Genomic DNA, 288,358 nt, shown 5'->3' with positions numbered 1-288,358 from the left:
CCTTTTTTTCTGCCGAAACCAGAACATAAGGTTTCTTTGAAATTCTTGGCTAAATGTTCCTCTCTTTGCACCAGGAGAAATACTGATTTAATTCCACAGCAATCACTGGATCACACCCAGGGCTTGGTGTTCAGGCCTGTCTGATGTCCCCCCTGTCCCCTGTTCCAGCCTTCACACAGACACTGCTCATGTCTGTCCAATGCACTGAGCAGCTGTCAGAAGTTGGTGCCTGTCTCCATCAGGCTACAGTATAATGTTTTGTTCCTTCTAAACCAAGTAGTTGCTGGACCACTAAAACTGGCATTTTAGAGTCACTAAATTGCAGCTGCTTGGCATAGTGCACCCAGACAAGAAGGGAAAAAAAGAAAAGAGAGCAAGGGATTTGTGCACACAGTGTCCAGGTCAACAGTGGTTTATTAGGTCCCATTAACCATATGGTCGCGATTATAATAAAAGTCTGAGTTATGGCCAGTGACATGTGCAAACCACTCCCCCTCCTCAAAAGCCAATATATATATGATGGGTGTAGATTCAATCTGAACACAGACCTATATCACAGGAGTTTTTTAACCCTTTCTGGTCCCTAGGGGAAAGGAAGAAAGACATGAACACAGCCAGGCTATATCTGATAACTCCAGGTCAGCAAAGCCTTTCAAAAATAGAAGCTCTCCTCTCCTTCAAGGGTTTGCTGTAGCTTCTTGGGCTGGAAGGCCATTCTTATACCATCAGGCCCCAGAAATTAGGATACACTTCCTTTTGGAGTGGGCCCAGCTCCTGCACCCTCTCCATCTGCCTTGTGAAGAACCTGAGAGGTTCTTCTGATCTCTGTGAGTGTAACACTGAGCAGAATTTGCCCCTGCATATTCCTGAGCAGTTTTGTAACGGCAGAGCTCTGGACTGAAACACCTGCATGCTGGCCCTTGAAAGTGAGAAAATGTTCTTTGTGCTGTGAAGACATCCCAGTTCTTTAGGACCACTCATGTAGAGTGCTCACAGTACTCTGCTGGCATTGGCACTCTGCGATGATTGGACACGTGAGATGCAAAGGCTCTTCAACTATTTCCTGGGTCAAAGAGCCAAGGTAAAATCAGGCACTGGCTGACATAACTGATAACACTGGTGACAAGAGAAAGAAAATTCAGAGATCGTGAGTAGCAAGAAGTAGAAAAAAATTCAGAGTTATTTTCCTGGCCAGGCGAGAGAAAGCAACAATGAAAAAGAATAACTAATAACTTAAAAACTTATTTCCATTTTAATCATTGTGAAAGTAATTAACCCCTGGAATGAAATTTAAATGTGTGATTTTTTGCTTAGGTGATGTGTCTTTGAAACAGAAAGACCAAACTGGCTGCAAAGGGCAGTGGCTCCTCAGGGGTTCCTTGTCCACTGAGCTACATGGCAGCCAGCAGCAGGTCTGCAGCTCCATCTCCTGCAGCTGCGGGAGGCTGGGACAAAGCCCGTTTACCCTCAGCCTCCCACAGCTACAGACAAGGGACACAGAGGCTTGGAAGCCCACACAGAGCCCATGGCCATCCCTCCAGCCACTGCTGCTTCCAAGCCCTCTGGAGAGGTATGGTACCGGCAGCTCTGCCTCCAGGTCTGTGAGATAGCTTCAATGAAATCCTCACTTTGTCGTGTGTTTCCAAGTGATTAATTTGCTACTCTCAGTGCTCCTTAGTCTGTGTGTTACCATCTTGTCCTCCTGTGTGAACACACACCAGGTAGATCTCCAGCTCTTGTAAACAGGGACGTGTCTGGTGAGACCCCATCCCAGTTATGTCCTTTGACCATAAACAATGATATTATAAAAGTTATTTCCATTACCTGGCTCTGGGGGGAATCCAAGTCTAGCTCATCACTAAGGCATGGAAGAACTCCTCTGCCTCTATGTCACTGTTACAGGGCTCATCTGAAAAGCAACAGAGTTTGTGCCCTGATCACAGCTTGGAGTGAGGCTGGGGGCAGAGAGCAGGCAGCAAGGCACAGAAGATCACTGTAGGCATAGGAGCAGTGGCTGTGGTGGCTGTTAAGGAGGACCTGGAATTTGGGAACTATTACAACTACATGCAGCACTGGTCAACGTGTGAAGCCCACTGGGGACAATACCCAGGTCTGTTCTCTCCTCAGGCATCTAAGCAGTCTGCAAAGTAAACACTACAGCCAAACAACTCCCAAAGTACCTCCATCATGCCTAAACCATGTACTTATCCATCCTCTCTCCCAACATGGCTGCACGTTCGGCCTCAGCACAAAGTCACGCAGAACTCAGCTGTTAGCACTTACCCGAGCACCCCCTCCTGACACACAACCCACCCATCCCCTCCCTTCAGCAGCTTCCTAAATCTCTGTCCAGAGGAGTGATTTCCCTCAGGGACTTCAGTTCTTTTGGAGAAAAGGCCCCGGTCAGGAGCTCAGCTCACCCTTCCATCGCTGGGAGCTGGAGAGTTTCAGACAGCAAATCCTACGACATAAATAAAAGTTAGGTTGAAATTTGGAAAGTGCCGGACGTGCAAAGAAATGACCTAAAAGGTAAAAGTCAAAGATAAATAAGAACAGTTCATGTAAACTGTGTGCTCATCTTAACAATAAACAGAGAGGCTGCTGCAGAGAAACTTGAAAGGACTCCACTCTGCAAAGATGAATGGTTTGCTGAGCCTGCTCTGGGCTCTGTTTGAGGGGCTTCAGCATGAGTAATTGGGTGTGAGAAGCACTGGCTCACCAGGGCCGGAGCAGGCGAGCTCCAAGGAGGGGAGTGTAATGATCACTAGGGTTATTTATTGTTTCGTTTGCTCATTAGCTTGGCATCACCTAAAGTCTCCAGCCGCAGCACGTGACAGCTTTGAACTGGCGCCCCGGGTGTCGCGGGCGCTGTGACATGCGGTTTGATGTGTGCCCCGCAGCTCCCGTAGGATTTCCGCTCTCCGCTCTGCTCAGCCCAGCCATCCAGCTGGGGATAAATCACCCTTCCCTCCCCAGAACAGCTCAGGGCTTTATTGGTATTATCTATCATTGTATAGTCCTCCTCTGGACGCGTGCAAGCTTACTGTCTCTCAACAGTGAGGGCAGGATTTCAGAGCGCTGGGAGAGCTGAAACATGGGGAGCTAAAGCCTTGTGGGTTTCCCTAGGCTCACTATTCATCACAGACAGCATGTGGAACTGGAGACAGGCCTGGGATGTAGCACGGCTGGCTCTGGCTGAAGGCTCTTGCCTGCAGAGGGGCAAACGCTGCAGAAGCCCATGCACGGCTCCCCAGGAGCGTGGCAGAGCCAGTTCTGTTCTCTCTGGTTCTTGGCTGGAGGCTGGCTGAACTTGCACTCCTCTCCTTGGCAAGGGCAAATCTTCCTTGCTGGCATTTAGCAGTGCTGGAGAAGATGCAATGTTAAAAGACAAGCTCAAGGAGAAAAGAGGAACTTAGAGAGAAACTGTCAGTCCAATACAGCTGCAGAAATGCCAGCTGACTGCTTTTAAATATAACATATAACTGAGGTTTTGGTCCAACATGTTATGGACTTCAGCAGGTCATCCGCACAAAAGGAGACTGTCGGTATCCACATTTTATGCCATTAGACACCTTCATACCTTTTATTTGGCACCAATTTTTCCCTAACCTAAAGAAAGCCTGTGTTACAAATGACAGAGACCACAGGCTTCTTTAAGCCACCCTGATGTGACTTGTGATCATGACGAAGTGTCATGTGATCACCATGATAAAATACAAGCTCAGTCAAACTACAATGGCAGCGAATGCCAAGAAAACACCTCTGGCTTGAGTAAGGTGAATAAGATCCCAAACTGCCAAATTGCAGTAGCATTTACACTGTCCTTGTTCCCTAGTGGATCTGAGATCTGGTCCTCTTGTCTTTCCCTCACTTTTTATTAAGAGGGTTTGACCGTGTTCTGTTAGTGGCTTGCTAGACCAAATTGCTTAGGGTGAGCATTAGGAAAGTACTTATGATCAGAAATGGGAACAACATCAAATGTGGGTAGGCAGATCCATTGCCCAAACACCTATAACCTAGTGATGAATATCAATTAACAGACTGAGAACTCAGTTGTAAAGGAAACATAGGAACTCCTCTCTTTCTCCTTTCAAAAAAAGCAACTAGTTAGCAAAAACTGATGCAAACAGCTAAACGGTTCAAGATGTAGCAGAAGGCATCAGGCTTTCAGTTCTGCTATGGGAAAACTCAGAAGTCCTCTGTTGAGAAATAGTTGTCCTCAGACAAGGAAAACTGGAGAATACAGGCAAGAGCCTTTTAGAAGCTCCTAGCTGCTGGTAAAGAGCTTGAGAGATCTGACTCAGAGAACAGCAATAAGCACATGGCTTGGCCATAAGGGTGAACTCAAAGTCAGTAATATGTCCAGAGGAGTGGATGTGAGAGGCATTAGAAGGCAAAAAGGTGTTTTTGATGCTGTGGAGCCACTCACAAACATAAAGTGGTTTTTCTGCGAGTTTCCACCCAGGAGACATCCCCCTAACTTCTCTGGAGACAGAATTACAATGCTCCCATGTGTTGTTCTGAGCATCCATCTTGGCACAACCACCCTGCAAATCTCTCTATAGTCTCACCAACAGTTTTCAAGTTTTAGATAATGCTGACAGCTTTTACCCTAATTTTTCCCTAACTGCCTATCTACCTTCCCATCCCAACTTGATGCAAGACAAGCAGCAGATCTCCCTTTTCAGGCTGTTTTCCTATTTTTTCCTGTGATACTCTGTTCTGACATGTGCCCCACATATGGGCCAGTGTTTGGCCCCCTGGGGTTGCAGGCAGGAGGGCAGCTGCATGGCATGGATGATACCCTTATTAACACACTTCCTCTCCACATTCTTGAACTAGATGTCTCTAAAATGCTTTGGATGACAGTCCCAGTTCTCTGCCACCCCTCCTGCACTGGGACAGAGGATTGCTAGGAAGTGCAAAGACAGGTTTTGCAACATTACCTCCTTTTTAGCTGTGATTACACAGTGGCTCTGTCTGGCTTCTTCACTGTCCTACCTGGAGCCATCCAGGTGAGTGTGGATGCAGTACCCAGGTAAGTAGACCCCAAAGATGCCCTGGAAGGCTGCAACAAAAGAGTGCTCCAGCTGAAAATCCAAGTGCACCTCTGTGATGCTGGCTGACAGACATATTAAAGGCATCTATTTCAGCTCCTTGGAGCCAGATGCCTCCTCCTTCCTCTGCTGGGCAGAGAGCCGGCTCAGCATGGAGTTTTCTCTCCCATTTCCTAGGGATGTCAGTCAAAACCAGGCTCTTGGAAGTTCAAGCGTGGCCAAAAGGAAGCAGATTTCAAAACACACCCCTCCCTCCATTCCCCCCTTCCTAGGCCTTTTGTTTCCAGTTCCCCCTCCTCCCATCAAAGAAAGAAACAAGAAAAGATTCTGGAATCACCAAGCCATGATCTATCATTCTTTCAGGGGAGTTTCTTCTAATATTAATCAACACAAGACTCACTCCCCGCCTCCCCTGCCCCAAGGGAACAGTGGGCTTGGAAAGCTCAAGCGGGTTTCGAATGGATCTTGCGGCAAAATTCCTTAGTTCTCAGTTGGAGCGAGATGGTGTCGGTGCAGTTGCCAGGCTTTCTGAAAGTCTTGGAAGATAAATGAGATTCACTGTGTATTGCCTAGTGCCATAAAGGAACAGGACACACAGAAACTCCTCTGCTTTTGGCAAATTAGGGCCAGAGTCCCTGCTTTGCTGCAGTTGTCTCCAGTGAAGAAGGTAAGGCTCCATCTGGGAGCTGATGACACCTTCTGTATTTTGGTTTTCAACCCTAAACTGGATTGCAGAAGCATAAAGATTATCCTACATATGTCAGCTGCTGACAGACCTCCAGGGGTGGTTTCAAAGCGACACAAAGTGAAAGTAAAATTTCTCAGGCCACTTTTTCCCCCTTCAGGTTTCTCAGGGGGTTCCAGCAGATCAGCACAAGAGCGAGCTGTTTTCCTCCCTGTACCCTGTGGTGACAGGTTTGCACTAGGACATGAGGCAAGTTTGGGCTGTTTGGAGGGTAAAAAGGGACTGAGGAGATGCAGAGAAGTTGCCTTGTCTTGCAGTCTCTGGCCCAAGTACAGCATGAACGCCTCTGGTGTTAAGCTCTGCAGATGAGCCAAGGAATGTCCTTGGTGGCTGCCAAGTGGGACACTCCTGTTTGTGCAGTTCAGGATGCTGGCTGGCCTCCCCTCAGGCCAGGGCTCAGGCTAATAGATGGCAGGAGGCACGCAAAGACCTTCCAGCTCATCCTTTCCTGGAGGTAAAGCAGGTGTCCAGTCAGTGGAAATTAAAACTACAACTCCGTTACTGCTGATCTGGCTGTTTTGCAGAACATCATTTGCAAAACTTTGCACCCAGGCTGTTGAAATAATATTGTCTCTAGATTTACTCCAGTTCATTAAAACCACAGTGGTGGTTCTCTAATCTTTTATGAACCCTTGCCAGCTCTGCTGACTTAATGGATTTTGGCATGATCTCTGCCCTCACATCCCTTTGACTTTTTCTTTCTTTTGTTATTTATTTAGTTTAAGCATTAAGGACCACTAAGCAACTGTGTTACTAGTCCTCCCGATCTCTAAAAACACAATAGATGAGGATGAGGGAGACCAAAGGGAAATTTTCCAAAATTCTGCATGAGAACCTGGGTGTTGAAGCACAAGTGGACTGCATCACCCATGAAACATCTCCTGAGAGAGCCAAACCAAGTCACAGCAGAAGAATTTTCTGATGAGATAGTGTGACCTCCTGAATACTTCGTTTAAGAAAGCCAATTAATCTGACATACAAAGACGGTAACAAGAACCTCCTCCACTACCAAAAGTAGGGACTGAGTCTAACCTTACAGAAGTCTGATGACAGATAATCTGGTAACAATCCCTTCAGTATATGCTACCAGCAACAAAGGTGTCCTCTTTAGATCATGATCTCCAGAACACTCTAGCCACATTTTATTCACCTTTTATCTCAGTCTAAAGGGAGATGATTTCATACTCCCTGATTTCTGATTTTCATTTCCATAGAAAAATACTTCATATTAGGTTTTTTTCCAGCTGTAATAATAATTGTACTGGAGTTTCAGAAATACTCTTTGATTTTATTTGTTTTATAATTTCATTTATTTGTATGTTCTTCTTGCTTCCACTATTTCATTGCTGTTCACCATAAACACATGCTGGACACATACTTGGAAGTAGTGTAAAAAGGATAACAAATATAATGTAGAAATTAAGGAAGACAAAATGGTATTTGGAAATTTGACTCATTTCCAAAACCAGAAGCAGTATTTTTCTGAAATAAAAACTTTTATAAATGTCTGAAATTGTCTTAAAATTCTGTTTCACTGAAAATTATAAACATATTTGTCTTCATTTTTAGTTTAAACAGAAAGGAAACTCATCGGTGACGACATCTCCTGTACAAGCAGCATTTGGAGGCTGAAGCAGCCCTCAGTCTGTGTCTTTAAGAAGGAGGGATGACAAGGGGCTGGCATGCAGTGGCTGTTAGCATTTCCAAGATGCTTTGTATTATGGCAGGGCTGAAGAGTTGACAGTCACTTCTCAGTTCTGTGGTTAGCTGGCTACAGGCATAAAGTCATTACTTTATATTAATGTGAGATGTGAACATTGTTTTGCTGGTTGTAATTATTCTCCAAGTGGTACAACCTTTAAAATTACAGCTTTGGAGGATCTCCTCCTCTGTAGTTCTTCCTGGGAGTCGCTGCCTTGGTTGGTTCCCAATAATGAGATTTTCTAAGGAGGCTGGGAATGTATTGATTGATTTATTTGCTTTTGGATGCTAATTAACTTTGATGTTCAGCAGCCACACTCCTGGCTGCCATACTGCATGGAGGGGAACAGCAGAGCTGGGTGCCTGTTTAGGAACAGGACCACTGTGGGAGTCAGATGGGAATAAGTGTCACTGGTTTGTGTAGCATTTACTTCCTGAGCCAGAAGCAGAAACTCTTTTGAAGGGCCCTTCCTTTCACAGGACATGCCAAACAACAGGAGCAGGGGAGTCCCTGCACACCAGGCTTTTCTAGAATGGGCAAGACAGACAGAGATGCCCCAGTGGGGAGCTGCCTTCCAGGGAACTGGGAATGAGAACTGTCCACCCCTATCCATGGAGCTGTACCTTCTGGCAAAGGTTGTCCTGCAGCCACTAGAGCCTCCAGCTTCCATCCTGACCAGAAGAAAAGCAAGGCAAAGACATCACAAACAATTGCTTAATCAGTGATGAAAGGGACCAGCCTCCCTTTATCTCCACAAAAGACACTGTGTCATCAGTCCTTGCACCATATTTCAGCACTATTCTCTCCACCGAGCCTGCCAGTGAGGGGCTATGCAGCTGTGCAAGCAGATGTGGTGATGGGTTCAGTGTTGTTGAGTCTAAGGTTTGGATGAAACCCAAGTGGCTTCTCTCTCACAGGCAACAGCCATTAGCAGTGATGACCTCTGGTAGCACTCTGCTCTCAATGGGCTCATAACCAGAGCCTTCCCCTCCACCACCACAGCCACTCAGTATGCATTGAAATGAGGTGCTGGAAAGCCAAGAAGCACATATGAGCCCTGCTAGGCTTTGGGATCATGTTGCTGTGGCACACTAATCCTCAGGCCAGCCAAGGGAATTCAGAAAGGAATATAGTTGGCTAATGCCCCACACTGATGTTTCCTCCTCAGCCCAACACTGACAAACACACCAAAGGTGTTTGGCCCTCACCTAGAGTGAACAGTGTGCTTCCAAGTCCAAGTGAAACTGCAATGTTCAAACTCTTTACATTCTGGAAATGCAAACACCTTTTTCCTCTTTACTGCTTCCCTCTCCGCTCTCTTCTAGTTTTGTCTCAGTGTGCATCAGAGCAACGTGAAATGGTAGTGGAGATGCACGTATTTCTTCTGGTACTGCAAAAGAGAGATGGCCTCTTTTACAGGGGAATAAACCCTGTGCTTACAGAATGCCATTTTAAGAGCTGTAACTCTTAAATGTTTACATGATGCTGCATCTACTACAGCAACACATGTGATACCCACATTTTTGGTAGCAGCCTCCTCAGCTATCATATTGCCACACACATGTCAGCAAGACCTCCTGCGTGTTTCTCTTGGAGCTTTCTTTGTGCCTCTCCTCTAACCAATTTATACCACACTCATAGTATTTAGCAGCTTGCCACCATGCCAGAGCCAAGCCATAAATCCCTTATGGGGAGTTGTGCTATAAATGTCTATTTGGACCTCTACACTGCCAGGATGAATCAGGCTATCCCCTGGAGCCAGCAGGAAGTGTCCCCTTCCCTTCTCCTAGTCACACAGTCACCCTTAGGGTGGAAAGGGCCAGGTATCTATTGCTGCTGATTAGGAAGGACACAGCCTGTCTGGAGCATGGTGCTGGTGTTCAACCACAGGATACTCCACGCTGCCTGTCCTTCCAGATGGGTACACCTCTGGGCAGTGGCCCCAGTTATCAATAGGTGACATAAGGGTTTGAGATCTGGATGCAGCTTGGTAGCTGCCTCTTTATGTCATATCTTAAAAGCCAGGCTACAAATAATGCTACAGAGAAGGTGAGTGAGGAGAGCCCCAGTTAAACCGGACCATTCACTCTTGAGCAGGATGCAGAGAGCCTCACTGAACTTAGAGTGAGACAACTGAAGCTCTGCTCTCTGGTGAGGAATCTAGCACAGACAGATGGCCCAACAGAGCAAAGTTGAATAGTTTTCACATTGCAGCAAGATGTGGCAAGATAAGAACAGGCAAGAAAAGCTGTGGACATAACTGTTCCTGCTCATGACATGGCAGCAGCAGAGAGCTGGTGCTGCTCATCAGCAGGGTAGGTGCAATTATCCCTCTAGAGAGTAGGCAAATAGTAAGGTGTAATCATTCATTCACAGTAAACTGATTTCTGGTCTCCTGCTTCCTCTCTCTAATCCTGTCCTGATCCCCCATGATTATTCAGATACCAAACTCCCCCGTAGCTGTCATAATGTGCACTAGAAATCCAATCATGGGCCAACAGTCTGAGCTTAGGAATAGATCAGTGGGTGCTATAGGATAATTTGTTGAGCTCTCAGACAATGGAAGGACAGTTTTTTCCCAGATCTTCTTATTGACTGCTAAATTTAATGAAGATACATATTGGAACAGTCAGCACTTTAGGTGGTGAGACCATGAGTTGTCTTCTGCAATAAAATGGGCATTTTTTTCACCCCTCTAGTTACTGAAGCTTATTGAGAGAGACTGCAAGAGATTAATTACCCCAGCTGAATAGTCTGGGCCTGCTAAATCTCGTAGGGTGGCTAGCTGGGCAGCATTATTGCAACATGAAGATGACTCAGCCACATAGCATCTTTGTTGGCATCCCATTAACTGCTGTGGACACGATTATTGCTTTATTCCTAAACCAAGTCTGTCAGTGGCTTGGGGCATTTCTATGAAAAATGTAACAGAGGAATAATAATTCAAAACATGTCAGACCAGAAAGCCATGGCTCATCATATCAGACTCCTTCTGCCTGAAAATCAACCAGTTCAGATGGTTCAGAGTGGGTGAACGAATGCCACAGATGCTCATGACTTCACCAAAGGCAGTGCATCCTTCCAGGAAAGCAGGATCCTCTTCTCACACAAGCTCCCTTACAAGTATAGAAACAGAGAAGAGCAGAGTAATTCAAAGAGTAGAAGCTACATCAGCAGAACTGACTCAGAAGAGAAATTTGCTTTTCAAAGTTTTCCAAAAGGCGTCAGCTGCTCCTGGGTGAAGTGATTCTAGCAAGGCAGCGTCCAAGTTACTTTCCCACTGTGGGAACCAAACCCTTTTAAAACTGTTTTGACTGTAACCAAGGAATTAGAGAGATGGATGAAGCCAGCCGAAAGTGTGACAATCTCCTAAAGGCACACAGATGGTGAGCAGACACTGCAAACTGATTCACTTTGAGCGATCACTTTCCTGAAGCACATTTTGGACAGTTTTCAACCTCTCTGAGGACCTGAGGAAACCCGTAATTTCTCCAAGGCAAAATGAGAGGCAGGAATGAAGAAGGAAAAAAAGCACGTTTTTTCCTTGAAATTCACATTCACAGATAGTTAGTTATTTATTTGCCCTTTGACATTGAGAGAAGCTCATCTCCAAGAATAATCACCCATGGCTTAGCACAGATGGAGGTGGGCTACAAATTTCATTGTTAGTGCTAACCATGAAAAGATTTTCCCATTTTACTAGAAACCACAATCTCCCAGTGTTCCCATACTGTTTAAGTGATGTATAGCTTGGTAATTGTCCTGAAAGATAAGGGAAAGCCTCCTCTGTGGTTGCATTTGATATTGGCCTGATGTATGGGATTGCTCAGTGGAGGGTGTCTAGAGAGAGTGTAGAATATGCTTCTCTGCCTCTTCTTGCTGGGGAAACTCTGCTGGTGGCAAGCAGGATCCTGAGGGTTGAAAATTGCTTTCCCACATCTAACACCCCTTTCATACCAGCCTTAGCCAGTTTTTGGCATGAGGACTAGAATTAAAGAGTTGTTTATAGCTGCTCCAGAGCCTCCTCTGCAGTGCTATCACCCCTGTGGCACCCCTGCACCAGGGATTAAGTGGAGCTGCTGAGACAGCTCAAAAGTGTAGGAGTGAAATGGGGCACGGCAGGCAAAGTCCTGCAACTGGAAGAGGGAAAAATCTTCTGGAAAGGGAAACCTCAACTCACAGCAAATGACAGAAGCCCCTTTTCTTGTGTCAGAGGAAGGGACAGCAGACGAACCCCTGATTGACTATTAGAAACAGTGACTGCTGAAAATCCAGCTGACCAGATGAACCCTGATACAGAAATCTTCCAGCTTGGTGCTATAGGGAAGAGATGGGCCGGTCAAGATTTTCAGATAAAGCTCTGTGATGTCTGTTTTTTCACTTTCCAGAGACAAATGGGGAATCCTGTTAATAGTTTGTGATAAGATTGTCCAAGCAGTCGGGACAAGCAGCCGCTAGATGGCATGTCCATCCTCATCCAAACTCGGTGTCTCACAGCTGTGAAAGTCCAGGATACCCCGCTTATCCCACACAAGCACAGCAAAAGGATGATATATTATCTCAGATCTGCTGTAAGAAAATACTGGCACAATTTGAAGTTATTTTGCATCGGGGATCTGCAATCTGATGAACATTCCTCTGTAATTTTAAAAGGATTTAAAAATAAGCTGCACACAGATTTTGCCAACTTGCTCTCACTGGCTTCAGTGAAGATGTATTAGGCCTGCAAAGAGCATTTATGTGCAAAACAGCTCGTAAAAAGAAATATACAGTGCTTTGTTCTCCCACAGGAGGGCTAGTGAATTATTTGGATAGAACCCACATGAAGTAAGATGTTATTGGTAGATACTATTTTCCAGATCCTCAGCTGCTGTTATGTGGTATACTTCCCTCATTTATACTAGCTGAGAGTCTAGTCTGTAGGTCTCCAGATCAGAATTAAGCAAGACACCAAGCAGTCTTTGGAGAAAGGAGCTTTTATTTGAGGGGACTGCCAAACACATTAGATTTGGACAACTTTCTCTCAGAGATTTAATCTCAGAGGAACTGGCAGAACAGAAAAGGCCCAGAAACAGGAGTGAATCAAGCACATTAGCACATATATGCCATGAGGCACAGTGTTTTTTCCATGTAGCTGCAAATATCTGAAGTCTTTAAAGCAGAAACTTCTAGTGTAGCTTTAGTCACTGAAAAACAGGCCTGAACTATATATAAATTGAAAAAGAACCCAAAGTTACAGATTTTCCTACCAGGCAATTCTTACATACCGTAAAACAATTGGGTTCCACTGCAAAAAAGCTTAAACACCTCCCCCTCCCAGAATTTTTTCCACTACAATATGAAGAAAGTTTAGAAGTTCCCCTTGCCTTTTCTGTTTCTGCACAAGGGCAAAGACTGTCCTCTTATTCAGTGTTACTTTGAAATAGTCCCTTTAAAAAATACTATTTAATTCATTCAGTGAAGTAACACTTTGCATTTCTCTTGCATGCGTGTGAACTTCTCTAGCATTTATTAAACGGTGAGTCAAACCAGCCCTCACTCTCTGTAACAAAAATTAGATCAAATTAGACAATGAATATATTTCTTTCTCAAAGGCAAACAGTAACCAAAAATAAATATTTGAATTTCCTAAACACATTAAAAACGGATAGGAAGCATATAGCAAATCTATACAGCTGGGAGGGGAGTCTCACAGTTTGTGAGTTCTCTGTGTTGCTAACCACAGGGGAGTCGTTGTGCACCACTGAAACTCTGGGGTGCTTTATATGGTGCAAATAACAAATATTCGTCCCTGGGAGAGCATTACTGGAGATCCAGCCCCAGATTTGAGACTAAAGGGAGACACCAAGTGGAAGAAAGACTCATACCTAATTGCAAGATGCCAGCGGCCCTCAAGGATTTAATTTCTCTGTTTTGCTGCAGCTTTATGTGCCTAGGTAGGTGATGCAGGGGTGCATTTGGGCACTCCATTGGCCATGTGATCATGGAACATGTATCTGTGAGAGAAAAGAGAGAGGCAAAGCATGAAAGATTTTTTCCAATGAATGATTTGAAATGGCTTAATATAACAAGGAGGAACTTGGATGCCTTAATAAATGAAACTGAAGGGAATTAAGTCTCTAAATACTTTTGTGGATCTGAGCTTATGTAAGAGGTATTAGTGTCATAGGATTGTTTGCTCCACTTGCCTTGCTCCTCCAGGTAAATTGTGCCAGTGCTGCACACAATTCCCTGGGAAAATACCCAGCCTGCCAGTACCAGCTCCCAGGTGCCCTCATTTACTTTGGCAGATCCTGAAATGGATTTTCCTTCCTCGGGTTTTGTGAGGTGTTTACGTTAATTTGGCTCAAAAGGATGACTTCTCACCAGTCTCTGGAGCTGTGGGCTGTGGAAATAATACTACCTAGGCAAGAGTATCTCTCCTGGCACACACCCCTCTCAGATCAATGGGGATCAGCAATGTTCATTCCTCTCAATCTGATGTAAAAGAAAGTTAAAAGAAATTTACAGATATAGATGAGTTTTTAAAAACATGTATTCATTCTTCTATTAGATGAAGCTGGTCCAGGTCACATGGGTGCCAGAAATGAATGATGTATGACATCTGCCCAGACGTGCCCATGTTTTTCTAGTGCCAATTCTCTTCTTCGTATTTTGAAAGACAAGGGCAGATGCATTCAACTCTGCATTCATGCTATGAACTTAGGAGGAAAACAATCTTATCATTACTCTGGCTCCTTCTTCCTACCATACAGAAAAATGCATATACTTAGCCAGGCAGCCCAGCCTCAGAAATACTGTTATGGAAAGATATTAAGCAAAACAGCTCAAATCTTGTGGGAGGGTACTTATCTCATAGTGTTTTGGCAATTTGTAACCTCACAGTGCAAACCTGCACATAAAATTCATAATATCACTTCAGTCTGTAAATATTAGATCAAAAGAGGTTTATAGGTGAAACTATAAACTGTGCTATATGAAATTAAACTGTGCTCCAGCAATGTGCCTTTAGAAACAAGATTGTACTTGGTTCCTGGAAGAGCAGTGGACATTCTCTGAACAGGAGGCTGGGATTCAAAGTAACCCCAGTGAGCAATGAAGCCCTGCACAGCTGCTTGTCCACTCCACATCAAAAGGATCAGGGGGAGAATTGGAAAGGTAAAAGCTGGAAAATTCAGGGATTTAGATAAAGACAGTTTAATTAAAAAAAAAAATACACAGCCAGGCATGCAAACGAATCTGAACAAGGAATTAATTAAGTTCTTCCCATAGGCAGGCAGGTGTTCAGCTACCTCCAGGAGAGCAGGGCCTCGTCACATGAAATGGTTAGTAGGGAAGACAAATGCCATCACTCTGCCGTCCCTTCCTCTTCCTTTCCCCCTGCAGTTTATATACTGAGAATGATGCCATATGGTCTGGAATATCCCTTTGGTCAGTTGGGGTCACCTGTCCTGGCTGTGTCTCCTCCCAAGCTCCCATGTACTCCCAGCTTCCTCACCACCATGGCAGCATGGAAAGCAGAAAAGGCCTTGGCTCTGTGTGAGCCTGCTCAGCAATAACAAAAACATCTCTGTGTTATCAACCCTGTGCTCAGCACAAATCCAAAACACAGTACTGTACTAGTCACTATAAAGGAAATTAATGCTATCCCAGCCAAAATCAGCATGCCTGCAAAAGACACAAACACCTTGTATCTCCAAGGAAAGAGAACACAACTGAAAAAGCAGGATACTGCTGTGTAAGGGGAAGAAAAAAATTTTGGTGTCTACTATAGAAGCCTTAGGAATACATTCAAGTTCTTCAGGTGTTCATCCATATCTACAGGTGTTTAAAAGGACTGAACTGGAGTGCTAAATTTGAAATTAAAATCAGTTTGCCAAAGATGACTGCAAAAGGCACAAGGAGGATTGTAAAATTAAGTCCTAGATTCACCTATTTTCCCAAAGCCTCACTTTGTGGATATTGTTATCCCAGGCATGCCCATAAGCTCAGCAAAACTAGCAAGAGATCCTTAGTGAGTGGGATGCATTTCTGAAACGCTTCTAGTAATTTTCTGTCTTATCTGCCTTAAATGAGCAAGCCCGTGACAACAGTCATGGACTCTTTTCAATCCAGAGACATATGTGACCTGCTCACAGACTTTTTGAGATTTGTTTCTATGAGGACTTTTTTTTTTTAAAGGGAAAAATTATGGAAAGCACAGGATGGTAAATCTTGATGATTTCTTCCAGTAAATTTCCTATCTCAAGGGTCAGATTGTTATCCAATGTGTATGGAGACACATGCTTCCACACTTGCTACTTCTTAACAGATCCCTCAATAGCCCCAAATGTAGTGCCTAGGAAGACATATCCCTGTGTGTTGGATTTTCCAGCACTTATTGAGGGGGGATCAACATTTTCTCGCAAAATACCAAATTTGGGAGTTCAGTCACCTCTGTAATAGTCAACTGTGAGGGACCCATACCAGGATCCAAAATAACCCAACTATGGACAAATCTGCTTCCCAGTTATATGGTGCCTCTGGCAGAACAGTTTGCTTTTTAGATTATCCAAGACCAACTCTGGAAAACTTCAATTGCCTGCATTTCTCATTTCAGCCAGGGGAGGGCAACTTGTCATCAGGAAAATAAATTCAGTTTACTAAAGCCGCCGTGTGCTTCTAAGTCCTAAACCACAGAATATTAAAAATATTTTAGTCCTAAAAAGATACCTTTCGATAAACATGTCTTTCTCTAATATAAATTAAAATAATCCCCTCTTGCACCACAAGCTTCAGCAACCACTGCACTTTTATGGCTGTTCACTCTAACCATTATTCTTTCTATATAATTTATCTGATACTAAATCACAGCTTGGGGCAAATAAAAGAGGACTCCACTTACAGTGCCACGAACATACTTCAAATTAGACTTGAAAAAAAATCCTTAATTTTAGATTGTGCTTTGCATTCTTTCTATTTTATACTGTGCTATCAAACAGACACTAACCATGAACTCTATGTTTTTTGGTCATTTTGTTTTTAATTTGAAGTTTAAACAGAAACACATTCCCCTCTACCCCTCAGCAATTCTTTGCTGTATTTTTGAAGTCTCTTCTTGTCAAACCACCTTTGAAAGAACTTACTTAACTTAGGCAGTTTGTACTGACATTTACAATCCTTGTCACTCAATGTTTTGGCCCTATCAGCAAAGAAATCCTTCCTCTCTTAGAGTCACAGTAATGTGAGGCCAATTCAAAGATTTTTAAAGGGAAATAGATATGCAAACACCAGAAATCCACGTGTCTTCCTGTTTCTCTGTTCTCCCTAATACGAAAGACTAATTTCCTCCTTCTAGTGCATACGGCACAGGACAGCAATCTGTGCCAGCTGCAACTCAAGCCCTTTACTCTCATAGATCCTCTGAGACTAAAGAAAAGAAGTTTGGTCCCTTCCACTCTGCAGCCTGCAGCCAAACAACCCTGAGACCTCTCATCCCAAAATTGTGGAAAGTTTCTTGCTTACATCCAGCTGTTCCAGGATGGCCCCTACCCAGCCAGACATGGGTTTACTAACACAGAATGAGGGAGCTGTAGCTCTCTCCGTCATTAGCAGCCACCCAAAATTAGCAGCAACCCATGCCATATTTGTGTTTTACATTGCAAAGCAGTGGGGACTGTGCAGCTCCTCACAACCCTGGGCGAGTCTGCAAGCAGCAGCCAGCACAGCCAGCCAGCTCTGTGCACAGCATTAGTATTCCCCTGTGCCCGAGGAAACAGACCTTGTATACAAATGAATCAGAACCTGTATGAAGCTGCATCCCAGGGACTTGGACTCCTGTGCAGACTTCCCTTGTTTACCTGCAGAATAGGCCATGACTTGATTTGGTACAAAGATTAATTCCTCTAAAAAGAAAGTATTCATAGGAGAGGGAATGGTTGTTGTGTTTGAAATGAAGATGGCCCAAGGCAAAACCAGATTGCTCGGCTCAATGACCCACTGGCTGGTCTCTGGCTGCCTTTGAAATGGTATTCAGTTTTTGGCCTTACATGCCACATAATGGTGGGTTTCTCCAGCCTGGGTGTTTTCTTACAAGTACTTTTGTCTAATCACTAGCTGAGAATCCAGCCTGATGTGTACATTGTAAAAGATGCTGTTTATACTTGGGCTTTTAGTCTGCCATCTGTGCACAGCTTAGCTACATCTTAGTAGATCTGTTTCTCCTCTGCTGCCAAGTCCCTGTTGCAAGCCTTCTGAAGAGCATGATTCACGTCAGACTTTCTAATAAAATTCAGGCACTTTGGAAGCTCTTTTTGAAAACCTATTCCCTTCTCTCAGCAAATGCAGTGGTATAGACTTAATGCTTTTTCTGGACTCACTGGTTCATATCCAAGTGGCACTCGAGCATAACCAGTTATGCATGCAGTCACTGATGCATATGTACTCCCATAGTGCCCTTGCTAACATGGATCTCGTTCTCAAAGCCTCTGACACAAATGAATTCAGGCACAGAGCTGCTGGCACAATCCATTTGCACTGCACCTTGTAATCACTTTTTATTTAAAACTCATTTTCTTTAAGAAACAGCCTTTGCACTAATCCTCAGGGGAAATATTTTGAGCCCAGGCTTCCTTCCTCAAAGTAGGACAATTTTTGTAAGAATCAGAAATAAGCTACATGCTCAATACCTGTAGGCTTGGATAATCTGTTGGCACAGAGATGAGGAAGACTAAATATAAGAACAGGCAGATGGTATTTCACCTGCACCACCGACCCTTGTGTCTTTATAGGTAAGCATTCTGCCTTACAGAGTACAGGCATAAGCCTGGGCAGATGTATGAATTAAAGACAAAGACTATTGCAGAAAGAGAAGAAGTAAAGAAAATGTATTTATTTTATTTGAGAATAGAAGTGTTTTTAATGAAGGTTAATTCTGCTTGAAAAGAAATGCTGGAGTGCTGCTGATTTCCAGAAAGACACAATCCCCAAGACTGGTTGTAAATGAATTTTCAGATATTGCCCCAAATAATTTTCAAGCACAATTTGTCCTTGTCTTAGACACTAACAACCTGCCTTACAATTTTTTTTTCATATGAGGAAGGAGTCTGGGCAAAATTAGACAGCTTGCAGACCATGGATAGCCTGGTATTGCTGTGAACAGCTGCTAAATTATGGGTGTGAGACCACACCCACAAAAACCCTTTTGCAGAGCGAGTCATTCCACTTCCACCTTCATGTCCTCTTCTGCCTCAGCACCTGCGTTTCTATCCCCTCTCCCCAGCCAAACCCTCATGCCAGCTGAGGAGCCTGCAGCTCCCTGCTGGTGGCACGGAGGAGGATGTGGAGCCCAGGGTGCTGCATGCAATGTGCGTGGCACTCAGCAAGTGACACCTGCTCTCCAGGTGCAGCCTCCTGCCATGGCCCCTCCTGCCTCATGCTATCCATGCGTGAAGGAGGACTTGCTATGTGGCCTGGCTTTGTCCAGTATGTGGCCACATGCTTATCCTGACAGAAAATATGTCCACAGGTAAAATACAGGCTAGTGGGAAGGCTGCTGAGTGCCACTGCTGAATGCCACTGCTGAAAAAGAGAAGAAGGATGTATTTAATCCCGGTTACTAGAGGAAATGATTGGGAGCTTCGGGGAAAAGTTTGGACTGGATGGGGCTCTAAATGCCAGAATGAAAGTCAAGTAAATGCAATGAATAAAGCACAGCCCAGAAAAGGACCGGTTAAAGTTTTTTCTTTGAAGCCTGGAGGCATTGTAAGGAATTTGCCTTCAGACACGGAAAGATGATGAAGAGGCATCTTGTTAGGAGAGAGTAAGGTGGCCATTGTAGATCTGTCTCAGTACAAAAGCCAAACTGGTTTTTGCTGCCCCCAGGAATGAGGACTGGGACCTTGAGCTGTATGAGTTGGCTGATCCTTCTCCTGTCAGGACAGCAGAATACATGAAAGTGAAGAATGTCTCTCCTCAGAAGGATGAGGGACCTCCTGATCTTCCTTCATTCTAGGATTGGCTTGATGAGTTTGGTTTCAGCATCTCTGAAATGAGGATTTAGTGGGGATCACGTTGTTGCTGTTAGACTGCCTTAACACTTTTATTTTTATTTGCATTCTGCCAGTAGAGAAGAGGCAGGATCCCATTGGGCTAATTGTGCCACATGCCAAGAACAAAGAGCTGGTAGTTTGAGCTTACTGCCTGTTGCGCAGAGCGGATACACTACACAAAACAGAGAAGCCCATGGAAACGATGCGGCGGCACTGGTCAACAGAGCAAACAGCAGCCACAGCATGCGAACAGCTCACCATCTTCACAGTGCTGGAGGCACTGGGGCAAACAAGAGCTTAACAGGGTTTGGAGGGGAAACAATGTGCAGCCTGGGTGATGTTTACAGGATTCACCGGGGCAGCGAAATAGCTCCCTGGAAAAATCTTTCGGTGGGTCATCAGGCTCGCTTTCGCTGGGCAGGGCGCCACAGCGTGCGTCTCGCCAGACAAACTGCGAGTGGCCTTAACCGGGTTTAAGGGGAGTTTGTGTGAGCGCTTGTTGCACCTACTTGGCGGGCCAGACGGGGCTCTCGGGAGGAGGCGGCTCAGGGCAAAGGGCCCCAGCCGCTGCCTGCCACATGCCCAGCGGAGCGGGCTGGTTTGGGCTCAGGTGGAGGGGAGGAGGCGGCGGCCGACGCCTCGGTGGGCAGTGGGAAACGCGAGACTCGGTGCGAGGTGCAAGCAGCACGGGCTCGGAGCGGGCAGCGCCGGGCGCCGCGGAGCCCGCGGGCACGGCGGGGCGCGGGCGAGGCGCCCGCTCTGCGCAGCGCCCGGCGGGGGCCGGGCAGAGCCCGCCCCGGGGCCGGCTCAGCGCAGCCGCCGGCTCCGCCCCGGGGGCCACATCGGCGGAGGGGGGAGCGCCCGGCCGGGCCAGCTCAGCCGTGCCCAGCGCGCTCAGCGGAGCAGGTAGGCGCGCTGCGGCCGCTCCCCGTGGGGCCGGGGAGCGGGGCGGCACGGGCCGGGGATGCGGGCCGGGACTGCCTCCGCCGCGCCCGCACACCGCTCCCCTCCGTCCGGGGGTCTCGGCGCGGCGGGACGGGGGCCGTGCCCGGCGGGGACTTCCCGGGGGCTTTCTGCCGGGCTTTCTGCCGGGCTTTCTGGTGTCCCGCGCTGCGGTTCGGCAGCCCCGGCGGGGCCCGGCAGCCCCGGGAGCCCCGCGCCCTCCGGCGGGGCTGCGTGCGGGGCCGGGGGCGCCGCCGGGGCGCCGGTCCCGCTGCTGGGCGCTCTCCGGCGCGCCCCTCCCCGCCGCAGTGGGGCTGAGCTGCGGTCCCCCGGCGAAGCCGGGGTGCGACCCGAGACCGCGGCCAGGTGCAGCGGGTCCTGCTGGCCCGGCGGGTTGCTGCTGTGCGGGGATATCGGCCGAGTGCCTCTGCTGCCTGCTGGTGAGACTGGCATACAGCTGGCTTCAGTCGGTTCTGTCTTGATTGATTTCCAAGATGTGGATTAGATGCTTCCGTAGCGATCTTACCCTGTTACGACTACAGAAATCTAGTCTGGCTCAGCCTGCTGTGTCCCTTTTCTCTCCCTTCCTCTTTAAGATCCCTGTGAGCAGTTCAGAGTGGCGCTTGCAGTTCAACAGCTGGATAGATGTTGTAAAGCGAATTGCATTTGCAATGTGACTGGTAACAAATCTGTTGATAAGGGGATAGCGGCTCGTTGCACTTCAGGCATGCTGATTCTGCCCCAGAGCATCAAAGCTCTGCTGTGTATGCTTTCATGTAAAGTGGGGTGTTTGGCACCAAAAAAAAAAAAAAAAAAAAAAAAAAAAGAAACCTAAAACCAATCATCCTGGTATCTAAATGTTTGATTCAATAAACTGTAAAGCTAGTTTAGGCTAGAGTGTTCCTATGTCTTGGACAAGCTCTGGCATATTGTGTATAAGATGAGAGCTTGAAACTTACTTGCTGTGCAAAGGAGGGACAGTGTCCTGTTGCAGTGCACCCAGAGGTAGTGGCTGGGGAGAAGAGCTGCTCTTGGAGGTGTTTGAGCTGCTGTTGAGGGTAGAGGTTCACGGGATGTAACGCATCCAACCACTTGTGAGGCCTCTGGGTTGTTATCTTCTGACAATACCCATGTGCTTCTGTGCAAGCAAGGGTGAACAGCTGGAGAGTGCTGTCTTAAAATCTGCCATCAGTGATACTTCCTCTCCTTGGTTTTTTTGTTGTTGTTTTGGTTTGGTTTTTTTTTTACTTTCTCAGCCATCTTGGGCTTAAGAAAAATCCCCTTCAAAGCCTGAGATGTGAGCCTGCTGCTGTGAAGCTTGCTCACTGCACGAGAGCCGTCAAACAGAAGCCTGTGGTTAGAATAATTTTGGTGGACCACAAAGTCAAAGTGTAAATATACTGATCTGAAAATCTAGATGGAGGCATCTAGTGAGAGTAGCAGTCGCAGTAATGTGCTGCTGTATGCTGATGCCAAGCATATGACAAACTGTAAAAATGACAAATTACTCAGCTCTTACTAAATACTTCATGGGCACTAAGTGGGAAGAAAGTGTTAATGAGGCAGAAGGGCACTGGGTGGTACAGTCAGTGACCTATTCTGCAGCGTCACTGCAAGGGCGTCGGAAGATTTGACAGTGTTCCATAGCAGAACTTGCAACAATGAGGTGGATTTTAACATTTACATTTGGTTTTGGTCCTTTGGTCAGAACAGGAACTCCTAGAGCTGCAGTTGTGCTTCTTTACAAAAAAATTAAATCCACAGGTGCTTGATCATGCTGGGCAGCCCATACAGGTGAAAAGAACAGGTGAAATTCTCTGCAAGCCTTTGTGTGGATTCGGAGTGGCTCAGAGAAGTGAGTAGCCTCTCCTCACTCCTAACATTGTGTCATTTAGTACCACTTTCAGAGAAGGACCTTGCTGCCAGAATATCTGCACTTGGTATAGCCTCTTTGGACCTAAACCCCTCTTTGGCCAGGTTTCTCCATCCTTGTCAAGGGCTCTGGGCACCACTGAGATGACATTCTCATCCTTGTGCTGCAGGGCTGGGTGAGTGTTTGTTCAGTGTTTGCAGTGTTTGTTCAGTTTCCTACCTGCATGTGACAGAAATAGAGCGAGACGCAAGCTGAGTGCCTAGAGAAAGCCCTCCCTGTGGGCAATCTCTGTCCTGCTGCATGGAAGCTCCTCCCTTAAGAGGATTTAGCAGCTTTAATGATGTGGCTCATCTGGACTCTCTTCATTACTGTTATTGTCTCTATTTTAGTTCTCAGGTAATGGGCAGGTGTAGTGTGACCTACAACTGTAAGCTGCTGCAGGAAATGCTCTAACGAGGCCTTCCATGGAAGTTTTCTTGTCCCTGCTACTCAAACCACTCTGCTTCAAGTTCTTTGAAGGGCAAGGCGGAGTTTCACATTGAATTTCTCATCTAACTGTAACCGAGGAAGGGTTTTACCACTCTTCTGTTATTCCGTGTCCTGGTCTCACAGCTGTAAGGCAGAAAGGGTCTATTCAGGATTGCAGGTGTTCATCCAGTAGATGTTTAAGTCAGAGGGATGCAGGTGGGAGTTTTGAGACCTCTGGTAACCAACCACAGGCCCCAGGGCACTTTTCAAACCGTGGCTTTGGTTCTTGGTGTCTGCTGGCATTGCTACAGCAGGAAGCACACAATGCAGGCAAAAGGCATTGCCACAAAGACCTTTGGGCACTGATGGGGTAGGGTCTGTTATGGGAATGCCAGGGGGATGCTGGGACTTGGATCATGCCCCATGCTATCTGAAGCAGTAATCACTGCTCCACTTTAAGGGTGCCTGTGGCATGGCAGCCACCTTTTTCCTGGTCTGGTTTCTCTTGGCCGGTGAGTGGGAGGTGCTAGAGGGGTGGGTTCTGTCAGGGCTCAGGCTCTGTTTGAGTAGCTTGGAAGGCTGGAGGAGGTAGCAGTTATTTCCAGTGGGTCTGTGTAACAAGGGGTGGTTGGAACCACAGCCTTCTTGTACTTACTCCTCAGTTTCCATTGTGGAAAGACTTATGTGCCCCAGAGCTAACTTATTACTGCCAAGAATTATGGCATTCACCCTAGAGTGCCTTAACTTCACCTCTCTAAAATAGGAGCATGACATTTGTATCCCCTTCTTCCCTGACTTCATTTGTCTCTGCACACGGATCATGCCGTCCAGAGTCCTTTTGTGCAGCAAAGGGGTAGCTGGGCCTGGTAGCCTGCCCACCACCATGTGCCTGTAAACTTTAATGGGCAAAGAAATAAACTGTGTCCTTGCACTAATGCATCTGTTGGAGGAGTGTGGGATTGGAGCTTTCTACAGGCTACTGATTAATGACATACTTATGAAGGGATGGCTGGGTGAGCCACCTTTCCTTTAGCAACTGTGTAATGAGATGCAATCATTACCTAACCACCTCTGTGTCTTTTTGGCTCTTCTGTATTCTTAGAGGGAATGAAATGGAGGAAAGGCTAAAAATTACAGGCTGTCTTGGCATGGTAAAAGGAATAATACAGGAGGCACAGTCAGCGCCAGCAGTTCCTTGACGGCTGGTTGGCTGTGGCACAGCCTGTTTGCTGAAAGCTCTCTGGGCTATCAGGGCCTGGAAACACTGAGGCAGTGAATGGCTGACTTCAGTCTAGATGGGGTGATAAGTGAAGCAAAGGAATTATGTATTGGAGATTGCTTAAATCATTTCTTGTGTGCACTGTCAGATTCAGAGCTAGCTAATTTTCTGGAAGAAAGATGAGGCGTTACTGTGAGCAGCTCTGCTGAAGGGACTGTCTGGCTGATCAGAGGATTAAAAAAGGGAATAAAACAGCCTGTGGGGATGGGAACAGGGATTGGAGACTGCCGACTCTGAAACCAAGCAAGTGTCTTTTTGAACACCACAGAGCTGGGAAAGCTGGATGGTTTGTGGCTCATCCAAAGTAAATACAGGGGAGAAAGGGAAGGAGACTAAGCTGGGGACAGGCTTTGTCCTGTGGGAAGAGGTGTGTGCATGAGCTGTCTGTCTGAATGCTCTAGTTCTTTGTCTCCTTTATGGAGCTTCAGAACTGGGACACCACCTACTGGGACACCACCATTTAAAAGCAAGTCAAACCAAAGTCCATTGCATGTACTCAATTTCTAAAAGTTGCTGGTGTGGTAAGTGCTCTGACTCAGCTTAGGAGCTGAGAAGGACCAGAGGAAGACCCTTACACATAGCAAAATTTCTTCAGGATGCTGCTGGGCTGCTTCATGCATCCTTGAGGCAGGTGCATCATGAAAGTGCTTTACCCTTTACTACAAAATTATTACAGAGCTGTAAGCAGATTGCTGATCTCTTCCAGTATGATGATAATCCCATGGCCATGTGTACTGGAGAAATGCTGATCTGGGATGAACTGTATGCATTAGGATATGCAGCAGCCTGAAGATTTGAAGTTATATAATAGAGAGTTCCCTTTGTAGGCAAAACAAATCTGCTTCAGTCTCTCATACGCAAGCAAAAGAACAGATGAGCTGCAGCCATGCACCTTAAGCTGAGCTGATCTTCCCACAGCTGGAGTTGGGAACTGCCCTTGGTCCCTCCTGTTGCCATTTCCAAGGAGGTAGTTTAGGAAAGGAAAGGAATTATCTTAGAGGGGTTTGCACAGCAGGGGCTGAACATGCTGTAAGGTAGCTATACCTGTTGGTACAAGGAGGCTGTTTCCCAGAGTTGTTCTGGAAAAGGGGTTACAGTCACTGGATCTAACTATATTCTTCTCCAGCACCTTGCTTTGGTCACTGCCTCTGTGATCCATGAGGTTTCTGTGCCCTTGCCAGGATGGGTTCAAGAGACTGCACAGGAATGTGATGCCCTCAGCTCCTGCCTCTACAGGAGAGGCTTCATGCAGCATCTTGTCTCTCTGGTTTTAAAAGTGAGCTGCTCCAAGATGCTGGTTTTGCTTGGGCTGGTGCACCAGACTGGCACAGGTTTGAGTGAGCTGCCTCTGCAGTTTTGTGCATTGGGTTGCTGTGAGGCCACGGCCTGAACTGTGTTGGTGCAGGGCTTCTGGAACAGCATGCAGGGCAGATGTGGAAAGAGCATCTTGGCATTTGACTAGGATTTCAAGGGCTGCTACTATCATCCCATAATATAATAATATGTAAATCCTAAACACCTGGAACTGGTATGTCTCCTCTGATGCTTAGCAGTTTTGTTGGGAATCAATTGCAAAGTGTAAATTAAATAGATTATGGTTACTAACATAGACATTGGACCTTTCCAGGGAAGTTTCTATACCTTTTGTGGCATTTCAGATTCTAAGTGTTCTAGTAATAGAGGAGAAAATATTTGTGTTGGGAGTGTCTTATTCCCTTCCTGTATTATTTTTTTCTGATTTCTATTTGGTAATGCAAATGGCTAATTTAGCATTACTTGGGATGTAATGTGGAAAGAAATTGAAAAGAAGTTCTGTATTCAGTGGTGACAGTGTCAAAGGGTTTTTGGGACTTTGGTCCCCAGAGCAAAAGTTACTATGCAGACTGCTCTGCTCCTCTCCTCTCTGCTTGCAGTCAATTAATTTGTAGAGTACTCTTTGCATAAAAGGGAGCTTTTCTGGCTGGTGTGGTAACAGGACACTGTCTCTAGGGCTGCATTGGTTCTGGGGCTTCTTTCATGGAGTACTGTGGCACAAAGTGTCCTCTTGCCTGCTGTGGAATTGGTCATGTGTCTATCGTGGATTGAAGTTGCTGGTGATGAGTCAGTCTTGAGTGGCTTTGCTGGAATGTCCTCAACTTCCCAGTGTGCTTCCCCAGCCTCTTGGTCCCCTCACTCCCTTTATTGTGTCATGGAGCTAGGCTCCCTGCAAAACACAGAAGCAGACAGGACTCAGATTAAGGAGACAGACTGCTGACCTGCAGGTTAGCAAGGTTGTTTGCCCTTGCTGCTGCCTTGTGTTTTGCACTGACCAAACAGATATGGGAGCTATTCTGCAACATCTATGCTGCGTGATTGAAGAAACTGGGGCTTAAAAGGCAGGCAGGAGTTCTAATTATTGCTCACCTCTGAAGTCTTTCAGGGGAGGGAGGACCAGCTAAAACTCCAGCTGCCTAAATGTACTTTCCCAGCAGTCTAAGAAGCTGCTGGACTCTTCTTTGCATTCAGGTCCCTTTCTAATGTCGCTTGCTGCTATGCACATGGAATAGCTAAGGAGCGCTCTGAGCTGTGCAGTAAATCTGCCTATTCCCCAAGGAGGCTCTTTTAATTAGAGAGGACTTCAGCTCAGCAGCTGCTGGTGGAACAGTGCTAGACCACAGCTGTGTGGAGAAGCCCTGGTGAGCCATGTGAAACAAGGTAAAGGCACAGCCCTTCCCTGGTTCTCAAGGGGTCTGCTGCACTTCTCTGAGGAGACTGCACAGGAGCAGGGAGAGGCTTCAGGTACAAGAGGAGTTGCTGCAGGCTGGTGGTGTGGGGGAGTGGAGCCCTGTGTGATAGATCAGCCTTGCAAGTGAGCCCCAACCCCTCCCTCCAAGTGGTTCTTGCTGCAGGGGTGGCTGCTCCCTGTGCACGGAGATCAGCTGCTCCTTTGCACCAGATCCTCCAAAGGTGAGAACACCTTGTGCAAGTGCAGCTGTAATTGGGGTGGTCCTGGCTGCTCCTGAGGGGTTGGTGATGCCCACAGCTGCTGGTGCTTCTCCTGCCTGATGTGAGAGGACCTTAAATGTCAGAGTTTCCTCTTGCCCTTTCTCACTGGGGAGGTATTCTGACTCAGGGCTTCCTGGAATGGAGCTGAGGTGACAAAAAGGCAGTTGCCAAAACTTCTTGGGAATTTTTTAATGTCAAAAACTGCATCAAACTTGTGCTGCCTTGGCAGAGGAGACTATTTCAAGGAAGGGCTATTTTGAGGAATGGCAAGCTACTTTAATTCCCAAGTCCAAGACCTCAAAGGCTTCTTTGATTTGGTGCTGCAGTCCTGCTAGTGGCCTCAGAGCCTGAGTGTTTCTGCATTCATTACCAGTCCATCATGTTGCAGCTTTGAAGGCTGTTGTGGCAGCGATTTAGACCTGATCCTGTAGTAAAACACTAGGTTCCTTCTTTGTGTAGCTTCAGGCAGATAGGAAAACTCTTCCTATCCCAGCTATCAGCCACTGGCAAGACCCACCGCTGTGTCTACAAGTAGGTGGCCGTGCATCTGGTGCTGCCCCATGGGAACCTAAGCAGTTGCTCCTTTTTTGCCCAGAAGAGAGACAGCCACAGGGTGTTTGCTGTCAGGAAGAACAGCCTGTGCAACCATGTGTGAGCTCAGGACGGTCAGCAGCTGTGTTACTGTGGTGCTGTCTGATGGTTATTCCTGTGCCCAGGATGTCAGCCCTGGTGCCCTGTGATGGGTGGGAGGAGGAGCAGGCAATGGGGCTTTACTGGGCTGGGTTTCAAGCTGCTGCACTAGCAAGGGGTGGATGCTGGGGGCGGAGGGAGCCATGTATGACAACCGTAACCTGCCCAAGTAGCATGCATGAGACCCTTTGCTGTAGTTCTTGGTGATTGGTGAATTTGGCTTGATTAAAAATTGTGGAGCTGATGTGAAGTTGGTGGGTTGTGGGGGGAAGGACAACAATGTGGTGGGACAGAGGCAAGCAAGAAAAAATTGTGTCTGCAATCCTATTATAAAGTAGTCTTAGCCTCAGTCGTGATTTACTGATTAAAGATGGAACAGCCTGCATTTGTTTTCTCCCTGAAATGGGAGCCTTTATGTCTGCACTGAGGCTCATTGGATTATTTGTAAATTAGTTATTCTGGGTTCTTTCTTATTTTAAAGTAAATACCCCATAACTATTCTTTTCCATCTTATTCTTCTAGCATTCCTCCATCAAATAGTCTTCTGAAATATTTGTGCTTTAAATATAGAAAAGGAGACCTTTTCAGGAAAGAAGAGGCCACCCAGCCTCTCTTGGTTCAGGTTCAGCTGAACCCGTTTTCCAGACTATTGTGCATAGGTCTGCAGACTCCAAGGAGGCCCCTCTTTTTCCCAAAACAGACCCAGCTTTTCAAAGTCTTGCTGTCTTTTTTAACTGCCAAATTCCTAGGGAACCTATCCCATATGTCTGTTCTTCTTGGCTTGAAGCAGTTCTGTCCAGAACCTACACTTAGATGTATTGCTTAGAAGGATTTATTATTTTCTTTTTTGGGATGGTGTTGGAGGAGTCATTTTAACTGCAGGTTTCAGGTCTGTCACTAATCAGTGTTTCTGTATTGCTCCAATTAATTCTGCCGGGATTACCTGCATGATAATGTAGCAATCATCAGGGTTGCAAAACACCTCTGTGTATTGCAGCCTGCCTTGTAGTTCAGGACCATCTTCATAGAAGGGCAACCAAAAGTTTTTGGGTATCTCTTCCAGCTGGCTAAGTGTTTTCTAGAGGACCCCTTTGTTTTCCAGCCTTGCCTTGCTGAGATTTCTTATTGTGGCATTTCACTTCCTAAAATGCTTAGACTGGGAGCACAGCGGCTTCGCTGCAGCTTCTGTAACAGCTCATGCTGTGTTATTCTTGCTCCTCACAACGTTGCTTTTTACTGCTGTACAATGTTGCTTTCTTTTCCATTTTCTGTCTCCTGTCAGAAGAGCTTGGCATGAGGAGACTGTTCTCTAAAGGTGAAAGGAAAAAGTGCTAGACAATGCTGCTGTACATCTGAGAGACTGTACAGCAGCCCCTGTTGGGACTGACTGTTCCAGAGCAAAGTTTGAAATAGCTTCTGAGTTGTATCCTCAGAGTGACCAGGGCAGCAAGAGGTTTGGCTATTGTGGCCAGGTGATGCCAGTTACAAATATGAAACTATTTGTATTATTTACCATGATGTTGGAGAGGAAAAATGTGGTTGTGGTGAATGTTTTTGCGTAGCCGGAAGTGACTCAAAATATCTGTGATTTAATGCCCTGCACTTTAGGGCTTTTCTTGCCCTCCTGCCCTCTGTATGTCATCATTTTGGAAACAGGGGCTGCTTGAGACATAATCCTTTCCTCAGGAGCTTTTTATAGTTCCAGCTTTCTCTTTTCATTTGTACCCTTTGGTAGTGTCAGGTGGCATCTGTGGCATGAAACTCAGGATGTTGTGAAATGTTCATCCTCAGACTGTCTGTGACAGTGAGTGCTCCCCATGTCATCAGGGCTGACCATGCTCCAGCAGGGCACAAGGTCTCCTGTGACCCTGGGATGGTCTGGAGCAAATATAGCTTCTTCTGGGGCAGAGGCTGGGTCCGGGAGTAACCTTCTGTGGCTGTGTCACTGCTGCCATGCACAGTGGCAGCACACGGTGTGTGTGATTCTGTACCGCTGAGGTCGGAGACCCCAGGCTCAGCTGGCCCTGCCTGCTTGTAATAAATGGTTTGGCTGAGCTGCCTCCCTTGTCTTCCCTGGTATGCAAAGCTGGGAGAGATCACAAAGTACTTTGTGTGAGAATCTAGCAGGAATCCTGTACTTCTGATTCCTGTACTGTCAGCCTGCAGTGGGGGCCTTCAAACTGGAGGCCCATGGTGATGGTCGGACAGCCCGTGCTGAAGAGGGGCGATTGTTACAGCTGCTGATCTGTGCTCTCCTGCTCTGGAATCCCATGTAGCAGTGCCAATGGACTAGCAGGGGCACAAGAGTGGGCACAGGTTAGCAAAAGGTCTATTTGGCAAAAGCAAAATTGCCTAAAATTAGAAATAGTGAAAGAACTGTTTCTAGTAACAAGCCAAAAGATGTATCCCCTTGTGGCCTGAGGCACTTTCCTGTGCCAGTAGGACTTCCCACTTTCCAGTCATGATGGGTCTGCAGTACTCTTCCAGCTCTACTTAATCTGTGGGCTAAAGAGTTAAAGCCTTGGCTTCTTTAGATCGGTGCCTTGCTATCAGCAAAGAGTCTGATACAAAGCATGTGATATGATTAAGTAGACTATTAGCCTGTTTCTTCTGTTCAAGGAAGATTACTTAATTCCAAAGCTTCACAGTCATTTGGAATAACAAGTCAGAAGCCTCTTCTGTTTCTTTTGTGGTGGGTATTGGGTTTTTGGTTTGTTTGTTGTTTGTTTTTTTTTTTCTTTCTGCCACTTGAGAGCATGTGGATGTACTCTAGGGAGAGGGGTCTTGGGGAGAATCCTGGTGGCAGAGGGCACGTCCATTCTCCAGTGGGCTGTTAGCTGCAAGGGACTTCATTGCTCTGGTGACTCAGGTAGTTTGGCAGGGTGTCTGAGCTCCTCCAGAGGTTTAATCTGAGGACAAGGGAGTGCTCATTGCCCTATGCCCTTCTGAATAGGCAATCTCTAGTACTTTGACTTCTAGAAGTGTCTGGTTTCAGCTATGAAATGAACTCCAGGAGAGCCTGCGATTACTGGCAGTGGTGCTGGATAAGCTCAGCTTCCTTCCTGTGCCGGGTGCTGATGCCCAGGCTCTGCTGAGCCCCATCCACCTGTCTGTGGAGGTATGGGGTCTGCAGACTCAATAAGCAGAGGGGAGGTGGAAAGAGAAGTTGTTTATTTAAGTGTTGTGCTGTGGAAAACTTCCTGCCCTTAAAGTAAAACTACTTTCTCTGCTGATTTTGAGAAGAACCAAGAGAGTAGGAAACCTCATTTCCTAGGTCAAGCAGGTGCTGCAGCTTCTCAGAAACGTGTTTGTCATGGTTGTGCTGAATCTAATCACCCACTAGTTATTTTCCCTAGCATCTGAGAAAATGGAAGTAACTGAAAACCAGTTTGTTTGGAAAGGGAACTTTACAGTAAAAAGTCCTTGACCTCTTGCATTTTATGGGAGGAGGAGACAGGAAAGATAAAAATCAGTTATATTACCTGGCTCTTGACTAAGTCTCACAGTCTCTGTTGCTGTTTCATAAAATAGAAAAAAAGGCTTTCTTCCTGCCTGGACTGTGGTAGCTTTTGCGAGCTCTGGCAGGGAGAAAAAGCTGCTGAATCTGAGGAAGGTGTCTCCAAGCCAAGTGGCATTGGGAGGGATATTGTGCAACTCCTTGGAGGAGATTTGTTGACCTCCAAGGCATTGCTTGCATGAGAAGGGAGGTAGGGTAGCTTGTCCATTGCATGTAATTGCACCTGGGTTTTCCATGCTGATGACTGGCACAGGGAAACACTTTGAAGCATCCTCTGTGCTGCAGAACCGTGCTGGGGAGAGGCTTACCTGAGCACAAGCAGAATGCTCCTTCTCTGTGCTGGTCTCCCTGCTGCAGTTTGGAGTGCAGATCCTGCTCACAGGTTTGGCTCCTCTATGGGGAGGTGTGGGGCAGGCCAGAGCAGGGCCTCTGCTTTGGACACACTGGTACCACTGACAGATGGCAGTGAGAGCTGGTGGGCACATCCATTTTTCAGAGATTAGGTTTGCAGCCTGGCAGCTCCAAGTGCAGAAAACAAAGCTGAGCTGGTCTCGTTGTTGAAGCTATTAAAGAGCCAATGTAGTCAAGTGACAGAGTTGCCCAACCAGTTTTGTGAAAACTCTGCATTTTTACTGCATTGTGTGCTGGCTTTAGTCAGTGTGGAGACCTCTTTCTGGACCTGACCTGCAGAGCTTGTTGCACAACTAACATTCTAATATGTGGTTATGTGGTAATTAAAAAGAGAAAGTCCACTAAAACTGTACTTTTGGCTATTTCTTCTGGCTGCTATTTTTGGTAAGTTGATTCATTTCTACTTTTTTTTTTTTTTTTTTTTTTTTTTTTTTGTAGGAGGAGAGGAGACTCAAATTACTTTTGGGGCAGTTTGTTGGGTTTGGGATTGGTTTTTTTCCTCCCTTTTTTTTGCAGAGTTCTGTCTCTGTTCTTGATGTATGGAAAGTTTTGCTTATATCAGAGCCGCTGTCCTGCAAATACTGTCATGCTGTGCAAGCATGAGTGTGTAGACTTAAAATAGCAAAGAACTTTCTCAATTTGCCAGTTGTAGGGACTGAAGACCTACTTAAATGTTGGCTTTCAAACTGAAGTGTGAAGGCCAGGTATTCTCAAAATGTGTTACATTGCTTGTAAACATGGAGATAAAAACAGATACTTCAAAAACCTCTGCTGCTTTTTGATACTGAACTGTGGGCTTGGTTTCATTTTAACGATATGATAGTGGTTTATAAATATCTGATCACTTCCCTTTGAGCATCAGAGGTACATTTCTAAAACACGCATTTCCTTTTTCCAAAATACACAGCACGTGCTCGCTGTGATAAAACATACTGAAAAAATCTGCCATTGTAGGAAATCCTACAGGTGCTTTCTAACCCAGGGTCTTGCTGGGGAATGCAGTTGCTAGTCAGGTAATTCAGACAACAGTATATGAACTATAGAAGTCAGGCAGAAAAGCTGCATGTCTTACCAGGTGCACCAGGAGCAAGTCTACCTTTGCACTGTGAGCTGATAAGTTCCCTCAGAAGCTGTTCCTGAGAAACCTGTTCTTTCCAGTGGTATTTCTGCAGTACTTGGAGCCAGCTGTTGCCTTGCTCTAGTCTGCTCCTTTTGCCCCAGAAGTAGCAGATGCGGAGGGACTGCATGCACGTTTGAGGCTCTGTCCTGCAGATGTCTTGCAGATGCTGTTAGGGTCTCACTGTACATGTCTGTGCTGTTAGTTCAAAGTTTGCAATGATCAAGTGTGATGCTGCAGTTTGCAGGCTGATGTAGCTGTGCTGGCCTCTCTATGCTTAGCCCTCAGACCATCTCCTCTACCACTGAAGACAATTACTTCTACTTAAGAAGAAACTCTCCAGTAGTAGATGGAATAAGAGATGGTCTGGTTTGTTCTGTTTTCAAAATCTGTAATATGCAGAAATACTTTTCTACCTTGTACTGACACTTTCCTTCAAAAAGAACCTGTATCTGTATCACTGAGATACACACATATAAATATATATATAAAATATGTAATATATGTACCTTAATTTTTAGGATCCAGCTTCTCCCTTAATCCTTCTATTATAACTTGTGAAGGATGCTATTTGGAAAATCTCCACGACAAACAATCTTGTTTTTGTTTTCAAGGTCATTACACAGCTGGTATTATCTCAGTGAAGCTTAAAGAAAAGTTCAGTGAATTCAGACTTGGGTCATTCATCAGCTCTGTGGTTATTTGCTTGCCAGAGACAAGATGTACCTCCCAGGTGTACTGAAAGTCCAAGGCATTTATATATTAACGTCAACAAGATGAACTCCTTAGGATATTCTTTGTATGTTAATGGGGCTGTAACTTGCAGTCCCTGCCCTGAGGGCAGTGATGTACCTAGTTAACAGGAGACTTAGTAACTCTGTCATTGTTCATTAACTGGTACTTTTGTGTGAAGCTGTCCTCTCTCATCAGTCATGATAAACTTTCTGATTGCCAAATGTCTGTTCAGCATGTGCACGGATAGAGAAGCACTTGGGCTTTGGGGTGCAAGGGTTCAGAATCCTGCAAAGAATAACCTGTTTCCTCCTCAGCCCCATGGCTTCGTGAGCTGCCCCTTCCCCAACCTCCCCTGCATGGGGATGTCTGCTTTGGAGCTGGGAAGTGGCCATTTAGTGAGCAACTCTAGTGTGCTGGCTTCTGTGGGTCTCTATCTAGCCATACATCTAATCTGCTTCTGGGATAATACTGTAAAGAGTAACTGCACTGGCCTTCAAAATGGCCTCAGCCTCATGCAAATTACGGTACAGATAAACATCTTTATGCAACCAGCAGCATGCTGATATGCTGATCCCTTCCTAGGGATACCTGCTAGTTGCTTTGGGCAGAGGGAGCCAGTTGTGGAACCTGAGTACAGCAGTGGGAGTTCCATCTCCAGGTTTTCGTGGTCAGTCTGTCTGCAAATGAATCCAGCTAACTTGGGCCAGTGTTGTGTGTGAAAAAGAAAAGACAGGGAGGCGAGACTGGATCAGGGACAGCTTTAGGTATTTTAAGTGTCCAGCCTTGTAATACCTTAAGGGAAATTACCTGTTGCAATGTGTAAGACTTAACCTAAGTGAGGATGGTGGTGCTTGCTTGTTGTGTCAAGAAGCACCTGCAATACTTGAGATCAGCTGAGGCTGCTTTGGAGGTTGCTTCAGTGGATCAGCTGGACTTTCACACAAAGATCCCCCCTCTTTCATGTCAGATGCAAGATGTGAAGGAAGATGAGGAGCCTTAGGGTATGTTGCAGAACCTTAGTTCATAGTGCTGGCTGCTGCATCTCTTCATCTGTCAAACTGGAAGTTTCTCCTTGAGCAGGCAGGAGGAATAGCAGATCTGAGCCATCATGCCAACCTTACAGGGCATTTGAGGTGTTTGTGGGGGCAATGGAAATAGCAACTTGTCAAAGTCAAATCTGGTGCTGGTTTGACCTCATTCTAGCCTGGTAGAAGTTGGTAGTAGCGTGTCCTGTAAGGGTCTACCTTTGTTTTATGTCCCCTGGAGTTAGAGCCTGAGGGGTGCTGGTGGGGAGTAACTGGTCCAAGTACACAGAAACCACCTGCAGCTTGTTTGTACCAATCATTTCCTGTCCTTAAGCAATAGGATGTGGAAAAGAGGGGACGGCATCCTCCGGCTATGTAGGCACAGTAAAATGTGAATGCTCTTTACCTGGCAAATTGGGACTGACTGCCAGAGCTCAGTGCTCTTGGGAATATGTGTGCTGTCCTTAAGGGTTTGCATGATCTTTGCACTTTTTGTAAATCTACTGAGCAAGTGATTCCCACAGCTGTTCTGCTCTGGTTTGTTTTGTGGTTCTTTTCTTTCACTGCACTCACAAATGAGCCCCTTATTTGTGCTGTACAGTAACTTGGCAGCTGAGGTGTTTCAGCTGCCAGAGCTCATCAGGGAGAAACCTGCAGAGCGAGCATGAGGGTGGTGCTGCAGAGGAGGGCTGAGCCCTTCCCAGCAGAGCTGTGTGGCCCAGGCATGTACAGAACTAGCCTGGGCCAAATAGCATAAACTTCACTGAGCACCAAGCATGCAGTGCTTGCTGGGTGAGGCAGTACAGGATCTAATTGGATAGAGCAGAATTGCAATTAAAAATTAACTTAGCCTCTCTGCCCCTTGACTGATGTGGTTATAATGGCTGTACATGAATTTTCCCCTTCCTGCTTCTGTAGCCAATGGTGGAGTCAGGAGGCAGAGGTATTCAACTATCCCCGTATCACCTTTCCTCCTCTGGGGTCACCTTTTACAGGACTGGGACAGGGAGTTTCACAGGCTCCTGTGACAAAAAGAAGTTAATCTCTGAGCTGTGATGAGACTCCTCTGCAGTTGCTAACAAAGCAAGCCTCTGTCTGCACCTCATCAGGCACACATGTCCTGGATTTTATGTTCCTGCTCCGCATACAGGTCTTGCTGTCATTGCTGTTGCTGGCAGAATGATGGGCCTAGAGGTCATGGAGGGGACAGGAAGTCATCCCCTGATGTCAGTCTAGGCTGTGAAGACTTTCCATTCCTTCCTGGTAGGAAATCTCTGATCAATTGATGCCTTCCTGGTATTAGTTCTCCCTTCAGGTTTGAACCTTGGGCTAAGAAACACCCTGAATCAACTTCACAGCAGCTGACCAGGCTGTGTCGGCAGCCAAGTTTTTATGGCAGCAGTGCCTCAAAGCAACACACTGCATAAATAATCCTGCATATCTTTACAAGAAGGAGAATGAGAGGCTGGAAGAAATGCCATTCTGCAAGCTGATAGTGTCTTATGAAATCCTCTACAGAGCTGGCATCAATCTGGAGAATGACAGGGAAAAATTGGATGTGTACTTTCAGGATTATTGAAAAGAGTGGGTGTTGCTGCTTGGGGATGAAAATTCAAATGTCAAAGCAGTAGGAGTGGAGAGGGAGAGGAAAAAACAAATAATTGTGGACAATCAGTGGAATTTGAAAGTTGCAGACTTCATGTATTTAACCTTGCATGCATTGCTGCAAGACATTAAGGCTCAAAACTTGACCAACTTCAGAAGGCAAATTTCAGCTTTTACTGCAGCACTAGCTATGGTACTTTTCTTTTTGCTGCTGAGTGGCATTTGGATATGCCTGGTTGTGCTAACTCCAAGCTCATCTGCTTCCAAACCTGACCTATCTGAAATTTTCTTGAGCTTCTGCTTCTACTGTGTGATAGTGTTGCTAGTCTTATGACTGTGCAATTTCAGAAGATGGAGTTTTGAGGAGTTTCGTTGATGTAGTGGACAAAAGTAAGTTAATTTGCAAAGAATGGAAAACTAAGAAATCTGTAATATTTCAGTGGAGCTCTAAAGTATCTGAAAAGCTCAAAGCAAAACCTTAGGACCCTTTTTCTCATCTGACATGAAAACTGTACTTTGAATTACTTTATAGCTAGGAGCTATGAAAGAGATTGTCCTGTGGCAAGAAGGGAATGGTGCATAATACTGCAATGCACAGTTGGGATTTGATGTTTGTTTTGGGGTTGTATTTGGAATAAATATTGAAGATGGTATGCCTTTAACAAATGAATAGAAGAGCCCTGAAAGCAGTATTTTTAAAATTTTTATTACCTCAGGCATATCTTCTTCCTCAGTAAACTTGCTTTGCTGTTTAATTAGCTGAAATAACTTTTATAAAGGTCTTAACAGCTTTGCAAATCTGTTTTCTTGATAAATCAAAACAATGTGAGCAGAGTTTAAATAGGCAGCATGTGGCTTTTAGTGCTAGAAAGCAAGTCAGTGAATACTGTGACTTGCCCCTCCAGTTTGAAAATTAGGAGGATTGCACCTGGGGTCAGATGTCTTAAGGTAACAAGTCCAGTGCATTATGAAGGAAGTTGTTACCTTAGCTTAGTTCTTGTCTAGGTTACAGAAGAGAAAAACATCTGTAACTCCCACAAGAGAAATTCATCATCACCCAGGGATCTGGCTGCCTTTGCGTTCTGGTTAGGTTGCCAGGCTCCGATTTGTGATCCTATTAAGAGGAGATGTGTTCATGGTGAAGCCAGGAAGCAAGCCAGCTGGATGGGAAAATTCACATCCTAGTTATTCTCTCCAAGGGCAGCCTTAGGTGTTGGTACTTTCCAGGACTAGTGGCCTGAGAGAACGTTTCTCCTGCAGAGGAAAGGAAGAATTCTGCTAAGAGAGACCCTTGATTCACTTTTCCTAGGTTGGTAGTGATGCAGCTGTTGTGCAGTGCATCTGTGCTGGAACAGAACTAACTCATGGTGATGACTGCACTGAGGAGCCTTAAAAATGGGAATGCTGTGTGTTTGATATTTGGTATACATATGGACCAGAAACTATTACAGGACTTTTCTATGGCTTGTTTGAAGGACCTACTTTTGAGTGCAGCTGTCTTTATGCCTCTGACATGAGGAGTTAACTGAAGAAAAACGGACTGAGATGTTGCTAACCTGGCTGTGCAGTAAGAGCTCCTTAGGTGCAATGACTGCTATCAGGCGAGGTTTGAAACCGGCCTGTAGCACAGCTGGCTGACATTTCATATCTTTGCTGTTTCTCATCTCAATAACAGCTTGCTAGGTTCTGTGCAGTGATGAGCTTAGCACAGTCTCCAGCCATGGCATTCCTTGAAGTTAGAGCAGTGGCTTGAGCCTCAGAGTGCAGTCTTGTGGTCTCTCCTGATAGTTTTAGGGTGACCATTGCTTGTTGGGAAGGCTAGCCAGTTATAACAAGGCCCACATACCAGTTTAGCTCCAGGGTTAACCTAAATATTTAATAGGATTAAGCGAAAGCCTTTGATTGAAACAAAAGAACGGACTGAGCTCTGGTGATCCTTGGTACACTGAGGCTGACGGCGCAGAACCTTGCTGACCTTGCTCTCTCTTAGGGCTGTTTCTTCCCAGGCCAGGCTGGTGACCTCAGCCTGTTATTGCTCTTCCTCTGACTGGTGGTTCTTAAAGTGGCATGGTATGTTTGTAGCAAGGAGCTTGATAGAGCAAATTTTGAGGAACTTAGAAGTTCTCTGTTTATGTAGGAAGCAACTGAATCTAGGCTGGGAAGGAGAAGCAGACAGAACCACAGAATGGTTGGAAGGGACCACTGTGGTCATCTGGTCCAACCTCCCTGTTCAAGTAGGGTCATCCAAGAGCATGACACAGGATTGCATCCAGATGGTTCTTGAATATCTCCAGTGATGGAGACTCCATACCCTCTCTGGGCAGTGTGTTCTGGTGTGTGGTCACATGCACAGCAAAATTGTTCTTCCTCATGTTCAGGTGCAACTTCCTATGCATGTTTCTGCCTGTTGCCTCTTGTCCTGTTGCTTGGCACCACTGAGCAGAGCCTGGTTCATCCTCTAACACCCTCTCTTCAGATACTGACAGACATTGATGAGGTCCCCTCTTAGTCATCTCTAGGCTGAGATTTTACTCTCACAGCTTGTCATTATAAGAGAGGGGCTCCATGCCCTTAATAATCTCTGTTGCCTTTAATAATCTGTTTAATAATCTGTGTTGCTCCAGAAGCTACATGCTTTTTCTGCTACATAATTTTATTGCTGTCAGGGAATTGAAGTAGCTTGCATCACTTTTCACCACCAGGAGTAGTAGCTAGGGTTGGTGTTTTGCTTGATGCTACTATTGCAGAGTCCATGTAAATAGTGATGGAATTAGCAGTGTATTTGTGATTAAATCTCTTCTGTAACTGCTGATAGCTCTGTGTCACTTTCCAGAAGATCTTGGCAGCAGTGACTGTAGTGTGTTGCTGCTGTCCTGTTTTACTGTCCTGAAAAGGCAACTCTGGTATTCTGTGCTGTCTGTGCATGTGCTCTGAGGTCCACCAGATGACCCAGAGCTCTGCACAGGGTAAGGGTGTTGCTCTGAAGCTACCTAGAGGATCTGTGTGTAACATAACTCCTTGTTTCTCTGCTTTCCCCTTAGGTCCTGTAAGTGAAAGAAGATGGGGTCTGGCTGCCTAAAAGTCACCAAGTACTTCCTCTTCCTTTTTAATCTTCTGTTCCTTGTAAGTATTTTGAGCATCTGTGGAGTAAGAAGGAAGGCTTGGACCAAAGTTAGCTAGAAGATATTTTTTTTCTGGATGTTGGCCTAATGTGTTCCTTTAATAAAATGGTCACAGTTTTGGAAGGATGGAGAGGACCCCTGAATTTGGGGGATGTCAGAGCTGCTGTGTTTGTCTCAGGTATGCCAAGTAGCTCTACTCTCAGTAGCCACCTGCTGCCTCCAGTGCACACAGCTCCATTCCTGCACTGGGAAGGGAAAGCAGGATGTGGAGTTGTGTTATTGCATGTTTTATCATTTTGCAATGTAATGGTTCGTTCCCATGTACCCCCATATTCAACTTGGTTTGTCCCTAGTTTTCCCGCCTTACCCAAGTGTCAATCCTCCCCCAAAGTGCTCAGTCATTCCCTTGTCCCCTCCCAGGTGCCCTGTCCATCACTCGGTATCCCTTCCCATACATCCAGAACCTTCCATCCTAGGTGCCGGGTGATTGGATAGGGGCCTGGGGCCCCGCCCATCTCCATCCCTCATTGGTTCCCATATGTGTCCATCTATACAAGAGCCACTCCCCTTTGTGCTCCCATTGGCTGACCGAGTCACCTCCCTCTCAGTATATAAGATGTTGCAAGCGCCGTGCTGGTGCTCTTGTTAGCTGGCATTATTCAGGTGGTGTTGGGCTCTGCTGGGCTACAATAACCTTTGGATTCAGCCCCTAACAAGAGACTCTCTTCTTTGCTACGCTGTGGGATTCAGCTGCGCCTGTCAGACCCACAGAGCACTCTCCAAAGCCCTGCTGGGCTCAGCAGAGGGTGCTTCCATTTGCCCTTCTCGCCCCATTGGAGAGCTAGCCGGGGCAGAAAGGGACTGAGGACGGAGACTGGGGGCAAGAGCACGGCAGCAGGAGTTATGGGTTCTTTCTGGAAGGAGAGTAGTTGTAACTACTTTCTCTGACACATCTGGAGCAGCAGCTGAACTGTCCCTGAGCAGCAGAGCTACAAAACTGTCAAGTAATGGCAGTGCCCTCTTAAATAGGCCAGCCTGGCTTCAAAGAACAAGTCTAATTTTGTTTGAGTCCCAATGGCTGGTTTTGATTTGTGACAAGATGAATTAGTCCAAGTCTCCTGTTTGAAATGGGGTTGGGGAGGTGGGGGAGACTGGGACAGGCTTGTCTGGGGAAATAAAACAGCCCACTGGGTGCAGTTATTTTCAAGTGAGAGCCTTAGCAAAAGACTAACTCCTTTTGGAACAGATTGGGTCTGGGAGGGCCACACATGTTCTTGGATGCATCTTTCTGCTGCCTAGATGTTGTGTGTCCTGTGGGCAGTGATGGTACTGTTGGTGATGCCTTCTTGCAGTGGAATGGTGTGGTGGGGAAGTGCAAGGTTTCATCTTTCCACATGTCAGCAGGAAAATGGCCTGTCTCATATCAGTATCCTTTGTGCAGTGTGTAAGGAAAAGGAGGGGTCAGGCTGGGAGAGAAGGGTGGGAAGTGAATCATTATAAGGTGAGTGCTGCTTTCTGGTCTCTGTCCCTGCACACAGCTTCACTCCTGCTTCCTGCATGACTGCACTGTGCTGGAAGCACATAGGATGAACTTGAGGCACATCTGGATTGGGTTTCCCTTGGCTTACTGTGCTTGCTTTTTGCTCTCTGAAGAAGTGATAAATTTTAAGTGGCATATAACTACCAGTCTACCCTGGGAAGCAGAGCTGTATTTGTTAAGACAGTGTTTGAGTCTTTCTGAAGTCCAGTATCTGGCCACTATCTAGTTTTCCTTAATCCTCAAACCTCAGTCTGACTTCATTAGCTAATCTTTGTGTGGAGAAAGTTCTCTTCAAGAAAGCCAGTCTAGCATATAGGAAAGGAGGAAGATGACTGTAGGGAAAGCTGGTCCTTTCCAACAGATGACAGCCTGAAATATTGCTGTACCTTATAACACTGTCACTGTTTTTGCTGTATGCTGTCTATGGTCATTGTGGCATCTTTAGTCCATGCTGCCTTTCTCTTCCTCCCCTGCTGAGCCAGTCATGGTTGCAGGTAGCCTGTGGGGAGAGATATGCTCTTGGGAGGCAGAGTTGAACTGCTTTGTTGGGCTGACCCACATCCACGCTACACTTTCGTGTATTTTGCAAGACTGTGAGGATGGCAGGTGCTGAATCCCTCCAGTTTGAGTATTCCTGTCTGGGTGGCAAGTGATTGGAAGTAGCTGTTCTTTGTCTTGTGCACACCTTGCTCTGAGTCAACTCCTGTAGTGTAGCATCCAGCCCCTCCCTCTTGTGGAAAGCTGGTCTGATTCACTGAGGTGGACCTGGAGAGTAAGAACTTTAGGGTTGGATGTATTGTGAGAAGGTCTGTGCTGACTAAAGGGAGAAGCTGCTTTAAATGAGCTCTTTAACTCTACTGTACAGCGCAGACATTGTCTTCCCCTTGAACTGCTCTGTCAAAGTGAGGTATCCAAAGCCACTGTGTTCTGGCTGAGCTTGATTCTCCTCTGGAGCAAAGATTTTGAGTATGCTTCTGTCTTGTCTTTTTGCATGTGCCAGATGTTGAGGAAGGTGGCATACGTTACTCTCTCCATCTCATAGGAAGTAGGTGACCTGAGATGTTTTTCCGTTATTGTTGTTCAAAGTCTGAACTGGGGAGAGTGAATTGTTGTTCAAGGTCTGAGTTGGTGATTCTTGAGCTTATGCAGTGTGGTAGAGCTATATTGATCTAGCAGAGAAACTGCTTGTATTGGGTTGCTGTGAGCTGTCAGTACAGACAGGTTTTGAATGCCTTGTGCTGGTTTCCTGAAGCTGTTGTGAGGAGAGTGCTTGAGCAAAGGTGAGCACCAATGCTGCTGACAGAGCCCTGTGTCTGCTCTGGACCTTGAGCTGAGCCTATGTGATTGCATCCCATGTAGGCCAGCCCTTGCTGGCTAAAGTGTGTTCTTCAGTCTTGCTGATGGCTGAAGCCTTTTGAGGCATGCTGGTGACTCTTTTTAGAAATTAGTCATTGAAATAGCATTTCTCTACAGCTCAAGACCTGTGAGAAGGTCGCTTGCTACAGCTGAAGTAGTTCAGGGACTTAGTGGTATTTTGCAGTCTTGGAGTTTTACTTCAGGGAGGGGTTTGACCTGCTTTGGTTGAAGGGAAGAAGGTTACTTGGACTGATTGCTAGAAAAGATACCAGATAAGATTGGAGTATAATCTTAGTTTCCTAATCAGAATTTAACATGTCTGCCTCCTTGGCTAGCAGGCACGTGCTGCAGCACATGCTTCTCCTTAAAGGGAAGACAGCTCTGCAAGACAAGTTTAATAGTCTCTGGAAACTATTTGTGTGGAATATATAACTGTCCTGCTTCTAATCCTTCAGTAAGTGCAGCAGAAGGCTGCTACCTAAAGCAAAGCCTGGAGTTTTAGAGCCTTTCTGTTGACCCTTGTGCCAGGTTCAGTGTTACATCACCCAATCTGAGCATGAAGGAAAGCAGTGCTGAGGAAAGAAAGCTGGGAACCCCCAGCTGCTCTTTCCAGCAAGATGAGTCAGCTTCATCACAGCTTAGATTTTCCAAACCCCTCTTGACTACCTCTCTATGGGGAACTGCTGACCCTGTAATGAGGGATCTGCATTCTTCTGGCTTAGGTGTAGAAGGACATTTTGCTGAAACTGGGGTGAAACCTCCACCCCGCAGGGAGGAGGGGAGACATCTGTTCCCCACTTCAGAAGTTTACAGCAGTGGAACAGAGGAATTAAACTACATGGAAAGCAGATGTGATTCCTTCTATGGAAGGTCTGAAGCCAAGCCAGTTGCAGAAACAGCCTTGCTATGCAATGCAAACTCCTGAAGATGCTAAGCAGAGGTATTATCCTGCTAAGAAGTAAATACACTCTTGTTAATGGGACAGTGTTTTCGCCTTGCCTGTAGTTATTGTCTCCCTGCCATCCCCTTGTAGTGTTTTCCATAGCAGCTCCTGGCAAATGCACAAGTTGTGGACTGGAGCAAAGATCAGAGTGAAAACAGGCCTTGGATGATCTGAGCACCTCATAACAAATTACTTCCCAGGAACTCTGCTCAGCAGCCCTTCTGTGTTTTGTCAGCAACAGCAAAACTTAGGTGACATATCAGGGTCAGTGAACCAAAAGGGATGTCACATACAGCCCAATTAGCATCTGCTAAAACAAATGTTTTTTTAAAACTATAGTTGAAATACGAGACTGCCTTAAACTGTCAGTTCAACAGTTCTTGGTACTACCAAGTTTGAGAGGAATTTTTTAGGTGTCACAGCTGTTGCATGTTCAGTGGGCCTTTCTAGCTTGATCAGCAGACTGAGGATTGTGGGCAGCATGTTGGGACATTAGACAAAGGGGAATTCTTTTTTTATGGGATACAGCAGCTACATGCTTTCTGTAGCTGAGTCAGTATGCTTCGTAGAGGGGAACTTGCTTGATGACTTTCTGATGCTGTCCCCAGAGCTAACTACATGATGCACCTTCTGCCAAGACAGGAAAGCTTGCAAGCAGCTTATTTCAGACTGTGGCTTTATCTTTGTTCAGAAAAGCTTCTTTGTATGAGCAGCTGAAGCCTAGTAAACTTTCAAAGTGTGGAGCCAATGCCTGTCCATACAACCCTCTCTGCCAGCTTGCTTTGGCTGGTGGCTTGGCATTTTCCATGTCTCCCAAGTATTAAAACGTTATATAATGAAGCACAGAATTGCAATCTCTCTTTGGCCCTGTTTGTTTATTTCACTTCATCCTATCTTGAAATCCTGCTGATGTGAGGACAGCTGCTTGCAGTTGACTTGCAATTCTTGTCCACTCCTTGTTTCTTCAAAGCCTATTTTGGACCTTTGCACAAGTGTTTTCCAGTCTTAGTTGGCTGAACAGAAAAAGTTTCAGTTTCTTATCAAACCTGAAGATTTGCTGATGCATGAAGGCTAAAACAGAGCATGCTTCCCCCCAACTTTCAAAGTGAGATGGGGAAATGTATGCATTTCTTGGCTACTGAATTCAGTGTCTGGATTCAGCTGAGTCCTACAGGGACCTATCGCTCTACTAATCCTTGCCCTACATAAGACTGTGTGGTGAGCAAGGCAGAGGCCATGGCTAATGTTTCATAACTCTTGACTCTGCTGAGGCTCAGGTGTTCTGCCAGAAAGTAGGGACCAAGCTTCTTGGGTTTCTTTATTTTAAAAAATATTTTAAATCCTGTGTTTGTCTTTCCTTGGTTCTTCACAGAAGCAATGCACTTACCTTTCACTTCTGACAACAATGTTCTAGCAGCAGGATGTCTCTTCCTCAAACTGTTTTGAATGTCCTCCTATACAATGTTATGTACTATTAAAATACTGTGTGAAAAGTTGCCAAGCAGATCCTGGGGCTCCTGTGCAGTTGGCTGAGACATTCTTCCTGGAGTTGTGCTAATCCTGTTTACTCTGGGAGGAGTACCATAGGGGAGATGGGTGGGAACAGCAAAGGAATGATTGTATTAAACTGGAAGTATGGATAATAGTGACTGCCTCCTCTTATTTATCTAAGCTTATAACTTACACAAAACCATGTATGTTTTGTTCTTGCTCTTTCAGATCCTGGGTGCTGTGATCCTGGGATTTGGAATATGGATTCTGGCCGACAAAACGAGTTTCATTGCAGTTCTACGTAAGACTGTATTTCATCTTCCTTCTTTTTCTAAATTGGCTCTGTTTCTGAATTGGCTCTATTCTGGGACTGTGTTTGACCATGGTGTTGTCTAGGAACAGCAATACTTCTGTGCAGTCTGTCGTAGCATACTTTTGCTATGGTCTGTAGCCTGAGCAGTAACATGGTGTTTAGCAAGATGGGATTGTTATCAGGGACACAGTGAAAAGCAGCAGCCCTGGAGACACAGCATTCCTTAGTCTTGTTTATTGAAACACCAGGGTCAGACTGCATGAGACTACTCCTCTTCAACCAACAATCCAAATATTTCGTCTTAAACACAGGGGCTAGTATTTCATCCTGTTTTCATTGCATGCTTTGTGTTTTCACAACAATTTCCTTATTACCATAATGTGCAAAGGTCCCCAATGCCTTAATGCCGTTTTGCTGTGAGTTCTTCACTGCTTTCTTTCTGTAATGATCTATTTCAATTTAAATGTTTTAAATGCCAAAGAAAGTAAGTACCTGGTTTTATTGCTGCTTCATGTACATTGAAAGGAGATTATATGTTTGTTGCTAAGCAGTAGAGGACGCAGACTTGGTGGGGGGGAGGGTGTGTGAAGTGCTTTGACTGCTAAAACATCCTCTTGATTATGCTTGATGAGACTTACCATGGGCATCAGAAGTGTTCTGTTTTGTGCAAGGGGCTTAGCTTTCTTTCCCTAAAGTCAGCCACAAACTTTGACTTGAGTCTTAACCAAGGGTCTGCTTTCTGCAAAAACCAAAAAGTGAGCTGGCTTAGCAGAATCTGGACTTCAGAGGACTGTAAGTGGGCTTTCAGCAAATGAGTATCTCAGCTCTTTCACAATCTCTGCTTCCTTTGAACTCTTTCATAGAAACACTTCAAACTTTTCTGCTTGGTGGCTCTGGTTACTTGTTTTCACTACCTTGAGAATTGCTGAGTTGGGCACCAGCTTCAGACAGTGCAGGAGGGCTGCCTGCATGTGGGGAGTGAACACTAATGGTGTTCATAAGCCCTGTTCCCAGCTACACTGATTCTGCAAAGGGCTTTATCTCCCATGTCCTGCTGAGCACTCTGACCTGATTGGAAAGGTGCTGGATGGAGAAGATACCCCTGCTAATACCACACATGCAGATGCTGCTCCTTACTCTGCTATTGTGCTGTGTGGCATCTGGCTTGCTACTGCAGTACTAGAACATCAAGAAGCACAGCAAGGGGTGTTGGTTAATAAAGTGGGGGCATGAGCAGAAGCAGTGCATGCAGCCTAAATGGAGCCTATCATGGCCTGGCTGTTTGCAGTACCCCTCACAGTCTGGGGTGTGCTTAGTACCAGTGGCTCAGCAGCTGATTCCCTCAGGTTGAAGGGTGTTACTGCCACTTGTGGAGGGAGAAGTCCCTGAACTTAGCTGTTTCTTCCCATGTACTCGGAATCTCTGCTAACAGAGCATTTAAGAATTTAGTTTGCTTCCTGGAGATTTCCAGTATCAGCTCTCTCCCTGCCCCCTCACTTCCTTTCCCATGCCTTGCCCCTCTTTCCCTCTGCTTTAGTAACCTAGGCATCAGGGAGGGCACCCGGCTGCTGCCAAAGGAGCCTGTTGTACTTGCTTGGCTGCCTGCCCAGCGCAGGGAAAAACACGGAGTGACGGCAAGCAAGCCGGAGTTGAATGCTCTCAGAGCCTTCGTCTGCAAGACAAGACTATTGCAGATGAGAACTGTGAGTGTAGCTCTTGTCCCCTGACACTGTCAATTCTCCAATGGGCTTTTGAGTTTGAATTACCTTTTTCTTCTTCTAATGGGAACTTGACCTTGTCCCCTGACACTATCAATTCTCCAAGGGGCTTTTGAGTTGGAAGTACCTTTTTCTTCTTCTAATGGGAACTTGACGAAGCAGCTGCTTTCCAGCACTGTGGACGTGCTGCAACCTGGGCACTTGAACACTGACTTGCATGATAGCAGAGCTGATTTTGAGGGAGGGAATAGGGTAGATTTGTGAAGGCCACTCCTGTAAGGCTGCTGCTCCAGTAAATGCTTTGCAGTATCAGCGTGTAACCTGCACAGCAAGAGTCACAGGACTGGTGAGGAAGCAGGATCCTGGGGTTTGTGGCATATGTCCAGCCAGGGAGAGCTGGCTGCAGTGACCTGTGTGGCAAGTGGATCTGCTTCACTTCTTGATAACTGAGCTTTCTTCTGTTCAGCATGTTTTAGGGAAAAAAGTTTGGAAGCTGGTGGCTTGTGCCAGGTATCAGAAGGGGGAAGTATATATTAGAGGGGGAGAGTATCAGTCTGGGCTTGATTATTCTCCTTTAACATATTTCAGGAGGAGCTCAGAGGAAGTTTGCCTCCTGAGACTTCCTTAGATCAGGAAACTAAATGCTGAGCTCTAAAAATGTTATTTTCATTAATCACTGGACATCCAGAATTCCCCTACATTCTGTAGCTTGCAGATATAGGAATGTCTCTTAGTGATAAATGAGGTTTCTAGTTATTGTTTCTAGACAGAGTAGCTCTTCAAATTTTGTGCTGTAATGCAAGAAATAGTCAGCTGACCAACTCAAATGTAAGAGATTTTCTTCTGTTGCTTGCAGTACTAAATGCTGAGGGCATGTCTGAAATAATCTGACCTAAACTTGAAAAACCTTTGAGCATTCAAAAGCACAGACATTTGAAACAATAGCAGGGGATATCTAGGAGGATTTGTAAAAGTAGCTAATTTGAGTGTTATATCTGTTTTGATCCTGGAATAGCATCTGTTTGCAGGGTGTCATGCACAGGTGCTGAAACAGCCTGTGGTAAGAACCTGGCCACAAGCCATTCAACCCAGATTTGCTAAGTAACCTGTCGCATCATCTGTACTCAACACTAGCTGTAGCTTGTTGCATGTTTCAGTCCATAGAGTTGGTTTGTCCCAGTGTTGACTGCAAGTGGATAAGTGAAAAGGAATGGCTACGACAAGAAATAGCCTTTTCACTTTGAAGCATTATCTAAAAAGGAGATTTAGGACTTGGAAGAAAGTTTCCCTGAAGATAGCAAAGGGAATTGAAGCAAACAGACAGTAGTTATAGATTAGATCATCTTTTATATTACTGTTACTTGATGTACATTCATGAGGGAGTAGAATTCCAGTAAGGAGATAACTTTCTTAAAACAAAATTCTTCTGTTTGAAGTGACCTTAAGTCTTCCATACTCTGGAGACCTGCAGGATGGCTTTTAAGTCTACTTTCATCTACTTTCCTCATACAGAAGCATTTATCTGTCACCGTGTTAGGCATACAACTGTGCAGCCTGTTTGGAGCAGACAGACAATCATCACTAGATATGGAGACATTTCTATAATTGGTGATGGCAGACATATTTTTTTGTCAGTAACTAATGTTGTTCCCTTTCCTGGCTCCTACAGAGATGTCATCTCCCTCCCTGAAGACTGGTGCATACATCCTCATCGGTGTTGGGGCTCTTACCATGCTGATGGGGTTCCTGGGCTGTCTTGGAGCTGTCAATGAAATCCGATGTCTCTTGGGTCTGGTGAGAGTATTCATGCCTGTTTTAGAGCCAACCTTGAATACATCTCCTGCAAAATATCTGTTGGATTGTAGATGGGGTTTTGGTCTCCTGGGGATGTTATTTCTGCTAGGTCCACTTAGATCTAGTTCTTAATTTGTACACATTAAATTCTCCAGCAGTCATCAGACTGAAGCAGAGCTTCTTAGGCATTACTGACAATGAGCTCAGAAGTGTGAATGAGAAAGGCTGTCACTGGCACTTTCTGCACACAGTGGGTTGAGGACTACCAGCTGAGAAATGTACCCTGTCCCCCTCACCCTGACTTCTCAGTTGGTACTGTGCTCTCAGTGGTGGAAGAGCAAGTTCCAAGGGCAGTGAAAGAAAAGGGTTAGAGTGACAGTGTCCTGTTACGTCACATCTGTGGAAAGTGCAAAAGTTGAGAGATCCAACTAGGAATGTATGTCAGGAACTCTCTTCAAGCAGTTCATCTATAGGAAGCTTTCTAGCCATGATCTATCCACCTCAGCCTGCTACATGACTCCATCTTATTCAGAGCACATAGGTATTGGAAACACAGTATGGCACATACTGTGTGTCCTGGTATTAGCAGCGTCTCCTTGTCTAGCAATAGTAGCTGCCACCATTTAAAGGCAACCTCAACAGTTTGCTGGTAAATCTTAAATTTAGGTCCTCAAATTAAATAGCATGTTTTTAAAGGGTAATTTATTTTTATTAAAAAATACATTAAAAGTTAGGTTTGCAAAATTGACTCTTTGTTTTCTGTTTTTGAGGTAGGCAGAGTCCAGCTGATTGATTGAGGCCAGAATGGTCTGTGAATGGAGTTGGATGTGGGAGAGAGTCCCAGTTGAGATGACACAAGCAGAGAGTGCATGTAAACCCTTTCCTTCCTGAAGGCTTTCTGTTGGCCTAATGGGAGAAGTCCTGAAGTGCACTGATCTGGCATTGGTCCCAGCCTTTTCCTGGGAAAGCATTGCTGGTAGCAGAGTTTGTCTGCAGGCAAAAAGGTGTTAGCTCATGTTGTGATTTCTCTTGTATATGAAATTTTATTAATTTTTTTATACAGACGTTTCTAAAGACTGACAGTGATCACCTATTGTTTTTTGTTTCCAGTACTTCACCTGCCTGATGGTAATCCTCTTAGCTCAGATTGCTGCTGCACTGGTCATCTACTTCCAGAAAGAAAAGGTAAGTCTTTGTTACTGTGCGTCTTTTCCTTGGTCTTGGCTTGGGAGAAGGGTGATACCTAGAAACTATTTCTTCCAAATTGGGCTATCCTGTTAGCAGGCATAACAGGATTCTCCTTTCCTCTACCCCAGCTCAATAGCTTTGCTGTTTGATTTTTCTGTGTCTGCCTCAATAGTGCTGCTTTCTCAAGAATTATGAAGCTTTATTTGGTATGCAGGTTTTATTTTCGGGTAGTGGAAACAGTAAGAAAAAAAAAAAAGTCCTAAAATGCTCTAGACCACACCTTCTCTCGATCCTGCTGTAGACAGCTATTTGAGCATCTAGTAGCAGTGATTACTACCATGTTGCCATCCCTGGTGCCTTGAGGAGTTACCAACCTTTTTGACTGGTCTTCCTCCTTGTGCCATCTTGTTCTGTCCTTTCAGTCTTTCTGCATCTGGGAGTAGAACTCTTCTTGGAAGAGCTGTCCTCTTTCCCCAGGAGCAAACCCAAATATCTGATGATTACTATTCTACAGCTGGAGTTTAAAGCCAAGTGGTTTAATGTTTTGAAGTGGATCCCTTTGTCAGGAAGGCAGTTTCACAGTGGGTTTTCTAGAGCTCCAACATGCTTTGTAATGTAAAAGGGAGCTACCTGTTTTTGAGTTGCCTAAGTGCAATGCAACAATCCATCATGAGTATAGGTTCTCTGGCCAAGGAAATGCCTGATCAGGCCTTCAGCTACTTGAGAGCTAAAATGGGAGCCACATTTATGCAGTGGAAACAAGTTATAGCTGTGGGGTCACTATTGGCTTCTGGTACAAGTTGTGGGTAACTTGTATGGCTGTGCTTGCCTCTCTTAAGCTAGCTCCTTAGCTAGATGGTTACAGAAAGCAGAGCAGTTGAGGAAGTTATGGATGGGGCCTGGTGGAGAAGTTTGGGGCAGGGGGAAGGTGCCTGCCACCAGCATAACAAATGTAAGCTTTGTACTGTGGTGACTGAGCAGCTGTTGTCTGGGTTCCTTGCCAAATGTGGTGTGACTGTAGCTTGCTCTCTGGGCTGGCAGAAGCTGAAGGAGAAACTAAAACAGTGACTAAAACTGGTGTGTAAAGATAATTCTCAACAAACAGCTCTGACTAATGCAGATACGGAGGTGTGGGGATGGGCATTCCCCTGCAATGGGGAAATGTGACTTCACACCAGGAAATTCTGTACCTCTGTTAGCATTTCTCCTCCAGATGCCAATCTACTCTAGGAAACTCCAGCTTTTAAGCTGTAGCTCTTCATTTAAACCTCATCAGACCAGGGAGAGTTTAAAAGTGCTGGGGGTTGTTTTGCAGAGCTGTTGCAGCTGGCATGGCTGAGATCATCACTTTTAGAGACTGGGAGAATGGTCAGGGAAGCTGGGCTTTGAACACATGCTCCTGTTCAGTCCCTAATGAACAAAATTAATGGAAAAGCTCTTCTAGAGCCATTCTCTTTTCAGGGATCCTCCAAAGTACCTGCCTAGAGCACTAAGGAAAACTGTTTGAGGAAGGTCTTGGCTGCAACCTCCAGCGCAGTGGTTTGGGGCTGTGCTTCAGTGCTACTGTGCAAGTCGCTCTGCTTCACTGGCTGTACGTCATCCCAGGGCAGCTGGGAGCGTAGTGAGGCACACTGAAACTGCTCCACAGCCAGTCCCCAGATATCTATTGTGTTCTTTGTGTTTATTTCTTTCTGACTTCAGGAACTTGGTTAGATATAAAACAGGGAACAACAAGAGAGAGGGAAAAGATTTTGGGTCCAGAATGTAGCAAGGTGATACTCACTCCTTCACTTGTAACTGAAGTATTTATTTCTGTGGATTCACTTGAAGTTATTGTTGGCATGTCTGTTGCATTTTGGTGTCAAAACCCTCCCCCACACTGACAAATGAAAGTATACTGAAATAGAGTTAGTGTGACTGTAAAAGGCTGAACCTCTGACAGGAAGGCTGCTGCTTTGCCTCTCCCATGGGCATTGTTAGAGGAATGCCCCTTCAGACTGGAATTGCCCAGTACTTCTGGGAGGATGCTGATGCAAGATTTGTTTCCCTACGTTTGTTGTTGACTGAAACTGTGGGGTGGGGTTTTTTTAATGGACAGCAACATAGTAACATCACAAATGATGCAAATTATGTTCTGCTTTGTGAACTGAATGTTGCTACTTACCTACATCTAGTGGATCACAAGCCCCTAAACGTGTGAGAGCCTGGGCAAGTTCTCTCTTGGCCTAGTTCACACAATTCTGTGCAGCTTGGCTCTAAGTGCCTTGAGTAAAGAAGAATGGGGGTGTTTTGGGAATAGCCCTTCTTGCTAGCTATTGTTTGCAGCAAACAGGCCTGTGTGATTGCATGCAGCGACTTGTCTGGGGCTATGGACTATGCATGAGTTTCAGAATCTGAAGTGACAAGGCAGAGGAGAGCTCCCTCCTGTTTTTTGAGCCTGCTTTTGTGTGCAGGCTAGATGCTAATAAGTGCTGAGGGAAGGATCTAGCTTGCATCTGACGGGAACAAGATAGATGACTGGCAGTGTCTGATAGGGGAAGAAGCCTGCACAATCCATTATGTGATCAAAGACCTGGTTTTGCCTCTGGCATTCAGCTTTCCCCATCTCCCTCTTCAGTAGCTCATGTGGTGGGAGACTAATAGCCTTGCTGCTTTCTGGCAGTGATCTGTGGCTTTGGGATCTAAGGATCTAAGTGCCCCTGCTTTTGAAGTGGTGGGATTGTGCCTTCTGACACTGGGCTTGCTGGTGCTGGGAAGGCACAAGAAGCCCTGAAAGCAAGGGTAGCCGTTTCCTGAAGCACTCGTGTCTCACACAGGGCTAAGTCCTGATAGCTTTAAATGGGTGGAGATGGTTAGGACGTTGAAAGCCTCCATGTTCCATGTGCCTTTCTGGCTTGTTGCTCTTTTGGTTTTCCTCTGCCAGGTGCTTAAGGGTGAACGGCTGTAGATGCCTGTGTTTTCTTTTGGCCTTCTCTATGGGTTAAACCCACAAGCAAGCTGCTTGTGTGGCTCCAGAACTGTGCCATTGTTTGCATAATATTTCCCCTCTCTCAGATTGTTTGCTAAAACACCTGGGAATACCTGATTTTTTTTTCTTTAATTTGAAATGCTTCACTTTTTGAAACAAGAGCTGTTTGCAGGACTTCTTTCCTGTTCTTTTGTAAGACTAAAAGCAGACATACAACTTCCCTATGTAGCTGTGGTTGGGGACATCAAGTTCAAGTCCTGTCTGCTTGTGGTGGGGTCCTGGAATTCTTGCAGAAGTGGCACTAGGCTCTATCTGACCCAATAACTTAGGGGCTGGATGGGCCCAGGGCAGGAAAACAAACCCAGCTCTCCTTACCTCCCTCTGCATGTGGAACAGCAGTGTGCAGAAGGGGTCAGGGTGGGAACTCAGAGGTTCAGTAACTGATAAGGCTTATGGCAGCAGCCAAGGCAAATCTCATTAGTGAGAACCAGGTCAGGTTGCCTTGATTTGAAGGGAAGGAAAAGGGGAAGTGAAGTAATTAAAAGGGGAAGAGATAGATATCATGAGAAGAAAGATCATGCAGCTGCCATCCATCTGGCCTGACATAGCTGATCCCAGTGTACTGAGCTGCAGTTTTCCTAGGAAGAAGAGTTGCTGATGTAGAGAAGCTTCTCTCAACAGTAGGCAGTGCTTCCTCTTGCTGAGTGTCCTGGTATTTGCCATGGTCATTGAAAATGCTTGATAGTAGAAGAAAAGAGAAAACCCATTTCCGCTGATTTGAAATATGCTGTAGCACCACAGTCAAAAGCATAATATGTGGGATGAAAACATCCTGGTGCTTAGACTAATGTAACTCTATCCTATCCCTCGGGCAGTGTAATGGCACTTTTCTTCAATCTCTTTTGCATCTGGGTCTGTCCTTAGCAGTCCTCATGTACAGACTGGCTAAGAAGAGCTTCGGAAGGAGGTGGGAGGACGAAGGTGAAGGAGTCTGCCAGGTGGTAGCTTGCCCCTCTCATCAAACTGAAAGGTGTTGTAAATATCTCTGGAAGAGGAAATGATTTGATACACCTGAACTTTGTGATAAGACTGTTAATGAGCAGTTTAGGTAGTTGTAATACTTCCTGTCTTAATATAGAAACAGCACTTGTGGGAGTTTGGGGAGAGGTAGATCAACACCTTGTGAAAAAGGCAAGTTTTCATCAGCTGTGTATCAGAAAACCCATCTGCATTCATGAGCAGAGTGGCTTACACCTTCCTTGAGCAGTGGAGATGAACTGCAGTGGCAGAGATCCTGGACCAGGGTCTCGCCTGCAGAGAATGAATGTTAGAAGTTAGAAACACAACCTGTGAGTCCTTCAGGCAGTGTTGTCCTTCAGCTTGCACTTATCTTGCACATCTGTCTTGTCTGGAGCAGGCAGTTAGTTGTTCAGCCTTGTGTCTTAGCAGGATGACCATACCTGGTCTGGTTCCTTACTGATCATCTGGTTTGTAGCTTTCCCCTAGAAGCCGGGGCAAGGATTTGCTGGTGCTTTGGCTGTTGCAGCAGCAGCAGCCTTACCTGTACTTGTTAACTATTTGCAGTCAGCTTTTATGAGCGACTGTAGCTTTATATATGTATCTGAAACACCAAAGAAAAGGCTACAAGAATTGATAATCTAACTCTCCTGCCTCTTTTTTTCTCGCCAGTTGAAAGTTGAGTTGTCCGACATAGTTGTAGATCTGATTGAGAATTATGATCCTTCGGATGAAGAGAAGAGGAACTTGCAGGATGCGTGGGACTATGTGCAGACACAGGTGAGATGATGCTATTTGTCAGTGCAGGCTGACTTTTAAAGCTAGGCTGAGGACAGAGAAACAACTATTGCACATTGATCTGGCTGATCCACAAACTTCAAAGTGGCCTGTGAGGTTTGGTGCCTGCAGACTAGAAAATGGCCTTTTTTGCTCTTCTGTGTCAGATGCTGAACTATTCCTGCATACTGGGTGTTAGAACTAGCTAGTGTTGGCTGTGTGGGCCTAATGTATCCAGCCTATCAAATGGCACTCCAACACTTCTCTTTGTCTGTTTGGCCTCCTGAATATTAATATAACATTTTGCGCATGATTTTTGTAGCAATAAGTCCCTAGTTCGCTGCCAGGCAAGTCAGCAGTACCACCTGCCTATCTACTTGGCACATGTTGCTTGGTTATTGTGATGGTTCTTCTGCAAGTATCAGCATTCTTGGGAGCCATCCAACTGCCCCTGGTTTCTGTTTTAGCATCAGGGTCAGCACTTGAACAGATAGAGGGTATTCAAGCACACTGGAGTCCTGACAGCTGTTTACTGCCAAGCCACAAGCTTGAGAGCTGGCTGGCTGTTGTAGTTAAATACACATCCAGCATGGGACTGATGTGTAGTAAGTACAAGTAACAGCATTTGTCTTCTGTCTGTTTTTTGGTCTGCAAAACACTGACCCTGCAGTATTTTTCCTCCTTGGAGAATGATTTATATATATTTTTTCACTGTAGTTGCAACTGCTTGGTAGTGAACTCAAGAGAAGCCTGATTCTACTGTGGAGAGAGGCTACTGCTTGAAGACCTTCTTTTATGTAGGAGCAGAAGAAAAAGGTTTTGCAGAGATGGAGAAGTCGAGTGTTAAGAGTCTATTTTGTCTCACACGCTGGAGTTAGCGTTTGAAAGAGGGTGGGGTTCTGTAACCTGTCTCTGGAGTTAAAGTCCAAACCTCTTGTGAGGGAGGTGTAGTTCCTTCTGGAGGCTATGTCTTCACAGCACTGTTCTGGAAACCAAATGCTTGTCCTGATGTGGACGTTCAGCTGTTTGTATCTTATGTTTATTATAGCTGAAACATTATTTTTCTTTTCCTAGCAGAGAAGGATTTTCCCTAAACATCTACCTTGGCATAGACAGCTTTTCTGCTCTGTACCACTGAGCAAGCACTGGGATCCTTGTTTAGGCTCTTACTCCTTGCTAGACTTCCCAATGTGCTTTTCCCTTCAGAAAATACAGTTTTATCACGTGGCTCTATAAGAATGTAAATGTTTCTTGGGATGGAAAATGTTCCCTATCCCATTTTCCAGCTGGTCCGTACTGCACCCATGTGGACACTGGTGCGTAGTGATGTGCTGGAGCTTGGCGGCTTGGGGATGCCACCGTGTGGTGGCTGCTGCTGCCCCGGGGCCCTTGAACTCTTGTTCTGCTAGCAAAGTGGCTCTTCAGTAGGGAATCATGTCCCTGTGTTCTGGACAGCTCTATACATAAATAACCAGGGTGGTGTTTAGTGCAGCTAATCCATGCAAACTCTATGGCCTGACTGTTGTTGCAGTCCTAAGCACTTCAAGCTCAGGACTGCAACAGTGCTTGAAGCACTGAGTCCTTCAAGCTCCTGAGCACTTCTACCTTCTTACATTCATGTGTTATCTTGCCAGTGCAAAGTGTAAGGCTGTAATAATCTCTCTCCCATTATTAATTAGATTGCCTGCTGTGGCTGGACTGGAGCGAAGCAATGGGAAAATAATGAGATTCTTAGAAACAAGAGCAATACTGAGTATCCATGCTCCTGCTCCAATAGATCTAAGGACTTAGTGGAAGGAAGAGGTTTCTGTAATCTGGAAGACCCTCTCAACGGCACTGCAACATCTGCTGACTGGCCTGTTCATGAGCAGGTGAGTGGGTATGTCTGGGCCCCGTGAAACTTCCACTGAGGCTGCCTTGTTTTTGATCCCTGAAAATTTAGAACACTTCTTGCTTGATTTACCTGTGGAATCTGGGGCAAGGGGGAACAGGGTGACAGGGATCCTGCCCTTTTCTGCAAAAGTTTCCACTGAACATGGTATAGCATGTAACTGGGATAATTCCTACATGCAAAAATATGTTATGGATTTTCAGGTTTTTAGGTATTTAGATCCATACTTCTTTTCTTTGTGGCTGTGTTTTCTCTGTAGGGATGCATGGATGGTGTAGAGGAGTGGCTGAAGGATAACCTTGGTATCATTCTTGGGGTTTGCACTGGTGTTGCTGTTATAGAGGTAAGTAATTTCCTGACATAAACCTATTATGTCTTATCATGGAGTCTTTTTAAAAGACAAAGCTGTTTTCTCAAGTAATAGACACCTGGTTTAATGGTAGTGCAGTTCTAACTCTTGGTTGTGTCTGCCTGAACTGTGGCTTTTGTTGATTGGATTAAAAATCAAAGAAAGCCTTGTCTAATTGTGGTTCTGCCTGCTGTATCTGACTTCTGGCAATTCTGTTACCAGAATACTGAGGCAAGCAAAAATCCCACTGTAGTGAAATCCCATTTGTTGCTTTAAAAAGCCCATAACGTAGTTTCCAGATGAAGTCACATCTTTATGAAGCCCAGTTTTTTTGTCACTTCAGTTATTGCATTTGCCTTGCATTGCAGACTAACTCTTTTCACCTGTATGGTGTCAGTGAAAGATGTTCACTGTATTCTGCTACCCTGTATCACCCGTTCTTCACACCTTATCTGTCTGGTTGCTGATTTTTTCCCATTCTTCATACTTATTCCAGCTGCTGGGGATGATACTGTCCATTTCGCTTTGCAAGAATATACACAGTGAAGACTACACCAAAGTGCCCAAGTCGTGAGTGGCTGACTCCAGAGCTACGGCACCACAGAGAAAGGAGCAAACAGAACATTCCTGCCTCATACCCAGACTGTCCAACCATTGACCATTATACCTGTGACATCCCATTTCTGATACCACTCTGCTAAGAACTGTTAGAGCTGCAACACAGCCTGATCTTCTGGCAATAGGGCCTTTGGGCCACCTGCATCCTGCCTCTGGATTATTTCTACTTCAAGAAGCAGAACTTAAGCTGTCTCATGCCACATGAGACAGTGATTAACCTGAGGGGACAATGCTTTTGCTGCCTGCTCCATGTTAAACAATACTATTTGCATTTTCATTCTACAACCCACTGGACCTACACATACAATAACTTTTCTCTCCCTTGCTCTTCTGCACATCTTTTCACCTCCCTTCTGAAGTCCCATGAGCCAGGAATTCTGTTGAGATTCCAGTGCTTTGGTAGCTTCACTTGCTTCACTGACTTGTGGTGGTAACTAGTCATGCTTTATAGGACTTCTCATCCCTTGCAGTTAACCTGATTCAGCTCCTACTATAAATCTTCCAGCCTAGGTTCTCATCTGAAACACAGAGTGCTGCTGTCACACTTGCTTCTCCTGTTTCTGGAGTCAGCTATGCCTTGCCTTCAGTGGAGCTCTTCCCTTTGAGTGTGATGAGAAACCAAGGAGGGAGCCAAGCCTACCTATTTATTCCTAGTGTGACCTGGCAGGTTGTGGTGGTGGTGCTCAGCTGCTTCTGGAATGGATCCCCTTGGGTTTTAGATTTGACACTTAAATGTTTCTCCCATTTGCCTCTTTATTTTTTCCTCTCCCCCTAACTCTGCTTTGCTGGCTCCTGTCAGCTTGGAGGTTACTTCAGAGACTGCTGCATACTGTGGACTCAGCCCCAGGCTGGCTCTGCTGTTTGCATTCTTGGGTTGCCAACTTTATAGAGATTACAATTAATTTGTTTCTTCCCCTGCTCCTTCATGAACATAAAATTTGTTAGCTGTGGATTTAGATATGAATATGGAAGGATCTGACTGGATTGCTGATGCTGTGTATTGTGAATATCACTGGTATCAGTGCCCAGTATAGGTTCTGTAGCTGGGATACAAAGATAAGTTGCTTTTATTTCAGTTGTCCATTCTTCTGGCTCCACTGTGGTCTGGAGCCATGGCTGCATCCTGAGTTCTGCCTCAAGTGCCAGCACTGCAGCAGATAAGTAGCAGGTTGTGCAGGCTGCAGGTTTATGTGCTAATGGCTGGGCTGTTTGTTCTATTGAGCCAGTGGTCAGCAGCAAGGAGTGGTGTAGACCAGATGAAGGTAGAAAATGCACAAGAAGCATTGTCCCAACAGCTTATATAAGAAAGGGTGCAAATCCTCAGTTTTAGAGGTGTCTTGGGCACAGCAGATTTCCTGCTGTTACACATGGTGCAGTGACCAGGACATCAGGAAGCTGGATGCAAGATAAGTGAGTGGATGGTCCTTGCCAGGGACCTGTTACAAGGTACTTGGTGATTGAGCCTTTGCCTTACAGAGGTGGTTCCAGGACTGTCTCCTGTAATAACCCTACTTGGTAAAACCTACTTGGCGTTCCTTCTGGGAAGAAAGGCTGGTGCAGGGGATCAGGGCCCCAGCAGTGGGTCCCTGCTCTGTCCTCGTCTTTGGACAGAGCAATGACTGTGGAGAATGACTGGGCAACTGGTTTTTATGGAGGTCTAATAAGGCTTTGCAATTTTGAGGTATCTGCCCTTTCCTGCACAGATCCTTCAAGCTGACCTTTTCTATAGCAGAAGGCACTCTTAGCAGTAAAGCTTGCTAGCTTTTGTAACACAAAGTCTATTCTCTAATGTGTTCTTATTTGTAAGATTCTTGTTCAGTTACAGATGCCAATGCTGAGCAGCAAGTAAAAAGGAGCCCATTCTGGATTTCCTTTTTTGTTTTTGTCTGTTTTTAGCAACATCTTCCTACTGGAAGAAATGCATGTACAGATATAAAAGTCTAGACAATGAATATTTCTGTAATAAAGACTTTGCTAAAAAATATATATCTCTGCCTATGACTTGTGTATTGAAGTGTTTTCCCCTTGCTTCCTCTCCACCCCTTTCTGCTTTACATGCAGATCACTGACATCTTGCTTGTTCAAAGTATCACAGGTTGGATGTGCCTGTGTGAGATCAGTGTGGACTGTAAAGATCCTGCCCAGCAGGGGGAGGTGACAATTTTCCTGGGCTGTATTCTAAAGTAGACTTTGTCTTGTTTTGTGAAGTATGTTTGTCTTAGGCTGAGCTGACTGAGTGATAGTTCCTTGAATTACCTGCTATCTCCTAAGCTTAATATTTGAAGGTGTTGCTTCAGATCTGCACAGTCTGCACAGTTTGAAGTCATTAGCCTTGGGGACTAATTCTGATTAAATACAAGCTTGTTGCTATGCCCACAGTGCATACAGCTCTTGCAAGCTTAACTATATTATTTTTTTCCTACTCACTTTCAGTAGGATTCCTCAGCCCCTGCCCTTCTACTGTGAGAAGGAAGAAAGCTATGTGGCCACTTTTGTTTGTCACCACATGCTGGCCTTGACTGAAAAGCTCTTCAGAAGTAGATAGACCAACTATATAAATTTTCTTGCTTTTCTCAGCTAAGAGAAAGTGGATATGAGCTAGATCTCAAAAGTCCTTCAGATCCTGCACCATATTGATGCATCTGGATGTTTGAAATGGCTTAGAAGAACCTAAGGTAGTGTGCTAATGAATTTTACAGCTATTGCTTTAGGAAGTAATAAGCATGACCCAAGTCCTTGTACATGTTTGAAGAAACAGTGAAATTTGCAGAGAAGGTACTGGAGTGCTTCCAGCAAACACTGCTGGCAACTGGTCTAAGTCAAGATTTCAGGAGCCCTGACCAGATGAGTGCAGAGCAAGGCGGGCTTAAATGGATCCTGAAGCCACAGGAGGGTGCAATGATCTGTCCTACCTGTTAGTACAGCTTGTTCCTTTGGGCTGTCCTGGGCTGTGCTTGAGGAGAACTTGCTTCTTGGTCATATGGAGTCTCCCCTGGTAGTGCTTTCCCAGGGCTCCACGATTTAGAGGGCTATGCTTCCTGGCAAAACTGCCAACCCTGACCAGATGGCTCCTAGGTGGGGAAGGGTGCTGCTGGTTTCCGTTCAGCCTTTTGTGGAGCTGGAAGGAGAAAGCAGGGGACTCGAGGACAACTGCTTGTCCCCAGCTGCCCGAGCTCTTTGGAAACCACTTGCCTTTGGCCACTGGAGGGAGGTGTTCCACCAAGAAAATCCAGCCCGGGCTGGTCCCAGGGGAATGAGAAGATGACACTGATGGCTTCCTTCTGCTCCCAGTTACTCCTGGCAGCAGGGTAGCTAAATTAACTTGTAATTGCAGATGTATTCTGCTGTTCCTTGGGCCAGGCTCCCAGCTCCTCTCCAGAGGTAAAGGTTTGCTGCTGCAACTAGAAATCAGCCTAGCACTGAGACTTGTTGGGAGCTGCAGTGTTTGTCTAGCAAAGCCCACAGCGCCAGCCTCTGCAGAAGCTCAGCACATGGAAGCGTTTGTGCACAGCCAATAAGCTGCTCTGTAGCTGTCCCAGGCCAATAATTAATATTGCAAGAGCAGAGTTGTGACCACCCTGTGGCCTGAAGCAAGGCCCCTAGTAATGTAATGAACTAGTGATGTTGTTCCGTGTGATCATGAAGCACTTATGAGCTGCTATAATTCTTTCCATGAGGTGTTGTTTTTTTTCTGGAGTGGGAAGAGGAATTGCATTAGTTAGACTGGCTAAGGGTAAGTCTGTAGGTCGCAATGCATCTTGTTTTCTGTATGGAACATACTCAAATTTAACATGTAGCAGCTGTTCTTTTCCTTATTATTCTCCCATGTGTGGTGGTGTGGCTGGTCCCTGCCAGCTTTGTTCAGGATTTAGGCTTAATGTGGTAGACTTCGGAAAAGATTGGTTTCTGGCTGCCAGAGGAGAGACTGCAAGTGGTGGTGTCAGACTCTGTGACATTGTTGAGGAAAGTGAGGAATGGGCAGCCACAGGGGCTCACTGCTGAAAAGCCAAAGGACCCTGGAATTCCCACAAATGCTACCATTCAATGCCATAAATGGAGAACATACCCTCAATTATTCATGGGCTGGCTCTACCCCATTAGCCTCTGAGACCTTGCTCTAGCCTTGGCCTTTTATCACATACAAGCCTCAGTTAGCAGACTGGATTTCTGAATGACGTCTTAAACCAGGTTAATACTAAAAGCTTGTCAGTGTAAAAGTCTACTAGCATGGAAGGCTTCAAACACTTGTAAACTGGCAAAAGGCCCTCAGCAAAAAATACTCAATTAGTGAACCAAAGCTATTAGTAAAATGTTACTAGTAAAGCTACTAAGTGTGCTTTAGCCATTATAAACAATTTCTAGCAGGTGTGTGCTGGCAGAGTTCATGCAATTTTTTTGCCTTGCGGTAGGAATCTTCTCTGCCAAACATGGGAAATTACCTTCTCCTAAGTAAATTCTGTAACCCTGGCCATGAATTCTTTCTACTCGCAGGTATAAATTGTCTGGTTTCTCTCCTCCAAGCTCCTAATAATACAATTGACTGGGGTTTGTATGCTGTTTGGCTTTTGTGGGGAGGGATTAGGGGAATATTGGATGCTGTGTATCAGGAGAAAAATGACTCTCAGCTCTCTTGGCAAAAACATTACTTCCATTTAAAATAGGGGCTTAAGAGAAGGAGAATACTCTAAGTAGTACATAAATGCTCTATGATGTATGGAATCTGAGAGGGAAAATCCTGCTTTAGGCCCCAAGGATGGCATTTTCATACACTTCAATCAAATGTTTCTCTGGTATCTTCTTTCCTATAACTCTGTTACTGATGAATGGCATCATGGAGTAATTCCTCTGTCCTCAACAATGCAGAGTTTAGCAGAAAAGTATGGAAACCTACTTCTGTAACTACAAAAGGAAGCAAGAGAGCATTTTCCTTCCCACCTATAGGGTCCAGATGCTGCTAATTCCTGTTCCTTCACAATGTTTCTTTGAATAATGGCAGCAGCTCAGGGATTATCCTGGTATTGCTCTTTGTTCTGTGAGTGTTCACCAGGTTGGGAACTATATTGACATCAGACCTAGGCCTCCTACTGGACCCCAGATCCTCACTATGTCACCAGAATGCCAGACCTTTTCCATCATGTGTCTCTGGCCAGCATTACCTACTGTTGATAAGTTTAAATCCTTCTCCATGTTGTCTCTTCTTGTCCAAACAATTTTTCTGGAGGTTGTCAGTCTGCAGTTCTTCTGGAATCTGTCTGCCACCCTCAGGTAACCAGCTCCAAAGCAACAGCTGTGACAGTGCAGGAGATCAGAGCATTGTGCACCAGACTAACTTTTCCCTTCTTTTTGCCCTTAGAGTTACAGACTGGACATATGGAAGTTCTTCAGAGACAGCAAGAATCCCAGAGCATGTGATCATCTGAATGGCTTACCCAGAGTGTTTCCTGGGTATTTTCTGCATAGCACTTCTGGAAACTATTTGGGGTTTACTAGGGTGGAAATGTGAGGTCCTGTCATGTTATAATATAGGCATGTGCTTTGTGCACTGAACTTGCAAAATGATGTCAGAATAGTATAACTCATGCAGTGATGTCTGCAGACAGCCTGGAACAATAACCCAGCACAGTGCAGACCTTTAATTTTGGCAAAGGTTTTTTCACGATACTCTCAAGTATTCAAAAAGAAGTTGTTCTTTTAATATGATGTTGTAATTAACTCTGGTAAGCACTGATTGGGATTTTTTTTGGCAAAAACATTTTTCCCTAGAGGATGTAAGTTCCTATAAAACAAAGTGTGGCTTTGTTTTTTTTTTTTCCTTCTTCATAAACAGACTGAAAATAGTTGAATAACTTCTGATTGAGGGATTTCTTCTGCTTTCTCAGTGGTTACACCATAGTAAAATTGCGTAAAAGACTTGGGATTCAATAAAATAGGATTATAAAGCTATATTCTAAACTTGTGACCTAAACCAAGGATGCATTGGTCTTCTGAGGTGGAATAGACTGAGGAATGTTTGCCAACCCTTTCAGTGAAGAATTTTTTCTAGTATTCAATCTAATCCCCCTTCTTCCCCACAACGATTTGAGGCTGTTTCCTTTCATTCTGCCACTTTTTACTTGGGCAAAGACCCTGACACCTGATCACTTTGTATTTTGGAGAGGTTTCTCTAGACTGCTGTGGGCAATTCTTCAGAGCTGCAGAACAAAGTAGGGCAGAGCAGAAGCGAGGTGGGCTCCGTGTGGTGTATGAGGGAAGCTGCCTGGAGAAACCAGTGGATGCCTTTCCTCAAGACCAATGCATTCCCAGTCATCTGGGAACAGAGTTTTGCACAGGATTTGACTTCAGCACCTGCGTGGCAGCAGGTGTGTCACTGGTGTCACGCTGGGGCTTGGTGGGAGCTAATGTCTCCTGGTGTGCTGTGAGGCTGGGGGGAGATGGTGGAGAAACTGAAATGATGCAGCCACTGCTACTGTTGTGTGTGGTTTGGTGGGTGTTTTTGAAGGGGTTCTTTTTTGGCCTTGTTTGGTTTTTACATGGAAATGCACGAGTAGCAGGTCTGTATGAACCTGTAGAATGAGGTGGTGTGGAAGGTGGGCTGGGGCAGTGTGGGAGCCTCTGGAAGGTGAGGTGTACTCACAGGAAGGAACTGCCTAAAGAGGAGGCCTTGGCACATGGGAGGGAGGTGTCTGGGACAGAGAGTGGGGGTGTGGGGTTCAGCCTGACAAGACAGGGACAGGAATGGGCCCCTACAGAGCTGAGGAGCCAGCCAGCGTGGCCAGGTAGGTTGGTTTGCCGAGCAAATGCCGAGCTGTGGTCTGGCCATGAAGGGTAGCAGGATGAGTTGCAAGCAGCCATGGCGGGGATGTAGGAAGATAATTTCTCTCTCAGGAGACTGGGACTTACAAGACAGGTCAGCTGTATTTTACCTGCTGTCAGGTGTCAAAACCACTTGACAGTGAAGTTTGCCACGCTGGTTCTTGCCAGCAGTGAGAGATGGATGAACAGAACTCAGTGTGAGCACTGCAGTGTAGGGCTGCTCTTGTGGAAGTAGTCAGCAGGGAATGCAGAAACCACAGCACCTTTATCCTTAAGTGACTCTGTTGCTTTTCCCATTAACTTCAGGATCAGTTTGAAACCAATTGTTTATAAAACAATCTGTGAGGTTGCCAGAGTTGCCTTTTGAGTAGTTCCAAGTATTGGCAGTGTGTCTATTGCTTTATACACTCTCACCACAGATGTTACGAAAACAATCTCCTGCCTCCTGTAACACCAAGATTGAACACTGGTTCTCATGCTTGCTGGCTCTTCCTGGAGTCCCCAGGAACTGCTTTGGCTAATGAATACCAAAACTTGATGAGGAGGTTTGGCTCCAGAATGCTGTGGGGACCAGGCTCTTGGCTGTACGGAATCTCCTCACACTGGTGAGCTGTGAGCAGAAGTGGGAAGATGTCCTTCCAGGGATCAAGGCTCCAAAACAGAGGTATGTCTGGGATTTGGGAACCTTCTCTTGTTTTCTCTTAGATTTCCCTCAGTATCCCTGTGGTCATTAGTGAGGAGCTTGCACTTTGTTAGGGTAGTGAAGCTGGTTACACCAGCTTTTATGTGATGAGAAGATGCAGAGAGCACATCACAGTTCAGATGGCTATCATAAAATAAAGTTGGCAATTTCATGCCTGGCTATAGTGGAAGCTAATTAGCTCGAGTCTCTCTCATCTAAGCAAGGCAACAGCAGGATTATATTGTCTTCCTATTAGGCAATAGTCTTGCCTGACATGAAATGAGATGTCTGGCGATTCTCATAATTGCATACAGCTATTTACTTTTTACCACTGCTCGATTGTCTCACTCTTTAATAGGCAGCAAAATGGTAATGAGATCTTCTCCTCTCCTCTTGAATTCCTCACAAGCCATGCTGAGGTCTCCTGCTCTCCAGTAGCAAAGGGGAGGGTAAAGCAGAAGTAGAAGAGAAAGCCGTCTCTTTGTCTCTACCCTGAAATCAGCTTGGTGGAAAAGGTTAGTGTGCTGGATTCTGATGTAATGATGGAATCTCCTGAGCAACTGTTTCATGGTCAACCCTTTATTCTCCCAGACTAAGAGATCTTCTGTCACATCCTTCTGTTACTGCCAGCAGAACCTTATAAGAGCTTTTCTAACTGTTGTTTGTAGGAAGAGGACTACAGTAGCCCATGTAATTGTTTTATAATATGCAGAGATGTTTCCTGTAAGGATAAAAGCTGAGCATCAGAAGATTGAGAGTATGGCATAATTCAGTATACTGGAAGGCTTGTAGTGCTTACAGCTGCTGTCAAATTCCATCAATAAAAAGAAGCCTACCTCACTGACAGTGTAAGACTATGGTTAGGATCCATGCAAGGACAAATTAAAGATTATTAAAACTATAAAGCTCACCTGTTTATAGCAGATGGGTTGGTAACAGAAGCAGAGAATGTCTTGATAGTCTGGTTAGGGGGTTAGGAGGAGTATATTTCATACAATCATCATAGAGTAGTTTAGGTTGGTGGTCCACTACCTCCAACCCCCTTCAATGAGCAGAGACATCTTCAAAAAGATCAAGTTGCTCAGAGCCCCATCCAACCTGGCCTTGAATGTTTCTAGTAAAGGTGTATCCACCACCCTGCTGGCCAACCTGTTCCAGTGTTTCAACATTGGAATTGTAAAAACATTTCTTACTTATATGTGATCTGAATCCACCCTCATTCATTTTAAAGCCATTAGCCCAGTTCTATTGTAACAGGTCCTAGTAGAAGGTCTGTCCTCATTCTTTTGTAAGAACCTGTATTTGTGCTCTTGAGGCTAAGCCTGCCCAGATAGCAGGGCTGCTATCAGATGTGCCTAGAGGACCAGCCTGACATGCTGCATCAGGTTAGGGTTATCCAGAATTTTGAAGAGCACTGTGTATGGTAATGAATATAAAGTGTGAATGCGATTCTAACAGCCCTATTTTTTTTTTCTGTAGAGTTACTTACAAGGACAGTGAGGGCTGGAACAAGAAATGCTGAAGCTGGTGTTTGCCCTTTCCTCAGGAATGAATGAAGGCTGGTATTGATAAAACTCTTTGGCTTCAATAACATCTTGCTCATTGGAATAAAATGAGACATGAGTTGAGAATGAAGGGTGAATAGCTATGCAAGAAGGTTCTAGTTTAGGGAAACTTCCGGTGCTGGAAATTCTTCTTATTATATGACTAAGGATCCTACTGAACATAGTTCTGTCCATGATCCATGGAAGTCTTTTATTATGTCAAAACAACTCACATTCTCCTCATTTTTCTTGCACACCCTGATGCTATGCCATAACTGCTGAGACCTTCTGTCATCTAAGTAATGCCCTTGAATGTTGCTGTTTTCTTGTTCTGCTGGAAGCCTTGAGGGCATGATAAGAACTAGTCATGGCCTGTACATCTTTTCCAAAAGTAAAGTCTAACCCCAGCTATACATCCAGTGTTCAAAAGAATTTGATGTTGCAGCTCAAATAAAGCCCAAGTCCAGGAGCCCTGTCTGCCTGCTTGTGCAAATTTCTGGGATTCATGAACAGAAGGACCTCCAGTTACTTCCTATTCATAATCCTAATTTTAGCTGAAGGCACTGCATCCCTGAAAGTAATCATGGCTTGGGAGGAGCTTTCTGGCATACTTACACTTACTTTTGGAGACCTACATGTAGGAGTCCAGCTGAAACGCTTTGATGCTTATAATTTGGAACAAGAATTATAAATCCAACCTGAACCCTGGATTTCACTTGGCTCTGCAATAGGTCTCTGTGCAAGTTCAGCTGGAGCCACCAGCTCACAACAGGCTCATTATTTTTGCAAGCCCTCTGGCATTGCAGTAAAAACTGTTCATTGCAACCTCCTAATGCTGATCGTACCTGTGGTCTGCTCAAGTCCACAGGTCTCAGATTAGGAGTAGTTTCTAGGCTGTCACTGATGGCTGCCCGTTGAAATGGGTCTGTGAATACAAGTCAGTGTGGAGCAAGTTTATTCCTAACTCCAGTGTTTAGAGGGAGCACAGAGTTGTAAGGCTGCTTTAAATTTTGGCACAGGTGACAGAACTGCTTGGTGTCTTCCCACCAGAGAGGCAGCCAGGATTTGGGCTGGGATAGAGATTTATCATCCTGTTCTGCCTTTCCTTGCCTTCAGGGCAAGAATAAAGGTTGGTTCCAAGAAGGGCCATGGATATTTATGTGGCAGTCAGGACAGCCTTAGGTGAGGCTAGGCTTGGGAAGCATTCAGGAGAGCTTGAGGACTAAAAGGAGTTTTGGGGATTTATTCAGGATTTGTAGTTTTAAAAGAAAGGTTGGTGAAGGTTTTGGTAAATGCATGCAGCTCGATGTGGCAAGTGGTTGGTGGACTGGATTTAAAACTAAGATCAGGAAAAAAAAGGTTGGCATGATCTAAGGCTTCACCTCAGCCACAAGCTGGTCTGATCTTGATGTTGAAATCACACCCCAAAAGCTCATATGGGGTTCTGCAGAGTTGTCAGCTGTTGATCTTGTCACCATTATCCTACAGTTACAAGTTGAAACTGTTTTTCTATGAGTCACACAATATAGCAGAGTGCTGATTCTACTCCTTGGAAATCAAGAGTCAAGCTCTGTAATAAATCAGAAATATTTGATCCTCTCTTACTCCAATTATACAATTATATTTGATTTCAGTTTTCAATTGTCTAAAATGTCATTGCATTGTCTTAGCAGTTTTTCTCAGTACTTTTACTCCGTCCCTCACTTCCCAGTGCTCTAATCCTTAAACTAAGGACTTGAAGAAAAAGGAGTAGTGTGTATGTATTGTTGTTAATGGGATAAAATATCCCATTTTATCCCATATTTAGTTGCAGACCTTGCAGCTTGAAACATTTTGATCTCCTAAATCCAGGGAGTGGGGCTCTTTGGCAAAAATTTATCTTTTCTCATTCCATGAAGGTTTCCAACTCCGTTAAGCCTTGGAATGGAGGGTGCACTTTGAAGGCCCTTGAGCAAATTGCTTTGATTTGAAAAGGGCTCAAGTTCCTGTGACCTGTGTGTATGAGGATTTCTTTCTTGGAAGCAGTCCCTCAGTCCCATGTTGCAGAATGCCTTGTCATCCTAGTGCACTAATACTCCTTTCCAAAATGCTCTGAGGGGGGTTGTTCTGTTTAAGGGAAAGAGGAAACAGAGAAGGGAGTTTCCCTTGTGCTTGCCAAGGTAACAGGCAAACCTCTTCTGAAGCTGCTGCCAGCCCCATTACCCTCGTCACCTGCTATTACCAGAGAGTCTATGAACTTCCAAAATGGTTCATTTCAAACTGAAGTGTCCATGTTCTTTCTAGAGCCTGCTACTAACCAGCTCCATCCCAAATTTGCAAGCATCAGAGAGATTCTCAGAGCTTCTAACTTCTAGCCATAAGCTCTCAGCATACTACATTAAATGCTGCTACCAGTGTCAATCAGAGAATGCAGGGTGCCTCTCAGCAAGAGAAGATGAGGAGCTGGTTTAATTGGGACATTCAAAGATGTGGACTTAATTAGGCAATTTTGTTCATCTTGCCTGGGGATAAGAGGATTCACTGCAAATAGCCAATGGAAAGTTTTATGAGAACTGTTAAATATCTGCTGCATCTTCTTGTTCTTTCCCATGCAGGCTGGAGTTCCTTAGACTGCTTTCAACTGATGTCAGGATTTTTTATCATTCACAAGTGCTACTCCCATCATCCTTTCAGCAGCCTTGTTCTATGTGGCTATTTCCCCATTGGGGCTGTGCATTCCTCATCAGTGATCCATAGTGCAGAGTAGCAAATCATTGCTTGGGTCAGATACTTCATCTAAGGGTGAGATTCCCAAACTCAACTCATCCCAGAAAAACTCTGGTTATATCATCTTCCAAAGAGATAGAGAGGTTTCCTTTCTTTTGTGAAAGAAAGCAAACTTTCTTTTTCTTCAAACTTTCTTATTCTTTTCTCTTTTTGGCAAAATCTCTGATCTCTTTTTTGTGTAAAAGAAGCTATAGGTTTTTATTTGTGTTGAAATGCCTACAGATATTTCAGTGAAAATTAATAAAACCTGGAATTAAAAGAACAAAGAGGATGTGCAATGAATATTTTTTTCTATTTTTCAGTAAATGAAAGATCTTCAAAACAAATCTGTTGCACATTGCTCTTTGTATCTAGAAAAAACAATTTCTTGTCTAGGCCCTGTATGTATGTAAAACACCTTGCCCTCTCCCCTCTGTAATGTTAAGATTTATAGGCTTCCTTTCCAACTGCTAGTCTTTCTTCCACTGAAGGAAAATAAAAACAGCAATAAATTTCCAAATTCAGTTGCCAAAACTAATTCATCATTTGAACATAGGCACCAGCTCTGATAAGATATGGACCTGCATCATTCAGCCTATTCAATGAATTTTTATTTAGTTACTGGTCTGACTCCATTGGGAAAAAAAAAAGTATTACTGAAGCCAAAAACTGGTGGGTCATTTTCCATCTAACAATTCCATATGTAACCTGCCAGGCCCCTATGTGACAGAGTTGTAGCTATTTGGGAGCACTGTTCTATTACTTTGTATTTAGCTCCAGTTTCAGTACTGGGTATAGAAAATTGAAATGTATTTCTCCTTTCTTCTCCCTTTTCATTTATAGCTTTATAAAAATCCCCAGCCTATATGCCAAGGCCCACTAAAAATCTTTAGCTGTCTTTTAAATCAAGTACACAAACATTTGTGATAAATAAAATAACACATTTATATAGACTATCTCATTCTCCTAATAGGTCTCCCTAAATTAACTTATGTCACCAGTAATGTGTTAGTACATATATCTGTATTCCTGATTTTCCGTAATATCTTCTCAGGAATTTTAAAGATACAAGTCTCCAAGTCTATCAAACTTCCAAACTTATTTTTCCTAAATCCCTCTATGAAACATAGAAGTATAACTTGAATTTTTAGAAGAATTGTATGAGCAGGAAAATTGTGTCCTATGGTAACCCTCTTGCTGTATTTTTTTTATTTTATTTTTGTTAAAAAATTTTAGCTTCCTTATTTCTGATCTGATGTGACCATTAATTCTTCAGCAGCCATCAGTCTTGGCACACTTTGGATTTAGCTAAGTGAAGAGATATTTTCTTTCATGTTCAGAATGTTTCTGTAAAAATTGGTAAACCAATCCAGTGGTAGTAAGGAGAGAGACAGAATTAGAGGTGAGAAAGGAAAGAACCATAAAATTCAAAGAACCTTTTTTCAAAGCCAAGTGCTCCCCAAAGCACACTTCATCTCCCTAACTTTGGGAGCACACCTGTGGTGCCTAAACTGACAGCCTAGTCACAGCTGAAAACCTAATCTGGGCTGGGGAGTGAGCCCTTCAATGGCTGCTGAAGAGAGGCTCAGACTACAGATCAGCATCATTGCTGCAGGGCCATTGGTGCCTCTCTGACCTTGTCTGTGGAATCTAAGCATGGGTTACTCCATTGCACTCAACATACACCATTACCCTGCCCTTTGATTCATCTCAAACTTGGCAGGTTCTTCCAGGTTTCGGCTCTTGAGTAAGGTCTGGAATGTCTCTTGGGCTACACTTGTGGCAAACATATGTTGGGGTGTAGTCCACATGTGTGGTGGTGATGGGGGGAAGAAATAGTGTGTGGAAACTTCTCTCTCTCCCCTCCACCCTCTTTGTCACCAATCCATTTCCTTGGCTTAACATTTGTGATCTGAAGAATCTGTTCCACAGGCCCTATTTCTGGCTCACTCTGCAAGTTACTCCGTTTAACAGGCCTTGCCAAAAGTGGTTGATGATAGCATGAGGGAGAAGTCTAATAGCTTTCAGCTACACTATTCACATGAAATCCCTACTACAGAGCTGACATTAAGTGAAATTGCTGCTGAAATAGAACATTCTCATCTCATTCAGTGGAACCTGTTCTTACTGGGGTGTGATACCCTTCCCTCAATGGCAGTGCATGCCATTAAACTGTTGAAGATCTGCAGATCTTCCCCATTTACAGGATTATCTGGCAAATGTTTTTGCTTTGCTGAGTATACTGGAGATGTGCTCTTTCCACTTCACTGAACTTCACTGATCCCAGGCTTCTAGTCTGGGGTGGGTTTGGGTTTTTTGTTGGGTTTTTTTTTTTTTTTTTTTGCACTGTAGGTGGCTTGGATCTAGGAACCTCAGGTAAAGTATTGCTCATATTGTCTGTGATGCCTGGCGTGAGGTGGAAAAGGCTGTGTCCAGCACTATAAAAAAAAAATGATTGTAAGGATACTCCAGAATTCCTTGAGGAAAGTAGGCTGTTGGCAATGCTGTTTAAAACTGGGGAAATCTGTGAGACAGTCATGTGAATTCATTGCTGGGAAGCAGAAAGGTAGGAATAGGGACAAGGTCACATAAGCACTGCTAATGTCTCATGCCCCTGGCTCCTGAAAACTTAGGTGCTCCTTTTGAAACTCCAAAAAATGCAGTTTCAGTGCCAATACCTGAGGTGGAAGTGGGCAACCCTATGTCCATGGAGAGCAATTCTGCTGGTCTGGTAGGGTCTAGATCTAATCTCCTCACTGCTGACCCATGAAAGGGCAGAAAACTGGAGTTTTTCTTCTGAGATCCTTACCAGACTCCAATTCTGATTAGTTGTGGCTGGGCAAGAATGCCAAGCTTCATTAGAAATTTCATCCTTTTGAAATTCCCCAGGAGCCGAACAAGGATAAAAAGAGCATCTACCAAATAGGGACAATAATGAGCATGTAGGCTGCTGGCAACAACAGGCTGAGTGAGGTACATCCTGGTGCTGCTCCCTAATATTCTCCATTAACAGCCCACAGGCATCCTGGGGAAGGAAATACAGCAGACCAAAGGCCAGGGAACAGACAAAACAGGAAAGGTACAAGCATTCAAGACCCCTTGCAAATGAATCTGATTTATTAAAATGTATCCCACCTTCAGTCAGAAGCTTTATCAGGTGCCCTCCTGACCCTTTGTCCTTCTGTCTCTCTGCTTTAAGCTTGTTGCCAAGCTGAGAGTTCTGCCTTGGCGTTTGTAACCATCTCATTTTATCAAAATTGTTTGTTCTTTGACTAGATCTTTTTCTCATGCCCCTTCAATTTGAGCCAGCTGAATTTTGCTCTGTCTCCAGTAACTATTTCTTTTTCTGTTGTCAGTGAGTATGGGAATGGAGGCGTTTGCCTTCTTTTTGTCATTTCTGTAACTCCTTCCAAGCAGCTGGAATTTATTTTAATAAAGTTCATTTCAATGGAGCCTGCAGCCATAATACATGAGGCTGTGATCTCAGACGAGCTCATAAATTAAGTAGGGTCAGCTCTGGTCGCTGCATGTATAGGAGACCTCCAAGGACACCCTGTGTGCTGCTCAGCCTGTGCCAAGGCTGCAGCGACTGCCAGACTGTGCCTGCCCAGGAGGCTGTCTCCTTTGGTATGCTGTCTCTGGTCACTGCCAAATGCTTCAGAGGGAGATACATGATCCCTGCATTGGGTGAATTGTTCTGATCTGATCTGAAGAGCCTTCTAGACCTTTATGGCATGAAGCTGCTGGTCTGCTGTCTCCTGTGTGCAAGGGTAGCTGTGTGCTGCTCACAGTGCCTGGGCAACCTGCTGACAGTCCTACAAAAGGTGCTCCTGCAGGCTGCTCTGCTGCCAGCCCCATCCCAAACTTCTCTGTCTGGATTGAAGGGTGAATGTGAATGCAGCACAGAGGGGTCTTGACTTTGTGAGGGAAGGAGCCAAACTGAACACGCCCTTTGCAGTTTTCCCCCTGAAGCTAGGTAATAAGTAGGTGTTTTTACAAGAGACATAGTCCTGTCATAAAGACTCTGAAAGACGGTGACCTCCACTGTTATGCTGTAGTAGTTCTGACTTCCCAGAAATTACAACTTATTTAAATAAGAAAGAACTTTTCTCATTGAACTTGCAATTGTTGGTTCACATTATGTCTCTGACAGAAAGACTGAAACGCCTGTCTGCTTGCCTCCTCCACTTATTAAATGCTTTTTCTATGTGTAAATCCCTATATTCAGCAATTATGTCACCTCTAAAACTTCTCTTCTGTAGGCTGAATTAATTGGACAGAATAAGCCTTACATTTGAAATCTTGTTTTTTAGTTCTTGTGGTCCCTACTACAGATAGCCCTGCTCAGTGGTAAAGCCCGTGTGCTTTGATATCCAGCAGCGTGTTTTTAATTCAGATTACAATAAAATCCACTGATTAGCAGTAAAAGAATCCTTTAGGCTATGTTTGACAGTGGTTTTTCTTCATCAGTGAACCTACTAATTTAACCTTTCCCCTCCCAAGTCGAGGAAACTCCCAAAAATACTAAGCATTTTTCCTGTTAACATTTAACAGCTTTTCTAATACCCTGATCTTGACTTAGTGTTAAAAGCAACTATGAGACATGGTCTCTGTTTTCTGGAATAGCACAATGTGGAGAGAGAGGCCCTCAAAGAGCAGGAAGGCCTCCAGGTCAGGAACTTTCAAAAGCTGTCCTGTGACCTTCCCACTACAGAGGGATGTACCAGGCTCAGGAGAACCCTCTTCCCTTTTTTTATAGTCTCTGGTGGTGTTGAGTGAGATAGGACTATTTGTTTTCCTTCTCCTGTTTTTCTAGTCCCTTTTCCTCTTGCCAAAGTATGCTACTTCATCAGCCGTGGAGTCAGAGTTTGCACAGAGATGTTATTCACCAAAAGATTAAATTTGTAGCACTGCTCTGCTTCCCACTTCTCTTTCTTGATGTCTTTTCTTTTGCATAGTTTCAAGATTATCTCAAAATTTTGGAAGAAACAAGCTAGAGTCAAATGCTGTTTGAGCAGGCATTAGGTGGGTTTTTCCACTGACAAAATTGATAACATTTCTCATTTCTGACAAGAGATTAATTTTGTGACTCCATTCAGTTTTTATTTTTTTTCTCAGCCTAGAAATCTGCTATCTGTCTGGAGTGCTGAGTGTTTCAGTTTTTATTGGTTTGAATGTGAAACACATCAATAACAGCCTCAATATAACAGACAGGCAGATGCTAATCTCCAAGTCTCACTTGACTTTGAGTTTGTTTGGTATCTGAATCTAAGTCTGCAAAGAGACTGTGAGGAGACAGTGCTAATGCTCATCACTAATTATCTTCCTCACCTTCTCAGTGTCTGTCTGTGCCATTACCTGAGAAATAGTGCTTGCATGGTGTCACAGGAGCGGCAAATATTCTGAATCTGGATAGCAGTACTGATGTACACTCCTGAGTCCTGTCTGGATAATGGCAAGGTCTCAGCCAGATGGTTTTGCTTGAGAATGACTGGATATACTCTGTAAAGGCTGTGTTTTATTTTCTTCCTGAAGCAAAGAAGATACTCTTCAGCATCTAGTCTGCATTCAGTTATAATTTTTCCCAGGGTTAGTGTCCAGGGTGTATTGCAATATCTCTTGTATTTTGTGGTGTTGGTATCAGGAGGCTGTCTCTGATGTCAAGTTTTCTACAGGAGCTTTCTTAGTAGTTCTTAGGTGTCCTGGATGAGTGTGCTGAAGTGGCAGAGACTGTTATGCTACTTAAATGGTTGCTGCAGGAGAAAGGTATACTGAGTTGAGTCAAACCAAATGGAGAGTGGGAGGAAGTTGAGTCAGAGATTCTAAACATGCATAAAGAAGGAAACTTCACACATATTTCTCTTTATCTTTTGAAGAAACACATAGGATTCTGTAATGGCCTCAAATGTGTTGTGTGAATGGGTGTGGATGCGGGTGACTCTGAGTGTCTCCATAACATGCTACAGATGTTTTTCTGTTTGCTTACTTGTTCTGGACATTTTGTTCAGTTCAGCTTTGTATTGTTTTCAGACTGTTATAAAATAGCTCATCCTCAGGCACTGAGCTCTAGTTGGTGGAGGTACAGCATCCACTGATTTCACATTTACCACCTCCTGAGATTAGGAAGAGCTGCCTTCCTATGCCAGAGTGCACCAACACGCTCTGCAACACTCCCTGTGCCTAGCAAGGGTTTTGGCTGCCTGTGCCCAGGAGCAGGTCTGCTGTGTGCAGCTGTAACCTGGGGTGGGATGCTGTGAAACAAGCTGTGTGAGATCTGTGTGGAGCCTTGGCAGGGTCTCCCCCTGGAGGGGCCTGGGAGAGTGGTGAGAGGCACTGCAGCTATGTTGCAGATACGCCTGACCATGTTCCTACCCCCGGTCCCTGACCCAGTGACTGGAATTCATAGCCTGACTTGAGAGCTGCCTTGCCTTGGACTTGTCTGGCAGCTGCTGGCCTGAGTCCAGCCCTGATTAGAGGCACTGGACATGCTCTGCTTCCCTGCTGCTGCACTGCAGCCCTGCACTTGTGGGTGGGAGCACCACCCTGCTGTCACCCTCAGCCCTTGCAGAGCAGCCCTCTCCTGCTGCTCTGACACCTTGCATCTGGCAGAGCTACAACTGAGATATGCAGGGCATCCCAAGCTTGCACTAATAAAACCAACATCCCTCACCACAATGTATTTTTGAAATGCATCCAAGAGGTTGAAGGCTTGATTTAGAATATTAATCACCTCCTTTCCACTAAGGCAAGCTTTTTTGGTGGTGTTCAAACTTCCAGGGAAAGGAAGATCATCAGAGATGGAGGGAGACATTTGAAAGACAAGATTGGCTTTTCATACATAATATCACAACTTCAAAGTCCACTAGCTAGCACATGATTTTTTTCAAAATAGCTCCATGTGATAAAGTATTCATATGTGCCTTTTGTGAGATTGTTTAAGTGTTTTTGGGTTTATGGAAAGTCAGTTAACAGCAGTCCCAGCTTCAATGCATTAATGAGTGATGCAAGCTGTACAATAGGTACAGTATCTCACAGTGTTCTGCACATGTATTCACAGGGTTCTACACATAGAGTGCTTTAAAATAGAACCTCTTTATAGTTTTTATTTACAAATAACACTGACAGCACTTCAGAGATCTTGCAGTTCATGTGAGAGAACCCTTCCAGCAAAAAATAGGAATCGCTCTGGTTGTCTTCCATATGGGCTGGGCTGAACTTACTTTACCACAGCCTTTAGAAAAGTATTTTCCAGCTGCTCCTTTTTTTTTTTCTGACCAAAGAGACTGAAAATAGAGGCTGAAACAAAAGCATCTTACAGGCCACAGGAGGTGACAGAAGGAGGCCATGTGAGGAGGGATTTTCTGTCTGTGATTCCCTTTTTTGCTTCCAAAGCCCTTGTCATATTCTGCATTCCACCTAATCCCCCAGATTCTGATGCTAGGACCACTAGGGCAATCTCTGTGTCCTTTTCCAATCAGCAAATGGAGTAGCTTGCTACCTGGGGATGACTGACTCCTACTGCTCAGAGATTCTCTTGACTGCCAAGAGTTCCCACCACATGACTGAATGGCCTTTGCTTGGAGAAACAGGCCCTGACTTCTAAGATGAAGAAGGTAAGGGAGGAAGAATACAGCAACTGAACTGATTCCTGACTTTCCAACATGTAAGTATCCTAAACTGTGGGAAAAAACTCATCCATGCTTCTTGAAGTCTCCACAATCTCTTCTTTGTTTCTCCTTTCAGGGCAGAACTGACAGGAACTGAGACAACAATCAGCCTGCATTTAGTGCAATTTCCCTTGAGTGGCCTTCTGCTTTTAGCCATAGATATTATCTGCTGTGCATTACATCCATATCATAGATTTGGAATTAAAGGTGGGAAAATATCTCCTTTTTCTGTGTGCTATCGTATCCATTCTTCTTTGGTCACTGGGGATGTCCTCTACAGTCAAAACAGGACTGGGGGATAGTACTAATGAGAGCTCAAAGGTACAGCCTAATGAATCATGCCAAAATAAGTACTTGGGGAAAGGCACAGGACTTCTTCTGTCTCCGTAGCCCCCCTTCCATGCAGCAGAATCTGGGTGAGTGGTTCTGTGTGACTGCAATTATAAGGTCCATGCCTGTATCTACAAGGAAGTTCTAAATACCAAGAACATGGACCTGGGAGAAGCTTGAAGTTCCATACAGATGTGGCAGGACCAGCAACTCAAGAAGCAGTTAGAAGTGCATCACTGAAGAAAAAGGTTTATTATGTAGTGGGTATTGCATTAATTTAACACTGCAAACAGACACATAGTATGAATTCAGGCACTTGAATGCCTCCCAGTTCACCAAACCCACTGGTTTTACTGTATCCACACTGCTACAGACCCTCAGCTGTCCCCCTGGGCAGCAGTAGAAGTCACAGAGTGTGGACATGGATGTTCCCTGCCTGGTGCCTCCTTGCTTTGGCCTTGCAACGTAGACTACATATCAAAGGCCTTGGGTGTTTCCTTGCTTTTTCCTAGTTCCTCTTGAAAAGTTGACCCACTTAGCTTTGCCCAATGACTGCAGTACACAGCTAAAATTTGTTTTCTGATAATCTCCTTCTTAGCCATTGGGACCATTTAAGAGTGGAGTTATCTACCTATGATCCGTTATTATACACAAGAGTGAACTTGTTTGGCCTTGAGTCTTATCCACAGCCTGGGAGGTGTCCTGCCTGTGGCAGGGCAGGTGAGACTAGATGATTTTTAAGGTCCATTCCAGCCTCTTAACACTCTATGATTCTGCTATTGTTAAAATTAGTTTTTCCATGCCATATTCTGGTCCCTTTCTACAAGATAATCACACCAATCTTTGTCATTTTTGAGTCTGGGATCAAAGCAGCTGAGATTGATCCTGCTCCTATAAATTATCTCTTTTGCCCAGTGCTCAGGAGAGCATAATTCATACAGTTTAGCTGCATTTGGACATGGGGAGGTGAAGAGGTAGCTCAGTTCATCCTGACTCAAATGTGAGTGTAGTTTATTAGGGTTCTACACATCCAGCTACTACTGTCAAAAATGGCAAATTCTATAATATGGTGTCAATTGCTCCACTTCTTTTCTCATCTAGTTCCCTTGTTCCTAGCCACATTTCAAACACATAGTTTCTTAAACTCTGCTCCCATTTCTCAGTTACTGCCATTCCTGTTTCAGGGAGTAACCTGCATTGTCATAAGGAGCTGTTGAAAACTCCAGGGGAAGATTAATCACAACATTAATTTAGAAACCAGTAAAATATGAGTGATAGTATTGCTTCCTCTGGGGATGAGGAAGAGTTAACAGTTTGAAGACAGTCAAACACTGATTCTAAATGGGGCTGCAGCCCTTTCAGTAGCAACTGTTCTTTTTTGATAGGTTTTTGAATGGGAGGACTTAAAGAGGCTTCTAAGTAGCAATTTGGAGGGTAAGTATTAACTAATGCTTGATACTTTATTACAGTGCTAGAGGGCACTGTACTGTTGAAGGTAATGTTTATGGATCAAATATAATAGCTAGGAACTAGACAGTTTAATGGCTTGAGATTCCTTTGCACATTTTGTTAAAAAGACATGCTAATCCTGACAGTGTTGTAACTCGTAATAATTGCACTCTCCCTGTCACAGACAATCTTTCTGTTAAATTCTTTGTTGTCCTGACCCTGTGAACTCCTTTCTTCTGAAAATGTACAAGAAAATGTAAAATTGCTGCCATTCTGGTAGAAAAACATTCTGCATGCAGTTTGCACTGTTGCAAATGTCTGTATGTGGTTCAGGCCACATGAAGTCTGCTTTGCTTGTCTGAATACAGCTGTGGGCAGCAGCCCTCCACGAAAATGGTCTTCTCTCCAGTTAAATCAGCTTTAGAGTTGATAGATAAGGATGAAATGTACTTCTAACTGCTGTCAGTTCAGATAAACACAACTTAAAGCCCTTTTTACAGAATGCCACCAGTTTTCCTAGAACAGTATCAGAAAGCTGGTGTCCATCACTGTGACTCTAAACAATTCTCACCTTGTGCACTCCAGCATTATGTGTTTCTCTGGGGAAAATTGTTTCATCTCTGTTGCTGGACTTTTAAATGAAAAATATGAAATAGTAACACTATCTGAAAATTCATAGCTTGTCTACAAAGTTCTTTTTGTTCATGCTTCTTTCCCCCTAAGATGTGGTTTCATAAACAAAACATTCATACATTTGTCTAAAATATTAAAATAGTTTTGGTTTTAGGTAGAATTAAATTTCAAAGTTAAACATGAATATTCACTTTTTAAAGTTTGTCTGTTTTTTTTCTTATTCTCACTTTCATTTTTTCTTACTAGAAAGAGAATTAAAATGAAGTTGGGGAATTTACCTGCTTCTTACAAATATTTATAATTATCAAATTTCCTTCAAGTATTTATTTTTCTTTATAAAGTTTTGAAAACCCAATTTCTAAGTTTTCACTTAGAAATTTATTTTAAAGTAATTTGACTAGTTCTTTTTCTGAACTTCAATCAGTGTTATCATGTATGTTCTTCCTGTATAATCAAAACATGAGGAAAAGTATGTTATTGCTGTTTCTGGCCATCACCAAAAATATCAGTCCTAGACAGTGATATCATGACAGCAAAGCAAAACCTTGAATGATGAACAGTCTGTGCTTTTACATGGTCCCAAACAGAAATACACACAGTTAGCACTCCCATGAAATCTGCTGTCGGGAAGATTTGTTGTGATGGGTGGAAGTGCCTCAGGAAAGAGTTTTCTGGTGGCAAGTGTGTTCTGGTTTTGTCTTGGGTCACTGCCCAAGTGCACTGAAGAGGCAGCATGCAAGTGAAGGTCAGGGAGACCCAAAACTGTGAGGGTAAGCCCAACAGGGTAGGTGTTCCTTTAAAAATAAGAACTTTTATTGCCATTTTCTTTTACTGCAATTTTCCTTTTCTTTTCCAAATTGTTTGTATTAACTCAGAAGAAATAAGATCATATGGAGCACCTGAACTGCCTTTGGTGACCTTTCCTACCTTTCATAATATGACTTCTTTCTTCACCTTGCATGGCTGTGCCTGCAAATCCCATTTGTGCATTCCCATGAGCCTGTTTACAGTGCAATTTCTACTTGGCAATGAACCACTATTTTTTCTGCTTCCCCTCCCATCCCAGCTCATGTTCTAAGCAGCTGTGAGGTGGGCTGATCCTTCTCAGGAAAATCCTAGCTGTTGGCCTGTCAAAGGAAGAGAATGAGCTCTCCACACTGCTATGCATCCCATGGTCCTTTCTTCTTCTTTCCTTTTCCTTTTCCCTTTCCCTTTTATCTCAGCTTACCTTTTAATTTCCCTGCTTCTGCCTTAGAAACTATGGTGCTCTCTCATTTTATTCTCTCCTCGTCCATCTTTGTGGATTGAAGACATCAAAATCATGAAGGAAATTTTTCCAAGTCAAAATAATTGTTTTGAGAAGTGGCTGGTAATGTTTTACATATTGGGTTTTTCTAGGGAGATACTCTACAAATATGCTGGCAGCTCATAATAGAAAAGTGAGAAAAACACCAGCACTGTCTGAAATTCACCTGGAAGATAGGCAAGGAACTTGAGGGTGGATTTACAACATTTCAGGAACTTTCTTCCAAGGCGTATTCATTTCTCTCTCTAAAATACATTAAATGGCAATGAAATACAAGAAATGTCAATGATTCCCACATACTAGAAAATGGTTTCCTTACTAGCTGTTGCACATCTGTGATTAGTTTATAAGGGTTTAATTTTGGTCTTAACTCCTTATCCTACAGTACACAGAAGTATTTAAGTTGCTTTTGTTTTGTGACACTGCCAGTGGCTATAATCTTTATCCACAAAATCTTTCTTGTAGGAGTTGTCACCATTCTGTTTTGCAGCAGATGGCAGAGTTTTGGGTGCTGCAAGAACTTGCAAAACTACTGGACTAAGACAAGGAAGATGAACGTTGGTGCTCATTAGAAAGCCTCAGGTAACAGTGACTACAGATTCTCCTCATTAAGGACTATGTGTTCCTGGTTCTCTGGCTGACCCTTACAGCACATTTGTGTGCTCCTGGGTGCCATTTCAGTCCTATGATTTACCCTTTTCTCAAAATGTAGATTAATAATGGGATGCTGGCCATCACACCGGGAAGCAGGCTAATGGCTGAGAGCGGGAAATAGCCAATTAAAGGATCAAAGTCAGGGAAATTAAGCCTTAGGAGGAAAGGGCACAAATAGGGTGGGGTTGGGAAGAGCAGAGTAGTAGTGGCCCTCAGGGGACACAACAGAGGAGGAAATGGGACCGAAATCAAAGCAGCTGAGGGCAAAATGCAACTGCTATCCCTTGTAGGAATTGTCTTGGGAAGCAGAGAAGCAGCACAGGAAGACAGAAATGGAAAAGCCGTGGAATATGTACAATGATTTTGAGAATTGTTTAGCTACTGCAGCCTCAGGGGCACTCCTGGTGAGCTGGGCTGTGCACACAGAGCTTCCCATGTGGTTCAGCACCTGCATTAGGTGCCTGCAAGCTCCTGCTTCCCTTCTTGGCACCACTCCACTTCCCTTTCTCGCCTTCGCTGCTGGTGCCTGGATCCCTCCCTCACATGGCTCCTCCCCGTCATCTCACCTCTGCTTTTGGAGTAATGATTACTAACATCCTTACTGATATTCCCCTGCTTTTGACAAGCTGGATCTTACATTTTAAAGTCTTAACTATATGTAGATGTGACCCTGCCTAGCTAAACCATCTATTTTCAACTTGGTTCAGCGTGGCAGTGAGAGCATTCCTACTTTGGAGTAGAGGGAGCCTACGCTTACCCTGCTGAAGCCAACATGAGGTGGCTTGAACAGCAGTGAAATAGGACATTCCGAAAAAATGTGCTCATATGATGCACAGAGTGAAGTTACCCAAGAGACACTTCTGTTGGAAAAGGGTTTTTATGGAAAATTAGATGTTTACAAAACAGGGAAAGTACTCAAATATTTGTTTGGGTTGATTTCCCCCCCTGAATCATTTAAATGGCAATATGCAAAGCAAAGTAATTTTTCTTGTATGTCACACTGTTTCATTAAGGCACTAACAGAAGACACTTGATCTAGAAATTAAGATAAGTTGCTTCAATCAGTACTAAGTAGCAGGTGCCCTTAGTGATTAAATGTAATAGAGTATTTCCATTATTCTATTAAGCTTTATGTCAGCAGTTGTCATAGTTCCTCTCTTATACTGAAATACTGTGAAAACACATTCAGAATAACATTTTGGGATCTTGGAATTAATGCTTTCTGAGAGTGTAGACGAATAGAATTTTCTTTGCATGGAAAATGTACAAAATTTGTGTTGGGTCTATAGCAGATTAAAAGCCAGGAACTGGAATATTTTCTTTTCCTGTGAAGGATGAAGTATTAGGTTTAATAATACAGTCTATTTCTGACATGGTAGGAGCTATTTTGCTTCTTTTTTTCCTATATTATTTGTGAAGAGCAGAGAAGTACCTTTCTCTGAGGAGGGTGCTCTGTACCCTCTCAGGGTAGTCTGCTCTTTCCCTGCTGTTTGGTGCTTCTGACATGTATTGAGGGTTTTGGGGATAAAACTAAACCTATTACACAGCAGGATAATTCATTATTTAGGTGGAAAGAGACCTCTAAGACTACCAAGTCCAACCCAGTCCTGCCAAATCCACACTAAGCCATGTCCTTTACTGCCACACCTGCTAAATGCTTTACTGAAGTCCAGGTAGACAACATCCACAGCCTTTCCCTCTTCTTTTGGAGAGTCACCTTAGAAGACCAAGTAAGTCAAGCAGGACCTGCCTTAGAGCAGCAGATACAGAAAGAGAAAAGCAACAGAAAAAATACTTGAATGATGATTAGGTCAGTAGCCTGGGCTTTTAGCTGCCATTTAAATTTAAATATGCACTGCAATGAAGTACATAGCCCAAATGAGTCTACAGAATGCTTTGGTGATGTGCAGTCTGAGACATTCATAGCAATGTGTCTTTGCAAATGACTATAGTCTGGCTTCCTATGGTCAGCTACTGGGAGTGAGCAGCCTCCCTCACACACTCCTCTATAATGCATTGTGTGGAACAAATACAACTGTAAACCTTGAGCTGGGTTGTGGAGGCAACACCAAGGGGGCTCATACCTGGTGCACAGATATCCCTCAGCCCTCTGAGTCACATTATGTCTATATTTAGTATTGACAATGTCTTTTCAGGAGATATATTATATTACAAAACCTGACAAGTGTAGAATTCCGAGTCTGAGTTAATCTTGTGGGTTAATAATGGACATTTTTTCCTCAAAGTAACAGGAAGGGAGGCATAGACAATAACTTATCTACTTAATTGAAATCTGAGGAGTTCTGGTTTTATTTCTGTCAGCACAATCCCAGGGAAGTCAATCATATGGAACCAAGCATGCAATTTAATTCCTAAGTGTTTGTTATGTTCAAGATGCCTATGTCCACATGGGTGGGATTCTACCAATTCAATCTGAAATAATTTCATTTCTTTCTCAGCTGAACTTCTACTGATTAAAAAAAAAACAAAACAACAAAAAAACCCAACCTATTTTTGCAGACAACTGGTACAAGACAGGTGAGGTAGCAACTGTGTGGGAAACAGGGGCAGGATACATACCCTCTCCCACAGACTCCTTGAGAAGTGGGAGAGAAGGGGGAAAGGCTTGTGATAGGACATGAAACTCCTTTTGATTCATCTACTATCAAAACAGTAATGTGATTCTGTTAATTTAGATAAATATCTAAGGGCCTGGTTCTACTCTGGCTTACATCAACTGTTTATTTCACTAATGTGTAATATATATATGTGGCCAATTCTGAGATAACAGCTGTAGTTCAGTGTCCATTCTGGCTGCATTACTGTTTAGAGAAACATGCTATTTTCTCAGAAATGTTACTGAAAGAAAGAAATCCATGGGCCAGGAAAAATGGGATTTTTTGAAAATGTTATTCGTATCTCCAGCTAGGCCAATGCTGACTGAATTCAAAAGGACTAATGGGATCTTAATTGCTATTCTACATATTCAAAACAAGAAAGGGAAGTTCAGCATTTGATGGCAGGAATGAGTTCAGCTCCTTCCATACTCCCTCTGAGAAGGCTGGTCCACTGTCAAGAAGTGCCTGACTCTGGCAGTGATCAGGACAGATATCATCGACTGAAATATAGATACCTAAACTGCTGGTTTTGCATGGGACTATCTTGTGTCAGATGAAGGACTTTGAATTTGTCTTTCTTGAAACTCCAACAAGTTCCTCTCAATTCATTTTAGTGGCTTGCCAATGTATCTCTGAATAAAAACCCTGTCCTGCAACACTGAAATTTGGTACTGTTCACAATCATGCTGAGGTGCACTCTGTCCCAAAGGCCATCTTATTAACACAGACAACACCTGACATCAAAAAACATTGTCCCCCGTACTGATCCCCAGGGACAACCAGTCACCAGGGACAACCTTTTGAGCCCAGACATTCCTTCTGTTTTTCTCTCATAGCCTACCTATTCAAACAAAATGTCATCATTTTGACTAAGAGGATACCATGTCAAAGATATTTCTGTACTTCAACTAAAACAATATTCACCACTGTCCTGTCATCCACAAGTAAAGCATACAATTTGTTAAAATAGTGGTCCTTTCATGACAAAATCCAGTCCTTGGGGAGAAGCAGTGCTGAGCATGTTCCCAGTGTTCCCTGGCTTCTGCTTTCCCTCCAGAGGTCTTCCATGTATGAGATCAGCTCCAGCACATAACTTCATTCTTCCAGTGCCCAAAGCTATACACAAGTTTCCCATACAGAACTCAGCTTCCACATGCTTTCCTTCTCTTAATAGCAGCAAGGAAGGATGCCAAGAACATGGGAACGTGTGTCCCAAACCACAGTCACACGTTCTGCTTTTGGCCTCACTTGATAGCATTTTGTTTCCATCGAGTCTCTGTGCATAAAGTGAAGATGATAATGTTTCAGTGAGCAAAGCATAAATGCTCTGTGTCAACCTGATAATCCCATCTTATTTTGCACACTCAGCTAAGGATGTTCCCTCTCTCTCCCTCCCTCCCTTTGTCTCCTAGCATCCTGCTTAGTGTCTCTCCCATTTTTCTCTAATGTACTAATCAGTGTGATCTTTACAGAACACATTCAATTATCATTATTGCTAGGGTGTCTGGATGTGCTGATGAAGCTCATGGTGCTGCTATAGCAGGTTGTATCCAAGCCTTCTTTACCCAAAGGTTTTTAAGCTAAGTAAGACAAAGGCAAGACAAAATCAGAGCAGTGAAGCAATTTGCACAATATTGTCTAAATCAGGAGCAGAACCAGGACCCACAGATTTAAAATCTGTTTGATCACCTGCTAGACCACAGTTAATGTAAATCCACTGTAGTGGTTGACCACATGCCTGGGTTACTAGTCCAGGTGACAGAATGTTTTTTATATTCCTTTAAGCCTATGTCCGTGCCCCAAAGTTATTCAGCTCTTCCCAACTTCTTCCAAACATAAAGTCATATAATTCACCTCAGAAGAACATAGGACATATGTATATAAATCTTAATCCCTGTTCTTCTAGCAATTTCTAGAACCCAGGTCCTATGCATACCATGTTTTACCTCAGAGTCCTTTTGTTTGCCTTCTCAGGCTTCTGTGTTGTGATTCAATACCATGAATCTCTATGCTATAAATACCATATTCATCCTCTGGTCTCAGGAAAAACCAATGCTGAAAATGTGTAGAGTCTCTGGTGTTTGGCAGACCAGTTCCTCTACTACATGTAGGAAAATTATTTCTCTTGTTGATCTTGCCAGTACATTTTTTTCCCCTTCCAAAATTTAAATTACTATATTCTGCCAAAATTTCCTTCAAGGAAAATCAAAAATATTCCTGGTACAGCGTGATGAATCACTGGAGCTTTTTGCTAAGTTGTGCCCTCTGGATATCTTCTTATTATCCCTCCAAAATCACCCTGAATGTGACAATAAATGCAGCCACTGAATTAGTGTCCATGGAACCCTGAGTAAGGGGAGCTGGAGTGGTGGTGCTGTGTGTTTACCCTGAGTTGTGGGTTTGTCTTCTGTAGAACCTGGAGGTGGATCCTGGCTGAAGAAAAAATGACCATAGAACATGGCTCTCCTGCTACCACAACCTTAAGGGGCATGAAAACAAAAGCAAGCAGGAGAGACCAGGCTGGCCCTGAAATGTTGAGTGGGGCTTTTGGAAGGAAAGGAGAGGATAAGGTGCTTGGATTGTTTAAACAGCTGCAGTGAATCAGCAGCTCTCTTTCTCCAGCCCTCCCCTTGCTGCACAGCAGCCCCCTCTATGCCAAGGAAAACAAAGAAATCCCAAAAAGTGCAATCTACCACAGTGCAGCCGAATCACACTGCAGGACAGAACCAGCCTTTAAACTAGTGTAAGAAAAGAGATGCTTTCAGATGAGGCCTAACAAGAACTGCAAAGACTTGTTGCAGGAGCAAAGAACAGGAGGAAGGGTGGGAGAGGAAAACACTGAAAAGGAAAGGACCAAACTTGGCTTTGCTGTAAGCAGAGCCAGCTGGGCTAATCACAATGAAAGTTCCTTTCAGCTGTTGCAGGGTGGGGTGTGCTGCTGCTGCTGCCACCTGTAACTTGTGGTTCCTGCTGTAGCTGGTTAGCACCACCAGCTAACAAAGCTGCTGCTAACCAACAGGGCAGCTTCTTTGTCCTGAGTCAACTCTCTGGGAATTTAGAGCCTATGGAACCATATCCAGGCCGCAGCCAAAAAGTTTGAGACCTTGTAAGAACCACGTTTGTTCTGGAGAGAGCTCGGGGGCTGCTGTCACATGTGGATCAAAGCAGCGTTTTGAGGACAACCCCAAATATGAGGATCCATAGGAAATCTGCACGAGAAGCAGGTGAGTGAAAATTGCTAACACTCAACATGCAGCAGCACTCAGGTTATTGCTCCAAGGCATCCATCCTCACCCTGCCCCCGTGCAGCTGCTGGGCTCAGCTCTTTGCCTGGCTGCTGCTGGAGCTGTTGGCCAGTGCCCATTTAAGGATAGTTACTGCAGGGAGTGCAGTTCCAGACTTTGTAATTGCTCAGCTGATGGTGTAATGGTCTCTCTGAGGATTCAGCCCAGCAACGGTAATGATACAGCTGGCCTGTCTCGCCTGATGGGATCATTTCCACTTTATTATAACTGTGAGTTTCAGCTCAATAATTCCAGAGTATTTTTAAACCCTTTGAGATGAAAAAAAAAAGTGCTGAATTTACAATGTTTGCCTTTCTTTTTTTATTTTTTTTTTTGTTTATTTTGCTTTGTTTTTTGTTTCCTCTTAAGTAGTGGCCAGAAGAAAAATAATCTTCCAAGGAAAGTCAGGCAGGAGCTGCCCACTTGAGCTTTCTTCCTGCTCCCTTTCCCGAAATGAATAGAACTCTTAGTAAGCTGTGGAAAGAGGTCAGTGGAATGGATCAGTATGTTTTTGGGATGAACTGGGGGTCAAGACATAAAATGAAGAGGAATTTCAGCTAAAACTACCTTTCATTCTTTTGTCTTATGGAAAAAGTCTTCCAAGAGAAGTGAGATGAACTTCACTTGTCCATTTAAAATTAGATCATACAAATCTCTGAGCAGAAAAACTCAGAAGACAACAGAGTCCTAATTGTCAGCACCAGCACCCATCCTTATCAGCCTCCAGTTGCTAGAATGACAATAGCTGTGTCCTTCCTCCAGGCCATTGGTGTCCCATGAGCCCCCAAAAGAAAAAGTGGACTGTTGTCCTTTCATGGTCCCCAGGCGACACTTCCTTCTGGCATACATCAATGCACCACAGCTCTAAATTGTTTTTCTTGCACCTGCTTGATGTAGGGTAAAGCCATGCCCTGTTATATCTTGGGGAGGGGGATACAACTGTGAAAGCTGCTTCTCCTTTGTTATGTATGGATTGGCAAGGGATATCCTGTCAATTGTCATTTCTGTGTACGTTTGCTTCATGTTCTGGTATTAAAACCCAGAGCCTCAGGCATTTATTGGATTTTGTTTAAATGCTTTATTGGATTTTATGAACCTCAGATACACCAGACAGACCATAGGAGACATGTCGTGGTGATATCCAAAATAACCAATTAAAATCCCAGCCATGTTTTAACTCCATTTTCAGTAAACTATGGAGACACAACCCTCTTCTCCATAGGGTGAACAGAGATCTCATTAACTACATTTAATTGAGAGTGGCAGCTAGTGGATTTTATACATTAGGGAGCACTTCTGTAGACATTGCATCTTTCAAATCCATACACTGAAAAATTATAATGAATCCCATGATCGATAAAGAATCATCTTTCGTGTTTCCAGTGTGGTTTCAGTTCCAAGGTTACTTGAATAGATGAGTTTCAGTTAATAAAATTCACATTTTCTTCACCTTACAATATTTTTTACAAACTGACTCCTATTCCTTTCTTTTGGCATCATCTTTATCAGCTGAGCCTTCAAAATAACTGAAAAAAAATTGCTTTTTTTTCATCTGCTTCGTTTTGAGGATTTCAAAGCTCTCAGGACCTGCAGACAAGACTCTTTTTAAGTGTCTGATATGTATGATATTGTGTCTATGTTAAAGAAAGATTAAGGGAAAGTGAGGTTAGGTATTTCCCAGCGTGGCACACAGAAGGGTTAAGCTGTAAACTGAGCTCTGAAGCCCCAGAACTTGAGTATAGCACTAACAATGACACGTTTTTCCTACATAATTCATTAGAGATGCCAGAGAAGGTGTGTGAGCTTCTTCACCTTATTGAGTGAGAGAACAGTGCAAGAATGTTGTTTGAGGTCAGTGATCCACAGAACGCAATGAAAAAGTCGCAGGAAGGGCAGCCATATGGCATATGTGATCATATGCAGACATATACACACACCCCATACACCCACTGACGTGCTTTCCCCTACCTTAGTGTGACACAGTCACAGTAATTCCTTGTATTGCCTTCCCTTGAAAACTGTATGAGTGGGAAATGATGTAAGAAGAGAGTATATTAGAGACTATTTGAGATGGTGGCAGCCTTCCTTCAATGGACTGTGGTAACCCACTTAATTCTGTGAGAGGCAATCATTGCTTTGGTCATTTCACACATGGTCTTTAGAGAATCATTCATCACTGTAGGTCAGCTTCACCCTGTGGATTATGTCTTCTTATGGATGTTAATTCCCTTTTGAGTGTGATAGCTTTGTAAAGGTAGTTACGCACCTTCTTCAGGACTTTCTAAGCCCCATTTTGATGTACGGGCAGAGCTTTTTAAACATCTGCTTTTTGACTGAAATGCTTCAGGCTTGGTGTCTGTTTGAAGCTTAATTATTTTGGAAAGTTTGAAATTATTTTCTTCTGGTCTTTTTTGTTGTTTTTGGTTTTGGGTTTTTCTAGGTCATGAGAAAATGAATGTCTGCTTGAGAGTCTAGTAATAGTAATAACAGTATTCCACTGGGGACATGCAGGTTAGCAGATTCCCCCTAGCAGGAAAAGGATTGAGAGCAGGAGAGCCAAGATGTCCCTTCTGCCTCTCTTGCTCTTCTGTGTCCTCGCTGACTTCCCACCTCAGAGCAGTGACAGAGGATGCATTTTGTGCTTAGGAAAGCTGGGGCCAGAGGGGCTCCCTGACAGGAGAGAGGTGTGAAGTAGCTGCCAGGCTTTCATGCCTCAGCTCAGCGGCTAATTGTGTGCATAGCTGTGCTTTTCCCAGTGATCTTCCCCGTGTCCTGTGTTCCTCATGTGGTTTCCATTAAGGTCAGGGTGTGGGGGAAGGGAAGCACGTGAATTACTGCAGTATTTACTCTTACTTATCATTCCAAAGCTTGGAGTGCTCTGTGCTACAGAGGCTGCACTGCACAGAGGCAGCGTTTGGGTGTGAACTGCACCAAATGAAAGGCAGGAATCTCCCTCTTCATCCCTTCAAAAGGCCCTGACCATCTCCTTTTCTTACTGCAAGCTGCACAGCAATGACTGTCAGGTCATTGAGCACTAGATCCTCCATCCACCTGAAAGGAACATGACAACCTGAACAAATAATCCATTAAATAAGGCTACAGTTTCCAGGTGGGAGGAATCGAGAGTGCCAGCAGAACTGGCATGAGCTCATCCAGAGCAACTCTGATCTCCCTGTCTCCCCTTTGTGCGTGCTTTGGGGTTGGCCTAAGGACCAAACTGCTCAGGGGATTTCTTCCTGACAGATGACTTTTCTGGTAATCGGGGAACCTCTCAGAGTATCTCAGTTGTTATTCGGCCCCATCTTTTGTATAATATTAACAAGGTCTTTCAAGCCTTCTCACGTAAAATTACTCTCAGGTAGCTCCAGTAGGTTTTCTTTCCCCTCCTTTCCCTTTCTCCTTTCCATGGGTGAGTATTCCTTGCCTTTAGTGCCAGTGGTGTGGGTCACTGGCAAAGCAAATTCACGACTGGCACTGTGGGCCTGCCGACTGGTCACTGCCTTTTTGCTGGAGGTGGGAGGATAGTCCTCTCTTGGGATGGGGTCTGATGATCCTCTTCTACGTGGCTCCCAACTGTGTGCCTCTGCAGGTATTTTGAATACTCTTTTGCTAAGCAGAGTTCAGATTGGAAAGGATGCTAAATCAGAGATGCAGAGCAGCTTGATACTGACAGATGTTAAGAACACAAAAGCTTGAAATGGAGATGGTTTCAGCCTGGCAGATCCTGTTCGGGTTTGGCTAGACAAACTCTCCATCCTCGTGTTTAGTCTTTACTTTGATGGAAGAAAGGTCAATGTTACATGTATGAAGCAATTTTCTTTCTCTTATGTGGATAACTTTCTTTTTGGGGGAGGTTCAACAACTTGCAGGAAAGAAAAAACTGTCCAGTGTAAAGATGGCAACAAGGAGGGGAAAGTAGATCAAGTGGGAGCTCTTCCCTTTGCTAGAGACACCTGAAGAAATGGTCCAGTCTCTGTGTATGTTACAAGCCTCTGTAACACAGAGGGGTTGTTCCTAAAGAGGAGACACTGTGTCTCCCTCCAGCCTTCTTAGGCAATGGTTACAATGGAACAATTAATAAACTGGACTATCTCTGCCCAGGCTAGGAAGAAGGAGAAAAATGTAAGGAGTGGAAGGCAGAAAAATTCAATTTCTAGTATCTGTACAGACTAGAAATGAATCATGAGGCAGACACAGCTCCAGCAGTAGCCTATAGGTTATATCATGAACTTCACCTTGTGGTGGCATGTGGGAACCCAGGACATCCCTCTGGCTGCCCTGGCTGTCTCAAGACTCTGTCAGGGAGCTCAGAGACCTGCCAAAAGTCAAAAACACCTGTGGCTTCGATTTAGCCTGTGGAAAAAGCTGCCAACTTTGTATGAGGGATTACAAGCCACAAGGGTTTGAGTACTGTGGTAGTTGAATTAACACAGGGTGAAAAAGTAGAATTTTAGGGTTTTAAAATAAGGGGTTCAAGGGGACAAGATGGTGGGATTTGGGCATGTCCTGACCTCCTTCTTCTTGCCCTCCATGTCTTGCTGTGATGGTGACACTTTTCTATTAGTTTAAGGTGGAGACACACTGTCCAACATAAATGATCAAAATTGGCACATTATTGTAAACATAGTACATGTAGTTCTTAGTATAAAACGGTAACACCACCCAAGGGGGTGGGATTCTGTCACAGACTGGGCTGCTAGACAGACCGCAGCTCCTTGAGAAAGCATGTTGTAGGTAAGAGAAAATAAACAACCTTGAGAAGATGCCCCTACGTGTTCTGACTTCTTTTTTGGCTGAGGGGCTGGGAGAAAAAGACTTTTTATGATCTCAGGGTCATCTCAACTGCCAGACCCCCGAGAGTGGCAGGAATATTCTGACATATCCTTTGGAACAGTTGTGGAAGTCTTCACACTCTAGGGCTAGAGTGATGCAGTGCTCTTTGTGCAAAGATTAACACAGAAGCTATTCACAAAAATGGCAGCAAGCCCAGAGCAAATTGGTGCTCTGGGTCTGGAGTGCATCTGGGACTTGGCACATGGTGCTTGTATCTGCGAAGCAGCTGTGTGCCAGGGTACCACTAATGGTGCGGTCACAAAGGGGTGCATCACTGGAACTAGATTGTACCTGTAGGTGGCAAAGCCGGCTGGAAGCTGAAATGAACTGTTGGTGTTTTCAGCCTGTTGATGGTGTTGGTTTCCAACTGGACTGATTTCATCTTCTTAACATTTTCAGCAGAGCTGTGATCCTCAGTGCAATAGCACCCACATGTCCTTTTATGTTCTGCTAAAATGACTATGTGCAAAAAACAATCAGCTGTAAATAACTTTAGCTGTGAAGGAATGCAGGTGGGTCTCCAACAGGCAGAAAGGACAGTACAAGGTACTGGAGGGATAGAAGCCAGGATTTCTAGGTCCCACTTTCAGATCTGATTGTGCTATATCTCTTTTTTTTTTTTTTTTTCAAATAAAGATGCCTACATGCTTCTCTAATAGTCTAAGAACATCAGTTATACAAAATAATATTGCTAAAAAATATGTTGTTCAGTGCAAACCTGTTTTTAGTTAACATTACAGCTCTGCAAAGCAATCCAATAGAAAAAACCCTAATAGCCACATTGGGCTAGTGATTGGGCTGGCTTTCTGCAGTTCTCTTAAAATGGATAAGGTTCTCTGATGTGTGACAACAGATAAGTAGCTTTCAAAAGTCTTCTTATGGTGGGAGCATTTATAGCAGTGTTCTCTCCCTCGGAATCTCTGGTATCTCCTAAGTCCCAAGCTCACACTGCAGTTTTATTCAGCACAGGATAGATGCACTTGGCAAGGTTTCTCTCCTACACCCAGCCACTGATTTTTTTTCTGAATTTCCATAAGCTGCATAGTATGGGGACAAAACCCCCTCTTCAATTTGGCTTAAACTGGCCAGCAGAATCAAAGTTTTGCTGGGATGGTAAATGAACAAAAGGATAACTGTGTTTCTTAAGCCTTGTTTCCTTAGTAAACCAGGCTAAAAACAACTTTGAATGAAAAATTCCAGTCAGCTCCAGTCACTACTTGGCATAGTTCTGCTGTAGAGAAACAGGACTTCATGGCTTCATAAAGCTCAAAGAACACACTGAAGCCATTACTGCTGTATAGACTATATTGTCTCAGATTTGTATTTTTTGGGGCCACCAACAGTAGAATAAAAAGACAATACCTGATAACAGGCTTTTTCTGGGAATATTTCTGAGTCTTTATTAGTGTGCTGGGATAAAGGTGGGAGGGGATGAAGGGTGCAATTTTATGGTTTTTAATATTCCTGGATACATAGAAAAACACCTGCAATTTGTTAGCAAGTCTGTAAAGGTAGACTGGAAGTTCTGACCTTTTCAGTAAGGTTAGGAATGAAACCCATAACTAACCACAGCTCATGGGGAGGATGTGGTGATGGTTTGTCATGGACTGGGTCTGTGCCTTTCAAGATGAGATTCTGCAGCAACCCCAAATTCCAGCGGCAAAGCCTTGTGTGTGTCTCATACGTGATGTGTTTGCCTCTCACATCTCCTGATGGAGATTTGCTTGGTAAAGGAGAATCTCAAGGATGAGCTGTTTGCTTGCAGGTCCAAGCTTTTGTAGGAAAGAGCTGCTTGCACATCGTTAGTTTGTGATGAGCTGACTGAGGTAAGGCTCCTAGTATCCCAATCCTTGTACAGGAATCACTTGATACAAAGATCATTTTGTTATTCACCAAAGATTTTGGCTGTCTTCTTGCAAGTGAAGGCAGACTCTGCTCTTTAAGGGGCAGTCTGGCACTACCCCAAGACAAGGCACACTGACTAAATACTGATTTGGCCAGGAGGGGCCCTGGGGAGGAGGTGGCTGTTTCAGAGTGTGTTGCAGCCTCTGAGCAGCACCAGACAGGCAGACTGCAGGTAAACAGGGGCTGTAAGAGGAATGGAAGATTGGTGGCTTGCAGAGAATCAATTACATGCACTCATAGTTACTGTTTGCAGGGAGTAGGCACGTTTGGAAAGATCCTACAACATATTCCTACTTAAGAAGAATAGAAAGCCTTTATGCTTAGGTGATTCTGTGGCAGACCTTTGATTTCTGAAGGAAACACTTCACTAAGTCTTTTGTCTGTTGTGGGTGCTGGAATTTTCAAGTCTAGTGAACCTTTCAGTGAATTTAGAAATCATTATTATAAGACATAGATCTGTATAGCATACTTTGCTATACAAAATGTATACAATCTGCAAGCAGATACCAGGCAAGTTTCTCACAACCTGACCTTCACCACCACATGCTGCATGGGATTTTGTGTGACTCTTGTCAGGTGTTGAAAGTTGAATCAAGTGCTCTGGGTCACTCAAAATTTGTGAGATTTTTCAGCCTGTTTTAGTGGTAATTTTTTAAGCTTTTAAGTTTTTAAAACTTTTTATAGAATTGGGAAATCTATCCACATTTTTTGTTTAAGGGACTCCTACCTGCCTATTTCATCCAGTAGGACCAATGCTTCAATTATCCTAGGAGGAAATGCTAACTAACGATAATTCATTCCTTTTTTGGAAGAAACGCACTCTCATTGAATTCAGTCTATATGCAATTTCTCTGAATCATGATTTGGGAATTTTCTTGTGTGAGGTTCCTGTATTATAAGTTTGATTCATAAAGAAATGTCTATTAAATATAGCCAGGGAGAATTAAAAACTTTGGACAGAGATAAATATAATGTTTTTCTGAATTTCCAAAGTGTTCTTGAAAGCATTTGAAGCCTTTTAAATGCAACTTTAATATGTCAGTCCAGGAGAAATACGGTAGTTTGGTCATAAGCTGCCTTATACATTGTTCAAAGCCAAGGAAAGGTGTCTTTGTGTTTTAAAGATACTGCATGTGGGCTGAAGCAGAGTCTGAATTCACCAGCCACCAGGAACTGAAGTTTTAAGCCTCTTGTTTCCAAACCTGAGATGTCATGAAAATTCAGCAGACAGGGAAGTAGTGGAAATGTGAAATAGCATTTCACCTCTGCAGCTTTGGGATTAGGCTTTGACAAGTTCATGGCAGGAGAGTTTGTTTATCTGATCCTCTCTAAGTGTCCTGCTGGTGCAGACTCCCACACTGACTTATTCACATGGTTTTGCTACAGTCAGTAACTTTCAGTCCACTGAGACTTTGGACTGGAACAGAAACAAAAGAGCTCAGGACTGAATCTGAAACAAGATTAGACGGGTCTGGGGTAGCAGGAAGTCCAGCCCAAGGACAAGGTCAGTCTGTGTGCCGTGGCTGAGCTGAGGCATAGGGTGCAGTGGGCTCTGAACTAGAGCAGTGAAAGTTGTAAGGACCTAAGATGAGCTGCAGAACAGAACCAGTCTCTGTTTCAGCTGGGCACCACATTGAAACCACCCTTTCATTCATTTGCAATGGATGCAAGGTTTTAAATGTGAGTGCAGGGTGCCCCAGCTCCTGGATAGATTTACAACAGACAGTGGCTCAAGCTCTGCATGTGATTTACAGTATTCTGGACCAAGAAACGTAACTGGTTTGCTGTTTGGATGTTAATCTGATGTCTTGGTCATCTGAGGGTTTCATGTGCAGTTGCCTGCAAGGCTCAGTCCTTAAACTGTGGCCACAACTTTTGCAGCCACTCCCATCTTTCCTTGGTTCAGTTCCCTGCTCCTTCCTCCAAGCCTCCCTCAGTAATCCTGTGGTGGATACCCCAGGCAATCTCATTGCTTTCAATCTTTTTTGCTCCATTAGAATAAATATTCCTCTAAAGGCACTTTCTTCAGAGGAGCCTTCTCCTCTGCAGCTGCCCTCAGCACGTGCAAAGTCTTCCCTCCTCACACTTACTCACAGGACTTCCTTTTCTATCATTTCCTTTATTTGGGGGAATAGCTGGACAACTCCAGCTGTTTCCCTCCATGAGCACTTTGGGAAATGAGGTGATAACCTCAGCCCTTCTTGAGCCTTGAGGTTAGCTGGGGGAGGGTTGCAGTTTAAATTAACAGTCTGCAAAATATTTGAGGTTAAGGGCAGAGGGGCTGAGAACCAGTGAAATTTTCCATCTCACCTGGCCTGTGTCCCTTTCCCCCTGTGCTGCTTGTCAAGCTTCAAGGGAGCACAGCTTGCATACTTTTTTCCAATCATTTTAATCCTTTGGTAGTGTTAAAAGGGGAAGCTTCTAATTAAAACTGGGGGTTTGCACCTGAGTTATCTTTCAAGGGCCAGTAGGATGCACTGTCAGAGGGCAGCATGTTCTGGGGGGAAGGCATTGCTGAGAGATGCAAGGCCTTTGGATTTCCCTTAGAGCACCAGTACTAAGGGAAGTTCTGTAGGGTTACTAGCTGGTTAGGATATGGAAGTTAAAAGAAGTTTCTTTCCCTGTATGTTGATCCACACTTAGAAAAGACAAAGAGCAGTCAACAGCCCATATTAGGGCATTGGGCCCTCTGCCTAGACTTTTCTTTTGTATGCTAAGAGGTAGTGATTAGCACAATTCAAAGGCAATCATGATGAGGGTGAAATAAGTAGTTTTGGAAGACACCTTTTATATATCTAAGGTGTCACCGAAAGTAGAGGAAGAGGGTGACTTATTGTGTGTTTTGTAGTTTCTGACAGCTGTCAGAAATGTAGTTCATCTTCTGGAACTGTAAGGGATAGCATCATCTGTCTGGTGATACCCCACAGCTCTTTGATATGCAATGTCATTTCTGGAGTAATGTGAGGTCTGGAAGGAGTCTGGTATGACCTGACCTAATACTGTGCCCCCTTTTAAGGTCATGACCACAGTGCCACTGCTCTCAGGGGGCAGATACTGTGTCAGCATTTTATGATCCTTGATGCCCCGAGAAGTAGCCACCCCATCTGTCCAGGCTGTTCTTCTTTTGGGAGGCAGCCTCCCCATGACTAGTGCTGTCAAGAATCTGCCTGGAGCAACATCAGACAAGCTGGAAGTGGCCTGATTTCTCCATGACTAAGGGTAATGTGAGGGAAGACTACTCCGGTTACTTTCTTGTCAAAAAAAGGCTTAACAGGTGGCAGTATCCAAATGTCTTTTATAAACACAGTGAATGACATGACAGTGGTTTTCTTGTGGCCTATCAATGGATTATTACTTTTAAATGGTCAGTGAAAGGTAACTGAGAAAACAAACCACCTGACTGACACTTGCTATGTAGTGAAATTAGCAGGCTGCAAAGTAAAATTTCCTTTTCTTTGGCTTTCTGGATTGTTTCTCAATAAAAATTAAGGGGAGAACAAGTCTGTCTGCCATGTCATTCCTTTTACTCCATTTTTTGAGAATATGGGCTAAGTATTTGTGTTCATAAAACAGAAGGATGGCGGTTTAGGAGTGGTGCCAGCCATGATCATGTGGAGCTGCAACACACTACTGAATGCCCCCCAACAAGAATCTGAAACAGTTTATGAGAGTATGAATTGCTAATAGTCCCATGATTAGGAGCCTGCCTTTGAGTTCAAGCATCACTTGTTTATTTGCAACTGGAAGTTACCAAGGTGTTGGTTGCTGCAAACATGAGAAAAGAAAGACACAGGCTGGTGAATCCAGGCACACAAAAAATAGGAGCAGAGTGTGTTTTATTGAAATCTTGAGAAAGATCCTGCCTTTATTGATGACTCTGCTTCTTTCAGGGAAGCATTATCATTATGTGAATGAAGTCTAGTTCATATTTTTGCCATTAATATGAGAATTTGTTAATGAGGGTGATCAGCAGGAGGCAGAACAGCAGAGGAGATGGGGAAGATTTATCTGCAACTTGCCATTTCAAATCCAGTTCAGCTCAACAGTGACTGGTGGTTATTAGTGTCTTGTTTTTCTTGGTAGGCCCTGCATGAAATAAATTAGCAAATCCTTCATTCAGAAAAACTTCATCCATAACTGAAACTAATTAGATGCCTTATGGTAGTCTTGCAGGGAGAGTAAAAACTGATAGAGGCCGTGCTCTCATTTTCCCTCGAGTTATCAACACCTTCAGGCATAGTGTCCTTACAGGTCAGGTTGGGTGTAGAATGAGCAGTAGTCTGGAAGAGCTTATCCTGATGTAGAGTTAAATGAGATTTAGATTTTCTGTGCTGCAGCAAGACTAGTATTGCTTGTAACATACCAAGGGTTTTGTTTGGCTAGACAGCTGGCAAGAGGTGCAGCCACCTACTACTGGTGCCAGCTCTCTGTGAGTCTGTTAATCCAAGAGCAAGTATGTTGATGGTCTCTTTCTTCTCCAGGAATCCAGCTGGCTCAAAGTCTCAGCCAGACCAAAAGACCACTAAGTATTTGTGCCATGGATGACACATGATTTCCAAAGGAGATGAGGATTTCCTACACCCATACGTGTACAGACTCAGAGGCTGATAAAAACGTTGCTAGGTTTTGGTTCTTGGAGATTACTCAATGAAGTGTGGGAGAGTCCGTCACCTTATGACCACAAAGGTGGAAGTTTGGAATTAGCTACCAGCAAATGAAGACCATCCTTTTTTTCCTTACAGACACATTTCTCCTCCTGCTTTAGATTGGTGGCTTGCTTATTTCTTTAATGTCTTTACAATGCAACTGTAGGATCCCTTGGAAAGTGTCCCACTTACACACCTTTTCCCTAGGATATGAGTCTCTGGGGAGGCTTCCTGTAGACTGTTTGCTGAGACACCTGTGCACTATAATGTATGTCTAATTGAAATTGCATTAATGGTATGATTCCATTACAGCTGAGCAAGATGCTTGCTGCAAGAACACTCCCAGTGGGCCTTGAATCAGCTGCAATAGATAATTCATAAAGTGCTGTGGATACTCTCAAAGCCCCAGTGTTAAGCACAGGAGATGCAGGGCTATTCATTATTAACATGACATTATGCTTTTTGCTCAGCAAAAAGTGTGGGGCTGGGTTGAGCCAGGCTCTGTCAAAGGTGAGATTTGGGACTGTCTGTTTGACCAAGCTTTTCCTCAGACACTGCCTCTAAGTCTGTGACAGCTTTTGAATTCTCTTTGAAAGGTAACACATCTCTGTTCTGCCATGGTATTCTAAATATTTTGTAGGTGCTCTTTAGATTTTATTGCTTCACATTGTAATTTTTATGAAAAAACTGGGGGTGAAAAGAGCCAACACCTGCTTTGAGGTAGGCCTGATGCACGGCAGCATGTCAGGCTGCTCTGAATGCAGCCTCCAGTTAGTGCATACCCGAGTTTCTCTCCTCACTTCCACATTTCTGCATGTATTTCCTAGCTGCATACTCTAGCTATCACTTTTGCTATCACAAACATAGACTACCACTGTTCTTACAGCAAGAAAAGGGTGGAGAGAGGAATGGTTTTTTTTGCTATGGCAGTAGGGTTGTGAAAGGATATTTACCCTACCAGTGGCTGTCCGGATTAAACTACGGTCCCACACTAGCAAAGTGTCCAAGTGGGAGGAGGGGGAAAAGAACAGGTGAAAGAAAGAGCACAACATCTGCCTCTGAATCTTCAGCTTCCTGTTCCTCTTGCTGTCATTCTTTCTCCCCAGAGCCTGATGTCATCCATGCCTGGTCAACACTGCTCTCTTTGGCAGCTCCCCTCTCTGCAGTGGAGCCCCAGCTTCCCTTTGTGGGAAGTTCAAAAACACAGACACAGGCAGCGCTTGCTAAAGAGTCAGTGTGTGAAAGGGAGAGAGATGAAAAGAAAGCACTACAGGCAAATTTGCCCTCACTGTGTCTTGAATCTCTTCTCTCCAGAACTCTGTAAGTGTGCCTGTTCTTCTTGCATTTTCTGTCATTATTCATTCTAGTGTCCTGCTCTTCAAGAAAGAACTGGCAGGAACTCTTCAAGTGAGTGTACTTTACTGAAGTGTATTAAGGTATATTAGCAACAAGAGGTGCTTCACTTTGGAAATTAAAGCAAAATTCTGTGAAAAAAAGACTTTCCAAAAAAGCTTTGCATGCCTTTGTGAGGATACTCTGGGATTAACCTTCTTCTCGATAGACTGTAGAAAACATTACACACTTTAATCTTCCTAAGACAAGAACATTCTTTACAAAATTTTCACCCTCTTGACCTCTTTGTAATTAGCTGTACTAGCAAGTCACTAACAGTTATTTTTACAACAAAACTTGAAGTCAGAAGTGGAGAATCAACATGACCTTCTGATTCTCCATTCATCTCTCTCCACTCCACTCCACATATGTAGTTAGAGCTATCACCAATGTTTTTAGTAATATTTTAATTTTAACTGTGCATTTGTCAGGAGAAGAAGGGAGGGTTTTGGCACCAAATCTTCCAAGTCTACGCAGAGCTTTGGGTATCTTGGCAGGAAGATGTGCATTTTTAAGGGGTCACAGATTGAAATTGTCAGCAGACAATTTGCCCTCTAAAAGAAGAAACTTAGAAAAAAGTTTTGAGGCTTTTAAAATTACTTTTTCTTTATAAATAGAATGAGAGTGCAGGCTTCAGAACTTGAGAACTGAGATCAGACACACACCAGGAAGCATGGCCTTTTCAGTTATTTATTGAGATGCATTTTTCATTTGTAGCGCTTGAAAGTTGCTCTTTATGAACTTCTTCCTCCCACTGTCTCTTCTTCATCTGCCCTTTACACAGCTGGAGTACTTGTGGGAGCAGCTGGATTAACAGCTCTAGAAACTTGTAGAGAGAAGGGAATGTGTGCATTTGGTGGCTCTAGCAGCTGAGAGTCTGATGCAAACTCCACTAGAAGTCATGGAAAAGAAGAAAGAACCAAAGCAGGGTCATAGGAACTGAAGTTTAGCACAGGTCTATCAAGACATACACCTGCATCTGCTGACCTCCTGACTCCCTCAGGAGATCACTAGGGAACATGCCTCTATATTATATTGGCTGTCTGATGTTGTCTGCTGCGTAGCTGGTCAGTTGGCTGCTTATCAGTTTGGATTTTTTTTAGGTAATTGGTGGCTTTTGACATTCTATGTTGGTTCTTCACATAATCTATCAACACCAGTGGACTGAGCAGTAAAAAATCTCTAAGATCAATGTGGCCCTCCCTTACCACCTGTCCTTGAAAAAAGCCCAGATGTGCTACTATCAGCACAAACATGTTCAGAGGCATTTTCACTCCTGTTGAATTGGTCATGTTTCTTTTATCCCATTAAGGTGTGAACATGAACCATCAGGGAAAGAAAGACAGGAGCTTGACTGGGTCTGCCTGAAGCCCAGAATACCACCCTGGGAAAATGTCAAACAGCAAAATATTGTCTTTCATTAGATCAAAAGCTGTAATTTCCAGTGGCTCAACTTGAAAAAAATGCCATCCAAATGCCTTTCTTTATATTTTTTGTTTTGTCTTTTTTGTTTTGTTTACAAAGGGGACTTGTCCAAGCTGCTCAAAGTTGCCACAAGTTTCCTGTCAGGCCTGCTGCTACACAGCTGGGATCCTAGCAGTTCTGGTTGCTCTAGCTCCATCAGGGCTCCTTGACTTCCAGTCTTCCTGCCAGGAAAATCTTTAGTATCCCAGCTGGAGCTAGGTTTGTCAGGCTCTCAATTCTGCCCACTGATCAGGTAGGCAGGAGAATCTGTGAGGAAACAGGCAGATTTCTGCCGGAAAATTCAATTAAGCAAGTACATTCCCATGAAATAGTTTGAGTCTGTTAAACTGGCATTTTTCAAATGGAAAACTGTTCTATTTAAAAGCTTATGTCCAGCTTTGCTCATTAGTGCATCCATCCATGAACAAAAGGCAGGTTGTTCTGGAGACCAATAATTGAAATGCTTAAATCCCTTCCATCAAGAGCAGAACAGAATAACACTTCAGTGTCTGGTTGCATTTCACCAGTTTAATTTTTTCTGCAGATATTAAATCTTACAAGACCCCTGTTAGGGATTACTGTTTCCATTAGCAGACAGAGACAGGACTGAGATAGGGCACGGAATAACTTGATCTTCATAGCGAGTCAATGGAATCTCCTCAGAAGCATCTGGTCCTGATGGGGTTTTTAGAAAGAGTCCCTTTCCTTTAAAGGTTCTTTGGGAAGATTTGTCAGGGCATTTAGATTTTTGAGGGTTTTTTTTGATGTGGTATTCAGAAAGAGTCTTGCCTTATGCCCTTTACTCAGGGCTGAAATTGTTTGTCACACACTTTCCATGTGAATCACATTTCCATAGTAACTCTCCTGTCTGATTCTCTCAGCTGCCTCTGTCATTGTTTGCTGTCTTTACTCCCTCCAGTGGAACTGGATCACACACTTTTTTTTGTGGTAGGCACAGGGCAAGAATTTGAATGGGAAACAGGAAAGATTGAGCAGGTAGTTCTTGTTGACATCCCACTCAGCACTTCTATCACTGCCTGATTTAAGTGCTTCTTGTTGGCAACTACTGCTTTCCAGATTACAACTTTGAGAGATTTCTTAATCCATTTCATCCTGATTGATGGAACATTACATATGAAGTGGATGCAAGACATGGGAAGAAGGGCTTATTAGAAGAGCCTCAAACGAAATTGTGTGTGTATAATGAAATTGGCTTTATTCTACTACTCGGATTTTGTGCTGCACCAGTTAACAGTGACATATTGATTCCTCACTGGTGCAGAGAACTGAGAGACTTTAGTGTTAAAAGCATCAAGACACAGCAACGTTGAAGATATAATTTAACAGGCTCAAGGGTAAAAGGCAAACTCTTCTCTGGGATTGCAAGCAGAGATGAAGAGTGGGGACACCTTCATGATTTAACACCTTGTGATTTTTACATCGATGCAAGCTGCTACCATTCTTACTTAGTATCATCTTACAGTCACTTTGCACCTGATGTAAATGACTGCTGACAACTGATAGGCACACCAGCTATCCAAGTATGAGGCTCATAAGAGTGTGTAGGCAAGTAACAAAAGGTTCCCTTTGTTTTCTCCTGTCTGGAGGAGAGTAGAAGATGGACAGGGACAATTGATCTGCAAATAAAATCAGCCTCACTGAACATTTGCTATTGCTCTTTGAGGACAAAAATCAAAATGGATTCTGTTGAGAATGAGGTTGATTATTTCTAATTAAGATTTATTGGCTAGTTACAAACACGCTACTAGAAATCAAGGCATTTAGTTTGGTACAATTGCATTTTAATTTTGCCTTGCTGCATTTTAAGTGGTCTTTAAGTGGTGTATACATTCTGAGTTAGGTTGAATTTCCTAAAGAGGACATATCAACTCAATGCTTTTTAGCAACAAAGCAAAGTTCCTGTTTTGGGAACAGGACTCAGCAACATGTTCATAAAGCTTTATTATTCCTTCTAGAGAGAAGGGATAGCCTTCCTTCCCACTTGCTGCTGTTCTTGTACCAAAAGCTGAACAGAAATGTTTTGCCACTTTTTTTATTTTGCTTTTCCCTTTTCCTGCTTACCTTCTAGGGGACTTGCTTTATAAACAATAATATAATAGGGCTGTGAGGCCTTATACACACGGAGATTGGTCCCAGTGAAGACTATCTCCACCATATGGCAGCATATGTTTCTGTGCATTTCCTGATAGAGCAGCCCTCTCCCTGTGGCATTTAAGCATGGTATAATTAGCTGTGTACAGAAGCAGAGTGTTGATAACATTTTGCTGGAAGAGTGCCACCGGCGTGACTGTTCTTGGTTGCCGTCAGTAACGCTGTCTGCAGAGAGCAGTCACGGCAGATCTGTGGGCTGCTCTCGCACACCCTGAGCTCCTCCATGATTTTATCATTAGTGGTGCCTAGAGAGCAGTCCTTTGAGTTTTGAATGTTTAACAGGAGAGGGGTTCTGGCCTGTTTGTTTAGCTATGTATCTTCTTGACTGCAGTTTGACGGGATTAAGCCCAGCTGTAGATTGGCATCACAGCTGGTGTGCTCCCTGTTCCAGCATACTGCTCCCTGCTCTCTCCCAGCTTCTCTTGGAAGTACAAGAGTTGGGAAAAAAGGAAAAGTGAAAAAATTCCAGGAATATTTATCCTTAAAAAGTTCAGTCCCTTGCAGCTCCCTGTTTTCTCTATAATCAAATCTTCCTGTCTTTTTGCCATTCAATGCAGACAGAAACCAGAGATTACAGAGGACCATGCAATGACTACCCAGAGTGAGATATGAAAATAAGATATATGCATGTGAAAATAAGCCTCTCTCAGAGAGTGCTCAAAAGCAAGGATTCAAAGAAGAATGCAGAAAACGTAGAATCACCAATTTTGACAAGGGCAGGGCAATTTCCATTTTCCTGTAAGCAATTATATGTTGGTTTATAGGATTATAACATTTTTATCCATGTTATGCTGCTTACAATAACCTTGCATGTCCCATTATCCATGCAAGCATCCTGTAGTCTTCTGAGTACTTTCAATCTGTTGACTTCTGTGATAATTGTAGAAGTCAATCCAAACAGCTAATAATATGATGGTCAAAATATTTTCTGATCATAAATGTGTGCTTTTGGCTTTCTATTTCTCAGTCTGTAAAATTTCCTTCTGTGCTTACACATTGCTCAGCTTTCAGCAAAGCTGCTGAAGCATGTCTGTAGCATCTGTGGGGAAGGAGGCAAAGAGTCAGTCCTGAGTTCTCACCCCCAGGTCTCTGCAGCAGAGCACTGTGAGGATTTCCCTGTTTATTCACTTACTGGTAACCCCGAGTGCTGTGGCTGTGTTCTTCCTGAGCCCAAGCTAATTCACAGCTTTGATGCCTCAGTGTGCTGTGCTCTCATTTTTTCAGCTCCAAGGACATCACACAAGGTGTGGGCTGGGTGTCCCCATGCCCATGGTGCATTGATATCCTGCTTGTGGTCATGACAAACAGCCAGACAGCACCAGCTCCTCCAGCTGAATGTTCTTTAGCAACACAAGTAATGTCAGTTCTTCTACTCTGCAGATAGTAGGGCTATATTATTTCCCACACAACCACAGCAGGCACCCCGCTCAACAGACATTCTTGTGCACTGCGTTGTCATCGAATAATGCAGATGGATTTTCACAAGTAACAAAGGAGCCAGAACTTGAGACTGGGAAAGGAGTTCTCTCTATTCCCCTGCCTTCACTTGAAATATGTCAGGGCCTCCAAAAGAAAGCTAAAGACCCACTCTGGTGGTTTCAACTCAGAAGGGCTTACTGAGGCTGAAGAAAGGAAAATTGAGTCCTTGAGGACCATGTAAAAATCTATGCAAAATGTGTGTCATTATGCCAAGTGACACAGATTTTAGAACAGAGACCTTAAATGTATTTTGCTGAGGTACTAGTGACAAAGACAACAGTAGCTCTTGTATCTTTATGTGTGATGGAAGAGGCTTTTTTATGCTATGAGTTTTCTTGTGAGTTTGAAACAACCTGTGCATCACACCAGAGCTTGATACCCCAAATAGTCTAGATAGTGTGTGGCAAGAGAGTGGCAGGGAGCATATGCTTACTTCTCTGTGTTTTATTTGAAGTCTAATCCTGGGGGAAGCATTTATTTTGGTGCCTTCTTGGCTTGAATTTAGAGAAGCTATCAGGTCAAATGGGTGCAATATTTCAGTTTGTTCTTTGTTTGTTAACATCTACTGAATAAATCAGCACCCAGGAAGAGCAACTCTTATCAGCTATTTTCTATGTAGATGTAGATAAATTTGGCCTGACCTCTTGTGGTTTTGCAGTATTAATAATGCTGTGTGTGCAAATGTGAGTCTGACTGCTTCTGTGTTCTCTGTGGTAGGTACATTTGCTAGTGTTGTGTGTTAATCCTAGAGTTTCTGCAATTTTTTTTCACTTTATTCCCCAGCCCTTTTGTAACTCTAGAAGCTGAGAAAATTAACTTTTAGAGAAGGTATGGCCGCAACCTCTATAACAACAGAACAGAAAAAATGGTTGAAAAGTATAAAATACTTCATTTTCTCAGAGATTGTCAGTTCCTCAGAAAACCCCAGGGGTGTGTAAAATTCTGCCTTTTGCTAGCAAAATCACTAAAGAGATGCCTGGGATTTGTGAAGCCAGAAGAAAACTCTGCTGTGATATTGACTGGAAAGCTCAGGAAAGGCAAGGTCAAGGTCTCCACGTGTCCTGTGGCTGTGAAGCAGGGATGCTGGCTTTTTCAGAAGCAATTGGAAAAGCAGCCTGTGCCCCAGCTCCCACCCTCACTTGTGTGACTCTGGGCTGCTGGTGGCAGACAGCCACGAGTGCCCAGCCACACTTCCCTTCACTCTCCCCTTCTCCAGTGTTCTCTTCCCCACACAGCCCTGCCCCAGAGGCAGGGGCAGCTGGTTCCATCGGAGGCACATTCCTTGGTCACACCATGGCAGTCACACAGGTACAAAGAGATTTCCGGCTTTTCTGACCTGCAGTCTTGACAGGAAATACAGTGGAGGGAAAGATAAAAACAACAAGAGAGCAAGTGAGGTTTTCTCAAGCCGGGGCTTCTCTGCCTTCAATTGGACAGATAGAAGAATGGGAGGAAGCAGCCTTTGAGGGCTGCTGGAGAGGCAGGCTTCTATTAATAACCTTGTTTATGTGATCCCAAGGCATTGTTAGAGGAATTTCTGTAGGCTGCAAGTTTCTTCTCTCGTTGCTTAGGATTTACCCACCTCCATTTTTTACTTTACTCCAACCTGAGAAATTTTAGAGAGCACTTCTTTGGAAGAGACTTTATCCGCCCTTTCCCGTGCAACCTTTGGTGTCCTCTAAATAGGCATGAAACTCCTCACATTGCCTGATACTTAAACCTAAAAAAGCTTCCCTTTTTAGCCACAGTCCCAGCTGAGAAGATTCCCTCCTTTCCGCTGCAGAGCAAAGAATGTTGGCACATCATTGCAAAAGCCTTTCCGTGCCAGCTCTTCCCTCACCTGTGCTATTTGCTACCAGCGTTTCCTTTAAGCCCTCCCTATTTGTTCCCACCATAGGCAGCATTCAGACAGGAATTGTGGTTGTTTGTTCCACATCCTTGTGAACTGCCATTGTTTGAAGCAGCCTTTGGACAAAGGCTTGGAGAGTTAAAAAAGAGCATTCTGCCAAGTAACTTTTGGCAGTGCAGTAGAGCTGGAAAGAGCTGCTTTTAGGTAGTGATACATACTGTTTAGTGGGATATATTGTAAAGTAATGAGTTTGGGATCTCTTTAGCCCTCTCAAAACAAGGCATCTGTGATAAACTACCCTGCTATTACTTTATTTCCCTCTTTCTGCTCTTTCCCCTTCTCATAACAGTGATATATTCTACTCTTCTGAGAAACATTGGTGATTACTCTATATGCAAACAAAAAAAAAAAGAAAAAAAAATCAGTGATACACCACAGGGATGTTCTAAGCAAGTAACAGGGTGTTTCCAAATCACAGTTCCTGAGGAGTCTGAGTATCCCTTATATCTGCTGCTATCAGACCAATCATTTCACACCAGAGCAGAGAGGAGTTTTAACCCTTCCCAGTAAGTGACTGAGGGGATGCAGAGGTGCACAGCTGTACTTCAAATGAGCATCTGAGTTTGGTAAGAGGTTTGCAATCTTCAAGCTTCTGCTGAAGAACTTTGATCACAGTTGACTGAGATGGAAAAGACATTTACTTCAGTGCTGCTAGGATGGGAGAGCTCTTCTGAAGGGCTTGGATAATTTTTTAAAAATCTTTGCTTTATATTTTATTGAGATTTTTTTTGTATTAAATTAAATGGGCAACTGCATTCAAATATGCAGCTTCCAGGAGAAGTCCCACAGTCACAGGAGCTTCTGTCTGCATTTCATATCTTTGTTTAAAGTTACACCATCTCAGCAACTTTTAGAGAAATATACTGTAGAATTTAACAGAGAACAGAAATGTCACAAAACAAAGAACTACAGTATGAGAGAGAAAGGAAGGAGAGAATATTAATAAAATCCTTTAAAATAGTACATTTTCCCCAGAGTGAACTAGAGGAAAAACCCTACAGTATGCTCATAGCCCCAGCAACTATGTGAATTTGTGTCACTTTGCTGCTAGCAGCAGCTTCTCTTCAGTTTTGAAAAACTCAGAGATCCAAAGGCTGACCCAGCTGTTTGGGAATGGAGGCAGGAGCATGTTCATAAGGACAAACATGCTATATTAAGTGCAACTCTTGTCTGGTGGCCAGGCTTGTACCTGTGGTTTGGTGTAGTGGGAAAGGTGAACTCTGTGCAGTGTGAAATGAAGCCAGACCTACAAAGTTAGAATCATCTGCTAAAGCATTTTTTTTTGCCATGTGCCTTCAGCTGCAGCCAATGTGAAAGATTTTCAAAGGAAGACAAACATGTCTGAGTGCTGCCCTTGACTCAGTGTAGTGGGTGGTTGGCAGATATCTCGGGAATTCTTCCATGATGATACTTAAGATTATTTTAGAGTGCACCTGTAAAGATCTGGGATATCAGAAGTCTCATGTGTGTCCTCTCATGTGCCTCCTAGGAAACCCCCACATCCTAAAGGAATTGACTCTCTGAAAGTTTTACAAAAGAGCCCTTCCCAAGCAGCCTCTGCAGACCTCACCCAGGGCAACTGTTCTCCTGGGGGGTGTGCTCTGTGCCTGGGCCCACAGGGAACCTCTAGGAAAATCCTGCCTTCCCCTGCTAGGAATGAGTAAGTGCTGGAGGCACTTTCCTGTATGTATTGATGCTGTCCTTTGAAGCTGCAGTTCCCACAGTGTATAAAGGCTGTATCCCTCCCTTTGATGCCAAATGAAGGCGAGGGTCACTGTATTTGACCTCAGTAGCTCAAGGTTTGAAATGGAACAAAAAAGAGTCAGTAACCACTCGAAGTAGCCCATGAGGTTTGATCTTGTGTAATGTAATACTCCATGACAAGAGCTTTGACTGTTGCCAGAGGAAAGAGTGTGACACAACACGGGCAATCTCAGTTCTTCACAACAGCGAATGGGGGCAAGCATAGCTGTAGAGAGACTCAGTGATAAACATCTCCTCTTATCCCATTTGTAAATTCCTTCAGTGTGATGAAATTGCCACTACAGGTCCAGTAGCAGAATGTGCAAAGCCATCTGGCAAAATTAAAATGAGTGGGATTTTCTCCTTTGTGCAAAGAAAATGCCCATGCACCAAATTCCACAGTGTTTCCAAACTGTTTTACATGGGAGAGGGCTGTAAAGAGCTCCTTTTCCAGCTGCTGGTCGACTAACTGGCAGTGCTGACTTTCATTTCTTGAATAAATCATTCGCATCTGGGTGATGATTCCCTGGACTGTGGCATGATGCCATCTCATTTTCCATAAGCCAGCCTGCAAACACAAAGGCTCTGGATTGCTGGCCAAGTGTTGAACAAGGAGAAAATCAGCAGGTCTAATGTTGAAATTATTGATATGATTTTAAAGCAGTCTTGTAAATACAGTGGAATTAGTCCCGTCATCTCAGTCAGAGCAATCAAAAGAGTCATTAAAGTTTAATAAAGTTGAGTGATTCATCTTTTGCTGTACTATTTTCAAATAATTATCCTACTTAAGGTTTAAGCTCCTTGACAGTGTAGAATCTAGGCAGGTGTGAGAAGGGCTGAGAAACTCTGAATTAGATTATCATCTGCTACCTACTCTCTTCTAAACTTTGTAGCCTTTATTCTTACTAATACTGTTTTGCCGTACTGCGAGTTACAGCGTCGATCTTGGTGAACACATTCAAGAAGCTGCAAAACCCAGATGAGTGCTTGGCCTAGGTAGTCTGGTGCTCATCTCTGACAACCCCCATCACACCATGCCTCCCTGTACCCTTCTGGTGGCAAACACCCAATAGCCAGGACCCCGGTCACATGCACAATGATGCAAGGCACGGTGCTGCCCAGAGCCCTGCAGGTGTGGAAGCCAGCCCAGCGACACCCGCAGCCTGGGAGAGGATATAGCTGTACAGCTCAGCTCTCTGGTACAGCAGATGGTAACAGCCCCTGTTGTGGTATGTTCAATGGTTGGATGTTTCCAGAGCCTCAGGCTGCTGCTTTGCTTGGCTGAATTCCTCTCCGTGAATGTTTGCTTTTGAAAGAGATTTATTTAGAAGGGGAAAAATATGGCACAGATAACTGTGGTCACCAGAAGAAAAGAGTTTAAAGGCAGGTCCTTATTTCCATCAACAATAAAAAGACTCAGCAGGTTAGCTATTATATCTGTGTATTAAATAAAGGCATTTACTGTGAATAGTGTGCACACTTACTTCAGTTCAGCTGATAGACACTCATTAAGCTGCAGTGACTATTTTACTTCCAATTGTCTCTCCAAGCCCTAAAAAAGAGGCTTGCAAACTGTGCTAATGCCACACCCTCCTTTCCCTGGCCTAGAAGGACTAAGACACCAATTTATAGAGACATGAAAAAAAGTCTTGGCTAAACCCTGAGTTAAAAAGCATGCCTTAATCACAACTAGGCTTTTCAGCTTTTTCTCGACCCAAAGAGGAATTGAGTTCATGTGAAATTTTGGTCATGGGGTCAAAATGTACTTTCCAAGTTTTTCTCTCTGTGTTATACATAATCCTTGGTGACGGATCACTGGAAAATGTCCCCATATCTATTTTATTCTGATAGAGGCTTCCTCCAGAAGGAATCCCATATACTTTTTTTGTGCCCGGACTGAAATTACATTTGCTGTAAGATGAGCTTTTTAACAGTTAAAATCTTTACTGCTCACTAAGAAATGGCATCAGGCATCTTGACAAAGACTGCACAGCTTATCTTGTTCCTCAGCACCCCAGAATGAGCAAGAGACAGGCATATGCCCAGACCCTGGAGTACAAATCAGCATTGCAGTAATGACTCCAGCTACTTTGATAATGATTATAACACACAAGGGCTAAGGAGTGACTGAAGAGCAGGTGGAGTGGCTTGTTCAGACCCCATCTCAGCCATTCTGCTGTCACTGAGGCACCAGCCTGGCTGGGTGTGATTAACCACTTATAGCTCTTTCTTTACACTGATGGGAAATGATTCAGAACTGCAATTCTCCCCTTTGAGTGAAGTAGAGAAAGTGTGTGGAGAAAACAGGCACCGCCTTGTTTTATTTCCTGATAGCTCCACAAAAACTGAACTGCCTGTGAAAAATGTTCTACCAAGAATGAGGGAGCTTTTGGCTTCAAATCATGCTGGAAAGGCGCTTTATATCCCTAAACTAGATGGTCACATATATCTGTCTTAACCATGGCAGTCAGAGACTCAAATATGAGGTATCTTTCTTTGAGAGCTGTGCATCTACTCTGCTATCCCATGATTGTCTAGTGTTGCATCAGACTGATAATGCAGGAAAAACACCATTCTCTTACATGGACCATGTGATTGACCCTTAGCTAGAGAATTTGGTTTTCCACCAGGGAGATGGCATCTTTCCAGGTAGGATGGAAAATCCTTTTCTGGGGAAAACTGGTTCCTCAAATGTCAGATCTTTGTGTTAAGACAGAACTAAGAAACATCCATGCAGCTCACACAGAAATTAAGCAGCACTGAATAGCAGTTATCTAGCTTTCCAGTGGTGAATTACATTTGGTTTTGGAAAGCACTGTGTTCAGTGAAAAGGGAAGTCTGTTCAGGCAGCCTCTGGACGCATGGATTTCTGTATCCCCAGTGCCTAAATGTTTGCCATTTCCCACACGGGGATGCTGACATGGCATTAACTTTCTGCAAACATTCCCTGAAATGGCAGTCTGGGGACATTCAGCAACAGGCTTAGTCTGGGTTATGGAACTGAGTGTGCTGTGCTCTGCTGCTTGAATCAGCAAGGGAAAGGTTTAGGTCCATTGTCCCCACACAATTATTTTTTTCACTTTGTGCAACATGTGACTCTGGCAACTATATGCAAAGCAAAAGCTTTCCAGAGCAGGTTTAGGGTTTTCTCTTTATTTTCAAATGTAGAAAAGCAATCAGTAACAAGCAGCTGAATATGGTAGTCCAAGATTAATACTTAGTATCAGCTTTTCAATTCTTATTCTGTAAGGGGATTTGCTGGGCAGCTTGTACCCTTGTTCCTTGATTTTCTCCTAGCAGCTCCCATAATTCTGATTTTGATGATGTCCCAGCATATTTTGCTTTCTTTTCTCTCACCAGGAGGCAGAAATTTTATCAAATGGAGTTTGTTTTTTTCACCTCCATTGAGGGATGGGTAGAAAATACAGAGTTGGAAGATTCAGCAGAAACAGCAGGCACCAAGCCTTTTCCTCCCTGATAAGCACCATGAAAAGGAAGTAATCTTGACCCTGTAGAAGAATGGTTGCATCATGAAAAGTGTCTGGAAATCCTTGGCCAAGCAGCAGCAGAAAGGTAGCATAGAAACATTCCTGCTGTTCACTCAGAACTCCTCCCTGTGTGTTCAACTGGCTTTTTCAAAAAACAGAGACATCTCTGTGTGATGCTTGAGAATTTACCCATACAATTTTACAAGAACAGAGGCAATTGTACTAGGAATTGTAGGCCCAATATTAATGTTCCAGGAATAGATGAGAAGAGAGAGTGCTTAGCAGTGCTCCTCATCCCTGCCTCTTCCTGTATCCTTACCTTCCATACAGCAATGTCTGTTTATTTGACACAATCCAGAAAATGTAAACAGTTGGTTTAAAATTAGATAGAAAACCTCTAGGGGGATGATGAAATAGAAACATCATAGATGGCTGCATGATGTATGTTCACTTAGTAAAAGAGGCACAAAGATGAATGCAGTGGCTTGTTTATCACTCACTAAGTGTATGTGAACAACTTGATGAAGTGACATGAGCATGATGTGCCACTTTCCAGCAATCTGCAGAGACTGCACCCTCCACTGTCTCTGCCCAGCAGAATGGAGATTGGTGGTAGATGATCTTATTTAATGTCCAGTCCCACCCAAATGGTTGTATGATTCTATAACTTTGGGAAAATAATTTATTGACAATTTAAATTTAAATTTAATTATTAATTTGGGTAGTGGAAAACAAAAAATACCAGACATTAAAATAGCACCTTCATCTGCTCTTGCTCAGGCTCATCTTCACTCTTTCAGTGAAGATACTGAAGAAGCTGGTCCTGGGACTGAAGTGAAGTCTTGGTCATGAGGTTTTTGTGTGGGTTTTTTTGTCCATCCACTAACCATACCAGCACCACCCTCACTGGTTGCTAGGTGATATTTCCATTATGTGGAGTTGTAATTTTGTGTGAGAAGTGGTCTGAGCAGTGAACCTTTGAGAGAAAAAACATGGGAACCTGTGTGCAAGAGATGATGAATCCAAGCAAAATAGGGTGGAGACAAGAGGAATATGCCAGTATCATGAAGGGAATGATGACTGGCAAACTTTTCCCAAATTGCCTGTTAGCAAATGTGTAGGATGAACGCAGGTGTTTGGATCCACTGAAGAAGAAGATTGAAGATTTACTGACATCTGAACCTTGGATCCCTGGTGGGTACAGTTATCCTCTTACCCTTCTCCAATGCCACTTCCTTTTAGCCTGTTTTCAATCCTCTCCTCCAAACCTATCACACCTCTGTAACCACCATGATTTCCTTGTCATGTTGTATCCTTGTTGCTCTTATCTCTTGGATGGTGTTTCAGCTATAAGATAAGATCTCTGGGGTAAGAGAACATTGCTTTTATCAGTGTAATGCAGGGGAGGGTGGCACAATCCACAACTTAAAAATTCCAGAGGATGCAATGCTTAAAGACGAGACTGAATGCAAACTTCCTGGCATTCTACATCTCTATATCCACTCACTGGGATCTACCACTCTAGTCCCAAAAAACTTGTAATGTTCAACTGAAAATTCAAATGTAGTAGGTAAATTGAAAGCTTGTGGAAGAGCAGCACTAAGAAAGCAGCCTGCCAAGCTGTGTCTGTGCAGATTATGAGAGAAGTTAACCTGGCCCCTTTGTAACTCCCTTTTGCTTTTTTCTCCATCCAAACCCCAAAAATGTAATGGCATGTTTGTGGCAAGGAAATGGTAAATTACTTTTTTTTTCCACCCTGAGCTACAAGCTGCAGCAATCAGACCCCTGGGAATTCAGATTTCTTCTCCAACTCAACTGGAAGGATTAATGCAGCAGACTTGAGGGGGTTCCGCTTCAAATCCCAGCTCCCTTGCCTGCCTAATTACTTCCATGTGTATTTGTGCAAGGCTGCATGTTGTCTGGGGTCTGCAGGTGGCACAGTGACCTTTGGGCTAAAGGTGTGCTTTCCATACCTTGCCATATGTTTCACGAATGAGCCAAGCAGCGAGATAGCAATTGTAAGCATCCACAGCCAAGCAACCTCTCCTGTACAGCGACTGATGGATTCTGTTCCTCTAGCCTTACTTCTCTTTATGCTTTTTCCAGCTGTGAAAGAAGAAGGAATTTCTGGCCTTAGTTTATAATGTTTAATTAAAAAGAAAACTTTCATGCAAAGATAGCTTGTTTCCACAGCTTTGATGTTGGTGCCTGTGGGAAATACATGAGTTGGAATTGCATTCTGGGAAACAAAATGCAAATGAGCAGCTTCAAGCATTCTTGTGAGTTTTTCAAATCTCAGAATCAGAAGAGACAGATCAATATATTTTTCCAGTGAATTCTGTTTGCCGGTGCACTTGTACTACTGATAGTACTGCCTTTTCAGCTTTCTTAAAGGCCTTTCCAGAGGTCTCCTCAGCTATATTTTAGTTTGTTCTCAGTGAGGCACCATTGTGGGAGTGCTCTGTAGGGAATGTTGTGTTTGCAGGGAAAAAGAAGCAGCAGTGGGTGGAATTCTGCCCCTAAGTGCTCCTAGGGACTACCCTGTCCCTGGAGAAGTATCTAGCTTTGCAATAATTTCCAGTTGTTTCTTACTTATGGTGGCATTGGGTAGTGCAACAGGAATTCCTCTTTGGTTTTTGCCCTTTTTCATCCTTGGGAAGTCTGACAGAGAAAAAAAAGAAATAACAAGTGAACATGTATTTTTAGAGAATATGGAAAATCTGTCAAGGGCTTTTGGGGCAAAGGAAGTGGTTCAAAAGAATGGCTCATCTCAGAAGTTTGCAGTGCTGGCTACTGATTCCAGTGGGACAATTCACATCTACCACACAGGGATATGTATGTTATGCCTTTTAGGCAACCTGGAAATAGAAAATGTGATAACTTCTAATTTATGTTTTTCAGCAGTTTCTTCAAATATATTCTGCTAAGATTTCTGGTCTAGCTTCACAGGATTTCTCTTTTCACAGTTTTGTTAAACTCACCTAAGGCATGTGTTAGACATGAAAACAGATGTATAAAGAGAATATGTTCACTGCCTTTGACTCTTCCTGGAATTAATAGCGGCCCCTGGCTTGCCTCCTTCGAGCTGTTAGATTGCCTCCAAGAGGGATGAGGCTGAATGAGGACTGCCCAGTGGGTCAGACAGACTGCCCTCAGTGGGCATTGCCACAGGAGATGGCTCAAGTGTCCTGCTCTGCAAATGACCACATGGAGAAAGTCTGTTGAGATGGGCTGTACTAAGAAAGATTTTTTTTTTTCCTTAGTGCCTATGCAACCTCAATGACTACCTAGTTGCACAGCCCTGATTTGGAACTCCTGTGTGTGTCACTGGTCCTACAGTCTATCTCTGGAACGTGTCCTCAGTGTATGACACAAGAGCTTGTCTTCAGGCAAATCACCATTCCTCCAGATCTGATGGCAGTGCTGTCTGAGCCCTCTCACACTTGCACTCTCTCTGATCCTCTTCTACCAGGCTTTCCCTGGGAACCACCCAAGGAAGTTGGCCTAAGATGTGCTGCCTGACTTAAGGTCTTTTTCATCCATGTCCCAAAGGAAAAGGGCATCTCTGCTGGGGACTGCTGGGCAGGGACAGCCTCAGCTTCCCTCTGTGTCCATGTCCTTCGAGCTGGCAGGAATTGTGCCTGGTCTAAAAGAAGGTGAGGCATGGGAGATGTGTCTGAATAGGTGTCAGGGGTGCACAGGAATTTCTGACAACCTCGACTCAATGCTTGGTGTCAGAGGAGGGTTCCCAAACAAGTCTGTGCTGTTTATAATGGCAGTAATAGGGCCAGCATCTGTGTCTGTGCCAATCTGCTAGCAAAGAAAACTCCCTTCTCCACATCACAGCTGAGTTCTTCTTCTGGACAAGTCAGATGGGGAATCCCACTTTGATATGGGTTTTCTTTTTTCTAGTATGCATCCTAGGACAGATGTAGCTGACCACTGGTCCCCAGAAATGGGAGAACTGACAACTTCCCTGTGGTATAAGGGAAAAGCCTTCACATATAGTGTGGCTGAAGTGATTCAGAGCCTTCAGTCAAGGTGCTGTGCTTTTTGCTCTGGTGATTTATGTAAGTGCTTTAGGTAGTGGGGTTTGTCCAGACTGCATATGATAGTGTACTGCATCACCACTGTGCATGGGAAAAATTGAATGAGTTAAAGGTTACACAAGCTTTCTTCCTAGGATTTCAGCTGAGGCATTCTTCCCCTTTTCTTTAGGGCTCAGCAGTGGAGACAGTGAGAAAACTGGCCCCAAAAGCACTATGGAAGCACTGTAATGGTTTGTTTGATACAGGCCCAAATCAGTGATACTCTCTGCTCTGCAGGGTATCAGGCTCCCCATTCCCCTTGCAGACCAGATGGGATCCTGACTGTTTTTGGGGGTAGGCTGAACTGGAGAGAGACAAGATTAGGGCTGTTTCAATCCATTTGTTTTCAAATGCACCTTGTTTGGTTTGGGCCATGTGGGGTTTGTTTGATAAAGGAAGAACCATACTAATTGAATTCGCTGGGTCAATGGCAGTTCACCCGAGGGGGAGGGCAAGGACTCTGCTAGAGGGATCTGCTATTAGACAGGAAACTGCACGAGCTTGGCTTTTCATCCTGGCAAAACTCATGGGTCTTATCCCCCAGTGAGCCTCACATAACAGTGGGAAGCCCGAGACCTCAGAAACTCACTGCATTATGAAGGCCTTTGCCTGATGCAGGAGTCTAAAATGAACTCAGGTTGTGCCTCTGAACTGCTAGTCCAGTTTTGGTCCTGAGGAAAGGACCAAAGCTGGCTGAAGAAAGCTCCTTAGGCATTTCAGGGCCAGTCCCTTCCCCTTGCAAACCTTAACAAAAGGAGTCTGGTGAGCAGCAGCAGCTCCCCTTCCAGACTCCCTTAGCACAAAGGCTCTGTATGCCTGCACTAGTTGTGAAGAGAGTGAGAAAGTGAATGGAAAAAATCAGGCAAATAGGGAAGAAAAAAAATTTTGTCTCTACCACAGACTGGAGATTACTATGACTAAAAGCAACAAGTGATGCAAATCATTATTTAAAAAACCCAAACAAATGAGAATAGCATTTTTCATTTATCTGCTGGAAATTGCCACAGGCTATGTTCAAAGGCAAAATCTATAGCTCTGTGTGTGCATTCTAGTGGGGAATATTCCATCTGCCCCAGTAACCTTTCTTAATAGTCCCCACTGGCTCCAGGGGAGGCTGGCAGTGTTCACTGAGCACAGCTCTTGTCTGATGTGATTGCCCTACAAATGGGAGGCGAGTGGAGAAGCAACGGGGAGTCCCTAATTACTTCCACAGAATATAAATTCATGATGGTTTTGACAGCTTCTGGAGCTGAGGGCAGTATCCCACTGCCTGGCACACCTCATGTCAGAGAACAGCTGGCTGTAGTCCCACCTTCATCAACAGCACCATCAACACCCCAGGAGGAAAGGGCAAAGCAGGAACATGTGAACAGCATGACACTTGATGGAGAAATTGCCTATTAGCTATAGCAGTTCTGACCTTATGGATCCTGAGGCTCTGACACTACCTGAATTGCAGTGAACAGCTCTGCCTTTCCTACTTGGCCTGTGATTTGTGCTCAGTACCTGATGCTCCTGTGAAAGGCATGGCCTTACACGTGTTGAGAGGCTGTCTTGTTATTGTACTATCACACTAGAATGTGAAGGTGTGGGCCACCCATTCGTGAGGACTCGGCCTCATTAAAGCAGTGGATAAAATTAATCTTCAGGACAAATCCTGGAAAATGCCGTGTCATAAGTCTGTACTCCTTTTCCTCCTCCACAACTGCCCTTTATAGTCATCCTGCCAAAGGAAACAAGCTTTAATGAACATGCCTGTTTGATGAGGAAACCCATTGTGAACAGCAAAACAACATTTCCTCCTGCCTGCTTCAGTAGCTGTTCCTCAGGTACACCGACATATTCCAGTGCAAATATACAGGTAGCAATAAATTGCTTTGCTGTAGTTTTATCTCAAGTTCAAGTAATATGTTATCACAAAGCATTTGTGTTACCTAATGGTGTCTGCAAGGCATTGTTGAGGCAAAACTGCAGTGCTATAAAATCATAGAATAGTTTGGATTGGAACATTAAAGATCATCTCGTTCCAACCTTGCTGCCATGGGTAGGGATGCCACCCACTAGACCAGGCTGCTCAAAGCCCCATCCCACCTGTAGAACTCTTCAATATGTGCAGCAAATGTAGCTGTATGTAATAGGCCAGTATCTATCACAGAATCATAGAATTGTTTAAAATGGAAAAGGCTTTTAAGATCATCAAGTCCAAACGAGGCAGTGGAATCGGGCTGGTACCTCCTGTTTGGAGGGCACTTCAGTGCTGTCTCTAGGAGCTGTTTCCAGGTGATAGGATTAATGGTTGCTGGAATGTGAGATCAGGGTGCTACAGGAAGAGAGTCTTGCCATTGTTCTGAGAAAATTATTTGAGTGACATGTGCTCTCCAGATACAAACAAGAATGCTCATGTCATCCATGTATGTAACTGATGTGTTGCCTTTTTTTCCTGTCATAAAGTATTATTGCTAAATTCACTGACCAAAATTAAACTGAACTATTGAATCTTTCTTGAATATGTTCACAAATCTCATTCAGAATCACAGAGTGTGGGCACATCTTTAATGTAGTGGAGTTACTTTAGTCTTCTTCTAGTTACACAGAAATGCAGCTTTCTTTGAGCAAATCACAGTAGAACAGCAAAGCAGTGTTAAATGACACTCTGGCAGGAAGTAAAGAGGATAATATTTCACTGAAGGAAAATTGCAGGAAGTCAGTAGAATGTCTGTTATCTTAGCTGGAGCTGGCATTTGGCCTGGTTACTAAAGATAACACCTTTTTTCCCTCCAAGACTTGTCATATGCTGCTTTATGACCAAGTATCTTGATTTACATCTCACTCAGAACACCTCCAGCTGCAGAGCATCACCAGTGCCTGGGGGTGACTCCAGGCTTCTCCATAGCAAACAGAAAGTTGAATTTTTCAGCCCCCAAGATGAGGGACTGGTATGAGTCTGCTGGTTCCACAGGCAAGAGAAGACTAGCAGGAAGGAGTGCAACCATAATTGCAGGCTGAAGAGGTGAGCACAGGGGAACTGGGATTGCTTCACCCACTACTGCCAGACACCTGAGATCAGGTAGGTGAATGCTGCATCTGTTCTGAATAACCTTGACTTCTGTCTGAGCAGCCACAACCAGCCTGCCTTTGCAGAGCTCCCACAGAGACTAAGCAGGCACCACAGTGTCCCTGAGCACATTGCTGTCCTGGGCAGCTCTCTGTTTTCTTATTTCTGTGACTGGCATCACGCTCAAGTTGTGAATTCTCATCTGGCATAAAAGAAGAAAATCACATCTGACTCATAGCAGTTGTTGAGATCTGGATTTATTTTCCAAGGCCTAGTCAATGCTAGAAACTCCTTGATTTCCAGGGTCTAATAGGACTGCTATCCCCAAAGGACAGATACAAAATGTGCGAAATGATCAGTTGGATGCTTCTGATAATTCTTAGCAAGAATAGTAAATAGTTAATTTTCTAAATTGTCGGTTATGGGAGGAGGTGTATTTTGTGAAATGCACACTGCCTGTCATGCTGAGCACTAAGCAAATACCACTCTAGCTCCATAAATGGTTGATGGGGTTACCAGGAGAAGTTACTTGTCAAGGGACATGCATTTACTCTACAGCTTGGAAAGTAAAAAGGTTATATCTCCAGTTGATGTTCTTGTAAATCAATTTGTGACCAAGTCCCTGCTGACTTTGACAGGCTGTGATGTGAACCTATGGCTTCTATTGGTTGCTGAGGGAAGTTGCCTCATTTCTACCACAAAAAATCTCTACTGACCTTGACAGCAACTGATCTTGGATGACTGATAACAAAGAGTTTAGAGCAAGATGTTTTTCTGTTTGTGTATTTTTGCTCACACTCCTCTTCTGAACTCTTTTCCTAGTTTCCTTGAACTTCTCTCTCTCTGTGTTGCCAAAACATCACATGTGCATCTGGGAGGCTTTCCAGTTTTCAATTGCAGAAGTGGGTCAGTCCTCATCCGTGCACATTTACAGTCCTTAGCAGATGCCCAGGCATTCAGCACAGCACTGGGAGAACTTAAGCACTGCTGTCATAGCCTGTTGCTCTCAGAGGTTCAGAGTATTGCCAGCCAGCATTAACTCTTACATTTGTTCTCTCTGTCTGTCTACAGAAAGAGATCTTGTAATGATCGCCCAGCTAAGAATGAATTATTAATTTGAGATGCTGAAGGAGATTTGTGTCAGAGCCCAGCTTTGGATGGGTGACTTGCACAGAGCTTAAAAGCATCTCTAGCTCTCCCCCTGCCTCATTCTGCATTCTGTGCCATTTCTCTCACTGCCTCAGGGCAGAATGCTTCAGAAAGTTGGAGTGGGAATATTTTTATTCATCCTGTTACATGAAGTTAATCTCGTGTAGCAAAGCAGCTGTGTAATGTTTTATATTAAATCTCATGTCTTCCCTTGGGTATGATTAAAATTCAGGTGAAGGGTTTCTTTAATTTTATTTTATATCCCCTCTCCCAGGGCTCTCAAGGGGCCATTAGGCTTCATTCTTAATAGCTTGCCATCCCCTTGCCTCGGCTCGTCCTGCTGCACACACAACTGCACTTGTCTGACTGATGAAGGGTGAAGGCTCTTTAGTGACTTATGCACATGCTGCACATTAGTGAAGACATTTCTAGCTCAGGTGAAGAGATGGCTGCTCCCTGGCACATGGAATAAAGCCTTGGTTGGCAAAGTCTCTATTTGCTTGATTATAGCCCTGAAATACAGCAAATCCCAGTTGGAAGGAGACCAGCTGCTCTACCAATACCCTGGGCTTCCCAAAACTATTGCTTCACTTCAGTGGCTGTTTCCAAGAAAGGCAGAGTTTCCATGCTCATCCTTTCTAACATGTCATTATTTTTCTTGCAACAGAGGGATTTGCCCCCATTTGTCAGTTTAGAGAGGAAAAAACCTCTTCTGACTTTTTGTGACCCCCATTCCTCTACTCAACTCTCTGCTTTGTGTCTTTATCTGTAGAACCAAAACGAGACCGCCTGGAAGACAACATAGAGACCTGATTGTGAGGGAGGGTTATCACAGGGAAAGTAAAGAATTAAAGGGTTTTAGAGAACACAACAGGGCTGGAGATACTGAGAAAATGAGCCTAGAGAAGTGGACATGAAAGTGAGAGAGTGAGATGTACTGAAAAGGAGGAAGATAGACGTGTACACACTGGGTTGTATACTGCACAGGAGCTAACCTGAGGGCTTGCACCAGGTTTCTTCCACTCTGCACCTCTTCTAGAGCAACTGGAATCATCTTAAAAGTAGTGCTGCAGAAGTGGTTTGGGCAAACTCCTGTTTGCCTCTAAATTCCCTAGTCTTGACTGCTGTACAGGATTTCAGAAAAATCCAGTTAACAATTTATTCTTAATGCCTTTAACTTTCACAGCCATGTCTGCAATTTGGTATCACAGCCAGGAGGATTAGAAGGTGCCAAAACATGGCGTGAAAGGTTGCACAGAGGGCCTGGTTACAACAGGAGGAAAGTGCAGGAAGCTTTAGAGCCTTTGCCAGGCTTTCCACTATTCTCAGGTTTCAGGGGCTTGGTGGATTCAACCATTTAGCAGGCTGTAAATCTATGGGAATAGTTTTGGTAATCTTTCAAACAGAATGTGGATTCTGGGTCCTTCACTGATGGTAGCTCAGAATACAGGAATCAAGTAGATGGTTCTTTCCTCTTGCTTTGTAAGCTTTTGTGATGTATGTACAATAAGTTAAATGCAGTAGGTGGCTAAGGGCTACTTAGCTAAGAGAATGTGTCCTTGGCATTGTTTCATTTAAATCAGTCCAGTAAAACCAAGGGTGAAAATAGCTCCAACATTTAATAAATCCATGGCTTATCTCTTCCTGATAGGAAACAGCAGCTAATAACTCACAGTGTTGTTTAAAACATTTGTAGCAGAAATCAGTCAGATAAGTGACTCCCATAGTTCCAACCTGTGTTCCATGGTGGTCTACAAAAATCCACATTTTTAAGCTGCAAAATAACATTATTTGTATAGCAGTTGTTCAGACTAATGAGTGTCTATCCAATGAAAGGATTTGCATCTTCAGATAAAGAAATCTCACATTTGAAGTAACTGACAGAGGTGCAATCAAGTTTTGATCACAGGTTAGGAACCCTAAATTCTAATAAATCTAATCCTACTGCCCACTTGGCAAAATCACTGCATATTCCTGGCATTCATTTGCTCTCACTTGTAAAAATGGAAGGCTGATTAATTAGTGCCTGGTGAAGGGTTCACAAGGACCATTAATTTTATGACTACATTTTTAAAAATAACTAATCTTGCCCTAGTACCGAGCCAGCCTCAATCCCACTATACAACATTCAGGAATTTCACAGCTCCCATGGCTGCTCTGTTCACTTACCAGTTCCCTTTTGTTGACAGAAGAGCAGGGCTGCCTTATGCACAAATGCACAAAAGGACTCTTGAGCTTGAGGAAAAAAGAAGCAAAACTTGTGCAGTTTTGTTCCTGCCCTCACTGTGTGTATGCTTGGAAGGGGTGTGAATGACAAGTGAAAAGAGGTCTGCAGAGAAGTACTATCTTTTATTATAGAAAGTAGCATATCTGAGAAAAACAACAGAAGCCTCAGGAAACAAAAGAAAGCTGTGTAGTTTCTGACAGCGATCCCAATGAGGTTATAGTAGCATCACCATCCAATCATTGCTTTGTGGACTTGTCAGGATATGTCATCTCCATTTGTCACTAGAGATCGGTTCAGTTCTGGAAAGCTACATCCCACTTAGGGCACCAAATTTGATAATGAAAAATTCTGGGATCATGTGTGATGTCCAGCAACCTTCACACCAGGAAAATTGTCTCTAAGTCATGCATTTTACAGCCTTTCTGAAGTCATTTTACGCAGCCATGAATGTTCATCCCGGTGTTTAGGCATCGGACAGGTCAATTTTCTGGATGTAATAACATTCTGTTTTGTGTGATAGTGGGAAAAATATTAGATCCTTCCATGCCCAAGATCATTATTTCAGCAGTCTCTCTCTAACCTGGTAGTGCCCATGTAAACTGGATTCTGCAGAATGGGGATTAATTTTGCTACAGAACCCCATGCTACCTCCTTCTACCTAAGGAAGGGGATGCCTGCTTTGGAGTTCTGATGATGTGCTGTTTTATTTTTCTCCTTAACCACATTACATGTGCTTTAGCAGAATTTACTCAGATAGGACCTTCTCCTGCTTCCAAGGGGAGCTATCACCACTTTTCTGGATAGGGATCCCTTTCTACATATAGACATTGGAATCCTTTTCTTCAGCTGGCTCTCTGAAGGGAGTCATTTGGGGAGAAGGGAAGCAGAGAAATAGTTTGATGAATGGCATCGTCTTACATCCCCCAGGGGGATTCCATATGTTTTTAGCAGATGTTTAACATGTCATGGCAACACAACTGGCTGTGTTGAAACAAATTGCAGGGTGACCATCCAACTGTTGTCAGAAGTGAAGTTTTCAACACTTCCAGATCTCCCCTGGCAGTTTCTGCTGTTTTCTGTAGATACCTGTGAACTACATACCTCATTTTTGATAGAAAAATTGTGAAGAACTTTAACTGTCCAATAAGGTGTTATTTAATGGAACATCTCAAGGAACAATAAACCCTGAAGCTATGTTTGTTAGTTTTCCTATATTTTCTTCTTTTTTAAAGGAGAAAGGTGCTTTGTAAAATCTTATGGGAATAAAAATAGCTTCATGAGTTTAGTGTCATCTGGAGTTTTAAAAATGTATTTGAGCCTCCTCCCTTTGTGTTATAAGAGAGATGCAAATGCCAAGAAGAGCCAAAACATTTGAGGATAGATATTTGTATGAGTAAGGCATTTGTCTGTGATCCAGGATCTCCTAGCTCATGTCCTGGAGCTGACACAGACCTCTAGTACTTCTTCAGCATTCATTCTTCTTTCTTCAATTTCCTGTTTGTAAATGGGGATAACTGTTCCTCTGTGTTTGTCTCTCTTGTCATAGTTACACATGTAAAGAGCTGCAAGGTTCCTGGTACAATGGGGATCTCCATTTTCCTTTTTCTTTCTTAGTGAAAATTGCTAAAAAGTCTGTAAGAAACAGAGTTAGTTTCCATAAAGGTTTCAAGGAGTACAGGAAAATCTCAGCTGTACATTTCAGAGGAAATGTGAATACTGAGAATTTTCTCAAAATATATGTACTTGGAAATCTTGACATTTTGGTTTAATCTCCATTTTAGAAAACTTCTGGGGGGGGAAAAAAAGCAAATGTGTGAGAGGATATTTTCTGTTTGGGTTTTTTTGTTTGTTTGTTTGTTTGGGGTTTTTTTTGTTGTTGTTTTTTTTTTGGGTTTTTTGTTAGTTTTGTTTTGTGGTTTTTGTTTTTTTGTTTGTTTGTTTGTTTTTTGTTTTTTTCCCAGTAATATATAGCTCACCTGCTGTTACCTGTGGAAATGGCTGTCATCTTAAATATGTTCATTTTGCCTTTAAAGTATCCCTTCAATGTTACATATTAAAATTATTACAAAGAATTCTCTTAATTGAGATTTTTCTGGGCAGAGTCCAAGGGTTTGTTCAGTCATTGCTGCTACAGTTTTGGGTTTAGGCACTGCTGCCAGTTCCTTCGTGTGATCTTACAACTTCAAAGACAAGGAAAGAGGGAGGTGAGCACGAAAGCTTTTAGGGAAATTATGTGTACCTATCTGAGCATCTCAATGAGCATAAAGTGTTGTTCCTGGGTTGGATAATCTTAAGAATACCATGTCTCTTGCCCTGGAAGTCTGCTTCCAATCTTGTGGTCTGTGGGTCAGAAAGACATGAGGAGGTGATATGTGAAATAATGACAAAATATGCTTTTTCACTTCAGAAAAACATGCATGTATGTTACCATGTGATCAAGTGAATATGAAAACAAAGCAGGGAAAAATAAATCTGTAAATGAATATTCAAAATGCAGCTTAGTTCTTGATTTAAGAAACAAAAACAAAAACAACATGGCAAAGGGAGGGCCTGTGATTTTTTTTTTCTCCAAAATGTTAGCTGTTGCTTGGATGAAAATGATTGGGAAATGCTGATATTGACAAAGAAACCAACTCATAAACAATTTAGCTTCAGTTTTCCCAGCTGAGCCTGGTTTGAAAAACTGGTTTGAAAAATACACTGGCAAGGTTTTAATTATGATTTTAATAACGAAGCTTGAACAAACCTCTCTCTACCAGTACATCAACTGCCCCCTCATGCTGTTTTCCCAAGCCTGATGGAGGGGTCCTGGAAAAGCAGTCTGATAGCAGATGAGAGAACATACTGATCAGTGTAACTTCAGTCAGCACTATAAGTGCTTGACATTTCAGAAAAACAAGATCTCTTACTTTGCTGTCTTCATCTGGGAGCAGGTGATCAGGTTCAGACAGTCAGTTTGTCATCCTAAGCTCTTTGTGGCTGAGACCTTGTTTGTTTTGTGCTCTCAGAAGTGCCATTCAGTTTCATGGCAGAGTTAATAACACTGTGTGATTTCTACTGAGCACAGATTGCTCCTGGAATGTGCTATGGTTATCTGGAAATAGATTGCTATTCAGGTTCCAGCATGCAGGTGCCAGAGAGTTTCCTTCTGCCCATCTGTCTAGGCAATGAGCTGGGCTGTTTGTCAGTCCAGCTCTAGGAATCACAGCCAAGCTGGGCTGGGGTTGTATTCCTGCTTTATCTGCCTTCACAGCAAATTGAGAAAGGCATTAGTAGAAATACTGAGAGGAAATAATAGGAAAAGAAAGAGAGCAGTCTGAAGGCAAAGGAAGCAGGAGGAACCTGCCATGATTTGTTCATGGTTTCCCAATATTGCAGTTTCTGCTTCTGAAAACTCAAGCCTATCAGAAGTGTAACAAGAGGCTATTTGGATTGTGATACATATGATGTAATATTCAAGGGACAGATCCTTCAGACAGTGAGGGGGCTGCAGCTCTAGGCCCTTCTGAAATGGGAGAAAGTAGCTTAAGTGTTCTGGGCTAAATCATGGAACTCTTTTCTTGTTCTGATTTCAAGTAAATAACCTATTTATAAGAAAAGAAGTAAAACAGCCCTCTCACATGTTGATCTGTCATAAAATTGGCTTTATTCAAGGTTGCTGTTATGCTTTAAGTTCACAGAGGATATACTATATTCTTTACACATAACAAAGAATGTAAACCCCAGCTTTAAATGCAAAACTCGATTCAGTGCTGGCTGGGATTCACAAAGCAATTCCTTCATGATGGTGAAAGCATCTATGAACTTGGGAAGCTAATTTTCAATAGAGGCCCCTTAAATTGCACAGTTGAGCATGTAAGAGCACTATTGTGTCTATGCTAGCATGTGGAAGATTTGAAAGCTGGGGTCACATATAGTTGACTTTTGTTCATTTACAAAACAGTTTCATAGAATCAGGATGGAAAACAGAAAACACATACAAGTCTTTGAATACATTACCCTGCACTTTTTTTTCCAAAATATCAGAATAATGATGTCACTGGAGGGGAAAGGGGTGGCAGTTGTTGGAAAAAATGTTAAGAGTGTCTCTGATGAGGAGAGGATCTTGTCTGTAGAATCTGGGGCTGTTTAAAACGGTGGTGTTTCCATCAGGACTCAGCCCAATCAGTTTATTGGAAACCTTCCACATGAGATCTGTGCATTAGGCCCTAAAACAAGGGTAAGTGTTGGGCAGCCAGACATATACACCCACTCTTTCATGGTTTATTCACTGGTAAGGCAAAATTGCTTGGCGTGTGGGGTCCTGCAACAGTGCAGGGGTACACTTGTGAGATTGCTACAGAGGGTGCAGGGGGAGGACCAATGCACCCAGTTTGTCAAGTCTGTAGAGCAAAAATGTAATCTTTGCCTGAAAGAGCTATGATCTGCTGCTTAAGGGGCATGACAAGCCAGCCTCCTGGAAAATAGCACTGTGAGTCCTTTGCAAAGGAATCAAATAAGGAACAAGGCTATTACCTCGTGTCAAACTGTGTCTAATAAAGAAATGGAAATCCCCTACTCTGCCACAAAGACCAAGCAGAGCTAGGATCATGCTGTGTGACACAAATAAATGAATAGCAAAACAGAAATGGAAAAACACGGGCCCGAACATTACAAGAAAATATCAGACCCTGAAATGATTGCCTGTCTTAAACAATAGACTATAACAAAACATACACTTCAAATACAGTCTGGTTGTGTAATCTAGTTTTGCTATTACACAGAAATAGATTTGGGACCATAACTGTTAAATTCTATGTGTATCTCCCTATTTTTATTTCACATCAGGAAATAAAAGAAAGCCATCGCCAACAAATATCTGCACCTGGGGAGCCTTGTAACTGTTCATTACCAGATACATGGGGCATTAGCAGAGATTATACAGAGATGCTGGCACATATATTTTTCCTTTGCTTTGCACTGTTACACATTCCTGTTCCTGTCTCTTGTTCTTCTACTAAGCTTTGAGGGTCCAAATCTGCATCCCCGGTCTTGCAAAGCATCATGAAATAAGCAGGACTTCTTATCAGCACCGGGACACATCTGTATATCACTTGCATGATCTGGCCCTTGTAGGATTGTTCTCTCTGTTGTTATATAAGGACGTAATGTCCAATTTACTAAAGTCCAGTTTAATAATCCTGTGCTATTGATTGTTACTGAGAGTAACAGAGTTACTTCTGCACTCTTTTTACTCTCTCAGTTTCTTTTGCTCCAACCTGGTAAGGACTTTCTAAGTATTAGAAACAGTGAAGAGTAGTTTTCCTAGGGGTAATTGAAATTAACTCCCTTGTGTATTCCTTTGTCAGATGCTGTTGGACTTGAAATAGTCACTCTGTGTGCAAGAACAGTAAAAAAGATTAACTCTTCTAGACAGTTATCTATTTCTATGGAATTTGTAGTTGTCAAATGCTATTGAAATTTTTAAACAGGCTCAGAAGTTATTGGTACACACACTCCACACAACGGCACAAGCCTTATTTCCCTGGGCTTTTCCCATGTCGCAAACATGGGCTCTTCCTTTGGTTTGGTATGCATTTTGGAAAAGCTTCCCAGTTCCTCAGTGTCATCCTTTGAAGTTTCTCCATCAGATGTTCGAAGGCATTTCAGCAGCTCTCTCTAAAGGTACTGGTCAATAAGCGACCTCTCTCCCGCTTCTCTGGTCTCCTCCTTTTGTGCCCCGAGGATCCCACCGGCGCACCAGAAGCCCCTTGGGTGTTACCGGGGGCACCCTGCAGCTCTCCTTCCCACCGGCGCCTGCTGCGAGCTCAGCGGGCTCAGGGCTGCTCTCGGGTCCCGGGTTGAGCTGCTCCTGGCCGCCCTTGCTGGGCTGCAATTCCCGCAGCCCGAGCGGCCGAGGCGCGGCACGGAGGGAGGATTCACCCCGGGCTGCCCTTGGCGGCTCCTGCCGGGGGCACCCGGGAAGTTTTCTGGCGAAGGAGAAGGCGGACGAGAGGCACGGGCAGCGAGGCGGGAGCGGCGGAGCGCGGGCAGAGGCGCGCCCAGCCGGAGGGGCCGGGGCCGGGCCGGGCCGGGCCGGGCCGGGCGGGGGCGGAGGAGGGGGCACGGCCGGGAGGTGGAGCCGGCTGCGCTGGCGGCTCCGGCGCTCCGCGGCTGCCGGGCACGGGGCGCGCACGGCAGTGGGAGCCCAGCGCCGCCGGGAGCCGCCGCTCGGTCCGCCCGGTCCGTGCCCGGCCGCCGCCGCCGCGGGACCGCCGCGGGAGCCGCCAGGTAACGGGCAGGGCTCCCCCTCGCTGCCCGGCCGGGCGCGCAGCCCTTCCGCGGCCGGCCGTGCCGCTCCGGCTCGGCTCCCAGCGCCCTGCCGCTGCCCGGGGCGCTCGGAGGTGCCGGTGGGGGCACCACGGGCGCTGCTCGCCCACCCCGGCGCTGCGCTGCTCGCTCGGGGGAGGGAGGGTGTGCGGCAGCGCCGTGACTCCCCGGGCTGCCGGGCGTGCAAGTTTGCGGGGCTGAGAAGCCAGCCCGCCCGCCAGCACCGCCGGCACGGGGGCTGGGGGAGGGCGCCCCAGCCAGCTGAACTCGCCCCGCTGGTAACACCTCTCCGGGGTCGGGCCTCGGGAGCGTCTTCGGGAGCCTCAGAGGCTGTCCTCGGTATTTCTGTATTCCGTTGTCTCCGCCCGACACCCCTCCCGCCGGGATCCCTCTTACCGTAAAGACGAGCGGAGGAGCCGGGAGGCTGTGCCCGGAGCGCCCTGCACTGCGTCTGTCGCGTGTTGAGGTGTGCCACTACCCCTGAAATTCGGATGAGGAAGGTGGGACACTTACACGTGTTTTTTACTTCAGCCCGGGCTGGGAGGAATCTTCTCTTTCACACTTTGCTGTTCTTCCATCCCGCTACCTTGGGTCAATGCCCGCTCTTTAATAGAAATTTGTAGCTGCAGCAACATGTTAGCGAGGTACCACATGGGGATTTTGTAAGCTGAACTGGGCACTTAAGTTTTATCATAACTTCTGTATTTAAAGGTTATAGTGACTCAGTAAATAGCATTTTCCTGTGTGTTGTACTTGGGTGGTTTTCTGTGAAGTATGTTAGATAAACATAATTTTTTCTTCTCTAGCACTTCTCTCAGCAATTAGTAAGCTCGACCTGATTACTGCTTTTATTTCTATAATAAGAGCAAATTTGGACACAGTTAATAGACTCTAGGCACATTATTCACTGAATTGCCAGTGGCTACCGAAGCTGGTTGGACAGAAGTGTGCTGGAGATGGTTGTGTGCCTGACAGGGTATATGCTAATTGTGACCATAGGCTCGCCTTGGACTTTTGCTAGTGGGCAAAAAGTTGGAGTTGTTAAAGAGTTGTCTTAATTCAATAGGATGTATGAAAGTGTTTGATGGATTCTACCAGCAAGATGCTTATTTTGATACTCAGTGGTTATTGTAAGGAGCAGTAGTTTTTCTGTCACAAAAGGTATAGAAACAGAGCGAATGGTAGGGATGTCACTTGAAGAACTTGGTCCATTCTTTATTTTTTTCATAGTTTGGGGGCAATCTTTCAAATTCGACTGTGTAGCATAATGTACAGATGCACTTCTTTATCATCTGCTTTCACTGAAGTATTTTTATAGCATGTTAAAATGATTCGAATGCTTGACCCTCCTTGGAAGGCAGTAAATGTTTCTGTATTTGTTGTGGCCGAGGTACAGCTTTTGTTGGCGCAAGCTAAAACACCATGTGATATAGTTGCCACGAATTCAAGTGTAGCGGGGTGAGGAGAAAGGAAGAGCCTTAACTTTTCTGAGATGTTACAGACTGCCAGCAAAATCCGCACCAAATTTCCACCCTTTCTGCAAGGCAGACCAGTGCCACAAACCGCTCGGCTCCCGCGTTGTGTGTTTAACCCTGTGAGTCGCGCAGGTGAACGGGGAGCTACTCCTTGCGGAAGGGGCGGATGGCAGAGCCCGCGGGGAGCGGGGCCGCGGTGGGAGCCGGGGGCCAGCGGCGCCCCGGGCAGCCGCGCCGTGCCGGGCCGGGCCGGGCCGGGGCGGCTCAGGGGGAAGGGCTCGGGTGGGTGATGCTGGTGCTTTCCACGAGAGGGCTTTCTCGCTGTGCCGCCCCTCCGCTCTCTCCTCCATGCGGAGGAGCAGGATGGGCTTGGGGGTGGTTTGCGCTCACGGGGTGTTTCAGATTTCCTTTGTAAATTATGGGGAAATCCCTTTATTGCCCCTGAGGTGTAAGGATAAGAGATCCTGGGAAGAACACCAGTCTTCAGTTTCCAGGCTCCCTTAAAACTCAGACCGATCCCGGCAACTTAATTTCCCCACAGTGGAAACCGAGAAGAGGCTGAGTGTGTTTCTCACAAAAGAGGAGAGGGGTTAGAGTGTTTGCATCCTCGCCGCAGATGATGGCAACGAAGTACTCTATCCTGGCGTGATCTCATTTTTGGCTGCTTTAACACGTATTATACTTCTCAGGGTGGGGCTGGGGGAAAGGGAAACGGGAATCATTGTGCGAGTACAAAAATGCTATCTGTGAGTCTTTGCCAAGCTGTCTGTGTGTTATTTCAAATAATTTCACACGCACAGCATTGCAGGTCTGTTTTAAAAGGCAGAAACTGTGTCTGTAACTAGTAATAATATTGCAGTTCATAAAACATGAGAAACATCTGTTACTGTGACTTTAATTTGTTTCTCTCTCCTTGGAATAACCGAGTTGACAGCTCAGTCAGGTTTAATGTCCTGTGCTAAACCTTTGGTCGTGTGTCCCACGGCTAATTGTGACTCACAGAATCAATAAACCCAGCTCCTGCTTCTCTGCAGCGACTCAGCGGGGGAGTGGGAAGGGCTTCAAATCACAGCAGCAGACGATGGGGGAAATATTTGGGTTTTTGCAAAGCTAGGCCTATCTTGTGCCCTTGCCTCTTTCAGTGCAGCAGAGCTGGCTGGGGTCTCACTGTTAGGGCTGAGTAAGTGAGGGAGGTGGTCTGCGCTGCTGTAGGGGCAGTATTTTTCCTCATAGCACCTTTTATCTTGCCTTAATCTATCCCAGGTTGAATACTGTAGGCAGTTGAAGCAGATCCATCTCATGCTTTGATGTGTGTTTATTGGCTTTAGCATCTCATTGCCTTGCCATTTTTTTTTTTTAAAGTTGAGTTGCTCCCTTTCCACCCCACCTCCCCAAACAAAAAGAATTAGAACAGAAGCAAAATGTGAATGAAGTGACTTTGTATTTTTTGTGAATGGGTTTTCTTGCATTGCCCCTGCCTTCCTTACTGCCTTCTGTAAGATCATTTCATAATTAAAATATTATGACTGTGCTTATGGTAGCCCTTCACTCGTGGCAAGGATCCTAATTTGACGTCAATGAAAAAAATAGTAGTTTCTGGCATAAGGGCAGATGACATTTCATCAGCTAGTGCATGCCCATTTTTTTTTTTTAACCACAGTGCTAAGACCATATGGACAGATAATGAGTTTAAGCTGATAAACAGCTTACAGATTTGCCCAACTAAAGGACTTTCTTCCTAGAAAACACATTTTCCTTTAAAATAAATAATGAAGTTCCTGTGTTTTTATTTAATTATCTTGAGTCCTGTCTGTTCTCACAGGCTGCAGGAAAACAGGCACAACTGCTCTGGGGACAGAAGCTACTGGATTTATGGGCCTGTAGGTCTTAGAAAAGAGGAAGGACTTGAAAAGAAAAGTTCAGATGCTACAAAATTGAGGCCTAAGGGGCCTAAGGTACCTTAAAAAAGCAGATGGTGGTCCAGGTTGTATTTAGAGAGTTTCCTGAGGTAGTGCATAGTTTTTAACGTCTTGAAGATGAGTAATTGCATGAGGTGGTAGTAGGTCTGAGGTCTGTTTGGGAGTTATAATTAAAACAGATTGACATCTATACTCCTGGCTTACCCAGTGAGGCTGCTGAAGCAGTCCTTTTCTGGGAATACTGCTGCGAGACAATCCCTGCTTTTACTTCCTCAAGAATTTTTGACTAATTTCAGTATTATTTGTTTGTTTGTTTAATTTAAACTGACATCAATGAAATGGACCCACTTTTCTTGGTGTTTATGCGGGGGGGGAAAAACACCACAAGTGATACAGTGAGAGTTGAAAAGTAACTTGTTTTGGAAGGGGTGGTTTTTAGTTGTCATTTTAAAATAATGACTCAAAACCAAACAGTGTATTTGCATGAGAGGGCAAAGCCTGTGTGTTTCTCCCTCAAGATGCATAGAAATGAGCTGTTTCAGATCTGAAAGTGCTCATTCCCTTTTAAGCAATTTCTTCCTTTTCTTCTTTTTTTTTCCCCTTGGAAATAATAATTAATTCTAATTGGAAGTGGCAAATGAAGGAAGAAAACAGTTGCACAGAAAAATCAGTACAGACAACCCCATTCTTTCTCATGCTTCTTATTCCTTCTAAAAGTTTAACGTTTTGTGTTGTCCCTTCCCTTCATACTATCCACTTCTCAGCACTGGGAAGATGATTGGACTTTAATTGTGTTTCATTTGAGGATATATTCCAGATGGCCAGAGCTTAGATTTCCAATGGTCACTGCTGCCTCACTGATAACTGATATTGCAGCCAGGTTGCATTTGGTCCTACCTTAGCTCATGACTGCACAGCTCAGCATTCCTCTTGTGTCCATTCCTTCCCCTACACCTACATTTCTTATTTTCTTTTCACTGTTCTTTCAGTCTTGAGCTTCCAAACTCATGAATAAGTTAACCCATCTCCTGGGAGTTTCAGGGGATTTGGGTGAATTCAGTGCCCACCAAACAGTCCTCGGGTCTTATCTTGTCTTGGTGCATTTAACAGCTGCTTTGCTGTTTATCATTTCTGCATTGATAAAGATCTGTCATGGGCTAATGTAGTGTAAATTTTCTGAGCCTAAAAGAAGTGGCTATAGGAAGGCAGTTGATCTTTTTTCTGTTAACCACACCATCTGCTAAACCAGTTTGTCAGCATGTTTTTATTTATTTTTGCACAGATAAAATTTAAAGAAACAAGCTAGGATAAAGATGTTTTGCTCTTACAATGGGATTTGCTTCTGCACCTCTGCCACCTTCTGTTACCAATGGGCTGCCCTTCATTGGTCTTCCTGAGAGCTAGAGGCAGAGGGTCTCACCGTCCTGGTGAGTTGTGTATGAGTGGGGTGTTTTGGATTTGAATTGCTTCTGCAGGTGTCTTGATACAGGAAGCTCTGGATGACCAAATGCTTAATCTGAATGCTTCTTTTTGGGTGCACTGATATGCAGCAAATATTGCATGACAATTGAGAGTAGTCATGTGTTGTCAATTTATCCCACCAAATTAATTTCAAAGAAAGCCATAACCAGTATCTTGTCATTGTCCTCAGAGGGGTTCTGGCTGTCACGGGTTTTTGGTAAGGATCTTTTTTCTGCACAGGAGTCTTCCTGACTGTGTAGTCCTTCCAACAAGGACTCCAATGAGTGATAAATCTCCGGGGGCTGTTGTGTTTTAGGCTTTATTTATTTATTTATTTATTGCTATCAGGATCTTCCCTTTGTTATGTATTTACTAAATAAACCTGGTCTAAAATGGAAGTCTCCTGTTTCTTGATAAATAAATTAAAAATCACTGCAGAAGAATCAATTTTTGAACTCAAATTGACTTCATATTTGTTAGACCAGTCTATCACTTCAGGCAGAAAGGGAGGATGCTTTTCATGAAATAAGTAATGCTGAAACTGAATCTCATCTATGTGCTTGATATTACGTGGTTATCAAAATGTTGCATTATTATGTGAATTAGGGTTTAGGTCTGAGTTTGCTTAGTAGCACAGCTTCTGATTGACTGTGTTTAGTTCATCTCTATTCCTGTTTTTCTTGCCCTCATTTAGTTGGTGCATGGCTGTGTTAGAGAAGGGTCATCTGTGGTGCCTAGTGTGATCTGGAGTTTGCCCTGATTACTCTTCTGGAAGCCACATAACCAGTACCCTCCTTACTCCTGTTGCTGTGGTGTTACTGACAGGAAAAAACCTTAGAGTGGTTGTTGATTCCAAGGAAGTGGATCTAAACCAAACTGCTAATGTGAAAAGTTGTGTAGTGCAGCAGAGTTAATAACAGCTCTTATATTTTCTCAGACTCCTCACTTGAGCTGTAAACAGCTTTAAATACATCTTATACCATCCCAGATGTCTGGAAAGCTCACAAGACAGAGGACTGGAATGGGATATGGGACTGTATGGTGACTTGTTGACTGTGAGTCAGTGGCACAGCTTGGCAGGGCTCAGGAGCTTAGAGGCCCTGGCTGTAGCTTGGGTTATGTATATTGTGCATGATTACTCTTCTGACTGTTTCTGCAGCTCTGTGCTGCTCCTGAGGCTCAACACTGAAATTGTAATGCTAGCAGCTTTCTTTTCATGGCCCAATGCCCAGCTTGAAGAAGGGTGATTTTGGTCACGTTGCTAGACATACGTATTTATGGCCCTGTTTCATCTGTTGAATTTAATCTGTTGGGGTATTTTTAATATTATTATGGAAACAGTTACTATATTTACTCCTTACAGAAAGCTCAGTGTAAGACAGTCTATGAGGAGAGAGTTCTAGAGTAATAAATATTGCACTAAATTATGGTGTCTACACTTCTTCAGGAAAAATGGCCCAAATGAACTGACTGGCAGTTTGCCTGTTCCTGAGACACAGGACCTCACAGGGCACTGAACTGGAGCACTCTATGCTGGGAAAGCAATGATAGAGTTTGTTCTTGGCTCATTTGATGGCACATCTCATTTTCTTGTGGAGTGAAAATAAACCAGATCTTCTTGTACAGAAGGATCTTGTGCCTGTACTGGACTGCTTTCCCAGGCCTGCTGAGAACCTGTTTCCCATGGAAGTCTTCTTTGGGACCTGTGGGCATCTTTCAGATGAAGTCCTCAAAATCTGTTGCCAGCATAAATGAGCCAATGGGATTTCCACTGAATGGAAATTCAGTAGATTTTGGAATGTGAGTCACTATCACTGTTGTTGATGTGTTTATTTCTGTAGTCATTTGAAACTGGAATGTGTTTTAATGTTACTCAGGCTGATAAAAATTGATGGAGCTTAATGGTGATAATAATGTGTTGGGTACAATGTGGACACATATGAGAAATAATGGCAAATAAAGGATTGAATGTCTCAGAATGTCATTGAGAAGGGTGAACTTTAGATATGATGTATTTTTGAACTGCTGACTGCCCTTTTTGTCTGTTAATGTCAGAGGGGATTCTCAAGGCTTCTTAGGATGAGGTGCTTATTTTGTGTTGATCAACAAAGCTTTTCCTTCCGATGGGAATATGGCACATGACAGGGTTCTTCTAGAGTTATACCAAGCTGTTTTTCAGAATAAGATGCAGGAAAAATTGAGAGATAATTCTGGAAGTGCTTGAGGCACAATGCTGGAAGCACCAAAAAATCTCTTTGCTTTGACAGTCTGAGAATTGACAATGTAATACCTTGCTGATGTGACAAATGACTCTGGGTTCATAGGATTGAAAAAAACCTGCAGAACTGATAAGGATTTCAGCTTACAACGATGCTTTGTTAATAAAGAACTGTTTTTCTTTTTTTAAATGTTAAGGGAAACATCAGTCAGGAACAGCATTCTGATGTGATTAAGAAAGAAAGAACAGAGAAGACACAAAACAAAAGAAAAAATCTACTTAATCCAGCTAGTGTCTTGGAAGCCTTATTCTATCTTCTCACTGCGCTGAAGGGAGAGGAAGATTTCAGGCTTTGCATTTTGTGTGTTCATATTTTGATACTGCAGTGGGGAAGGTTTGGCAGGAGAAGAGTCAGAGTTAGTTTAAAAACATTAATTTTCTTTGTTAATGCTGCTGCAGATAGTTCCAAGTTTCAGTTTGTAGTGGATTTCTTACAGTATTTCTGTAATGTGATGCTCTTTAGGAAGTACTTTGAAGCTCTGCACTAGCCTTGGGGAGCAGAGGGCTTTGGGAGGGGAGTTGGACTCTCGCTCCCAAGCACTATCACGGATTTTGCTGCTCAGAACTGAGGTGGGTGAATGCCAGCATTCCTAATATCAGCCTGCTGTAGACACTCCTTAGCTGTGGGAAAGTTGTGTTGCTTTTCTGAGCATCTGTTTCACCAGCTGTGAAAATGAAGACGGTACTCTCAGCATGTGGGCATGATGAACGTTCTTGTTAGCTAATCTTGCTAAAGTGCATTGGAACTGTGAAGCGTTGTGGGTTGTTGTTTGAAAGTGTGAAGGTTTAAAATGGTGTAAGCCATGAGCTTGCATCTTTGTTGGGGAAGAGAAGTATCAGCTAGGAGACCTTTGGCAACAGGCACAAATGGTTTGTGGAAAAGAGGAGAAATTTGCCTGTGGAGGGACATGAGTGAGAATTATGCCTCATTCTAACCCATTACACAAAATCTAAATTGATTTATTTGGAGCTTTTTAAAGCACCTGTCCAGGGCTGGATTTTTCCCTAACACCAGTTGCATTTCCTTTTGCTGTTTTTCCAGCCCCCCTCTCTTCCACACACTTGCTTTATATGATCAAAGCTCCATTCTTTAAAGATATGCCAATGCCTTGCAATAATACTCAGAAGGTCCCCTATGGACAGCAGTTCTGATTAGACACTGAAGAATTCTTTAATTCTCTTAATACTTATTAATGCTAGGAGCATTGTGCTGATAAAAGGTGTGGCTTTTTCCCCCATTGCTGTTACGACTTTTTCTTTGGCTCCCCTCCTTCCCAGACACTACACTTATTCTTTAAGTGAAAAATTCTTTTCACATTTTCTTGTCTTGTATAAACTTGGTTCCTTGGTTCTTGCTTTCAATTCATTCTTTTATCTTCTACAGCACTCATTGAAAGCTTAAAAATAATAAATATTAATAATAGGGCCCTTTGAACCAGCAGGTTCTTTGCAGCTTAAACTCACCTTTCCCTGCTGCTTATCCCCTATTAGAAGTTGCTATAATCTGCAGATTGTAGCTGTAATAAGTTCTGAAGCAGTGGCTGGGTTTGTGACAAGCGTAGGATTATAGCTCCAGGTGGGGAAGTGGCAGCAGGAGCAGAGAACCTCAAAGGCACAAATATGTTGCTCCAATTGAAATAGTCTCAGTAATAAAGGAAGAGAAGCCAACAAAATTTAGTGTGGGAATAGAGCTATTCATCTAGGTTTCCATGGAGTGTCAGTGACCTATATAGGGTAATCCTGTACTGCACATAACAAAATGCTGTGTTTAGAAGTAGAAAAACATTATTTCTGGAGAACACAGTTTAAGAAGACTGTACCTTTGGAGATCCTTTCAAGCCATTTCATAGGAAGTGTCTTAAATCAGCAAAGTAAACTATGGCATACATCTGTGGTATTACTGTGTTTGTTTTGAATTCCTTGTAGAGACAGGTTTACTACTCCTTAGAGCTACAGAAGAAAAAGATGCTGCCTGCCCCTGTGAGTAAAATTGACCACATCATGTACAGCCCAGTCTCCAAAGCTTTTGCCACTCACACATGTGCACATGCTCTTTTGGATATCAGCAACATTTTTACTGTCCCAGACTAAGGAATGAATAAAGTAAACATGAAAGGAGAGCATGAGGTTTTCCCACCATACCTCCTTCCCTCTGCTTAACAATGCAAGCTACTGGAGTAGGAGAAAAAGACAGAATCCTGAGTTGGCAGGGCAAATTTTATGAAGCTTTATTTGCTTCTTCTACACCGTGTTGCAGTGGCTCTATTTAGGGGAGACAAGATGTTCCTAAGCAGAAACTCTGTTGGGTGGGTTGCTTCCAGGCTTATGTCTTCAACAGAAACCTCACTGGTTGCTACTTGAGGCTAGGACTGGCTGGGAGTCTTCAAGGAAACAATTTGTCTGCAGAAGATGCTGATTTATTGAAACCATTACTGCTTTGTGGGAAAGGATTGGTCTCCACTCGGTTCTGAATTTCTTGCATATAGGATAGAATTTCTTAGTCAAAACAGATAGGAGCCAAGTGGTTTGGGTTTTCACCTATGCTGTCACAAATCCAAAACAGGGTCCTGAAAGCAGCTTTCCTACATGCCAGAAATACCAGTTCTAACCACAGAACTGCTATTCTGGAGCACATGTATTTATATATGAAGGATTCCAAGGTGTATTCCAAATTTTCATCCTTATGTGGAGTAAAAAAATATATTTCAAGTCTCAAAAAAATATGGTTGCCTCCAGAAACTGAGTTCCTATCCAGGTATTCTTGTGTCTTCTTCAATGGTCTTAACTGTCTTTACTCACTGGTGTCTCCCCTAGATGTGCTCTTATGGAGTGGAGCAAAGAATCCCTGGAGACCCTGGCAAAGCAATCAGCTTGTCAGTGACAGGAGGAGAAAGAGTGACCCTGGAGCACTGTTGGTGTATTTTGTCAGGGTCAAGGCTGTATGAGGATATATAACTCCTAAACCACTGCTGCCTCTGAGGAATATTATTAGAAAATCACCTTAAGCAGCCAAGGAAAATATAGATGAACACTGCTATATTTGTGCCTGGGCCATTGTTATTGGGCAGGGTAGGAAAAATAATGCTTAGGGCAAGAGAGGATCTGCTTGGAATAGCATGAAACACTCTTGTGCTGGTTTGATTGCAGCGAGCTCAGCAAAGGAAGGCTAGTACACTGTTTCAGTAATAGATTCCTTTCTTCCAATTTCTTCTTTCCTTGTGTTTCATAGAGAGGAAGAGAAAGTAGTCCTGTCTTGATCTTTTCTTAATTCTCCTAGGAGAGTAAGGAGATAACAAGAAGAAAGTCAAGAGGGGGTCCCAGCTAAGATGGGTATGTGCTTAGTGAGGGGGGTGGTATTTGCTCTCTGTGGCTGTGCTCTGTACCACTAAAGACCCCAACTCTGGTTATTCCAGTGCAGCTCAGCTGAACTGTGATGTGCTCTGTGCTGCTTGGCTGCCAAGGGGACCTTTCACGGGATCCCTCTGTTATAAAAGGTGGGATTGCGAAATTGAGATGCACACTCCAGTTCTGATTATATGGGAATGCCACTCTGCCTTGACTTTGTATTTCGTTCTTGCTGTTTTCAGGAAAGGGGAGGAGAAAATGCTGAGGGTTGAAGCTTCATCGTTGTATAGACAAAGACAAAACACTTCTCTTAAAGGCAAAAAATTCCAAGCCCTTGCTGTGTATTTGAGGTTTAAATAAAGGGAGTTTCCTGTTTCAGTGAAGCCAAATTAATCCTCAGATGGCTTCCACTAACCTGTTTTAAGAAGACTTGTGTTCATCTTGTGGTAGGCAATGAGTCTGAGCTTCCCCTTTTGGCTTCACCCATTCTTTTCCTTCAAGTTAAGTTAGAAGGCATAAGGTGTGTTTATAGGACACAGAAACAGCAGTGGAAGGCCTGACCTAGTGGAAATCAGAACTAGAATTCCCATACAGCTTTTTTTGGATGCAGTATAGCATTTGGATCCACAACAGTCAGCTCTGGAAATCATATAATGTCAAAGCAGTCCTGGATGTGAGATGAGCTCCACTGTGTCTGTCTGTAGAGATGCAGACCCCAGATACAGAGTATTTGAGAGAACAAATTAAAACACTATAAACCTTGCTTTTATGGTTTGTTTTTGTTTCTGTTTTGTTTGGTTGGGGGTTTTTTGTTATAAACAGGAAATACTTATCTTAAAATATAAATCAACAATAATATCTTAATATGTTTTCACCTAAGAAAATATTTTTCTTACATTAATCAAGTCTAAGACCTCTAGGACTGAAATGACAGCAGTTTTCTAGTCTTGCTTATGGTTACAGTAATCAAAAGAACCTTTAGAAGAACCTCTAGGAGGCTGATTGCTAAGACTCCATAGATCCCCAGGAAGACAAAGGTAAGCTGCTACCTTTCTTTGGAGCCTTCAGCTGTGCTCTCAATGAGAGCTGTAATTTGGGAGTTATATGAGGCCTTTTTAAGGACTGAACCTTTTGCCCTATAAAGTCAGTTTGCATCTTCTAATCACAGAATGACCTGACTGCTTTGCATCCATTTCATGTCTAAATTCTGCCCATTTTTTAAGTATACCTAAATTATTGGAAAAAGCAAACTACTGATGTAAGACTTCACTCTTTTCTTCTGAATCAGGGATGTGGATTAAAAAAAAAAAATAGGTTAGTCTGAAAATAGTTTCAGCAAGCTGAGGTCTTAGATGTATTATTGGGCCACACTCTACATTTGTCCTGTTGAAGTCAGGTTGCACTAGGATAGTATTGTAAAAAGTTTGCCATAGCACAGAGCAGGGCTGCACGCTGGAGCCAGTCCTTTCTTTGGGACTGTCTTGCAAAATCCTTTTCGTGGCTGGAGCTGTATTCTTGTGGACTTCAATGTCATTGTCTAGGACTTGTCACTGAAAGCTGAAGGAGCCCAAGAGAAGCCATGTAGTGGATCTGTTTCCCTTAACATCCTACAAGATTACATCTGTAGACTGTGCTTTAACAAGAAGCTACAATCTTCACCTGTAATCCTTGATTCTTTATGGAGCGTAACAAAACACTATTTTTTAAAGTGGAATATGATTAAATGTAAGACTGCTTGAATCTGACTGTCTTGTATCTTCATAGGTAACTCTTCATAGACAAGATTTGTTTCTTCCTTTCCCCTTTCTGTTCTACTATCCCTAAGTTTTTGATGAATTCTGCCTAAGTGGAGCAGGGATTTGTCCAGATACACTATTGTCTAGCAAGGAGGTGGTGAAACAGATGCAGTTGCTGGAACTGATGATAAGGTGATTTTCTCACCCTTCCAATAACTGCAAATTTGTTTGAAAGAGGATTCACAGTACTGGTAGCATTTGCTGTTGTGTGTACACCCCGAGATAGAAATCGGAGATTGGCTGGTGGATAATGAAACAGAGCACTGTGCCTGAAGGAACAGATTGGGCAGGCATCTGAACTATCCCGGACTGGCCCACCAGAATGAGGCAGTTGCTCAGAAATTTTCTGGCAGATGCAACCTCTCTGTTTCATGTCACAGCAATTATCTTCCACTTGTTTACTGAGTGCCTGTGTGGTCCACATTATCTGAACCTCTCACATTTGCAAATGGATTGCATCTTTGTAGCACCTTTTTGAGGCAGAGAAGTCCCATTTTTACTGATGTAAGTGAAATCTAAATAAGTTGCTGAGGGTATTATGGGAAAGTTGTAGCACACTAGAAAATAACCGAATAGTGCCTATCTAAATTTTGCTCCTAGGAAAGATAGCTCAGGTTTAAAAAATGGGGAGGGAGTATTTCCTGTGTCATAAGAAGATTTTTCTCAGCTAGAATTATCCCAAATAAATTACTTGCTTTGATGTGCTCTTGGAGCCAAATGTCCCGAGGACATGTCCCATATTCCCTCGGTGATGTGTTTCTAATGCCTTTTCTTTTTGCTGTGTTAATAATTATCCTAAATTTGGATAGGACAACTTTTTTGCTGTAAATGAGACCCTATTTTTGAGGTGCTTGGACTTTTTTTTTTTTTCCAGGGAGAGGTTTAGGGGCAAGGCTTGGTTGATTGTTTTTTTCTCATAAAACATAAAGACCTTCTAAAGTTTTGGAAGGAAGGGGGTTGGGGTGGAGAAATTTTTACCTCAGCCAAAATAGTGAATATTTCATGGTTTGGGTTATGATTAGAGTGTGGGAGACTACAGGTGGTGGCCCTGAGATCTGAACCTTCTTTTCCTCATAGTACTGCAGTGCATTCACTGCTACCCTTTCTTTCTTTGGAATGTCAACTTCTTGCCTGTTAAATTTCCTTAGAAGTGTGCAGAGGTTCATAACAAGCATTTTCCTTTGAACAGAATGGTTTTTTCAGACTGTTTTCCCCCAAAAATAGTGTTTGGGAAGAGCATATTATCAGGCCTAATAGCCCTTAACAAGTTAGTGACGCCTTGAGTCCTATGCTTTAGTGGTATCTGAGGAGTGATGAGGTCCTGAAGCATCTGCTGTTTTCACTGCAACAAACCTAATCAAAGCCACAAAGCGAGATCACCTCTTTCCCTGCCCTGAGGCACTCCCGGGTTCTTCCTTGAGAAAGCAATTTGCTTTGGAGTTATTAAAACAGCACATGCTATAAAAAAAAATAACATCCCAGGCACAGGTGGGGAGCTGCAAAGTATAAATGCCGGTTGTGCAGTTCAAAATCACAGCTTTGTTCTCAAGATTGTAATAGTGTTAAAAAATTCAGCCTTGATCTTGATGAGAGCTCGAGTCCCTGAGCTTGAGTGGAATCAGGGTCAAGGTTTTTAATTTGTTCATTCTTCAGAGATGCTGAGCACCTTCTGTGGCAGCTGAAATTAGTGGGAGCTCTGTGTGCTCAGCATTTTGGAAGGAAAACAGCGTGTGCATGTGTTGTGAGCTGTGATGTACAGAAGCCAGGATCTCTAGGGGTTTGCAGTATCTAATAAGATGCCCCCTATAGTTGTTTCTTAATTAAGCCCCAGACACCTTACATGGCTTGTCTTGAACTTCAGGACTCTGCTTGTCTTGAGCATTATGAGACTTCTAGCCTGGCAACTCCTTGGAGCTTTCTATTAAGGTATTAAGGGGAGGAAAACCAGTTAGTTGCCTCAAGCTGAGGAGGAAATGCTAGACTTGAAGGATTATCTCAGTGCAATGAATTTTAAAGACTTTTTGCTATACATATGTGGAAAGCTATCAAAATGCTAATGGTTCTGCTGTCTTTTTTAACCCTTTGAATATAGGGAAAGGGTTATGTTCAATATATGGAGCTGATGGAGGGGAAGTGAGAATGACGCCATTCAACTGCAAAAGGATGGTTTGGTCAGAAGTTAAGTTTTAAGTAGCTCTTCATCTGTTAGCCACTTCTCCCAGTGATTGACTGATGCACCCATCATTTGGATAGACCAAATTCTGTATGAACAGTTGAGCCCATCTGCAGGTGTGGTGTAGGCCAAGTGCTCCCTGCAACCAGCATCCTACAGGAAAGGCTGAAGAGCTCACATCGGTGCTCCTACTACCCTCCACCCACTTTGTGGGACATGCCCACAGTGCCAAGGATGCCCCTGTTGTGGGGGTGGTCTGTCCCTGCCACAGCAACTCATCCAGCCATGAACATTCCTGAGGGCTCTGGGATGGGATGGACCTTCCTCCCTGCACAGATGGGACACAAGTGTCCTACTGTAGCACAGGATACCTGTGTTTCACTAAGGATACTCTGATTCTCCTGGGTGCCTTGCCTCACCATCCTAAGCCAGGAAGGATGTGGGCTCCAGGTGGACACACGTGTTGGGAATGCTTTCTCAGTGGCTGCTGTGTGCTGGGCAGGAGGGCTTGTTTAAGATACTGAGCAGGTACTGTGTTTGCAGTGGCTCTGCAGTCCTGTGGCTCCTCTGCTGCTGCTGCCCTAAGTGGCTGGGCTGGTTAAGTCTGTTAATGGAACTGATGTTCCATTTATTTAGGTTTTTGGCTGAAGTTTTTGACCTGTTAGGAATATCTCATTCAACTCTAGAGAGATTCTTGTTAATGTTCTGCTTCGGAACCAGGTAAATACTTGGCTGGCCAATGATATAAATGACTGAAATTGTGCATTATTAGACTCATGAGACTCAGTCATTCCTTTAGCTGTCTCGGAAATATTTTAGAGCAATGGATCTGTCTGCACTTATCTTTTTAATCAGGACTAGCCAGGCAATTTTAGCCCTCAGGAGAGCCCAAATCACTGAGCTGCAGGGCTATCTAGGCCATTAAGCTTATGGCTTTCAGGTTTCTGTGAACCTGTAATGTTGTTTATTTATTATTTTTAAGGCATATTTACTGTTAAATAAGAGCTGCCAGTTTATTTCAAATCTTCAAAGCATCAGTCTTTTCCATTTTGCAGCTGAAGTGTTTGGTTGCCAACATGTATCACCTAGGGCAGGAGCAAGGGCAGGCAGTATGGAAAGGATTTCTGGAGGGATTTGTTTGGTCTTAGGACTAAGGAGACACTGCATGGAGCAAGGTAAAGAAACCAGATAGCAGTGAGACACTATGGAATAGGCTTTTCCTTTCTCTTTTGACATGAGTTTGTTGAGGTGTTGTATAGATTGGGGTATCCTGAGGTAGACTGGATAGGACATTCAGGAAGCCAGCTCTAGGGAAAGCTGTTTCAACATGGATTGTTCATTCATAACATGAATATATGGCTGGTGCATAGTGCACTAAGCATCATGTTGACCGTGGTTTCCTGTCTGGCTTTCAGGGAATTTATTCCTTTAGTCAGTGTGCATGTGAGAAGAAATAACTATTCAGCCCATCCCCTTGTATTTTCCCCCATCATAGACAGTAACAATTCACTTGCCAATCTCATGTATGTCAAAAGGCTGTTTTCAGTGGACTCTTTTACATTTTACAATTCTTACATTTCTCAGTGGGTGGCTTTAGAAATTGCAAACAATATTTTTTTATGAGAAAGTATTCCCCCTGAGATTTTTGTGATCACTGGGAAAAAAATCTCTACCTTTTTCTAATTCTTATTTCTCACAAAAAGTGCTTTTTGCTTAGTCTTGAAAATTTAAGATTACATGAATAAAGAGGTGTCTCTTAGTGTGTCTATAGTTGGTTTGCAGACATGAATTTTAAACTGTGTGACTTCTTTGCATTTTCCATTTGGGTTTTTGTGCGTGTGAAGAGAAGGGAGCTCGAGCTCCCACCACAATCTTCCACCACAATCCCTCCTTCCATGCTATAGAAGGTGAAGGTGTTGACAGTGGAAAAGTAGGATTTACAGTGGAGTGTAAGTACATGACATGTCAGCGTCACTTCTCTGATTAAGTACGCAGGTAATCTCTGCAGATTAAATGCTAAGTACAAATGCAAAACAAAATCCTCTACTGTGTCTCAAGAAATGTGCCATGCAGAGTCAGGCTTCTGGATGAGCCTGTGAAGCAAGTTGCTGACTAGCCAAAGGGGCAGTGGGACATGCAGACATGGTCTGTAAAGGGTATTTATTGGAAGGGAATGGGTCACCCTCTTTGAGAGATTGGCTTCTGCCTTTTTTTTTTTTCTTTTACATGCCTGCATAGTTCTAAAACCATATTCTAAAGTTCTAAAACTTTCTTTTGACTGCATGAGCAAAGAGGTGTGGAAGTGCTGGTTAAAGCAACTACAGCCTTGATCTTGCAAGTTGCCATCTTTCAGAAGTTGGCTGTGAATTCTCTGCACATACTAGTCTATGTTTCTGAGGGGAGAAGAGTTGTAGGAGGTACAGTAAACAGGCAAAGTTCCCTATCTTCCCTATCTGCTCATACTGGACATATCTGTTCTCTCCTCTCAGAGAAACTGAGGTGGTTTAAAACATTGGAGTTGTCGTGCTTTGAAAGATTTCAATCTTCGGTGTAGCAATAATTATTTCCACCAAGAGTCTTTGTGTTTCCAGATTCCCAAGACTGAAGATGTACATGTAGCAGCATGATGGGTAGGTAGAACACCTTCTGGGAAAGTTCTCAGTTCAAATATTGGCTTGAACTTTAGGCAAAAAGTCTATGTTAACCAGTTTGCAGTATTCCAGAAGCCAGGCACTCAGTCAAATTACTTGTTGGATGAGCTGTGGTTGTTGTCCATGTGTGTGGTCTTAGCCCATGGCAAATGGAAGGTAATGTAATTTAACTGAGCTCTATCACTGCTAAATTAAATTACCTCACATCATCTTCAGAGGATGTGCATGCACATGGAGAGTTACCACAGCTCAGGTGATGCTCAGCTTGCTGTTACTGCAGTGCACCACAACTTTATTGGGATCTCCTCTGGAGAGTCCCATTGAGCAAGCAACAAGTAATAGCCAGTTGCAAGGACAAGGAATTATAGCTGTGCCTCCATTTAGAGAATGTATTCCCTAAATCTCATCACATTTTTAGTTTGGGAAGTTCAGGTGGCTGATTTTGAAGTTGATGGAAAGAGAGGTTTTCAGCAATTACTGTACTTACTAATAAAAAAATTTGCCATTTCCAGCAGTTGTTGGCTCCCTTGCCTGTAGGGAGTTCCTTTTGCTTGTAACAGGCAGTGGTGCCAAATACATTTTTGTTCTCTTGGGAATGTGTTTCCTGAAAGATTCCATTCATCTGCAATAAATTCTTGTGCTTTAAACACAGGAAATATTTTTTTTCCCAAATATCTGTGAGAACTTCTTTGTAAATGAATTGAAATTGTCCCATTTGATAGCAGATCAAGCAGCATTCTGTCCTCACTTTCAGTTGCTTTGTCTCTGAGCTCAGTATTCCTTGTCTAGGAATACCAAGAGGCGCTGAATGATCTGACCTTGTCATGGATGATCCAGCAAGCTTGGCAGCCTGGAGATGTGTCTAATTTGACTGCCAAAATGGGATTTGAAAGGGAATTGCTGTAAAGTGATGCTAGAAAGGACACAGGAATATCTGCTTTGGCTCCTTGGCCTTTACACTAGTGTCCTGGTTTAGGGCAAATCTGGGAAGAAACCTCCAAAGGGGTTCCTCTAGAAAGCAGATTTAAGCAGCCCTTCCCCCAGCCAGTTAGAGAAAAGATTTTCTTGGAGAAAAGTAGGGAAAAACTGTTTATTTAACAGGCAAAGCTTTCAGCAGCACCAAAAAAAAAAAAAAAAAATAGAGAACAATATTAAACAATAAAACCTCTTGCCAATCTGAAGAGATGATAAACTCAGAAGGTCTCTTCCTTCTCTGGCTGCAGCCCGGCTCTCCCAGTCTCCGCCTGCTCCCAGGCTGGGCCCGCTGGGCCACGGGTGGAGCTGCTGCTGCTCCTCTGGGGGCTCGTCCAGAGCAGGCCAGAACAGGTCCAGGAGAAAAGAAAACCACCGTCCAGGAAACTTCTCTGCCTCACTGGCTAAAAACTAACTAAAAGCAAAGGAGAGCTGTGTCCTGCAGACTATCACAGTCCAGGATGCAGGGAGCAAGTGCAGTTTCTGATAACAAACTCAGCACTTCTTCTCTCCCTGCATTGCTCTCAGAACCTGTCTCAAGGGTGCAAAACTTATCTGTGGGCTAAACAGATGAATGGGGATGCAAGCATCATAAAGTCACCCCAGGACAACTAGGAAGAGACAACTTTAGCAAAAGCCTCTGTAGCCAGTCTGTCAGCTCAGCCTCAGGAGACCAAAAGGCAGGTGATGCCTTTGTTCTGGTGGGCTTCTCCCTGGTGTGACTGACCCCTGGGGCTCATAGGGTGAGGGTGGCAAGGTGGGCTGTGCCAGCTGCAGAACCTCCAAGAGGAGAGGGGAACAAGGGCTTGCTCAGAGGAAATGCTGAGTCTCTTGTCCCCCAGAACTTACCCTGGCAGTGACTCTGATGATGGTGATGATGGGCAGTGCTTTCTGCAGTCCCAGTGGTTGTCATGTTTGGTTTGGTACTGGTGGGGTGATGCTGGTAGCACCACTGCGCCATGATTATGGAGTCAGGGTCACAGGTGCTTCTGTGTCCTTGTGAGCTGCTTGTTCATCCTGTTTTCTTCCAAGCCAGGACTGAAATCTCCTGCTATTGACTGATAAATTTTTGTGCTGAAAATTTCCCATTCATGCAATCTCTCAGAAATCATCCCAGTGTGACAAACTCTTTCTAGCTCCAGTCTTTCTTTTGCTGTGATTTTCTGTAAACCAGGGTTGGAATGTGTTTCTTAAACATACATGAAGCTTAGCATCTGTTGTTGGTGACACAGATCATTGCACATGGAAGCACGAATGTGCGAGTTCATGTACAGCCTGCTTTCGGTACACAATGAGGATGGGGTTAAATGGGAATTAGGATTAATACTGGATTTAAGATTCTCATAGTTGGCTGGGAAAAGCCTAATCTCCTCAAAGGCTGCAGGCTGGCTGGCAGCATTCAGCTCAAGGCCAATGTTGTTTGCAAGACCTGAAAGAAATTGAATTTTGATTCTTAGAGCACTTTAATCGTAGCCTTTCAAGATAGGGATGGGAAGAGGATATACTATCTCAAATGCAGCCTTTTAATTTCTTTAATGTATGACAGTCACCTAGGCTTCTAGATCTGATGGACGTTTGACAGTAATATTTTTCATTTCCTTTTGTAAAAGCTTAGGGATTCTGATTGATTTTAGAAATGTATAAATTGCATTCTGAAAGTTGATATACCAAGGTCTCTGTATAGGCAGAGTGAGATAAATCCAAGCAGGGCAAACACTTCTCAGTTTAAAGTGTTGAAAGTGCTAAATGTCTTTCAGGTAAGCAGGCTCATGAGAATGCTAAATGTCTTTCAGGTAAGCACACTTCAGGCCAGGAGGCCGTAGAAGTGTGGAGCTCCTGCGTGTGATGTGGTCAGTTCTGTCCAGCCTTGTTTGTTTTTTTGCTGTGGTAGAGATGACTGGTGAGAAATGCATTGCTGAGTCTGTGCAAGTCCTAAAATGAATCACTACATTTGACATTAAGACCCATGTTGGAAAATAACATGTTTTAACATGAGGTGTTGATGCTTCTCCTATTTATTGTGGCTGCAATTTTTTTGTGTACCTAGTTTTTTCTGCAAGTTGGACATTTTGTTATCTAAATAATTTGTTTTTCAGTTAAATCTCAAGGTTGACTTTATGTAGGCTTAGTCCTGCATTGTCAAACAGGTCAGAGGTGTGTAAAGTTTGCCTGTATAGCTACTTCTGATTCTTTGTTTTCAGCTTTCTCTTTGATAGCAGTTTTGATTGGCTCTGCTAGTGATAGGCTGGCAAAGTCTGTCTGCTTTAAATCAACAGCCCATCCTGTGGATGGATCCCCTTTATGGGGAGTATCAAAGATCTCTACAGTATGATCATGGATGCCACTGAGGATGGAAGGAGCAGAGACACATTGACTAGATTTGAGTGGAAAGCTTGTGGAATGTTGCTGATACAATTCAGTACCCACATTGCTAACAAGAATGACTTTTCTGCAGAGGTGGTGATGACGTGCCTTTAACTGGACCTGAATCCAGTCTTACCAATTTGTTTTTTCTCAAGCCTAGTTACTCAAATTCCACCTAGATAGATTTCTTTGGACTGTTTCTCTTTCCTTCTGTGCAGTCTTCCTTGCTTAGGTTGCTTTTCCTCTCGCTGTTGCCTTGTGTAGAACCTGCTATCAAATATTCCTATTAATATTTTCGTAATCTTAAAACACTTACTATCAAGGACATATTTTCTGAGGTATGAAGTTTCCTTGCATACCTTAAGTCACCTGGCTCTCAGCATGTGAAATTGATAAATGCACTGAAGGCTGTCCTTTCCAAGGCTCAGGGCCCACATGATAACCTGATTAAAATTTGAAAGACACTGACTTTATTTAATTTAATAATGAGTGTCTCTGCCCCATTGTTTTCAGAGTTAAAGGGAGCCATTAGGCCAGCTGGAATTCAGGTCTCTACTGGGGCTCTCAAGCCCCTTAAAGCACAAGCTGGTTGAGGTCATGTTGATGGGAAAATTTCTGTTCTGTTTTAACAGCCATATAGCAGGAAAGTCTTTGGTCTCTCAGCTCTATTCCCTTTACTCTTCAACAGAGATTAATGGTCAGGAACACTGGATAGAGAGGGAACCTAGGAAAGTCTGGCATCCAGCAGCAAAGGTTAGAGATGCATGAGTTGTAGCAGCAGAAGGTTTATTTTGGTTGGCAAAATCATCTAGCTTTCACTGACTGTAAGAGACCTTATCCCTCTGCAGCAGTCAGCTTCATTTAAAGCATGCAACAATTCATGTAAGTGCCTTGTGAGCATCTTAAAACAGTTGTTTTGTTCAGTATTATGACTGGTTGGAAGGTTTGGTCTGTGGTTTTACTGGTGTGTGGTGGGAGGTAGCGAAGACTGCTTAGAAGAGCAGTGTGTAATGAGACAGTGCCATTCTGGGTGAAGCCCAGGGATTTTTAAGCCTGGAAAAATTCAGGAGAGCATGTATTTAATGCTATTTCTTGTTGTTGTAGCCTCCAGCAAGCAGATATGGAGCTATTAAACCCCTCTGAATAGAAATAGGGGTGAGGGGGAATATCTGATAACTTCAGCTTATATCAGCTGTACAAATTACTCAGAGTACAGCAAGCACAGGCAGAGTGTTTAAGAAAAGAAACAAACAACAATCAAACCAAACAAAAAAACCAAGCCAACAGGAACAACAAAAACCTCTTCAGATGTGTCAGTATGTGTCTAGCAAGAGGATACAGGTTTTCATGCTGGATGAACTATGCAAGGGAGAAAAAAGTGCTGACCTGTAGTTGAATCCTGCCATGTAGTTTAAACTCTATTTGAAGTCAAGGAATTTTTAATTGCTGTTTTGGCCAAAGCTTTGGAATTATAAAAAAGCAATTGTGCTGGTAGAGATGAATGAGTGTGAATGAAGTTGTGTCTGGCCCCTGGTACTTTAGAGGGCGCAATGACAGAAATGTACCTTATGATTCCACGGTGGCAATTTCTTATTATTCCACCAATGAGTCCACTCTGCTCAGCACTGAGACTGACAGAGGCCCTTTACCAGCACTGAAGGTGCACCTCAAAGCGAAATCTGCTTGGAACAGATCTCACTGGTGATGCTGTACTTTTCAAAGCATTTGCAGCCTTGCCTCTGGAAGGCCAGCCAGCATCACCACGGCTAGTGCTGCTCCACCACTTTTTCTTTCAAATTCTCCAGCTGTGGCCAGGAATGCGCAGCCCCTGCACTGTGCCAGTCCGGTGTTTTGTTGCAGATGAATGTGGTGGGACGATCTGTAAACACTGCTGTGTGTTCTGATGGTGAATGTTCGCAAGCTGTTTGCACAGCGTTAGTCATTTATGCCCCCAGCCCCTCCAAGACCAGCTCCTGCTTTAGCACTCCCGATAAGGCGGTGTGTGATCGGAGGCAGAGCCATCAGCCAGAACCGAAGGCAGGCGGGAGTCCCGAGTGCATCGTTTGGGGGCAGCTCGGTTTCTTTCCTGATAAGCCTGTGCCTCTTGCGGCAGTACAGTGCACACTCCTTTTAAACTGTAATCATAATCCTCTTTGCAGCCGGCGCTGCTATCCCCACAGGAAGCATTAGCAATATCACAAAGTGCGGAGACTTCATTGTTTTCCCCTAATCTGCAAAGGGAACTGAGACAAGACAGAGGAAACTTTAACCTATTCCATGCCTCAGTGGCAGATAATTAGTTTCTTACTGAGTGAGAAAACGGGGGAAGCCTCTTAGTTAAGATAAAGTAAGCACAAGGCTCGCAGGCTTATCTTGCTCTGTGGAATTCGGGAAAAGACGTGTCCTTGAATTCGTCTGTCTGGCGTGCCCAGATTTTGTATTTGGGAGTAATGAGTCTATTAGAGCTGCCCTAAGTGATTGCCGGGTATGAGACACCTCTTGCCAGGAAATGCAGTAACCATGCTTTTGTTTAAGGACCTGAACAAAAGGCTATGGATGCTTAATGATGTGCAAATTTGGGTGGGTGGGATACGGAGAAGGTTAATAGGGCAGGCTAACAGAGGAGGAGCTGAGTTTGAGAGAGGAGGAGAGGAACACCGAAGACATGGCAGCAGACAGAGAGGAGCAAAACAGAAAAGGCAGCCCCTTTTTGCCATGTTAAAGTTAACTTAATCCCCACTGAGATTTTTAGGGTAAGTGTAAGCGGTGTCTGATGAAATAATATTTTCAGCCATGGCTATGTGAGAGGTCACAGTGCAGCTCCGGGGGCTGTCGGCATGCAAGTTGGATGTTGTGTAAGTGCTGTCCAGACACTGACCCATCACAAGGTGTGACTGGCTGTGAGAGTGCTTTGGTGGGTGGGAATTCACTTTGGGTCAATGCTTAACCTTTGAAGAGCTCATCTTAGCAAGCTGCCCGTCATTAAATTTTTCCTGTCATGCTTGAGTCTGAGGCTGGGCTGTGCTTTTCTTGAAAAGGAAAAGCTAAAGCAGGAGGAGTTGCCCTGGCCTGGCATGGAGGGCACAGATCTGGAATGCTGAATGGTTTGCCTGCACATGTGCTGCCTCTGTGAAAGTCCTTTAATCCAAAAGATGACAAGAGCAAAGGAACAAAAGAAAACGCTCTGAAAAATAACATGAGATAAGAATCTGGAGAAATTGCTTTTTATTTTGCTCATGCTCCCTGGAGACTTCTTCTTTTAAGGGAAGAAATGCAGCTTTCAAGGTCGAGCTTTTTTTTTTTTTTTTTTTAAATATGCTCTCCCAACCCCTCACACCCCTCCTTTTTTCTTCAGACTTCAAAGGCGGTCAGCTGAGAGCTTCTTAGGAATGTTACATCTGTTCAGAGTAAACATGGATTGGTGGAAATCTTCCTCCAAATTGTCTGAAATTTGTACACAAATTTTCTTGAGACTGTGGTAAACAAAACACAACCTCGGTGGGGTCAGGGTTAAATGATGCACAGTAGGGAAGGGTGGAAATCCAGCAAGTGAGTGTAGTGCTCTGCAGAGGCATTTAATTTAGACACAAGTGGGTTTTTCTTGATGCCTTAATAGAAAACAGTTTAATGTCTGTTCCTTTTAGTAAAAGTGTTTCAGAAATTGAAACTGAACAAATGAACTGAAATGTAAATGAATGCTTGGCCACTCCTCCTCAAACTCCTAGCTTGTGCTAGCTGTGTACCTGCTGGCATACCTGCCTTGTCATCTTGTTTTCAGTCTTCATCTATATATCAAAGAGTGAAAGCAAAATTTTGATTTTTGTGTCTAGTGCTTGGTCCTTCACCAGCAGATCCAAAACCTATTGGCAGTGGAAATGCCTTGGATCAGGGACTTGATATGACACAGAAAAATGTCACTGAGCTTGGAGGATACAGCAGGTGGGCATAGGAATTGGACTTAGTTTAACGCTGCTTTGCCTGGGAATTTACTGCTGAATTTGATGAAAGCTGATGAGTGGCATTGCTGGGAACATTTGGAAATCCTCTCCACAGTAGGACTTATGGACATGATAGGTCCCAGACAGCCTTGTGCATAACTGCCTCTTCACATCACAAAAGTGTAACTGAACTGTAAATGGTTTTCACACCAATTATTTCCCTCTTGTTTTTGAATAGAACCGGGAGGGGGCTTGTTTATCCCATTTTCCTGGTGCAGCTGAAACTCAGAGCAGCAAGCTTGTGCTGAAGCTGTTGTTTCCTCTGCATGTTACCCATAAGGAGGCCAAGGAGTGTGAGATTTGTGATTCAGTGTGTGGCTTTGTCACATGCCTACCCAGGCTGAAGATGATAGAAATCTTGGTGCTATCTCACTTCAGGTTGGGTAAGTATATTATGTTTGTTGCTTTTGTGGGATTTTCTTTTAAATTAGGCTTCTTAAATGAAGAGCAGCAATATTTAAGCTTGTGTGTAAATAAGCAGAGAACCCTGGCTTCATATTATCTAATCTGTTTAACCTTCATCAACCCAAATATTTACTCTAGGCATTGACTATCCAGGCAGTGTAACTCTGATGCTAAAATTCATGCCCTGAAAATGCTGTAGATTGACTAATCCTGCAGAATTCCCCAAATCCCTGTCTGTATAAATAAATTTCCTATATGAAGGATTATAACTAAATGCTGTGAATTCAGATTAGCAAAGCAGAAGTACAGCAGTCGGCCTATTTCTTCTGCTGCTTACTTATGTATTTTTATAAGGTTATTCATCTTAGTTTAAATATATGTGTAAAGAAAACTGCAAATACTGAAGCATGATGCTGTCATATACTGCATGAGGAAAGTTTAACCTTCTGCCTTTTATCAGTTTTCAAATCACCATCAGCTTGATTTATCCAGACTGTTGAAATTGTTATTCCTTTTGGGTATGGCATTTCTGGTGAATTTGTGGGGTTTTTTGGTCTTTGACCTGTTCCTGCAATTGTGCAATGTAAAGAGTTCATTAAACAGCACCAGAGATACAACATTTGTAGCTCCATTGCTGAAGACATCCCCACCCCCTCCACAGGCACATGCCCGCAGCATCCAGATTTATCAGCATTAAAGCTGACATCTCAAGGCTGGTGTGCTGTGCCCACTGCAGGTGATACCTACAAGACCCCTGTGTAAACCTGTTGGTACAGGCATGGTGCAAGCAACCTTCTGAGCAGCTAGGCTTCTCTCTTGTATTAATTATCTGTCTCTGTGAGATTAAAGTGCAGACTTATTTGGGATCCTTATCTTGGAGAAGTTCTGTCATGTTGCCCTGTCTGTTTACTGTTCATTGTTCCAGACGTGTGAAGGCAATAAACTCTGGGGACAGGAGTTAATTTGGCTATTTTAAATAGAATAACTAAAAACAAGAAGATCAAGTTACAGAAATACAATCAAAACTGTTTCTGGAGGACTTCACAACAGCATTGGTCATTAGGTTAATGAATAGCTAATTTGTACTTTCTGAGAATTTTGAGAGTAGACTTGAAAACATTAAATAACAGAAGAGCCAGCAGGATGGAATTGTTCCCTATTGGCAGGTAAGGGTCCCAGCCAATTTCAGTCTGTTTTTTGCTTACAAGATTCTAACAGTTGGAAACTAGAGGGAACAAATTGCTCAGCTGCTGCAATATCAGAAACACGTCTAGCCTGGAACCTATGCTGTTCATGGCCACTGGTCCTAACAGATAATTCTCTTTGCTGGAAAAGGACTAGTAGGGGAAGAATTTCACATCACTTTACTAGCCAACAGGCTCCATAGGGAAATTCCTTCTCTGTCTCATGCTGGGTTAGTCAGAATTTAACAGTGTATCTGGGTAAGAATCACTGCAGTTAGGTCACTAATCTCATTTCTGTCCTCAGATAAGATTGTTATCGGAGTAATTGTCTGTTCTCCCCCTTCTGAGTCTAATCAGAGTGGATTGTGCCAGTACCTCCTGGGGCAGAGGAACTTAGATGTTGATTGCTCTCAAAAGAAAGAGAAAATCCTCAGTGTATATTTAATGTAAACTTCAGTTTTGTTAGATGTTCACAGGAAAATCATCTGGAAATAACTTGCTTAGACGTGTCTTGGGCTTTTCACACCAATATATTTGTTCTGGCTTAGAGTCCAAGTTTAGTCAGGCAAGTGCATGTGTAGTGCATGATGTGGTGAGTTTTTCAATAGATAATGCTGTGCACCAGCAAAACTGGTATTTTCTCAAGCCCTGGGACACAACAAGTTAATGTCTGCAGAGAATGCATACTCTTAGGTGCTCCAGCCAGCAAATAAATCTGAACAATTAGTGCTTTTCCCTTTATTTCAAAGCAAATTGCGGGAGTGGGTGGATTTTGCTGGGGGGTATAAGGGAGACTCAAAGATATTAACTTTTCGTATATCCTTCAAGTTTGGACTAGAACTTGTCTCTTGATGTGCTTACCTGAGGAAATGTGCTGTTTGGTCTCTTTGTATGAATGAACAAACCACAGGTAATGCAGTGCTCCAGTGAGATACAGAAATGATGTGTGCTGCCCATGTTATAGGGCTGAGAAAACTGAGATGCAGATGGGCCATGGGCTGCTATGGGAGTTGCCAAAGCAGAGCTCTGTACATAAGATCTGTGCCAGAGCCAGTATTGTTAGTGAGTGCTCCTGATTTCTGGTCTGGATTACCATCTCCCAGCTCCAATCACCAGCACTGCAGGGAAAACAAGACGTGGCCCTGCCTTTAGTGGTGTTGCTGCTGTAGAGATGATGTCTGGTTTGATCAGACCTGTACCCCTGGGTCATTTGAACCATCTCTAGAGCTTTCGAGTGTGATACCTAAAGCAAGCTCAAAGGGCAAGGGCATACAACTGCAGAGAGTGCTCAGAGCTGCTGAAGTTGCATGGCTTGTGTGTGAGAACAGCTGAAACTGTCTGATTCAGTCAGGTTTAAAGGATGTTGAATGAAGCCGGTTCTTTCAGGCACAGGCAAAATGTCATTTTTGGGACCTTGAATTTGGTATGGCCACAGCTGCTTCTAGCCTAATGTGTGCTTAATGTGGAAATCCTCTGAAAGTTTTATTGCATACTTTGCTGTTTCCTGCCCCATTAGACTTCAAATCACTAATTGTAATGGTAGTTTCATGGCTACAGTGTCCCTTTCAGCAGAAACTGTAACTACTTCCCATTTGCTGGATGACTTAACTGATGTTGCACTCCTTTGTACAAAGAGAGAAACAAGCTTGCAGAAAGAGAAGAAGAAAGATGGAAAAGCTGTTTTTACCTTTGCCTCTATTGCACTGAAGAGATGCCAGACATAGTGTTTAGAAAAGTGCTTCTGGAAGTGGAAGTAATACAATGACATCAGGACAACCAGTAAACAGTGCCTTAGATGTGTAGGATGGCCCTACTGCCTCCAGAAAACGAGTTGGCATCTCCACACAAAGCTGAAATATTGACTTACTTGGACCTAGCTGTGGTGTGTTTGACTTGGCCCTGCTGAACATGTCACAGATATCAGTGCCCAGTAGTAGAGCTCGTGGTCTTTAAGGCCCCTTTGTACGGTTTGTGGCCTCATGCTAAGGAATGATTTTTTTTTACCCTTTTTCCATTACATGTATTGCTTCTTATGTTTTTTGGGGGGTTTTTGTTGTTGTTTTTTGTTTTGCGGTTATGTTTTGTTTTTTCACTTGAAGCATATTTTTGGCACCCCTTGGTCCTTTAATGGGCTCTCACGTTATCAGACACCACAGCTCTACATACATTAACTGCGCTTTGTTATCTGGATTTCTTTGCTAACCATTCATATTCCAGGATCTTGTCTCCAGCTGTTCTTTGTCTGTAATGATCCTGAGGAGAGTGTTGTAATTTACCCAGCTACTTCTGCTGGCAGAACACTCCGGAGCCATCCCTGATTGGACGCGTCTCTGCCCGCGTTGCGGTGCTGAGGGTGAAGTTGCACATTAAGGAGCTGTTGGCTGATTTATGAAAAGCATGCTTTTGGAGCCTGAGAGCAGATTTCTCTGGAGGGTTGGGTGAGCTGCAGCCCCTGCCTGCTCCCTTTCTCCAGCATTGGCCCTGTGCAGTGCCCACAATGCAGGATATAACCCTGTGTCTGCTCCCTTCCCTCCCTCAGCTCATGGCTCCATCTGCCCTCCTTAATGGCTACCCACCCCTCTGGCACCCACAGTTCTGCTTACTCAGTCCATAGTAATGATTTTTTTTAATATAATCACTTTAAATATCTGTCTATAGCCCTGTCATACTGGACCTTGGACTGACCCACCAATTTTCAGAGTGGTGAATCACTCTTTAGCAGTATCACAAGGCTGGTCTTTGAATCCTTTAAGGTACCTGTCTCTGTCTAATCTGGGCATTCTCTACTAAGTGGGGTCTACCCTCAAAATTATGGAAGTATTTCATTAAACCAAACACTAGCAAAATAAGTGGAGCATGAAGCTATCTTAAGTTACTACTATGGCTTCTGTCAGCTACCATAAAAAGCTTTTCTAGACTTGATTAACAAGTGAACACAAGAGATGTCACCAAGCTGTCAGGCCCAGACTGTCAGCCTGGCCTTGCCATGCTCAGGAGTACATGATGTGACTGAGGAGTTCCTCATCAGAGTTGATCTGAGGACAAATCTCTCCCTTGATGCCTCCAACTGCTCTGCTGCCTTTCAGTAGCAGTTGGAGATGTTGAAATAGTTGAGAATTCACCATAAACTAGTTCTAGGTGAACTAGGCATGCAGAGTGTGAATAGGGGTAACAAGTCTTGATAAGCAGCAGTTTTAAGAGAGATTACATAGAGGGATTTATTGTTGAGGCCAACAACAAATCCATGTAGGAAGCATAGTATGAAAGAGCAGAAAATAAAAGAATAAGAATAAATATTTTACTTGGTACCTCTTAGATGTGTTGCAGGGAGATTTGTCTCATTTTTTAATGGGTCTTCAATTATCTGTGATAATGATCTTTATTTGGTTGGATGAATCCTCAGAGGATCTGTGCAATGGACAAGCGTTACATACATGCACACGCACCATTTCAGTTAAGATGGCTTTAGCTTGGAACTTGGTAGAACTACAGCTGATTTCAGTGAGAGCTGCAGAAGGCACTAGCCTGTTTTTGAAAGAGAGCTTCAGAAGAAATTATTTTGTGTAGGTGGGCACTTGAGTCCTACAGCACACTTCCATCACAGAAGTCTTTTCCCCTTAAAGCATAAAGGTCAAGAGAGAGGAAATAAGTTTTTAACTAATTACAGGGAGGCATCAGCAGCACTTGGAAATACATAAGGAACAGAAAATGGTTCAGGTGATCTGGGAAGTCAGGATTCCTTTGAAGTGAAGCCAAATGTAAACTTTCTGCTTACAACATATGGTGTTTCCAGGGCAGAGTTTCTAGCCTCGCTTCCTATTAAGCACATCATGTTGTGAATATTTAAGGCTGGCTTGTGCCTTTGGGTGTTTCTTAAATGACAAATGCTAAAGAACCCTCCTTTCTTCTGTTGAATACTAGAAAGGGGCCCAGTTTATCTTGTTTTTCCAGATTTATTTCTCTTCCATTGCTTGCAGCAGTTTAGGTCTATTAGTAGTATCACACCAGTGGTGAATCACAATGCTGGCAATACTTGAAGCCCCACAGTTCACAGTTTGCTCCTAGTGAATGTCTTGTCCACTTGAGCTCTGTTCCAAGAGAATTGTGGCAGAGGAAGTCAAGATGGAGCCCCGTCTTCCTACTGTATCCTTCTGCAGGTGGGATCCTGATTGCTGCCATTATAATTAGTACTGAAGTCTCCATAAGTTAAACAACATACCCAGAAGTTCCAAGTGAAGGTCTGGCTTCCCAGAGATAGAAGTGCTGGTAATATGATAGAAGTGCTGGTAATATGTGGCTGTGGGTCCCAAAAGCATCCAGCTTTGCACAATTTGTAGGAGAATTCTTCAGTAGTAGGGAGGAAGGGAGAAGACTTCTGAGTTAGAAATGCTCTGCCAGACTTCTGAATTAGAAATGGTCAATTAGAAGTACCCCAAGAACCTTTGAGCAAGCTCCCCGATTCCCCCAGTAATTTTTGTGCTCTTTTCAGCTGCCTTTGAGACTTGTACCCGAACAAAGACTTTGGTCACCCCATTCAATAGTAAAAATTGGCAGCTAGGTTCCTGATGGCTTTTTGCTTCATATTTGCTGCTGCTTCCCATCATCAACAGCAGTAAAGTGCCATGGGGTGAAAATCAGCACTAATTTGGGAGTTAGATTGCCTGTGTAATAAGCTTCTCTGTTATTCTTTGGCAGGAGAAACAGCTAATATAAAATTTTTACTGTCACTTCTGCATGGGCCATGTACCAGCACCAAAGTTAATCCCTCAAAATTATCTTCCATTATAAATCTCTCTTCACAGATGAAGTGAGTGCAATTAGGCAGAGAGGTCCAGAACCATTACCAAACAAAAAAAAGCTCTGAAGGACAGAAACAGTCTCCCTGTGCATCACAAGATGATGTAACACCTTGCCAGTGACCTCCAGAAAACAGAAGCTCTTTGGCCACAATGTTCTTAGGACTTATTTGGCAGTGAAAATATGTTCTGAGTTGACCAGAACTGAATTCCACCTTTTTATAAATACAAGGTGTAGGATCTTAAGAGGAATATGAAGCAATTTGTGTCAGTTCTCTCTTATTTCTTTTCTTCCAATACCACACAGAATATTTAATGTCATTATTCCTGTGTGAGCCCTGGGAATTCAGAAAAGATCATCAAGACCTGAATAATAGGCTGAATAAATCCCCAGCATATTTAATTAGAGATTATTCTTTTGATGTTTGGGTTGATTTTGATGTTTGTTTTTTATCAGGTTACTCTGGGGTAACCCTCTGTATACAGAACAACTTCCCTGCTTTCATGAATGTCAAAGACACTCAAGGTTTAAAGGTACTGGTGCAGTTAATCACTCTCATTTTTAGTTTCATGTTGAATTCTTTTTCATTAGAGAAAATGAAAATACTCATTTACTGTAACATTCTGAATACTCTGGGTAGGGCTGTACAATCATGGACTTCTTGCACCCAATTTAGAAACCCAGCTTAAAATATAAAAAGGCAAACCCCTTTTTATAAGGAGATAAGTGCCTCAGTTCCTAGGGATGAGGTTTGGTTTTTTTATTTTCTTCCTCTGCTCTTTCTTCCTCTGCCCTTTCTTCCTCTGCTTTTATTCTGCTTTTCTCTCTACTTTTTTTTTGTTTGCTTTTGAGGGGATTTTTGGTTGTTTGTTTGTTTTGGTTTTTGTTTGTTTGGGGTTTTGTGTTGTTTGTCTGGTTTTTGTTATTTTTGTTTGGTTTGTTTTGTTTTCCCTTCTGGAATAATCCTTAAATATATTTAATTAAGGTGCATTTCTATTCTTAGGAAGCACAAGCTCTCTTAGTTCCTTTTTTTTTTTGGAGTGCTGAGCAAATGTTATCAAGTTTACATAGAGAATGGCACTGGCTATGCAGAGAAGTGAGAAGTTTGTTCCAAGGTACAGTAGGGAGAGTGCCCTATTAAAAGTCCTATGTGTGTGGCTACATGTATTGAGTATTAACTGCCCTTTTCTAAGCGTGAAGCTTTAGAGATGTTGCACATCCACTATAAAGTCATTCAACTTCATTCAACTTTTAAAATCAAAGATGATGGTCATATTTTATTTACTTTATGTTCACTGCAAACATTCTGAAAGGTTTTACTTCAAGCAATATTTAGTATTTAAGTTTAAATTTTATAGAATTCATTTCAGAAAATCTGAAAAAATATCTCTCTGCTTACATGGCAGTCAAACATGAGTTACAATGCTGAGACAAGGATGAGGTAGATATAAGAAGCTGCATCCAGTTTTTGTCATTAAAATCTCAACACAGTAATCTAGTTTGTTAGAGAAAGACCCTTTATTTTGTTCACATCTGGCCTGTTGAGCAAAGGTAGGAAATAAATTTATAAATGAGAGCAGCTTGCACACAAAGTATTTACTATTCTGCACATCAGCCATCCGTCATCTTGTTAAATTCAAGTGTTCTAAAGGTCTGCTTGGCATGCTCTTGGCTCTGTCCTTTTCCGTGACAAGAGGATATGTGTGTCCTCCTCTTAACTTCATAACCTTCAGTGGGCTCAAGTCTCCTTCAGGCTGCTGTGTTCTCTGAACTGGGCAAGCAATTATCTTGAGAATCCAGAGGCTGCTCACTCCAAAAAAGCCTCCTTGAGAAAGCCTCCTTGACTCCTCTTTCTGTGTTTTGTCAAGTACCAGGGGGAGCTTGCAGCACAGCCTGCATGTGCTGTTCTTCTCCATTTTGCCTATGAGTTTTCTCAAAGTGTTTTCTCCAAGCATGCTAAAATGTCTAAAGAAAGGGTCAAAGTTCTTTATATATTAGAGTAAAATTGGGTTGAAGTTCTTTTTCTGTTAGAGTAAAACAGGGCTGAGGTCACCACCCAGTTCTTACTGTTGTCAATTATGACTTACTGCATCTTTTGTCAGCTACATGTGAGAAAAGTGTAGGGAAACTAACAGGGGTTTTTGTAGTTGATAGACTCTCCAACTGTGGCACTGAACTGCAGAGTAAAAAGCTGACTAACAATGCACTGACGTCAGGCTGCCTTGATGTGACTGAGAGTTTTTGTCTGTGAAGACAAATACTGGAATAAATCACTAACTGGGTTTCAACAACTGTGGTCATTTTGGCCTGGTTTCTGAACTTGGAGATGGACAAAAAATGGCAACACAACATCTAATTTTCAATCTGTTTTGACCAACCAGCAACAGGGTCCTGTATGTGCTGGAGTCTACCAAGACACAAATCTTGACAAGGTCCAGACCAATTAATTACGGTTGATAGCTGATGCTGGAATATGGGTCACGTCAATCACAGGAATGGTTTCCTCCTGCTGCCGTACCAGAACAACTCCGGGCTGCTACTCGGGGCAGCAGAGTTCAGCTGCCTTCCACACCAGACAGCTTGAGTGGTGAACAGCTTTTGTACACAGAATCCATCTTCTCTCATGAGGGATGTGACTGTGAAGTAGCTGACTTCTGAAAACAAGCTTTCTGCAGATACTTTTTTCCACCCAACAGCAAAGGTCTTGTTTGGGAATGCTTTTTGGCTGCAGTCTTTGTGACCCCCCCTGGGAAATGCACTGTGCATTTGACTTGCACTCACCAAAGGGAAAAGTGAAAGTAACACAGCTGTAGTGATTTACTACGAAGTTTTGAGGCTAATTGCCTCATATGTTTAATTAATAACTGACACATTCTGTCCCTCAAAGAGCTTGGAGAACTTCCATCTGGACCCCTAGTGATTACAGCCTGGAAGCCATCCCTGTAATTAAGGAGCAGGCTATAGGAGGCCTGCTCCCATTATGGGCAATTATTGTGCTTGCTACTTTTCCCCTCCTTTCTTACAAAAGGACTGAGAAAATAGGGCTCAAAGACTAATCTGAAATAAAACCCTGACTAAAGAGGTGCTTTGTGCTACCCCATGGTAGAATGATGGGTTATGTTTTGGTGCCAGCGCTCTTTTTTCCAGCAGGCTGTCAGGGGACAGGTTCTCCAAAGAGCAAAATGTGCCTTACACCAAACTGAAGGACATCGTGTTCAATATTAACTGCCAATGCAAGAAGAGGATTTTTGCAAAGAACAGGGCAACTGAGTATTTCTACTGTTACTTCTCTATCTCTCCCTCCCAGCTTTAGACTTCCACTAGATTTGACAGCTGCTCATCTGCAGACTCTGGCTAGCTCAGGAGCCCTTGGAGTAGAGGATGCTGTGTCTTTAAGCCTTCCATACAGTGCTGAAATGTTATGACAGAGCATCTCACAGGGGGATGCGGTTTCCATGGCAACTCCACACTGTAAGATAAGCAAACTGGATTATTTTTTTTCCTGAGAGGTTCAAGAGCAAGGAAGGAATGAGGCGATCTGTCAGCAGGCAAGACTTGAAAAGAGGAAACCATGTTCATTAATCCTGTAGCCCTGGCTGCTTTGTGTTTTAATTAGAGAATGTTATTATTGCAGAAAGCATGGTCACCTCACCCCGTTATGGGTTTTTGAGGACTTTTTTATTTGTTTCTCTTTTTATATCTCCAATTAATAAATGAGGGGTGGGGGGGGGCTGGAGGGAAGGAGGAAGAAAGAAGATTTACTAAGGCATAAAATGAAAGTCTGAAATAAAAAGCCTCAGGATCCCTGTTCCAGAGCCTGTATCCCAAGCCAGATATAGGACCTAGTGGGAATGAATCTGCCATTTTCAAACTGAGAGTGCATCTTAAATTCTTTTCTTTTCTGTCTTGCTGCTGTGTTTAGCAAAAATGGAAATCCCCCATACCCTTGCATGCTGCACATGTAACTGTGTGAATGTGGAGTAAAGTAGGGGAGTTGTCACTTGTCTTCCACAGTCTGCCCAGAGGCATTATACATCAGAGCTATTTTGCCTTCTCCTGACTTGGTTTTGGGGTAGTTGATAACTTTGGGATCACTAGTTACCCCTACATAAGAAATCCTCCACTTCCTAAATGCTGCCACTTGTGAAATGCAGGACACTGCATGCTAAGAGATGTAAGGACAAGGAGGGGCGATGCTTCAACCCATCCTGAGAAGGAAAGCTCCCACACAGGCTGTAATGGTATCTTAGTAATCAGATAATATCTTGGTAGCAGCTAGTGCACCAGCTGGGTAGGAAACTGTGCTGGTCTTGTACATGTGCTGTGCGTAGGAGTTTATTATGGAAAATATTTTGACAACCTTTATTATTTTCAAACACTTGTATGTGTCACTAGAAAATTAGAGTTAAAGTAAATGTTAACCCAACAGCAGTCTTGTCTGCATAGTTTCCATGTCCAGTCCCTATGGAGTACTCCCTGCTCCTTTGCAGAAATCAATCAAATCCTTTGAGAAAGCAATATACCAAGAGCTTTCATTTCTACTTTCCTATAAGCAGCAGTATCCCAGTCTGGTTTTCAGGGGCTGATGCTTATGAGGAATTCTTGTAAATGTAGTTCTCCCTACTTTCCTGTCAATGTTTTCTTCAATGTCTTTGAAGAGGTCAGCAAAACAAGGTGCAGAATCAAGAGGGCCTAAGAGCCTCAGAACCATTGTTCTGAATTTGAGTACCTCCTACCCAAAATAATTTTCTCCTATGTGTATGATCCATGCAGCAGGAAGAGTTGTTAGTAAAGTCTGAAATTGTGGGCCAAGCAAATGTGATATCTTGTGTGGGAATTTAGGGCTAGGGCAGAATGATACTTAGACCTTTGTTGAATGATCCATCAAATGCTCTAATTGACAATAGGCAGGGTTAGAGGCAGTTTATTTGGAGACTGCTCTCTTTATTCCTATAGACAAATTCAACACTTTGGTGTTGATATCAGCTTTATTTGAGGTTTTGAGCTAAGCTGCCTAGAGATGACTTTTAGGTTGCACTAATAAAGAAACTGCTTTTGGTAACTTAGATCAGTCATACTTCACTGCCAGCCAGCACCAAGTGGACATGTGGCAGGCTGGGTTTGTGATCCTTAAGAACTGGATGTGGCTGGGGCAGAGTTGGCCAGCACAGCTTTCTCTGCCCCTCACCCCTCCCCTCAGGACCTGCTGTGCCTGCCTGTACCCTACCAGAAGAACTCATACACATCTGCTGCCTAATGGGGGCTTCTCAATTCACACCACTCCGTGGTCTTCATAATTTGCCTTGGACTGAGTGTTGTTAAACCCTTGAACATTGCTTGGGTTTGTTGTCCCTTGAGGCACTGCCAGATCTGAATCACTGCCAAACAAAATTATTCCACCTGCTTCTTGGCTCTAAGCATTTAATCACCCAAGCCCAGCAGAGTTTTGTTTAGAGAACAGAAATAATTGTGGTGCTGCACTGGTTCCCAGCAGAGCTAGCAGTGTCCATGCCACCCGGTGAACTGGGGAACGGAGGTGTAGCTGCATGCCCTGCTCCGCTTGTTTCTCATGGGAATATTTCTAGGACTGACTCTCCTGGGTCTGCCCCACCCTTTTTGGTCAATATTAGTGCCCCTGAGTTTATGGTTGAAGGGAGCAGCTGGAGAGTATTAGGCTCTGCTCCAAGTATGATTTTGAGCAGGCCAGTGCCTCGCAGCTAAAGCTAGAGGTTTTAACCGATTATTTGCTGACTCATCATTTCTCCTGGTTTCTTTCCCACACCATTTTAATGCCACGCCCCTCTTCCTGGAGATAATGCATTACTTGTGCATCTCAGTAGTTCATTCTTGGATAATTCTTCCAGCTAGTTCTGTTTCACACTCATATCTTCTCTCTGTTTTGCCCAGCACCCCAGAAGTACCCAGAAACTGGACTTTTGATGATCCAGATGTATTCCTTCCAACACAGTATATTCTATGATTCTATTGTAGATAGATTTCTGACTATGATTGAAATACATACAATATTTTTTTAAACAAACAAATGTTATCCATCCAAGCTTTTTCTTCCTTGACCTGATTGCCAGCCAAAATTTGTCAAACAAACTCTTCAGGAAAAATGCAGGTAATTAAATTCTTAAGCCCTTCTTCTTATCTTCTACTGATGTCCTGAATTAAGTGTACCTGCACACACTAAGGAGCATAGTGCTGTTTTAGGGTCTATCACAGCTGACTTGGAGAAATTTTGCTACTACTATTTGCATGCTATCTTAGCCTGGAAGTCATTTAGACTTAGAAACATAGAGTTCTGCTTCTACTAATAAAGCACTGTCTCCAAGAGGCTTGTTAGTGGGGCTGCTGGCAGGCACTACCCTGGGTACACAGAGACCATGCATGAGGATGCAGAGTGGAAGTGCAGGGATTTCTGGACAGGCAGACCTCTGAGCTCTGTTCAGATGCTCTCTGTACTGTCTTCAGTTTCCCTGGCTTGTAAAAACATTGCTAAGAGAGAATAACATAATATATTGTAATCTTGGTGCAGTAAGGGAATGCACAGTCTTGAAGCAAATTTTTCTTTCTATATTTTGTATTTAATTTCAACACATGCCATACTGGTGCATCCTATTTACATTCAGGTCTGTTTTAGACATCCGGCATAATTCAAGAACACTCTAGCTCTGAATGCATGCAATGAAAATATTTTCATACTCTTTTCTTTCTACAGAATAATCCTTGGGTCTGCAGTTTGCCAGTTTGTGGTAGCTTCAAGGCTTTTCCTAGAGTACAGAAGTTTTTAAAAAGGAAACATGTCTGGGAATTGTATTTATGTTCTATGAGTCCTTATAATAAAAGACCACTAATTTCTTTTAAACCTCTCCAAGCAATTTCCCCAAAATCTTCCCTGTCCACAATAGTTTGTTGAAGTTTGTGTAAATGTATTTATGCTCTTTAACAACACACTGAAGAAATATTTTAGTGCTAGGACAAGCCAGGACCACAAATTAAATTAGATGAAAACAGCTAGGTTGTTATGTTTCATGACATAAATGAAGAATGCTTTGGAAAAAACAGAGGGGCAGTATTCCTTCTGGATAAAAGCTCAGCATGAAAACATGAACAGCAAATGAGTTTATTATTGAAGACATGTACATCAAAGACAACTTGACTGAGAAACTTTTTGGCCTAACCTACAGTTGTTGTCTTTGCTATTATTAAATGTCATGTGTTGCTGAGCAGTTAAGAGACCAGGATATTTTTCCCATCTAGAGTTTTTAAAATCTGATAGAAATGGTCTTGGTTTCAAAAGCGCCTTGGTCTTTGCATTAAGCCTGTATGACTTAAGTGAACCCCAGACCTCAGGCTGGCCTCTGTCAGGGGTGACTTTCATTCTTACAGGGTGATGGTGCACAGCCACAGTCACCAGAAAATGGGGAGGCACCAGCTGGAGGAGAGAATGACCTTGGGGTCTTTGGATTGTAGGTTAGAGAAAAAGGAATAGAGCATTTCCCTAAGACAAATATTTTCTTTTGACTATTCCAGTTGATGGCATTTGTAGGGGGGAAAGGCTTTCTTCACAGAGAGCAGAGACCAAGCGTTTGTCTCTGTTGGCCTCTTACTAACATCAAACTGTGGAAGTCTTTGAGACAAGTTTATTTTCTCCAATTAAAAATAATTAAATAAAACCAAGAACTGATCTTGATTTCCCTGCTGCTAGAGCTTGTCTATGACCCAGACAGAGTTTTTAGATTTAGAAAAATTCTGAGACCTTTTTTTTCTCAAAAACTATTCAACTTGAATTTCTATGTCTTTGGGAGGTAGAGTGAGGAAGGGAGCTCGCCCAGTTTCATGCACATTCATTGATTACAACATTGTAGTGCTCAGCTCTTCCCAGACATCTAAAATCATTGTAAGTAATTGGGTTAAAGTCAGAATTTATCATACTTAGTTAGCCCAGATCTAATCGTTCTTTCCAGAATTGTTTGCTGAATCGCTTGGCATGTCTAACCTTATTGGCCCTGTTAACTTCTTATCCCCATTTGACAAATCTAATCTGTCTTTACTTCTGCAAGGAGGGAGACAGGAATCATTAAAGACTTCTGTGGCTTGCTGTGCAGCCTGCCAACAGGCATCCCAGAAATGGTTGGGAAGATGCTTGCAGCTGCAGGAGAAGATTTGGAAGGGTTTAAGGTTTAATGGGCATAGAAAGTAGGGTTTCTTGTCAAGATGGTTTACTCATTTACTAATTTTTATCTGTTTTAAAACAGAAAGTCTGCTAAAGTTAACAGATGTCAGCAGTCAGAGATTGCTACACTGAGCCTAGGGCAAAGGGTATAGATGGTGTTTTGTGCCTTTCACAACCCACGCCATTGTATCTTTTTTGAGACAATTTCCTCCAAGCTTATAAAATCACTCTTGGCTCTAGTTATTTTCTGAGAGTATGACTGAACCACTTTACAGGAAAACACTTACAGTGTTGTGCCTGAGTTGCACACTGGGGACCTGAGATTTCCCTCCCTCACAAAGCAGAAGTGACACCACCAAAGCAAACGGAGCCACAGGGTTGTGAAACTGAAGTCAGCAAGCAGAAATCCAGCCTATATCCTGTAGTGTATGCTCATTGCTGGCTATTTTTGCTATGTAAAATTTTTGTGAAAAGGAGAGTAGGGAATATGCAAGGCCAGAAAGGTGTTCTTTGAAGATTTTAAGGAGTTTACAAGCACATGCTGAAGAGCTAATGTCTGCCACAACTGAGAGAAGGAGTTGGATGTCCTTCTCCCCTGTGTGTTTGTGTGCATAATTTTACATCATTCATGTTCTGATGCATAATGCTGTCATTTGCCACCCTGGCTTCTGCTGTGCTTGGCTCAGCTCAGTGAGTTGGAGGATGTTGTTACCCCCAAATGGAAAGGAGACTCATCTTCTGCACACGCTTAGTTCAAGGCACTTTAGAGAGTAGCTGTCCATGCATTGGGTGTGATGATAAGTAAGTGCTTGATTTGCTACACTGCCAGTTTGGGACTCTAACTTTCTGTGTGTTTCAGCCTGCTCAGAAAGGCGAGGGCTTAATAACTGGTTTGGATTTTCAAAAGGGATGTTTGCCCGGATGCGAGATTTCCCCCGAGATCGCTCGTTCACAATGGGGCTCTGCGTCAGCGCTGGGGCTTGAGGCCCCGGGGATGGAGCCTGGCCAGCAGCGCTCGGCCCTTCCCTGCGCCGCCTCCCTGCATGACTTGGCATCCAGAGACTGTGTGTGGACCCAAAAAAAACCTGAAGTCACAATCTGAATGTAGCCTTAAATTCAGCTCTGTCCTGGGCTGCTGACTCTGCTGATGGCTGTCCTCTCTCAGGGGGCTGTTTTCCTCTGCAGAGACATGGGTGGGGCAGAGGCCCAGGAGTCTCTTCTCTTGCTGCCTAGAGGAGGGTAGAGAGTGTGTACCTGCTCAACTACTGCTTATCTCCCCCTTGACTGCACCTATGGAGCGCACCAGGGCTGGGCTATGTCTCTTTTTAACTTTTGAATTGACAATTTCACACTGGTGAGATATCACATTGATGTGGCTGCCCACAGGCTCCAAAGGGCATACTCCCCTTCCATAAGATGCTGCTGGGGATAACAGCCACTCTCCCCAGCCTCTCCAAAGTCCCTGGCAGCACCCATGGTGCTTGTGCTAGGAGAACAGGCAACAAACTCAACTGAGTTCTGCCTAAGCTGGCTAGGGTGAAGTGGCATAAAGCTACAGGAGGGACAGAGCAGTCTTTCAAATTCAGAGGCAACATATGGGATGAAAGAGAGAAGAGAAAGAAGGAATTGCACATGGAGTAAACCCAGTGTCTTGAGAGAGAGTAAAAACTTCAGGCTTTCCAGGCTTTTCCAACTTCATCCAGACCTATGTCTCTCTCTTTTCTTTGATCTAGCCTCTCCTTTATGCTATGTATTTGAACAAAGACCAAAAGGGGATAGAAATTGCCTTGCATTGCAGGATACTTTCTTTTTAGTTACTCTGCTATCCCTTTCTGCTCTCCATTAATTAAACTCATTAGGTGTTTTGCCTCAGAAATGGAGGATTTTCAATATGTGGGGTTTACAGCCATGTTGATTCAGCATAGCTGTTAGCTACATCTGAATGATTCCCACAGAATGGGAAACAATGCTGGGGAAGACAGACTTTGTGTTCAGGGGCAACAGGAGGGTGTTTGGATTCTGACAGCACCATAGTGATGGATGTTTGTAACTGTGGTCTGGGCATCCAAAAATTATATCCATAAAGGATAGATCTGATTGTTAGAAACAAGGGAGCTCTGGAGAAAATTGTAGCAATGTATTCAGCTGCTGTGGCTGCATACATGGATGGATCTCTGCTTCTCTAACTCCCTTAAGTGGGAATTGAGACAGGTTTTCTTTCAGTAATGTTTAAAGCACTTCCCTCGGGGTAGATTTCCCCTTGGTTCATTCTTGCGTACACGTTATCACAGACTTAACATCTTGGAGAAAAAACCCAGGTCTGTTTATTCCTATCTACCCTGTGAGACGAAGGCTTTAGCTCATCCTCATTTGTGGCCAAGAAGCGTGAAGTTTGCTTTTGCTTGGCATGGCTTGGCACTGGCCTGGCCCACAACGTGAAGCAAGTCACTGCAATTGCTGGCTGCCATGAGGGACTGACCTGGCTCGTGGGTGTCAGTCAGGTATGCAGCTCAGCATGCACAAGCTTGGCACATTAAGCTGTGAGAAATGCTACTCACTTCCACAAATTTAGAAAAAAACCTTATCAAAAACACAACAGAAGGCTGAATAGAGAAAATATTACAGCGCCAGGAGAAAAGGATCTTTCTCACCATGTGCTCATCCACACAATGGAGGTTTTGCCTTTTAACCCTTTAGCCCCTCCCAAAGTTCTGTCCCTTGACTCCATCTTCCCTGTCCAGTGGTGGAGTTTACTTCCTTAAATCTTGATTGGAGATCAGATGTTGCCATAGTAGCAAGCTAACCCTCCCAAATGTCCCAAACCCAGACTGTCCCCTGATAACAACGCAATGGGGAGGTAAAACATAATTAAATAAAATAACTGAAATAATTTTAATTAAATAAACTAATTGAAGTTTTGTAAGTCTCTAAAACTTCTCTTAACATACATACATGATATTTGCCTTTTAATTGTGAGAGTCAATCATCGCATTACTCATCTTTCACAAAAGTCAGTACCTTGGCTAAGTCAGCACAGTTTCTTTCCATTTACCTTATCCTATCCCCATAAATTAAGATACATTTGCAAATTAATCTACCAAGTTTTGAGTGCCTCATGGCAGCCCTGCAGAGGGTTTCCTGTCTGCTTTTGTACGAATCACATTAAAACCAGCACCTCCTTACCAAATGAGAATCAGAATGCTTTGAGCTCTGCTGGCTCCTCATAAGCTGTGCTCTGTTAGCTCCAAATATTCTTTGAACACTATCTTCTTCAAAGCTGCTTTTCAGGTAGAGTGAGTTGAAAACCAGGAGAGATTACCACGGGGTGTTTTTTTCCTCTCTGATTTTGAGAGGAAGTATGAATTCAAAATGTTTTGACCAGCTTTGTTTTCATAAAAGAGTCCCCAAATGTAGCTGTGTTCTCTTTAGTATAAGAAAGGTAAAAAGGATGCAGTGCTTTGACAGTTATCTATCTGCTGATTGCCACGTGTACCAAATGTCAGGGTGAGATTGATGGCCTTAGAAAATAAATCCACTGAGGCAGGAAGAGTACTTTCCTTTGCTTTTTTACAATGCTAAGTGTGTGCATTGTCTGTGCTGAGCCAGTGCTGAATAATAATGAGTGACTATAGTTAGTGTCTAAGCTAAGGGAAGCCAGGCCTCCAGCCAGCCTGGGGTTAGGAGCTCTGCTGATTATTCAGTTTAGTTTGAGCCAGCAATATGCATTTTTCCTAAATGCCTGAGTCTTTTCTTCCCAATTATTTTGAGGTCTAGGAGGATATACTCCTTTCTGTATAATTTCTGTGAAGTCAAAATGTTAAAATATAAAACCTGTAAGATTAGAGTTTTAATGCTTTGAGCATGTTTGTTTGTTTGCTTGTTTTTAGTCTGAGAAGAACTTTTGGCTACAAAAGATCAGTTAGACCTGTGACTGGTAAAAAAAAGGCTATCACTAAAACAACAACAAAAAAATAACCTCTCCTCCCTCTAACTTGCTTTGTTTTGAAGGGGGTCAAGTGTGACAGGATTTTGAGTCTGTTCAACATCTGAGAAAATCACACATCAGAAAGTGAAGGCTTCTTTCCTGTCTACCTAGACCTCTGTTTTTCAGGCCCGCACAAGTCCTGCTGTTGTGTCTGACAACAGTGCTCATCCGGTCCATCTCCGGGGTGCCAGTGGATTTGCATCCTTGTCATCTAAGGAGGTGGCTAAGGTAAGGAAGTTATAATTCCACCTCTCAGATCTCATTTAAGACATCCTTGAAAATGGATCTCTGGCAGTCCGGCATCTAACTGGAGTGGATGGAGGAAAAGGATAAGGGATTCTGCCTAGTCCATCTCAAAACTCCTGAGAGCACCCAATAAAAATGATACCCTGGCTGCTTTTGAAGTCCATTTCCTACTCAAAGCAGGGATTTGTCCTTGGTGGCCACTGTCAAGTAGAAAGCTGGAAGTCTGACTCTGTATCCCTGAGTGACTCTGGGTGTTGTTAGTTATCAGTTGTTTATTATCAGTGTTTCATTGTGGAAACAGGATTGACTCCCTGAAATACAAATCTCCTATTTCCTTTGGGGAAGAGTGCTTGGTAGCTCTATGTGTGGTGGCAGGTGGGTTTTGGCAGCATGTTTTCCATTCAGATACTTATGATTTTGAGCAGGTTCATAGCTGCTATTTGTAAAATCCTCTTCTCATTAGATTAAAACACTTCAGAGTTTCAAGACCTGCTGCCTTCTTCTCTTAGCCCTCATTTCTTTTTCTCCCCAGCCACGTCCTGGTGTCTCTGCACTGTGCTGAGTGAGCCCTGTTGCTCTTGCCTGCACCTGGGTGTTGCACGTTATCAATACAAAAACCTCTGGACAGAACAGCCCCAAGGAGAAGCTGGAGCAAAGATGTGATGGGAATGTTTTGCTGGATGACCCAGCTGGGTTGCTTGGCTTATCGTTACTTGGGGAAGTGAGGTGGCTGCTTTTATTCCTTGTCTTGTTGACACCTAATGAGAATTTTTAGTGCTTTGGTTCAAAGGGGAGGCCACTGCTCTGAGGGTTTCCTTACTTGGGCAGAACAAGCTGTGCTTGTACATCTGCTGGGTGCTGTTTCAGGATGGAGAAACAGGAGAGAAAAACACGTACCTTTTGTTAAGAATGCAATGTAATATATAGGGTTTCCTTTTCCACCTTATATTGAGGATTTTATTAGCTTATAGGAGTTCTGGTGCCTGTTGAAGTTTGGAAATAGGGTGTTATGTTCTGAAAATATTGTATTTTTCTCTAAAGTCAGTGTGGATAAAACACAGAACTTAGGAATAAATTTTTGAGAGCTGAATTTCTAGTGGGAAAGGAATTATTTTTGCTTGCTTGCTAGCTGTTTTTGCTGGACTAGGAAGACAAATTAAGGTGAAACTAGACCAGCAGAGCTGAAGTGGGAGGAAATGAGAAGATCCTCTTTGATCCCAAATGCTCAATCAAGAAGCATTTGCCAGCAATGTGAAATGAGATTTGTCAAGTCCTAGGTAGAGGCCAATGGGGCCTAGAACTGAACAAAAGGAGGAGGTTTCATACTATAAATTTTATTTCAACATATTCAGAGTTAATCTTCCTTTACCTACATAATATGAAGGTTATTAACCTGACTGCAAATGGACCTACTGGGGAGTAAAGTGTCACATGGACAGGATTACTACATTTTGAAAAGAATTTGTGCTGGTGACTGTAACATAAATGTAATAAGTGTCTCTTTAGATCTTTTATAAGTGGTAAAGAATCATTGATCACCCTGTGGGATGGGGACTGGGAGCTTGGTTTTGATGTTTTAGTTCCAAGTCAGAAATGAGAGCTCAGAGTTGTTGATGAAAAGAGCACATAAATTTGTTATTATTATCATTATTATTATTCATTTTCTGTTTTAAAGAGACCGAGAGGGAGTTGGTGCTGAGGGATGAGAAATAAATCATTAGCATCTTCACATTTGCACTGCAGATTAATCTGGGGAAATGAGGCTGGTAGTTTTTAAGCCTCTTGCATATTTTCCAGGTGAACTATTTAACTTCATCTTTTCTTTTACGTTTTTTCTAACCAGAGAGTTTTCCATGTACAAATTTAAAAGGTCACAAGGTTAAGCAGAAATCAGAAGCTGATTTATTGCATAAGTACCCTTAGCAGGCATTTTGGCCAATGCTGTATTAAAGTTTGTTTTAAATTATGCTATTTTTTTCCTTCCACTGAAAGATGTGATTTGATTTTTTTTATATTTCTGTTCCATTTGCCTTGTGCTCGCTTTGCTGAACCTTACAAGGTTCTCAGTGCAAGAATGATTTTCTGATTGTTTCCAAGTATATGTCCAGCTCAGAGGGCTGGTGGTGGCAATTCTGACATTATTTTATGCTGCCCTCAGTATTCATCCTTGATTTCTCCTGCTGGTCAGTATGTAACAGGTAAATCATGGACTTGCTAGGAGCAAGGCCATGCTGTGAGAGGCAAAGGAAAGTGATGGCTATAGCAATACAACACAGAGTGAAAGCTCTGGCTGAGGGAGATATGTTAGGTATTTAGAAATGCATTGTTAGTGGAGATGAGAAAAAAGGGTTCTGACTGCTTGTGAGCACTAGAGATCCCCTAACACGTGTTCCAACAACAAGAGTCTTAACCAGAATATTGAAGGTAATTAGTCAGTCTGCCTGCATTCCTTCTGCAGCCTCAATTAATTATGAGGCTGCCGCTAACTTCTGGATAAAACCATTCTGTAATGGTGTGAGAGGATGTTAACCAGCTGCCACCTTCAGTTTCCATTCTTACTTCATAAATACTGTACAAAGGACTTGAAACAAGGCCTCTTGCTTGTGAGTGCAGGCTCAGCTCCTGCTGATCTCCTCCTCCCTGAGCACTTGGCCTAAGAGGAGGAAGATGCAATCCTGCCTGTACCGGTAGCAAATACAAATGCTACAGCAAGAAAATGATTTGGGGTTCTTCAAGGTGGAAGCTGTTGCTTTAGTGTTTCATCCTTTATTGACTGAAATATGAACACAGGCCAGTGGAGACATGTAAAGCAGGTTCAGTGGGAAGAGCTGTACTGCAACACAACTATCAGCGTCTTTCTTGGATAAGGTTGACAGGAAAAGTAGGTTGGATCTTTTATTAGGTCTATTGATACTGTTGGGGGAGGTGGTCTTTTAAACATGTAAATGTGGTTTCTCATATCTGAAATAGAAGCATCAGCCTTTGAAACTAAATAAATACATGTTGAGAACACTTTCCCCAAGTTTAGCAAAGTTGTGTTAATCACTTAGACCATCTGTTGGAAAAAATGTAGTTGTGAAGCCAGTATAGGTTAGTGGCACATTAGTGAGAGAGGAGATAATAAAATTGTTTGTGTCACTATGGCAGAGTAAAGTTTTTGATAATTACTTGCTTTTCCTTGTGGTGTTACAGTTCCTTTTTAGAAGTAAGAAAGGTGTTTTATTCATTTTTAAAAGATACATTTTCTGTGAGGCTCCAAAAGTGTGGTGTATTGGCTTGGTGTTCTCATGACAACAAGTTCCTCAGTTTAGCAGGAGGATGAGGTTAGGATCTTCATTGCCTGTAACCCTGCCTGGGCTGGGAGATCTCCAAGGGTTCCTGGGCAAACTCTGCCCAGCCTCTGCAGCTGGGGAGTGCAAAACAGCTACACTGCTACTTTATCCTGAGAGGTAGGGGGGCAAGAACTGTACAGGAAAGAGTTAAAGTGGGTCACCCCAAGAAATGTGGCTGGTTTCTAATGGCCTGCTGCCTGAGCTTTTCAGCCTGACAGCATCTCTCCTCCTTAAACACATTGTGAAATGTTGAAAAATGATTTGGATTCTTTATGACAGTGGCATTTGCTTTGGAGGAGCTGTCTGTTTATTTAAATACAGCCCCAAAGGAGGTGCTTGTTTTCCTTGGATTTCCTCTAACTGCTGACCCAAACAGGAGAAGAGAGTGTCCAGGGAAGGGACATCACTGAAGCCTGGCTGAGTGCTGGCAGAAGTGTGATTAATCTTGACTAGACAATTGTGCCAGAGCCACTTCCAAAATGCTGGACTGCAAAGCAAACACAGAGCATACTTGTGACAACTCTCATGTCCTTTTCAATTACTTTGTCTCACTTGCAATTCCAAATACATCAGTCTTGTATGAAGGCTTTGTTATACCTCACTGGTGTGCTAATGCAACTTGTAATCTGTCCTTGTTACAACATCTACTGCCAGTAAAGCTCATGTGGAAAAGGAGAGGTACAATTGCAGGGAAAAGCAGTATTTAGCAAAAAAAGTAACCATTTTCTTAAGTTGCCCTCCTGCTTTTTGGGAGATACCAAGATACACCTGAGAGCAAGTCCTTCATCTGGTCTATTACCTGACTTGAAGGGAACAGTACGAGTGTTTGAGACCCCTTGTAAAACATACAGGAAATGTAACAAAGTCTCATGGTTGTTAACATTTTCCCAAATGTATAATTCATGGAAGGCTGTGGATATACATTGTACTGCTGAGGTGTAACGAGTAGGGATCTAAACTTTTTAGGAAGGGCAGGTGGTAGAACCCCAGTGAATGAAGATATGTGACACAATGTAGAATCCCAAAACTCTCAAACTGTGTGGGAAGGAGGTTTCTTCTGCCATTCTGCTGCTCTGGTTTCTGTGATTTGGCAAAATGGGTTATTTAGTCAATGTGATTCATTCCTCTCGGACCATTCACTGCAGTGCTCCTAATTTCAGGTCAAGAGGAAGGAAGCAAAGGCTTCTATGTGAAACAAAGGATGTCACGTACTGATCTCCATTGTTATAGCAATAGAGGAACTGGTGTAACAACCAAATGAAGATCAAATTAAATGCAAAATTGATGAGAGAAGCATAATGATAAAAGAATTTTAAAATGTTGCCAAATCTCTGCAGCAATGTTGGCTCCTGCCATTTCATTACTGAGGTTAAGGAAACCAAGTGTTTTTACAAGATATGTGGCTCCAGGAATTTTCCTTCAGAATAAGACCCTTCTAAAAATGTATTTCCTTTTGCTCCTGGAGTAGATCTCATTAAACTGAACAGGACCAGCTTTCCTTGTATTCCATAAGTTGCTGTTTTCCTCAAGAACTGGGAGGCTCATGAATTTTCCATCCGAAACTGCTCCCATGAACCTGGGGAACTGAGGCTTGTTTGTGACTGCTTGCTGCCTCTTCATGCAGTATTGTGGTAAATTCAACAAATAATTGATTTAGCAGTGCAGGAAGGTCACCAATCTTCTTTTTATAGCTGTCATGTACAGCTTGAGATCTCTGTCCTACAGCTCTTAGCTCTTGGAAAATACATTGCTAGGAGGGCTTTTGGTCTTTTTTTCCCCCACCTTTACAATGGTGGAAAATCAGGTGCTTTAAATTTTTAAAAGATTAAAGAGGGCTGTGCTGTGTATTGAATCGCAGGCCACTGCTCTTCTCCAAATCAAGAGAATGAAATTGTTATCTGGTATGGTCACCTGCAGGAATGAAATTGAATAATGACATTAGGACATTCAAGTACAGATTCCTTGACGTCAGATTTTGCTCAAATTTGGTGAGAGCGAATCAGATTACTCAGCCATCAAGTTTCAACATCATGTCTCCATCACACACTAATGGCTTATGCCTTGGGGATCAGCAGAATTATATCTAAAGGTATTATTCTAATGCACCTGATTGGTTACAGAATATAATGCAAGAAAGAAAATGCCTTTTCAACCCCCAGTATAATTATGTTTTTTCATGATGAATCATAAATACTCTTTTGATATCTACACAATAATTTGTAGAAATTTTAAAATACATTTTTATGTGAGTTCTTCTATTGATAAATTGTCTACAAATAACTTACTGACTTTTCAACTGCACAAGTTATTTGAAATTATTCATAGATCACTTCTTGGTTTGCTGATTGTTTACAGGCAATTCCTTTTTAGTATTCAGTGGCTGGTATTCAAGTGTTCAGCTTCCAGCTGCACGATTCAGTTCGTATTTTGACATATAGGTCACACAATAGTATTTCTGCTCCCTGACTAAATGCGCGTAATTCATAGGATCTAGCTTCTTGCACGAATATTTGCATTGAATTACAAAATTCTTATTCTGCAGCCATTCTTTAGCACTTGATTATCAGCAGAAACTGAAACAATCCTTTTTAATCTTATTTACAGAGTATTTATGGAAATGCTAATGCACAGTGGACATTACCATAAATGAACAAATTTGCTGTAAAGCTTCAGCTATGCACTCAGCTGCATTTTTATTAGTTTCACTGTCTTTGCCCATCTTCCTGCTATGATCTCAAAATATTATTAATTTAAATATTTATTTTTTGGCATATGTGAAATTAAGTAATTTTATGAAAAATTTATACATATATATTGTTGAGTTATATTAATTTCCTGTGCATATAAACTGCATATAATGACCTCTACCCTCAGTGATGGTTGCAGAGTGACTTATATGTGTCCTTCCATCTGATTTTGCAAGACTTTTCCTGTTATATGTTGCTAGAATTCCATAGTTCTGTTTAAAACCATAATACCATGAATAGAAAATCAATAGACAAAATCCAACACTAACTGGACAAGCCAGAGCCATTAAATGAGCAATAGCCAGCTGCTCTTATGGGTCCCAGTCTTTGGTTTGTGGTCTCACAGATCTCTTTTTCTCCTGCTGTCCCCAACTGCCCCTTGCTCTGTAGAGATAAAATGATTGCAAATGTGGAGACATTTCATTCCAAGAATTGCATTGGAAAGCAGAGAGCGTGTTTGAAATTCTTGTACACATTTTTAAAATAACATTGAGAAACATGCCCTTCTGCTGTTCAGATAAGGGAAAACTGCCCTCGAAGAACTAAGGTGTCCAAAATAAAAAATATCATTGCTATTTCTTAGTATGGTCCATGGACCATTTTAAAAACACTTCTGTTAATTTTCTTCACATATTCAAATAACCACAGTGCAAGGCATCTGGCCTTTCTGGATTCTGTTTGCTGTGTTTCCCTACACCTCTCACTGGCCCCTGGGGGTCAGGAGGGTGTTTATTACAAATGAATGTTTAATGTCTGCCTTGGAAGGATTATTGTCTGGCTTGGAATTTCTGATTGCAGGGCTCTGGAAAGATCTGCATGTGGAGAAGGGCCCTGTGGAGCATTAGCTGGGTCCTGAGAGTAGTTCCTGCATCTTGTGATTGCTTTTAGTGAAGGTTTTCTTGTCTTACTGGTTGGCAGCTTATTTGGCATAGCTGACACTGATTATTTTGTTTGACCTTCTTTGTTTCCAGTTAACCCCTGGTACAGGAGTCCACTGCAGTGAGAGTGAGCTGGGGAGGCAGGACAGTCAGAGGAGATCCCTGACTCAGCTGGCCCTGGGTTCCAGCAGGACACTGTGGCAGCTGTTCAGAGGAGGCACTGAGAAAGCAAAGCCCAAAGTGATGCAAAATCTTCCTCCACCTGTCTTGCTCTTGAGGTGAGGACCAAGAAGGAAAGCAGCCTTTAGTTGTAGACACTTGTGCTGTAGCATTGCTGACTGCTTTTACCTGGGATGGCAGCTGGTGCCTGAACTTTGGTTTTCCTTTCCACCTGTCTTTAATTTAAATGCAGCTGGTTTCTGCTGCAGCTAGGAGATGGAGTGTGGTGAATGCTTTAGCAGCATGTAAAAACTCTGGCAAGTTCACTCTGAGGTGTACTTAGGTGAGGGATATGCACGCTACACCTCTCCTCACTGTCTTGGGACTGACATGCTCATGCCTTGGAGGAGTTGTCTGGCAATTTGCCTGGATGGGCTGGAGCTGCACAAGTGCTGAGAAACCTTTCAAAGGCTGTAAATCTTGATTGCACCATCCATCGGTGTGAAAGAGCAAGGTTTCACAGCCTCCCAAGGCTTTGTCCGTTCTCCCAGTTGCTGCACTCACTTTCCATGTGCCAAAAAGCATTTCTCCGATGGAAAGCTCTTCCATGGTCCTAGCTGGAGCTCTGTGCAGACTGTTGTACCTTGCCAGCTGGTAGCTAGACATTAGAGCTGACTTAAGTAATCATCAGTATAAGCAGCAGCTTTCCCCTGGTGAGTCAAAGGGAACAAAAGTTTCCCCTTGCAGGAGCTCTCTTCGACATTTTGCAGCTAAAAGCTGCTTTCTGAGGGCCTTTAAACAGCTAACTCCACCCAAAATGAAATGCAGCTGTCTGTCCAGAGCAGCTGTCTTAGGAGCTATGCCACAGCTCATCTGGAAGTCTTTCTGTGTGCTTGTGTGGCCCAAGAGACCAAGACAAATAATGCAGAAGAGCGTTTTTGTGCAGTTGTTTCCTTGTCATGTTTTCCTGATGGCAATGCCTATCTAATTAGTTGGGATGATGCCTCCTCTAGATTCTTGTGGAATACTGCAGTTAAAAGCTAAGTACTAGTAAAAGCTCTTGTTGCCAATTTTAAGGCAAATAGACTTATATTAGCTCACAATGTCTTTGCCAAACTGTTTTACAAGTTGTGTTGGTCTTTTATTTTTCCCTGTCTCTCAGTTTCACTGTTTCTAGGCTGGTGCAAAACACTGAGTTGCAGATGTGCCCTTTATTGAAATGCTGAAAAAAAATTGAAGCTGAAATTATAGAAAAATGCACAGGGGAAGGTCAGGCAAAAGATAAGGCCATGGTTATTTTCAGTACATACTTTTGCAAGCAGCTCTGTAATAGAAAAACAGAATGCAGAGTCTTGGCTGAAAGGAATAGCCTTGGGTCCCACTTTGTCTGGAGGAAACTTGAGAGTCAGTGTCTCTTTATTGTTCAGGCTGGTGAAAAGTTGCATTTTGGCTTCTATAGACTTCCTCATGACCAGGCTTGGAAAGACAGGCATATCAGCACATCCAGCATTTTGTGAATACTTCTAAAATTGTGGGCTAATGAACAAGGCAGAAGTCCCACCATTTATGTTAGTGACATCTAAAATTTTGAGAGGGGGGCAGATTATTTTGGTTTCATTGGAAAAACTTTCAGTGAGTCAGGTTTTTCAGAAACAGCTAAGTATTTCTTGCCTCAGGAGGCTTGAACACCCAGACTGAGACATTTGTACTGATGCATCCCAAAACCACTGACCACTTCTAAAACTTTATGAAGCCAGCCTCTATACATCTGTTTGAGATATGTTTATGGTCCTATTGCAGACAGAGTGTTTTGCCCTCAATTCCAATGGAATTGTAGTTTCCCTTGGCATCCCTCCTTCTCTTGTATCTAAGGCTCAGAATTGCTCCTTCTCTAATTGCCTAAGTCCTCCAGAAGGATATTCTCTGACAATACAGTATTTTACAACAGAAAACATTGTCTCACATTTTAATAAGTGTATTAATAACTAGGAAAGCTAGGGAGAGATGTTTCTCTGCTGACACACTGTGACAGTGAGCCAAAGAGCTTGATTTCTGCAGCTTCCAGAGGGGTGGCATCCCATTTCTCCAGTTCTGGGTGATCCATTGGGATTCATCCAGTGTTGTTGCAGAATCTCCAGAGTACTGTGCCATATAATAACAACAATTGTCCTTGATCTAAACTGCATAAGCAGCTCCACACTTGCAACTTCCATTATGCTTCATTGTTTGTGATTACTAGCTCTTTAAACAGCTGAATGAGAGGACAGAAGAGAAAAATAGTGGGAGGGGTTGGGGGAAAGCTGCTCATGAAAAACATTTGCAAATAGGGAAGATGCCCTTGTAATGAAAGCTGGTATGAGTCTTTAAGAGCACCATCACCAGAACACACCAGCAAGAAATTAATATCTGGTTTCTCCCTAGTCAGTCCATTCTGATGTGCTGTAATTCTACTGAATGCCATGCAACACAAAATGGCTGTAAGTTGCTCAAAAAATTGAGCCTTAGCTAAAGAAACAATTACCTCATCCCTATGTTTCTAACATTTACTGATAGTTATGTTTCTTTTGGATCATTGAAAAGTTTTGAAGTTTTGACCATTTTTAACACTGAATTCCAGGGAAAAAATTCTGTCAGATTTGTTCTTTCCTGAAAGATTGGTGGTCAGAAAGATTTTTGTATTTGTTTGGGTTTGGGGTTTTTTTTTTGGTGGTTTTTTCTTTGTTTTTTTTGGGGATTTTTTTTGTTTTAATGTACAGAGAGTGGAAGGAAAAAAGAAAAACACAACTCTTATGACAACTTTTTGTTTTCTGGGAGAAGAATCGAATGGATATATGTCCTTGCCTGGTGTTAACTGAGAGTTCTTCCTTATCTTGCACTGCTCTTAGTTTGTCTGATTTTGTGTGTTCTTAATTCCTTCCAGTTACAGGCTTTCTGTCATTAATAGGTGCCTTTCCGTTGTGCAGACAGAGCAAACACTTCTGAGGCCTTTAAGATTTATGTTGTTCATAGTATTTACATTTTGGCATCTGATTCTTGGTACTTGAAAATCTAATAGTAGCTATTTCTGTAGGGCTCACCTCTGCCTTTACTCAGTTTTCTGCCATGGACAGCCCTATTGCCCAATGACAGTGTGATTTCCATCCAAGCCAGTTAAACTGTACTTCCATGTGTGGTGTGTGACTTTGCTGGCTTCCATGTTCCAAGGAAGTTTATTCACTGTTAATTTTTAAAGTTGCTCTAATTTGACTTAGACATGTGGTGTATTTGCATTATACTCTTCCATGATAGCTTTTATTCAGAACTAAAGTTCAGTAATTTGCAGAAATCAAAGCTTTATTGTGTCTTGCTTGAACCTGTGCACAGCCAGAGCTACCCCAGACTCCAGGAAGAATTCTAGTTAAGAACAGCACAAGTTTGGACACTGAAGTGATGCAGAAATGATGTAACGTGGGCAAGGAACTGCTCACAAGGAGCTGCTCAGTGGGGAATATAGAGAAAGATTTGAGGGGAGTTTCCTCCATGTCTTGGAAAAGCATCTTTTCATGCTTAATTTGATTTCATGAGCTCATCACCAGTTTTATTACTTTGAGGGACCAAAACCTTTGAACCATGAGCTAGATGTTGGGAACATGATGAAAATGCCAAGACATGCTATAGAGTGGCTTTGTTGCTGTGGTCAGGAGGATTTAGGTGGAGTAGCAGGCACTGGAATGGAATTTTGCAAGATTTAACTCTTCATTTCAAGAGGAAAATGGAACAACATTGCATGTCCTTTTCCATAACTGGCAATGGCTTTCTCTTTGGCCTTTATCACTTGATTATTGGGTTTTGTGTACTTTTTCCTCTTGAAATACTCCTGCTAAGCCCTTTAAAATTATTGTGTGTTTCAAGAAAAACAATCAGGACTTAAGAGACATTTTTTTGGGAGTGGGGGAATCTGGAGTTTGTTTAAAGAAAGGGGATCTGAAGAAGATAAAACAGAGATATCAGTTATGCAGAACTAATGACGCATTCCAAAGGAGAATTGAAGAGCTATACAACTCCATCAAGTGCTCCATTCTGTATTAGCTTTTTCACTGGGAAATCTTTTGAAGGACCAGAATCACACACACATGTATTATACATAAAACTCTATAATAAATGAAATTATATTTGAATCTAACACTTCATGAGGAAGCCCATGGCATTCTCATGGAGCAAGTAAGCTACACTAAATTCCCTAGGCAGGAATCAAAGCATTTCCAAACTAACCTCATTACCAGCAGATGTTTGAATTGCTATAATAGACATACACCCTTGCTGCACATACAGTGTGTGCTGCTATGAATATCTTGTTTTTTTTCTCCCCTTAGATGCTCCTGTAATTCTGGGAACATCCTGCCCAAAATTTTCAACGTTCCTTCTCAGGTGAATCTGAGGAAAAAGCTACAAGAGATATGAGAGCCTTTAAAAAGTAGGATAGAAAACTGCCAGATTGTCAGAGCTAATGGAGTGACAGCTTGAGTGTGAAAACCCAAGTGCTGTGCTGCAGTATCCCAGGGATCAGCCTGCCCTTTATTCAAGGAAAGAGGAGAGAGCAGCAATAGCAAACCTAAATTAACATTTCAGGCTGACAGAAAGCATAATTTCTGAGTCAATCAAGAAAAAAATAACTTGAAAAACAGTTAAATCGACTGCTGTTTATGCACCACAGGTATTTCAAACTCAAGAAAAACTGAGGAAGTACTGATGGTTGTTAAATGATGATTCTAAATTATTTGAAGTAGCTATTAATAATGGCAAGTGCTTCTGTTAGGCAACCTTCTTCCTTGGGGCAGGTAATTTAATCCTATTGCTCAGAAGTGCAGTTGGTTTCTTCTTCCAATAGGTTTAGGGCACAGAGGGCATTTGAATTAATGAAGGCAGACATAGTGGGGAAATACTCCATTATCCTTAGCCTTTGGTAAGTCTGGCTAATTAGTGAAACACTTGAAAGAGATGTCTTTCATTTCCATGCAATTTCAAAATAATTTTTTCATCTGGTTGGGTTGTCGTGTATTGACTGATAACACATGGGTAATATATTAAACATCTACCTTGGAAGTACCTACACTAGAGTGGTTCTGAGTTGGTGAATTTATGGTCCCATGATTAAGTATATTAAAAACCTTGACAAAACAACATCTGCCAGCACTTGTTCATTTAAAGGTGGTGGGGGGGTGCATTTGGCCTCTTTGGGGCAATATTTGGGTGCCAGCTAAGAATTCCTTGTGCTTATTTATTCAGAATCCCTAAATCTCCTCCCCATGAAAACGAGAAGCATCAGTAGCCTATCAACTTTGTTTTTAAGGATGAACTTTACAAGCTGTAAAAGGAACAAATTTGAGTGAAAAACAGGAGAACAGAAAAGGAAGAAACAGTGATATCCACACTGAAGGAATAAGCTTCAAGACTGAAGATGTTTTCTTCCCAGTTCATTCACTGGCTTCTTGCCAGCTCTTCACTGCCAATATCTCTCTGGATTTCTGCTTCCCATCTGTAACAAGGGAAATGCTATTTTTTTTTCCCTGCTTTTCATTTGTTTAGTCAGCTAGCATTTTGGGCAGGGAGCTCTTTTATGTGCACACAGTAAGAAGTAAGGTTCTGTGGTACCTCAAGGGACTCTTGTGTAATGAAGAGTAACAAAGAGACAGGAAGATGTGCAAAGGCATGTTTGGGAAAGATGGCCAGTAGTTCACTTTAATTTTTTCCCTTTATTTTTTGGGAGAGGGTACAAATTCTTTTGCCTTAGTTGCCAGGGAAGTTAAAGCATTTCTGAAATGTAGCTTTGAATAGTTTGCCACAGTTCAGCATGGTGCTCAGTAGGCCATGTGGCTTCTTTGTAGTAGGATCTCTTATTGCAGTGGTTACCATGAATATGATTGCCATTCTTGTCGTTGGTCCCAGATCAGGTAGTTTTTCCATTTCAAGTTATGGGAAAAAAATCTGTATTATTTTGTTAGCATTAAATAGTAATTGTGAGTGTTAACAGTTGAGCAGCCAGTAGTGTTGGTGGGTAAACTTCTGGAGGATAACACAGTCTCTGGTCACAGCCAACACGGTTTCATGAGGGGAGAGTGGTGCTTCTCAAACCTCATTTCCTTTTACAGTACAGTAACTAACCCAGCTGATCTAGGAAAGCCAGTAGATGTAATCTTTTTTGGACTTCAGCAAAGCTTTTGGTACACTCACAGTATCCTTCTGGACAAAACATCCAGCACACAACTGGATAAACACATCCCATAATGGGTGAGCAACTGGCTCGCACAGGTCAGGCACAAAGACTTACAGGGAATGGGTGACATCAGCCTGGCATTTGGTCACTGGTGGTGTTCCACAGGGCTCAGTCCCTGGCCCAGCTCTCATCAACATCTTTATTAACAGCTTGAACGCAGGACTTGAAGGAATACTAAGTAAGTCTACTGACAACATTGAACTGGGAGGAGCTGCCGACTCCCTCAGACAGAGAGGTCCTGCAGAGACCTGAGAGATTGGAGACGTGGGCATTCACCAACCATGTGAAGTTTAACAAGGGCAAGTGCCAGATTCTGCACCTGGGATGGGGCAACCCTGGTTGTGTGTATAGATTAGGAAGTGTAATCTGGCTGTAGAGCAGTGCCACAGGAAAGGGACATGGGCTGACAGTGGATTATGAGTCAGAAGTGCCCTGGCAGCCAGGAAGGCCAAACATGTCCTGGGGTGCATCAGGCCCAGCAGCACCAGCTGAGCCAGGGAAGGGATTGTCCCACTCTGCTCTGCACTGGGGTGGCCTCAGCTTGAGTGCTGGGGGCAGTTTTGGGTGCTACAATATAAGAAAGACATTATTAGAGAGTGTCCAAAGCCATGAGGGTGGTGAAGGGTCTGGAGGGGAACCATATGAGAAGCAGCTGAGGTCACCTTGTCTGTTCAGCCTGGAGAAGAGATTGAGGGGAAACCTCATTCCCTCACAAGGGGAAGTGGAGGGGCAGGCACTTTGATCTCTTTTCTCCTGTGGCCAGGGGCCGGACCTGAGGACACAGCATGAAGCTGAGTCAGGGGAGGTTTAGGTTGGATATTAGGAAAGGTTTCTTCACCCAGAGGGTGTTTGGGCACTGGTACAGGCTCCTCAGGGAAGTGGTCACAGCACAAACCTGGCAGAGTTCGAGAAGCGTTTGGACAATACTCTCAGGCACACAATTTGTCTCCTGAGATGTCCTGCATGGGGCCAGGACTTGAACTCCATGATTCTGATGGGTCCCTGCCAACTCATCATACGCTATGATTCTATGAATTCAGTAGGGTAGAGGTGGTGGATTTGGTCAGTGGCTGATCATGTAATTTGATGTGTACCCAGATATGTGCTGGCTGCTCCCCACAGCATGTTGAACTCTCTCACACACTTGATATATCTAAACTCAGGTTTCAGAGGTGAGTCAGATCAACTTGAGGCATTGGGATGTTGTGACCCACATTCTCCCTGGGCATAAATTCTGTGGGAAAAAAAAAATATTGTGTATGTAGATATGTACCTTTAATTTTCTGACATTGTGACAAGACTGTTTTCAGCAGGGCAAAATGCATTTTGCCCATAGTCTGTAACTGGAGTTGCATCTGGTGCTCCTGGGAATGCCAAATCTCACATCTGATCTGAAATGCCAATGAGCCCATATGAAGCTGTTAGTGTTTGTGTGAGGTTTTTTAGTCCTCATTACCAACATGATAGAAAGATAATTCCTCAGCTGTTGTTCCAACCTGTGGGATTTTATCCACTTAATTAATTTTCTTTCTTGTTAAAAATCTCTTTTTATGCAACAAGGAGCTGCATTTGACTAGCTTTAAGAGACTCTTCTCATGACTATGTCAAAGGCACAGAGGCCCCAGAAATTCGAGGATGACCCCTAGGGGCAACATGCTTGTGGAGGCTTGATCTTAGAAACTGCCTGTGTGCTAAGGGCAAGCTCCTGGAGGGGAGTTAAGTCTGCACAGTGGAGGGGATCCTGGCTCCTTCCCTGCTGCCCTCTTTTACTCAGCAACAAAATGGAAGCTAGTGGCATGACCAAAGGATAACAAGGCACTTGCTGAATGCCTGCTAAAGAGTTTTAAATGCCAGCCTACACCATTCTCCCCAACTTTTCAGCATGTCAGCAAGCTGTCTATGTAAATAAATACACATATCAAACAATAAGCAGACGCCTTTTTAACATGCACTGTTTCAGGCTGAGATACTCAGTTCTGGTGCAGCTCATCTTAACATCTGTCAAGCTAATGCCAACTCTACAGCTCCCTTTCACTTGTATTTAATGCACAAAGATTTGTGTTGTGTTAAGTAATGAGGAACTGGCTTGCTTTACATCTGTTTTGGTGTTATTTCTGATGCATAAAATGTTAAATGGGAATGCTTTGTGTTCCTCCCGATGTCTGTGTCAGTATGTAGTGCAAACTCTCATTGCTTATGCTTGATAAAGTGGCTTTAGACAACTATGTGTGTGGTTGTACAAGTATACAAGGAAGAAAAAAATGTAATTTGCAAACTATACAACCACTGGGGCCCCAAAGCATGGAAACATTAAGGTGGGGATAAATCTGTGACGAGGGTTGGATTTAAAAGAAAACTTTTTTAGAAACTAAATTCCAGTAGAGTCAGTTGTGCCCCTTAAATCAAAGTCAGGAGCCACAGAGTCTAAAGCCTCAAGGGTGCGGGGCTCAGAGCAGTGCTGTGGGAGCAGCGCCCATCAGCTGCTAGTCCAGGTCAGGTCATGTCTAATCCAGGGTCTTGTCTCTGATAGCAGCCAGCACTGATTAGAGAGAATGTAAGACTGGGGCAACAACCGGGAGAAATTCCACATTAAGCTTTTGTTTATTTTTGTTTTCATATTAAAAATGTATTAAGCCCAGATGATCCATAGACCACTGGGCGTACTCCTCTATTGAAAATTCACCTGCAGGCTAGAGGAGAGTTGGATCCTCTAGTTCTGCTGTCCATCTCTGTCCCTTCGCATCAACCTTGGAGAAGAAGCCTGCTTTTTATTTCCTTAATTCACATTTCTCACACGCTACTGCTTTTGCTCTGGTGAGATACTACGGAATCACATTTTTTAAAAAAACAAACCAGACAGACTCTTTATGCATGCAACAAGTGTTTAAGACAGCTCTCTGTCAGACTTTTTTTGGAGTCTGCTGAGAGAAAGGAGAATATTCTTGCTGCCTGAGACACTTTCAATTGGATTACATATAAACAAAGCAGAGGGGAGGGGAGAGGCATGATCCTCCACTGGAGAGGAGGATTTATATGGCCTGATATATCTTTTATTTCTTAATGTTCCTTGAATAGAGATGATTCAAATTCCTCATCTGAGTCAGCAGACACAGAAGACAAAATACATTATTAGTGACCCTAAATATATTAGAGCCCTCTGCTTCTGATCACAGAATAGTAATAGGGGATGAATGGGGCTTGCCTACATGGACAGGACCGTTCTTCCATAATGGAAAGGGAAAATTGCTACTAAAGATACCAATGAATCAAAATTTTAATGACTCTTGGTATGCCTGCCTGGGCCACTTTCCGTGTTGTGGTTTCAGATCACTTTACAAACTTGAATAAACTTTTCCCCTCACTGTCTTCAAAGGCTGGGAATTAATATTCAATACCTTATGTCTGAAAGGACTAGGACTGTGTGCAACAGGATATGTTTTTGTTGGGCAGCAGGCACTTTGTCCTGTGCAGAAGTGTATGGATGTGAATTTTCTGCATACAGGCACTTGCATCTCTTAAATATTTGCCCTTCCCTTTCAAAGAAACCAGGATGTGGCTGGTATCTGTGTATTTGAAATGCCAGGTTGTACAGAGCAGAGAAGAGTTTTGTAAACAAACGCCCATGGGAGGATGAGACACAGCTGAAAGTGCTGAGAGTCCACTGGAGACACAGGCATGGAGAACATCTGCCCAAGTACCATTTGATGGGCCCTTGCTCTGCTCACTAGACCATGCTGCCCCTCTATTGCATGTAAGATGAATGTCCAGGGTGCAGAGCACTCCTCACCAATGCCCCTGTGTTCCCACTAAAGCCTCTCTCTCATCCTGGGGAAGTGTGAAACAACACCTCTGCACTGGGGAGAGGGAGCTGCTGACAGAGGGCTGATACCCTGTGCGTGGGAGGAATTTCCTTTCATGTGGTCTGGTGTGACATTAGCACTTTCCAGCTGGCTTGTAGGTAGCTTTGTAATCCCTGGATTGACAAATGGCAGTTCAGCTCAGTATGGCTGTCATCTTCAGACAGCATGACAGAGACAGGGAGCTTGACATGTCCTGCTGCAGCCCTGTCTCAGTGAGGAGTTGCTGTGACAAGACCCTCTTTCCCAGCTTTTCATCTTGATCCTGAAGGAGGTGCTAAGTGCTGTGTGATGCAGAGGGGTCAGAGATGCTACCTGATGTTTCATTTGGACAGTTGGTGTTGGCCCTGAGATCTGGAGAGGCTGGGCAGGGCAGAGGATTTGTACTTCAAAAAGAAGCAAATCAACAAGGTAGACTAGAGAGGAGAGAATTAATATTGTGAAAAGGATTTACATGGCGCCATCTTCATATCTGAACTGGAGCTGTCAGGGAAAATGAGATCCAGACTTGCTGCTGCTCTCCAGAGAGGAGCTCTTACGGAACCATTGCTCAGTTAAAGTGATGGCCCCACCTCTGTGCTCCGTGTCTGGCTGATTTCTGCAAGCAGAGAACAGACGCAATCTGGCATGATCCCTTCTCCTCTCCCACTGGCCTTTTGTGCCATTCTGCAGGCTCTGATTTTACCTTCTTTTGCTTGCCTTATTGCTTTCAACCCTTGAGCATCTGTTAGTATCTTCCTCCCATGCTTACCTGCCTCTTAACTCCATCACCTTCTTTTTGATCCTCAATAATTTCTGGCTCCCTCCATTCAGAATAAATGGTGCTTTAACATCTAACCACTAGGTAACAGGTGTGTGCATGTTTGTTGCCTACAAAGAGAAAGAGGCTGTGTGTGTTAAACATTTAACTACCTATGTTTTATCACACACATTCCATCCTCTGCTCTGGAACTTGCCTTCTGGGGACTCACAGCACCTCTTCCTGACTCTACTCTGTTGTGCAGAGGAGCAGGAGGGGAAGATGTGGAACAACTCTGTTGCTTCCTTCTTATTCTGCTAGAAATAGTCCTGTCCTCCTATTGCCTTCCAGTCCAAGCCCTTTTCTGGTCAGCCTAATGAACTGGAAAGTAAGGAAGAAGATTTTGCCTTTAGTCCTGACCTTGACAGGGTCTTCAGGGTCACTGGGAGCTGCTTCCCCTCATTTCCTTCAGTTGTACAAGAAAGAGTTGGTCTTTACCCGAGCAGGAGGAAGTAAAATAAGGTGGCAGTCTTCTCCTCAGGTCTAGTATGTGTCTTATGTATTTTCCTTGCTGTTTCTGACAGGTTGATCAGCCTTGAACACAGTGTTAGAGGCCTGAAGCAAGAATCCTGACAGATGCATATTCAGTACAGCCTGACTTTGTGAGGAGAACAAGTATTTCCCTGAAAGTCTGGCCCCTCAAAGCAGCACACAGGTAAGGCAGACAGTGCTTCTGATGCTCAGGCTCACTTGCACTGGATTGAGCAAATTGCTTTTCCTGCTCATTTGGCTCAAGAAGGGCTTTGTCACCACTGCCTGCCGTGTCTGTAGGGATGAAACTTAACAATGTATTTACAGCATGGGGAACATTTCTCAGCAAAAATATACTTTCAGAGGATCAAGACTGTCAATATGGTTGAGATAAATATAGGTTAAAATCGTGGGAGGAATATGCTGAAAAAAGAAAAATGTTACTTATGAGGTATTAATAAAATAATATGTAGATTTTGTGTTCTAAAATAATTTTGCATTGAAAATACCTTAATTTAAACAGAAAACTTTTTAAGAAAAAAGAATAAAGGATTGTATGTCATGGAGAAGGGATTTAGTAAGAAATTAATTTAATAATGTTGTTTTCAACTTGGAAAGATGTATCAGGTCATCCGTAAGTGGGAAAAAACAAACACAAAAGCCTTGGAGTTCTAATTGCTATGACTCATGGAAACCAGATCTAGAAAAAATGAGGCCCTTTAGTCCAAACTCTTAATCCTCTACTAGTATGTAACATCTTTCCCAGCAGCGTCTACCAGTCCTGATTTAAATGATGGGATTTTCCCTTGTCCCCTTGGGATACTATTGCACAGACTAATAGAATTAATCTGCTTACTTCTCTCTTTCAACCCCTGACCGCTGCAGATGCAATTAGTAGTAGGTGATGGGAGGATTCTGTTTCCTAGGCTGTATTATGGAGGCTTAGGGCTGTATTGTGTTAAACCAGACATCAGTTGCAAGTGTGTTTGCATGAGCGTGGCTTATCTGTCAGTACTCATTACAGCCCCATAAACGTCTCTGAACTACATTTCTCAGAGTTAGGAGCTTGTCTACAATTGTAATTCAGGATCTGATAAGGTACAGACTAATGTATTCGAGTGCCTGTGAGAAAGATAGCATGAGGGGAATTAAAGTGAAATGCAGAGTAGTATGCTGCCAGTGCTAGAGACTCAAAGAGGCAATTTACTTCTGTGCTTCTGGAGCATTCTCTGGTCTCTGGCTTTTCTCCCAGACAGTTTGGTAGGGTGAAGTACCTTTTTGCTGTGTGTGGTGCTGCTGGAGGTACCACTGCACCTTTCCATCTGTGAATTTCAGGCTTGTCTTTTTTGAATGGTGTGGGCTTCTTCTTTTATTTACTGAAAGGCTCCAGTTAAACAATCAGATGAAGTCAAATAAGCTTGAGCTGGAGAAACATAGCTGGGTGTATTTAGTTAATACAAATAGAGCATCTTTCTGAGGCATTTCACCTGTTTTGATTTTTTTTCCCTCAAATTCGGAAAAGTTTTATTAGAGAGAACAGTTAGTTTCTAAAATAGATGAATGTCAGAATGCAGATGACCGAGTTACACCTGGAGAGTACAGCAATTGGTGAGCTGTACAAATTCCTTGTGTGGATTCATCCACTTCCAAAGTGAATTAAATACAACATCCTAATAGAAAAAACAACTGCAATATAATTTCCATTGGATGTTTGAATGAGACTTCAATGTGAAATAGAGCCTGGGGGTCCTGAAAAACTGGGCATGTGCCAGCCCATGGGCTCTGTCCTCTGGCACTAAAGGATGAAGTGGTAGTCCTGTTCCTCCTCCCTCTCAATAAATCTTGGCTCTAACATGTCATAGCTTTTCTGGAGTACTTCTTCAAACAGAAAGCCTAAATATAATCTTAGCCACTTAGCCACTGGTCCAGTCTTTCATTATCAAGATAAGTTAATTAAGCTTATTAAAATCTAAGTTGCTTGTGTTTGTCAGATACAAAATTCTTAAACACTGAAGATTGCAAAGCTTTGATATGCTTAATGAGTCCTGTGCTAATTTTCCCATTGTTTTTAATTAAGTGACACTTTTCTAGTTTGGTGCTTGGCTGCTTCATGTGGTTTCATAATGTACTTTAAAGCATAGGGAGGTGGAGACCAAAGCCAGGGGTAATGATCCATAGCATTCTAGATCATCTGCAGCTTATGTTCCAAGTCCCTGCTTTGCCAGTCAAGTTTTATTCTAGTGAAAGTGTTAGTAAGCCCAAGGCAGATAGGAACAGTTCCTCCTCTCCCCTTCGCTTTTTCTTTACCCTGAAAGTTTATCTTGCTGCTTGCTTTTTAAAAGCTTTGCATTAGCTGGGGGGCTGTGAAGTAAAAGGCATGCTTTAAATACAGATGCTGGTGATAGACCTTTCAAAAGCTGCATTTCTCAAGCTGGGAGCTATTGACCCCTTTCAGTGCAGTCACAAAGAAATTCAAGAGGAAATGGAGGGTGAGGGCCAGCAGGGAATATATATATATAATTTTTTTTTCCCCAAGTCTTCTTTTTACTCCACCCCCTGCCAAGCTGGCTATTGTTTGTGTCTCCACATGGGATACCAGTGGCCATATAAGGAAAATGACATAATGTTGCATTCTTTCTAAAAATTGATTTCTTACAGTTATTTTTTCTCTCCCCCCCCCCCCCCGCCTTGCTGAAAGTTGTTCTGTTTTGATGCAAGCTCTGGGCAAAAGGAAAGTGGTAGCCCATGGTACGCATGGCACAGCATCTTGGGCTGTAAAAACACTTACTTTGTTATCTCAGTTCAGGTGATGAGGCAAAGCAGCAAAATGGCCAATTATGAAGTCCAGCTACTATGACAGGAGGAGAGGATGTCACATTTCCCTGCATCTTGAACTCAGTATGATGTTTGTTTTCTCGCCTTTTTTTCTTGCTTAAAAGGATGCTCAAGCCATGGGACAGAGGCAGAGAGCACCCCTCTGTGTCCCTTTTCATTCACAAACTACCATTATATTCATATATCTTTGCAGCTGAAGTGCTGAGTGAGTGGTATGCAGCAGTTTGCGCTAGCAGCTTCCTCTCTGTTGGATGGCCAAGCCCAGTGCTGGGGATGAGGACAGCCTGATATCCCAGCAGGCAGATGAAATGCTCCAGCCAGCAGGAAGCGAGGTTGCCAGCAGCACTATTTGGGTGAAGTTTGCTGGCTGGAGTTCTGCGGGTAGCAGGGGTCAGTCTAAATATGCACCATCTCAGGAAAAGGACTCCTGAAGTCTGGGATTTTTTCCTGGTGCAACTGTCACTTGTTGATGAACAGAAAGTGCCTGCTTTTTCGAAAAAGTCCAAACTTCAAACACATCCACTTAGCAACTTCTACAAAAGAACAGCTGGAGCAACATGAGCACAAAAAAGGCTGACTCCAGAAAGCAGAGGCAGAGCCTGGAATGGGAAAAGCATAGGTTTGGAAGTGGGGAAAAGGATAACTCTTGGAGAGGAATGAGTGTGTGCTTGTGCATGTGAGCATAAGATTTGGGCACTCTTGCTTTTGTATCCTCTTGTAGCTTCTTGAATTGGGATGCAGTTTTTAGTTGTGCTTTCTATGGTTGCCATCACTTCTAGTGCATTGTGATGCTCTGCTGATTGTGCCGATTTATTTTTGATAAAAATCTGTTCAACAACTGATACAGTTGCAAACTTGTTAAAAATGGAAGTAGAAAAAAACCAACTCCTTCTTAGAAAGAAGCGACAAATTTTGAGGTCCATTTACCACAATTATGTCACAATACTCAATCTGTGTTTTGCTGAGGTGTGATTACAGAAGTGGAAAAAGGGAAAGTACTTTCAATAAACACATTTTTGGACAGAATAATAATAGTTCAATATTATTATGATGATTATCTGTGTGTGCAGTGACAATACACACTTTTTTCCCTTATTAAAATGTTGAACAGTTTGTCAACTTTTAAAGAAACTGCAATTTTGTGAGAATGGAGTAAGGACTTTGTAAAGATTTGAAGTTTTTAATATAAGCCTTTAAATGGAGGCTGCATTGACCAAAAGAATTGGATATCATACCGAGAAAGTTCTAATTTTCTTTAATTTTTCTTTTGACTGTGAGTTAAACTGTTTGGAGAAGCTGTGCTACTCTCCAATACCTACAAAAGTAGTCTCCAAGAGAATCTTCCTCTATGATAAATTGTACTTATACTGCGGAAGCCTTCTGGGCTTTACTTTACTCTGGGCTTTACTTTACTCTGGGCTTGGTGCAGCAGGCAGGGGAATGAGCTCACATAGCTTTTTCTTCACAAAAGGCAATTTGGGGCCTCCTACATGCTGTCCACTGTGGTATCAAGAGGAGACATCACAGTGAGCGGTGTTGAACGATGCAATGCCCCACGTGCTTGGTTCTCAAATTGCCAGTGAAGAGGCAAATGGCTTCTGACACGTACATGGCTGGCATGGGACGTCTGAGTTAGCACTGCACAGATAAATGGGATGCTTCTGGCCTGGCAGCCATTGTTCCAAGCTCCCTGCAAACTCCCAGGCCACGTGTTTTTGTGGCAGCCGGCTCGCATTGTAACTGTCCCAGGAGCTGCAGTGGCATATGTTTGCTGTGCGTGCGCTAACCAGGGAGAGAGGAGCGTCAAGAGTGAGTGCCAGGTCAGCCATGCATCCCAAGCACCTTCTCTGAGGAGCAGATCTTGTCATCTCAGCTGGGACAGAGGGAGCTTTCAGGTCTTCTGCTGCAGAAGGTGCTCACCAGGCTGTAAGTGGCTGCTGACAACGTGGCATGGGTCTGCCACTTCTGTCTCTAATGGCTCTAGGACTCAAATGTCGCTAGAGCTGATTCTGCCAGCAGTGGGTTGACCTTTTGGGAGGTATTGCCTCAGAGACTTGGAGCTAATCCTTCTGATGGTAAACCGTGGTGCATGGGGGACTGGTTTGGGCTGTGCCTGTTTCCCTGTGAAGTTGGGAGCTTGAGTAACATAGAAAGAATCATGATGGAGGAGGAAATAAATTGTCATTAGACATATATCTCTAACAGCTCCTGTCACTTAGATCTAATGCTACAGAGTAATTTAAAGCTTTTTTGACTAACTCTATCATGGGTAAAGTGCTTTATCAAGGGAAAGTGAGGTTTACCAAATGTGACAGGACAGGAAAGCAGAGCTGCCTTTCACTGTTGTGCCATGTCCTGGGTGGAATGGCTGAGATAGGGTGTCCCTGAGAATGGCAGTGAAGGCTTTGCATTGCTTATTTTGAGACCTACAAGAGTACATTTGCTTTTGATTTGTGCATTTTAAAAATTATTGTGTAAAGCTGGGGACTTAGTTTAAAAGCTGCTAGAACTATTCTCTCACTGTAGAGATTTCTCAGGAAATAGATACATAAGAGGGATATATGTGCATGTATTTGAAGTTTTTATTCTTGGGCTTATGAGTAAGAGCTGGGATCAGTGAAAGGTGATAACTACTAAAATCAGTAATAAGGATAGTATTACCCTCTAAGCAGTGAAGTGGGTTTGGGGAATTTTGCATTCAATTATTAGCTCTGTGCCTAGACTGCATACTGACAGTGGGAAGTAGCTTAGTTTCTCTCTGTCTTCCTTCCTCATCTATATAAAAATGCTAAAGCAGCTGATAATATTTTTATAAGATAAGATTTTTCATATAGGAAGTGTATTTTGTTTTGTGTAGAAACTAGCTTTGTGGATCTTTGCATTCCTTTTCAGAGAAATCCAATGATGAAAAAGTTTTAATTCTGAAGTGTTTCTCTTCATATTTTTCCCCATTGCTCCTTCTTTCTGTGACAAAACAGGAACGCGAAGAAAAAATTGAAGAAGTAATCCAGAATTTCCCTTTCCTCCCTTGTAAAACTGCATATAAAAAAAATTTATATTCAGCTTACATTAAAAGGAAATTTAAAACTAGTTGATTTTTAAACTTGCAGACCATGAAAAAGGTAATTATTACTATCAAGTGCCTTGACCTGTTTTAAAGCTGAAGTTTTTTTCTTGCTTGCATTGATGCATCTATTTAGCCAAAATCTTGAGAGCTCTTTTGAGAGAGGAGCCTACACACAGGTCAGCTGCTGGCCAGGCTTGTGCACAGTAAAGATAATGATAATCTAATGTCTAGTTTGTCTTCTGTTAGATGACTCATACTCCGGTTGCCTTCTAATGGATGGGAGTTGCATCCTTGGCAGACATTATGTGTGTTGACAGCTGTTGGCAGATAAAAAAGGAGGAGCAGCTTTGGACATGCTTGTGCTGGACATTCAGGGCTGTTCTCCTCAGAAGCAAGGGTCAGGAGAGCTGAGGTAGAGAGGACATGCAGGCATTTTGTGACTGGATGAGCTGGAGGGGGTTATAAAGGCAGTGCTCTGCTTGTATTGTAGTTTCCAGTGCCCAGCACATGGAGGTCTTGAGCTGAATATGTCTGCAACTGTTCCTGTCTCAAAAATGTGGAGTAGAGCACATGTATGAGTGGACCAACACCCCCAGCAGCATGTGCAAATGCGAATATATTTCAAAGAAGTATGTTTAAGCAACATAAAATTCCTTTTTTAATAATCTGTGAAAGATTTATTTTCAACTTCCCAATCACTAATGAGGTGCTAATTTCAGATGGACTTGTAGCACTGTCTTGACATTTTAAAGTATCTAGGAGCATTAACTGGCTTAGTCCCTCCCTGCAGCATGGCAGGAGCCAGCCCCTGAGCCCAGGAGGGTAGGAGGAAGCTTTTCCTGTGAACTGGCCTTGTGTAATTGCCACCTTGAACAGTTTCTGGCACTTTTCCCTGATGACTGTTAATGACAGGATGTTAGAGTGCTTGGCTATCCAAACCACTGGTTTCCCCGTGCTCTGCAGCAGGCTTATCAGGCTTGGGCATTCTTGCTGCTGTCTGGGTAGCCCTTGCTGGTGCTAGAGAGAGAAAGATGAACACCCAGTGCAGTACAGAGGACATGTTTGGCAAGGCAGAATTTGTCACTGACTCCTCAAACTGACCCGGACCGTTTATAACATTCCTGGCTACAAAGTATATCCAAGAGTACATTCCAAGAAAGCTAAAAATAATATCCTCAACCTTAAATTATTTCTCCCACAAGGATTCAGTTAACAAGAAGGAAAGAGCTTGTTCTTTTCCCCCCCCATGCTAAAGCTCTCAGCTCTCAGAATGGAGCTATAAGTTTATCACAAGTTATTGGCCTGAGAGTTGGATTCATGTATGGATCACGTTACTGGAAATTGTAATTATTTGCCAGGACTGCCTTTGCTTTTCCATTTCCCTTTCCATCTCCCAGTTCTTTATGTTGTCTGGTAGCAGCACTGAAGGCCAAAGTCTCTCTGAACTGATTGGAACCAGGAGCTGGCATTCGGCTATTCTGGGTCCTTCTGCCAAAAGCCAGTGTTCAAAGTAAAGACTGCAAATACAGACTACTCACATCAGCACAATTTATGCTTGTTTAAAATACCTGAAGATCAGTACAGCAAAGCTCTGATTCTCCTGGAGACTTAATATGACCACATGGCATATAGAGTTGTGTATGTTCCACAAGTCATCTCAGGAAATGGGGATAAGTCCTGGTAACTTCTAAAAAGCAGTGATGAAATGTTTTCTGGTGTTTTGTGGTTTTTATTCAAGATGTAGTTGGAAAGAACTCATTTGGAAAACTCCATACTAGCTAAATGTAAATCCAGATGTTTAGGACTAGCAATATAAATCCCCAGGGGTACTCAGTAGTCCTGAATGTTAAGTGCACAAAGCTAATCCCAAAATGCTGCCTGAGCTCCTTGAGATCTTGGCCTTTTGCTATGTGTTTTTTATCTATTGATCACTAGTAATGACTACTGATGAAAAGTCTAGTGTTCTAATGGTTCTTTCCTGTGAATAGAAAATCAGCTGTACATATCAAGTGTATGAATTACATCTCTGTAGTAGACAATTTTTATGAAAGACAAAAATAATACAAACTTTTATATCCAAGAATCTTCACAGAGACCGTACATCTTCATAAAATCAAGTTAAAATTAAGTAAATGTATTCAATCAATAGTAGGGCTATATATATATACATTAAACTATTTGCTTCTAGATTTTTAATGCAATATATTTTTTGTTTAGAAAGGCTGAAGCTGATCTTTCTAATATCGAAAAGTGAAACTTACATTTTCCTATTAAAATTGGATCCAAACTTTTTATAAAAAGAGGTTTTGTGCTGTTTTGTGTGGTATTTTGTTTGGGGTAGTTGGTGTTTTTAAGTTAGAAATTGTAAAAAAAAAAAATTATCTTAGATTCATTAAAACTTGGGGAATTAATGTGAAGGAATACCTTTTCTTTTTTTTTTTTTTTTTTTTTTTTAGAAGAAATCTTCACCAGTTCAAACTGAAGAAATTCTTCCCATCTGGTTTGGTCCTTTTACTTTTTTTCTTTTTGTCATCCAAACAGCAGAATGTTTTGATAATACTATGTACTTTCTGAGTATACTGATGCAGAGTAAATTTTGTTTGGTTGGTTTTTTTTAAATATAAAATTTCTTTATGTGCCCCATTTCTGAAAGAGTTTGGGGCTTGTCTGGCAGGAAAATGATGATTAGGGCACTACTCTTTCTACTGATGAGTTAACTTTTGCCACTCCTAGTGGCGAGGAGACTGCTCTAGGTTTTCCTGTTTCTGTTTTCTCTACCACCTCTGAATTACTGAATACTCTCAGCTGCAAGTCAAGGAATAAGGCATGAATGCTCATTGTTATCATTAAATGTTTTCTTTGCTAATTCTCTTTTATTGTGTCGCAGTGACTTGCAGCTGAGGATTAAAATAATTGCCTTCAGGACCAGCAGTAGGCTCTGTTTGAAACCTCCAAAGGGCATTGTTTATCTTCCCTATCCCTTGTACTGTGCCTGCCCAGGATGAGCAGCACTCCCCTCCCCATTCCAAGTGGTTCTGTTACTGAGGAATGTTGGACAGATACCATTATACACACAGTGGAGGTGCCCCCAGATTTGGGGTTTGAGTTAGATTTAAAGGGGAGGAGGATGGAAGGGAAGGGAATGTTTGTTTTGTTTTTCACGAGAGACCCTGGCTGCAGTGCTTTGCAGAACTGTTTTAAATATGCTCCTCAGGCAGGGAGGTCTGTGGGTGCAGGCGAGCTGTTCTAATGTTTCCATGCAGTGCTCAGGGCTTCTGTCCCAGGCACGTATTTCGTTATTGCTTTGGGAAGGGCATTCTGGGAGTCATCAATCAGCATCGCTCTGGGTTTCTTCTCAATCAGAGCTCCTCTGATGCTCATTTTGTGCTGCTCATTTTGTTTTTAATTTCTGAATGAGGGATCAATTTGCACAAAATAGCACCAGGCAGAAGAGTTGGTTTTGCAGTGGGTGAAAGCATCTGGCCTATTTTCTCCAAAGCACTTAAATGGGTATTTTAAGTTGTAGGTTCTGAAGAAGACAGTGGTAGCAGTGCTTTGCTGAAGTGTGCTCTGAAGATCTCAGTGGTTTCCTAACGAAAGATTAAGTTGTCCCCTTGGATATTTGCTGTCACCTAATCTGGAACACATCTTGTCTCAGAAAGGACCCCCGTGCTTGAGCTTTACAGTGGTGCCATATCATTGTCCTGTCCCTTTATTTATCCTTCTGCCCTTCCGCTTACCTACCATACCTCCAGATTCTTTGCTGCAACTCTTCTTGCTTTTGCTGAGGCAGTGTTGCAAAATGGACACATTGGGAAGGGAAAAGCTGTAACAAAGATGTATGTGATTCAAGATAGTCTTTATGTGCATAAGAATTTTGGGGGGATTTAAATGGTCTGATTTAAATGATAGAATGCTTTGCTCTTCCTCTGTCAGTGGATGAACTCAGACTGAAATCCAGGACACCTACCTGGTACATGGGTCCCACCTCATCCTTCTGACTTAAGCAAATTGTAAAATTGGTGTAGCTGGCTGGGATGACTCACCTTGTCCTGCAAAGGATGGGAGTTGATGCCCCAAGTTAATCTCCTTGAGAACATCTGTACAATGTGCACTTAGGCCAGTATTTTCTGATGTTCCATGCCATTGCTCACAATGGAGAAAAGAAGGACTGTACTTCTTTTTGTCCAAAGTTCAAATGGAGTTGAAGGGAGGTGGTTCTTTACCTCCTTTAATGAGTAACTTTATACTGTGCTGTCTCCTACAATATCAGCTGTCAGTGCTAAAAGGAAAATAAGCTATTTGCCAAGACAGTGAAGCTGTAAAAGTTGGTAAGAGAGGAGGAAAGGTATGGGCAGGGAGCTGAAATTGCAGCAGAAGTTATGAGAATTCCCAGGCTCTGAAGAGTGCTCCTGATTTTATCTTTTCATACAGCTCTGGGGGTAGTCTTTGTTTAATGTTTCTAGTCATGGTACATGAAAGTAAAAATCCTGACTGGATAGTGTATTAGTACTGTGATGATGAGGAAGGTTAGGCTACCTGTTGTGTTTGCTGTGCAGTGATGTATCACAAATTATGTTTATGGCTAAGAACCTCAAATGCTGACACAGCATCAAGTAAGGTAGGAAAGGGCCATTGTGACCCCTTTTTCATCCTAGCCACAAGGTTTCTTTGAATTAAGCCTGTTTTGGATCAGAGCATCTTTGTGCAGCAATTTGTCATTCCTTTTTTTATTCATGACTGTTTTTCTCTGTATATCTTGCAATTACATAATATCCATATGGTAGGTTGAAGAATTGTTTGAAAGGCAGCTGAACACTACAGAAGCTCTCTAAGCATATTTCCAGTTCTTTGTCAAATAACTTCATCCTCTGTAGTTCATGTTTCAAATATCAGTGGCCTGTAGATTATCTGAGAATTGAAGATGCTTGGGGACCAGGTTTGTGTCTATAACTTTCTTAGCACACGGTGTTCTTTGGTCTTTCCTCAAATATGAAATCTTCATCAGACTGTCCCAGTCTCTGTCAACATCAGCTGAAGCTGGAAACTGAGTGGAACAGTGTATCATGAGTAAACCTGCCCAAGGCACTGAGTATGAAATCTGAATGCCACTGGAGTCAGTGTACATACTCCCACATATCTCTCTAGCCCAGAAGTTTATCCCTTTAGTGATGAAGAACTTCTTGTGAATATAAGGATTGATGAATCATCTGTTCTCAACTGATCTTTTCCTCCCACAAGACATCTCTGAAGTCTGGTAATGTGGGTGCATGTCCATTAATCATGACAGTGGTAGGTTTTGCCTGGTCAAAATGTAGCTCCAGGAATTGAGACTGGTGGCTATTGAGAATGCTGGCTAGTAAATCTGGAAAATTCCTGCGGTTGGTAGAGGTGTAGAGGTGTACCTAGGTGAGAACATACAGAGGTCTGAGAAAGAAAAGAGACAGTCACAGTAAGTTTTGCACCTTCCCAGTGAGCAGTGCTGGGAAAGCAGGCAGCCCAGGGAGACCTTGGACCATGCTTTCATTGACAGATAGTCGTTGTTTTACCCTCTGTCTTTATTCTTTAAAACTGGAAAAGCTCCTTCTATCCCACACTCCATGAAGTCTGGGGAGGTGGCTGTCCCAGCTTCTCCTGTTGTGCACTGCAGAGGTTTGCAGAGCCCCAGGGCTGCCTGTTGCCTGGATACAGGGCAGTCCTGCATCTCAGCCCCCCAGCCAGCCCTGAGAAAGGAAGGCTGGGGGGGGACAGGTGGGTGAATTAATCCCTGTGCACTTGGGAGTAGGAGCACAAAGTCCACCTGGTGCAATCTGTAAACTCAGAGCTTCCTTTTACTTTGCTACTGTTATTATTATTTATCATTATTGATAGGAGAAAAGTGCAACCCAGCTGCTCGGCGCAGAGATCTGAGGGCTCCTGCAGGGTGAAGCGCTTGGTGCCACTTAGCAAAGCAGCCAAGGTGCAGTCTCTGGCGTGTGCACTTTATTTCACATGCTTGTTCTGAGCCTCCTGCTGCTCCTCACGCTACAACTGCTGACAAGTTGCCTTCCTGGCAACATGGAATCACAGCCTGTGACTTGAGACCCTGTGAGCACAATACGAAGAAGGCACTGACTGCTGAATATTTAAAAAGAAATTATTTCATCTTAAACATGAAAATGCTCTTTGCAGCTCATACACATCACTGCTTGGTGGCAGTGACTGGCCAAGCCATGCATTATTCTTGTGTCCAGAGGGGCTCTGCTGACTGTAGGGCAAAAACCTCCTCTCTCCTTTGCTGAGCACATGAAAGCTTATTGTTAGGCGGATGCCCTGTTGTACGGCACATGTGTGCATGTCTATAAACTTCACTAACTGAGAGTAATCAAAAATAATTTTTAAGCTCAGCTAGTTTAAATTTGGCCTATTTCCTATTGCAATGGGTTTTGCTGTATACATTTGCAGAGTATTGTCCTATATCAAAGCATTTAGGAGCTATGTCAGTAGTGGTAATTAACCTTTAGACTGAGAGAGCATGAAAAATCTCAAATAATGGATCAGGGTCCTCTTACTCAAAGCACAGTCAATTTTCATGACAGGAATACTGCCTGATCTATGAATATGATGTACATTCAACTTTAATATGTGAAAACAAATTAGTATAATGAAGTGTGTGTGGCAAGGAGATGAACACCTGAGCAAAGTCACATGAAAGATTGGCTGGTCTTCATATCCTCCTTCAAGGAGGATAACACCAAACTTTGAAGTAATATTAGAAAGAAAACTGTTAGAAGTCTGAAAACCTGAAGGGTTTCAAGTAAAACAGTAGAAGGTCAGGAAATGTGGAGCAGTTTTACCTAAGTCTTTAGAAAATCTTATTTATGAAGGTATTTGCATCTCTGCAGAAGGAGTGCAAATGATTGACGGCACAAGCGCACTGTTCTGATGCTGCAGTCCACACTTGGTGTTTCTATTTGCACATGTATGAAGGGTGTCAGAGGATGAGAGATGGGGCTCACTGAGATTCCTTGTGAGGCAACTGTTGAAAAGCTGGGCTGAAGGTGAATGTGCTTTGTCTTGGCTCTGTGTGTGTATAAATAACTATATATACATACATATATATGTATGAAAATATGCACACAAAGCCACTGATTGTCAGTAAATAGCTATTCACAGAAGTCTAGTCTATCTATTGTAAGTAGAAATGAGAAACTCTTTTCTCTCTGCTGAAGGTGAAGTTAGACATTAAATTGCTATACTTTGGTACAGGGGATTTGTCATATAAATGGTTTATTCCTCTCTTACTTCTGTCTTCATAAATCAATTTGTTATGTGTTTTAACAGGTTATTTACTTAGGTAAACCAAATAATATGCTAACCAGGGATATCAATAAAATTCCATCTCCTAATCAAATTTTAGTATTAATATCCCAACAGTCATTGGATTAGGCATTTACACTATATAAATTTTTCTGTTTAAAATGGAAGCCACATCCCTTTCTCTTCCCTGATTTCTTTTTTTTGACAAGTAGAGAAAATATGTGAAAGTCCTGTGTAATATCTGGAAAATTGAAAGGGGAGGAGTGAATGTTCACTCTGGTTCCTGCTGAAATGGAGAATGGAGTAACATTTTTAGGAACCATATTAGTATCAATGAACTCAAAAAAATGGTGACCAGAATAGAGATTGAAATTCTTACCTCTGTACACAGATCTGTGTGAATGACAAGGCTGGGCTGAACATCAGTTTTTTTGAGAGTGTAAGGAATTATCACTACTCAACTACCTCTACTAGGGAAAAAAAAAAAACCATAGCTCACAACATATAGGACAACAAATAGCTACAGAATTGTAAGAAATTCTGATTGAAAAATCGTTTGAACATTCTGAACCAAACTTAGCTATGCCACACCACCTTGTTCCAGCCAAGTGACAGTAGTAACTGGAATAGAAATTAAATTGAACATGTATTGAAACACTGGATTAAAAAAAAAAAAACCAAAACAAAACAAAACAAAAAAAAACCAAACCAAAAGAGAAATAAAAAACCTCAAACCTGATTTCAAATTTTATTTTAAGTAAGTGTTGGGTTTTCTTTTCCCATAGGACAGGCAGGCATGTCCAAAATCTATAAAAACTTGTAATCTAGTCTCAGATTTTTTGTTTAGTGAATCCACAGGTGTAGTCTCCACTAAAGAGTTTACCATTGCATTGAGTTTTAAATCCTTTGGGCAACTCAAAAATATGATATTTTTTTAAGGCAGCACCAAAAGAAGCATAATTATTTTTCTAAGGTTAAACAATTAACCCCTCCTTCTAAATTTAGCACCATCCACAACTGAAAACTTAAACTAATGAAAGGGAAATGGTACAGGATTAGTAAACTGCTGTCTTTCCCTCCAGCTGTGGGACATCAAAGATGTATAAACCTTCCTGTTCTGTTGGTTTATTGAAAATTCTCTGGTATCCTTCTGGCAGGGATGGGATGTTATAGCTGTGTTTTGACAGAGCCTCAGTGCATTTTGCTGGTCTTTCATGACATTGCTGAAGTTTCTTTTGTCCCTTATTGATTTTTATTGTTGTTCTTTTGAGACAATTTGCCTGAAAACAAAAGGTCTTTGTTGCCTTCAGTGTGACTTATGTGGCAATGATGAGTTTGCAGCAGAGATATCATGTGCATACATTTGGAGTTGGCTTAACTGAATTAATTTTTTTAAATGAGTATGACAATGTATCAGCCTGTCAGAATCAAAGTCACCCTCAAACCACTGATTAGAGGAAAATAATTAGGATTGCATGATAAATTTAGATTCAACTGCAATTTACAGGAGTGTTTGTTTAAAGAATAGCCAACAAAAAGAATCTTGGCTCTGGGGATCACCCGGAAAAAGCCTCTTTATATATTGCAGCCATGTAGCAACCAACTCCAGAGATGAATTGCTGGAAGTGACATGTTTGATTTATTGCCCACTGCAGCTTTGAGAGTGTTTGCAAACTGAAGTGTTATGGTTAGGATGATTATAATTGGGGTTTATTTTATTTTAGAGAGAGGAAGAAAATAAATATATCTTTGTGGCTCCTGGATGTAGATGACCTTGGTGGTTGCTTTTGGTCCTTAAGCCAGCCTGGGCTGCAGGCTACCATGTGCCTTTTCCCTGCAAAGGGAGCTGAGGCTGGTCAGTGGGAGGAGAGCCCCTGCACTCACCCCACTGCAGTGGGACAGCAAAGGGGCTGCACAGACACAGGGCTTTGCCAGAAATAGGTAGATCTGGTAGGGCAAAAAATTACACTGTTACCCTGGTGTGAAGTTCTGAGGGAATAGTCAGGCTCCATGTCCCTGGAGAAATTTTCTGCTTTTTTCTGGTATATAGGTAGTTATGCAGCTTGTTTCTGCCTCTTATAGCATGAATTTGTCAGCGCTTTGGGGTTGGAGAATAACTCTCAATGTCTGGTAAGAGGAGTCTGTAGAAGATGCTAAGATCTAACTAGTTAGTTATTTTCTATACTGTTCACTGCATTAGTATTGTTCATCCTAAATTGCCCAGATGCTTTCTAACTTGTACACAATGGAATTCCAAGTGGCCTTTTGAGCAAGGACAGTACCAGACTCAAAAGATAAGGAACTATATTCTCTGCAGTACATTGCAACATCTGTAAGTTAAGGTTGTGCAGAAAAGTGTGTTCTATTTCATCTAATTTTAGCTCAATAGCCTGGCTAGTAGGTTGCTTGTGTTGCCTGGTGAAAACTGGGAAGACCAGGAATGTCAGCCTGAATCTACTGTGTCCCACATTAATGCCCCATTGACCACACTTCTGGCTAGTTCAAACTTGTTTTGATTAAAAGTTTCATCCAAAATTCACAAAAATATCACAAAATTACTGAGTTTGAGTTTTGAAACAAATTCAAGCAGTAAATATCTCTTCCCAACCAGAAATTCTCAGCTCAGACTTAGGCTTCATCTGGAAGATGCAACATGCTCTCAGGAAGTCCATGATATTCCATCATGCAGAATGATAGGTGAAAGTAAGTTGGCATCAGAATGCAAAAAGACAAAGATTTCAAATTAGAAAATGCATCTCAGAGCTCATGTTTTCAGCTTCTGGCTAAGCTGTTTTATAGAAAATATTCAGTTCAAACCTTTTTCTATTGTTTCTGTTTGTGCTGAGAAAAAAGAAAGAAAAATCCAGCGAGAGCAAATTCCTTCAGACTTGATTCTCTTTGTGCTACCTGTACTGCCAACATGCGTTTGTGCTTTGTGGAGACCTGGATAAAATTAACTGGATATCCAACACAATCAGAGAACATTCTCACTAAGTTAAGTAATAATGAAGAGGAGATGAATTATCCTCTCGCTGTTCTTGGTTGATCCCCTCCTACTCCCTATTTTAATATCCTTCTCATCCTGCTGGCAAGATGCTGAAGCAGCACCAGCCATCCAGTTAAAACAGAGTAGTCAGATGTTTCAATCAACTCAGATTTCCTTGAACACTTACTCAACATTCACTGCAACTCTTATAAAAATGTCTAGACAAGTCATTGCTTAGGATTTCAGCTCATTTTGTAACTGCTGCTTTACAACACTCTGATTTTAAAATAAAATTTTACAAGTGTTACTTTTACTGACTACATTTTCTTTTTCACTGTGCATTTCTACATGCCAAGAGTATGAGCAGGCTGGAAAAGGGACCAGTGTGATAAGAGGTAATACAGATTTCTGGCCATTCTTCATTCTGCTACTGATAAATATATTTGCTCTCTTTTGGATTATAGCAAGAAATAACATATCATGAATATTAAAAATATATTGAAAGCAACTCATTATTTTGGAAAAAACCTTCTGTGGTTGGTCAGATTGCGTATAGCTAAAATATTTGCTGGATCTATAGCTCTGGAAAAGAATACTCTATATTCCTTTTCTGAGAAAAGTTGTGTGGGTACAGCAAAATACCTCTGGTAAATCAGACCCAGCCAAGAAAATGGGAAGGTTTTTACCCTTTTGGCGCTTTCCTCTTTCACAAAGTTTCTTAATCTGAAGATCCAGCAGTGAAGTAGGTGCTTCAATGCAAGTCATGGATGTATTGTCACCCATGGAAGTGGGTGAAATGTGGAACCGGAAGAGGAGGGATGTAGCACAGGGACTGAGTGCCACAAAAAGAGCAATGCAAGGGTGGGACCCATCCTGGGGATTGTGGGAGATTCTCCCCTTGCTAGAAGTGCTGAGAAAGGAGTGGCAAAGGGGGATGCATCAGAAAGGTGGCTGGCTCTGACCCCATTGCAGAGAGCCAGCATGCCTCAGATACTGCATTCTGTGCTTAATATCCCTTGCTTGCCTGAACAGTAACTTCCCCATGCTCCCCCCACAAACCTATGAAGAAAAATGGAGGGGAAAAATTATTTATTTAAAGTCTAGTACATTAAATAAAAGTACTTTAAATGGAGTGAAGCTGCATTAATAAGCCTGCATACCTAGTAGAAGAAAACCCTCCCTAAACATGATGAAAAATAAATCCCCCTGAGTTCTCAGCATCCTGCTTGAGTCAGTAATTCCCCAGGGCAGAAAACAAATAAGGCAAAAAAAGTTTGTTTTCACACAGCAAAGCCAAAACATCTCCAGTTCTGATTTAAGATGAGTCGTGGGAGCCATTTCCTCTTTAATGTAACATGGGGCAAGTATAGGTGAATTGATAAATATACAAATTTATTTTCTTCCTCACCCTAGAGAGAGTACCTATTCCTTTCTGTGGGACTCATGTCTGCATGTGTTTTTTTATTGGAGTTGCCCCAAAGTGCATGGGGAGCAGTGACAGCCAGCACTGGGGTGCAGGGGGGGTTCAGATGCCTGAGTCACATTTTCCACAAACACTTGTCTGGCTCCACAGCCAGCTCCAGTGGGACATTGTCCTGGAGCTTCCTCCCTTCCTGGCTGCCTGCACAGTCCCATCATTCCTCTTCTGATGCTTTTTGCCTCTTTGAGACATCTCTGGAAAAGACTTCAATGTCCTAAGGTTTCTACAAATAGTATCTGCAGCTCCTGAGGGAAACAGCAAAGTACTCCACTGCTTCCCTGAGGCTTTATAAATACATTCCCAACTAAAGGCAGTTTATAAATCTACTCAGCCACATAATTGCACATGTTTGATGAATATTGTCCACTTCTGATGGGATAGGAGAGCAGAGAGTGAGATTTTGTGCTAGCAAATGGCCCCTGGCTGGAAGCAGTCTGCTAACAATTTTTCCATGAACTACTGCTCAGGGCTTGACCCAGAAGCATAACAGGAGGTGCATTATTATAGCTGTTCTGATTATGGCTGGTAATTGTTCTGTTCTCATTTATAAATGTAATGCTTTGTTAATAACGTCTGATTTGGGAATATAGTATAGTTTATCAACTACAGGTGGCATAATGACATTACGAAGGGTAATTGAGGTGTTTCTATGATCTGTTTGCTCTTTGGTTTGTTAATTAGAAATTACTTATTTTAATATATGATAGAAATATTACTTCCCTGTGAAGCCTGGGCATCTCGAAGGAAAAGGGGATGTGTCAGTCTGTGCTGTTAGTACGTTGTTGGAATATCTGCACATCGTTGAGCATATGGACATGAACCAGCCTAATATGTGTCAGGTATTGTTTGTCTGTGTTTATATTTTGTATAAATAACATCATGTGCTGTTACTTATGGCTGCATGTGCCTCCTGTTGCAAGACTGGGTGTGTAAGGCTGCGTGGGATCCTGCGATTGATTAACGAGCCGTTACAGGAGGAAATGGAAATGAGAGACAGGCTGCTGAGTATTTAACCCTGGAGAAGAACCTTGGCATTTCATCTTCTATCAACGTTTGCCTGTAACTACTATTAGCATTAATTATGGAGATACTTAGTGAACACCCTGTTAGCCCTAATTAGAGCTAATGGAAGATATGTGTGGATGTTAACAGGACAAGAGACAACCAGGCTTCCATTTCTAAGGTTAAATATTCAGTAGCTCCCTCTTAGATATAACCAACATCCTATAATCATGCAGTCAGACTCATCCAAAAGCAGACCAGTTTCTCCTGTCTTTTTTTCTCTCTCTCTCCAATTATGGCCACCTTACACTATTTTTGCTTAAATTAAAGAGCAAACAACAATGTGGCAGTGACCTCAGTTACCTTTACTAATGTAATTATCCTACCTCTCCTCTATTCATAGTGCACCTCAGACTCAGTCTTTATTAGCAAACCATTTTTGTCCCTTTTACTATCCTTTTAATGAAGGCTAGTAGAGGCACTTAAGTAGAGCTGAAAGGACTTGGCTTTGTTCTGAACAGAGACCTTGTGATAAAGAGCTCAGGGCCTGAGTGCTTGAGTAGGTCATGCAATATCCAAGGTCTGTAAAGCTCCTATCACTGTGCTATTGTTTGAAGCTGTAAACACCTTCTCTTTGCACCCAGTATCTTTGGTATTTTAAAAACGAGTGTTGCTGAAGAATTGAGGCTGCAAAATGTAGAGGTTATTATCCTGCTGTTGTGAATGATGGCACTTCCCTGCTGCTAACTGCTGGCCAGCAGGTCAGTGTCCTCATGGAAACTGTCTTCAGGACTGACTTGGAAACCTGTAACCCTCCCTAAGAGCCCTGAGCCTGCCTTGGGTGGTGTCACACTCGTTAGGGTAGAGTGTGCTACTCTGGGGTCCATTTCCTTTGCCATTTTTTCCCCAGAAATCTATTATATAGTTCTGAGGTTGCCAGTGCAGTGCCACTTTGAATGCTGCACAGTTGCAATCTTATTATCTACAACCTGTAGCTCCTAGGTGCTTGTTGGCTGGAGCCATCTAGGAAGAAGTTCCTGTCACTAGATAGGAACTTTGACATTCAGTCAATCACTGACTGACTATGCGGTCAACTGATTTGGAAAATAACATTAGAGCTTTGAGAAAGGATAACTTGTGGCATGTCCTTGACAAAAAATATCCCATCCTTCCCTGGTGTATTGCATAATACTAAAAATAAACAAAAAAGTATGTATATATCTCTCTCTCCTTCTGAACTACAGACACTACATTTCCCAGTTAACCAGAAAAAAGGCCAGTGGCTGTCTTCCTGCAGGATGTAGGAATGTAAATGTAAAAGGTACATTTGATAGATGCCAGTGTAAGGCATCCTTAACATGCTTTGGAAGTTTCTTTGTTCACTCTTTACAATGTCACTTGGGTTTCAGTAGAGCTTCATGTCACAGGTGTTAAAGGGTGCCGTGTATTCTTAAGAAAAAAGTCATAAAGCACTGTTACCTCAGCTTTCCAGCTTGGTGGCTTTCTCGTTTTTGATATATGAAATATATCTGAAGCTGTTCCAAGCACAAGCACATCTGTGCTTGGCCCAGGTGTCACATTTGCCCTTTTGCAGAAAGGTCCCATTGTGAGTGCTGGCTGAGGATCCTACTACTCACACCTGGGGCTCATCTGGGGCTGAGACAAGGCACTTGACTTCTGGGGCTGAGTGGGAAGTTGGTCTCCACTCATGTTTACCTGGAGGATGAGCTGGGGAAAGGTTGGTAGACTTTAATTTTAGATATTTTTGGAGTATTTTCTTAATTTTTCTATCTTATTTTTCCAATTGTGTGGTTACAAGAGCCTGTTTCATTTTGTGGTGGTCACAGAATCTGTTCAGCTTTATAATGAATGCTACTTTCTTTCTTTGTTTCTTTGATATGTAAAGTAATGTGTTCACAGAACAGACCTACATGGACCTTTTTTTAGTGGCTGTGTAAAGCCTTAAGTGCCTGTATTTAAAAGGCTTTGGTAAAAGGCCAATGGTATTTCTCTTCAGGGTTTGGAGTAAGCTTATTCATTTAGGAGCTCTTGAACGTTGTATGAAGTGGACAGATGCTAAGAAACCTTGTCCTATGTTATGCAGGGTTGCTAATTGAACTCTTAGCTGCACAGTTAAAGTAGCAATATCCCCTACTACAATATAGCTTACTCCAGTTTTTGGGAAAGAATAATTTTTTTCTGGTGTACCTACATTTAGATTTTTTAACAAAAAGGATAGATACATCATCTTTAAAAAGGAGAAAAACATCCACTTTATAGTTTCTATTAAATTGCTCACTAAGCTTTCAGGTACAGTAGGCAAGAAACGGATGCTGTAAAGGGAACAGAGTCATGACATATCATTTTATTTCAGCTAGAAAAATGTGTCCTTGCTTGGAGCAGAAGCTGCTTCCCTGATGAGGCCGTGGTCTGCTTGTGTGGTTGGAAAAATGGAACACAGTCTGACTGGAGATATTGTCAAACCCATCGAGGTTAAGCACTCTTTGCCCCAGGCGAATTCCCTTGTTTATACGAGTCACTACAGCTAGGCTGTAAAATGCAGGTCTCCAAGCAAAGCTGGGGTAGTAACCACAGGTGGCAACTTAAAGCTGCCTTCATGAACTAAATCCTGCATTTTCAATCCTTAAAAAATGAATGTGTAAAGTAAATTCCTCCCTATCTTGTCTATGACTCCTATAAATGTATCATACTTCTTGGAGCAGATATTTAAAATCTCCAGCCAAAACCTTGCACATCTGTGCCTTAATTAAAATCAGTTTATTTTGTAGGTTAATAGCTTATACTATACCCACCAGTGTGATCAAATTTTTTTATTAAATGGCCGAATAAGATTTGGCTTTACAGGAATATCCCATTCTACAATGAATTAAAAAAAAAAAATCTCTGGACCAAATAATGGTCCTGTTGAAAGGACTAATTTTAGATTCCCTGAACCAAAAGCAAAGCTTAAGTAGTGACAAAATCATTATTCTGGGTGTTTGGTATAGATTTATCAGTATTTCATTGATTTACAGAAATTAATTCCCTGAGTTGGTACTGATAAACTGCAGTTAGCTGGTCACCTCTGACTATGATTTTTTTATCAGAAGGATATCCTGGCTTTTACTCCAGAATGCTTTGGAGTCACCTAATTAATTTGTAATCTTCCCAGGATAGCAGAGAAAGTAGCAGATAAGTATTAGCTGAGATACCTGAGCAGCGTGACTCTGGGATAATGGAAAGATAGCACGTTATATGAGATGTCATGTCACAAAAAAAAAAAAGAATTTTAGGAGCTGGTATTTTATATAGGATATGTAAAGTGCTTAAATGGGAGCTTACTTGGCACTTGCTTTTGTTCTCTCATTCTTTTTGACTCAGATTTGTTTTGATGCTTCTGAGCAAAATCAGATTTTCTAAATAACAACTCCTATGCAAAAATCAGGTGACAAAAAAGATTAATATGGTATGAGATATGGCAATGATATATATGGCTAACAGTGTCAGCCCTGTACATTGCAGAAGACAGGGAAACTTAGGAGATAAAAAGTAAAATAGAGCCTCAACATTTGAAGCAGTGGAATGGATGAGGAAGAGAAACACAGACAAGCCCCTACTTGGAGGAGAGATGGGGGCACAATTCAGTCAGGGCAAAATGAGCCCATGCTTGTTTCAGCAGCTGCAAAACTTTGGGGAAAAGTTGCACATCTCTGTGTGCTCACTCTTTGGGGTTCGAGGAGCTGAAAGGGGAGACCTTGGCTCTGCTGATGGGGTGTGCTCAGCCCCAGTAAGTTGCAGCATTTAAACAGCAGAACTGGTGAAGGACAAACCGAGTCACAGCTATTCTGCAGGGTTTTCCACAGTGGGCCAGCATCATCACCTGCTTTCCCTTTGCCCATAGGGAGTGTGCAGGCTCAGAAAAGGAGCATAGTTATTGAAATGACAGATCCCTAAGCACATCTCCTGCCTCTCATATTTCTCTGTGCACCTCTGGTACTTCATCTTCCATCTCATCAGTCATGCTGCACTCACCTCTAGAGCACCTGGGTGCACAGCTTGGTAGGGTGGAGGTTAAGTATGGGCTCTGAGTTGGAGGAGGCTGGTGCAAATAAACAGAAGTACTGGAAGGATGATTTACATTAATGCCTTCTATGTCCAGATTAAGTGCTTCATTGAAAAAATATAAGAACAAACCCGTTTTTCCAAGCCACGCAAGTAGCTGATGCCTTACTGGGGGAAGTTTTGCACTACAGCTTTTCTGCTATGAGTAAGAGACTATTGGAAGTGCCTGCTTCAAATTCCTGATTGACACTGTGATGACTGGAAAACTTTAGTTCCTGAGGTACTTCTGAAGGAACTAAATTTTCCAAAAATGTCCCCACATCCAGTCCCCATGCCTTATTAGCAACTGGGGCTTCCAGCATACTGATCCTTGATCCCAAATGCCCTGAAGACTCTCATACCTCTGCTGGCCTCCTGGAAGAGCTGGTTCACACCGCTGTCAATGGGGAACAGCAGGGAGGGTGATGTGTGGGCTGTGGTGCTGAACACGGAGTTTCAAATGCACTGAGTTGGCAGGGGGCCTGTAGATTGTAACCAGGATGCTCTTCCCCTCCAATGCACAATCCCTGTGATCCAGCCTCTCCCTGTCTGGGGGCCCTGGTGGTGCTGTTGAAGATGAAGTACCAGATGTGGGAGCACAGCTGTGTTGTGGACAGTGTCCACTTTACAAAGCTTGCTGTGTCTTCATCAGAAGGTCATAGGGATTCTCCTAGTGAGAAATTTCCTGGTGTGACGTGTAGAGACCTGTTGTCTGTTTGAGGGCTGCAGGAGAGCATTTTTGGAGACATCAGCTCTAAATGTATATTTCTACAGTTTTGAGCACACTGTTGAGAGGAACGTGGACTACAAACCATCTGACATTTTGGGGTCCATCAAAAGGATCTCACCTGACATTTTTTGTACTTGAACAGTTTTAAAAAATACTGTCAGTCACTCAAAATACTTGTTTTCATCTAGAAATTACAATATTTTGAATGCTGTCTTCTGGGTACGATTTTTCCTGTTTTAAGCCTGGCACTCTCATAGGATACTGAACTAAATCTCTGAAACCCCATGGGTGAAGATAAGTGTTGCTGTTAATTATACTAAATGACAGGGGGTGGAGGAAGATGAGGAACACCAGCTTGAAATGACTTGCTAATGTCTGTGAGAGACGTTAGAAAAACTGGAATATAAAAGTGGTTTGAACACTAGACAGGAGACCACAGAAGCTGCCCAGAACACTTGCTGGAGCAAAGCCACATCAGCTTTATAAAGGACACAGCTTCATAAAGGGCTTTCAGACTAATGTGAAAAGCAATCTAAGGCTTAAATGGTATTAATGTTCTGATGCAAGGTGGTTTGTGCATCAGACATGAGGAATGGTAACCACAAATATTGTAATGAAATTTGTCATAAAATTTATTGTCAAATGTGTTTTCATGGCACGACTCCACAACGTTTTCAGAAAGATTCTTCTCCCCATTCTGACTGCAGGGATGGGAGAAGAAGCTGTTAAATGCTGTGTTTCTTGAGACAACTTTTCTTAATGCAGAGGAACTCTGCAAATGCAGCAACTCTAGCTAACTCTGCAATCTCTGACTAGGAGATTGTCCCCAGAGGGTTGTCTCTCTGTGCTCAGGATAGCTTGAACATCCTGTTGCTTCCTATGTTTTCTCAGCCTTAATTTGGGCTGCTTTGGCTCTTTGCTCTGCAAACCTCTCATTTTTTAAAATATGGGGGGGTTTAGCTGAAATGCAGCATTTTTTTCAAATTGCATGCTGATCAAGAAAAGAGACATAGAAAAGAGACATAGCAAAGTGTGGATATAGTGAGCTCCTGCCACTGAAAACTGGTGTGATTTTGCATTCAGAATTCAGCCCAGTCCTGACTGATGTGAAAGTTAGTCTGTGGAGTCCTGTTCCTCATAAGAGATCTGGTTTTGTTCTCCCTAAGAAGGGTGCCTAGAATTTCAAAATCAGAATTGCTGGGTTAGGTCAGACTGTGTTTGTGCTTTTGGGTGGGAAGAGGAAGGTACTCATCAGTCCATCTATAAATAGTTTTTGTACTGATTTAACGCCATGGGATCAGCTTGTGCCTTCATCATTCACTGGCACATTTGTAATTGTTCCAGCCCTTCTAATTTGAATTAGAAAAGGTTTCATGTCTTTAGTTTCTAAGTCCTGACTTCCAGTGGGTAAGATAGAAGTGAAGGCTGAGTAAAGCAATCGGAGTATTTCCATAGTTACATTTGCTGCTTCAGTTTTGAGAGAGTCCTTAGGATGCCCTGTGAGTGCATTCCAGTTTTTATGTGCATGTATGACTGATGGTGCTCCAGGTTTTGCCCCAGGCTATACCCAGGTCACTTGCAAGCCATGCTGGCAGTGAATTTTCCAGTGCTGCTCTCGTGTGTTATTTAGGCTACAACAGAGCTAAAAACCTACTTCACAATCAGAGACCCAATCATTTCCCCCCAAAAGCTCACAAACCTTAAAACAAAGACTGCCTGGGGAGACTCTCTGGCACTGTATTAAATATCCTTGACAAGAAAAGGTTTCTTACAATTGTGGCCTTCCTAATAGGCACCGTGGGTAGTATCAACACAAAGATATCTGTATTACATGGTTTGACCTGCTTTAACCTCAGCCAGTCTCCTGGAGATTTAGAAAATATCTGTTCCATACAAAGGTCTTTGCTTTCAGGCAAAGTAGAAGCAGTTTGTTTAGAGTCCCAGCTTTGTGAGAAGAGATGTTATGCTTTTTGTGGGTGAAAGTCACCCCACTGAGGCTGTGTGAGAGCCTCCAGATCCATGTCATCAGCACGTAAGCTGCTGATTTTGTTTGCAAAAATAAATTACTCTTCAAGTCTCTCCACTTAAGACTTTTAAATATGCACTGTGCTCAGGGAATAGGGATATTCTGGGATAGAGGGTATATTGTTCATAGTTTTTCCTTTACGGGAAAAGTACTGTCTTCTAACTTTTAGTTGTCGTGGAATGTTTGATCAAACCTTAATGAAAACTAGAACCCAAATTTTGCAGGTTTTTATGTCCTTTAATTCCCCCTCCCCTGCCCCACCTTGGAGAAGTTTAAGTCTGTCAGCAATATAAGTGGGATTTAGATCAACCTCTGAGCAGTTAAGTGGTAAGGAGATTTCCGTAAGGTTTAGTTCCCCTCCCACATGTGGAAGGATGGGGTCACGGGGAGAGAAGTGTTATAGGTGGCGGTGGAAGCGAGTTCCCCCATACTGGCACCTCAGCAATGTAAATCTCCTGCCTCCTCAGGTGTCCCCAGCGTGTGTTCCCCTTGTTGCCCGGTTTTGCTGCCGTGTGAGCCCTCCAGAGCGCAGTGTGGGTGTGCAGCCATGTCTCAGGGCTGCGTGCCCCACTCCGTGCTGCTGGCAGGGCCGCAGCGGGTGCAGCAGGACGGCTCCGTGCGAGAGCTGCGCGTGGGGTTGCCTGTGCTGCTGCAGAAACGGAGGTGAGGAAGTTTCATTAGGCACCTTTGATTTCTTCATTTCTGCAAGAGCTGAAGCTGCTTGCCTGGGCTGAAGGGCTGCCAGGCTCCCTGTGTGTGATGCTGGGAGAGGTGGCTGTGTTGCTATGGCACTGGAGGTGTCTCCAAACCCCACTGCTCTGGCAGCTGAGCCGGCTCCCAGCAGCACGTCCTAATTGCGGCTGTGCAGCAACAAAACAAATATTCGGAGATTTCCATAAAGGCTGTAATCAAAGGAGCATCCCTTGCTTTTTAATATGTGCTGAATGGGTTCATTTGTAAGCTTATTGCGACTTCAGAGAGAGAAGCTATTAGGATGATCATTAGCTGCCTGTGCAAATAACAAGGAAAACCATGGCATGTTCCAGAATAACCCCCTTTTAAAGGTCTGCACTTTCAAATGCATTAACAATAACCAGCCATGCTGTCTTTCATGTTTCCCATGCCATGAGTAAGGACAAAAGCGAAAGGAGAAGGGGACAGTGAACTGCATGCTTTCAAAATAAGTTCAGATGGGGAGAAAAATGAGGTGTTAAGAGAGCAGCAAACTCACTAGCATGACATTGTGTGTATTGATGCAGTATCTGTTATCCATTGGGAAAGCAAAAGCAGCTGGGAGCCAGCCTTTGAGTCTTGGCTCATATCTCACTTGGTCCCTCTACTCCTGTCATCTATGTATGAATTGTGCTTGGGGTCTTTTGTGTGCCTGGAACCTGATGGTTGCTGGAGCACTTAGATTATATGTCTTATGGAGGAAGAGAGAACATTTAGAAACACGTATGCCAAGATTTTGGGATTTATTAACTCTCATTTATTTGCCTACAGAACATCTGAAGCCCTCACATGGGCTGTGGCTATGGTTCATTCTCTTAATCTGAAATCAAAAATATGTGTAGTAAAAGATGTTGAATGGTTGGGTGTTCATACCTTAATTGGGACAGGTGTCGTTTAGAGCAGTCACATTTACCTTTCAAACCCCATTAGCTCCAATTTTATGTGCTAGAGTAAGTTAAAGGTGCTGATTACAGTGAAACTCAGTTTAGATTTGCACATGAAATATTTATGAGATATGTATCCATCTGACTATAAGCAGGGTAACTTAGACTTCAGGTCTGCCTCTCCTTCCTAGGCCATTTCTCATGTCTTTTGCTGCATTCAAATTTTCCTGCACATATCATATGCATCTATAGCTTGTGAAATGTATATATTTCCTATAATATCCTCTTATGTTTAGAATCCATAACACTTTGGGATGCATTATTATTCTTCTAGTTAAAAACATTTAACAGATGACCAGAAGCAGGTAAATAATGTCACTTCTCAGATTTCCAGAAATATTATTTTCTGGATTATTTAATATTATTGAGATCTGTCATTTAAGATCTGCTTTTCTTACAGGCTCTTTTTCCTAATCTTTGCTTTTCTGTACTGACTAAACCTGACTAAACTGACTGTTTTGTTTTTATATCTGAGTAGGCTGTTACCATGAATAGAGAATTTGCTATTTTCTGGGGTTTGCGAGGCTTCTGTCTGGTTTTGATTTGGGGGGGAGGGGGGGGTTGTTTGGATCTTTTTTTTGTTATTGTGGGGTTTTTTTGTTTTTTTTTTTTTTTTTTTTTTTTTTTTTTTGTTTTGGGTTTGTTTTTTTTTTTTTACAGTAGTTAATGCATTCAAAGTTCAGTTTGGGATTTCTTTTTAAAAAGGAATCAAAGTTATTACTTCCCCAGTTAAATGATCCTAAATAGTGGATTAGTTTTTCCACACCTCTGCCTTATGAGAAAACATGGAGAATAAATACAACAAAAAGAAGTTAACCTATTGATCTCCAACTCCATTCTGCATTAAAACAGATGATACAAGCAGAGATTTCAAATTCCCTTGCCCATGGCCCCTTGCCTCTGCCTCTGCTCAGACAGTCACAGCTTCTTTTTCCTGCTAAGGACATCAACATCATTATCTTTCTGATAGGACAGTAAAAGCCTGTGGTTTATAGTAATCCCTTTTGGTACCATTCTTACTTTAAAATATTTTTTCTCCTCTGCCTTGTTTCCCTAGCCCGCAAGTATTGGGAAAATTCTTGAAATATTGAAAATCATGGTCTGAGGGAGGACAAGGTTGCCACAGCAACTGTCCAGTGTTCCCGAGATCTATTCCTGCATCTCTCAAAACCATCACAAATGCCACAAACGGCTGAGGCACTTGCTGCAAACAAAGCAGGGCTATAGGAAAAGAGAACCAAGGAGCCAGTTGTTGTAAAGGTGAGATGTGTCAGGCTCAGGGAAAACGTGGCAGGCATTTAGAGTCTGTGTTAATCCCTCTGTGTCTGCAATGCCATGCAAGTGCAAGGAAGGCTCCAACACTCGACAGTACCTGGCTTGACAGTGGAAAATGTCACTTGGCTTGTGTTGCAGCTCCATGATCCACTCAGGAGGGTGACATTTATTCCATCCAGAAGGGAAATACTTTTAGAAATAGGAGGCCAAAGTTAGCTGCCTCCCTTTGGGTTTGCTAAATAACAGCTTTCTGGGACAGAAGATGCCTGAGAAAGAGTGCTACTTGTCAGCAGAAGTGATCATCTTTTTCATGGGTTTGGGACTGGTCTCAGGATGGACTAGTGAGCAGAGAGCTATTCTGGGGGTCAGGAGGTTTAGCCCATCCATTCCCCTTTTAGCCCTGGTTTTCTCATCTAATAAACAAAATTAATGTTGTTATATTATCAGTTTATATAATCTCTGGGTCATCTGTTCAGAAAAGCAGGCAATTGGTACCATATGGTTCCATTGTACTGCAGTTAATACAAGGGAAAATACACCTGTGAGCTATCTGAGGTTTTTTTTTAAAGGAACAGAACTCAAAAGATTTGCAGGCTATCAGATGTTTTGGTTCTGTATGCAGGATCTTCTTTTCTGAGACAGCTGGTTCCTGTGTGTGAGAAGCTGTAGGAAAGAGCCAGATGTGATTACCTATGGAACTTTCCTTGGGAAGGGGCCAAAGTGAGCAAGCAGTTCATGTTTTGAACAGTGCAGTGTGCACATTTGCACCGGCTGAAACAGAGTGGTCTGTGGCCTGAAGCCACACTGGCACTTAACACATAATCTAGCCCTTTTTGAAACATTACAGCATTTAGAATTGGTTCTGCTCTGGGACTTCTGAATTTCCATTCTGAATGTCTGTGCACGTGTGGGAGTTTTGCCTCCATGTGATCTCATGTATTCCATGCAAACATTGTGCAAAGTTGCAAATATAAAACAGAGGGTAAGAGTTGCATTAACAGTTTTGTTGCAAAGCTGGTGTTATTTATTTGAAAATTTAGGGGGTTCAGTCCTCCTGTGTGAGACTGATGTGCTCTTACACACACAGACTTTTGGTGGCAGAAATGGGCTCGTGTTAAAAGCAATCAGGATGAGATGAGACCCAGTTGTTCTTGTGTAGGAAACTCAGGGTAGTTTTGGAGGCAGCTCTGATTCATTTGAAAGATTGTCACAAGCCTCATATGCTTTTAGTGTTACCAAAACGAATCAGGTTACTGTTTGCAGGTATAGGATGCCCCTAAGGGCTTTGCTCACTCAACTGTACCAAGGAATTAAATGCTCTGAGGCAGTGCAACAGGCTCAGTCACTCCAGCGTTGCAAGGCAAGGCAGTCATCGCTGGTAAATGGGCCCATGTTACAGTGACATTAGCATTTTAATGCAACTAAAGAGGAGGTAGATTGACTGTAATTTAGTATCCAGTTGCATGGCCTTGTGCAGGTCCCCTCATCGATGCTCCACTGGGGCTGATTACAGTTACACAGTGCACTTCGGGATCTAATTGGATTTACATGAAGTAATGTACTTGTGTCATAGCAACTGCTGCACAAGTGCTATGAAATTCCAGAACAAATAGTTATTTATGTAGGAGCAATAGTTACAGGTTAACACATGGGGCAGACAGCTTGTGCCAAGGTCCAGTTCTAAATAAAAAATTGTTTCACTTTTTTTCTGAAGCCACTGCAAGGGAATGAAATTATTCTGCTCCGGCTTCCACAGAGATGTTCCTCCTCACCTTTCACTGTGAAAGCACTGACCTGACATAGAGATCCAGCAGGACATGACTTCTGTCTTCAGCTTCTCCTTTGTTTGAAAATATTGTCTGGCATGTGTTTAAGTGTCTCTCGGCCCTGCAAATGTGGTGAGCACAGGGGACTGGCAGTAGCTAGAAGCCCTTTTGAAACAGGATAGTTTTAAGGGGTTCATCTGGTGGCCCTTCCTGCTCTTGTTAACAGGCTGGATTTCTCACAAAGACAGGCCTTGCTTCTTCATCCTGCACACTCCATTAATTGAAACAATTAATTTCTTGTTTCACTTGCTGCCTGTTGTGTGTTTCAACCCCTCTCTGTCCTGTGGCTCTTTGCTCTGGAGCTCCAGCTGTCTTTTTTGCAGCATGATACCAGCAGGAGGCACATGTTTAGCTGCTTTTCCTTCTTCAAAGCCAGCTCCTCAATGGGCTGCAATGTGAATGTGAAGAGAAGCCAATGCTCAGCAAGGAGAGTTGATGTGGTTGCCGTGGACAATGTGCCAGCCACAGCTGGCCAGTCCAAGGATGAGGCTCAGGCTCAGCTGTCGCTCCTGCTCCTGCTGTGTTTCCCCAGAGACTGTAATTAAAGGCATCAGCTTGCTGGAGTCACAATTAGGCATGGTGGGTTTGCACTTTGTGCAATTCTCCCTAATTATAAAATCGTAGCTATTAACCAAAGAGAATCTGTTTGGCAGGGACTTCCTCCCCTTTAAGGCAACAGAGTCAGGTGGAACATTGCTGCTGTTTGGCACTAAATGCAATCTTTCATCCCTTCTGACACAGTACCTGCTGGTACCTACTGAAGCATTTAAACTCTTCTCTGGAGTGCTGTAATTTCTTTAAAATATTGTGACTTATGATGGATAAAAAAATAAAACTTCTCTCCCACGCAGACCTCTGAGGGCTTATAGGAATGTAATTATATGCACACACAGTAGGAGCAGGAATCCTATCATTCTGGTTATTTTCTTAATGATAGGTTTATATAGCAATGTCATCTCTGCTTTAAAGTTAGGACCATCTTCTCTTGGCAGCATCTATCCCAAGTAAGTGGCATCACAGGACTGGACAACCATAGAAATTGTCTCTCAATCACGCTTGCAAAACACAGGATGACACGTCCCCACACACCACGGAAATAGATACAAAGGTCAGTGTGGGCACTAGACTCTGCCAAACAGGGGTTCACTGCTGTGAGGCACTGTTCCTTGTCCTAGATGTACCCTCTCTTCAGACCTGCTGAACTTGCTGCAGCCATCTCCCAGGCAGTCACAGAGCACCCTCTGAACTTTGACACTGGTGGAAAAGCTGTACTGATCAGGAGCAGCCCTTGTAACCCAGCATTGTGAAGCAGGGCAGTTCAGCCCTGCTCGGCTCATGCCTTCAGCACTTCCCAGCAGAGACTGGTCGATTGGCAAGAGATGTTTGCATCCTCAGATTTCCAAGAGGAAGCCATACCTCTTCTTCATCTAGAGATGTAGGTTTACAGTGACAGAGGAAGGACGTTAAATGTGAGGGATTAATGCAAAACAAAAGGTCTATGAATATTCATTGTATGTTTTATATTGTAATAGTTTCAGCCACCTTGAAACTCCTTGTTCACTTCCTGCCAACAACAAACAATAGACTTTTACTCACAGAAGTCTTAATGGCAGGCAATTTTCAAAGGCGCATTTACAAATGTTTGTGGGAAACAGATGTTAAATGCACCCACTCTCAGAAATCATGATGAAATGCTGGCACTGACAAAGCAGGGAGAGACCCAGGTGACTTATCCGGTGCCTCACAGGGAAAGCAGCAGCTCCAGCAAAGCTGTGAGTATGCCAAAACCATTTCTGGAGGATGAGTGAGTGAGTTACTGAGCCCTATGTGAATATTGGACTCTTATGGCATGGGGTGCTCTTTGAAGAGTGAAAGACTGCCCCTTCCCCACAGGCACTGCAGTATGGAGTTAGGGCCGTGTCAGACATGTGGAAAAAGCAATCTAGGAGTGGGTGCCCTGAGAAAGCAAGAGTCAAACATGTGTGCCTTGCACATTGGTCTGCAGCCTCACTTCACCTTTGCTTGGTCAAAGGCTCTTATTAGCATTGTGTGGGCAGAAATTAAAACTTACTGAGAAAACTGTAATTGTTACCTTGAGGACAGTGGCGGTCTGCACCTGAGTCCCTCTGCCTGCACCCATATATATAATACTTTTGGGTGGCCAGGGCTGTGGCTTTGCTGTCCCTCTCTGTTGTTGGTTCCCAGGCAGTGACGATGAGGCTGAGGGAGAGGAAATATTTTGCTCAACTCAGCGTGACAGCTGGCTGGAAGAACGAGGGATAGCACCCAACATTTACACTGCTGCTTCTAATGGCTGGGCTTCCCAAAGATGCATTCCATCTTCCTTCCTGCCTTTTCCATTTTCCCAGTAAATGGGCTGTAAAGTCACAGCAGATTAAAGTTTGTCTAAACCTCCTATAAAATATTGAAGGTACAGCTGGTATTAATCTAGTCCTCTTGTGGTATGAAGTGCAGGTGTAATGTGACTATATATTTACATATGGTCTGTGGGCATTTAAAACACCTCCAAAGATTTTTAAAGAGATTCTGAGGAATTTAATCTCTCACTGGGTATTAAAAGCTCTTCATTAGTGCTAATGTACACCAAATTAAGGTGGCAATTAGACCGAGCACATTCTTCAGGATGGTGTGTTTAATAAATTCTATATTTAATATGATTGCATTTTATTGACTTTAGTAATTGCGTATTTTTCTCTTACAGGACAAGCTTGGATAGAAGGAGATATATGGGACACAGAGACAATTAAACACTGGAAAAGACACAGTGCTTCAAGTCCCAAGATTAGTAAAGGTGAGTGCTGTTAATGGCTTGCTCTTTCTGTATGCCAGGTACTTTCTCTGTATCTCTGTTGGAGCAGATTAAGGGTGGCTATGGTGTGATGGAGGCAGTAAGAAATACACAGCTCATCTGCCACTGTATCACCAGTGAAGTACTGCAGAAAGTCATCCTTCCTGATGAAACTGCCCCTAATCTCTGTTGCATCTAGAGGAGCAGACTGTGAGAAAATAATGCTCTGAGAGGATTTTCTGGAAGGCCTTGCTGATAGGTATCTCTTAGGAGATCCCACCACTTTGGTGTAAAGTTGAATACTGCTTGCAGGTAGTGGACACAGAAATCCACTTATGGGAGGTGTACTTGGGAAGGAAGGCAAGCATGCTGAGCCAAGTCTCCATGCCTGCAAGCCAAAGGGTGGCCTGCCACATTGCTGGGGAGGGGACACCATGGAGCAATGCCAGGTGGTGGTGATCCTTTGCCACTGGCGTAGCTTAGAGCTTCAGGGATGTTTCCAGTGACGCCTTATCTGGGACAGCCTCTAGAAGTAAGTACATTTACTTGAAAGAGAATCTAGTGCAAATTTTCTAATACCTTTAAAGGCTACCTGGCACTGGTTCTGGAGAACTTCAAACACATCTTTTGCTTTTACTTGGTGCATTGTGTATGGATATGAACCCAGGTGTGAGTTGGCATCATTTCCTGCTCAAGACACAGGCTAATGTTCTGTAGGAAGTACCGCAGAACTGGTTCTTACATTTTAGAGGAAGAAACAGCTCAGTTCAGTGGACAAGTTCTTCATGCATATCGACAGCAAAGAGATATTTATGTTGAGAGAAGATACACACAGATCATGTGATAGAAGAGCAGTGACTTAAAAAGTTATTTGCATGAGGGCAAGAGAACCTGTAGACATCTTTCTCAGTCTCAGTTATTCTGTGTTTTCTATCAAGTATTTGAGATGGAGAGACTGTGTTGAGCAATCAGTCAATCTGTCTGAATTTTCATACTGAAACACTAATTGTTTGCAGTGGCCTGTTAGGGATGGGCAAGGAAAATGGTTCACACGTTTGTTTTCAGTAGAGGGTAGGAGTGATAAAATGCAGAAGATGTGAGGATTGAGACTGGTGCTCCTGAGAGTTCTGAGAGACTGGCACATCCATGAGATGCTTTTGTTCCATTTGCCACCAGGTAACTCAGACAGACTTTGTGCAGCTCTTTTGAAAAGTCTTTTTACCAAGGAGAGTCATCAAGCATTGGAAGAGGTGTCCAGGGAGACTGGAGAGTCTCAGTTCTTGGAGAGGTTCAAAACTTAACTAATGCGACCCTAAGCAGAATGCTCTAATTTTGAAGTTGGGTCAAATGTGGAATTGGCCCACGTTGGAGGCAGTGGATTCTTGTACTCAGTGAAATCCAGAGGTCCTGTCCAACCAAAATTTTTTCAGTGGTTCCTTCTTCAAAGAAAAGGTAAATAAGCAATTTAAGTGAATCCATGGGTTTCAATCCATGGTAAAGGCACGTGGGGGTTGAGGGACACGTCAGTGGCAGCAAAGAGAAAATTGGAGGCCTTTTGGAGGAGTGTGGTTGGGCAGCTGCCTTTAGAAACATGAAGTTCAAGGCAGCTGCAAGGCATGCAAAGCAAATGACAAAAGGAAGGAAGTGGCTGGAAAACAAAAAAATGCATTGCTTTAAAAACTAGACTTTGCTCCTAACTGATTACAGCAGCTGGGCTGTGTTTCCTGGCTACACTGCTGGGGACTTTTAGCCTCCCTATCCCTTTGCACAATAAAATTAATGGGGGATACAGGAGAGAGAGAAATGTAGAATAATGTGCCTAAGAAAAAGCTGAACATTTGTAGCTGCATTTTAGACAAAAACAAATGCATCTCATATGTCTCACAGGTCTGAGATGGGAAAAGCCAGGGAGAGCATCTATCAGCCACTGTCTTCTGCAGTTCTTACTGTTAATGTTTGCTTAGCCTTAAATGTCTCTTGCAGAGAAAACTTAATCTCTCACAGATCTGGGGCCTGGAGGAGGGGAGTGAAGGTATTTTTAAAAGGTAGATTAGGACATAGGCATTCAATTTTTATTACATTTGTATCAGTGTGTAGGAGGAGTAACTCAATAATTTGCTCTTTGTGTGTATGGTTTAAAAAGAAAAGTAGAATGCAAGTCCATCTTGGTGAGGCAGGACTGTGCTTTAATGTAAGTTATTTTAGCCATGAAGCCTGTCATCAGGGACTCCGGGTACCTTCAGCTAATTAGCAAAGCTAATTGGAAGCTTGCATTGAGTTCTTCTGATGTAGAAACTCTGATATGGTTTGTTCTTGGCTTTACCAGCTCAGACGTCACATTACAGCCCCTGAGCTCTATTTGCTCATCCTGAGTGGAAGAAGTTTGCAATCTGAAAGCCCCTGTGGGTGATCTGAAGCACAGCACAATGAATAAGGTTGCACTTCATTATTGCTTTCTGTGAGAAGTGTAGTGGGCTCAGGAATTACAAATCTGAGCCCAGTACTACCACTGGGGACAATTTCTTGCCCAAGCAAAGAAGGGAGCCCTTTTTTGTCAAAGCTGAGTGTGCATGTATTCATGCTACTCCCAGGTTTTTGTGACTGATGAGTTATTCTGGACAGTGAAGTTTCCAGGATCTGATTGCTCAATGGATTTAAAATCTCCCTTCCTATTCCTGGAAAACATTTTGACATATTGAGTGGATGGGCAGCAGACAGATGCAAACCTTACCTTGCTTACCTTATAGAGGAAGCAGTCCCAGACATGGAAAGTAAGGCAGAAATGTGATTTATCAACATTACAAAGCAGTAAGACAATGTTAGGCTTATGAGCTGCTGCTTCTTGGACAACTGGCATTGTTTTTCATTGGGTGACTGTAGTGGGGTGTGTGAATTATGTATAATGTTGCAACAAGGCTAAACTGTTTTGGGTTTTGTTCTTTTCTTCTTTTTATTTTTGACTAAGTCTGCTATAATATGGATCACACAAATGGGTGCTTAAGACAGAAGGAATTTCTGAGATAACTTTAAGAGTTTGGCTAATTTACCAAGATTTAGCCATCCTTTGTTTCACTGGAGCATGAATTTTTAGTGTGGTGATGGGAACATCTTGGTGACACTAATTGTGGGACTCTTGAAATCCCAGTACCCTATTGATTTGTCTGTATTTTCATATCCCTCTCTAGTGTCCAACTCACGTGTTAATGCAGATGAAGGCTCACCTTTCCCATGAAACTGAAGAATCCCCTGCCCAGCTCCTTAGCCTTCTGGACTTCTACATTCATTTTCTCTGGCAGATTTGCAGGCATGTCTCTAAACAGTGTCAGGAGCTGTGGGCATTCCTGCAGGCCCACATCCAAGTTCTGTTCCCTTCCCAATCTCTTGCAGTCACCATCATGTCTTTGAATTCCTCTGGGCAAAACAATTATGTATCACCCATATAAGAAAATAAGCTTTGTAAAGAAAAAACATTGCCCTCATTATCAGGTTTAGATTCAGGTTTGTGTTTCTCCAGAAGCAAGGTGTATCTTTCCAGGATTCCTCTAGCAAAGAGAGTTCCCTGGGCAGTACTCAGCTAGCAGAGGCACACTCTGTCTTACCCCAAGTACAGGCAGCTATAGAGGGAAAGCAGCCCAACAGGAGCTTCTGTGAAACATCATTTGTGTCTCAGCCTGTTTTTTCACAAAGAAGGAATTGATTTGATTTTAAATCAAGTGTAAGCAGTGTACCAAACACACACTGTGTAAAAAAAAATCTGGATCTTACCTCAGGCAGCCTCGTGCTGGGAGATCTCCCTGCCATGGATTTTCTCAGCTCTTTGGCTAAAGCAGAACAGTTCCTATGGTCAGAGAGGAAAGCACCTCATGAGGCTCTAGAGCATTCACAGATTTTGTGGTTTAACAAAAACAATGGAGTGAAAGGCAGTTTTACTTCTGGCCTGGTGAAAATCTTGGATAATTTCATCTCTTTCTTTTAAGTGAATTAAATGGACTTTTTTAACATAGCATATCATTAGATACATGCCTGTTAGGGAATGGCATTTGCAGTGGAGAAAGGGAATGAGATGCATTAAGAAGCATGTGGGCTTTGGGAGGGCTCCTCTGGGGAGCCAAGCAAACCTGTGCCTCTGGGTTTTCAAATGCATGGCTCCATCTGTGCACAGTGCCATGACTGCATTGTTTCAGTGGAAGTTTTACTGTTTCATGTATTTATCTGTCTGTCCCTCTAGGGTACTTGGTAATAGACTGGCATATTTGGACATGTAGTCACCTCATTAAACAGCAAGAAGGAACTTTCCTCCAGTATAGCCTCACCTGGTCAGGATTTATTGCTGCTCTTCCAACAGAAGTACTGGCCAAGCAGTTTGTTGTCTAAATCTGACACTGAGTTTCAGAACTGGTTAGGATTTATTAGCACTTTTTTCCTGGCCTCCAAAGCTTTCCAACATTGATCCATGGGTTCTTCTTGCAAAAGACCTGTGCAGGGTGGGGCACAGAGCAGCAGGATCTCACTAGCACAGGAACATGTCACACTGCATGTCAAGCAGGTGCTGTGCCCCAGGCTGAGTGACCACATGAGGATGTCCTTGGGCCCTGCCATGTCCTTACACTGCTGGCATTCCAAGCCCAAATGTCTACAAGTTTCCCTGAAGCTGTTGTCCATGTTTGTGTGGTGTTCATTCTGTAGAGGAAGATTGTATGAAGATAGCTGTCCCAAATGCTCTTTGTGTGTCTTCTAACTGGGCACAGCTTGTTCTGGCTCCTGTTTCAATATGACCTTTTCTCAGTGTGAAATAGACATTCAGTGATTCTTAGACTTGACAAGCTTTAAGGAATGGGGGAAAAAAAACTTCATGTGCAGAGGGATATTTTTTCCCCAGTATCTCACTCTGCAAGTAAAGCTAGACCTTTGGACTCCTGCAGCCTTCCCCTTCACTTCTGTGTTTGCCTTCAGACCTTAAAGAACTCAAAGGGATCAAGCAGCAATCATCATCTCTTACTAGGCTGTGCTATGTTCCCCATTCAGGTAAGAAAAGAGCTCTTCTGTATAATGAACTCCACAGGATCTTGGGGGAAATACAAATAGATTGGAGATAGGATTGTGTCTTTCCAATTAAAATGAGCATGCTAAGAAAGTGCTGTTGTTTTGCAGAAGGAATTGGACAAAGGACCCTGAGAACCATGGAGGGAGACTGTCTGAGCTGCATGAAATACCTGATGTTTCTTTTCAATTTCTTTATATTTGTAAGTATTTGGAATTCACTTTCTGTTCTGGATCCCTGTTTTCAGCAGCCTGCTGTTGCTCAGCAGGATAGCCTATAGTGTGGTAAAGTTGCCACAATACAGAATATCCCCTCTGCTGTGCACTAGCAATCACTGAGTGTTTTGCAGCATCCAAAGATGCCCAAACATTCAGTCAGGCAGCACAGTGGTCACTGTTGTCTGAGTTATTGCTGTCCTTGACAGGGGAAACCACAGGGAAAGCTGTAACTAATGGTGCACATAGTTCATCCTTGAATGGCAGAAGAAATTGTTTTTTAGTCCTGGGTGCCCTGCTGAGGTTTTCACTCAGAAACAGTAATTTCCCTACCACATGTTGAGCCATTCTTAGCTGGTTTTGTTTTTGAAAGGAAGGGTAGGAGTGCCCAGCCACCCTGGCCTCTGTGGCAGGTATGGTTCACGTGAGCCCTTTCATTGTCATCTACAGATGTGGCAGCAGATCAAGACTGTCTTTCAGCAGTATGGAGGGAGTAAACAGTTGGTAGAGTGATGTTCAAGAAAGAAAGGTGCTTTTGCTGCAAATGATTCATTTATTGAGCAAGAGATTCTAAGAGCAGCATGTCAGAAGTCACCTGCACAGCAGAGAATCCATGCCTTTGCAGAAATACAAATTCCCCAAATTGTCTTAGATCAAAAGCTAAGCAATGCATCCAGTTTCTCTGCAGCAGTTGTTTTATGTTGACCTGTCTCCCTCTCTCTCCTATCCTCGTGCTGTGACAGCTGGGAGGAGCCTGCCTGCTGGGACTCGGAATCTGGGTCATTGTGGATCCCACAGGTTTCCGAGAGATAGTGGCTGCCAACCCCCTGCTCTTCACAGGAGCGTACATCATGCTGGCCATGGGAGCAATGCTCTTCCTGCTGGGCTTCCTGGGCTGCTGTGGTGCCATCCGTGAGAACAAATGCCTCCTGCTGTTTGTAAGTGCCCTTGCCATTTCTGCTGGCCTCTTGGCGCTTCCCATAGGGGTGACTGGATGGATGATAATGGCTGGGATAAGCACAGGAAGGGGTGTCTGCTGTTGTAGCTGTATTCCTTCAGATGATAAGTAGGCTAGGATAGTTTTACACACTGCTGGAAATACTGATAATTTGCTTTTTCACTTGTATAGATTTGAGCCCAGTCTGGGAGTGTATTCTGAGGCTTTTAAGCTTTCATTCTAATTGACCACATTTGGTTGTCCAGTCTTTTTCTACATTTATAATGTGACCAAAAATGATCCTTTCTTGGCTACTCAAAACCCACTGTTCCACTTGCAGATTCATTCCTTGGGGGTTCACAACAAAGGAGGGAACATTTGGGCACAGCCCCTGTGCAAGGGAGCCCCCCCCATGCCAGCAGAAGTGCCCAGCCCAGAACAGCATCATAACATTCATTGCTGTCATTGCTGCTCTCAGTAGCTGGTCACTCCCTGATACAGCCTGCTCTGCTCCTAAAATGAACTGGATTTGTTACCTTTGGAAAAATTTTCCCCTGAATGACAGGATTAAACTTCAGCCCATGGTGGTCATCAATAATTACAAAGAGCTAAAATAAGTCACTTCTGCCCTTGTCCCCCATTCCTCTCAAGTTCTGATACTGAAGGATTTCCAGGCATTATCTCCTACTGGAAAGCATTGCCACTTACATATTGAAAGAACAAAGACCATTAGTTTTCTTTTCCTTTTTTTTTTTCGCTTGTGAAATGTGATCTTTTGTTTCTCCCAATATGTCTGGTGGCACTTAGGGTTTGTTGTGCATTTTGGTTTGGTTTTTTTTTTCTTATTAAATCTTGATCTTACTGTATTTTGTTAGGATTGTGTCTTGCACAGTTGCTTCATGGTTCAAAAAAGGCTTGTCTCTAAACAGGTCAGGAAAGTCCTTTTTCTTGAATGCAAACCCATCCTTTCCTAGAGATGAGCATGGCTTCACTGAGATAAATTCTCTCTGGCCCTTGGCTCCCAGATGCCTTGAGTTCATAGCCTGCAAATGAGAACCCTTTTGGGGAAGCTGTTCTGGGTTTGAGTTCTTGTGATTCACCTCAGAAGTAAATCAGAAAAATAAATGTATCACCTGTGAAGTCTGTGGAGATCTGAACCGAGGAACCTAATAAAATGGAAAGGAGGAGGCCCAATGAGCCTGAATTTACCTCAAGGGCTGTCCTTGTCAGATTAAGAAAATAAAACTGAAGTTTGATGAGAAATGTTGTTTTAAGTGAAGGGGAGAGTAATATTTTCAGTCTGCTGCATACAGACTGGTGACCTAGCTGGAGAAAGTGAGCTCTGGGCCATGTTCTCTCCTGATTTAACATCATTTACAGGTTTGAATGTTTTAGTCATTTACTCCAGTACACTCAATTTTGTGGTTATTACTTTTCTTACTCCTAGAGATAGTTCTGAGCCCTGCTGCTTTATTTATTTACCTTCATTATTATTTTATTTTGAACAAAATGTGAGAAAAATATGAGCTGGAAGTAGTGCCCCAGACTAGGAGAAACTCTAATAGTAATTACTGGATAAGGAATTATTCCTTGTCCATTTTGATCAGTCATATCTTTGAGGGATTTTTGTATCATATCAACTCAGTTAAACTGTCAGCCATCTCATGTTCAGCAGTGTGAAGCACTTGGATGAGGACCTGGGAGAAGAAATATGCTTCTAACTTCTTTTTTGGGGCCACACCAGCTGATGTTAAAATCAGCTGATCCTAAAACATCAGTGAAACCCAAAATCTAATACGAGTAAGTTTTAGACACTGAATAGGCAAAAGATTCATGTCTGTATGCCAGAGAGACTGGGAACACTTGCGAAATCCTTGTGAGGATGGTACCTGGGGAGAAGTTGCTAGATCAAATCAAGGCCACTTACAAAGTTGTTAAAGAATTGATGAGCCAGAGAGCTGCTTGAATGAGATTTCAGTGATGCATAATGTATGCCTGAAGCTTTTAGTCCAAATGTAAACAGAAGATAGAAAGGACAAGACAGATGCATGTTCTCTAGGTTCTGGTTTCAGTGTTTGCAAGGACTTTTATTTTTCATTAAGCTGCTTGTCTTTTGGTTAAAAATTACCCCATCACTATGGAACCTAACATATTGCATTAAGCACAAGGCTGTGAAAGCATTTCTAGATTTCCTAGCATTTGGACTTGGCTTGCAAAAAAAGAGGAATGAACAGTAGTCCGCAAATCAAACACTGAATAAATTGTCCTGAAGATCCTCTGACTGCAAAACAACACTGTAAAAATCAGAATCCAAAGTACCATTGAATGTGCAACATTGTACCAAGGGACTGAATTCAGCTTTGTTAAAAGAAGAACCCATGTTAGCTTCATTTGGCTTAGTTTCAAATGCAGACATCCTGTTTTGCACTCCTGTAAAATGGATGTAGTAGCCCCTCGGACTTCTCAGCATAAAAATAAAGGTCCAGGTCTTTTGAGTTAAAGATGGTTGACAATTTTTGGAACAGCAGTTCTGAAACTGGAAGATTGGATGAGTTATGAAAAATAAACATGAAGCAATCATTTGTGGAAACTTCTGCTAGACCATTTCTGTGAAAATTCCTGCAATTATCACCTGGAGCTGCAGCAAGATTTTTGACCAGTATGAGAGATCCCATTTCTTAGGATGTTCACCTTGGATGTGGGGAGTATCTGTGTTCAAATGTCAAGTATCAATCTTGAGTTTGAATGTGAGGTTGCTGTGTTCCATGCATTAACCAGCTGGCTCCTTTGTGCTCTCACATATCAGTAATCAATTTAATTTTTGGAAGAAAAACACGTTAAGCAGATTTTGACTCTCCTTCAAATGCAGAATGGGAGCAAGTTCTGAAACACTGATGATCCATTTTGTTCTCATCAACCCTAATGGCTGCTTGTGGGATTTTCCCTACTGTAACTTACAAATCTGTAATGCAGAGTGCACAATATAAGTGTAAATCAGTTTGGGAATGATAATGAAGCTTATCACAGATAATCTGGGAATGACTGCTTCCACTTCTGCACAGACCTGTGCTGGAGCTTGGGTGAACATGTGCCTCCCAGTAATCAGTAAATGAAATGCAATTAGCAGGGTGATGGGATTAATCACTTGATCACCACCTTAGACCTTAGTGACTATGCTGAGATCCCTTGATGGATGATGATGTGAATTTGCGAAGCGTCGTTCATTCTCATCACTTGTTCTTTGCCCTCCTGTGGTGAAATTAAAACAGTCTCTGAGCCACACAGAAAACTCCAGCAGTAAGAATAAATTAGAGAGTTAACTAGTTCAGTAAAATCAAGCAACAGCATGCTGTTAAAAACCAAAATCCCTGCTCATCTGACTTTTTTTTGTTTTGTCATTTGAGCCCAGGCTCCTTTTGTTTCCACTGCATAAGCAGGAAGAGAAATGTGACAGGGTGGTGCACGTGCTTTTCTAGTGAGAAAAATCACTTAAAGCTCTGATAATTGACAACAAAACAACATTTTGCCCATTCCAAGCAGATAGTTGAAGTGCACAATGCACAGCCTTTCAGACACTGTTTATAAATAATTGCTTGGAGATCACAATAGTACTTCTGGCCCTGTCTGCCTGTTTTCTGTTTCAGAAAGACGTTCTATAAACTTCTCATACACACACACACACAAAATTCAGTCTTCTCTTGTGTTTATTTGTACTTGCTGCTTCATCTGTCTTCATTGGTAACGTACCAAGTTTATTACCCTCCATATGATGTGGCCTTACAGGGTTCTCTGTTCTCTTTTGCCTTTCTCACACAATGCCAAAATATGAGTTAATGTCTTAACATTTACTCAGTTCTGTAAAATAATCTCAAAGTCTATGGGCAAATTCATGGGCTGTTTGAATTTTAGACAGGCTGATTCAAATGGTTATTTCTCTTTATGGCAATAAGAATGTAAAAGTGTCCACCCAGTTCAGACTTATGGTTAATCAAGTCCATGATTTTGTCTACAAGAATGGAAATAAGTGCCATTTTGGGAGAGAGTGTGAATCTAGCCACTTTCTGCTCTGTCCCTATAGCTATTCCTCAGCACCAGCATTTATTGCTTTAAGGATGTTAAAGGGCACATACCTGTTTGTTCTTTTTACTGGTTCCTGACGACTGAAGCAGCATCAAATTACCACAAGGCATCAGTGTCACTGAGAACTGGTCACAAGAACAGGCAGAATCTGAAGTCCCATCACTCCTCTTGGGCTGGAAACACTCCCGAGTACCTGAGTGCTCTGAGTAGACAAAGTCCAGGAGCAGCACCCTCCCAGTAGCATGTTGGTCTCTTGGGGGGAGACCTCTGAAGTGCATCTGATTTACTTCTGTGGGGTGGGGGGTGAAGGCACAGTGGATCACCCAGGCTTGGTAACCTCACCTAAACAAGGGGCCTTTGGCAAGACTGAAAACCAAACTTTTAGACTGAAGCAGCAGAAGGTTGCAAAGGCAACAGGATGAAATATGGTTCCAGCTTAGATTGAATAGCCATGTGCCTCTCTGTTTTGCTTTCTTTCCCTTTTCCTAAAATTATGATGTCATAAGTGTAAAGAGTTTTACTTCAACCTGGAGGGCCGTTTCCCTTTTATTATCACTTAGTGTGCAGGCTGTGCTTTCTGTCAAGTCTGTAGCATGTTCTTAAGAATGTGAATATGCACACTTTGGATACCATACAAGACAGGGATGATACTTGCATAAACAAATTAAATTATTATAGTGTGTTATCAACTTTCTGTAGAGTTTCTGTGTGGTTAGTACTTAACTCAGTGCAACCCCATTGTGTGTGGGGGATATTAACCAAGGCTAATTTTGTCCTGAAATGAAAACAGTCCATTTTAGGTCATAGGTATAAATATTTGGGGGTATATCCCTCAAATAGTGCTCCTTCCACACAAGAAAAGCTGTGATTATATTACAGTGAAATTTTGGTGTTTGTAGTATTATCTGGGTTATGTGTGTGCATTTACATGTGATACCTATACTTGTGTCTGGACAGTTTGACCTCTGTGAGCACATCCACAGTCCACAATTATATAACTTTTCCACCAAAGTAGGCTTTACTGTTTTGACCTGGTGCAGGTTTTTCAGGGGATGCTATGGATTCTGTACCCTTATATGCTTTTACCCACCAAAACCAGGCAAAAGTGTCACAAGCACCCATGTCTTGTGATGAGGTCAGAGAGGGAATGTATGTGCTTCAAGTGACTGCCTATGCAGTTTCTTAATTGTCGGGGGGGAAAAAAATTTCCTTAGTTATTTTTTCCATCTCTTGTGATTAGCTGTATTCCTACTACCTATTGCAGACATTTAATGCTATGTTTGTGGTTTTTGTCCCTCTCTTCCAGTTCTTCATGTTTATTTTGTTAATCTTCCTGGCGGAGCTTTCAGCTGCAATCCTGGCTTTTATATTCAGAGAAAATGTAAGTATCTGATGGTGGGCAGCCTCTGGACCTCAGTGGGGTTATACACAGCTGGAGCAGGGTGTTAGTGTTTAACAGTGTATAAATGTTAGACATTTGTCTATACAGTGACTGTTTCAAATATCAGCAAACCTCCTTCATTACTACCCTATCTGCAGAACTGCCAGCATGCCAGGGAATGCTAACTAACCTGGCTGCTGCAGTATGGGAAGTTTATGGGGACACACTGAAGTTTTTAGAGTCTTTTAAAGTCTTCCTGACTCTCTTGCAGCCAAACAAGCTGCACAGTCCATCAAACAGAAGTTTTATAGTAAAGTTACACTATTAAAAAGCAACTATTTTCCTTTTTCAATATACCATGGGTTTAATATTAATAGTTGAAAACTCCTGTTTTCCAGACAGAGCCAATGCTTGCTCTGCAGTGCAAAAAATCTCTTATGAATCTTCTAATCATATTCATTTTTGATCTTCCATGTTCTGCTGCTCACCAGACTGCTACCAATGCTGCTTGTAAGACATCCACCCAGACCTGCCCTAAGCAAATCTCACTGCACTTATTGCCCTGCTTAGATTTGTCCTTCTCTCCAAAGCTTCATATAATGTAGCCTTTCTCTATTCTTCTGCAATGAATATTGTTATATGGCCAACATCCCTCCCCTGTGCTAGTGGTAAACTTTTACTACAGTGGTAGCAACCACAGTCTAATTTCTTTCTCTAAACAGCAAAGGTCTGTTGATTTTTTCATGTTCACACATGTGCAGAGCAGAGCCTGACTGAAGGAGGTCCATCCTTCTTGGAGTAATGGCTTTGAAAAAACATTGGCTGGTAGAGGTGGTCACTAGTGACTGTCAGTATTTATTTTGCTTATTTTGTTTCTGCCAGTAGTAAGATACACCACATTTCCTGTACTGAATGTGAGAGAAATGTGGAAGGAGCAAAGAAGGGCCATGTAGAAGGATGATTTTCTTAAAACAGTATATACTTGTAATTTTATTCATTTTAAAAGCTTTTGATAGAAAAGAATCAAAATGTAGGAAGCTCATAGCAAGAGAGTGTGGTATTTGTATAGCAGGATGGGTCTGGGGGGAGATAGTGAGAGGACTTTCTTCTATTTATGAGCTGGTGGTCTTTTGTCTTTGCCTCAGATTTGAAGGCAGTGGGGAAGGGATGGCACTCTGCACACAGAATGGGTGTCCCATTCCTCTTTAGGCTTTGAGATCATGCTCTTATGGAAACACCTATAAACATATTGCAGCATGGGGTGGGGTCTGGTGTCTTGTGGTCATTACAGCTCTGCTCTTAGGAGTTTTTAGAGAATTCCTTTGGTTCAGCACAAGGAGCAGAACGCACACATAGAAACTGGCCTGCAGACCCAGGTATGTGCTTTGTGACAGAGACAGAACATGATCCCTGGAGAGCAGGGGCTGGATGAGGAGCCCTCAACTGATGGCTCCTACCTCCCCCCAGTAGGAAACTGGTAAAAGGTACAAGAAACTGCCCAGGCTTGCTGCAAGTCCTGGGTGCAAGGTGACTGCATTTCTGACGTGTCCTCCTCACTTACGGCTTGCTTCTGGGCAAAGCTTCGGTACCTTCCACTCCCACGGGACATGTAAGGTCATGTTATCTTGCAAGATAAGGTCAGAGTGATTATTCCAGACTTCTGTGGCATCTGGTAGTGTTTTGTGAGATAAGACTTGAAGGGGAACAAACTTCTATCTATCTTGAGCTTGTCTCCTTGTTTGTATCACCAGCTTCCCACTCTGTCAGAATGATTGACAGGAAGGGCTTAAATGGGAAGGAATGAAGAACGTCAGATCCCAGCATAGCTGGAGATGGCTCTATGCAGAAGTCAAACTTGATCTGCAAGTTTTTGTGGTTTGTTCTCTCCTCAGGTTTTTTCTGGAAAAAACAGCCCTTGTTTTGGCATTGCTGTAAGTTGTGGTGGTAGCTCATCTGACATGGAAGCTACTTGTGGCCAATTTTGCCATCACCTTTGGGTTAGGGTGAGCTATAGACAGACGGAGGTGGTCTTTCATTGATTCCATGGTGGGAAGAATTCTTCGCAGTAGCAATTTAAGGTCAATATCAGATGTGCTTTTCTCCTTTTTTTTTGTGAAATAAATTACTTTCTGGGCACGTGGTGGCAAATTCACACTTAGCCAATTTAAATTTCTCCAATGCTTACCAAGCAGAATTCAGTGATAGTCACTGCACCAGTCCTCATGGCTGTGGCCTCTCTGGGTGTGTAAAATGAGACAAAAGGTATGCTTTATCTGTTTGCTTTACAGATAATGTTCAATGCAGCTTTCTGTTGTAGTTTTACATTCAAACCAGCTCCCAGATACTCAATGGGGTTATATTATTAACATCTACTGGAGTGAGAGAAATAAAGAGACAAAAATAAGGGAGAAAAGAGATGTTTTCTGCTAAGATTTGACATGAGAGGAAGAGTCAGTGAAGTAGAGGAAGGTGGCAGGGTGAGTGAAGCTGGTGTTCACAAAGGTGAGCCCCTGTGATCTGCAAGTCCAGCTGCACTTCCAAAGAGCTATTTAAAACCAGTCTCTGAAGAAGAAGGCTGCTGTTAATTAGCTAGGGGATTACCAGAGTTTCTCTTCCTTCAAAAAGGAGGTTTTGGGAGTGGAGAACCCTTTATCATCTAGAAGATCCCCCATAAAACAGTGACTTTCTTGGACACTAGAGAGCGACTGTGAAAGAGCAATAAAAATTGCTCTTTACATGCCATTGAGAGGTCTGGATGGGAAAAACCCCGGAGGGATATTTGATTCTTAGTGAACTGTCTTAGCAAGCAAGAAAGCAGGATAGTAGGGAACCGAAGAGTCCAGTGGCAGGCTTTGGATAGAGTCTGGATGTTTGGATTTTTAGCTCCAGTTCTAACACTTAATAAGCAAGTCACCTTGGATACTAGTGCCTCTATTTCCTCAGACATAAGGCAAAAAGCTAAAGAATGTGAACCTTCTTCATCTGAGCAGACAGAGGTGTCTCAGATGGATGGCACAGCAGGATGGGAAGTGCAGCACAGGTGACTGCACCTCCATGCCCTGTACTGTGCCAGACACATCAGAATGCTCCAAGTCGATGTGGATGGGCCGGAGTGTGTCCTGTTCCCCAAGCAGGCACCATGAAGGCAGCTTCTTGCACAGCATTCAGTGTCCTTGAGCACAGTGCAGCACGAGAAGGCTGTGACCTTCCTTGGCAGTGCCAGCATGCCTGTGTTGTGCAGAAATGCCCTCCTTTTCCTGAACCCCTTTTAGCTGGCTGCACTAATCCCAGTGAAGCTATTTTTTGACCTAATGTGACAAAACCATCTCACTTCATTCGCTGCCATGTAAATGTATGCGTGCATGTGCTGCATCGGAGGCGTCCTGCCCAAAACACAGCTGAACAGCTCCTTATTGTTCATGGCTGTGGCTGCCACAACTGTGTTGTCAAAGCCTGTGTGAAGCTCTAGTTTTATCAGTAGGGTCTTTGCTCCCTTATGAATGGTTCTTGCCATAAAAGTCCACCGTGCACCAATCTCATCAGGGTCAGTACTTGTTTCAGCTAGAGGGGGGCCATGGGTATGGCAATAGGACTGTCTTATTTCATCCTCCTTTGCCAGCAATTTCTTAAAAGAAGAATTTTTTTTTTTGGCCCTATTCTTCTGAACTTGAGATGCTCAGGATAAGCAGTTTAAGACCAACAAAATGGAATCTGTTATTTTCCTGGCAAATGTACTCTTCCAGTACTAGGCTTTGTTTTAGGCCAAGTGTTGTAAAAATCACACACAAACTCTGAACAATTTCCTCTGGGATTGCTGCTGTCAAAATAAAGGTTTCACTTTATATTTAAATTACTCTTTTGTTTTAGACCCCAACAAAGGCAGCCGGCTGGGATTATTACCAGCAGTAATATCAGTTTCAAAGTGTGTGCTTCAGGAACAGATGAGCATCAAAAAAATGTGCTGCTGTCTGCAGGGTTGGATGTTGCATGGATAAAGTACACAGAGAAAGGGAAGGGAAGGAGAACACTGAAGACTTAATTCAGCATCTTCTAACCTAACCTCCCTTTAGTGCACCAAATTTCCAAAGGAAAAATGCCATGTCCTCTGGTATTTTAATGTTCAAAAGGAAAAAAAAAAGAGTTAATATCTGTCCCCAAAAAGTAATTTAGGAATTAAACAGTATAACTAATTAAAGTTAGTGAGACTGAGATAATTGCATGATTCAAGTATTGTGACAAAGTTTTACCCAGTACTGATATAGTAATTACATTTGGCCTTTGTATTTGTAAAAGAGAAGCCAATGTTAGGTGGTATCCAGGGTCTTTTTAAAAGTCACTACAGGTTTTTTTGTCCTTAAATTTTGTGATACAAATGAAACAAACAGTTTGTGCTTGTGCTTTTGGGCCCACCCATAGAGCTCATACATATGTATGTGTATGTGAGATATTTCACGTTGCATATCAAGAACTGAAACCAGCTTGTAGCAGTCTCTGTTACTGCGTCAGCAGTGCTGTATGAACAACAAGGGGGAATAGAAAGCGTATTTTTCAGGCAGCTTAATTCCTGATCCTACAAATGTGCAACATCACAGCAGTGCTGTAGCCAGCCAAGTCCAGCCTCTTCACTGTGGTTTTTGCAGTGGCAGAAGATTTTGCCTGTGTGGATCACTAATCACAAGCTATTTTGGAGAAGGGACCATGCAAGTCCAGATGTATTGGGAAAATGAAAGAGGATTTCTTGAAGTTTTTGTCCTGAAGTGACAGAAAGGCAGCAAGATTGAACTGGGATATTTGGTTTAACATGATTATTAGGATTGTATGTTCGCTATTGCTCCAGAGAGTCATCCTAAGTAAATGTAATTTCAAGGTGTCTAACTTCTTGGGAAGACTCTGGAACAAATTGTGCATTTATTCTATTTTATTATAAATATAGACAGGGGTAAAATGAAATTTCAATAATTTATATTGTTGAATTTCAGAAAAATGTTTACATTCTCTAAATACAAATATAAAAAGGATTTTTTTCTTCATGTATGCAGGTTAGTTTAGATAATCAAAATCACTGTCAAGCAAATGGCATTTTTTTCTGATTCATGGGATTACTTGAATAGTTCATATTAATTAATTTTTTTAAACTTATTTTTAATTTATGGAAAGTTCCATGTTAAGGCTTCATTCTGCTTTCTCACACATTGAAGTAAATTCAGAGCAGTTCTCCTGTTAGTAGGAAGTTAACTGGTTTGACTGAAAAGTGGAGGGGAAAATCATGCTTTGCTTGCAAGACATGAAGCACAGCAAGTGAAAATACAGTTTGGGTGTGGATTTGACAGTCTTTCTAAAATCTGGTTTAGGCCTGTTTCAATTTATTAAATACTTTCAAATAGTGGTGAAAATTAAAAAATAAACAACCAACAAAAACTAAAATGAACAAACATTTAAGTGTAAACATTATTTTAGAAGTACAGATATAGTTTAGTCCCTGATTTTAATGAGTGACAGTTGTATTCAACAGGTACCCTTCACCCTCTACATAGATATGGTTCAGTCAATGGCTTTTCACATGTTTCTTCTCTGAGGTTTGCAAAAAAAAACAACCAAACAAACAAACAAAAAAAACCACCAAAGAACCCCCATCATTCACAGGAGGGAGCTTTGGCAAACGTTTGGGAAAGGTGTTGGCAATAGCCTTTACATTTCCACCTGTCTGTGCATTTCAGCTGACTAGAGAGTTCTTCACCAAGGAGTTGAAGAAGCACTACCAGAGGAACAACGACACGGATGTCTTCTCTTCCACCTGGAACTCTGTTATGATCACAGTAAGTCAGACCACCCCAGTCCCGTTCTGGCTGTCGTCAGTGGCCACCAACACGTTGCTCAGCCCTCAGCTCTCCAAGGGTCAGCCTGCTTCAACCATCCTATCATGTCCAGCCTAGCACCAGGACTTGTGGTTGAAGGGAGGTGAGACTTTGGCTGGCAGTCAGTCTTTCTCAAATGGAGCTGCCACCAGTCCAGAGACACTCCTAGAGACTGCATCGGGGTCACCTGATTTTCCAAAGCCTGAGGCATTAGAGTACCCTCAGGTTTCAAATATTGGACATAGAGAGCAGTGGAGGTGTCTGCAACTGGGTATCATTTGCTCTGGGCCTTTCACCTTGCAGGCTGCTTCAGAATTATTCCCAGCTATCAGCAGCCAAAAGCTGCCATTAACTAGTGTTTTGTAGTTAATGGCAGCTTAGGCAGGAGTGTGCCTAATGATGCATTTTCACTATAGAAATATTAGCTATCAAAATTGACTTTGCTATTATGCCCCTAATTGGGCAGGTTACAGGTCGACTGTCATTGGAACTGCAGTTGTTATTACCTACTACAAGGAATTCAATCTGTGTGTGTGGTGTGTGTGTGTATGTACATGTGTTAGTGCTCTGTACACCCCACGGGGTATCCCTTCAGGAGTGAAAAGCAGGATGTCAGCTTCTGCAGATGAAAAGTCAATTTTAATCTTAAAAGGAAAGGATGATTGCTGCCCTTCATGCTGATTCAGGACTTTAATATTTCCTTTTGCTGACTGAAAGGAGACAGAGTCGGAGTATGACTTGAATCCTTAAAAAGCATCTGACTGGAATCCTAAAGAGGGACCTTACTCAAATCACCTAGCAGTGCCTTTGAGCAGCAACAATCCTGGCCATTAGCTATGGGGAGAAAGGGTGGTTGGGAGCCTGGATCGTACTGCTGGGTGATTGCAAGCAAGTCATCTGGATATGCTCCAAAGCCCTGTGTAATTTGCAGCAATATTCCCACTAGTACCTTAGAATTTGCAGTATGACATAGAAACATTAGGACTTCATAAAGACTTCAATGAAACAGAAGCTCAAGTCTGCTTTGAGGGAAAGGTGTCAATTCTGTCTTCCTTTCTTCTTTCCCCAGTTTGCCTGCTGCGGAGTGAACGGACCAGAAGATTTTGAAGATATTCGTCATGTTCCATATTCCTCTTTGGAAAAGGCGACACCAGAGGCTTGCTGCCAGCGAGAGCTCCAGAGCCGGGAAGGGATGTTTGTCAACAAGGAAGCTTGTCTAGAAGGCATTGAGAGGTTTCAGAACCGGCAGGTAAGGGAGGCTGAACCCTAGGAAAAGGAGCTTCAGTGGGCAGAGAGATGGCTGCAGTGGTCATGGGTAGCTAGTGAATCTGACAGGTCTTGACTGTACCTCACGTCCTAATTACACTCCTGCTGACAGCTTTTGAAGTGATGGCACATGGCCGATTTTGAAATTCTTTCATAGCATACACTGCTAAGTCCATGATGTGCTATCACATCAGAAATACAAAGATTTTCCTAAGGGATTGAGAGGTAAGGTGGAAATTTGGATCAAGTTCTGTTGTGTTTATGAAGGTTAGAACTACCTCTGAGAAGTTAATTAGCAAGCCAGCACAAGTCAGGTAGGATGGGATGGAGTTGACTCTTACTGACTGCAGGAATGGTTCCAATTTAGTTCACAAAGACTCCTAATCAATATATACAATCAAAATATCAAAGGTTAAGCAGCCACAGAAAACCATGTCTGCTTTCTAAGGAAGAAAAGTATTGGAAAACTCTATTTCTCTGCTTTTGTACTTTTTACTGTAGAAAAAGGTCATTTCTTATAGCTGTCTTCCAGTACCTGCAGGGAGCCTACAAGAAAGCTGAAGAGGAACTTTTTACAAGGGTATATAATGATAGGACAACGAGGAATTGCCTTAAAATGAAAGAGTGTAGTTTTAGTCTAGATATTACAGAAGAAATTATTGACTGCGAGGGTGGTGAGATGAAGGATCGAGTTTCCTTCCAATGTCACCAAGATGTGATATTTAAGAAACTTTCCAGCAAAGTTCCTGATTGTGTTCACCTCAGCATTAGTTAAAACAAATGAGCTCTGTACTGACCATATGTACAAGCCTCCTTCTCCCTCCAGACTAGGCAGTGGTCCTCTTTTCAGCACTTAAAAGCAGATTGAGAAAGAGAGGAAAGGCTTTTGGAAGCAGAATGTGAACTGTTCCCTGACTGGCAGCTGGAAATGGTTGGCAAAGGCACTCTGGGTGAGAGATCATAGCAGACAGCACCATGCTGCTTTTGCCAGGTCTGATTGCTGGGAATAGATGGGGAGGAGACAGATGACAGACTGCAGGGAGGGAAAGAGAAATGCATTGTGAGAAAGAGGGTTAAAGTTTTCCTCGAGTGGTAATGCTGAAGCTTACCACTACCATGGAAAGGGAAGGCTTCCTTTAAATGTCACCAAAGTGTTGGTGCAAAAAGCTGTGTGCACAGGGAGTGTCATCAAGCACAAGCACTTCTGTAAAACAGGAGAGACAATCCCAAGCAACTGAGAGCTGAATTGAGGCATTGCTGGAGCAAAGTCAAGCTCTTGGGCCACCATGCTGGTAGGACAGTGCTGACACACGTGTGCTCACTCCTGTCTGTAGCCAGCTGAGCAGAGCATGCTGAAGCCTGGGTTAAGGTTGGAGGTCTGGCAAGCACACATATATTTGTTGCTGGGCTAGATGCTTTTCTCTGAAGATTTGGCTGAAACATGGCTGGCAGACAGCTGATGCTGAGCCGTCTCATGTTGACAAAAGCATGGTTTTAACAGCTCAGCTACTGCCCCAGCAGTCTGGGTTCCCTGGGGTGGCCTCATGAGTGGATCTTCTCCATGCCCTCCCTCAATCTCCACCAGCTGTGCCTCACTCACAGTGAGCAGGGTCTGGCATGGACACAGGTACATAGCTATTGTGCTGTCTTTGCTGTTCCAAGACGTTCATTATAGGTGGAAGGAAAGAAACCAGGTGATCAAAACATCCTAGCAGTACAGATAGGATTAAAATGTATGTGTGAAGTATATTCTCAGTGGAGAGGAATCTGCTTTTCATATTGGACAAACTCCAATTTACTTTTCTTTTTATGTGTCACCTGTTTGCAAAAATTTCCCAGTGGTTGAAATTTTAAGCTGGGAAAACTGAGGCCAGGATAAGCTGGTGATTTCCAGAAATATCCTGAAACCTTTGCAGGAAGATCTACCTGCTGTTAATTGTATAAGCAACCATAAATTTAATTAAGGATGATGGTGGCTATGCTTCATAAGCAGAATAATTGCCATAGTGCATGGTCCTGAGTTCCTAATGAAATTCTTCTTCTATAGCAAGATAAGCAGGTGTTCAGCCAGCTTCTTTTGGGGGAAAACACAGAGAAAAGGTCCTGGGCTGGTAAAGAGCTGCTGGCTGTGAGAGATGAATCAAGAATTTCCTGTCTTGGCTTTAAATAAATCATCCTTTTCTCTAGCCAGTCTGGGATGTCTATCACCTGCAGTGCATGCCCTTCCCTCTGTGCTTAGTCTCTGCCCTTTGCTGATGGAGTTCCTCTCTGTGCTGCTCCTCTCTGCCCTGCAGGAGCTCACAGTTCCCCATGGTCAGTGAGGGGTGTGAACCACTCCCAGCACACTACAGCAATACCTTCCTCTTCCCCAGCCTGTCCCGTGGACCTCTGCCTCCTGTGCCATGGGGCTGGGTGAGGTGGTGACGGGGAGCCGAGCTTGTGGTGCTGGGGTCTGAGAGCACCTCATGTCCTTGTGAGAGCAACACAATGTGCTGCTCAGGTGTATCTTACCATGTTTTGTATTTCCTAGGGCTGCTACACCGTGATCCTGAACTCCTTTGAGACATACGTGTACCTGGCAGGAGCTCTTGCCATCGGAGTGTTGGCTATTGAGGTACTGACTGTTGTCTGACTGGGACAAAGCAGTGTCAGTAAGGTGCCAGTAGCAAGGCAAACAGGCAGGTGCTCCTCCTCACCAGGGAAAGGTGCTCTGGCAAAGTACAAGCAGGCTATCAACTTGTGGGTTTAACTGCCTGGAAAGAGGCTCCTTGATCCTTTGACACAAAGGGCAGGGAAATAGGCCACAAGCCTGCAGTGCCACCTCGTGCTGGGCTGCACAGAGCTCGTGCCCTGCCACGCTGGCCACGGGGGCTCTGGGGACACAGTGCTCTTCACAGGGCCCTGTGCAGTCACTGCTCCCACTGCCACAGTGCCCCGGCCAGCTGACTAATCTGTCACTTGGTTAATGTGTTTTAAAGCACCCTGCCTGTGCTTTAACCTTCTGTTCAGAGACTGAAAGCATGGGCTCCGGAGCACTTTCATTGTCCTGCATTAGTAGCCTCTTCTTTGGCGATGCTTCTGAGGAACAGACAATCAGCAGACATGGTTTTAGCCCAGAAATTATGTCCTTGTGGCATTGCTGGGAAAGGCTGGGTATTTTAAAAGCTCCCCATCTTGTGCAAAGGAGAAAGATCTGGGCAGAGGTGCAGCAGCCACCCTCAAAGGCTGTGCTGTGCCCATGCCAGGCAGTAGCAGTGATGTGCAGAGCAAGGACTGTGGTTCCTGTGCCCCTGTGACACCAAGGGCAGTTTGGGAATGAAATCGGGCTGCTGCTGTAGCCACTAACAGTTTGAATGGGAGGGAGGGGCAGAGGAAAGAGTTTTGCCACAGCCTCCTGTGGGTGGTAAGGGTCCCCCTCTCTGTATCATTGACTGCTGGGTAGGAGGAAGCAATGGGGGTGGTCCCAGGGCCATGGAGGGCTTTGCCAGTCTTCTGGAAGATGCAGCTGACATTTATGGTTCTCTGTTTTGTTTTTGCCCTCTTCTTCCCCCTTCCTCTTCCCAGCTGTTTGCCATGATCTTTGCTATGTGTCTCTTTCGAGGGATCCAGTAAGAAGTGGCCCATGAACCACCATGTTCCCCACACGCTCAGAAGAAAGAAGGAAAATCCGAAGAAACAAAACCTGAAAACACCCAAAAAACTTTATTTTTTTTAACAAAATGGGACAGGGAGAAAAAATAAAAAGAAAAAAAGAGGGTTGTAATATATGAATGACCAAAAGGATTGTACTTCAGGGGCTGGAACTTTGAGGTGATGTGCACTACACTGTACACCGGGCCCTTGCCCAGAGCCACCCGCAGCAACCATGGAGCAGGAGCCCAGAGCCACCGATTGCACTGGAGATGCATGGAGCCGGTGGGGATGTGGGACATTGAGCACAGCTGCCTCTCACACCAGGCTGAGCCTACCATTCATCACTTCATCGTGCTTTAGACAACAAAGGACTCAAGAACAGACATGCAGGGGCTGCAAAAGGGAACAGGTTGGCCGTGGACTGTCCAGGTGGGTTTGAAACAAGCAGTGGTGGCTTGTTTAAGCAGGTGTAGTCAACGTTTTCATGATTCTGGCTTTAATTTCCAGCCACAGGATGAAAACACTCATTCTTCAGTGGGAGCTCTGCCCCTGTCATGTGAAACTTGTCAGAGATGTCAAGCACTTCAGTTGGCTTTTCTCTGGAAGTCCAAGCAGGGGCAGCGTGATCTAACTTAGCAATGGGACTCAGCTAAGGCTGGCTGAGGGTCATGAGTTTGGTGCCTACCTTTCTGTTTTTACTAAGATTTATTGTTCACTGTTGTGAAAGAGATCAAATGGTTCCCTGTTGTGTTCCCATCTCCGGGGGAAAATAATGGCTCTGGTCAAGCATCATTGATACTGCTGCCTTCCTGAGAAGGGGAGGATATACTGTTTAAATCTGGTCAGCCTTTGCCTTTCCTCTGATACTTGCAAAAAAATGGTTTGTGGTGCTCTGTTAGCATAAATATTTGCAGTGGTTTCTGCATACTTTTCCAGCCTTAAGGGGAGGTCCAGACACGGTGCTGGATTGAAGGGGCTGAAGTCAACCACTCCCATGCTGTTTTCCTGGACCAGTCTGGTGGAATAATTTCTGGTCAGAGAATTTCCCGAGATTCTCCCATGGGCTCATGAAAGCAATCATCAAGTCAAAACTGTTTTAGTTGATAGTGTTTCCTCCCTTGAGATAATTTGGTATTTAACTAACATGTCATCTACTCAATCATTTGGAAGTGAACTTGAGAAAGATGCCTGGGACTGGACCTTGGTCAGAGATTAAGCTGGAGCTACTGAGACTCCAGGCCAGATCCAAGAACACCCTGTGTGCAGCCACACTGCTCCAGCTGCTGCTATGGTCATGGATATTGACTTGGACAGGTGACTGGTTTCTCTCATCTGGAATCATCAATCTCTGTTGCCTTAAATTGTTCATCTGGTCACTTATTCCCTGGCCCCAAACTCATTTTACCTGGGAATGACAGAAGGGGCTGTGGTTTCTTGTTTAGATTAGGTCTTTTTACAGATTTTATAGGTTCAGATTATGGGAGCACTTTTATATAGGCTCAAGACAGCTCCTCTGAAAACTGTAATCTCTTGCAAGGAAGGAGCAGAGCATTAAACTTTGTGCCCAGCTTTTGCAGCAGCAGCAGCACGTTCATCCTCTGGCTGTTGCCTTAGACCCCTGGCGCTGTGTCCCTTGAGCTGTCCCCATGGCACTGCACAGACTGCAGGCAAGGAAGGAAAGCAGCAGAAAGCCTGGGCCACAATAGGCAATGGTTAAGTATCTAGGTTGGGGATCAGGATACTAGGGAGCAGGAAGAAGGCATTAGGAGCTTTTCCAAGCTTCATTTGAGAACAATTTATTAAATGGCAAGAGAGGGCTGGGCAGGTAGAGCTGCAGCCCCCCCGTGCTGCAGTCAGCATATTCCAGCAACAAAATATGTTGCCAGGGCTGCTGAGCAGCATCAGATGTTGCATTAAACCTTCTGGAAAACTATTCAGAACTATTTCCCTCTGGACTTCCTTGTAATGAGGCATTTTAGCATTAAACTCTGGTCTGTTGTTTAATAAAGAAAAACAGTTTTGTTAACCAAAACCCAGCAGTATTTGTACTGGACAGCAGGTGCTGCACTTAAGATAAGAAAAATCTATTCCACCTACCAGTTTTGTAGGGAATGGGCTGAGCAGAAAGCGAGCTTATCTGCTCTCTTTCTGCCTCAGGAGCTGGTGTCAGTGACTGTTCTGGGACAGCAATTCCCAGGGAAGGAACAAAACTGTCAGCAGAATTGGTAATTTGGCTGGAGGTGATCGAAAGAAGCAGAACTGCCTCCCCCAGTCTCCAGTTTCTTCCTTTCCCCTCAGTTTATTATGCAGAGTTCTCAGGTCAGAGCCTGGCTGGCAAATATCCTCATTTGTGCATGGTGGGTGGCTGAAGGGGAAAAGAAGCCTTCATGCCTTTTTCTGCCACCAGTGGCATGGGGGAAAAAACCTGTTAGAGCTGGGGGAACCAGATGAAAGCAGTCAGAGCACAAAGTACTAAATACACATGCCTGAAGCATGATCTTGGCTGGGTTGTTTCTCTTTGGCTTTCCTAATTCTGTACTCATTGCTTTGTCTGCTTTTAGCTTTCTTGCTTTCCCTCTCTCCCTAATTTCCTTCTCTCCCTGTATCTTCAAAAGGATCTCTTCTTCATCTGTTATTCTGGGCTGTGCACAGCTGTTTCTCCTCTTCTACCTTTTCTGATCCCCCACTGCACTTTGCTGTGTGAAGATTTCAAATCCTCTCTGCACGCTGGCTGATGTGCTACTGGGAACACAGCTCAAAAGGCCAGGCAGCAATTCCAAACAAGAACTGGAGATAGCTGTAAAGATATGCACAAGTCTGAGAGGATCTGTAGCAGTTGGTAACATGCAGAAGGAATTTCCTTGGGGGAATTTAATGAACGAGCAAGCCCAGAAAGCAGACTCCCACTGTATGGCAAAGCATGTAAATTTGTTGGTTTTGTCCCTTGGTTTCGTGGCTGTCCCCTCTGTGGTACAGTAGTTTTCAGAACTGTAGGCAGGAGAAGCAATTGTATTTTTGTATTTGTTTCTAACAGCTCTGGTGAGTATTTTGGGGCCAGGGGCTCAAGCTGAATTCACTGCTGGCTGGAGAACTCTGGGCAGGCTGGAGAGTTCTGGGCAGGCTGGAGAACAGAAGGAGCTGCTGTTTCCTTCGCTGTAGCACTGTGACCATGGCCCAAGCACCTTGGAGGGAGTAGTACAGACCAGCCTGGGCCTGCCTCCTGGTTGCTATTTAATGCTCCAATGACTGTCACAAATGCCTGGGAAAAGGGCTGCGTGTGAAATAATGTTTGAAATCTATTTTAAAAAAATGTAAATGTTCTTTTTATTAGATAGTGGAGCTAATTTATCCTGTATTCCCTACTGTAATGCTTTTTTATATTGAAAGGAATTTTTTTTTGTAATATAAACCAGAACACAAGCCTGAAGCACTCTCTGCACGGTTTTTGTGTGCATTTCTTAAAAAAAAAAAAAACAACCAAAAAATAAAAGAAAGATATTGTGACAGTGAAGTGAAACAGCTTTAATTTTCACTATTTGCTTGGTGTTAAGTACAGTCACTTTCTTATCAGAGGAGAAATAAACTCAGGTACAGCAGCTAAAATGAGGTATAAATTGAAGTGTCCCATTCTCCCCTGCACCACCACCCCCCACCCACACCCTCCCAAGTAAAAACACTTGACCAGAAAAGAGGCCAGCTTAGGACAGACAGAGCCTCTAGGTATATCACCAGCTCCAGTTTGCCAGATATTGGTTAGATGCAAATAAGAAGATGTAGGGAGTTATGTGAATTGATGAGTTTTTCTCACCCTCCAAAGTGAGGGCTCTCTGAATGCAATGTTTTGGGTCCATCCCTGGCAGAGAAAAGGGGGTCAGCTTTAAGTCCTGGCCTGTGCCTGCTTGGAGCACAATTCTTTGGGGAACAGACCCCCAGTCCTGCACAGCATTGTACAAATGCAGGAAGTTCCCTTCAATCTCCCTCGGGAGATGACATCAGTCCAAGGCCTCTCTCACAACGTAACAGATAAGAAAGCTGAGGCCAGTGGAGATGGAGTTTTTTTGTCAGCAGATGAGCCTGAAGTGACACCTCAGGGTTTTTTGATCCCAAATTATGTTCTCAACTGCCACCTGCAGCTGTGATGTCAGCACTTCCATCCTTGGGGACACAGTTCTGTGCAGGTTTGGCATCCTCCCTTTCTCCCCATTCACAGCAGAGTGAAGACAACCAGGTGCAGCTGGTTTCTGGCAGTGCTGCAGCTTCTCTACCTGGGCTGCTCAAGACACCCTGAGCAACTCCCTCCTAGGCCTCACCTGCTATGCATTCACCGCTTCCAGTGGGCCTGACAATGTTTCTCCTGCTGCTGAGAAAGGGACATGCCAGGAACCACAGCTTAGTTAGAGGAGGTGTAGAGCTCTGTATTTTCTACATGGTCCACTTACAGCAAGATGGAGCAAGAAGCATCAAAATAATCCAACTTCGTGTCTCCACTTTCAGGACTAGGTACCAAGTAGCATGAAATCTTTTAAGTGACCACTCCCCCAGGCTTTGCTCTATTTTGGAGCAGAAAAAGCCATTGACCAGCAAACCTAGAGTGGCTGTTTCAAGTTTTGCAGAAGCAGCTGCTTATCAGGGGACCAGAGAAATCTAATTTCTTATTTAAAGCTATCCTGGAGAGATGTAACTGCTTCCCCCACAGTCCTACCTGATCTAACCATCAAGACGGCTTTGGAGTACTGCTCTCACATAGTGCAGTTAACTCACTTCTCTCACCTATGGGATGACATTTTAAGGTATGTTAATTAGCCCCGAGTCATAACTAAGTTCATAGGACCTGTGGCCAACAGATGGGAGGCAGCATGAAGAAGACCCTCCATGTCCTTCTTCTGTAAGGTTGCTTTTGCTGTGGTAGGTTTTACTTGTCTGTCCTAGAAATATAATTCCCAACCCACCCCCAAAAACCAACCATCAATCTGTGTATACATTCATGTGACATCCCAAAACATAAAGAATCAAGTCTCACATACCTATACCCACAACTACAGCCAAAGTGCAACACTGAGGCCATTGCAGCTGCCCATGCAGGTGATGCACAGGGGGAGAGCAACAGCCACAGCATGCCATGCTCTGGCTCCAGCATGCTGCACCACTTTGTCTAATTTCTGATCCTCTCCAGTCTGCATTTGATCATTACCTGCCTCACAGGGAAAGGTTTGCCTCTTAGACCCCAATTCTTCTATCTGAACAGGAAATCTCCTCCTAATTAAAAGTTTTAGTTGCTCAGTATCATTTTTGGACATGCTGAAAGCAGCTTGACAAGCGTGTATTGTCATGAGGCTCCAGAATTTAGCCTACTGTTGGATGTTGCCTCTCCATTTGATTTACTTATTAGGCAAAAAACTAAGTTACAGTTGTGATGTTTCCTGATTTAACAATTTCCAATATTGTTACGTGACAGACATTTTGCATGGCCAGTAAGTACAATGCACACAGTTTCCCAAGCTTATGCAGCTGCTTCTAAATGCCAAAAGCACTAACACAACATACAATAACTACCCACTACCTTCTTCTAACTCTACTAAGATATTAAACAGCAATAGCTGTAGATCCCAGTCTTACCAGTGGCTTGAGGACTGTTGTTCACACAAGCAGTTCTGTTTGTGTAGGAATCTTTCTACTGGGATTTTGGAACATCAGCTATATTCCAGGATGTGCTTTGATCCAGTCAACAGTAGTGCATGAGTAACAAATCTATATCCTGTACACAGACCTTCTGGCTTTAGTCCCATGGAGAATAAAAAATGCTGCCTCAAGCTGTGGACAGGGATAATCCACAAGAAAAGCATGAGGAAGCAGAGCAGGCAATGCTGTTAAGCCCAGGAGATGCTGGAGAAATTGGCTAGCGAGTACTAAAGCACATTTAGTCTGTCCTTGCCATCATACGCTCCGCTCTTTGCTGTTCTTCATCCCATTTACATATTAAATATCTTAATGCTACAAACTTTGGTCCTCTCTTCTCAAGGTCAGAAGAGATGTGATGCAGATACTAGCAAAGTTGGAACATCATCTCCCACAGCCAGAGCCCACATCTAGAGACAATTCACTGACCCAAGCATCTGTGCAGATGCTCTTACTGTTACAATCCTCTGCTCTTACCAGTGCTAACCACAACAGCGCTCCAGCTCCTGCTCAACTAAAGCACCTGCACACCCACCACTGCTACTACCATCAGTAAAGCTTCAACTGTAGGAAGTGTTCTGGGGTGAAGGGGACAGGACCCCAGCCTAGAAACTTCATTAAACACCCCAAACAAGGGGATGTCTTTGTGCTCAATGGGCTATTTCCAGTAGCTTCCCACTTCCCACATCTTGTAATTCAAGTTGCTCCACTGTTCCCAGTGATGTCCCTGCAGAGGGAACAACCAGGGTTCTCCCTCTTCTTTTGTTGTATCTCTTGCCAAGCCCTACACAGCATCTGGTGCAAAACTATGAACTACACAAAAATGCATCTCTGGCAGAGAGGAAAGAAGAGCTGTTTGCAAAGCACTGAACTTGACTCCATCCAGCTTTGGCTACCTGGGTAGTCAGTACTTGCTAAAAGGGGAAAGGGCTGTAAACCAGGGGAGGTGCAAGGCTTACCAAATAGAGTAGCCAGATCCTTTGTTGGTTGTCTTACTGCCCTGTCTCCTCAGGGATTTGGTTTCAGTATGCTGGCCTTATTTTGTGCTTTGTTCCAGTGGGTTCAGAGCCTGTGATCCCATCAGCCAGTTCCCTCTAGAAAACTGGCTTTTTTCCCTGAGCCTGCCAGGCCCACACACGTCCCTGAGCCTTCCTCCCCACTGTTCCTCACCTCCTGCAGAGGGGCTGGGGGGGTCCCACTGATGTTGCTCCCCCCATTTCACCTGGCAATGCCACCAGCACTGGGTTTCACACTGATTCATGCCGGTAAAGAAGGAAACTAGAACCAAAAGGGACTAACAAAAAAAAAAATTAAAATGTATAATTATAATGCCAAATTACCGACACAAACTCCCCCCTCCCACCTTTCCCATAACAAAAAAGCCCAGGAATTAGACTTTCTTGGGACGACGTCCAACTTGGTAATAATAATAAATGCTGATGAGGATGAAGAGGGCTCGGCTGACCATGAGAAGCACGGCACCTGTGGCTATCCGGCTGCTCTCAGCCAGGGAGACAGTGGTAACTGGAGGAGAAGGAGAGAGACAAGACAGAGGTTGGTGATGCAAAACCAAAAAGGAGACAAATGGCACAACGCTGTTTTCTGCTGCCCTCTAACGCAGAGCTTCGGCAGGAACTGCTGAGCCTTTTAAGTGCAGGAGCTTTCAGCACAGGCTCGCTCACATGCACAGTGAGCCCATGGCAGAGGCTCTTCACTAGCTTCTTTTCACAGCCTTGAAGACTGCCGTGGACCCCAGAGCTCTCCCTTAGACAGAACCTGCTTTCAAGGCAGCCCCACATTCAGGCAGCTTGAAACAGTCACTCAAGCAGATGTGAGTTTCCATTATGCTCAGGTGTTAATCTGGGAGTCACATCCTCCTAAATTTGTTTTGTGGCTTGAACACTTCAGTGCTGATAAACATTTCTCAACTTTAGAAGCATCTATAGAATATGCACAGTCCACACACATCACCTCTATCGAACTTTTCTGGCCACCAACACATAGTTCATATCTAAACCAGCTATACACTGAGCTACCAAGACACACATACAAGAACCCCCTTCATTGTTAAATATAGATAAGCTCCCTAGAAACAAGCTAAGTGCTATGCTCTGTTTTGGCAATACTAAACATCCCCCTTTTTAGTGTAGGTTGTTAAAATCTTTTCTTGTTAGACCCTGCATCTAGGCAGCATGCTCCAGCAATGACCTGTGCTGGCTATGAAGCCCAGGACATTTGCAGGGGGAAAAATTACCGAATTGGCAGAGGGCGATGTTCAAGGAGCAGCCCAGGGCAGAGGCCATTCCACGGGGGAGAAGAAAGGCGAGCAGCTGGCACGGAACACGCCAGCGCCCTGCCCACCGTGGGTCCCGCTTTCCCACGCGGTCTTCGCACCCTCCTCCTCGTCCCGGCACTCACCCAGGAACTGCACGGCGAAGTAGCAGGCCTCGGCCAGCAGGCTCCAGCGGATGATGGCCTTCTCGGCGGTGTACAGGGCGTTCCACATGATGAGCGCGATGCCTGCGGGGACAGCGGCGCGCTGCCAGGCCGGCGCCGGCCGCGCTTCCCGCCCGCCCCGCGCGGTGCCGCTGCAGGACGCGGCCCGGCCCGGCCCCTCCCCGCACAGCCTCCCCCGGCTCCCCGCGCCGCCCGGGATGCCGCCTGCCCCTCTCCCGCTCTGCAGGCTCCCTTCGCTGGGGTACGTGGGGTGATCCCCCAGGGATTCGGAGCGTGCACAGCCCTTCCTTCTTACCCTACCTGCCTGAATCCCTGCTAGGAAAAAGCAGCAGTAGCCAAGCTTTTCAAAATACCCCTCGGCAATTTCTTTGCTAACAGCAGATGTTCTGCTCTCCATCTGCAGGTGTCCGGCCGGGCATGGGCTTTGTCCCCTGCTGCCGTTTTGGCCACCTGTGCCCTTCCTCTGCGGGGCAGCAGCATCCCCAGTGTGGTGGTACGGCACTCACTGAGGAGGGCTCCTCCATAGAGCCGGATGGGAGTCTTGCTGCTCACCGATTCCTCCTCAAAGATGGCATCAAAGAGCTGGTCAGGGAAAGCAAGGGCCTGGCAGAGGTGAGAGAGAAACTCAACAACCTGAACTGGCCACCAAAAAAAGACTTCTTGGGCAGCAGCATCAGGCCTTTGTAGGATTGGAATTGCTGGCCAGGAAACTGGAAATTAAGGAGGTGCAGAAATATCACCATGTCAGCTATGAGCTGCATGGCTGGTTTTTGTGACCCGGGCTGTCTTTCCCCGGTTTATGGGCCCTGCTAATGAAAACAGGCTCACAATGGGAACAAACTGCCAGGGCCACTGTTGGCAAAGCCCATCACAGAGACAGTGAGGGCAAAGGCCTTGCAGGAGAAAGCAGTAGGAGCTGCTGGAGGCAGGGGAGAAGAGAAATGCCAGGGACCAAAGGGCCATGCTGGGGCACCCCATTAGCAGTCAGGAGCTGATTCTTGCCAGGAACACATCCCTCACTTACCATGACAGCGACCCCGGAAAACATGACGGCGGAAACAAGCTGCCAGACCCTGCGTGAGAGGGAAGACAGAGGACCCAGCATGAGCTTGGGGTGACCCCATCACTCATACTTCACAAAGTATTTCTGGCTGCCTGCTCGTTCATCAGCCTTCAGCCTTTCCCCACGCACAAACATGACAGCCAGAAACCTCTCATGGAAGGTCTCAGCTTTCCACATCCTGCTAGCTCAGCCTCAACATGCAGACCAGCCTTGCTGGTGAGACAGAGCCAGACCCCCACACCCAAGAAAAGGAGAGAGGTGCCAAGAGGATGGTGCAGAGTAGGGTCCCCACAGGACACACACAGTAGAACAGGAGCTCCTCCAGCCCCACGCAGCCCTTGTAGTTGTCTGCATATACAATGAGACAGGAGCTTGAGTGCCTCAGTCTCATTAATGGGGGAAGAATGAAGAGCTGGTCTGGTTCCACAGCCTGCAAGAAGCCCCTGCAGGGAGCAGTGATGCTCACACAGTGGCAGAGTTGTTGTCAGAAACCAGAGCTCCCAGGGCCAAGGGTCCTCAGATAACCTAGCTCCAAGGTGATCCAGTACCTTACCTGAGTCCTAGTGGTTCCCGGACTGCAAACTTGATTTCATTTCCCAGTACTTGGCTAATCTGAAATTCAAATGAAAGACACAAGCTAAGCAGATCCTTCTCCAGTCTTCAGGCAGTACTCACCAGCCCAAAACCTCATATGTAATCCCATGTGGGAGTTTATCTCAGAGGGCCTGAAGAAGGAGGAGGGCAAAGGATTCAGCTGTGACTCTTTGATCCCAACACCTGCCTTGATTTCCATGAGGAGCTGCAGTCCCTACTGCTCCCTTACTGGGATCAGCCACCTGCAGCATGCAGCTGGGGAAGGGTCAACACTTAACTCCTGTTTCCTCTTAGCTATGGAAGAAGGGAACTGACTCCTCACACACCTGCATGTCACATCCTGATGGAGCACAAGCTCCTGCAGAGCCCTCAGGGTGTCACAGTATCTGTCCTGCTGTCATGTGCACACCACCCAGAGCTGTTCATGTTCATGTGAACATGCTCCCATTCACAATGCCTGGTTGTAACTAGCCCAAACTATGTGGATAGGCCAACCCTGATTTGCCCAGCAGAAGGTCCCTTTTCCACCACTACCGCACATGGCCTTCGCTCTCTGCTGCCCTCACCTTTGAGCGATGGACCTCGCCATCATCATCCTCCCCGCCGACGCCCAGGATCTTGCGTGTCTTCAGCCTGCTCACCAGGTCGGTCTGGCTGTGCTTCTTCATCAGCGGCGGGGGCTGCTTCGCCGCCATGGCGGTGGCCCTGCCCCACCGAGCCCTTGGCTGGGAGGTGGCACAAGGAAGGTGCAGGAAGCGACTCCGCTGTCACATGAAATTTCACGACGTCTGGGAAAAATAAAACAACCGCCGACGCAAAATCTTTCTGTTAGGCTGGCAGACGGCTCCTCATCCTCGTGGGGCAGGGAGCCCTGGCAACGAGGCCGGCCCAAGTTACAGGTGGCTCATCTCAGAATGATCCTGCCGTCTCTGGGATCTGCCATGGGAGGGGAAAGAAAAAACTTAGAGCAGAGTGGCTTTAGCATGGACATTTAGTTATAAATGCTTTTTGACCTATAAACCATAATCTCGTCTATCCCAGCATGAAGCAATGCCCAATAGTACCTCTTTGCTGTTTTGCAGATTAGGGGAATTGTGTCTCAGACTAGGGGAATTAAAATCATTAAGTAATGCTTGGCCTTTTTTCTTTTCTCATGCAATACATCACATTCTTAATCTGCCATTTCAAGTATCAGTTATTAATTTGTATGTCCCACTACTCCTGATGCTGCAGCCCCCAGGCCGTGCCAGAACATATCAGCCCCTGAGCAACAAGAAGCCAGAGGCATGATTTTCCTTGAGGACACTCACTTTACTTTCTGGGAAATGATGGAAATTAGAAACTACAAATATTATCAGGGATAAGTAAATACAGGCAATGAGAATTGAAAAAGATAACTTCTGCCCTGGCATGCGTATAAAGCTACAGGTATTGAGTCCCACAAAATCACTCTGTCTCATCCCACAAATATAAAACCCTGGAAATCCTTAGTTCAGAAAGCTTTTTCTTCCAATTTGTCTTCATTTTATCTTGGCTCAGCTGAACACAAACACTTTTTTCCATTTGCTACTTGACCCTTCCAGAGACCCAGAGAAATTCTCCCCAGGCACCAAGCACAGCTAATTCAGCCCAAGCAAGTGTAGGGCTCATACCCCAGCTGAACCTTCCCAGAGCTGCCCCAGGAGACAATTTATGCTGATGTCTAAATATTTCATGAGTCTTTGGAGAATAATAAAATGATAGAAAATTATTTTGGCATTGTGCATGCAAATGTTGTGCCAGTGCCTTGCGAGGGATTTCTCTCTCAAAGGAAAACCCTTCCCTTTGGTGGCTGAGACAAGAACAGCCCATCCTGTCTGCAAGTGTCCAACATAACTCTTTCTTTAAGGCGAAGTTAAGAAGTCTTGCTGGGATGGTGCAAAAGGTGAGCCCCATGATCAAGGGTTTAATAAGATCCTTTCAGCAGACCAGGTAATATGATTTTCAGTGAACCAGCTGAACTACTCTGTGCTTTGGAGGTACTTCTTTTGGATTGTAGCAGGGCTTGTTTGGTCGTGGGTTTTTGCTCCTATTTCATTGAATAATTAAGCCCAAGTTCCTGGAAAGGCAGCACAAAGCCAGATGCTGCAGTCAGGATCTAGAAATATTTCAGAACTGGGACAGTGGAAAATAATGGCACAGAAGGTAGAAGTTGTATACTCAGGCCTACTTTTGAGCACAAGGCAGGAAGCTCAAGTGGTAGCTGACAGTAGAAAAGTTTGAAAGATTTATCATGTCTGTGGTTTGCCAATCTAAGCTGTCACAATAAATTGTGTGTATTCAAATCTAGATAATGCACACAAAATTCATGCTAAAGCCAGAGTGATAGGTCTAAAAGAAAAGCTCAAACTCTTTCACTAGCTACAGTTTTTGCAATTTTTTCTGCTCCTGGCTGATCCAGACTCACAAGGTTGAAGGCTGAGTGGTTTCCCACCAGAAGTGCTGAAACCAGAGAAGACGTTGCTGTGGGATTTCTAGCCCGGCATTTTCCAATCAAAATGCATCCATTCCAATTGTGACACAACAGTCGCGTGGTGAATGCTCCTCTCTCTCACTCTGAGGCCATCCCACATCTCTAAAGTTGGGGGGGAAAGTCTGGCAGTGGGCCTGAGCAGGAGAATCCTACTGGCTCTCCTCAGGGATAAGAGACTTGAGGCTTGCTGGTCTTGACAGGATTTGGAGTGCTGAGTGTGCTGGCCATGCCATCCTGACATTTCTGGATCTTTCCTGGTTTATTGCCTGGGAAAGCCTGATGCCCACACCTCCTGCTCTGGCCTCATGGTCAGAAATGTCAGAGGAAGGGAAGATGGAAAGGGGGGTAAAAAAAACGAAAGTAAGGAAGAAAAATTAAAAAAACAAAAAAGGAAAAAAAGTAAAAAAAGAAGGAAGAAAAAGAAAAAAAAAAAGGAAGAAAAAGAAAAAAAAAAGTAATAGAGACTTTCTCCTGAGAGCAAGAAGAAAAGAAAGGTGGGACTCCATGACTCACCAATGCAGACCGCACTGAATAGCTTTGTGATTACAGAGGCAGTTTAGCAACTGGCTCAAGGCCAAAAGATCAAAATTTGCCTTCGTAATTTGTCTCGCTAGTTGCTTTCAGGGCAGGAGTTGGTGGAAATTTATCCACATCATCATTAACACTGCTCTCCCATTAAGAGTTTCCATAATTTGTGGTAAACTGCTGGCTAAGAGCCGGGACAACACGGGCCAGACACAAATGCCAATAAAACAATCCGGTGCATAAACCCACACTCCTACAGCACAGCTATAGCATGGCCCCACAACCAGTCCCACATCTCATTATCCCCCTCAACCAGAGCCAGAGCCAGGCTGACGAATGCTGAATATTAATGGCTAACAAGCTAATGAATGCAATTAACGCTAATTCAGTGACATTCAGATAGAAGATGCTGAGGATTATAAAACACTATACTTACATTAATGTATCCTGACACACTGACAACTTAGAGGATTGTTTCTATTAGCCTGTGAGTTTGCAAAGGGAAAACTCTACCTCCTCCTTCTCCTGCGATTCTCTCCTCCTTAATCCTTTTTCCAAGCATCCCAGGGACTGTGCAGATCAACCACCATACACAGGCAATTCCTACTCCCTGCCACAGCTCTCTGTGATGGGCACTGCCTATGTGCAGCTGAAAGAGGGTTTTTTCCTCCTAGATCCCTTTTCTTCGCAGGCTCCTTTCAGTGTCTGCTCCCTTGCTCAGCTGTTCATCGTACTGCATTCAATTTTGATAGCTATTGCTTAGTGGTGCAAAGAAACCCCACTGGTGCCACACCAATGATAGCTGAATCTGTCCCACCTCCACAGCTCTTCCCCCAACGTCTCTGCTTCCCTCCCAGCGTCTGGAGAGGCGAGCTCCGCAGCGTGGGAGAGAGGAGACTCAACCGCACACGGCGCTGCAGCAGCCAGAGCTGCGCACCCACTGCCGAGTGCAGAGCCAGACCCCGCTCCAGCAGCACCTGGAGCTGACAGCCTACAGCTCCTGCAAGCCAGAGCCTAACTGCTCGTGGGTGGCAAACTGGCTGCCTGGAGGACAGCGCTCCCCAGGGCCCTGGGAGCAGGGATGCTGCCTCCTGCTAAGCTGAATGGCACTGTCATCCACAGTGCAGCCTTTTACCTGGCAAAGCAGTGGTGCTTGAATTAAAGAGCTGTCACTACAGAATCTCTCGCTCCAAGGGTTTGATGGCACTTCCAATCTCTATGCAGAGGAAGGGAGTATGAAACTAGAGCCAAGCTGGGACAATGAAATGTTTATACACTTCAGCTGGACACAGTTTGTTCAACTCTATCACGTTCAGGCCAGTGAGAGGATTCTTGCACTCCTGTGTTAGATTTACCAAGTCATTATGTCTAAGACAGGCCAACATCTCAAGCCCACTTTGATTTGTTATGTCTAGGAATTATCCGAAAAGGTGTGGTGGATGTCTGCACTGGATGTGGATGTCAAGCCTAACAGGGCACTTGCAATGTCTAAGCATCTTCTACAGAGCACAGATTGAGAACCAATACTAAGTATGAAGCAGATGAAGCAGAGGCAGTGTCCCTTTCCAGCACTGGAGTTCTCTGGGAGAACTGGCAGAGCCCAGGGGAGTTCTCCAGCAGCACAATGAAGTTACATATGAGAAAGGCATCCACCATGGCAGTTGTGCCCTCAGAGATGGGTTGATGCCCACAGCATTTCTCTTGCAAGGGCCTGGCAGCTGTAATGGATTTGTCTAGCTCTTCTGATGTTCCTCCAGGCTATGGTAGTCTGTCTCTTTGCTGCTGAGGACTGTCCTGGGTCCATGCAGCTGCTCTGGATCCCATACCTCATCAGCCACAGAGCTGTCAAGAAAGCCTGGGCTCAAACACGCGCACAGTAAAGAGGAGAGGCAGTGGAAACACAGGTGGATTCAGGACAAGATCCATAGATCTACCAAGTATCTTGGTCCTTGCAAACAGTACACTGTTGCCTAATCCCATGGGACCCAAGACTCCTTTTTTCCCCACCATACATGAAGGTTCAGTCTGCTCACTTTTATCCGCTTAAAATCTGTTCATAAACAACCTCAGACACTTCAGGACTCTGAAATCCTGAGGCATGGGTAAGTTGTCTATGTCTAACCCAAAAACACACCTGTGAGTCACAAAACTCTTTGTGCATCCTATCTAAATGGCCTAGCAAGAGTTTCCCATGGAAGCCCAAGGCACAGCAAACCCTGAGCCAGAACTCTCCATGTCCCATGTAACTACCAAAATATAGCTATTTTCATTGTCTATTTCTGCAACTGCACATCCCAAACCCACAGTGAGCAAACCAGCTTCCTGTCTAGATTTCTATCAAGCGTGGAGATTTAGACTATTAGGACCTCTCTACCATCAACCAGCCAGCTGGGAATTAAACTTGATAAAGCCAAAAATAACCTGATGCTCAGGCAGTAAAAACAATTAGCACTTAGCCACCACAGCAGCAGAATGTGGTGGCTGCTCCCGCTCTGTCTGGCACAGTCTGTACCCCTAAGCAACAGGGAGACTTCCGATTTCTCACCTGTAACAAGCCAGGTACACAGGACTCCGTTCCCACAGAAACACCAGCCCTTTCAGCACAGAAGGTTTTTTGCAATACCAGCAGGAAGCATGTCTTGACAGAAGCTCATGCCCAGCCCTGCCACAGCCCCGTAAAGAACTCTAAAAGGCAAAGGGAGTTGTTTCCTTAAGCAACTCTAAAAGGCGCAGGGAGACTGTGTCATCCCTAGGGAACACCTACAAACCTGGGCAGTAGATTTCCTGCCCCTAAATGATGAAAATGCAAAGCAACATCCTTAGGTCAAAGGACATCTTCACTGGATGCCTCCAGATCATCTCCCAAGTCATCTGCAACGCACCAAGAGCCTCAGGCACATCTAAGCTCACCCTTCAGGCTAAGCACATCTCATGGCCAAATACCATTGACTGAGCTCTCCAAAGCTGTTTGTGAGAGGTGCAGAGTTGCCCGTGACCACAAAGCCTCTACTCACAAGGCAGTTGCACCCAGTGCCTACAGCAGCTCTGGCAATCTCAAGTGTAATGGAAACAGCCACCATCACCTCTCAACAGGGGACAGAGCCCTCTGCAACCTTCTGGGGAGGAAAGAGTTAACTTGTGTTGTGTACTCAGTCACCACTTCATGCAAAAATGGACATCCAAAGTCTGAAGTCCAATCAGCCTTTTCCATGCATCCTCTCCTCCGTCTGCTTCAGGGCTGCTTTAGCCCAAGCAGGCTCAGCCCCTGCATCCTCCTCCACATTGTTCCTCCACAGTCCCTGGGTGCAGCAGCTCCTGCCCTCAGGCTCCTCGTGGCTGTACAAACATCCTGCCCCAAGAAGAACCACTATTGGCTATATCCCACAGCATCTGGGAGGTATGGCCCATCTCTGGAATTTTATTGCCTCTAGGTTTTCAAATTTCCTTTTGCAGAGACCACAGGAAAGTTTCTGTCTGTGTCGCGGGATGTGTTATACAGTAATCAAAACCTGTAAAGTGCTCAGTTTCCCCAGAACACGATAAAAAAGCTCTGTTGCTCTACTAGTTTCTCAGATGGGAGCTATAATTAAATACAGCAACCTCACTCCTGCCGGCCTGCCAACCACCACCTGCAGCAACTCGCTGACCCCTCCATGCAAGCCTGGGCAGCACCTCAGGGGAGAAATGCTTGTTTGCCTCTCGCAGCAGCTGGCAGGGCAGCCTGTGACACGCTGCACGGGCTCGAGCAGGCTCCCTGCACAGCTGCGGTGACCAGCACAGTACACAGGGCTCCCCACGGGTGCCCAGCTGGCCCCAGTGCAGCCCCTCTGTCTGGGTTCTGGGGGCTGCTGCCACAGGGGACACACAGGCTTCACCCTTCATCTACCACACACGTGTGTGCTCACACCCCACGTGCAAGCCTGGCCACGCCACCCTGCCTTCTCAAGCAGCCCATCCCTGGGTTGAGGTGCATTTTGGCTGCAAATACAAAGGAGGCAAGGTACGAGCACAACAATGTACAACAGCTGCTTCAGCAGCTCTCATCTATGTGACTTACATGAAAGTTCATCCCCTGCATCATCTTCCTCTCTGCCACCAAGGCTCTCAGCCCAGCCAGCCACAGCAACCCATCACCTCAAAGCTGCCCTTGCTCTCCCCAGCCACCTCCCCACCCAGCCCCTCGCTGTCTCAACAGATGGCCACAACCAAGCAGTTAAGTTTCCCAGGAAGCTGAGAGGATGGAGAGAGGGACAGGGAAGTAGGACATATTAGGATCAGGTACTGTTTCTTTTTAAAGGCATTAAAAAGGAGAATTTCTCTTTGGTTCCCAGCTGCATTAGACAGGTGTTTATGAGAGACAACCCCAGAAGCTTAACAGGCCATCTGTCCTGCAGATGATTTCTACAGGGAAACATTAGAAGGAAAAATAAAACCCATATGCACACACAGAGAAACACACACACACAAAGGAAACCAACCCACCCAAGTAAATCAACCCTTGCTACTGAAAAAGAGCAGCTTAAAAAGCTAGGAAAGCCCTTTAACCAAACAGGGTCAGTTTTACAGAAACTATGATGAAACTGTGTTTCATCTCCTCTACCTCGCACCTGAGGCATAACAGAGGCTCAAAGGAACTCTATGGAAAGACCCTGGGAGGAGCAGGGAGTAGTCCATACACATGGTGCTTATCCACAACACCACTGGACACTGAACCTTCACTGTAACATGGGGCTTCTTGGCACCTCTTTTCCTGACAACCTCAAACCTCCTCAAATTTTCTTTCTATGGTGCCCCCAACCACCTGACAAGAGACTTTCATAAATGCTCCAGGAAGCCAAAGCTCTCTATTCTCAACAATACCCTGCATCTCTGTACTTTTCCAGAACACAAAAGAAAATTGTTAAGAAACTACAATTTGGGACATTAAGTCCCCTGAGCCACATACAGGCACAACATCCATCTGTATACTGTCACTGAAATAGTGATTTCAAAGCCATTTTCGATGGATGCCCTCCCCAAAGACAATAATCTACACCTCCAGCAACATTAGTTCTCTATCTGCAATTCTGGAACTTACTCAGCACAATGCAACCACTGTGATTTATACACTCTCAACATCTCTACAACCATGAAATGGAAGATGAAATGAGTCTGTTCCACTCCAGAACTGCAAATGCAGATTCCCAACCAGTTTCATGGACCAATTTGCAACCCCAGCCTGAGAACAACTTCTGTAGGACACCCCAGCAGCATCAGATTATTTTCTTCCATTTGTGTAGAAAACAAAGAGTTTCTCATCTCCATAGTCTGCCATGATATGACCAGATGTGCAGTCTAGGCAAACACAATAGGGAGGAAAAAGGGCAGACGAATAAATTTGCATAAATCAGGAAGACTGCCTTTTGGTCTAGTCAGGATATTTCCTGAGTCCCAGGCACACAGGCACTCATAGGACTCACACCTCTCATTGTACAAGCAATAAAGTTTCCTTCCATGAAACACAAGTTCTGTAAATCAGGCCTGGTATGAAATGGCCTAAGCAACTATCAGCCAACAGCTGAGTTGTTAACAACCCTGATATAGAGCATTTCCCATATACATGGTTACATCCACAGCCTGGAAAAAATAATAAAAGTTTATTATTTATGTAAATACATTTAAATTATAAACAATAAGTTATATATTACTGAATTAAGTCATTATAAATGTACATATATATACATATAAATATATGTATTTGTATATGAACATATGTATATAAATATATATATATTTATGTGTGTGTATGTATAAGCACACACACAAATAAGAGACATGGGTTGATTTGTATGGACTTACTTTGGGTCCCACTGCATGATCTCTTGACTGGTTAGTAAAGAATTCAGACTATCAGACCAACCAAGTATGTTTGCATTCACCTACATTTTGGTCTCAAGGGTGAGAGGAGCAGCTTGTCCCAGACTCCTTCATGGGAGATGTCATTTAGAATCTCAACTCCTGCCTCTAGGTGTGCCATTTACTGCCCTAAAGAGTGATACCACCTATGATCTCTCAGCCCTGGACTACCACTTACACACCGCTTGGACCCATCACTTGGGAACACCTTCTCACATCTCCCCTGAATAATTTGCCAGCATTTCCTGTTCATTCACACACAATTAGAACTCTGGGTTTATCGCTCCCTCGTGGCTCCTTACACATGAAATGAGCCCAGACATGCAGACAGGCTCAGGGAGTTGCTTAGCAAAAACACGATGGAGAAGGCCTCCCAACAAAACACATACTTCAACTACTTGGTAGCCTATCCCAACTTGGCAAAAATCTCCCTCTGACACCTTAGCAGTTTCTATAGCAACAGGTTACTGCTAAAAATGTCAGACGCAAAATTCCCCATGTTGGGCAAACAGGAGCTAGGAGGACAGATTTAGAAGAGGAAAACTTCTAAATAGCTGCTGCCAGAGCTAGCACAAGCTCTGCTAATTCACAAGTTGGTGGTGAAACAACTTCAAAGAAACTTCTAGCAACCCACTAGAGGGGGAACACATGGTGCACAGGGACATATCTGTGGAGCACTGTTCCACAGTATTCTTCAGAACGAGGAGGAGCCACAAGTATCCCCCTCTCATGTAAAGAGGCACTTGAAAGTGAAACCAGCTGTTTTTGGGAACTACAGTGCAGCATGCAGAGTAGGAAGCCTGAAAGCCCAGCTATTAGATTACAGGTTTGGCAGTTCTGCTGCTCCTTCCATAAAATCAAGACTGGTTCATTAAACCTCTGAGAGCTTAGTTTTCCCAGATGCATATGAAAAGTAAATCTACCACAGATCATTTACCTCATGTGCAGCAGGTGAGACATCTTACAAGCAATGGCCTGGCTACTGTACCCCACCAGTGCCAGGTCATGACACTTTGGCATGCTCTGTGGACTCCTGAGCAGCACTTGCTCATTACACACAACATGTCAGAGGCAGAAATGCCCCTCCTGGCCTGGCTATCAACCAGCTTAACATGACATAGATTCTTTTCTTTCTGTCTTCACTCACTGCCAGTGGGAGAACGCACTGGGAAACCTTGGGGTGAACCTCACGTGGATACTGCCTTTGCACACACCAGAAACTCTCAGAAGATTCTCGTGGTCAGATTAAACCCAGATGCAGAAAATCAAAGCAGCCACAGCTCAGCAGAGAGCTGCACAGGGGAGGACGGCGGAAGGAAGCCCACCACACTAATAACAAGTGACTTTATTTGCCACTGTGATTCTCAAGTCAGAGGCTTGAAGAACCCACAGGCTTTCCCCACAAACACAGCACCCACCCCTCTGGAACTCACCCACCCGACTTTGCTTTTATGTGCTGCCGAGTCAGGGGAAAACTGCCTGCACCCATGTATGTGAATGTGCACGTGTTTGTTTATGCATGAGCTGTCAAGCCCCGAATTATGCACAGATCAACAAGGCTCTTTGAATTCCCCAACTATAAAGTGCGTGACATTTAATCTGAGCCTTCCTTTTGGATTTCATATCATGCATTATCAACAATGGCTATTCAGCACACAAGTACCCTTTAGACAGCTTTCATCAGAAAAAGGAACTCATATAAAGGAGATTGAAAGAGACAATGTCTCTGATGCATAACAGGTTCTCCATCTTCCACAAAAGACCAGTGTATGTGTACTGTGAAGAGCATTCACAGAGTCAATCTGCCCCCAGCCCAGAGTAAAAGCACTTCATGGGTGGAGAGAATGGAGTTTGGAAGCATCAACTATAACTTGAATCTGTACATCTCCTCACCTCCCTCCTTTAGGCTCCCTCTGAAATAGGCAGGGTGAGCCAACCCCCAAAGGTGAGCATTCTAAGAGGCATCATTCCCTGCAATGGTTCACCTCTTTCCATATACCACAGGTAGAGCCTGGATGATGAGCAAGACTAGGCTACTGATTGCTTTTATATGGATAGACAAGATCAAGATCCTTGCAGTGAACTTTTCACTACCTGATCCTAGGCAAACCCTGTATCACTTTTGCTCATCTCACAGCATGGAGCCACCTTTTGGGATTATGAGAAAACTAGACAACAGCATGCAAGGAAAGGGTATGGAGATGCTATGTCCTATAGTCACAGCCACAAAGGACCCACATCACCTAAGGAACAAAAGCAAGATTTCTCTTTTCATAGCAGAGAGGCAGCAAAGGGGTGGACACCAATATGTGGCATGAACAGCTTGGGTGACAAGGGATATCTTGAGAACTAAGAGGTCCCACAGGGGCTCTCTCTCCTTCTTGCCTGGCACATGCAAGAGAAGAAAAAATGTTAAAGGTAGCACTGACTAGTTCTTCTCCCTACTTTTGTTTGATTCTTCTACCCAGGGACAAGGAGGCAACAGAGAGATTCAGGCAGTCAAATGACAGCAGCATCAGTGCTGACAAATGAAGGTCTCAAGTAACCATGGAAAATGCGGCATTGCCAGATGTCCCATCTCTACTATCAAAGGTTGTTTAAGGACCTTCCCCTCTTTTTGTTTTAAGTCTCAGACACCTGGGTACAACAAGTTCCAGTAACATCAGGATCATTCATCAGGACTCTGTGTGTGTGTGTATACACACACGGTGCTTTGCTACTGTGCTTTTGTATATATACATTTGTCTATAAACATACAGCACAGACTCCTGCTTAGAAGAGCTCATGACATAGAAGTGTCAGGTTTCAGTCAACACTTTCACTGTTACCATTCATTGTAATGTCATTTCCATGCAGCCAGGGCTCTGGGGGTGTCAGGTTGGCCTCTTCTCCGCCATGTCCTTTGACTAATGACAGGCACTTGGTTTGCATGGTGATGTGATGCAGGGAATAAATTGGCTGGAGGGGATGAGTTCAACTGCTTTGTTATTCCTCCATCCATCAACCCTCAATGCATCCTGCTTGTCCAGAGATTTAAACAGTGGACATTGTCACAGTTCATGGAAGGGATTGGAAGAATTCCTAATGAGTTTTTGCCAGCAGACAAGGCAAGAACACCCCAAAGAGAAAACGGCTGCACTGGACAGAGCACTAGGGCAGGAGGGTGGAAGGATGCACCATACGTGCCTGCTGTTCAGAAGCACACCAGATTTCTGGTTAGCACTTACAGAGACTCCACCAGCAATGCTGGTATTGAAGTCAGCTAAATTTTACTCTCACTTTACAATGAAAACAACCTGGGAAAACACAGACAAATTATCTAAATTCTTTGGTTCTGTTCAGTGCAACCTTTGACTCCTGGTAGATCTCTGCTTTCTGTGGATTAATGTTTGGATGCTCTTTATTGCTATTGAGCAGCTTCTACAGAAGCTTTTCTTCCTAGGCCACAAAGAAAGTGTTGGGGAAAGGCCAATACCACCCAGCTCCTCTGGATTCAGTATTGTGTTTTTTGAATTTCCCTCTCCCTCTGCAAGGAGGCAGCTTGTGTTTTTACCTTCTTGGAATGCATCAAACATCTACCACAAATGACATGCCAGGCAGCTAAAATTAAATGTCCAACAGAAAGACTAAGAGGGATTTAAAACCATGTACCTTTAAGATAGCTTGTTTCTTCAGAAAATACTCTGCTTCCTAGAGCTCTGGCTAAGACTGGCAATACAACTCTCCATTTCCACAACACAGTCCTTCCTGAGGACTCTATACAACGTGGCAGTGTCTGCATCCAGGCTGTGCTCCAGCATTGCCCACACATCTCTCGCAGCTCTCACAGTGCCCACAGTACGGGGCACTAGTGAGGCTGCTGCCTGGCTGGGTGCATGCCATGTACAGCAAGGCAGGGCCAGACAGCCAGGAAAGCTGAACTAAAGACACCTTCTTGGCTGTCAGGAAGGATTGGAAGCACAGCTGTCCTTGGGAAACTGCCTGCTCTTTGCCACATCTATCTCCATCTGCAGCACCCCTAGCTGGAAGCCCAGAAAGAAACTGCAGCACCCAACAAGAGCTGGGATTATTTTAAGGCTCAGCAGTGGAATTCCTGGAGCAACGTCTGTTGGCTGAAAGAGCTTCTCAAGTCTTTATACAACCATAAGCATCTGACACCAGAGGTTTGTGTTCCACTCAGAAGGTGGCACCACTACAAAAAGAGCTTCTGCTGCCATCAAGGGTTACTGAATGAACGGGTGCTCAGACAAAAATACCATCTGAGTCACCCATGGAGTTTCCTGAAGACTTGTGGGTTTTCTCTGTAGGTCTCTTTTTTGGCTGCTGACACAGACTTAAACTGTTTACTTTCTCAACCCAGGCAGGATACAGCTAAAAACAAGAGGGTTGCAAGCCTTTGTATGCTGCTCTGCCTGCACCTGCCCCTCTGGGTCACACAAGTCAAAGTGCTGCTGCCTAATTTTATTACGAAAAGGAGGGACTCCTCTCTGCAGTAGCAGGCAGCTGCAAAGGGGACTGCACACTAATCTCCCTCTAAAATACAGAACCCCTTCAAACAAATAATTAGGTGGCCAGTGTTATCTGACACTCCCCAGTGTGCATCTCCCACTACACCAACTCATCCTATAATACTGCTTCTCAGGAGACCAGATAACTGAACTGTGGATTTATTCCTAACTGCTTTTCTTCCCATGCTCTCCTCTGTGCCTTTGACTAAAATTATGTTAATCCAAATCCCTAACAAAAACATCTAGGAAACTTTGCATCAATGGAGCCAGCTACTGGTCCCTATGCTTAGGCTTCTGCTTTTGGCCCCTTAGGTTCAGAACGTGAGCACATAGTTCCTGACCACCAACATCAGCAGAAGCTGCTCGACCTTCAGCACTAAACCCAGCTACAATAGTTTTGATAATTTCCCTGTTTTGGTGATGGATCTCTCCTCTCCAAAATGACAGCAGCAGTCATTACAAATCTGGAGTAGAGCTTTCTTACAGACACTGGTCATTGATTTTGTCCTGTAAAATGAGCTGGGTATGGGTCCAAACAAAGTCTGGTATAAATGAATCATGTACAGCCTAGGCAAGGGCTTCCCAATCAAAACCAATGCACAAATATGCTCAGTAAGTTCTTACTTTGCATACAGGGGGATAGAAAAACATTTACAGATCTAGGTAATTGGAACTTATATGCACTGCTCAGAATGAGGATGAGAGACTTACGTACATTGTGAAACCCAAAAGGAAAGTTTGCTACTGGGGTTTCATCAGAGCCCTGGGAGGCAGAGCTGTGGGGCCAGCACTGTGTGGTGGGCCTTCCAGTAAAACCCTTTTATGTCCAAGCCTCTTCTTCTTCATCTGTCATCTGGGGTCAGTCACACTAACCAGCACCACGGATGGGCACTGAAATACACGGAAATGCACTAAGCCTTGCAGATGACACAGAGCTTCACAAACAGAAGAAGGCCAAGAAGGCCAGAGAGTCATTTATCATTTGTAAAATATCAAGAGTGTCTTTGGTTATAGCTGGGTTTCTTCTTTAATATCTTTTAGCATCTTGAACAATAACTTTTCTAACATGGAGTGAAACTCATGCTAGCCTGTGATCTCCAGGACAGCAACAAGCCCATATTTTCCAAGGCAAGGCAGAAAGCAATGTGAACAGAGAACACCTGGTCACTTCTTAAGTGTTGTTTTTCCTGCTCTGGAAAAAATACAAATGTATTTTGTGGCCAACATTGGGTCTTTTCCTCCCAAGACTTATTTTCACATTCCTACATCAAAAATACAAAACCCAGAAGATTTATGTTCTATAAATAATGTCCCAATAGTGCCAAGGTCACCAAACCATTCCTGCTGGCGCCAGGCCAGAAGTCAAACATAAACAATCCCAACATCTTTCTGGTTCACGTGGGCTTTTATCCTGTGCCAAGGGAAAGCTTGTAGCCAAAAACGTAGCACTAAGAAGATAGACACCCCCCACCTCATGCACAGCTCCACCCAGGTCAACATGCAGCCTCCTGGGCAGCCCGGTGGGAAGGCAGCCAATCCTGCCTGCGTCAGAAGGAGATACTCTTTGTGTTCCAATGGCATTTATCAATTTTCACTAGAAATTTGGGGGCTTACTGGGTGAGTACCAAGCACACGCATCGCACAGAACATTTCATGATCCAAACTGCTCAAAGTGATATTTGTAACCAGCCTGTGGTACCATCCCTCCCAGCCCCTACTATTCAACATGTTGACCTTCAGAGAGCTGCAGGACAAGGGAACACCAGCTGCAGATGTACTCCTGGCATTCTGCATGCTTCAGCACTCAATGCTCAATGAGAACAATAGGAAAACATTTCCCTTTGGATCACACCCAAGCTTCCAAGCAGCTCCAAATGGACTGAAAACCTCAGGGGAGAGCATGTCTGTAGTTTGTTCTCCAAGTGATCAATGCCACCCCAAGCCTCACCTTGCTGTGCATCTCTGGAGATGCTCTTGTGTTCATATCTCAGCAACAGAACTTCACTACAGGCCCACAAACAGAAAGGACCAAATTCTGTTGAGACTGTAGAGCAGAATTCACCTTCTCAGCCTCCTGGCTGGGACAACCATGTACCCAAGGAAGAGCTCCCTTCACTTTGCTCCACAGTCGAAGAACAAGAAACAAGCACATGCTAAAGCAACCAAGTCCCTCCTTTTCCAGCTGCCATCAGTAGCCAGCCCCTCACTGCTGAGGGCACCAGGACACCACAGGTTCATGATGTCCCCCACACTCTGCTGTGCACACATCAGGTGCATATTTATGCAAACTAGCTGAGAGAGGGCTAGGGCTAGTTGTGGTGCTTTCATGCTGAATCTTAAGACCTTGTTTATTTTGGGGTTTTGCCAAAACCTTTCATAGGAAACTTCCTCCCTGGGCAGACTCCCCTGCTTGAACTGTAACTACTATTTATTTGTTTAAAAATCACTTTCCTCATCCACAGGCCCTGAATGCAATTATTCAGCAGGCTGCTCTACTGCAAACAGAGTTACTGAACAAGTTATTTATGCCAAGTCCAGAATAGCCAGTACTCTTGCATACTATGTAGTTTCTAATGGCTCAGCTGTGCTAGTGGTACCCTAATGTCAACAAGGCTTTGGTTGCTGCTGGCATTTGTAACTCACAGCCTTTGCAGACTTAGGAGATTAAATTTACCCATTTAATCATTAGTAGCCCTGATTCTCAGGCAGCTGCAAGAGGGTCAGGTTCCTTGCTCAGGTAAGAAAAAGGCTCACTGAACTCCAACTCCAAGCAGTGCTGAGGCAGGGAAAGGAGCAGGTGCACATTAAGGTGATGCTTCTTGCTCAGCTTGATGTACTCAGTGGAAGCTGTACTCAACAGAGAAGACTGCTCTAGACAAAGCAGTGCACCTGCCCAGATGGGACAGCCAGACCCTGTAAGAGGCATAGCAGACCGCTCAGCACACAGGAACGTGCAAACTCTGGCGGGGATGCAGAACCTGCTGAGACCTGGCTTTTCTCACCTTTCCCTCTGTGATGGCACGGGGTCTCTCGCGGCTTCCTCCCCCTGTGCCTCTCCCTCTATCCCCCCAAGCACCTCTCCTTCCACCATGGCCAAACCCTCCTTGCGGCCAGGGCTCCCCAGCACACCTACGGGATTGCATCCCACGGCGAGCCCCGCTGTGCTAGCTTCCCTCATCCCAACCCGACGCAACGCTCAGCCACCGAGGCTGACCCCCTAGCTTGTGCAGTGGCCAGGACTTAGCCTCCCCTTTCAGGCACCTGAAGTACTCATCTGGGGACCGTGGTCCTCCTGTGACGCTTCCCGAGTAGGCGGAAAAGAACAGAGCGCTTCCAGGAAAGAAGTGACATCGGACCCCTGCCTTTGAGTCGAGTAACAGCCAGGAGAAAGCCCTCGCCACAAAGCCAAGGGACCGCCTGCGCATCACCTCGCAAGGCGGCACGGCGGCTGTCCCTCCAGCGCTCGGAGCAACCTGCCACACTCCCACCAGGATACAACGCTCCACCACCTCCTCCTCCACCCATCCTACCCGGACCGGGCAGGCCAGGACGAAGACGGTCCCATCGCAGCCATGCGCAGCCAGAGCAAGGGCTGATCCCTCTCCTTAAACCCCTGTCCGTCCGTCGGTCCATCCCTCCCTCCCCCGTCCGCGCTGACTGCGAGCGGACGGCGGGGGCCGGCCGCCTGCACCGAGCTCCCGCGGTTCTCCGGGACCCCGAAGGGCGGCGGGGAAAGTCCGCGGCGCGGGGGGACGCGCGCAGCACTCACCGCCCTAGCGCAGGTCCCGGCGGCGGGGGACAGTCCCGAGGGCTCGGCTTGGCTGCCCCATGGGCAGAGCGCTCCGGGGCGGCCGCGGCGCCGCGCAGCCCGCAGGCGGCCAGACTGAGCCCGGCCCCCGCGCGGCGCCGCCTTTACCGCGCCCGCCCGCCCCGCCCGCGCCGGCCCACGGCGGGCGGGACCCGCCACCGCCACCGCCACCGCCACCGCCACCGCCCGACGGGGTGGCCCCGCCGCCCGGCCCGGCCCGGCCCGGCGCAGGAGCGCTGGGCTACCTGCGGGCTGCGCCGGGGTCCCGTGTGGCTTCTGTGCCGGTTACGCGTGGGCCACCTGTGACCGCATCTCAACGCGTGGGAACAAAGAGCGGCGTCCCGGGGCCGGGCTCCTGCGAGGGAAGGAGGGGCGGGGGCATCCATGGAAATAAACCCATGGGAGAAACAAAAGGTTCCTGTCCCACCCGGCCCGTCGGGGCGCTGCCGGACGGGGTCCCGTTGCTTCATGTCTGACGGGTTGGAGCTACCGAGGGTCGGCAGCGACACTGTCCCGGTCCTTCTCTGCGATATTTGAGCCTGCTGGTCACGGCTGCATGGTTTTGAGAACTGCTTTAAGATTCCCTGAGAAAGGCAAAAGGGAATAAAGGTGGGCGCAGGGGAACACGCATAGTTTTTCCAGGAGAAGTGGTACAGGCTGCACAGAGAGCTGCAGGGCCAGCTCCCACAGGCAGCCGGGCCAGAGCCTGCCCTGGAGCGAGGCTCACATCACCGGGTCCCGCCGGGAGGATGCGCGGACACCAAGTCGGGCGCGCCCGCACTCTAATGCGGTTGTCTCAGAGCAGATAAGACTGTAACGAAGAGAATGACAGCGTGGTAGAGGGCAAACATCAGGGGCTGTTAGACACAGAGGGATGGCAAAGCAGCTGGCGGTAGCTCTGTCACAAAATTGATGCAACGCCTTTTTCCAAGGGAGGTTTCTGGTGTGGTCATTTGACCCAGCTCGTTTCACGGGTCCAATTTGAAAGTACAGAGGAGGTGAGGGGAAGGGAGAGGGAGTGGGATTGCATGGGAACCTTTGAACTCACTTAAACCCCATGGATAAACCCTAATGGAGAACTGCATCCTCAAACATACAATGTGATGAGGTCATCGCAAACACAAGGGTGTCCTTTGAGAAACTGAAGGCTCATCCACTGGGAACTGGGCTGAAATGTATAATTTCACAGAGTCCAAGTAATGAATCTTTGGGAAACAGAACATTTCTTCAGAGGGAATATCTGACATTTCAGTAGCTGGTTTTACTGCATAACAGGGGGGAAATGCTGATTTTTTTTTTTTTTTTTAATCCAAGTTCTAAAACAAATTCAATCCTCCCTTGGAGCTAGTCAAACATTTTACTGTGATAAAGTTCAAACATTTTCAGTGTGATTGTGCCAGAACATGTACAAGAGATGAAATATTATACATACTCCATCTGGGCTTTGTGGCATTGAAATACGATAATGAAATACAAAAGCACACAGAGCAAAATGGGAAGGCACAGACGAAACAATCACGTTTTACATTATTGAGATGAAATAACTATGATATTGTCAAACAAGGAAAGTCAAAATATGTCATGCTGGCTTTTTTTAAAGAGAAATTTGCATTCAAAGAAATCTCTCAAAATTGCTTCAAAGAAGTAATGAGCGGTTTTCCGAGGATAGCTCAGGCTGCTGCATCAGGGTGAGAGTTTCAGAAGTAGGAAACGTTTATTTTCAATGTTCGTCATTCAAACAATTGTGTCATCTGATATCACAAAGAAACTATGGGCTTATTTCTGGCGTGTATAAATGTGCTTTTGAAAATATTACCCTCAGCCAAGATTTGAATTCATAAACAAGAGCCAGAGGCCTTCTGCAGCAACTGCATTGTTTGAGACTGCCTAGATCACCCACCCACCCACCCACCTTTTATTAATTCAGAAGCCTGGTCAAGCCTTTGTCCTCCCTGCTGGGTGTTTCAATGGCACAGGATGTGCATTCAGCTCTGCCCCTCTTCCCTCTCTCTTTGATGCTCTTTGGTCAGAGCAGATCGTCACAGCATTAACGCTGCTCCGTGTGACCACATTTGATAAGTAACCTCAGACCTCCAGGCACATTTTTTTCCCCAGCTTCCCCAGCAACAAGCAGATGGATGGGTGCAGGCAGATCTCTCCCGACCCCTTGCAGGCAGACATGGGGTGCAGCACAGCTCACAAGGGAGTCAGCAGCTCTCTGTAGCAGGAGGCACTTGTGAGAGGATGTACAAAAGACAGCAGCTGGTCTGCGGGGGCTTTCACCTGCACCACGCTGCTGTATTACATGGGCCCAAACAGGCTTTGCTTTCCTTCACAGCAGCTTTAGTAAGTGTGCATTCAAACCCTCGCTGAAGCATCTCTAGCAGGCACCAGTGGCCTGAGGCTGACATTGACATGCAGCGTTGTTCCACAGCACCAAGGAAATCAAGTGGCTCAGAGTCACCAGCTCACTGTGCCCCAGGAGCTTTGGCTGAGGCACTTAATCAGGCAAGAGAGAGAGAAGGATAGAAAACCAACTCCAAGCTGGACCTGGGGGAAGAAGTGTTGTAAACCAGAATGGAGAGGGGAGCAGGGAGGGGGCTGTACCTGCCCCTGGATCCCACACAATCCAGCCACAGCCTGGTGTTTGAATGAAAGGGAAAAAAAAAAAAAATAAAGGAAAAATTTGTGAACTATCATTAAGGAATATTCTGCACTTGATAAGAGTCCATGGACAGAGATAGTGACTCACAGAGAGTGGGACACAGAGAGATGGGGGCTCAGAGGACCCAGGCAGCAGTGGGGAAGGGAGAGGCTGGTCCAGAGTCCCTCCCAAGCAGTGCTCATGAATATCTGCTGGAGGAGCATCTGTAAAGGAGAAGGGTCTAGCAGCCTCCCCCGCTGCGGGGGAGAAAGCCTTTTGTGTAGATCAAAGGCATGGCAGAGCCCTGTTTCTCATAGTCCTGGGCTGGAGAAACACCAGTCTGCTTTCTGCATCTCCAAATAGGACAGTTTGTTCAACACGATGCCTCTGAAATGTGCTAAGGCAGCTACATCAGTAGGATTTGTTATATGCAGTGCTGAACACATTAAAATACATTCTGAGAGGATGCAAGGCAGGCTGGAGCAGAGACTCGAATCTGTTAGGCTGTGTGTGGAGCAAGCCACCGCAGTGCTGACAGGGAGGATTTGGTTTTTCCTCAAGTAATGCTGAGTCTTCATTTTTCTCCCAGGTCAGCTGGAACCTTGGAGAGGGCAGATAAAGATGGTGGGTGGCACTACCTCCTGCTCTCCCCTGGGGGCCTGTCTGCCATCTCTTGGAGAGTCAAATCTGGGAATGCCCATGAAGGGTATGAGAGGGTGTGTCCTGTTTGTGAGCCTGGGGAAGAGAAGCAGCAGGCTGGCAGAGAACAGGCAGCTGCCTGCAACTTTTGGAGAGCCAAAATAATCAATACTCTGTAGATGTCTCTGTTTTTTTGTTGGCACCTCTCACAGCTTTGCCCTCTTGTCCCTTGGTGTCTGCCAGGTGTGACCCCAGCTCCGCAGGTCCCACAAGATAGCATGTCCCATTTGATCACTGCTCATGAGAGGAACTCATTCTGCCCCTGAGGCTGGGCTGGGGCATGAAGATAATGGCAGGACACTTTCTTTACCAGGAACAAGACACAAGCTGCTTTCAGAGCAGGGCAGCCTTTTTGTCTTAGAAAGGTAGCACAGAGATCTGGTGCAGGGTCTGTGTCCCCAGGCTGCTCTTTGAGGGTGCTGCATAGTCAGATGGACAGTCTTTCAAGGAAAAAAAAATCTGCTGTGAAATTTGTGTTTTCTGAACTGTGAAAAGTGGCAAGGCATAGAAAGAGGGAAAAGTAGGTTCTATATCTGCACAAACATTTTGCTCTTCTTTCAAGGAAATCTCAAAAACTTGTTTCTGGTCAAGGCATTTTGATTCGGGGCCTGCAAATGGTTGCATTTGAATCTCTGTCTTTTAAATCATTTTGTGTATACACAATTAAGCGGAAAAAATGTCATTGGAATACAAACTTTAAAAATAATCTCTGGAAATTTTATCTGAAGCAAAATAAGTCATACTCAATGTCTTTGACGAAATACTATTTTTAGGAGGAATAAAACCCATCAAAACCCCACAACAAACTAAAACACAAAAATAAAGTGAAAAAGCTACTCCCAGAGTGTCATCTGAAGGAGCCAGAGGGACTCTTGTGTGTACCCAGTGTTGCTGAAAGGGGCTCCAGCTCTTGCACTAGACTCCTGCAGAAGCTTTGGTATCTCAGCAGGTTGGGCACAGACTCTATCCCCTGTAAAAGAAGGTCACATTGGAACAGAACAGGATTTTCTCCCTCTTTTTCATGTCCCTCAGTGGCCTCCCACACCCCTTTGGCTTGCCACCCTTATTTTTCAGAATTCTACAATGCTTTTTTGCTCTTGCCCTATAACTGCTTTTGCCCCCAGCTGCTCACCTCAGCAACTGGGCTCCTCTGAGCATCCATGAGAATCCTCTTTTCAGTTCTTTTATTCTGCATTGGAGATTGTTTTGTTGTCCCTACAGTATGTTTAGTTAACTGCTGACTTCAATTTTTACCCTTTGGTTTGTCATTTTCTCACACTTGAAAATACTTCCTACAGTTTCCTCTGAAAGATGCTACAGAAAATGTGCTGAGTGGTAAATTTACAAGCTATAAGATCAGGAAGGGTGGTTAGACTATGTAGTTCAAGCTCTTCTACCCATCACATCTTCTTGAGGTTCATAGCCATAATATACTTTCCAGAAGAGCAGTAAGACTAGCTCTTACACTAAAGCTGCTTTGCAGTAGTTACCTTCCTGAGCGCTGTTTGACTCCGTGTCTCAACCCACAGGTCACTTTGCTTTCCCCCACACAACCTTCTGGAAGGCAGGTGGCTGGCAGGGGCAAAAGGACATGTTGTTCATGTCCTACAGGCAGCATCTTGAAACCAACAGCAAGCCTACAGGATGGGCACAAAAACCTGGTACAACAAGCAGTCAAGTGCCTTTCCCCTTCCAGAAACAAGTTGTGATGTTTGATCAGTCTTGTGGGAGTAACATACCTAATTTTGCGTTGGGGTTTGCTTGGCATCCATCTCCAGTGCCCAGGGGTTTCTGTACCCTGTACTGATGGCTTCAAGGACATGGCACATCTGCAAGCAAAGGGTGACATGCTCTCCTCAACAGTGCTGGGCTTGTGGTGGTGAAGCAAATATGTGGAGCAGTTGTGTTGGACAATGTGTAATGTGAAGCTGCTGCACCTCGAAGTTTCTCCTTGTGTCAACAAGCCTCTTCCTTAACCCCAGGAGCAGCAGCTTTATGGCTTCTGTCTTACATTCCATTTTCACAGGGAGCTGCTTTGGAAGCATACATATTTTACATCTCCTGATGTCAGTTTGTAGGGCTCCCTTGTTTCTGAGGGGCTGCAACAATAGAAGCTATAGAAGGAACATGCAGAAACAAAGACAGAGCTCCCTCCCAGCCTTGTCCTTTTTGATTTGAGCTGGAAAATTAGTGACTAAGTCTTTCTTCCAAGGTCAGCTGTGCTGTCAGTTGCAGCCATTGCTTTCTCTCACTGCAGAGTGGCCGTGCTGCCACGCCAATGAAACCAGGAGTTGGGTTGCCAACCGAACTCCTGGCTGCCAGCAGTCACGAGCCCAAGCTGCACCCCAGGCCAGCCCCAATGCTCCCACACCAGTGCCCTGCACACCCAGCAGCCTGTGCCCTTTATCCTGGATACTCTCTGTCCCTCCCTTTTCCACATTACAGTAAACTGATTTAGCTAATGATTACAAAATGCTGTGAGAAGGATGGGTAGGTGATCAACATCTGATGTTGGGGTAGACACTGCAGCAGTTTTCCACCAACAGATATGAGGCTGCATGAGCTTTTCTATTCATTCTTGCTTCTGGTTGTTTGTTGCTTTACTTTTTTTCTTTTCTCACCTTGTGGACTGAGATTTCCTTGGCTTAATCTCTGACAGAATATGAGATGCTTCTCTTTGCATTAAATGATTTCCACTGCCAAAGTTCCAGGTCAGAAGGGTGGGAGAAAAAAAGAAGATGCCTTCTCCCTTCTGAAAAAGACATTGCCTGTCTCTTTTCGCAAAGCAGGGAAGCAAGGTGCTGCTGAGGCCTGGTATGTATGCATACTGCAGACAGAATGTGTGTTCCCCGCTTCTCAACAACAGCAATTTACTTTTTAAGATGAAAGGTAAAGACTTCAGAGCTTGTTGGTACAAGGCTGAGAACAAAAGATTGCAAGAAGACTGAACCAAGTGCCACTGCCAAGGCAAGGCATCTTAAGAAGGCGTCTCTCATTTTCCCAGGGTCCTTCTCCCAAAAACGCAGGACACCAGCCCAGGTCCTGATAGCAAGCCCTCCAATGAGTGACCCCATTACAGCCTCCCTGTAATTCTCCATGGCCCCTTTCTGGAACAGCTCCCAGATCTAGTTTTCATCTTTAGAAAGACTAAGTGTATCCCCAGGATCCAGACCAAGTGCATGCCTCATCTTTGAATCCCAGGGTGCTGGTTACTAAGGAGGGAGCACTCTGCTTCCCGCTGGGGTTGACAAGGATGGAGGGAAACACCCATGTGCTCTAACTACAGCTCACCAGTCAAAGAAGCTGTGATGCCCAGGGTGTCCTTCAAAAGCAGGGAGGAGGCAGAGCCCCTTGACAGAGCCTCACAACAGGATTTCCCCCTGTGACCTTAAACGACTGCATGCAGTGTTTGTAGTTTGTAGTGCTGCCCGCTGCTCCCTGCATGCACCACGAGCTCTTTGTAATTAATTTATACGAGATGCACAGCCAACCGTACTTGCACAGCATACTACAGATTAAATTTAACATCAAAGAGCAGCTGTGAATGTTTCTTGGCATATATAGGCCACCTAGTTTAACATTTCAGCTGTTTCTGTAGTTAACTGTTTCAGCCCCTGGACAAAGCCAGGCAGCTGCCAACAGCTGGAAGGCTCCAGTAGAATGGGCAGAGCATCCACCAGAGACCTCTTTGCCTATGTGGCACTATCAGACCCACAGCCATGCAGGACAACACCCTGCATGACCACAAAGGTGAAAGCAGGATCCTCACTAGAGCTGGGGCTGGTGGTTTGCTGCAGGTGTGGCGTCCCTGGTCAACAGCTGTGCCCTTCTCAGAGGCACTTGTGTCACTGTGATCTCTGCCACAGCAGTGCTGCTGCCAAGCAAGCTCCTGCACTCTGCTGAGTTTCTGATTGGTCGCACACAGTGACAGATTTCCTCCTGATGCTAGTGGTTTATTTGACAAAAGCATAGAAAAAATTCATAAAGAGTGAACTAAAGCCAAGGCTTGTTCAGTAACTTCACTGTGGGAAAGGGAGCACCTTTGCCTGTTGGAAGCCAAGATTTACATTAAAAAGTAAATTACTCCTCAGTGTCCCTTGCTGTCTGCAGTGACTGGAGCACCACCCTGCAAGCAAAATGGTGCTTGTTAGGGGTAGGCTGCAACAGGCTGTCCTGCACCTGACTGTAGTATAGGCAGCAAAGATTCTTTTAGGGAAAACACAACAACTTTCTAGGAAATAACCTGTCCCTGCACCCTGCTGTACCCTGCTGAGTTAATTTGAGCTGGGCAGTGAGGAGCCACAGGCACCCACAGAATGCTGGCCACAAGAAGGATGCAGGAGGAACCAAAAGAAGGGAAAAGCACATTATAAGAAAAGTAGGAGTTAGGAGGAGCTGTTTGGGATCAGCAGGATCCAGGGTGGGTCTTGTGCAGCACCACTGTGAGAATCTGCTGTGTGTGGAGCATGTGGTGGGGACACAGCACCATGGCATTCAACCAGTCCCTTGTGCAGAAGAGCTGTGACCTGCTGCCCACAGCCAGGTCCAGGATTTGCAGGGTCCCACGCCCCTGCTTTGCATCAGGCTGAGGTCAGGCAGTGCTGGCTGAGGCTTGCCAGCTCCCTCTTTCCCTGCTGACTGGGAGTGTTCCACACTACGGCAGAGAACGCTGTAGCTTAGCACATGGTGGTCACCAAAATGAGGGTGAGCGAGTGGTATGAGCTCAGTCAGTGTAAACAAGGGAAAGCTTAAAAGAGGCAAAACATTTCTGTAGATTTGCCCTGGTGACAGAACAGGGACAAAATTAAATTCCTCAACACTTTTTTGAGGGGGTTGGCATTGAATGAGAAGCAGGACTGACCTTCACACCAAAGGGACAGAGCACTTGGTTCTTCTTCAGTCCATTCTCCCTCTTTCACTGATAGCCTGCAGGGCTGCTTGGGTTTTGTTGTCACCAGGATGCTGGCCTGCCCTCTGCCCTGGCCGTGGGGCATCCTGCCTGACCTGTTAGACACTGATGTGTGTTGCTGAGAGCACTTGGCAGATCATGGTGGGACCCTGAGGACCCCTTTCCCTCAGAAAGCAGGGCCTTGGTGACAATCTAGCGGGATGGGAATGTTCCACTGCCTGCTAGTTATATAAATATAATGCTTGGCATCTTTGCATATATACTTTTAATGCCATGAATGCCTTTGCCAACTCCCACATTTTCCAGTGTGCTGAGTTCTGTTCTCAGTATATTTTGCCAATTTACTAAACATGTTTTCAGTCCCATTAGGGTAAATAGAAGGCTTCCCGCATCTGGCCTCTTCATGTCTCTGGGCGCTCTGGCAGCTCCCCTCATGCCAAAAGTGAGGTCAGCTCCCAATGCAGCTGCTCCTGGAGCCTGTTCTCCTCTCAGAGAGCAAGGATAAATAGCAGCATTTCATAGGAGCATGGGTGAAGGGAATACACTCCTTAAAAGTGTGATTCAAAGTCATGGATAGGTTTGAGGAGAAGAAACTTTGAAGGAAGGAACAAGAATTAATCCAGATTCTTCATCTGTAAGTAACACAGACTTTGTCCCATCCCTGCTTGTCCCTGCATCAGGGATGTGCAGGCACCTCTGAAGCAGCAGGTGTTAACAGGGAATGACACTGTGCACCACAGCTCTGAACCAAAACTGCAGTTTCCCTCTGTGCCAAGAGCCAGTCCCAAGCCTATGAACCGCTGCCATGCTAACAGGTGACAGGGTAGGATGCTGTCTCTAATGAGTGCTTCTGCCTAATGGGTTTTCACCTGAAGTGATTAGGAAGTAAACAAGCAGCACAAATGGCAACAAGTCACCTTGCTTTCTAATAATCAAAATTAAGCTTTAAAAGCAAATCAATAGTAAAAACAACAGGCAGGCTTGAAACGGGGCTTAGATGTGACCATGTTTTCATCACCCTCTTCCTGACATTTCTATCCATAGCTAGAAAGGGTCAGTTTTATCACTGAAGGTACTTCACCACAAGAGGACAAGTCTCTAACCCAGGGCAGACCTGGCCTGAATTTTAAGCATCATATTTTTATTCCCCACACAAAGAGACAGAGAAGTTAAATCCTGTATCAGCTGGCAGCAGGCCCACAGCAAACAGCTTTTCTTTTCAGATCTGGGTCAGCCCCTAGGCCAGGCAGAGCTTGGACATAGTCATGGGGTGGCCAGATCTGCAGGGGTCCAGTCAGGGCAAGGCCCCAGCTTCACACACTGCTCCTGTGTCTCCTTGTCATCAGAGGTGCCTCTGACCCCTCCAATATTCACCTCGAGAGTGAGATGCAAACTGGCCTCAGCCACTTCCTAATGAAATTACAATTATATTTTTCCAAAGAAGTGTAAAATAGCATTTCCCTGGGCACTGGGAGATTAATAAGGCCAACAAGGACACAATTGGCATGAAATTTAAAAAAACACCAGCACTATCAGAGAGGTGAGAGCCTACTTTATAGGAAATACTGGGTGCTACTTTGAGTGCAGTTAACAGTTTAGAGCTTTACCTTTGTGGGGAGGACATATGGGGAAAAAAAATGTTCATCATTTCAATTCAACCTAGCTTATTATTATTGTGAATTCCAGCTTTTGTTTGGGTATGGATCTACCAAAGCTGTGCACTCCCAAAAACATTTTAAGTAAGTAGAAGACAATTAATGCTTAGTAGATTTTCTAGGGTCACATCCGACAAATCTCACTCCTTTTATTAAGAAAAGTCTTTCTGGGAAAATAAGAAAGTCCACAATATTCACACTCAGTTCCTGAAGCCCAAAGTTATTTGCTCTGGTAACTTCAGCACAGACTAGTGGAAGCACATTAGCTTGGCATCAAGTAACCTAAACTCCATGCAAAGTTCCCCCCTATCTTTTTAACCCTTGTACTGTCTAAGGTAATTTTCTGAGAGCTTCTTTATCTACTTTGTGCATTCATGCAGAATTCTTTTTGATGATACAAATCATTTCCTCAGTGTGCTTTATTACAGCGAAGCAGCCTTGCACTTCCTTATTCAGCAGAAGCAGCTCTTGCAAGCAGCCCAAACACCTTCACTTGGCAAAACTCCACATCTGCGTAGCTCTCGCTTATCAACAGAGATTTCCTTTGCCCTTTTAGGGTAGCAGCATGTCAGCAGCCATTCAGCCAGGTCTGCAGTGAGTGGTGCTTAGGGCTGTGGGCTCATGGCTGTGTGCTCTGACCCACAGCTACACACCGCCAAGGCTGGCTGCAGAGCATCCCCCTCCCCACAGAAAGGCTGGTGCAGGGCAGTAAGGTAGTCTTAAAAAAAATACCCATAGCAAAAGCCCCTGTCTGGAGATCTCAGCCTGAGACATCCCCAGATCTAAAGAAGACAGGCTTTGGGATAATTGTACCAGCCCTTCATCCGCTTAAGTGAGCAGAGTTTTGGAGACAGGAGCCCAGCAACAGCACTAACATTGAGGCTGCTGCTCAGGGCAACTCCTGAGACACATTCCTGCTCTCACTGAAGGATGATTTAAGGAGGAGTGTACAAGTGCATACAGAGGGCACAGAAGGACATGTGCCCCTCCCAAAGCTCTACATTCAATGTTGCAGTTTTGTTTTCCCCTTGTATTTTAGTGGGTTTTAATAATACCTGTATATAGGCCTTTAGGTGGACTTGTACCTGTCAAATGACCCCTCTGGTTACAAAAGATCTTTGCTTAATTGGCCAAAAAGCCTCTAGGCTCTCAAGAGAGCCTTTGTCTGTGTTTTAACAAACAGCAGTCACCATGGCATTTTAAGCTATCTAAGGAAATGTGTATCTTAAGGTAAAAAATGAGTGTTTGAACTGGTTTTGTGAGCATTTGCTAAGTCTCACATTCTTTTGCACAATGTGCCCAGCATAAACGGTGGGCTCTTGTTTTGCAGACTGAGCTTATTAGGGCTGATCTAAGCCTCCTGGTGCTGCCAGGTTCCCCAAGGGGACAGCCAGGAGAGTGACAATGAATTAGCTAAAGCCTACCTACTTTAATCCTATAAAAGGAGTCTGGGAGGAGTTTAATGAGATCTAAGCTCACACGTGTTGTTTTTCCCTGGTGTGTTGCTTTTGGTGGTGTGGTATCCAGCATGACAGACCCCCACTGCTGCCATCCTGGTAGAACAGGCTGTAGGGCTGTCCCCTGGCACAAGCCACTAGAAAGAGCCTTTTGCTCAAACTAACCTGAGGACCAAGTGCCATTGTATGGACTGGATGGCTCCAGCACCCCAGGAGCTGGGCTCATCTTGGAGTCAAACCAAGCAAGGAGGTGACCAGAGCACATCTCTGGAGCTAGAGCAGCAAGGAGGGGAACAGGGACATGGCAGAGGAGCGAAGAGGGACTTTCTTCTCAAACTGTCTCCTGGAGAAACCAGGGCTTGTGGCAAAACCCAGGTGGTGTAGCTGGGCTTGGGTATGCTCCAAGGTGTTTGCTTTGGGGGAAAAGAATATTGTTTCTTTTCTGAGGAAACAGAGTGGGAGACAGGAAGAACAATATAGAACAGCTTGAATTCCAATGGGTCCTTGACTTTTAGAACTAATGTAGGTTACATCAGGTTTTTTCACATAATACAAGAGAGAAAAACAATTTAATTCCACTTCTAGTGAGGCATAAGATTATATGGGACTAAATATGTGTGTGGGCAGTTTATTAGCAAATGGAACTGAGCAGAGAAGTAAACAAACAAGCTTGTTTTAGGGAGACTTTGTCATTATATCACTGCTCCCCAGGGAAAGCAGGCAAGCCTCTAATTGGACTTCTGCAATCAGCAGCTGGCGAAGATCCCTGCTTAAGTGTAGGAGAATTGTGAAATTGGGCTTGCTTGAAAAAACGTGCCATTTCGCCTAGTGATGCCAGCATCTACGTGGTTTGCACGTATTTGTTGAGAATTGGTTACCTTGTGGCCAGTGGGACTGCTGCCACAGCTGGGTGGGTCATTGGGTACAGAGGGTTCAGAGAACTGAGCTGGGTGGAATCCTACCCCCATAAAGTTAAAAAGTTAAAAAAAAAAAATGATGGCTTCGTTTCCAGGCTGTTCAGTTGCTGGCAAAAGAGTGCAAAGGAAACATTTCTGCAGGGCTGGTGCTTCAGCTACTTGGGCTACAGTGTCACCCAAGTGATTCCATCCCAGGGGCTGCACCCCTGTGTGGAAGTGAGAAGGATGGAGGAAGGCAGCCTTAATTTCACACAGTTTAGGCTGCCAGGGAGGTTTACTTTTGGGATTTTGTTTTGTTTTGCTTTCAAGCATTTAGCCATTGGTTAAAGTGCTCTAACTAGGAGAATGACTTCCCAGACATTTCTCTCTCCACTCCTCTCCAGAGGACTGCCTTGCATCAATGCATTTCTTTAGCAAAGTAGACTCACTTTCCTTGTCTTAAAAAATTTATTCATACATCAAATATGATTTTGATTTTTTCCACCAAAATGTAACTGTGGTCAAAGTTCTGTATGTGGCTCTTTATGAGCCCTTTTCCTCCAGCAGACCCACTACCCATCCCACCATCTCCATCTTACATTTAGTAATCTGATTATTCCTTCCCAAGAATACTACTTTGTACTTGTCTTTATTAAAGTGTCTCTTGTTATTTTCAAACTATTTCTTAAACTTATCAAGAGCATTTTGAATTCTAATCTTATCAAATGTGCCTGCAGTCCCTCCCAGATTAATGCCACCTGCAAATTTAATAAGCTTTTTCTCATTCCATCATCTGAGCCATTAATGAAAACATTGAATAACATCTGCTACAGGAATGATCACTGCAAAATCTCAGCTGATGAATCATTCCAACTTGACAATTAAATGTGAGCAGTTTTAAGCTACCCTTATACTCTGTCTATAGAAACTACCTTTGGGCCATGCTACCCTTATACTCTGTCTATAGAAACTACCTTTGGGCCATGCTACCCTAAAATGTTTATGAGTGTGTCATATAAGTCCAAATCATAAACCTTACTGAAGACACATGACATTGACTGCTTATTCCTGCCTCATCCACAAACACTATTAATCTGTCAGGAAAGAAATTTGATCTTGTTGACACAACCTATTCTTGACATATTCCTATTGACTTAAAAGTTTCTCAGCCTTATTATCTAGGTGCTTCAAAAAAAATTCCTCAATTATTTGTTTTAGGAATTTTTCCAGAAATAGTTCAGCTCATGGCTTTATAATTTTCTGACTTCAGTCACTCCCTCCCTTTATTCAAATGAAATTCTTCTCTGCCTGGGAGCATGATTTGCAAAAGCTCTCCATGGTGGCCATTTTCTTCAGAGAGTAGCCTTAGGTCAATGTTTGCTTTGGGCTTTTGAAAAATCTCTTCTCCATCTGCACAAAAGACTATGAAAACCAGGGGAGATGTTGCGCCTGCACTGCTTTTCTTTAATGGTAGTCATTTTTAGGATACAGGAGGACTTTACTCCTTCCCTCTGAGCGCCAAGTAAAGCCTATTGCTCTAGCAGGAATAGAGATGCTCTGCTGCAAGGGCAGCAAGCCCGCTCATTCACCCACCGCTGTGTTCGGAATGTGTGAGCACATTGGCAGGCTCGCCGACTGCGCTCAGGTTCCGCAGAAGCCCATTAAGCTGATTTTAGAATTACTTTCTTATCACCTAGCTTCTTTTCTGAAGAGAACTCCGATGCTGAGAATTAGTAATGGGTGATGCCATTTGCATCTTTCGTGAGGACGATGAGAGGAGGATTAGCAGCACAGCGATACTACCAGGTATTATGATGCTAATTTTTCAAATAAAGGGTCAGAGGGCTTCAAGCAGTTATGAAAGGAGGTCTCTCTGTTCTCCCTCCACCTCCCACTCCCCAGTGCATTTTAATTGGCAGTGGAAGCGGAGTACAGGTCGGTGCTGGGGAGCACGGGGAAGAAGCAGCAGGCAGATGTTCACAGCAGAGCCTGCTACGTGCGTGTGTCCACCCAAAACCTTTTCATGACAGATGTACAGAGGAAAACCCGTTTGCGTGAGGAGCTTCGGCCGGCGCAGCCAGTGGCATGTGTGAGCCATTGTGCAGCCGCAATGAACGCGGTGTCAGCCGGCACAGCAAAGGCGCAGCAGCTGAGCGGCCCTGGGGCGGACACTGAAAAGCGCCGGCATATGGGACTGCCAGCCTCCCCCTGCAACCCCCAGCCCGACAGACTGCCACGTGAAGGGAGTCGCTGCTGCAGGCTGAATTGCCGGAGCAGGGGTGACTGCCCCTCAGGACACTTTGCTCCTTGCTGCTGGTGACACTTGAGGTGGCACGGTGCGATGAAGGTAGCGCCTCACTGCCGACCATTCCTGCTCTGTGCCCACGGGGACGGGCTTTTCTGCCCCTCTGCTGCAGGTGTGCTTTTTGGCTCGGCGTAAATTATTTGCACGTGGATAAGAGAGGGAATTACAGTGTCCAAAACTACTTTGTAGCAGAGTTCTACCCCCTTCTCCAAACTCCTGGAGGCAGCAAGGAGAGCAGCAGGCATGGGATTGTGGTGAATGTGGGCATTTCTTTGTCATGGCAGAGCTTGATACCCACTCTTCGCCTGGTAGCAAGGGTGTGTCTCCCTCAGTGCTGGTATAGGTGAAACTGGTCATTTGGGAGGGCTGAATACAGAACGAGAAAGGGCTGTGCAGGCAGTGAAGTGGGAAACGAGGACTGAGTTTGGAGATGCAGGATGGGTTCCGGGGAAGGTCTGACAAGGTGTAAGACTGGGTAAAGCTGGGGGCTCAATACGGAGCTGAGAAGCAGGGGCTGGAGGAAAAACCCACTAAGAAGTGGGCAACAGATGTCAGCAGGATGCGGGGAGGGGGGAAAGAGGGGGGGACAAACATTGTGTTGTTTGGAATTAAACCTTTGGAGTACCTTTGTGTTATCCCATCTAGCTTCCAGTGATGCC

General features: G+C 43.8%; 3 protein-coding genes across 12 annotated transcripts; 2 read left to right on the top strand and 1 right to left on the bottom strand.

Annotated features, from left to right (window-relative positions):
• Positions 1-20,335: 20,335 nt before the first annotated feature.
• On the top strand, positions 20,336-57,789 carry CD82 (CD82 molecule). Its single transcript, XM_021533228.2, has 9 exons — positions 20,336-20,439; positions 39,222-39,303; positions 44,861-44,933; positions 48,333-48,457; positions 49,568-49,642; positions 54,303-54,410; positions 56,087-56,278; positions 56,558-56,641; positions 57,144-57,789. Exons 2-9 carry the CDS (start codon positions 39,241-39,243, stop codon positions 57,219-57,221), a joined length of 798 nt encoding a protein of 265 aa, XP_021388903.1. The 5' UTR covers positions 20,336-20,439; positions 39,222-39,240; the 3' UTR covers positions 57,222-57,789.
• A 70,937-nt stretch (positions 57,790-128,726) lies between these two features.
• Positions 128,727-249,531, top strand: TSPAN18 (tetraspanin 18). Of its 10 annotated transcripts, XM_031505040.2 has the most exons (11): positions 128,727-128,810; positions 190,630-190,760; positions 223,602-223,691; positions 224,001-224,220; positions 228,840-228,931; positions 229,688-229,882; positions 235,268-235,342; positions 241,060-241,158; positions 242,267-242,446; positions 244,994-245,077; positions 246,028-249,531. In XM_031505040.2, the coding sequence occupies exons 5-11, from the start codon at positions 228,869-228,871 to the stop codon at positions 246,073-246,075; spliced, it is 744 nt and encodes a 247-aa protein (XP_031360900.2). In that variant the 5' UTR covers positions 128,727-128,810; positions 190,630-190,760; positions 223,602-223,691; positions 224,001-224,220; positions 228,840-228,868; the 3' UTR covers positions 246,076-249,531. The 10 variants fall into 10 exon arrangements, with proteins under 10 accessions (XP_031360900.2, XP_021388904.2, XP_021388911.2 ...); XM_021533229.3 differs by lacking the exon at positions 224,001-224,220; XM_021533231.3 differs by lacking the exons at positions 128,727-128,810; positions 224,001-224,220 and adding an exon at positions 129,022-129,349.
• Positions 249,532-249,594: 63 nt separating this feature from the next.
• TP53I11 (tumor protein p53 inducible protein 11) lies at positions 249,595-273,224 on the bottom strand. Its single transcript, XM_021533241.2, has 7 exons — positions 273,096-273,224; positions 256,453-256,822; positions 255,846-255,904; positions 255,254-255,302; positions 254,736-254,832; positions 254,191-254,292; positions 249,595-253,296 (listed from the first exon to the last, which is right to left on the bottom strand). Exons 2-7 carry the CDS (start codon positions 256,579-256,581, stop codon positions 253,163-253,165), a joined length of 570 nt encoding a protein of 189 aa, XP_021388916.1. The 5' UTR covers positions 256,582-256,822; positions 273,096-273,224; the 3' UTR covers positions 249,595-253,162.
• Positions 273,225-288,358: the final 15,134 nt, after the last annotated feature.

The sequence above is a fragment of the Lonchura striata genome, chromosome 6, assembly GCF_046129695.1.
Source record: "Lonchura striata isolate bLonStr1 chromosome 6, bLonStr1.mat, whole genome shotgun sequence".
Classification (NCBI taxonomy): domain Eukaryota; kingdom Metazoa; phylum Chordata; class Aves; order Passeriformes; family Estrildidae; genus Lonchura; species Lonchura striata.
This window is presented reverse-complemented; position numbering and strand designations above follow the sequence as displayed.

Excerpts from the sequence above, each read along its gene's own strand:
- CD82 (XM_021533228.2), top strand. The coding sequence starts at position 39,241 with ATGGGGTCTGGCTGCCTAAAAGTCACCAAGTACTTCCTCTTCCTTTTT. Across the intron at positions 44,934-48,332 it reads GAGTTTCATTGCAGTTCTAC|AGATGTCATCTCCCTCCCTG; the intron begins GTAAGACTGTAT and ends TGGCTCCTACAG. Across the intron at positions 49,643-54,302 it reads TCTACTTCCAGAAAGAAAAG|TTGAAAGTTGAGTTGTCCGA; the intron begins GTAAGTCTTTGT and ends TTTTCTCGCCAG.
- TSPAN18 (XM_021533229.3), top strand. The coding sequence starts at position 228,869 with ATGGAGGGAGACTGTCTGAGCTGCATGAAATACCTGATGTTTCTTTTC. Across the intron at positions 241,159-242,266 it reads GGAACTCTGTTATGATCACA|TTTGCCTGCTGCGGAGTGAA; the intron begins GTAAGTCAGACC and ends TTCTTTCCCCAG. Across the intron at positions 242,447-244,993 it reads AGAGGTTTCAGAACCGGCAG|GGCTGCTACACCGTGATCCT; the intron begins GTAAGGGAGGCT and ends TGTATTTCCTAG.
- TP53I11 (XM_021533241.2), bottom strand. The coding sequence starts at position 256,581 with ATGGCGGCGAAGCAGCCCCCGCCGCTGATGAAGAAGCACAGCCAGACC. Across the intron at positions 254,833-255,253 it reads TTTCCGGGGTCGCTGTCATG|GCCCTTGCTTTCCCTGACCA; the intron begins GTAAGTGAGGGA and ends CACCTCTGCCAG. Across the intron at positions 253,297-254,190 it reads CTTCGCCGTGCAGTTCCTGG|TTACCACTGTCTCCCTGGCT; the intron begins GTGAGTGCCGGG and ends CTTCTCCTCCAG.